Here is a 288358-nt window from a genome sequence, read left to right on the forward strand (position 1 = left end):
TTTCAGAGAAATAGGTCTTTTTTGCATAAAGAAAATATTTTACATCTTTGAGTTCAGCTCATGAAAAATGTGTGTGTGTATATATATATAGTGTATATATATATATATATATAGTGTATATATATATGTGTATATATATATATATATATATATATATATATATATATAATTGTTGTCTCTCCTCAGCCATGGGGTGCCTGTTGGGCTCATATTGGTTGGATTGTGCTGTTAGTGTTTGTGCAGAATTGAACCCAAGCAGGTCATAATTTTTAATGAAACACCAAAGCAAACTGAGGAGAACTACTGCATAGTCTCCCAAAATATGAATTAATAAACATCAGAATCAAGGTTATCCTATTAGCTTAGCTTTTTTGTTAACTGGAAAATGGGTGCATAGTCAAGCCCCATTTCTCATGTACAGTCTCGCCCAGACTCCATCTCTTTAGGCATTTAGGGGTTGGTTGTGATGTCGTCAGAGTAAATGCTGCTAACATGGTGACACCTAGATCAGCCATTTTGGGGCTTCAAAATGGCTCTTTGGGTCTCTTTAGAAAACCTGTGGATAACCACACAGTGTTTGTCCAGTATATACAGTGCATCCAGAAAGTAATCACATCGCTTCACTTTTTCCACATTTTGTCATTTTACCCTCAAAATTTTACTCACTTTCTACTTTTCCCATAATGAGAAGATGAAAAAACTTTGAAATTTTTGTAAATTTATAAAATAAAAAATAAAAAAACTAAGGAATCATGTGTATGTAAGTGTTCACACCCTTTGCTCAATACTTTGTTGATGCACCTTTGGCAGCAATTACAGCCTCAGGTCTTCTTGAATATGATGCCGCAAGCTTGGCGCACCTATCTTCGGACAGTTTTGCTTATTCCTTTTTGCAGCACCTCTCAAGCTCCATCAGGTTGGATGGCGAGCATTGGTGCACAACCATCTTCAGCTCTCTCCAGAGATGTTCAATCAGCTTTAGCTCTGGGCTCTGGCTGGGCCACTCAAGGACATTTACAGAGTTGTCCTGAATCTACTCCTTTGATATTTTAGATGTGTGCTTAGGGTCATTGCTGAAAGATGAATCCTTGCCCCAGTTTGAGGTCAAGAGCTCAGGTCAAGGTCAAGATTCGAACCTGCACTTTCCAAAAAGTCTGATTGCCAGCCAGAAACTTTATCACTGAGCTATCATCGCTGTCCTGTAAAAGATGCGGGAAAATGCCTGATATCAAGAAGGACATTGACGTATTTAAGAAAAAATACAACCACACACCATATAAAAACTGCATTTAACTGAATCCCTTTTAGCTAGCGGACAGTACAAATATGATCTATCTGTTCCTCTGTAGATGGCCCATGTCATTCATGTTATGAAATGACATGAATGAGAAGCAGGGCGCTCTTATCATGTCCACATCTGCTGGCGGCGTGGCCAGTCGGCTGGACATGCTTCTTGTGGACGGTGCGCCACAGGACTGACACCACGTCATGTGGAACAGAGCTCACACGGGTGACATGACATTCAGATTGCCCACTGCGTGTTATGATCTGATGATCCATTTCACCTGGGGTAGCCTGTCAATGTGCGCGGTGTGTGCGTGCTCACTGCAGCCTATTGCAACAGCGATATGTTTTTATGTATGTCCACAGGAGGACAGCAGACACAAGTGTATCATAGTGGACATTTGTTAGTTCATGTCCGTCCAAACACGGTACGTGTTCCCCAGCCGTGACCTCCAGAACCTCAGCTCTCCACAGCTGCTCCTGTTGGCGGCCACACCCACGTGTCACTGTGTCTGTTTGCAAAGCCACACTCATGGGGCACTTAGACAAATTTCACATCCAGCTCGAGAGTGATTGTCTGCTGACTGTCATACTAATAGTGCGAATGGCCACACATTTTGTAAGTGACAGTCAAGCAGTGTTCAACGTTCATGTGTGTCAGCTGGAATTTGGCTGCCACCTGCCACAAGAGAGTTCGATGGGCTCTCAAAGAGCACACTCTTGTCTTTCAGCCACTGGTGTGTACTTGTAGTTGTCGCAACAGGTGTATGAGGCGTTGGAGGCAGCTACGATTTTACACGTATTTGCATACAATTCCTACTTTATGCGCAATTCGACCACATTCATACTATGTGTGAAGGGGCCCTAAGGAGTGGCTTCCATCTGGCCACTCGACCATACAGGCCTGATTGGTGGATTGCTACAGAGATTGTTGTCCTTCTGGAAGGTTATCCTCTTGCTGGAGCGCTGATAGAGTGACCATCTGGTTCTTGGTCATCTTCCTGACTAAGGGCCTTCTCCCCTGATCACTCAGTTTAGACTGGTGGCCAGCTCTAGGAAGAGTCCTGGTAAATTCGAACTTCTTCCATTTATGGATGATGGAGGCCACTGTGCTCACTGGGACATTCAAAGCAGCAGAAATGTTTCTGTACCCTTCCTCAGATTTGTGCCTCGAGACAATTCTGTCTCCGAGGTCTACAGACAATTCCTTTGACTTCATGCTTGGTTTGTGCTCTGACATGCACGGTCAACTGTGGGACCTAATATGTAGACAGGTGTGTGCCTTTCCAAATCATGTCCAATCAATTGAATATGCCCAGATGGACTCCAATTAAGCTGTAGAAACATCTCAAGGATGATCGTTGGAAACAGGATGCACCTGAGCTCAATTTTGAGCTTCATGGCAAAGGCTGTGAATTCTTATGTACATGTGTAATGGAGGCCAGCAGATGTAGTTAGTAAACCTCACTTCCAACAGCGCAAAAGGATTCTCTGGTCACAAGGCCAGAGCCCTGGGTTTTAGCCTTCTGGTTAGAGAGTCCGACTCCCATGCCGGAACTCGTGAGTTTGCGTCCCGAGGGGAGCAAATGGGCGGAGTCATAACACAATGCAGAGTGCAGCCGCTACACGTGATTTTTTTTTTATTTTTTTTTAATAAATCTGCACAAATCTAAAAACAAAACAAACTTTTTTCATTGTCATTATTGGGTATTGTGTGTAGAATTTTGAGGGAAAAAAAAAAAAAAAATTTCTTCCATTTTGGAAGACCATACATATTTTGTTATGGTACAGCTTTTGTTATGGTAACAATTCAACCAATTTGCTTCAATTACTTCAAAGTATTCCTTGACGTTTTTGTATTTTTGAATATATTGACACTGTTGTGTATATGTACAAAGTGAATGTGGTATTATTATATGGAAAGCTTGTGAGCAGCATCAAGGATGTAGCTGGAAGCATTTCAAAGGTGAGTTTTCTTTCTTCAGAGGAAGGAGGAGAAAGCTAATTACCTCTGAGGTTTCCCATTCTCCATCTCCTACTCGTCATTTCCTCATTACGGGCGGACGATAGACAAGAACCTTCGAATAAAACCCAATGGCTCCTACGTTCATCCTGTTTTTACGGCCCTTCCGTCAGAACCGCCCAGCTGTACCAGTGTTAGGGAAGCCCAGCTGAATTTACAGGTTGTAAAGGTAATCTGATAACATAGAGGCAATGAGCTGATTATGCTAAGCAATAGCACCTTGTCCCAGAGAGCAACTCTGTTGTTGATTTTATTGCACGCAAATGTTTAGCAGTGCTGAGTGTTCTTTAATTGTGGCCATAAATCAATGAGCCGACCACAAACACGGTTATATGAGAAAGCAGGAGAAAGGGAGCGAGGCTGTCCATATTAAATGCTGAGCTCACCTGATGTCCGCGCGCCTGCTAGACATCAACCATCACAAAGCCTCTTGTCCATATTGCGCAGACGGCCTCCTCCCAAAGCCTTGAACACATCTTGCATCTTTGTCTCTGATTCTGACAAAAACGAAGGTCTCCCTCTCTTTACAAGTAGATGTCACCATGGAAACAACTCTTATTCAGAGCTCTCAACAATAGCTGTTAAATGAAAGAAGCTGTATGATGGAATTAGAGTTCAGTCTGACTCTCTGTGTTTACTTAGAACATCACCTGCCAATCCATTTAGGACAAATATGTAGACATCATTTCCTCCGTCAATCAATCAATCAATCAATTTTTTTATATAGCGCCAAATCACAACAAACAGTTGCCCCAAGGCGCTTTATATTGTAAGGCAAGGCCATACAATAATTATATAAAACCCCAACGGTCAAAACGACCCCCTGTGAGCAAGCACTTGGCTACAGTGGGAAGGAAAAACTCCCTTTTAACAGGAAGAAACCTCCAGCAGAACCAGGCTCAGGGAGGGGCAGTCTTCTGCTGGGACTGGTTGGGGCTGAGGGAGAGAACCAGGAAAAAGACATGCTGTGGAGGGGAGCAGAGATCGATCACTAATGATTAAATGCAGAGTGGTGCAAAAAGAGAAAGAAACAGTGCATCATGGGAACCCCCCAGCAGTCTACATCTATAGCAGCATAACTAAGGGATGGTTCAGGGTCACCTGATCCAGCCCTAACTATAAGCTTTAGCAAAAAGGAAAGTTTTAAGCCTAATCTTAAAAGTAGAGAGGGTGTCTGTCTCCCTGATCTGAATTGGGAGCTGGTTCCACAGGAGAGGAGCCTGAAAGCTGAAGGCTCTGCCTCCCATTCTACTCTTACAAACCCTAGGAACTACAAGTAAGCCTGCAGTCTGAGAGCAAAGCGCTCTATTGGGGTGATATGGTACTACGAGGTCCCTAAGATAAGATGGGACCTGATTATTCAAAACCTTATAAGAAGAAGAATTTTAAATTCTATTCTAGAATTAATAGGAAGCCAATGAAGAGAGGCCAATATGGGTGAGAGATGCTCTCTCCTTCTAGTCCCCGTCAGTACTCTAGCTGCAGCATTTTGAATTAACTGAAGGCTTTTTAGGGAACTTTTAGGACATCCTGATAATAATGAATTACAATAGTCCAGCCTAGAGGAAATAAATGCATGAATTAGTTTTTCAGCATCACTCTGAGACAAGACCTTTCTGATTTTAGAGATATTGCGTAAATGCAAAAAAGCAGTCCTACATATTTGTTTAATATACGCTTTGAATGACATCCTGATCAAAAATGACTCCAAGATTTCTCACAGTATTACTAGAGGTCAGGGTAATGCCATCCAGAGTAAGGATCTGGTTAGACACCATGTTTCTAAGATTTGTGGGGCCAAGTAAAATAACTTCAGTTTTATCTGAGTTTAAAAGCAGGAAATTAGAGGTCATCCATGTCTTTGTAAGACAATCCTGCAGTTTAGCTAATTGGTGTGTGTCCTCTGGCTTCATGGATAGATAAAGCTGGGTATCATCTGCGTAACAATGAAAATTTAAGCAATACCGTCTAATAATACTGCCTAAGGGAAGCATGTATAAAGTGAATAAAATTGGTCCTAGCACAGAACCTTGTGGAACTCCATAATTAACTTTAGTCTGTGAAGAAGATTCCCCATTTACATGAACAAATCTATTAGACAAATATGATTCAAACCACCGCGTCACAGCGTAAGGTACAGCTAAAGTAAAACAGTCAAAATCCTTGGCATGGATAAAAAAAAATACATATCAATAAGCAGTACATTTCTGCAAAACAATGCAAAAGATAACTTGATACAAAAAAAAAGCCACACAGTTTTGGTTAAATAATTAGATTTATTTACATAACTGCAAGACAGAGAGCATCAAATACAAGTACAGTTTTGTGCAAAATGCAGGTTTGCATATTAGCATATCTTCAAATCTGAAAGAATGACTGCACAACGTAGCTTAACAATAATAGTAAGCATGCATTAAACTCCCTTTCTTCAAGTGGAATGAATCAAACCTTATTTACTAATGATGCATGGGATTCATATCGCCCACATGGTTTTGAATGTCATTATTAATGTCTTAGTTCTTTGCTTTGATGAGCAGTGGTTGATTGAGGGTGCGAGTGCATGGGAAACATCATATTCTGGGGGAAAAAATGCATGTTGCACTACATTGGTCCCAGCTTGTTGTAATATCAAGTGCAAAATGGCCTCATTATTGACGTTTGCAGAAATTGTGGCCTTCTACATGTGTGTCAGTGTTACATGTGTGTTTAGAACATTCTAGGTGCGATTCCATACGGTGCAACAATCGATCACTTGTATATTATTGGTACGAAAGCAAATCGGGTGACTCATATTTGGTCACAATTTAATTTTTTAAGGGTGCAGAATTACAAATAATGAAAATATTCAGAGTTGATGATGTAAGCCTCATTATGTAAAAAAATACATATAGTTGCTTATTTAACACAAGTAGGACATGAAATACAAGGGAAATGTATTTGTTCAAGGCTTTGCAGTAAAAGTCATAATGGAAAAGGGAATAAAATTTTGCATATTGCATATTCAATCACCAATCAGTTAAATGACACCTCATAATAATGCTATGAGTAGCAGGTAATGAAGCATTTGTGAATCTCACAGCCTGAGGCACAGTAACCAAACAATAATACAGGCAATAAGGGACAGTTAACCGCCATTTATGACACAAATCAGCCAAGAACTGCTGATGCCTTTTGGACACATGAGCTGAGAGACATGAGCTGATTTGCCCTCAGTGGTGTCTTTATGCAGTTTGGGATTTATGTGTAAACACAAAGCTGCCTTCATGCATTCAAATCTTAATTTACCTCTTCATCATACTTTCTGCCCTTTAAGTCTTTTGAAAGCAGTTTATTCTTTGTAATAACATGCGACTATATGAAAGTGAATTGTGGTGCCATGCTAATATGCAAAAATTATTCAAGAAGAGAACATTTTTTCTCTAAATTTTACAATATCAAGTGTTTTTATTTCCAACAATGTTTGCAGTTTCTATTTTATCGTTCAGAAAATGAAAACCTGGCCACTTTAAGTTTTTGATGGAAACTGCAGCTCTTCCACTTCATTTTGGCCTTTTTGTCACCAGTAAGCCAATGTTTTTTCATCCCTGAAAAATGAGCTTTTTAAAATCCAGTGGATATATCTGAGAACTCAGACAGGGAGAAATGAACTGTATAAGAAGCAATGATATCAGCCAGCTCAAATTCATTTATGGTTATGAGGCAGGGAAGCTAAGAAGACAACTTTCTGTCACCTCTCTGTCTCTCCAGTGTCTGCCTTTATAAAGGTTAATGTTGTTGAGCACACAATACAAATGTTTTATGTCTGTCTGTTTTATGCATCAATCATAAAATAGTTGTTGGAGCACTGCTGTGCAGGAATATGGCTTTATGGACAATAACCAAATCAATATCTCATACGCATCCTGCTGTCTGACAACAGAAATGGAAAAATAATATCGGAGAGCAGGCCAGTTTGGCTCTACTGATTTAGAGCATGTAGGAAGTTTTCAGGCTGAGCCAAAGCAAAGTTGAAAAGAAAATTTTGTGGTGCCACAACAAAAATTGTTCCTTTTTAACCTGTGTTTGTGTTTGGCAGAATAACTGTGCTCCTAAAATGGCTCGAGCACAGTTCAACATATCATTGATGAGCTGCATTGGTTTGTAGATGCTTGTTCCATTGACGTGACAACAGGATTTAAAAAAACAAACAAACCAAAAACGTAACCAAACAAATTGTCATTTTTGGCTGAACTCAAGTATAATACAAGAGCAATCACAGATTTCTGACGTCCGCCAATCCGGATCTGGATCACCTCTGAAATTCTGTGGAGTCTTCCATGCCCTAATATGTATCTGTGGTGAAAATGGGGTGAGAATTGGTGAAGTAGTTTTGACCTAATCATTCAACGCATATACAGTGAACTCTTGATCCAGAATCCGGATTTGGATCCGGATTACCTCTGACATGTAATGGAATCTTTCATGGCCTAATATGTATCTGTGGTGAAAATTTGGTGAGAATCGGTGAAGTAGTTTTGACGGGCATATAAGGTGAAATTTTGATACAGAATCCGCACGATGTGAAAGCCTCCAAAAGTTAATGGAGTCTTTCATGCCCTAATATATACAGTATCTGTGGTGCAAATTTGGTGAGAATCTGTGAAATAATTCTGAAATAATCCTCCAAAATGTAATGGCGTCTTCCATGACCTAATATGTATCCGTGGTGAAAATTTGGTGAGAATCCATGAAGTAACATAATCCTTCAAAGACGATATAAAGTGAAACTTGATCCAAAATCCAGATCCGGATCCAGATCACCTCCAAAATTTAATGGAGTCTTCCATGGCCTTATAAGTGTCTGCATTGAAAATTTCGTCAAAATCCGTGCAGTAGTTTTGACGTAATCCTGCTAACAGTAATCCTTCAAAGCCTAGATAAAGTGAAACCAAAGTGAAATCCAAAATCTGAATTTGGTTCACTCCAAAATTTAATGGATTCTTCCATAGCCTAATATCTATCTGTGGTGAAAATTTTGTCAAAATCCATGCAATAGGTTTGACGCAATCCTGCTAAGAGACACAGACAAATAAATGCAGGTGATTTTATTATGTCCTTGGTGGACATAATAAGATGTGACTCAGAGCAGGAGATCAGGTCAGGTCTGCAACAACCATAACACAGAGCCGCCTTGGGTCCAGGATAGCAATCACACAGGTAGACAACTGGTCCATCCCCACCTCTAGCAAGTAACACTCTATCTTCCACAGCCAACTATTGGTACTTCTCCATCCACTGGGGCCCTGGACAATGAGTGCTGGATCCTCTGGATCCCAAGAGGAATGTGCCACATGGCCTAAACGTCACAGCTGACATTCCCTCACAATGAAAGAGATACTCGTCATCTTCCTAAGTAACCAAAAAGACCTGATACGAAAGACATCAAGGCGTTGACTTAAGGTCACTGGTTAGGCTACTATCTCACTGGGCTGAGAGCTTGCGAATAGCATTTGTGAGGGAATTCACAAGCATTCACGTGACATTCGCGGAGTGTTGAGATCCCCTCCCGTGAGTTGCAGGGTGTTGCACACAACGTGCCTGAATTTTGAACAAGTTGGCTATGTACCACAGGCTTTTAAGGTGGCAGTAATTAAACCATTACTTAAAAAGCCATCACTTGACCCAGCTATCTTAGCTAATTATAGGCCAATCTCCAACCTTCCTTTTCTCTCAAAAATTCTTGAAAGGGTAGTTGTAAAACAGCTAACTGATCATCTGCAGAAGAATGGTCTATTTGAAGAGTTTCAGTCAGGTTTTAGAATTCATCATAGTACAGAAACAGCATTAGTGAAGGTTACAAATGATCTTCTTATGGCCTCAGACAGTGGACTCATCTCTGTGCTTGTTCTGTTAGACCTCAGTGCTGCTTTTGATACTGTTGACCATAAAATTTTATTACAGAGATTAGAGCATGCCATAGGTATTAAAGGCACTGCGCTGTGGTGGTTTGAATCATATTTATCTAATAGATTACAATTTGTTCATGTAAATAGGGAATCTTCTTCATAGACTAAGGTTAATTATGGAGTTCCACAAGGTTCTGTGCTAGGACCAATTTTATTCACTTTATACATGCTTCCCTTAGGCAGTATTATTAGACGGCATTGCTTAAATTTTCATTGTTACGCAGATGATACCCAGCTTTATCTATCCATGAAGCCAGAGGACACACACCAATTAGCTAAACTGCAGGATTGTCTTACAGACATAAGGACATGGATGACCTCTAATTTCCTGCTTTTAAACTTAGATAAAACTGAAGTTATTGTACTTGGCCCCACAAATCTTAGAAACATGGTGTCTAACCAGATCCTTACTCTGGATGGCATTACCCTGACCTCTAGTAATACTGTGAGAAATCTTGGAGTCATTTTTGATCAGGATATGTCATTCAAAGCGCATATTAAACAAATATGTAAGACTGCTTTTTTGCATTTACGCAATATCTCTAAAATTAGAAAGGTCTTGTCTCAGAGTGATGCTGAAAAACTAATTCATGCATTTATTTCCTCTAGGCTGGACTATTGTAATTCATTATTATCAGGTTGTCCTAAAAGTTCCCTGAAAAGCCTTCAGTTAATTCAAAATGCTGCAGCTAGAGTACTGACGAGGACTAGAAGGAGAGAGCATATCTCACCCATATTGGCCTCTCGTCATTGGCTTCCTGTTAATTCTAGAATAGAATTTAAAATTCTTCTTCTTACTTATAAGGTTTTGAATAATCAGGTCCCATCTTATCTCAGGGACCTCATAGTACCATATCACCCCAAAAGAGCGCTTCGCTCTCAGACTGCAGGCTTACTTGTAGTTCCTAGGGTTTGTAAGAGTAGAATGGGAGGCAGAGCCTTCAGCTTTCAGGCTCCTCTCCTGTGGAACCAGCTCCCAATTCGGATCAGGGAGACAGACACCCTCTCTACTTTTAAGATTAGGCTTAAAACTTTCCTTTTTGCTAAAGCTTATAGTTAGGGCTGGATCAGGTGACCCTGAACCATCCCTTAGTTATGCTGCTATAGACTTACTGCTGGGGGGTTCCCATGATGCACTGAGTGTTTCTTTCTCTTTTTGCTCTGTATGCACCACTCTGCATTTAATCATTAGTGATTGATCTCTGCTCCCCTCCACAGCATGTCTTTTTCCTGGTTCTCTCCCAGCAGAAGACTGCCCCTCCCTGAGCCTGGTTCTGCTGGAGGTTTCTTCCTGTTAAAAGGGAGTTTTTCCTTCCCACTGTCGCCAAGTGCTTGCTCACAAGGGGTCGTTTTGACCATTGGGGTTTTTACGTAATTATTGTATGGCCTTGCCTTACAATATAAAGCGCCTTGGGGCAACTGTTTGTTGTGATTTGGTGCTATATAAATAAAATTGATTGAAAATTGATTGATCAGAGAGGAACAACTCTTCTGAAAGTGGCCGAGTGAGTCTGGCAGCCCCTCTGGCTGCGCAATCTGGATTTATGCCTTTAATTTCTTTTGTAATGAGGAGCACAATGGGAATAAGTCAAATACTTTACTGTTTTATCCTCTGGAGTTTGCAGACTGAGAGGTGACTGTTTCAGCAAATGCGCAGAGAGGTGGTCATCTAGAGAAGCCCCTCACCCTGTGCATGGAAAGGAGCGTATACTGGTCATCTCCGAGAAGCAAGGAGGACATCTGTCAGCCATTATTGTAGGAAAAGTATTTGCAAATGTGTATTTCGAGCTGTGTATATGTAATAACATCCACAAATGTGTAAAAAAAATCTGTGTGTGTATTTCAATTTGTGTGTGTGTAACCAGATCCACAAATGTGTAAAAAAAAATTTTGTGTTTACGTTGATTTGTGTATGTAACCAGATCCACAAATGTGTAAAAAAAAATTGTGTTTACGTTGATTTGTGTATGTAACCAGATCCACAAATGTGTAAAACAAAATCTGTGTGTGTATAATTCGATTTGTGTGTATGCAACTAGATCCACAAATGTGTAAAACAAAATCTGTGTGTGTATAATTCGATTTGTGTGTATGCAACCAGATTCACAAATGTGTAAAACAAAGTCTGTGTGTGCGGATTGGCTGTGTTCTTACGCATGACTTTTGCTACACTCCTGCTGCATTAGATCTGTACATGCGTGCAGTGATTTGTGTGTGCCGCTGTGGCTATTCAACTTCACACTATCAGGGGGCGCAAGCACCAATGATATCGGTCACTACTCCTGTTTTTAGCCCAACAACCAGCCTGAATTAGGCCGGATAGTGGCCACCATTTAGGAGTAGGAATTACCACTCCTAGTGACCTGATAGCCCAACTGCAAACGACCAATACGAGAGCAGCACTCGTGCCACACCCCAAAACTTGACCAAAGTGAGGCTGACCAATGCCAACCAATCACAGGCTAGGAGAGAGAGATAGGTGTCCGGCCTCATTCAGGCCGGTTGTCGGGCTATCCCGTTTTAAGCCTGGCCACCACCTCAAGTTGGATGCAATGCATTCTGGGTAAAATGTACTGATAAATAAATGTGTCCTTATTCTGCAGATTGCAGTGCTTTATGCTACTGCTGTGATAAACATATTGAAGTTTCTTACAGCTTGTTAAAATTATGTTCATAGGTGCTTTTGATGTCTAAATTATGAAACAACATGACACCATAATAAAGTAGTTGGGTTGTTTAATGTGCTTCAAAATGGTGATAGGCTTTGAAAGACAGAGGTGACCTGTATCTGGATCCAGATTCTGGATCTAGGATTACATCAAAACTACTTCACAGATATGAAATCACCATGTAAAACTAAGGTCAGAAAGACACTATTTTGTTTCAGCTTGTGAATTAAATATCAGATTGCAACATCTTGATAATTCAGACCATTATGGATCAGTATGCAATTATTGCATTGTGTTGCTGAATCTGAATCCAGGTAAAGTCCGGGTCATAATGTAAATCACATAGCTTTTGTTTTGAGTCCTCGTCAACCCTTGGTGGACGTCAGAAATCTCTGATTGCTCTTGTTATTATTATTATTTGTTTATTTTATTTCATTTTATGATTATTTACCATGGTTTTTCCATGCCTACAGTCTGGGGTATTTCCACAGCCTCTTTTCACGTAATAGCAGCCAATGGCCATCCTGAGTACTTGGTTTGCAAATGTGTCATTTCAGTAAGATACCAACTGAAAAATTCACGCTCATTCACATTTTATCACAAATTCACATCTCCAACTACTCTCCAACAGTCACAGCCCAGTGAGATAGTACCCTTAGCATCCAAGTCTCACAACCATACAGTAAGACAGGAAGCACTTCCTGCAAAGATGTATTCGTTGCCAAACACCTGTGTCCAGTGACCTCCTGACTTCATAAGCTCTTTCCAGGTGTTTCTTGATCTCAAAGCCCAAGCAAGAGGAGTCCCACTCCTCACTGGAAGACCAATACCACTATTGTTTGGCAAACAACAGAGCAAAAAGAAAAGATTTGGCTTTTTTTCCTGTTGCTGTAACATTTTAGAATGATCAAGGATCTTTTAGGATATGGCCTAAAAATATTAGTGTGGACACTCAAAAAAAATATAAACTCAACACTTTTGGTTTTGCTCCCATTTTGTATGAGATGAACTCAAAGATCTAAAACTTTTTCCACATACACAATATCACCATTTCCCTCAAATATTGTTCACAAACCAGTCTAAATCTGTGATAGTGAGCACTTCTCCTTTGCTGAGATAATCCATCCCACTTCACAGGTGTGCCATATCAAGATGCTGATTAGACACCATGATTAGTGCACAGGTGTGCCTTAGACTGCCCACAATAAAAGGCCACTCTGAAAGATGCAGTTTTGTTTTATTGGGGAGGATACCAGTCAGTATCTGCTCACTATCTGCTCACTATCTCCTTCGCATAGAGTTGATCAGGTTGTCAGTTGTGGCCTGTGGAATGTTGGTCCACTCCTCTTCAATGGCTGTGCAAAGTTGCTGGATATTGGCAGGAACTGGTACACGCTGTCGTATACGCCGATCCAGAGCATCCCAAACATGCTCAATGGGTGACATGTCCGGTGAGTATGTCGGCCATGCAAGAACTGGGACATTTTCACATTTCACTTCCAAGAATTGTGTACAGATCCTTGCAACATGAGGCCGTGCATTATCCTGCTGCAACATGAGGTGATGTTCTTGGATGTATGGCACAACAATGGGCCTCAGGATCTCGTCACAGTATCTCTGTGCATTCAAAATGCCATCAATAAAATGCACCTGTGTTCTTCGTCCATAACAGACGCCTGCCCATACCATAACCCCACCGCCACCATGGGCCACTCGATCCACAACATTGACATCAGAAAACCGCTCACCCACACGACGCCACACACGTTGTCTGCCATCTGCCCTGGACAGTGTGAACCAGGATTCATCCGTGAAGAGAACACCTCTCCAACGTGCCAAACGCCAGCGAATGTGAGCATTTGCCCACTCAAGTCAGTTACGACGACGAACTGGAGTCAGGTCGAGACCCCGATGAGGACGACGAGCATGCAGATGAGCTTCCCTGAGACGGTTTCTGACAGTTTGTGCAAAAATTCTTTGGTTATGCAAACCGATTGTTTCAGCAGCTGTCCGAGTGGCTGGTCTCAGACGATCTTGGAGGTGAACATGCTGGATGTGGAGGTCCTGGGCTGGTGTGGTTACACGTGGTCTGCGGTTGTGAGGCTGGTTGATGTACTGCCAAATTCTCTGAAACGCCTTTGGAGACGGCTTATGGTAGAGAAATGAACATTCAATACACGAGCAACAGCTCTGGTTGACATTCCTGCTGTCAGCATGCCAATTGCACGCTCCCTCAAATCTTGCGACATCTGTGGCATTGTGCTGTGTGATAAAACTGCACCTTTCAGAGTGGCCTTTTATTGTGGACAGTCTAAGGCACACCTGTGCACTAATCATGGTGTCTAAGCAGCATCTTGATATGGCACACCTGTGAGGTGGGATGGATTATCTCAGCAAAGGAGAAGTGCTCACTATCACAGATTTAGACTGGTTTGTGAACAATATTTGAGGGAAATGGTGATATTGTGTATGTGGAAAAAGTTTTAGATCTTTGAGTTCATCTCATACAAAATGGGAGCAAAACCAAAAGTGTTGCGTTTATATTTTTGTTGAGTATAGTTAGTCTGCGTTTCACATATAATTCAAAGCTTTTGATTGTTGCCTGGTTAATTTGGTTGAGTCCAAATGTGGGCCTGCTGAATCAAAAGGCTTCATCAGAATAACACAAGAATCCTCAATAAATGTGGTGTAGCTCAGACAGCAACACAGTGGCAATGATAGACGTGTTTCACGGGGGTGCATTCGTCAGACGTCAATAGCCTGTATCTAGTGAGGGCAGTTTAAGCTCTGGAGGACAAATTAAACACAATTTAATACATGTGGGTTTGTTCGTGTGTATGTGTTAAAACTAGATGTTCTCTCTGTGCTTGGTTTCTCGCCAAATAGACGATGTGCCCCAATTAGTCTCCAATTAGGTCACAAATACATAATTTATGATAAAATACTGAGCAAAGTTACAAAGTATAAAGTAATCACAAGAACAACGGGGAAGCATCAAACCATCCAGTCATACTATATGAGATAGTACTGATGGCAATAATTTAGTCTTTAACTCACTGCACATCAGCTCAACAAAAGTTGCATATGTAATCAGGTCCATAAATATTTGGGTGGCTATAAAATTTTGGTATACTGGCGCTTCTATACGATGGAGCTGAAACAGTCGAGATGTGCTTATAGTGCCGACTTTCAGCTTTAATTCAATTTAATCTATTATGTTGTATCAAAGTCATGCTCTGTGTCATTCCACCATGAAGTTGTGATGGGCGGTGCAACAGACAAAAGTCACACTATCTCAGGTTTCTCCAATCACATCCATGAAAGCTTACACTTTCAGAATTGTCATGGCATCTTGTGGTCTGTTTCTCGCATGGTCATTATATTTTTTGAGAACAAGTAAGTCCCTTCAGCTGCTCCCTTGTTTGCACTCAGGGTTACCACAGCAAATCCAAGGTGGATCTTCATGTTGAATTGACACAGGTTTTACGCAGGATGCCCTTCCTGACGCAACCCCACATTACATGGAGAAATGTGGCAGGGGTGGAATTTGAACCCAGAACCTTCTGCACTGAAACCAAACGCATTAATTACTTGGCCACCACCCCTGCACTTTTGAGAACAACCTACTCCAAATGATTTTCCATAAAGTACAATACTGTGTATTTCTTAATAAGTGATGTAAATGAAGTCCAACACACATTCAGTGACTTGGAAATGTTCATGTGTCCATCCCCTGACCTCATTCATTCATTTATTCATTTTGCTGCTGTGTATTGGCAGCAGCTCATCTCACACTTCCCTATCCTCTGCCAAGTCCTCTAACTATTCCTGGGGGGATTCTGAGGTGTTCCGAAACCACCTGGGATATATAATTCCTCCAGCATGTCCTGGGTCTTACCTGTGGCCTCCTCCCAGTTGGACATGCCTGAAAGACATCCCCAGGGAGACAACTAGGGAACGTCCTCATCAGATGCTTGAACCATTCACCTGGCTCTTTTTAATGCAAAGAAACAGCAGTTCTACTCCGAGTCCCTCCCAGATACTTTGTCAGGTTCTTGCTCTTGCTTGCCTCTACTGGTGGTTGGCTCTCACTGCGGTATTGTATCACTTCCTGTTCCGGAGCACAGCGGTGTTTTGCTGTATCTGTTAGCTGTTTAATCTGCGCAGTTAGATTGATCTAGTTACCTAGATAACGATTTGTTTCACAGTGTAATCTTCACGTGCCTTAACGAAAGCACTCCCTCTGCTGAATCACCTCTAAATTATTTACACATTATTCACTTTGTGTGTTTTCAGGAATCTGCTAGCTTAGCGCAGCTACTAGCTCTTAGCCGGTTTAGCATGGAGGCTTCTCCTGTCTCTGCCGCACTTTTCTGCTCTGGGTGTGAAATGTTTAGTTATTCCTCGGCCTCCTTTAGCAGTAATGGTAATTGTAATAAGTGTAGCTTATTCGTAGCTTTGGAGGCCAGGCTGGGCGAATTGGAGACTCGGCTCCGCACCGTGGAAAATTCTACAGCTAGCCAGGCCCCTGTAGTCGGTGCGGACCAAGGTAGCTTAGCCGCCGTTAGTTTCCCTCTGGTAGATCCCGAGCAGCCGGGAAAGCAGGCTGACTGGGTGACTGTGAGGAGGAAGCGTAGTTCTAAACAGAAGCCCCGTGTACACCGCCAACCCGTTCACATTTCTAACCGTTTTTCCCCACTCTGCGACACACCCACCGAGGATCAAACTCTGGTTATTGGTGACTCTGTTTTGAGAAATGTGAAGTTAGCGACACCAGCAACCATAGTCAATTGTCTTCCGGGGGCCAGAGCAGGCAACACTGAAGGAAATTTGAAACTGCTGGCTAAGGCTAAGCGTAAATTTGGTAAGATTGTAATTCACGTCGGCAGTAATGACACCCGGTTACGCCAATCGGAGGTCACTAAAATTAACATTGAATCGGTGTGTAACTTTGCAAAAACAATGTGGTACTCTGTAGTTTTCTCTGGGCCCATCCCCAATCGGACCGGGAGTGACATGTTTAGCCGCATGTTCTCCTTGAATTGCTGTCTGTCTGAGTGGTGTCCAAAAAATGAGGTGGGCTTCATAGATAATTGGCAAAGCTTCTGGGGAAAACCTGGTCTTGTTAGGAGAGACGGCATCCATCCCACTTTGGATGGAGCAGCTCTCATTTCTAGAAATCTGGCCAATTTTCTTAAATCCTCCAAACCGTGACTATCCAGGGTTGGGACCAGGAAGCAGAGTTGTAGTCTTACACACCTCTCTGCAGCTTCTCTCCCCCTGCCATCCCCTCATTACCCCATCCCCGTAGAGACGGTGCCTGCTCCCAGACCACCAACAACCAGCAAAAATCTATTTAAGCATAAAAATTCAAAAAGAAAAAATAATATAGCACCTTCAACTGCACCACAGACTAAAACAGTTAAATGTGGTCTATTAAACATTAGGTCTCTCTCTTCTGAGTCCCTGTTAGTAAATGATATAATAATTGATCAACATATTGATTTATTCTGCCTTACAGAAACCTGGTTACAGCAGGATGAATATGTTAGTTTAAATGAGTCAACACCCCCGAGTCACACTAACTGCCAGAACGCTCGTAGCATGGGCCGAGGCAGAGGATTATCAGCAATCTTCCATTCCAGCTTATTAATTAATCAAAAACCCAGACAGAGCTTTAATTCATTTGAAAGCTTGACTCTTAGTCTTGTCCATCCAAATTGGAAGTCCCAAAAAACAGTTTTATTAGTTATTATCTATCGTCCACCTGGTCGTTACTGTGAGTTTCTCTGTGAATTTTCAGACCTTTTGTCTGACTTAGTGCTTAGCTCAGATAAGATAATTATAGTGGGCGATTTTAACATCCACACAGATGCTGAGAATGACAGCCTCAACACTGCATTTAATCTATTATTAGACTCAACTGGCTTTGCTCACAATGTAAATGAGTCCACCCACCACTTTAATCATATACTAGATCTTATTCTGACTTATGGTATGGAAATTGAAGACTTAACAGTATTCCCTGAAAACTCCCTTCTGTCTGACCATTTCTTAATAACATTTACATTTACTCTGATGGACTACCCAGCAGTGGGGAATAAGTTTCATTACACTAGAAGTCTTTCAGAAAGCGCTGTAACTAGGTTTAAGGATATGATTCCTTCTTTATGTTCTCTAATGCCATATACCAACACAGTGCAGAGAAGCTACCTAAACTCTGTAAGTGAGATAGAGTATCTCGTCAATAGTTTTACATCCTCATTGAAGACAACTTTGGATGCTGTAGCTCCTCTGAAAAAGAGAGCTTTAAATCAGAAGTGCCTGACTCCGTGGTATAACTCACAAACTCGCAGCTTATAGCAGATAACCCATAAGTTGGAGAGGAAATGGCGTCTCACTAATTTAGAAGATCTTCACTTAGCCTGGAAAAAGAGTCTGTTACTCTATAAAAAAGCCCTCCGTAAAGCTAGGACATCTTACTACTCATCACTAATTGAAGAAAATAAGAACAACCCCAGGTTTCTTTTCAGCACTGTAGCCAGGCTGACAAAGAGTCAGAGCTCTATTGAGCCGAGTATTCCTTTAACTTTAACTAGTAATGACTTCATGACTTTCTTTGCTAATAAAATTTTAACTATTAGAGAAAAAATTACTCATAACCATCCCAAAGACGTATCGTTATCTTTGGCTGCTTTCAGTGATGCCGGTATTTGGTTAGACTCTTTCTCTCAGATTGTTCTGTCTGAGTTATTTTCATTAGTTACTTCATCCAAACCATCAACATGTCTATTAGACCCCATTCCTACCAGGCTGCTCAAGGAAGCCCTACCATTATTTAATGCTTTGATCTTAAATATGATAATCTATCTTTATTAGTTGGCTATGTACCACAGGCTTTTAAGGTGGCAGTAATTAAACCATTACTTAAAAAGCCATCACTTGACCCAGCTATCTTAGCCAATTATAGGCCAATCTCCAACCTTCCTTTTCTCTCAAAAATTCTTGAAAGGGTAGTTGTAAAACAGCTAACTGATCATCTGCAGAGGAATGGTCTATTTGAAGAGTTTCAGTCAGGTTTTAGAATTCATCATAGTACAGAAACAGCATTAGTGAAGGTTACAAATGATCTTCTTATGGCCTCAGACAGTGGACTCATCTCTGTGCTTGTTCTGTGAGACCTCAGTGCTGCTTTTGATACTGTTGACCATAAAATTTTATTACAGAGATTAGAGCATGCCATAGGTATTAAAGGCACTGCACTGCGGTGGTTTGAATCATATTTATCTAATAGATTACAATTTGTTCATGTAAATGGGGAATCTTCTTCACAGACTAAGGTGAATTATGGAGTTCCACAAGGTTCTGTGCTAGGACCAATTTTATTCACTTTATACATGCTTCCCTTAGGCAGTATTATTAGACGGCATTGCTTAAATTTTCATTGTTACGCAGATGATACCCAGCGTTATCTATCCATGAAGCCAGAGGACACACACCAATTAGCTACACTGCAGGATTGTCTTACAGACATAAAGACATGGATGACCTCTAATTTCCTGCTTTTAAACTCAGATAAAACTGAAGTTATTGTACTTGGCCCCACAAATCTTAGAAACATGGTGTCTAACCAGATCCTTACTCTGGATGGCATTACCCTGACCTCTAGTAATACTGTGAGAAATCCTGGAGTCATTTTTGATCAGGATATGTCATTCAAAGCGCATATTAAACAAATATGTAGGACTGCTTTTTTGCATTTACGCAATATCTCTAAAATCAGAAAGGTCTTGTCTCAGAGTGATGCTGAAAAACTAATTCATGCATTTATTTCCTCTAGGCTGGACTATTGTAATTCATTATTATCAGGTTGACCTAAAAGTTCTGTTGTGTGGGCCGCTGAAGAGGAGGTACTGCTGGCCCACCACCACCAGAGGGCACCCTGCCTGGAGTGCGGGCTCCAGGCACCAGAGGGCGCTGCCATCTCACAGGAGTAGCCGGGGTGACAGCTGTCACCTACGACAGCTGTTACCAATCATCTGATCCGCAGCGGTATATCTGCAGGACGTCATCTCCACTTCTCTGCCGAGATATCGCTCTACCAAGGAGGTAATTTCTCAGCTGACTGTGAATATCTGTTGATTGTGTGAGTTGGATATTCCGTTTCTTTTTTCGACGAGAGGTGGAGGTGGTTTCCCACCATACGTGTTGCTGGGTGCACACGCACCCACTTCTAACTGTTTTTGCTCCTCGCCAGCAGTACCAGATCCGACACGCGGAGGCAGTGGCCACCTGGGAGTTCGGGACTTGGCGGCTCCAGTATTCCCGGGGTTCGGTGGCGGAGGAAATCGTGTGGTTCCGGTTCTGCTTTGGACAGATGTCTCTTATCTTCGAGCCTGCCCACGTGACACATTCTTGTGAATTGACTTCTTTGTCTATTGTTGTGATCCGTTGTGTTTGTTGTGCTTATTCACAACAGTAAAGTGTTGTTATTTGACTTCCTCCATTGTCCGTTCATTTGCGCCCCCTGTTGTGGGTCCGTGTACCTACACTTTTCCAACAGGATATCTCGGCCAACGTCATGGATCCCGAGGGGCGTCAACCGGCTGTTGAACGGCCAATGGAAGAACAGGGCGCACAGGCGTCCGCAGGAGGAATGATCGGTGAGTTGCAGCGAATCCTCACCGCTTTCACGGCTCGGTTGGATCTTATGACCGAGCAGAACGTCCTCCTTAACCGCAGGGTGGAGGCTCTCGCCGCGCAGGTGGAAGCGCGCCCTCAGGGCGCTGCTGCGGCTCTCCCTCCTGTCGACCCTGTGCGTAACAGTGACGTTCCACAGGTCGTTCAACGACCCCTCCCACCTTCCCCGGAAGCATACATAAGCCCTCCAGAGCCGTACGGAGGTTGTGTAGAGACGTGCGCGGACTTCCTTATGCAGTGTTCGCTCGTCTTCGCACAACGTCCTGTCATGTACGCGACTGATGCCAGCAAGATAGCTTATGTGATAAATCTGCTTCGCGGTGAGGCACGCGCTTGGGCTACAGCGCTCTGGGAGCAGAATTCACGGCTCCTTCAGACATATGATGGGTTTGTGAGGGAGTTCAGAACAGTGTTCGATCACCCAAATAGAGGAGAGACCGCTTCAGCCGTGCTGCTGTCAATGAGACAGGGGCGCCGGAGCGCAGCTGCTTATGCAGTCGACTTCCGCATCGCGGCTGCGAGGTCCGGCTGGAATAGCAGTGCCGTCCGCGCCGCCTTCGTAAACGGACTGTCGTTGGTTCTAAAGGAGCACCTGGTGGCTAAGGACGAACCGCGGGATTTAGATGGGCTTATTGATCTCGTTATACGATTAGACAATCGGTTAGAAGAACGCCGTCGGGAACGAGATGAAGGGCGTGGCCGGGCACGCGCCATCCCTCTCCCTTCCAGCTCCGACCGAGCTCCGCCCTCCCCACGCTCCACGGCCCCTACGCTCCGTGTGGTAACAGCTCCCCCTGCTGATGAAGCTATGGACACGAGCAGGGCCACATTTAGACCCCCGGATAGACAGAGGAGGCTGGTCCGCGGAGCGTGCTTTGTTTGTGGCTCGATAGAGCATCAGGTGAGAGACTGCCCTGAGCGGTTAAACAGCAACGCCCGCCCCTAGAAACTGGGCTAGGGGTGGGCCGAGACATTCACGTGGGACACACCCATATTGCCACACGACTCCCAGTTACAATCCTTTATGAGGATTTAACCCTTCAGGCCCCAGCACTGGTGGACACGGGCTCTGAGGGGAATTTGCTAGACAGCAAATGGGCCAGGGAGGCAGGGCTCCCTCTGGTGGCACTTACTTCACCTGTGCAAGTACGGGCACTAGATGGCTCCCTACTCCCTTTAATCACACATAAGACACCTCCAGTAACTCTGGTGGTGTCAGGGAACCACCGGGAGGAGATCGAGTTTTTTGTGACTCCTGCCACCTCCCGCGTGATTCTCGGGTTCCCCTGGATGTTAAAACACAATCCCCGGATCGATTGGCCATCCGGGGTAGTGGTTCAGTGGAGCGAGACCTGCCATCGGGTATGCTTAGGTTCCTCGGTTCCTCCCGGTTCCCAGGCTAAGGAGGAGGTCAGAGTCCCGCCCAATCTCGGGACGGTGCCGGTGGAGTACCATGACCTTGTGGACGTGTTCAGCAAGGATCTGGCACTCACCCTTCCCCCGCACCGCCCGTACGATTGTGCCATTGATTTGGTTCCAGGCGTTGAGTTTCCGTCCAGCAGGCTGTACAACCTCTCACGACCTGAGCGCGAATCAATGGAGACCTACATCCGGGACTCTTTAGCTGCCGGGTTGATCCGGAATTCCACTTCCCCGATGGGTGCAGGTTTCTTTTTTGTGGGAAAAAAGGATGGCGGACTACGTCCATGCATTGATTACAGGGGGCTGAACGAAATCACGGTTCGTAACCGATACCCATTGCCCTTGTTGGATTCAGTGTTCACGCCCCTGCATGGAGCCCAAATGTTCACTAAGCTAGATCTTAGAAATGCGTATCACCTGGTTCGGATCCGGAAGGGAGACGAGTGGAAGATGGCATTTAACACCCCCTTAGGTCACTTTGAGTACCTGGTCATGCCGTTCGGTCTTACAAACGCCCCCGCGACGTTCCAAGCATTGGTTAACGATGTCTTGCGGGATTTCCTGCACCGATTCGTCTTCGTATATCTGGACGACATACTCATCTTTTCTCCGGATCCTGAGACCCATGTCCGGCATGTACGTCAGGTCCTGCAGCGGTTGTTGGAGAACCGGCTGTTTGTGAAGGGCGAGAAGTGCGAGTTCCACCGCACTTCTTTGTCCTTCCTGGGGTTTATCATCTCCCCTAACTCCGTTGCTCCTGATCCGGCCAAGGTCGCTGCGGTGAGAGACTGGCCCCAACCCACCAGCCGTAGGAAGCTGCAACAGTTCCTCGGCTTTGCTCATTTCTACAGGAGGTTCATTAAGGGCTACAGTCAGGTAGTTAGCCCCCTGACAGCCCTGACCTCACCAAAAGTCCCCTTCACCTGGTCGGATCGTTGCGATGCCGCGTTCAAGGAGTTGAAATGGCGCTTCTCGTCTGCACCCGTTCTGGTGCAGCCCGATCCTAGTCGCCAGTTAGTGGTTGAAGTGGACGCCTCGGACTCAGGGATAGGAGCTGTGCTTTCCCAGAGTGGGAAGACCGATAAGGTCCTTCACCCGTGTGCCTATTTTTCCCGCAGGTTGACCCCGGCCGAACGGAACTATGACGTCGGCAATCGAGAACTCCTTGCGGTGAAAGAGGCTCTTGAAGAGTGGAGACATCTGTTGGAGGGAACGTCCGTGCCATTCACGGTTTTCACTGACCACCGGAACCTGGAGTATATCAGGACCGCCAAGCGGCTGAACCCCAGGCAAGCCCGCTGGTCACTGTTCTTCGGCCGTTTTGACTTCCGGATCACCCACCGTCCCGGGACCAAAAACCAGAGATCGGATGTCTTGTCCCGGGTACATGAAGATGAAGTCAAAGCGGAGTTGTCGGATCCACCGGAACCCATCATCCCGGAGTCCACTATCGTGGCCACCCTCACCTGGGACGTAGAGAGAACCGTCCGGGAGGCCCTGGCACGAAGCCCGGACCCCGGAACTGGGCCGAAGAACAGACTCTACGTCCCACCAGAGGCTAGGGCTGCAGTCCTGGACTTCTGTCATGGCTCCAAGCTCTCCTGTCATCCAAGGGTGCGAAGAACCGTGGCAGTTGTCCAGCAGCGCTTCTGGTGGGCGTCCCTAGAGGCCGACGTCCGGGATTATATCCAGGCCTGCACCACCTGCGCCAGGGGCAAGACTGATCATCGCAGGGCTTCGGGACTGCTCCAGCCGCTGCCCATGCCTCATCGCCCCTGGTCCCACATCGGCCTGGATGTTGTCACGGGCCTCCCGCCGTCCCAGGGCAACACCACCATCCTCACGATAGTGGACCGATTCTCCAAGGCGACCCACGTCGTGGCCCTCCCGAAGCTCCCGACAGCCCAGGAGACAGCGGACCTCCTGGTCCACCACGTCGTCCGGCTGCATGGGATTCCCACAGACATTGTCTCCGATCGCGGTCCCCAGTTCTCCTCGCAAGTCTGGAGGAGCCTCTGCCGGGAACTGGGGGCCACGGTGAGTCTCTCATCCGGGTATCATCCCCAGACCAACGGGCAAGCAGAACGGGCCAATCAAGAGGTGGAACAGGCCCTGCGTTGCGTGACGGCCGCGCACACGGCGGCCTGGAGTACCCATTTGGCCTGGATCGAGTATGCCCATAACAGCCAGGTGTCGTCAGCCACCGGCCTCTCCCCTTTCGAGGTGTGTCTGAGGTACCAGCCTCCTTTGTTTCCGGTGGTTGAGGGAGAGGTCGGTGTGCCCTCGGTCCAGGCCCACCTGCGGAAGTGCCGTCGGGTGTGGCGTGCCGCCCGTTCTGCTTGGCTGAGGGCCCGGATGAGGACGAAGGCCCATGCAGACCGTTGGCGGACCCCGGCCCCTACGTATCGGCCAGGGCAGGAAGTGTGGTTGTCAACTAAGGACATTCCCCTCCAAGTGGTCTCCCCTAAATTGCAGGAACGGTATATCGGTCCGTTTAAGATCCTCAAGGTCATCAGTCCAGCCGCAGTGAGGCTTCAGCTTCCGGCCTCACTGCGGATCCATCCCGTTTTCCATGTGTCCCGGATTAAGCCTCATCACACCTCACCCCTCTGTACTCCGGGTCCGGCACCACCTCCTGCCCGGATCATCGATGACGAGCCGGCTTGGACTGTGCGCCGGCTTTTGGATGTCCGAAGGATGGGCTGGGGCTTCCAGTATTTGGTGGACTGGGAGGGGTACGGCCCCGAAGAACGCTCCTGGGTGAAGAGGAGTTTCATCCTGGACCCGGCCCTCCTGGCCGATTTCTACCGCCGCCGCCCGGACAAGCCTGGTCGGGCGCCAGGAGGCGCCCGTTGAGGGGGGGGTCCTGTTGTGTGGGCCGCTGAAGAGGAGGTACTGCTGGCCCACCACCACCAGAGGGCACCCTGCCTGGAGTGCGGGCTCCAGGCACCAGAGGGCGCTGCCATCTCACAGGAGTAGCTGGGGTGACAGCTGTCACCTACGACAGCTGTTACCAATCATCTGATCCGCAGCGGTATATCTGCAGGACGTCATCTCCACTTCTCTGCCGAGATATCGCTCTACCAAGGAGGTAATTTCTCAGCTGACTGTGAATATCTGTTGATTGTGTGAGTTGGATATTCCGTTTCTTTTTTCGACGAGAGGTGGAGGTGGTTTCCCACAATACGTGTTGCTGGGTGCACACGCACCCACTTCTAACTGTTTTTGCTCCTCGCCAGCAGTACCAGATCCGACATGCGGAGGCAGTGGCCACCTGGGAGTTCGGGACTTGGCGGCTCCAGTATTCCCGGGGTTCGGTGGCGGAGGAAATCGTGTGGTTCCGGTTCTGCTTTGGACAGACGTCTCTTATCTTTGAGCCTGCCCACGTGACACATTCTTGTGAATTGACTTCTTTGTCTATTGTTGTGATCCGTTGTGTTTGTTGTGCTTATTCACAACAGTAAAGTGTTGTTATTTGACTTCCTCCATTGTCCGTTCATTTGCGCCCCCTGTTGTGGGTCCGTGTACCTACACTTTCCCAACAAGTTCCCTGAAAAGCCTTCAGTTAATTCAAAATGCTGCAGCTAGAGTACTAACGGGGACTAGAAGGAGAGAGCATATCTCACCCATATTGGCCTCTCTTCATTGGCTTCCTGTTAATTCTAGAATAGAATTTAAAATTCTTCTTCTTACTTATAAGGTTTTGAATAATCAGGTCCCATCTTATCTTAGGGACCTCATAGTACCATATCACCCCAATAGAGCGCTTCGCTCTCAGACTGCAGGCTTACTTGTAGTTCCTAGGGTTTGTAAGAGTAGAATGGGAGGCAGAGCCTTCAGCTTTCAGGCTCCTCTCCTGTGGAACCAGCTCCCAATTCAGATCAGGGAGACAGACACCCTCTCTACTTTTAAGATTAGGCTTAAAACTTTCCTTTTTGCTAAAGCTTATAGTTAGGGCTGGATCAGGTGACCCTGAACCATCCCTTAGTTATGCTGCTATAGACTTAGACTGCTGGGGGGTTCCCATGAAGCACTGAGTGTTTCTTTCTCTTTTTGCTCTGTATGCACCACTCTGCATTTAATCATTAGTGATTGATCTCTGCTCCCCTCCACAGCATGTCTTTTTCCTGGTTCTCTCCCTCAGCCCCAACCAGTCCCAGCAGAAGACTGCCCCTCCCTGAGCCTGGTTCTGCTGGAGGTTTCTTCCTGTTAAAAGGGAGTTTTTCCTTCCCACTGTCGCCAAGTGCTTGCTCACAGGGGGTCGTTTTGACCGTTGGGGTTTTTACGTAATTATTGTATGGCCTTGCCTTACAATATAAAGCGCCTTGGGGCAACTGTTTGTTGTGATTTGGCGCTATATAAATAAAATTGATTGATTGATTGATCTTTCCCGGCTCGGGGTTTATGTCTATGTTCACTGCTTAATTTCCACTATTGTTCTTATGTTTTACTTTGTCATTTAAGTCTCAGTTTAGTTCTGTTTATTGCTTTTCTTTGTGTTATGCTTTAGTTATTTATTTTGTAGTCATTCATTTATTTATGGGCTTCTGTTAGTGATTATGTGTTCTCTAGTTTTATGTCTTATTTTTATTTGGTGTCTCATTGTCCAGGTTTGTTTACTTATTCATTACATTATGCTGTAGTCACCAGTTTTGTTTTCTGTTCATCATTTATTCAGTTTTACCCATAGCTTGTTTTGCCATGTTTTCTTGTATTCACTTTTATATTTCAGCCAGTATCAGTATCAGTGTGTTTTTATTATAATCAGTAGATTTCTTGTTTTCAACTTTTTAGATGTTATTTATTAGTTTTGCCCCTTTGTTTTGCTCACGTTAATTATTGTTTGTCTTGAGCACGTCACGTTTTTCACTGTTAGTTTTTCTGTCACTTAGTTCTCTTGGTCTTGTCTGCTTTGCTTTCGTTTCCCTTCACAATCTTGTACCTGCTTTAGTGTTTGTCAGACACGTCTCTTCCAGAACTTTCTGCACACCTTTTCCTCATCTTACGCCCTAATTAGTCCACCAGTATTTAAGCCCTCACAGTCTCACAGTCCCTCGCCCGTTTGTTGACTTAGATCACTTTCCAGCCTCTCGTTTGCCTTCTGTTTGCTCCATAGTTTTTTGACTTTGCTTGTTTGCTCCAACCTCCACCTCGCCGTTACCCTGAATTCTGCTTGTTTTTGGACTCTGCCTTTGTGTTTGCCTACTGTAGGTCTACTCCTCGATGCTCTGTATTTGACCTTAGCTCATTTTTTGACCACATTGTACCTTGTCTGATACATCTGCCTCTTTATGTGAATTCCTGTGTACCGAATCTCTTGCCAGTTTATCTGATAAAGCCATTTATTCATCCCAACCAATCATGTCTGCGAGCCTGCATTTGCTTCCAACTGTTTTCCATGCCAAGCCACCACAAGCCCTGACATATTTGACTTTGTCACCCTGTCACTGAATGTAAGCCAAGATACTCGACAGATGAACCTTCTGGCTGAGCTCTTTCTTTGTCACGACAGTCTGGTACAGAGTCCACAGGATCTCAGACACAGCCCCAATCTCTCCAAATCCCGAAAGCCAAAATCTCACGCTCATCTTACTCCCACTGGTGAACAAGATCCCGAAATACTTTAATTCCCCCACTTGGGGCAAGAACTTCACTCTTGACTCAGATGGGACATTCCAACCTTTTCAGACAGAGGACAATGGTCTCAGATTTGGAGTTGCTGATCCTCATCCCAGTCACTTCACATGTGGGCTCAACCCTGGCCAATGTGCTTCGGAGGTCACTGTCTGACGAAGCCAAAAGAGCCACATCATCTGCAAAAAGCATAGATGTAATTCTGAGGTCACCAATCTCTGACTGCACCTTGAAAGTCTGTCCAGGACAATCTCCTGACTTGTCAAAAGAAAACTTGCTGCAAAAGTGATGATTTCTTATAAAAAAATATTTTTTGAATTATTTTAAATAATAATAATTTAGTTGTTTTTTTTTTTCAAATTATTTATGGCCTCTGAAAATAGAGGAATTGTAACCGTTATAATTCCTCAATATTTAATGTGATTTTTTTTTCAAGCCCTTGAATTAAATCTTAAAGTCTGCCCTGCAATCATATCTCGACTTTTTCATTTCAACTACATTGTAGTGGGGCACGGTGACAAAATTACAAAACCTGCCCAAATACATATGGACTGTATGTTCAAATACCAAGGAGACATAAATAAAATAACACTTAGTTTAGCTCTAAATGACTGTTTAATGTAGTTCACATTTTAAGGGGAGGAAAGAGAGGAAATGGTGAAAAGCCAAGACAACATTTGAAAGATGTAAGAACAGCATTTAGTTTGCTTGGTGCTGCTGTTTTGTTTTGTTTTTTTTTTATGTTTTTTTTTTAATTAGTACAATTGCTTTTGCAATTCCCACATGATCTCTCCTATTCTCTCTCTCTCTCCCTCTCTTTTTGTTGTTAAATTCCAAAATTCCTGCAGCCATTTGTACTGAAAACTTTCATGACAGGCAGAACCATTTGTTCGCAACAGAGTCTGGGTTTTAGAGCACAGTGTGTGTGGCCCTCAAGTGCTCCTTTGTAAAATCATGCTTCAAAAACACGACACAGCTTTGACCCTTCCTAGCCTCCAGAGTGAAGGCATTGAAGACAAACTGACAGGACCATGGCACTAATATGCTGCTGAGGACAAATAGAATGGCCTTCTGCACCTAAATCATAATAGAACTGCAGAAAAACCACATGCAAGCAATAACAACTTAGAAATGAGAAGTAAATTTTACACTGTTACATCATTGTATGCCTTGGAAATAAACAGACCTTTGTCATGATCGTTTCAATGATCACTGAGGAGGTTATGGTGGCATGTTATGTGAATGTCATTATTTTCATTTTTGATAAACTGATGGGTGTTACAACCACCCTCATGAATGATTTGTGCTTTCATTTGATCTAAGCCTATAGGTGCCCTTGAATTAAATTCCTATGAAATTAAATAGTCATGTTCCACAAGCGTATTGGGAGTGAACAAGTATGACATATTTGGTAAAATATGAAATATGCTACATGCATTATGGCTGGTATATAGGTTAGAAGTATCATGGACAATTCCGAAGCAGTACACTTGGAGCATTTTGTCTGACATTTAGCTTAATTTTTCACACCAAATATACATAAACAATATGCCACTTGATAAAAGACCAGACCGGGGTGTGTCCATTCATCTTATGTTTGAGAAATATACATTCAGGTTTTGTTCACAGCTAACTACAGAGTCTGGTGTTGACATGAAAAAAAGTGGGCATGCAGTTACAGTATTGTATGGAAGCAAGATCATACGCCATGACCATGATTTCATAACATCTTAAATCTTTTCCTTGTGAATTTTTAAGAGAAGAAGGAGAATATATACATATATGTCATGGGGATGTGCAGGCCTGGAGATTTAAAAACTACCGCTGCTGTTATAACACTGTCACCTTCTCAGGTTATGAGGGCAGCCATAATTGCATTTTGGCAGCAAACTTTCAGAGCAAATTTCAGTTCCTTTCACTGTACACCATTTGCTGGCATAATCCACACAAATATCACACACTAGTGTCCAATCAATCAAATGCTGTCCTGCTACTGCTGACCTTTGAGGCAGCCGAAGTAAACAGTGACCAAAAGGGCACCAGCTCTTATTTTAGCTGTTTCACAATACAGTTTTATAGAATTCTGCCCTACCAAAAGTGTAAACCTTTCCAAAAACAGATAACTTGTAGTCAGTTACAAGTCAACACTGCATGTACAAATACATTCCTTTCAAGTGATAAATTGTGCATTGTATTGCAAGCACACTGTCGAGCTAGCTTAGCTCAGCCAACACAATGGCTTGCTAGGCCAGCTAATTACACTAGTTAGTAGTTGGCTCAAAAACAGACCTGTTGGGTATTTATTTCTTATATTTCAGCAAATTATTTTGTGAGAAACTACTAACTTGTAAAACTCTCATCAACTCAGTCAGCACTACAGGACAAGGTGCTTATACGTGCAACAGCACAGTTCTGTTTTTGTCAGCTGGTTCAACATGGATATAGGGCTGGACAATATGGCTAAAAATCTTAACTGCAATGTGGGATCCCACATTGTTCCAGTCCATTGTTTTTATCAGATTGTTTTTATAATATCAGTTTTCATCACTTCATGTTAAAATGCTTCATGAATAACTTATAACTTACCAATTTTTAGAAGGGGTTGATGCCCAAAACATGACAGTCATGTCCACCTGTCAAGCTGTTGACTATGTACACCATCATCGATGTAGCGGCACGTTCAGTCTTTACAGAGTCCCAATGATGGCAGTGATTCCAGTGGTCCTCCAGATAATATCCCATCAGAAGGACTATGTTAACAAAATTCCACTCTTGTCAATGTAATAGACAGTGAGGCTCATGGATGGCTCTGGACAGTCCTCACGTTGGTATTGGCATGACAGTCACTGAGATCTCCCAGCAGCTCCTCCAGTCCTCGCCTACACCCTGTGCACAACTAAGGCACTGCAGCACCCCCCACCCCCCAAAAGGATTTTTTTTTTCGCTTCCAGGTATACTTAGCAGTTGGATTGCTTGGCACTAGCCAATGTGTAAATAAGACCAAATGGTGATCACGATACAAGATTGTGTTTCTCAAGAGTTTTGTGAGTCACCATGCACTGTGACCTGATTGTGCAAATATTTGATGTGGCACAAAATAATGCAGACTAAAAAAAATAATCATGAACATTCTTGAATTTTGATTCCATGTAAAGCTTGTTTAATTGTCCAACCCTACATGGAACACAACTTTTGGTGTTGGCAATAAATAGGACATTGTACTATTGTACGTAAATGATTCCATTTATAAATTTGCCATGTTTCTGTTCCTAGAACTCTACACCTGCGGCAGAGTAATATGGAACCATGTTATGTTCTGTCATCCTAAAATGAGGCCTGTCCTGCATCCTGACAGAATTGGTTTATAAGGGCAGCTTAATGTGTCAGCAGGTCTAAATGGAGGATTTGTGATCATCTATAACATCTTGAGAAGATGAAGTCAGTGTCAGAAGTCAGAAATCTATTTGTAACATACATTTTGAAAAGGTTCCAAAGATAAGTATGGCAAATTAAACTGTAACAGAAAAGCAAAAGCTGAGATGCTGAAAATCATTCCTCAGTCCTGGTCAATGGAGCAGCACTCAGGCATCGGCCGGCATGCATAAATTCTAGGGAACAAAAACATTATCCTCCAGGACTCACAATGTTGAAAGAGCTGGGTGGTCAATATGTACAGCCACAGAGAGGTTATGGATCCAGACTGAGTACAGTATTAGAACCCCGTTGTGCTGTCCACTCATCAATAACAACAAACGTAGAAAATGTTTTCATTGTTCTCATCCACAACAGTGAGCCATTCATCCCCTCTTTGTCTCAGTTTACTGGACTGGTGCTGCGGTCAAATCTTGGCCTCCGGGAACATATGGGTGGTTATTCTGTCGGGGTGGTGGCAATTGGACTGAAGATGGGGCTGGATAAGTCCATTATTGGACACAGAGGGGCGATGGCCTTATGGCTGTAGTACTCCACAACTTGCTTGGGCACCTCCGCTAGAACACATTTGGCCAGAGCTGCTGGTGAAGCCTGCAACAAAGAGTACAACTGGAGTTCTCAAAACAACTTTGATTTTGTGTTCATCTAAGATTTAGAACATTTTTCAGTCAAGCTTTGTTTCCTGATCTTTTGTTGTTTGAGCCATGGAGAATGAAGCAGAGAGGGCACAGAGAAAACTGAAACACTGACCGTTTTGAATTCTCTGAAGGGCACGAATTGCACAATGTCCCGAAGGACAGGTTCGCCTTTTGGGGAGCGAAGGTAGCCGTCATCGCCATCCAAAATCTGCATGTCTGTGAAATCTGCATTGCCCACCCCAACAATGATTATGGACAGGGGCTCATAGGAAGCTCGCACAATGGCTTCACGTGTGTCCGCCATGTCCGTCACCACGCCGTCCGTGAGAATGAGCAGGATGTGGTATCGCTGGAAGAAGAGTTTTGAGAGTGCATTAATCCATATTCTAATTAAAATCAGCAACGATCAGTGACACCTGTCAGTGCATGCTGCCCTGTGAAGCTGGCCTGATGTGATGTCTTTGACAGTCTGACAGTGTGTAGGGATCTAACACTTCGGTTTATGTGTAGCGTGCTTTTAACAAACACGCTCATCAAAAAAGAAACAAAATCAGATTTGAAATGAGGCTAAGAAAGAGCAGACATAAAACCTTACTTCAAAAACATCATCAGAGAAAGAGAATATGTGTGTGCTTGTGTGTGATTCCTTTCATGTTTCTGCTAAGTAACTGCACAATAAATAATGCCATAAAAACACATGAAAATGGTGCAACAAACTAATAATCTTTGATTGGCATCATGACTGAAGTCTACAGTGATTTGTTGTGGTTACCCTGATTGTTTTGGTTGTATTGAATTCAAGTAGTTTCTGTCTTTTCTAATATTTTGTAAAGTCTACAGCACATTGTGGACTGACACTTGTTACTCGTTGAAACATGAATTGAATTTGAAGAGTAAATATGAAGTGAATGACACAATTACTGAGGTAGAAGTGTTTAGAACATGAGATCCACACGGTTGAATGAAGGACAATACTAGATAGAAATACTAGATCATTTTATTCATCAATTTAATTATTTACCACAAAACCAAAGTATTTCCAAGATATTTGCGCATACGTGCACACACATGCACATTTAGTGCATCTGGAAAGTATTTGCAGATGCACTATATGTGCATGTGTGTGTGCACGTTGTGATGGTCCAGATCCGTATTTCCAGAGTCGGTGGGTTTTTGAGAGCATCAGAGGCTAGGACAATTAGCCAGGAAGTGCACGGCTGCTCAGGTTCGGGTTTTCCACAATGCTCGCCTTTATTACAAACACAAAAATATAACCATACAATGCCAGGTTACACGGCTACTTATTATCCGACTCAGGTACGAACCCATGCATCACTTGTGAGTCGAGTGGCAAAATATAAAGACGGGAGCTCGGCTTTAGACATACGTCCATAACGAGAGCGCCACATAGACTGACTAATAGTAATAACTGTTGTGCCCTCTGGCGGCGTGGCATAGTCTCTCTTAAAGGTACATCACACGACCTTGACTGTTACATATTCCCCCCCGGTGAGACAAAGGCTGACCTCAGCCGTCCGCTCTGAGACAGTCCATACTTAAAATACTACCATACATGGTAAAGCACTTAAGGTGTCCGAACCAAACAGGGGTGTACTCAGTGGGGCACCACAGTGCCTGACATACATGTCAGCACTGAATACCGTGTAAGTCCATTAAGTGGGAAAAAGGTGTAAATAAACAGGTTCAATACAGGCGATCAAAGTGAAATAACCCTTTTTTTTTTTTTAACATGCAAAACTCCAACAAAACAAATCCTTAACTCAACACAAATCAGGCAGTGGGCTCAAAACAAAGCAACATCCACTAACTCCCTAGTATGTCATAAAACAAAATCAGTGATATTATTGTGGACGCATAACACGCGAACATATGCTAAAGAACCCCAAAAGCATTACTTCAAGTCAAGTCGGTCGGTGTGGAAAGCGTTAGTCCACCTGGTGTCTGACCATCCCGAGGTTACTCGGGGGACATGTCTTGGTCTCAAGTCGTAGTGTTCAGTAGGCGCAGCAACCAAGTCAGACAAGAAGAAGTCATCGGTTAGAGAGCTATGAGTCGCTGTGGCAGTCTCGGTCACAGGAATCAGTGTAGAGTTGGTCTGTTCAGAGTCAGTGTTACAGACAGATTCATTGTCATTGTCAGACATGGGGACGGCGGAAGTTGAAGAGACTTCAATGTTCGAACTGCTCGGTTCTGGTAAATCCGGATCAGGAGGCAGGTTGTTGGTCGCGGACTCAGGGCTCTGGCAAACAGCAGGCACATGACTTGTTCACCACATGAAAAACTCCTGCATCTGCTCCGGTGTCGATTCTGGCAAGTCTGTAGTTCACGTCTGACAACTTCTGGGAGATGCGGTAGGGGCCAGCGTAGAGTGGGGCTAACTTTGCAGTGAAGTTGCTCATTGCATCAGATTTGTGGTGGGATTTAGCTCTGACGAGATCACCGATGTTGTAGGAGGCACAGCGGCGTTTCAGATCGTAATAGCGTTTCTGACGTTCATGGCTCTCAGTCAGCACAGCTCGAGTGTGATCATGTGCTTCCTGAAGCGAGGTCCGCAGGCCTTCAGGATAAGGGACTCCAGGGTCATCAACACCATCACAGGAGGGTTGAAAAAGCAGGTCAAGGGGCGTGTCCAACTCTTGACCATCCAGCATCATAGATGGACTTAGACCAGTGCTTTCATGATGTGCAGTGCGTAGAGCAAAACAGATTTGGGGAATGTACTTATCCCAGATAGTATGTCTGGCTCCCACATACGCACGAATGGCTGTTTTGAGAGTTCTGTTCACTCGTTCAGTGGCGTTTGTTTGTGGATGGTAAGCTGTCGTGAGCCTGTACTCGGTACCAAGCGTAGAAACGACATGCTCAAAGAGTTCACCAACGAATGGTGCTCCCCTGTCAGAGATGAGGAACGAGGGGGCCCCATGTCTGGAAAAAACATCACTGATGAACTTGTTAGCTGCTACTTGTGCTGTAGCTTCTCTCACTGCACTCACTTCGATCCATTTCGAGAAGTAATCCACAAACACAATGATGTAGGCATTACCGCGGCAGAGGGCCAACATAGTCCACGCCAGTGTACTCCCATGGTCTTTGCGGTTGGATCGGTACCATGAGGCCAGCTGGCTTTCTTTGGCTTGGCTTAGTGATCTGGCACACTGAACAAGACACCACATACCTTTTGACATCAGAGGCCATGTTTGGCCAAAAGAACCCGAGTCTCAGGTGAGCCAGTGTTTTTGAGACACCCAGGTGCCCTGCTGTCGGGTGGTCATGGTAATACCTCAGCAGACTACCTTGGATGGCAGTGGGGGTATAGAGCTTCATTTGCTTGAGTGGATGCAGACCACATTTAGTTTTTGAGTCATGAAAGTAAAGCAGTCCATCCAGAGCAGCATACTGGGAGAGATCGCTGTTGTCCTCACTTTGGCTGCCTTCTTCCACTTCACTGAGCAATTTTCCAGTTACAGGGTCCTCCAGTTGCATCTGTCGTACCTGCGAGCAGTCCGCCAACACTACCAAGGGCAGAGTACGAAGATCAAGGCTGCTAATGACTGCATGAGTAGGTAGGAGGTCCATCGGAGCACCTGTTGCTGGGAGAGGGTTGCGTGAGAGTGCATCAGGGACTTTGTTACGCTCACCAGGCTTGTGAACTATGCTAAAATCAAAGTCCTGGAGGCGAAGGGACCATCTGGCAAGCCTGCCAGAGGGGTTTGGGCGAGCCATTAGCCATCTCAGGCTGCTATGGTCTGAGTAGATGGTGACGTGTAGACCTTCAATGTATGGCCTGAAGTGCTCTAGGGCCCAAATAACAGCTAAGCACTCCTTTTCTGGAGTGGAGTATGGTTTTTCTGACCTGTGTAGCGCACGGCTAGCAAACGCCACAGCAACATCTTTCCCCTCATCATCTTTTTGCATTAGTGCAGCAGCCAGTCCAGCATCACTCGCATCTGTGTGAATGAAGAAGGAATGTTCATAGTTGGGGAACCTTAACACTGGTGTGGAGGTGATGCGGTTTTTCAGCAGATCCAAGGCTGCTTGACATGCACTGTTCCAGTTGAAAGGTGCCCCCTTTTTTGTAAGTGCAAAAAGTGGTTCTGCATGACGGGCGTAGTCCTTCACGAAGTGCCTATAATAGCCTGACAGGCCAAGGAACTGTTGTACTTGCTTTGCAGAGGTTGGCGCTTTAAAGTCCCTTACAGCTTTGACTTTGTCAGGGTCAGGGTAAATACCAGATGGGGTGACACGATAACCGAGGAAGGTGAGCTCACTGAGGCAAAACTGGCATTTACTCAGTTTTAGGGACAGGCCAGCTGATTTTAATCTCCCCAAGACCTCCTCCAGATCTGCTAGGTGTTGTTCAAATGTTGGAGAGGCAACAACTATGTCATCCAGGTAAACTGCACAGGATTTGTAAATGAGACCAGCCAGGACAGTGTTCATGAGCCTCTGAAAGGTTGCTGGTGCATTGCAGAGGCCAAAGGGGAGGACTTTGAACTGGAACAGTCCACAGTGTGTGACAAAAGCTGTCTTTGGTCTTGACTCCTCAGCAACGGCCACTTGCCAATAACCTCGAGCAAGATCTAAGGTGGAAATGTACTTTCCCCGGGACGGAAAGTCTAGTGATTCATCCACACGTGGGAGTGGATATGAGTCTTTCACAGTCAGCTGATTGAGACCCCGAAAGTCTACACAAAATCTTGGATCTCGTGGGGGTTTATTCACAATGACCACAGGAGCTGACCATGGTCCTGATGCTGGCTCAATGATGCCCTCCTTTAACATTTTTTGAACCTGCTCCTCAATGATTTTTTTTTTTTTTTTTTTTTTTTGCGGGTGAAGTGTGGTAGGGAGGGAGGTTGACAGGTTTTGCTTCCCCAGTGTCAATTACATGTTCAGCTAATGACGTGCAGCCCAAATGACCATCAGACAGTTCAGCTTTTTCCACCCCTACTAAACAAGCATCCTCTACTTTGTCACTCAGAGCCGATGATGAAACATCGAGAAACATCATAGTTCCACCTTCAAAGTCACAGGCGTCCGACCTGTCATCCTCAAGGTCATCAGGGAAGGGTTGGTTCTCATCCATCGTTACTGTTCTGGTAGGCACATGTATGGACAGGGAGGTACGTATCATAAAGTCCATTCCCAGAACAATAGGGGAGGAGAGCTCAGCGATTACAATGAATCTCTTGTAGACACGCTTGCCCATAAATCCAATGGTAAGCCAGCTGACTCCTAGTGGGTTACAGCATGTGTTATTTGCAAGGAGAAGGGGCAAACCTGACCAGGTTGTAGTAACAGGTTGATCTTGGTTGTTCCCTGAAATCAAGTCCACCCTTACAGCTGAAAGTGATGCTCCTGTGTCAAGTGTGGCGTCCAGTGCTGCACCTTTAAAGTTCACTTTGACTTTAAATGGGGTGTTCCATGAAGACAGCGAAGCTATGTCCTCAACGTGATTGAGCACAGGTTGCTCATCTGGGACAGGAGAGGGTGGGGGAGGTGGAGTTATTGTCTGGGAGGAGGGTTGCCTCTGCAAAATTACCTCCCCCCTTGGACGTTTCCCTGCCTCCTACCAGGGGGCCTTGGTACTGATGCTGGGCCACCCCCAGCCTCGTTTGTACCATCAGTGTTGAAGTTTAGAGCCTGAGGCTCAGTTTGCTGGAGTTCAGGCGTGGACTCAGGAGGACTCGGGGCACTCCTCTGAGTGATAGAGCAGTTAGGGCAGGTGCGGGATGTAAAACCAGGCATGGAGCATTTGAAGCAGTGAGTGCCACCCTCATTTTTACGTTTTGCTTGAAAGCGGGGAGTATGCATGATATTGGGGCCAAGGACAGAATGGAGATTACGTGCTCTTAGCGTTAAGTCAGTGACTGAATCGACAGGTGCGCTAAAAAGAGCAACTCTATATTTCTCCTGGGCGTGCTTACAGATCAGCTACATCTGCTCTGTCTCAGATGGGGGATTCCTCAGTTTTTTGAATTCACCAAGCATGTGGGCTACAAATGTGGGTAGGGGCTCCTCAGGACCCTGGAAGCAGTCAAGAATGCCTCTCAATACACACTTTTGGTTATCAGAGGGGAGGAAGACTGTCCTAAACAGCACACAAAAATCGCTCCAACTGGCAACATTGTTATTAAGCACACTGAACCATTTCTTTGCTTCACCAGACAGAAAGTGTGGCAGCTCCCTGAGGATTTGAGTATCTGACAGTTCAAAGGAAGACCTGTAAGTACTAACAGATTGTAGCCAGTCTTCTGGGTGGATTACACCAGTGCCAGGAAACACAGGAGGCTCGAGCTTCGCTTGGTGTAATGCAGCTGCTAGAACCCTTGTAGTGTTTGCAAGTTCAAGAGAATATGATTGGTGATGTTCCGTATCCTCCGCAGCTTTAGCATGTGATGGCATCACCACATTGGAATATGCAGTTCTCCTGGAAAGAGGAGCAGGCACAAAGGGGGTCGAGGTAGCTGCTGGGATGTGGTTGGCAGAGGGGCATGCAGCGGCTAACTTGTCATCTTGTAGATTAAGGGATTCATGTAGGCACTGTTGAAGCATGTCAACTGTGGCCTGTAAGTTCACTACTTTGCGTGCAAGGTCCACATTTTCATTAGTGTGAGCAGACAGTCTTGGGAGAGCTGCGAAGCCAGTGTCATCGTGGGGATCTTCAAAGTCGAAGTACTCAGGGTACTTAGCCATGGCTATTACTCAACAACTCAGTTTGAGGTCTTTAAAACATCTTTTTTTTTTTTTTTTTTTGCTGTTTCTTCACCACATTTCAGTTCAGTTTCAAGAATCCTCACGGCATCGTGGTTTATCTACAGCCGGTAACTGCGGAGCAAGAAAGCAGGACGTGAATCCACACTTGTTCAAACGAGTCCGTTTGGACCTTTGATGTTGCTGACACACGCGGCTTACCAGCTCGGGCTGCTACCCACTCCGCAATACTTATCCACTTTTTGAGTTCTGATAACGGCTCGTAGGCTCCGGTTTTGCAAGATGGTCCAAGGAAAAGTTGTTCGGGCGCCAATTGTGATGGTCCAGATCCGTATTTCCAGAGTCGGCGGGTTTTTGAGAGCATCAGACTGGCAGCGAGCGGTCCGCCAACACTACCTAGGGCAGCTCATAAGCCGATTTCAATTACCAAGGGCAGTGTTACTGGAGTGGACGCAGAACTGCGGTTGGCCCTAGAGCGCAATACCGCGACTAGTCAGAGGTTGCCTGTGCCCACACAGGTGCTGACCATGCTGGGTGTCCTGGCAACAGCGGCATTCCACTGTGAGCTGGCCGATCGGTCAGAAGTGTGCCAGTCAACCTTGAGCCAAGCCATCCCAGCTGTGTGGAATGCAATCATCCAAATGCCATCCAGGTACATCACATTCCAACAGTAAAGTGCAATTTGCAGCGAGAGCTGGTTTCCCTAATGTAATCAGAGCTACTGACTGCACACATATTGCTATAAAAGTGTCTTTGTTAATAGGAAACATTTTCATTCCATCAATGTTCAAATCATATGTGATGCGCAAATGGTTGGGGACAGGCTAGAGGCTAGGACAGTGTGCGATGGGTGGCTGTTTGGTGAGTTTATTTGTGGAATTGGTCCGAACAAAAACCATCGTGGGCACATTCGGCATGTGCGCATTCAAATGTTTTTTGTTATTATTATTAACCCTCTGGTCTCTTGGGAATTTTTTGGGCGCTTTTGACTACTTATGGTTTTACCTTCATAATTTACCTTAAAAAACTGTGCCGGGAGCTGAGTGTGAAGCAACGGGATGAAAATCAGCACCTCCAAATCCGAGGCCATGGTTCTCGACCGGAAAAAGGTGCTTTGCCCTCTTCAGGTCGGATAAAGACGAAGAAAATGGATGGATGGGTGGATGGATGGAAACTGTTCACCTGGCCTTGTCTGATGTCATTTTTTTCAGCACAACCTCACCTGTGTGACTTTACAGTTTTTCTTTCATTCTGACATGCTGCATTAAAACAGTGACCCTAAATTTACCACAAAATATAAAATTCGAATCAGAAAAAATCATTTTTTAGTGTGAAAACCAGAAATATTTTTAAAGAACCATTTTCATAACTTAGAATATAAATATAAATTGTAAATTTCAAAAATATATGTAAAAATGTAGCATAAACAAAGTTATATACAACCCCAATTCTAATGAAGACATTGTGTAGAATGTAAACAAAAACAGAATACAATGATTTGCAAATCTTATTCAACCTATATTCAATTATATACACCCACAAAGACAAGATATTTAATGTTCAAACTGATAAAATGTATTGTTTTGGTGCAAATATTTGCTCATTTTGAAAAGGATGCCTGCAACACGTTTCCAAAAAGCTGGGACAGTGGTATGTTTAACACTGTGTTACATCACCTTTCCTTCTAACAACACTCAATAAGCATTTGGGAACTGAGGATACTAATTGTTGAAGCTTTGTAGGTGGAATTCTTTCCCATTCTTGCTTGATGTACGACTTCAGTTGTTCCACAGTCCAGGGTCTCTGTTGTCATATTTTGCATTTCACAATGCGCCACACATTTTCAATGGGCGACAGGTCTGGACTGCAGGCAGGCCAGTCTAGTACCTGCACTGTATAAGTTGCCCATGTCATGGGCACTAACACACCCCCATACCATCACAGATAGATGCTGGCTTTTAACCTTTGCACTGATAACAATCTGGGTGGTCTTTTACCTCTTTTGTCTGGAGGGCACGACGTCCGTAATTTCCAAAAACAATGTGAAATGTGGACTCATCAGACCACAGCACAGTTTTCCACTTTGCGTCTGTCCATTTCAAATGAGCTTGGGCCCAGAGAAGGTAGCAGTGTTTCTGGATGTTGTTGATGTATGGCTTTCGCTTTGCATGGTAGAGTTTTAATTTGCACTTGTAGATGTAGCGATGAACTGTGTTAACTGACAATGGTTTTCTGAAGTGTTCCTGAGCCCACGCGGTAAGGTCCTTTACACAATGATGTTGGTTTTTAATGCAGTGCCACCTGAGGGATCCAAAGTCACGGGCATTCAATGTTGGTTTTCGGCCTTGCAGCTTACATGTAGAAAGTTCTCCAGATTCTCTGATTCTTCTGATTATATTATGGACTGTAGATGATGGAATCCCTAAATTCCTTGCAATTGAAGGTTGAGAAACATTGTTCTTAAACTGTTGGACTATTTTTTCATGCAGTTGTTCACAAAGTGGTGATCCTCGCCCCATCTTTGCTTGTGAATGGCTGAGCCTTTTGGGGATGCTACTTGTATACCCAATCATGACACTCACCTCAATATCCATGTGCATTTTTCTGGTACAGAGTGTCCTGGCTGTGTTAGTGACCAAAAAAAAAAAAAGATAGAAAAAGTTGTTTTGGACTTGGGGGGGGTCTGTAACTGAACTCCTGTGTTCTCTGACCCTGGAGCCTCCTTCGTGCTGGGGCAGTGTGTGTCTCCACTCTGCTGTGCTCCAAAACTGGAGCAGAAGGAAGGAGAGGCACACGGTCCGACCCATTGAGCTGATCTGTGCGCACAGATTGGTGAATCCACCTGCCCTAGTTCGTCCAGACCAGAAAAATAAAGTCCACTTCATCATCAGATTGCTCACACTCTGTTTCAGACTCTGATGACGTGCTCCGCGGATCGATCATCTTCATGCAGTTAAAAAAAAAGTGAGAGACTTTATGCACTGTTCCAAGATGCCTGATTATTTTGACACATTAAATAAATAAAAACTACACCACACACTAACTACACACGCTAAAAAACTCCACCACACACACAAAAACACACTCTAAGCATGGCAAATATCATTCAACTTTCAAAACTGATTGCTTTCTCCTTTTGGCTCCGCATGAAACCACTATTTCCCTTCGCTTAGCAACCAAATTACATGGATTGGGGATCACTGTTTATATAGTAATATATTTTACACCAGTGATAAAGAAAAATTTGTGTATTTTTTTTTTTTACCTGTTTGCTGGTAAACCTGTTTTTACACACACACACAAAGAGACCCACGTGAGGTCTGTGCGGTGTCATAAAACCCATGTGAATGTGATTGGTTAGTTACTGAGTTTTCCACTAGTTGTACCACCCCTTTTTCCTGCTGCAGTTGAGGGAATCCTGTTTCATTACAACCCTCTCGCCCCTCCAGCTGAAAGGAGGAAATGAGTCCTTTTGCTGCAGTTGTCTGCAAAAAGCGTAGCAAATATGAGAATATCATCCCCTCCAAAAAACTTGCATGAATTATTAATCATAATTCAAGTTATACTTGGCCTATTAACAAAATTTAAAAAGTGGTTTGGAGGTTGAAGTCTCCACATTCAACACGCATTCAAACAGACCCTCAGAGTGGAGCTGATTGTGTGCTATGTCTGCTTAATTAGGTCATGTGACTTTTGACACGAGGGCGCGTCATTTGACTCCAGAGGGTTACTGTCTTTTTGTTTTGCTTGATGGTGAAACTCGAGCTGCAGAGCTTCTTAACAAGCTCCCAAGTGTCTCCCTGTGTTGAGTATTTGTCAATAAAAGCGTGTGTAAATTTGTGAATGTCACACTGTCAGACACGGTCATTTGTTTTAACTTCACTGTGTGTGCATTGCTCTGAGCCCACATCGTTTACGGCCTCACACACACACGCTCCCACTAACTTTATTTCTGTTTCATGTTTATTCCTGTGTGTCTCCACATTGTTTCCAGTCATCTGTAGCTCACATTCGGTATCATTTATGTTCTGTGTTCATATGAAGTTATCGGACAGAGGGAAATCCCATGTCCCAGGGCCTATTTACACAAATTTGCATATTTAAATAGGACATGGAGAGGGACGGATTTGGTACGTCTGCATGTGTGCTCTATTGCACATTCAGTGGGATGTACAAATGTGCTTGGATCCATGTGTAAGCACACTTTGATACATCTGGATATTTTTGTGCATATGACAGTTTCTGGGTTTTAGCGTGTGCGATGTCTCAGTAGTAAATACACGCAAGTCGTTGTACATGAAGCCCCTGATCCATAGAGGCATGAGTCTACCACAGCCGACAGGACCAAAGTTGCAGGCTGTGCAGATGTGTCCCAGTGACAGTCCAGCACATAGTAGCAAGATACAAGCTGGGACTGCGTACACTGAGAGGCACAACCAAGTGTCAGGAATTGTGAACAAGAACATCTGTGCCACATACAGATTAGAAGTCCCCAAGTTCCGATGGGAGACGCCACCAAAGATGGTTGAGAATGACAGGGCTAAGGTCCTGTAAAGGTGCGTTTACACATAAGCAAGATGCGTTACGAATGTCATTTTTCTGTCAATCGTGACACATTCCTGACATTCTTAATGTGACTTAACGCATCTGAATAGATTTCTTAATAGTGCGTGTTGGTGCGTGATATTCTTGATATTTGTGGAGCATGTTTTTGCCTGTCAAAAAATCTTCCACGAATGTCACACACCATCCTCATTTCGTCTCACGTCGTGGAGGTTGCAACTGAGCGTGTTAATCTGTCTTGATGACTAGTGATCCTTAATAGAACGTGACAACGTTTGTAGTGGTTCCTGTGATGGTTCTTGGAGCCCAAACTGTCACGCGTTACTACGAAGTGACACGGAAATGGTAAAGTTCTGACATGACTTGTAACGTGGCGTCACATTTCACTGTATTCCATGACGAATCAGTTTTCTGTCATGTGCACACAATTAAACTCGGCTCCACAGCGTTCAGTTTGATGCAGTATGCCGAAGAGGAACAGTGACACGAAGTCAGCCAAGTGTCGTTCCACAGTTTCTGCTGAAGCTCCTCGGGACGCTCCTGCAGGTGCTCCACCTGCTGTTGTAACCGATGAGCGGGAGAACGAATCTGAGCCAGAGGAACCAGAGAAGCGAGAGGAGACTCACGTGCAGCCAGACATCTCTGCACCTCCTCCAGTCTGGCGGAGGAAGAAGCGTGCGCACAATTAAACCCTGCTGCACCGCATTCAGTTTGATTGCTGACACCAAGTCGGCTATAAGTCTCATTTCAGTGCTCTTCAGCGCGCTCCTGCAGGTGTTCCACCTGTTGCATGTGCCTGATGTTTAGGAAAACATTGGAGACGAGAGCCGCATGAAGCCACACACCTGGCTCTGTCCGTCTCCTCCTCCTCCTCTCTGCGCCACTCCATGGCACAGAGCCCAACTACACATGCAGTCACAAAGTTCTTCTGAAAAACTGGAATGATCTGAATTCAGTTGGATGAATATGGGTGTGTGTGTGGAGACAATTCACCTCCTTCACAACATGACAGAACTTAACGATGCACTGTTATGTGTAATAGCGCGCAACAACTCGGAACACTATTCTTGACCTTGCGTAATGGTTCCCGATAATTCTCCAGCAACACGTATCATTAATCGTAACGTGTGGTAACAGGTTGCAGCAGTTCCTGAGGACACCTGACGCCTCTGCCCCAAATCATCACGTTCGTGATCAGCGGCCAACAATGTGTACTTCGTGGCATTCGTGACTTGTCGTTGTTATGTGTAAACGCAGCACAAGAATTAAAATTTCAGAAAGACAAGCAGCTGCTTGCCAACCAACTACACATAGTGGTGGTTGACCAGGGAAAGAAAACCGCAGTTGTGATGAATGTGGCAATCCAAGCTGACAGCAACATCAGAAAGAAGAAGAAAATAGACAAGAAAATAGAGAAGTACCACGGGCTGAAGGAGCAACAGGAGCAGATGTGGAAGGTAAAGTTCAAAGTAGTCCCAGTGGTAATAGGAGCACTAGGAGCTGTAACCCCTAAATTGGAAGAGTGGCTCCAGCAGATTCCAGACACAACATCAGAGGTCTGGCCAGAAGAGTGCAGTCCGAGGAACAGCTAAGGAACCCTCAAATTCTCAGGCTTCTGGTAGAGGTCCCCAGCTGAGGAATACACATACCACCCTCACCCAGATAGATAGATAGATAGATAGATAGATAGATAGATAGATAGACAGACAGACAGACAGACAGACAGACAGACAGACAGACAGACAGACAGACAGACAGACAGATAGATAGATAGATAGATAGATAGATAGATAGATAGATGTTCCAATCTGTTTTAAACTGTATTTATTTTTTACAATAGTAGGTGTTATTTAAGAAAAAAACTCAGTTTACTAAAGTAGTGCAACAGAATTACTAATTTATTAAGTGAGATTATTTAAGTGATGACCACCATGTAATAATTCATGCACACTAATCAATAATCTATACTGTACAATTAGTAAGTTTGTGGTTTGAATTAAGGGTGAACTTGGTCCCATTAGTTTGGCAGTTCTAAAGCTTATTTATTTATTTTTTTATATTTTTAATTCATTTTTACTTTTTAAAATCCATATAAGGATTAGGTTGATTTGAGTTCAGTTCTGCTGTAAATAAGTATTTGACCCTCTACCAACCAGCACGAATTCTGGCTCACACAGACCTGTTATTTTTTCTTGAAGAAGCCCTCTTATTCTGCACTCTTTACCTGTATTAAATGCACCTATTTGAATTTGTTACCTGTATAAAAGACACCTGTTCACACACTCATTCAATCATACTCCAACCTGTCCACCATGGCCAAGACCAAAGAGCTGTCTAAGGACACCAGGGACAAAACTGTGGACCTGCACAAGGCTGGGATGGACTACAGGACAACAGGCAAGAAGCTTGGTAGAAGACAACAACTGTTATGATTATTTATTAGAAAGTGGAAGAAACACAAGATGACTGTCAATCTCCCTTGGTCTGGGATTCCATGCAAGATCTCATTTTGTGGGGTATAGATGATTCTGAGAAAGCTCAGAACTACACAGGAGGACCTGGTCAATGACCTGAAGAGAGCTGGGACCACAGTCACAAAGATTACATTAGTAACACATGATGCTATCATGGTTTAAAATCCTGCAGGGCATCAAGTTCCCCCTGCTCAAGCCAGCACATGTCCAGGCCCGTTTGAAGTTCACCAGTGACCATCTGGATGATCCAGAGGAGGCATGGGAGAAGGTCATGTGGTCAGATGAGACCAGAATAGAGCTTTTTGGAATCAACTCCACTTACCATGTTTAGAGGATGAGAACAACCCCAAGAAAACCAATCCTACCGTGAAGCATGGGGGTGGAAACATCATACTCTGGGGGTGCTCTTCTGCAAAGGGGACAGGATGACTGCACCGTATTGAAGGGAGGATGGATGGGGTCATGTGTTGCGGGATTTTGGCAAACAACCTCCTTTCCTCAGTAAGAGCATTGAAGATGGGTCATGGCTGGGTCTTCCAGCATAACAATGACCCCAAACACACAGCCAGGGCAACTAGGGAGGGGCTCCGTAAGAAGCATTTCAAGGTCCTGGAGTGGCCTGGCCAGTCTCTTGACCTCAATAGAAAATCTTTGGAGGGATATGAAAGTCCAAACCTGAAAGATTTGGAGAAGATCTGTATGGAGGAGTGGACCAAAATCCCTGCTGCAGTGTGTGAAAACCTGGTGAAAAACTACAGGAAACGTTTGACCTCTGTAATTGCAAACAAAGGCTACTGTACCAAATATTAACATTGATTTTCACAGGTGTTCAAATACTTATTTGCAGCAGTAACATACAAATAATTTACTAAAAAATCATACATTGTGATTTCCGGATTTTTTTTATTATTATTATTTTTATTTTTTTTTAGATTATGTCTCTCACAGTGGACATGCACCTAAGATGAAAATTTCAGACCCCTCCATGATTTCTAAGTGGGAGAACTTGCAAAATCACAGGGTGTTCAAATACTTATTTTCCTCACTGTATGTGTATGCTTCTGGATGTGGACATTGCTGCAGCATTCTTTCTGAGGTCCCTTAAATGGAGCTTTTTCTTCATGAACTGAAAGTGTTTCCCACCCCCATAATAGGAGAAGCAGCAAATCCTCAGTGCGCCCAAATTATTAAGTTGAGAGAACGAATTACTGATCTTATACATGTATTAAGTATTATTAAGTATTTTTTAAATTTAATTTCAAGATAAGTACAAAAAACTTGATGTAATCTTGGTGATAGAACATAACACCTGCAGCGACAGCCACCATTGCACTACTGCATTACTGCCACTGTAACCAAACACAATTTAAATGACTCTAAAGTCTTTTGTGCTTTGTTAATACCTTTTTAAAAGTTATATTAATTTAACTGTATATTTTGCAGTGTAGGTCATCATTAAGATGAAAGGTGAAGTAAATTAGAGACGAAGCATGCTGGGTGTCCCAGCTGGAGTCATCAACAAAGCTGGTCTGACACCCACATGTTGGAAAGCAAATACACACAGCAACACTCACAGAGGCGTCTTTAATGTTTCCATCTCCTGCTGACAGCTTGGCTATCCTGTTAATGATGGGAGAAACATTGGTTGGGCCGTACAACTGGATCTTTGGGAGGCAGTTCTGGTATGCCTCAACCACTCCTTGAATCCCTGATTAAGACAACAAACACCATTTTATCAAAATTAAGAAAAAAAAAATGATAGTGTCTACACTTCTAGGTAAAAAAAAAAGTGCAAACTGGAAGGATGGTACATTTATACAGTTGTACTCTGAAGTTTACATACACTCATTATGGGTATAAATATCACCAAAATACTAGGTTTTCAGTGATGTCTTTGAACTGCTACTTGTCTTGGGTAGAATGTTTGTACATCATACCTTCATTATAAAAAGTACACAAAATAAATAAATAAATAAATGCACCCAGTCTGAAGCATAGGAGCAGAAACAGATAACTATAGGATCAGAACATATGAGTACCATAGACGTAACGACTAAGCACAGGAAAAGAAATACATGGAAAACAAATGTACAACCACTGGGGAAGCTCTCCATCCAATGTTCACTCAATGTTTTGAGCATGCACCAAATGTTACAGTGCATCTGGAAAGTATTCACAGCACTTCACTTTTTCTACTTTTTGTTATGTTACAGCCTTATTCCAAAATGAAGTAAATTCATTTTTTCCATCAAAATTCTACTCACAACACCCCATAATGACAACATGGAAAAAGGTTTGACATTTTTGCAAATTTATTAAAAATAAAAAACTAAGAAATCACACGTGCATAAGTATTCACATCCTTTTCACAATACTTTGTTGATGCACCTTTGGCAGCAATTACAGCCTCAAGTCTTCTTGAATATGATGCCACACACTTGGCCTATCTCTGGGCAGTTTCGCCCATTACCACTTTGCAGCACCTCTCAAGCTCCATCGGTGCACAGCCATTTTTAGATCTCTCCAGAGATGTTCAATTGGATTCAGGTCTGGGCTCTGGCTGGGCCACTCAACGACATTCACAGAGTTGTCCTGAAGCCACTCATTTGATATATTGGCTGTGTGTTTAGGGTCATTGTCAAAGGAACTGTCTGTAGACCTCTGAGACAGGATTGTCTCGAGGCACAAATCTAGGGAAGGGTACAGCAATATTTTTGCTGGTTTGAAAGTCCCAATAAGCACAGCGGCCTCCATCATCTGTAAATGGAAGAAGTTTGGATCCACCAGGACTCTTCCTAGAGCTGACCATCCATCTAAATCTGGAAGGATCTTAGTCAGGGAAGTGATCAAGAACCGGTTGGTCACTCTGTCAGAGCACCAGCATTCCTCTATAGAGAGAGGAGAACCTTCCAGATGGACAACCATCTCTACAGCAATCCACCAGTCAGGCCTGTATGGTAGAGTGACCAGAAGGAAGCCACTCCTTAATAAAAGACACATGGCAGCCCACCTGGAGTTTGCCAAGAGGCACCTGAAAGACTCCTGAACTATGAAAAACAAAATTCTCTGGTCTGATGAGACAAAGATTGAACTCTTTAGTATGAATGTTTGGAGGAAACCAGGCACCATCCCTACAGTGAAACATGGTGGTGGCAGCATCATGCTGTGGGGATGTTTTTCAGTGGCAGGAACTAGGAGACTAGTCAGGATTGAGGGAAAGATGAATGCAGCAATGTACAGAGACATCCTGGATGAAAACCTGCTCCAGAGCGTTCTTGACCTCAGACTGGGGCGACAGTTCATCTTTCAGCAGGACAATGGCCCTAAGCACACAGCCAATACGAGGTCTGTCAATAAAGTATAGGTCCTTTTTATTTTTTCAAAAACTATATGGATTTCATTCATATATTTTTACGTCAGACATGCTTGAACCCTCATGCGCATGCGTGAGTTTTTCCACGCCTGTCGGTGACGTCATTCGCCCGTGAGCACTCCTTGTGGGAGGAGTCGTCCAGCCCCTTGTCGGAATTTCTTTGTCTGAGAAGTTGCTGAGAGACTGGCGCTTTGTTTGATCAAAAATTTTTTCTAAACCAGTGAGACACATCGAAGTGGACACGGTTCGAAAAATTAAGCTGGTTTTCGGTGAAAATTTTAACGGCTGATGAGAGATTTTGAGGTGATACTGTCGCTTTAAGGACTTCCCACGGTGCGAGACGTCGCGCAGCGCTCTCAGGCACCATCGTCAGCCTGTTTCAAGCTGAAAACCTCCACATTTCAGGCTCTATTGATTCAGGACGTCGTGAGAGAACAGAGAAGTTTCAGAAGAAGTCGGTTTCAGCATTTTATCCGGATATTCCACTGTTAAAGGAGATTTTTTTTTAATGAAAGACGTGCAGACGGATTGCAGCATTGGCTCACAGCCGCTGCGACGCTCCGCCACAGGAAAAACACCTCTGTTGGAAGCCTTAAGGACAAGTTGGAACATGTCCAGCTGTTAAACAATTTCTCATATACTCACTCCACTGAAAGCCATCAAAAGCCGCCTGGATTTTACAAATGGTTATCAACACAGAGGTGTTTTTCCTGTGCCACCGCACCGCGCCGGCTGCGTCCCGACGCGCGGACCCGTCCGCACATCTTTCATTAAAAAAATCTCCTTTAACAGTGGAATATCCGGATAAAATGCTGAAACCGACTTCTTCTGAAACTTCTCTGTTCTCTCACGACGTCCTGGATCAATAGAGCCTGAAATGTGGAGGTTTTCAGCTTGAAACAGGCTGACGACGGAGCCTGGGAGTGCTGCGCGACGTCCCGCACCGTGGGAAGTCCTTAAAGCGACAGTATCACCTCAAAATCTCTCATCAGCCGTTAAAATGTTCACCGAAAACCAGCTTAATTTTTCGAACCGTGTCCACTTCGATGTGTCTCACAGGTTTAGAAAAAATTTTGATCAAACAAAGTGCCAGTCTCTCAGCAACTTCTCAGACAAAGGAATTCCGACGAGCGGCTGGACGACTCCTCCCACAAGGAGTGCTCACAGGTGAATGAAGTCACCGACAGGCGTGGAAAAACTCACGCATGCGCACGAGGGTTCAAGCATGTCTGACGTAAAAACATATGAATGAAATCCATATAGTTTTTGAAAAAAATAAAAATGACCTATACTTTATTGACAGCCCTCGTATGTCAAAGGAGTGGCTTCAGGACAACTCTGAGGATGTAATTGCTACCAATTGATTTCTTGATTGATTGTGATTTCTTACTTTTTCATGTTGTCATTATGGGGTGTTGTGAATAGAATTTTGTGGGAAAAAATGAATTTCCTCCATTTAAGAAAAAGGGTGTAACTTAAAAGTGGAAAAAGTGAAGTGCTGTGAATACTTTTCGGATCCATTGTATGAGGCCCTCTTCTTTTTTGGTGTCACTCCTGCAGGAGCTGTCTGAGGTGCTGAACTGTGGTGGTGGTGGTGGTGGGGGGTGTTCAAACTTTTGGCTGGTGCTGTATGTCTCATAATCACGTGTCATAGTCTAGACACTCGCAAAGTCCGGTTTGTTTGACTAGGGTGGGGGTTCAGAGCCATGGATGGAGCCAGGCTGCTGGCATGCATCTGGCCCTACTTGCAGAGGTGTTCTGACCAAGTGAGGAAAAGATAAATTATAAATGAGTTCACTTTCCTGCAGGCTCATTCGCTGCTGATTAAAAGGATGTTTTATAGTAAGCTTCCTAACTGAGACATCTCCAAAAGGAGTGTGTCTGTTGTACAGATACACAGAGGTGCAAACAACACAGGAGCACGGACCAAATATAAGCTGATTAAATTAATTAAACTTATCACTGAGACAACTTTTCAATGTTATTTCAAACGGGATAAAACCATCTTTATTTCATTCAGTAACATTTGGGTTCCAAACAGGTCTGGTTTCTCACCTGGTTGATGTACATGACTTGTGATCACCAGAGCACCAAAGCTGCAAAATATTTCTTCTTCTTATCATGCATGCAGTATGTTTGACTGATGCATCCCTTTCTGCATAGAATATTCAGGTGGGTCAGGTATCATATGGGGAGGTCAGGGGAAATAATTCCCAGAAATCCTCATTATCTTGCCACTTTGCAATGTAAAATATGCAGAATGTGTGCATGCGTGTATTTTGCACCTTTTACTTTCTGTAAAATAATTAGGAATGATCTAATGTTATATTAATATTGTGTAAACATAAGTGTTTGTGGAAAAGGAGTTTTCTGCTATTAAAGTCCTGCCATGGAACCATGAAAAAGACGCATTTGATAAACATACTTGCGTCTTTGGCTCGCCTGCATTGTGTGCAAATTAGTCTACAGCTCTGAATGCAGATTAAAATTATGAATAAATAATCCAAGCAAGCCATTAGTCTCCTTTTCTTTTCACACTCTTCTCCTCATACTCGCCTCATATTTTTGTCTTTCCAACTTTACTGTGCCAGCCGCCGACATCCTCACCTCTGTGGCACAGACACGGTACCACTGCTTCACACAACAATGAACCAGTTGCTATATTCAAGACTCACAGGAGACGCTCTGCAACTAACTGTCAGCCCGCCACAAATCACCGACACCCATTTTTTTTCTGTGAGCAAATGTGACACGCACACCTGCAACATTTTGTTGTGAAATAGTCAATTACCAGTTCTGTTTTCTGTTTGTGGAAATCCGTGAGTTTTTCCAAACATACCAGAACCCAAATCTAGATTCTAGCCAAGAACAGCCAACACTGACAACAAACCAGACTTGAAAAGACCAACTGAAGTTCTCTGGCTGCAGGGAGGAGTTAAACGAGCAAGAATGCAAAATATAATTGGGCAAGAGCCTGTGGGAGAGCGCAGGAGCACTCAGTGGAGGTTTTGTTTTGTAAAACTGTCTCGTCCATAGTTTTATGTTTAACTGTCTGTGGCTATAAGGATGTTGTTACATACAGCTTTAGAAAGCTGTGAGATATTGTATCATACAAATCTAGATGCTCATCCACACGGTAAAAAAAAAAAAAATAGTGACCTCATGGCAACCAGCTGCAATGCCTTTTTGAAGTTACAGATATTATTGCACGTGAACTATCAAAACATAACAAAAACTAAGAAAACTTAAAGCTCAAGACGACCCGCTGCATATATTGACTTTGACTGTACTCAACTTAAAAACATTAGTGAGATGTTATGTTTTTAAACTAACACTCAAAATGAATATGTACAGCGGGTTGTCTTGAGTTTTTAACTTTCTGAACTTTTTTCAAAATTATTATTACAGTGCACATGCACTAAACAAATTTGTCCTCATTACACAGAGCTCATAACAGTAAGTAGGACTGGACTTCCTCACCTTCACATTCATCATCCTCAGGGTTGAAATTAATGGGAAAATCGTGAGACACCTGTGGGTGCAGAAAGAAAAAAAAAAATGAATCTTCTTCACAGAGTACACATTGTGCAGTCCCTTTTTTATTATTCAATGTTTTCTGTTTACTTGGTGGATTTTGTGAAATAGTGGTTCTTATCATAGCCTGATGGTATGTGGCTTTGTGACAATGCGACAGAACTCAAGTATGACAGTAAGAAGTGTGCATTTCCACACAAAAATCCTTGAAATTTGTTGTGAGACAAAAGCAACAAGTGATCTGCCCTGAAGGAACAGTAGCTCTACATTAGAGGGACACGTATTTGGTCACTCAGGAACATTTGAATCCTCACGTATTTGACCCAGAAAAAGTAGATTAAGTTTAGCACCTTTGGAACATGCCAAAGAGGACTGTGAGATGAATTTATATCCCAGATGTCTTGAGTCTACAGACTTGGCAATGATTTAATGTGGCCTTTTTTTTTACACACTGAGCTGGATATGACCCAGAAAATGAAGGTTGAGTTTGGCACCTTCTGAACTCATGCAAGATGGTTGTGAAGGGGAACTCATACGTTAAAGTGGGATTTGACACATGAGGGAACACTGAAATCCAGTGCAGCAGTGCACCATTCCAGGATGATTATTGTATTGTGCTACAAATTATTGGACCCTCAGACATCAAGATGAGGATGAGCTGCTGCAAGATAATGGAGCAGCCAGAAGGAGACATTATGCCAAGTTCATGACGTATCATAAAGTTGAAAATTACAAGCTCTGACTTGGAGAAAAAAATTATTTGAACACATGGTCTTTATCTAAATCTATCGATCTAAATACTTTATCTAAATTCTGGGTCTTTAAGTGAAGCTTAGGGCTAGTGGCTGGCAATCACCTTAGTATTTCTTCTGTCTTTTCTTGTTGCTTAATGCTGACAAATTACACTGTATTTGTCTTTCTGATGCCTGATTCTGCTTTTTCTCGTTTCTCTGTTTTCTCTCTGTTTGAGGTGTGGCTCCATCCAGAGATCAAATCAAATCAAATCAATTTTATTTATATAGCGCCAAATCACAACAAACAGTTGCCCCAAGGCGCTTTATATTGTAAGGCAAAGCCATACAATAATTACGGAAAAACCCCAACGGTCAAAACGACCCCCTGTGAGCAAGCACTTGGCGACAGTGGGAAGGAAAAACTCCCTTTTAACAGGAAGAAACCTCCAGCAGAACCAGGCTCAGGGAGGGGCAGTCTTCTGCTGGGACTGGTTGGGGCTGAGGGAGAGAACCAGGAAAAACACATGCTGTGAAGGGGAGCAGAGATCAATCACTAATGATTAAATGCAGAGTGGTGCATACAGAGCAAAAAGAGAAAGAAACACTCAGTGCATCATGGGAACCCCCCAGCAGTCTAAGTCTAGCAGCATAACTAAGGGATGGTTCAGATCCAGCCCTAACTATAAGCTTTAGCAAAAAGGAAAGTTTTAAGCCTAATCTTAAAAGTAGAGAGGGTGTCTGTCTCCCTAATCCGAATTGGGAGCTGGTTCCACAGGAGAGGAGCCTGAAAGCTGAAGGCTCTGCCTCCCATTCTACTCTTACAAACCCTAGGAACTACAAGTAAGCCTGCAGTCTGAGAGCAAAGCGCTCTATTGGGGTGATATGGTACTATGAGGTCCCTAAGATAAGATGGGACCTGATTATTCAAAACCTTATAAGTAAGAAGAAGAATCTATTCTAGAATTAACAGGAAGCCAATGAAGAGAGGCCAATATGGGTGAGATATGCTCTCTCCTTCTAGTCCCTGTCAGTACTCTAGCTGCAGCATTTTGAATTAACTGAAGGCTTTTTAGGGAACTTTTAGGACAACCTGATAATAATGAATTACAATAGTCCAGCCTAGAGGAAATAAATGCATGAATTAGTTTTTCAGCATCACTCTGAGACAAGACCTTTCTAATTTTAGAGGTATTTAGAGATGGGTGTGGTATCTGCACCGGCGACATTTCCTGTATGTTCTTTTTGTGAATTGTTTTGTAATTTGTGTCTATAGCATGGTCCAAGCAGAGGGTCACCCCTTTGAGTCCGGTCTGCTTGAGGTTTCTTCGTCAGAGGGAGTTTTTCCTTACCACTGTTGCTGTGGGGGTTGGTAAGGCTAGACCTTACTTGTGTGAAGTGCCTTGAGGCAACCTTGTTGTGATTTGGAGCTATATAAGTGAAAATAAATTGAAATTGAAAATGGTCAGACTGGAATTTTTCTGTTGCTGAGAAACCCAGCCAGAAATGTAATGCTATAATCCTTCATTATAACTGTTGAAACAATAATATTACAAATGCTATTTTATTACAAAATAATTGACTTTGTCTGCAATGTGTTTGAATGATTGTACATGAGTGACATTGCCAGTGGTCTAGTTTTTGCAAAGATGTCTGCAACAATGATTGATATTATCACTGAGTCCAGATCACAAACAGAAATACACTCATCTGACACATTTTCCATGTGACTCATCCACAGCAAACAGTTGTAACACCTTACACAGTCCTACTACAAGACAACAATAAACCTTGAATATATTACTCCATGCATCCATATCATTTTTTCAATCAACTCTGAATTTTCCAGCTTTGGTTTTCTGAGTCATCTAGAACCACTGGTGGGCACAGTTCAGCTAATCCGATAGCAGATAATTCTCGAAGCTAATGTTTTTGCTATTGGATTAGCTTTTCAGATAAATTTTAAAACTATCATCGGACCAATTATCTTCCGATAAATTTAGTTCTGACAAATTTCAGTCCAATAACATTTTCTTTGCTGGTAAGGTTTAACGGTCAAAAACATTTGTAAACCCTAAAGTCAAACATTTTAGTCCGTTTGTTGTGTGTTTCTAGCCACGGAGCAGACTGGCTGCTAAGTTGGTTCCACTCCTCCAGCCAATGCAAAGGAGTCGGTATCGAGTTATTTGGTCACATGACTTTTAGTCAGGATTCTGACATTTTGCTGATTGGCTGAGACACGCTGCTCTCTGATTGGCTGCAGCCTTTGTTTACAACGTAGCACTGGTACCACAGTCTCTAGAGGAGTGGAACCAACTTACATTTTCGGCGGTTACGCCACAGCCAATCACAGAGCGTGGCGTGACAGCCAATAGCGGTCATCGTATCAGATGGACCAATCACAGCCATGTTTTCAAAAACACGCTACCAGTCTCTTTGTATAAGAGACTGGTAAGCAATAAGAGACTGTCATCAGCAAGCGACAGGCAGCCGCTTGCTGATGACATCATCATTAAGCGCAAAACATGATTGGCTGGTCGATGCAGGAAGCATTGTGGGTAGTGTAGTTCAGGTTCACTTTGCACGTTACAGTGACTTGACAACTCGACACAAAAACAAAACAGACTAATTTTAACATGATTTTATTTTATTTTTTGTGGCTGTAATTTAATTGCCAAGACTCGATGGGGAAGAGGAGCTCTCATGGCGCAGGTGTGTATACAGAGGGAGGGACTTTTCTTCACGTTTAGACATTGTTTTGGATTTAAAACGTGGATTATTTATTCAGATTAATCCCACTGAAACTAACAGGTAAGAATTTATATTTACTACGTGTATTTTACTCTGCCAATCAATGCATTAATGGCTATATTTCGGTTGTTCAAGCGGCAGGGTTCAAAGCATGTGAAAAAAAGCAGCAGCTTTTAGCTCGTAAATTATGGTGTATCTAAAACTGAGATAAACTGTGACTTCTAATACTGTGTGTTACTGCTTTTGAAAGATGATGACAGTGATACAGTGAGTAACACACACACACACACACACACACACACACACACACACACACACACACACACACACACACACACACTACCTTTTGAGTAAAGTGTATATCAACTTTCTGAGAAACTCCTGGATGAATGGGGACTGCTAATGGGGAAAAAAATAGAAGTACCAGCACACTAGCCACTTTTGACACTACCCTTCTGGACCATCTTTAGCCCTGCATGTCACCTACCAACACACACAACAAGTCCATCTCCACCTCTCAAAAGTAGTCATCTATCTGCCACTGCCAGATGAAACATGGACATTTCTTTGGCTTTCTCCAGCTGCTCGCGTCCTCAATATTGATAACCTTGTCATTTGAGTCTCCTTAAGTGACCGTTCATTTGTCACAAAGTCATTCCAGCTGTACCCAAGGATTCTCCTAAGAGACCTTTACCAAAGATATCCAGTTGCCATCTTTGGTCACTTGTTAGTATCAAAGTCAAACAACTTTACAGGAAGATAGGTAGCACTAGGACCTTAAAGACTTGAACCTTCATTGTACTGTAAAGATATCAGTATCACTAAACGTGCCTATCCACCCACTGCCTTCATAAGCTCTTCCCAGGCATCTCTAGATCTCAAAGGCCAAGGACCCAGAGACATGAATATCACTGCTGTGATAAGTGAATGTCTCTAGAAATTCAACACTTTAACCACATACAGATATACGAGGTCTATTAGAAAAGAAACCGACAGTTTTATTTTTTTTAAAAACTATATGGATTTGAATCACGTGTGATTACATCAGCCAACCTTGAACCCTCGTGCGCATGCATGAGTTTTTTCACACCTGTCGGTGACGTCATTCGCCTGTGAGCACGCCTTGTGGAAGGAGTGGTCCAGCCCCCTCGTCGGATTTTCATTGTCTGAGAAGTTGCTGAGAGACTGGCGCTGTGCTTGATTAAAATTTTTTCAAGAACTGTGAGGCACATCCGAGTGGAGACCATTTGAGAAATTCAGCTGGTTTTCGGTGTAAATTTTAACGGCTGATGAGAGATTTTGGATTGTTTCTATCTCTGTAAGGACTTCCCATGGAGCGGGACGTCGCGCAGCGCTCCGAGGCGACGTCGTCATCCTGTTTCAAGCTGAAAACCTCCAAATTTAAGCCTCTGTTGACCCAGGACGTTGTGAGAGAACAGAGAACTTTCATAAGAGGTCGGAATCAGCAGTTTATCCGGACATTCCACTGTTAAAGGAGATTGTTTTAATGAAAGACGTGCGGACGGATTGGCGCATCAGCTCGCAGCCTGCGCGGCGCGCCCGCCACAGGAAAGGTTGGATACTTTTCTCACAGACCTCGTACTTCTCATGGCTGAGTCCAAGAAGTCAATGACGGCCTGGATTTGAGTCTTGATCCAGGACAATCACAATCCCAGACACTCCAATTCTTCACTCAGCTTTTCAAGTCCTGCAATCAGGTTATCCATCAATTTTGCAAAGATCACAGCATCGTCTGCAAAGTCAAGGTCAGGAACCTTTCCTCTAAAACAGAGGCACCTAAGCTGTTGGTTTCTACAAACCCACCCAACCTCCAGTCCATGCAAGCACAGTGTAGGAGCTAGAAACCATCCCTGATGAATGCCAGTTTTCACTGGAAAAAACTCCTGAGTTTCTGCCCCAGCACCGCACAGCATTCACCTTATCTGTGTAAAGCAGATGATGATGTCCAGCAATGTCTTGGGGATCCCACAAATTCTTTGGATGACCAAGAGAGCACTCTAATCAACTGAGTCTTTGTGGAAATCATTATAGGCTGGAAAGGAGCATTGCCAATATTCATGCTTGCATTCAATGAGTACTCACAGAACTAGAATGCAATTAATTGGAGATTTTTGTTATGAAACCAGATTGTTCCATTCGCTAAGCAGCAAGTAACTGCTACTAAATCCTATCAAGAATAATTCTTACAAGGGCCTTTCCCAGCACAGAGAGCAGTGTAATAGCCCTGTAGTTGTTGTAATCCATGCAATCACCCAGTGGCGGTTTTTGATATGGGCCATGTGTTGTGTGGGCCGCCAGAAGAGGAGGTACTGCTGGCCCACCACCAGAGGGCGCCCTGCCTGAAGTGCGGGCTTCAGGCACGAGAGGGCACTGCCGCCACGGACACAGCCGGGGGTGACAGCTGTCACTCATTATCTCCTGACAGCTGTCACTCATTCATGCTTCATCATCTCACTCCATAAAACCCGGACGTCATCTCCACCTCATCGCCGAGATATCGTCAAACTGTTCAGGTAGTATTCTCAGCCTTGAAAAGTGAACTGTGTATCAGTCTGAACTCTTTTTTGCAGCCATTTTCCTGTGGTGTTCAGTGTCTGTGAGACCGGCGTTCGGTGTGTCCAGCAACGGCTCCGCTGCACATCTCTACCAGATAAGTGGGTAGACAGGAGCTGCACGAGTGTGTGTTAGAGGTGGAGGTGGCATTCCCACCGTTGTTGCTACTGGGTGTGCACACACCCATATCTTATTGTCTCTGCTCCCTGCCAGCAGTACCAGATCCGACCTTCGAAGACGGTGGCCACCTGGGGACTCGGGACTTGGCGGCTCCAGTATTCTCCGAGTTCGGTGGCGGAGGAAATCGTGTGGTTCCGGTTCATCTCAGGACAGACGTCTTCTATCATCGAGCCTGCCCACACGTCACCCTTGTGATTGACTGTAAAATTTCACATTCCTCTGTGTTGTGCTCATTCACAACAGTAAAGTGTTCATATTTGACTCTTTCATTGTCCGTTCATTTGCGCCCCCTGTTGTGGGTCCGTGTCACTACACTTTCCCCAACACCATGCGAACCGTTGCCCTGGGCAGCATTTATGGAGGGGTGGCACCGTGGGGACGTGCGCTTGAAAAAAAAAAATCATGTCCACCGCAAAATGGTTTTCTTCTCACTGTGTGTAGAATTGCCAAATTGACACCCCTTGTAGGCAGCTGCAGGTGCCCCTGCTTGCTGAAGCAGTGAGATGGTGAAAGAAAGGGGAGGGGCGCACCGTGCACAGAGGACAGTTCACCTCTGGGCTTCTCTAGTGGAAGGGACAAGTGGGGGGGGGGGGGTTTGTGGGCTAAAGTCAGTTACACCTCGACTTTGTTCCAAATAACACACATCTCATTCATAACATTGTAAATACAGGCTTCTACAACCCCTGGCAATAATTATGGAATCACCGGCCTCGGAGGATGTTCATTCAGTTGTTTAATTTTGTAGAAAAAAAGCAGATCATAGACATGACACAAAACTAAAGTCATTTCAAATGGCAACTTCCTGGCTTTAAGAAACACTATAAGAAATCAGGAAAAATAATTGTGGCAGTCAGTAATGTTACTTTTTTAGACCAAGCAGAGGGAAAAAAAAAATATGGACTCACTCAATTCTGAGGAATAAATTATGGAATCACCCTGTAAATTTTCATCCCCAAAACTAACACCTGCATCAAATCAGATCTGCTCATTAGTCTGCATCTAAAAAGGAGTGATCACACCTTGGAGAGCTGTTGCACCAAGTGGACTGACATGAATCATGGCTCCAACACGAGAGATGTCAATTGAAACAAAGGAGAGGATTATCAAACTCTTAAAAGAGGGTAAATCATCACGCAATGTTGCAAAAGATGTTGGTTGTTCACAGTCAGCTGTGTCTAAAGTCTGGACCAAATACAAACAACATGGGAAGGTTGTTAAAGGCAAACATACTGGTAGACCAAGGAAGACATCAAAGCGTCAAGACAGAAAACTTAAAGCAATATGTCTCAAAAATCAAAAATGCACAACAAAACAAATGAGGAACGAATGAGAGGAAACTGGAGTCAACGTCTGTGACCAAACTGTAAGAAACCGCCTAAAGGAAATGGGATTTACATACAGAAAAGCTAAATGAAAGCCATCATTAACACCTAAACAGAAAAAAACAAGGTTACAATGGGCTAAGGAAAAGCAATTGAGGACTGTGGATGACTGGATGAAAGTCATATTCAGTGATGAATCTCGAATCTGCATTGGGCAAGGTGATGATGCTGGAACTTTTGTTTGGTGCCGTTCCAATGAGATTTATAAAGATGACTGCCTGAAGAGAACATGTAAATTTCCACAGGCATTGATGATATGGGGCTGCATGTCAGGTAAAGGCACTGGGGAGACGGCTGTCATTACATCATCAATAAATGCACAAGTTTACGTTGATATTTTGGACACTTTTCTTATCCCGTCAATTGAAAGGATGTTTGGGGATGATGAAATCATTTTTCAAGATGATAATGCATCTTGCCATAGAGCAAAAACTGTGAAAACATTCCTTGCAAAAAGACACATAGGGTCAATGTCATGGCCTGCAAATAGTCTGGATCTTAATCCAATTGAAAATCTTTGGTGGAAGTTGAAGAAAACGGTCCATGACAAGGCTCCAACCTGCAAAGCTGATCTGGCATCAGCAATCAGAGAAAGTTGGAGCCAGATTGATGAAGAGTACTGTTTGTCACTCATTAAGTCCATGCCTCAGAGACTGCAAGCTGTTATAAAAGCCAGAGGTGGTGCAACAAAATACTAGTGATGTGTTGGAGCGTTCTTTTGTTTTTCATGATTCCATAATTTATTCCTCAGAATTAAATCTGCCCACTTGTGGGAAAAAAAGAAAAAGGAGAGTCTGACAATTTGCAAAGATGGCTTAGAACTTGTGCTGTCTTCACATTCCTAGCTGAAGTGACTGAAACTGACCCTTTTTTTGTGCCTACAAGAGTGTGTTTTTACAATAATTTCCAGCAGCTGGCAACTGTTTTTGTTGTCATGTACACTGACAAAATAATAATAACAATGATAATGAAATTTAAAATTAGGCTTATCATCATAATTAACTGGTTTATTTAATGGAGAAAAAGACTCACATTTGATTTCATTGGCATGGGAACACTATAACATTTCAGTTTAGATTTTTGTTTGATCCACAGATGAAGACCAAAAATTGGGAGGAAAAAAAAGCAAACACTAGGGCTGCCACGACTAGTCGAGTAGTCACAACTACGTCGACTATTGAAACCGTTGACAACTAATTTAATAGTCAACGAGTCATTTGCTTTTAACCTTGAACCAATGAAGCAGTGCTTCGATCTGCTGCTTCGTTGAATCTTTGCTTCGCTCCTCTTCAGAAGGGGCAACTCCGCTTCTTATCCCCTCTAAAAGCCATTAAAATATGTCAATCCTGAGTCACTTTCGTGCAGATTAAAGTGACTAAATGGGACTCCAGTCTTGTTGTGAGAAAGAAATGAGAATCGTCCTCCTTTCCGTTGGTCCAAACGCTGCGCCGCCGAGTCAAATTAGAAAGATAGAGTCCACTCGGAATTAATAACTTCAAAGCAAATCACGGTTTAAATCAAATGACACCTCTTTCCAAATGCTGTAATACAAACAATAAACTGCAATTGATCAAAATGTTTTATTCCTCTCAAAATGAGACATCCTGCACTAACATGCAGCAGCTCAAGACTGCATGGCTGCAGACCAGCAGCTGTCTAGTTGTATGGAGTGAATTCCATGCCATTAATGACTGAAAGGAAATGCTTTTGACAAAGACTACAGATTTTTTTCTATCTATGTCCCGAGATAAAGGATCCACCATGTAGAGTTTATTTATGTCCAGAGATCAAGGATCCAGTGACCAATTTCATATTTATTTACTTTAAAACTAAATAAAATGTTGTTGACATAGAAAACCTGTAAACCTACTTTTAGTACACAGAAAATTCACAGGAGGTATCGATAAGGGAATCGATAAGGAATCGAATTGATAAGTGGAATCGATAATGGTGTCGATATCGATAAAATGCGATAAGCTGCAATTTACGGATGATCTGACTAGTCAATTAATCGCAAAAATAATCGTTGACTAGTTGACTATCAAAATAGTCATCTGTGGCAGCTCTAGCAAACACTACATGATCAAATTTCTGTCAAACCTAAAACTTTTGCAGATTAGTTAATGCTAAGTATTTACACATTTAGCCTAATATGTACAAACATCAAGCTAAATATTTAGCTAAATGTTGAGACAAATATGCACCTTAATAAAAGAGCTAATTGTTCCTCCCTGAAAAACAGATTAATAAAGTGTCAAATGTAAGGGCATGTTTATTCAAACTTGCAATTCATGGATATTTTGTTTTGGAGTAAAATTGTAGCCTGCAGGCTTCTGATGTCAATTTCAATTGCAATTTCAGTGGCACTTATAAAACATTAATAATATAATAATTTTTAAAAATGGCTGTTTGTGCAAAATTTTGTCTGTTTTTTTCTAGGTGTGGGGGGGGGGGGGGGGGGGGGAGTGTCGCCTGGGGAGTAATTCAGTGTAGAACTGCCACTGCACTCACCCTATCCTTTCCAGAGTGGGACAAGTCCTTTCCTCCCATCTGTAGGGATGATACTCATTTACCAGATTAAAATAAAGATTGTTTGCAGGGCCACCAGCTCAGCATCTCAAGCCACCTTGATAGTTGAGTTCCAGTGCCACAGATCCCTAGAGTTTTCCCTGCCCTCACCTGTTTCACATTTGCAATCTCACCAACATTTGGTGATTCATAGCTGACTGGAAAATAAATCATGAAATTCCTGAAACTGGAACTGTCAAACACCCCAGCAGAAGGATCACCATTATCCAACTGCTCAAAGTACCTGATCCAACAGTAGAATACAACAGAGGAATCTGTCTGGAGATGTAGGTTTTGAGGAACAAAGTGTTCTGTAAGCAGGTTGAGGGTCAAGTGGCCACAGATTTCAAGTTCTCTCATCTCAAGTCTCGAGTCAAACAAACACCTCCTTGTCTACTCTCAGGGTGATCACAGCCTACTTTCTCAGCTCCCTGTACTGCCTGGAATTTGTATGATACTCAGAGTGCTGTCAGATACAAAGCACCTCCTCTTATGGAAGTCGGCAACTCCACTGTAATGCCATAGAAACCCTGAGAGTCTGATCACAGAAGAAGACCTACCAGGGGCGGTCCTGGAGGCGGGCCGACCGTGCGGGGGGGGGGGGGGAACAGTCAAAAAAAAAACCGGGGTGGGGGGGGTTGGTGGTTACAACGCGCTCAACTTTTGTTCAGAATCAGCTTCTTATCACTGGTAACGACGCGGCTTTCCTCCCGCAGCTTCACAGTGCTTTAAACGTTCCACGGAGTTCAATAGCGACACAAAGAGTGCAGCGAAACGAGACGAGTCATTAGATAAATGCTGGGCTTTGTCCCGCCCATCAGACGCTCAGCGTGTCTGGGGGTCTATGGGGCAGTGGGCTGGCCTCGGCTGGCCCGGACGCTCAGCTTCTGCATGATGATTGGATGATCTGTCTGAGGCTGAATCCCTTTTTGATTGACAGCGTAATGAGCGAATCAGCGATCTTTTTGTGTAAACATCCGTGGGAGCATTTTTAATTTTCATTCTGTTCTGAGTTGAACAGGGGACTTTCCTAATCCTCTTAGCGGCATTTTCTTTGTTAAAAGCGACTAGCGACAAATCGAGCTTCTATTTCTGGTGGGGTTTTTTTTGTAGCTCCTTGTGTTTGGAGACTGACTTCTATCACTCTTTCTGACTTCTATCGCAGTTTCTGTCCCTACCGAGCAGCGGGTGCTGAGCAGCTCCACCGTCACAAAGCACTCACAGGCGGACAAACTTCACACTAGCCTCGTGCCAGTCCCAGCTAGCGAGCTAGCTAGGTAGCAAGCTGCACATAATGGCAGACAATTTGAATGTTGTGGACCGGATTTTGGCGAAGCCATTTGATAGTCTTCCTTACAAAAAAGCCATGGCTGCTGTCATGACTTCAGCTCTCAATGGTTTGCAGGCCAAAGTTAAAGCAATAGCCCCCAGTGCAATGTTTGTGCATTGCTATGCACACAGACTGAATCTGGTTCTGTCTCAGGGGGCTAAATTCTTATCTGAGTGCAGAATATTTTTTGCATCACTCTCTGGGTTTGCCACATTTTTCTCAAAATCCACAAAGAGGATGTCTTTTCTTGAGTCTGCAGGCTGCTCAAGGTTGCCCAGAAATGCTCCTACTCGATGGAATTTCACATCACGGATAGTGAGCACTGGGGCAAACAATTATTATGCCCTCCTGCAAACTTTTGAGATGATCATTGTAGATAAGTCCATGGATGATGACACATTAGACTGTGCCAATTTCTTTGTGTTTGTTATTACAGTAGTCATTAAAACCGGAAATTTGTTCTTGAAAATAGCTGTTGTGAGTTAATTTGTGGGATTGTGGGTGTTCTGGACGAAGTTAGTGTTTTCATGGGTGGTGGGGCGGAGGTGGTGGCCATGTTAGTGTGCGCAGGGGGGGCACGCAGGGGGTTACGCACGGGGAGTAAATCACTCTAGGACCGCCACTGACTCCTACATTCCATTTTGTTCAAGATTTGTGGCCAATGCCCATGTCTGCAAATCCTCCAGCAAGACTGAATGAGATCTGCCACAAAACAGTGTGACCTTGATGTGTAGCCAGATTTAATGTTGGACTCTGAACAAATAACAGTCTGCAAGACTTCAACTGAATCCTCAAGGAGGTCACAGCAAGTATAGGGACAAGCATTCACAAGCGGGACACTTATGGCACACCATGACTACATACCTAAATGTATTTTGTTCCTACCATGTGACTTCTGATTAGGGTTCTAATCTCTACACCTCCTGTTTTGTCCACTTTTCCAAGGATGTGGGATTTTATTGTGCTGAGAGATGTAAAGGGCAGCAAACAGGTCTGTTGGATTAATGCTTCACCACTGACCCAGACAGAAGAGTCAAATAGGTTGCAGTTGTGAGGATGGCAGACTGTCAGCCAAGTCTGTCATCTGTGCAATGACCATTTCATTTCAGATTTGTATACTGTGGTTGTAACATGAAATCAAGCAGCTGTGTACAGTTCATAGCAAACATGTGCACATGCATGTGACCATTATGAGTGTTCAGACATTTGGACCCTTATGTGGAGCTACAGCAGTACCATTACAGACACTCCCTGCATACACAGGAAATTTTGCTGAGTAAAATTTACTCTGCTGGGATAGCATTTGGTCCCAGTCTAAATAAAGTAAATGACACTCTATGATAGAGTGAATCAGCTCAACAGTTGTCACAGACTGAATGGTCCGCCCCCTACACACTGGTCCACCCTGCCTCCACTGTGCATGTGCAGCCCAGTCTCACAGCAAGTCGTGATTCAGGAGCACGAAATATAAATTAATCTATTGGTTCGTGATATTGTGACAAAAAGTGCCTCATGTTCATCACAGCAGCACAAATTCATTCTCATTCATTCCGTGATGGCTGCACAAAATAAAAAGCGAAGGGGGGGGGGGGGGGGGGTGGTTATGGTTAAGGTTAGGGTTGGGGGTTGGAGTAGGGTTAGTAATATCGAGCTAAAAAAAAAGCCCCGTCACGAAAATTTGACTCATTTTGTGCCGGAAGCACGAATAAAAAACGTGAGACTGGGCTGGCATGTGTCATGCTGGAACACAGCCGCCCATGTGACACAGAGTCTGTGCACCCAAAGCGATCAAATGGATTAATGGGATGACAAGGTAAAACCTCTTAAATCATGCTGAAGTCAGTTTTAAGCAGTAACAAGACCGCCTTAAGCAGAAACGAGGCTTTAAACGGTGACGCACTGAAATGTCCGACGCGCAGTGAACACATCAGCTAACAGCTTGTGCAGCCGCGTCGCTCTGATCGCTTCCTCTGCAATTATGGAATAATGCTGAATTTATGCGGACATGATTGTTGTACAAAAGCTTCAGATATCTGTCACTGAGACAGATGACGACTGAGTGCAGTTTGAAGCAGAAACGAGATGATTATCAGTAAACTGTGGCTGATGACGTAAGCGCAGGAGGACCGTTTGGTCGGTGACACCATCTGTTCAATGCAAGTCGTTTTACTCCAATAAGAGTTGACTTTGCACTGTTTTGAGGTGATTTAGCTCTGTGATAGAGTATAATTCACTCTGTTTGGACTGAGATCAAATGCTATACCAGCAGAGTAAATTTTACTCTGCAAACTTTCCTGTGTAAAAGCATCACATGTCTGACGGTCATGCTGCGGTAACATGTTGATGGTAGCAAAATAGTAATGCCAGTTGTTCTAGTGGAACAGCAGCAGCAAACATAAATGATTATGTCAAACACAATCATTTAACAGTGATAATTAGATGAATGTTAGTAAGTTGATTTTGCTTCTCTCTTTTCACTCAGGGCCACCACAGCAGCTCAGATATGGATCTGCATGATGATTTGGCACAAGTTTTACACCGGATGCCCTTCCTGACGCAGCGCGACATTACAAGGAGAATGGGTATGGGTTGTCGTGAAATGGGAACCTTCTGTTTTGTAAACAATCTTTCTAACCGCTTGGCCACCACACTGCCAACAACTACACGGACACTCATTGTGCGTAATCAATGGATGCAATAGCATTTTAGCACTTTGCACTAAGAAAGCAAGCTCTGGCTCTGATTGTTTTTCTAAGAAATCTAGTTTTTGTGACGTTACAACTTAATTTCACTCTGCAGTATCATATAAGCCATTCCAGGTGACTGAATAGATACCTGGGTGTCTTTCAATAATCAACATCCACTTTGTCCAAATGGAAAAAAGTTGAGAATTTGTACATTTCAACAGCATGTACCACTACAGTGAATAGGGCGCCACTCTCATAGCCGGCAGTGGCAGATGTTCCCGTCATCCTCTCACTGAAAACTATGGAATATCCTTCTTACCGTCTGTCACACACCATCCACATGTGAATGCAGCATTAGTGGAAGATGCTCATGTGGGTGGACTTTTCAGATTAATTTGTCACTTTGGCACAGTCTTTGTTGAATGGATGAAGCTTATCATTGGTGTAACAGTTTATCTTCCACCCAGCGTCCTCGCTACACACTTGAAGATCACCGAGACATGCCGACCTCCTGTTCACCCCGAATAAACCCACCTCTCTCCGTCTCTCTCATTATTGTGAAGAAAATGGTTCTAAGTACCTTTGTTGTTTCCATGTCCAAATGACGAACATCTTTTGACAGCTTGTGAAAGTTTATCTGTGATGGCAAAATGAGCTTTTGTAATATAATTCAGGCAAACTGTTACCAGAATAAATGCATGACTTACTTAAGATTCATACATCTACAATGTTGACAAATGACATACGTTTCTTCCTGAAAGTATTCACAGCACTTCACTTTTTCCACATGTTGTTATCTTACAGCCTTATTCCAAAATAGAGTAAATTCATTTTTCCCTCAAAATTGTACTCACAACACCCCATAAAAGTAAAACAATTAAGAAATCACATGTACATAAATATTCACACTGTCAATTTCAATTTCAATTTATTAATTTATATAGCGCCGTCTCACGACAGAGTCGCCCCAAGGCTCTTCACATAACACAATTCATAACAACACAGTAAATTTAAGATCAAAAAGGGCACAATAAAAAGTAAAACAGTAGAATAAAAATACATTACAAGGCAAACATAAAAACAGAATAAATGAATGATAAGACAGTCTAAAAAAGTGGGTCTTCAATCTTGATTTAAAAGTCTCCACCATGTCAGACTGCCTTATAGCTGCAGGTAGATCGTTCCAGAGAGTTGGGGAGCGTAGGGAGAGTGTTTACTCAATACTTTGTTGATGCACCTTTGGCAGCAATTACAGCCTCAAGTCTTCTTGAATATGATGGCACACGTTTGGCACACATATCTTTGGGTAGTTTTGCCCATTACTCTTTGCAGCCCCTCTCAACGCTCCATCAGGTTGGATGGGGAACATCAGTGCACAGCCATTTTCAGATATCTCCAGAGATGTTCAATCAGATTCAGGTCTGAGCTCTGGCTGGGCCACTCAAGGACATTCACAGAGTTGTCTTGAAGCCACTCCTTTGATATCTTGGCTGTGTGCTTAGGGTCATTGTCCTGCTGAAAGATGAACCCTTACCCCAGTGTGAGATCAAGAGTGCTCTGGAGCAGGTTTTCATCCAGGATGTCTCTGTACATTGCTGCAATAATCTTTCCCTCAATCCTGACTAGTCTCCCAGTTCTTGCTGCTGAAAAACATCCCCACAGCATGATGTTGCCATCACCATGCTTCACTGTAGGGATGGCACCCAAGGGTCAGGCTAGAGGGGAGGCCAGGGTGGCATTGGACCCCCTAAAATCTGACTGGAAACCCCAGGTAAATAAATGGTAAATGGACTGCATTTATATAGCATTTTTCCATCTGCATCAGACGCTCACTTTACACACTAATGCCCCACATTCACCCCAATGTGAGGGTGCTGACATACAAGGTGCTCACTACACACCGGGAGCAACTAGGGGATTAAGGACCTTGCCCAAGGGCCCTTAGTGATTTTCTGGTCAGGCTAGGATTTGAACCAAGGATTTTCTGGTCTCAACTCCAACGCTTAACCACTAGACCATCTCCTCCCCTCCCCAGGAGCCATCCCAGATGATTGACATGTCACTGCACCCCACGTCTGGTCAAAAGAAGCCAGCTGCATTATGAAATCTGTGACACCTATTGACTGTTAGGTCCCTCCTGTACAGTAGTTGGCGCTGTGTTGCAATCCACCTTACAAGGAGTAGAAGAAAAATCTTCACCTTGTATAATTTTAATTTAATATGTTTCCGTTTCAAATACAAAAAAAAAAAAAACAAATTTTCTAAAATTATCAGTTTGAGTTTAAAGAAGATACTTTTAGAAATTGTTATTTTTTTTTTAACATTTTTTTTAATTTCTCCACCAGGACTCTTCCTAGAGCAGGCCGCCTGGTGACCAAGAACCCGATGTTCACTCAGTCAGACCTCCAGCATTCCTCTGTGGAGAGAGGAGAACCTTCCAGAAGGACAACCATCTCTGCAGCAATCCACCAATCAGGACTGTATGCTAGAGTATCCAGACGGAAGCCACTGGCTAGTAAAAGGCACATGGCAGCCCGCCTGGAGTTTACCAAAAGGCACCTGAAGGACTCTCAGACCATGAGAAACAAAATTCTCTGATCTGATGAGACAAAGACTGAACTCCTTGGTGTGAATGCCAGGTGTCATGTTTGGAGGAAACCAGACACCATCCCTACAGTGAAGCATCATGGTGGCAGCATCATGCTGTGGGGATGTTTCTCAGCAGCAGGAACTGGGAGACTACTCAGGATTGAGGGAAAGATGATGCAGCAGATGTACAGAGACATCCTGGATGAAAACCTGCTCCAGAGTGCTCTTGACCTCAGAGTGGGGCGACAGTTCACCTGTCAGCAGGACAATGACTCTAAGCACACAGCCAAGATATCAAAGGAGTGGCTTCAGGACAACTCTGTGAATGTCCTTGAGTGGCCCAGCCAGAGCCCAGACCTGAAGCCAATTGAACATATCTGGAGAGATCTGAAAATGGCTGTGCGCCGACGCTCCCCATCCAACCTGATGGAGCTCAAAAGGTGCTGCAAAGAGGAACGGGCAAAACTGCCCAAAGATAGGATTGCAAAGCTTGTGGCATCATATTCACATCACATCACATGGAACTCTGCCTCTACTGGTGGTTGGCTCTCACTGCGGTATTGTATCACTTCCTGTTCTGGAGCACAGCGGAGTTTTGCTGTATCTGTTAGCTGTTTAATCTGTGCAGTTAGATTGATCTAGTTAACTAGATAATGATTTGTTTCACAGTGTAATCTTCATGTGCCTTAACTAAAGCACTCCCTCTGCTGAATCACCTCTAAATTATTTACACATTATTCACTTTGTGTGTTTTTAGGAATCCGCTAGCTTAGCGCAGCTACTAGCTCTTAGCCGGTTTAGCATGGCGGCTTCTCCTGTCTCTCCCGCACTTTTCTGCTCTGGGTGTGAAATGTTTAGTTATTCCTCGGCCTCCTTTAGCAGTAATGGTACTTGTAATAAGTGTAGCTTATTCGTAGCTTTGGAGGCCAGGCTGGGCGAATTGGAGACTCGGCTCCGCACCTTGGAAAATCCTACAGCTAGCCAGGCCCCTGTAGTCGGTGCGGTCCAGGGTAGCTTAGCCGCCGTTAGTTCCCCTCCAGCAGATCCTGAGCAGCCGGGAAAGCAGGCCGACTGGGTGACTGTGAGGAGGAAGCGTAGTCCTAAACAGAAGCCCCGTGTACACCGCCAACCGTTCACATTTCTAACCGTTTTTCCCCACTCGGCAACACACCCGCCGAGGAACAAACTCTGGTTATTGGCGACTCTGTTTTGAGAAATGTGAAGTTAGCGACACCAGCAACCATAGTCAATTGTCTTCCGAGGGCCAGAGCAGGCGACATTGAAGGAAATTTGAAACTGCTGGCTAAGGCTAAGCATAAATTTGGTTAGATTGTAATTCACGTCGGCAGTAATGACACCCGGTTACGCCAATCGGAGGTCACTAAAATTAACATTGAATCGGTGTGTAACTTTGCAAAAACAATGTCGGACTCTATAGTTTTCTCTGGGCCCCTCCCCAATCGGACCGGGAGTGACATGTTTAGCTGCATGTTCTCCTTGAACTGCTGGCTGTCTGAGTGTTGTCCAAAAAATGAGGTGGGCTTCATAGATAATTGGCAAAGCTTCTGGGGAAAACCTGGTCTTGTTTTAGAAATTGTTATTTTTTTAACATTTTTTTTGAATTTCTTGTATTTGAAATGGCATAAACAAATTAAAATGTGTGAAATACCAAGTGTTCCAATACATTTGGAGGGAGGGCACTGTATCCTACCCTTGTGCAAAATGAGTGTGGTATTATTACTGTTTTGTTTAAGAATGCTTAATTTTTACCGTGGCTGGACTTAAATCATAGTCATATCATATATCATATCGACAGAGATATAATATTTGGCTTAAATATTGAGATACGATCATTTGGCCATATCATGCAGCCCTACAGTCAACTAGCTGAAAAGGTTGAATATTAATTTACATCTACAGGGGTCGATTTGTCCTGACATTTTTTACGCTGGAGATTCAATAGGTATTTAATAAGACTATGTAATTGTAAATGATGGTAGGAGGAACAAGACTGACTTATTTTTTTCATAGGGCCAGTTGAGAATGAAAAGACAGGGGGACAAGATATATGAATTCTCTGTAAAGAGAAGCAAATCAGGTGCAGATCAGGAAAAGACAGAACTCAAATTTTCATGATAGGGATTTTTAACTCACTATTACTAACCCTACCTCAAACCCCAACCAAAACCTAACCCTAACCATAACCACCCCCGACCCCCGCTGCAGTTTTAATTACATGCACAGATCACGGAATGAATTATACTCAACAAAATATAAACGCAACACTTTTGGTTTTGCTCCCATTTTGTATGAGATTAACTCAACGATCTAAAACTTTTTCCACATACACAATATCACCATTTCCCTCAAATACTGTGCACAAACCAGTCTAAATCTGTGATAGTGAGCACTTCTCCTTTGCTGAGATAATCCATCCCACCTCACAGGTGTGCCATATCAAGATGCTGATTAGACACCATGATTAGTGCACAGGTGTGCCTTAGACTGCCCACAATAAAAGGCCACTCTGAAAGGTGCAGTTTTGTTTTATTGGGGGGGATACCAGTCAGTATCTGGTGTGACCACCATTTGCCTCATGCAGTGCAACACATCTCCTTCGCATCATCCGTGAAGAGAACACCTCTCCAAAGTGCCAAACAGCAGCGAATGTGAGCATTTGCCCACTCAAATCGGTTACGACGACGAACTGGAGTCAGGTCGAGACCCCGATGAGGACGACGAGCATGCAGATGAGCTTCCCTGAGACAGTTTCTGACAGTTTGTGCAGAAATTCTTTGGTTATGCAAACCGATTGTTTCAGCAGCTGTCCGAGTGGCTGGTCTCAGACGATCTTGGAGGTAAACATGCTGGATGTGGAGGTCCTGGGCTGGTGTGGTTACACGTGGTCTGCGGTTGTGAGGCTGGTTGGATGTACTGCCAAATTCTCTGAAACGCCTTTGGAGACGGCTTATGGTAGAGAAATGAACATTCAATACACGAGCAACAGTTCTGGTTGACATTCCTGCTGTCAGCATGCCAATTGCACGCTCCCTCAAATCTTGCGACATCTGTGGCATTGTGCTGTGTGATAAAACTGCACCTTTCAGAGTGGCCTTTTATTGTGGGCAGTCTAAGGCACACCTGTGCACTAATCATGGTGTCTAATCAGCATCTTGGTATGGCACACCTGTGAGGTGGGATGGATTATCTCAGCAAAGGAGAAGTGCTCACTATCACAGATTTAGACTGGTTTGTGCACAGTATTTGAGAGAAATGGTGATATTGTATATGTGGAAAAAGTTTTAGATCTTTGAGTTCATCTCATACAAAATGGGAGCAAAACCAAAAGTGTTGCGTTTATATTTTTGTTGAGTGTAGAATAAATTTGTGCTCCCATGATGAGAATTTTGCTCTTTTCATGACAGTATGATGAACCAATAGATTAATGTATATTTCATGGCTGCTGAATCACAACATGCCGTGAGACTGGGTTATGAGGACAGTCAGTGTCAGGCACAACCCAGCCCACCAACCTGTGTGTGTGTGTGTGTGTGTGTGTGTGTGTGTGTGTGTGTGTGTGTGTGTGTGTGTGTGTGTGTGTGTGTGTGTGTGTGTGTGTGTGTGTGTGTGTGTGTGCGCGCATTTTCATTCATGTCAAAATGGTGACGTGGTGGTGGTGCTGTTGAAAAATTGTTCTGTTTTCTATTTTGTACATTGTTAATAAATTGCAAAAATCTCATCTCCTATGTGCTTAATATTTAGCGCCTTTAATGTATTTCAACATTCTGAGACTGATTGCAATTGATTGCCCGAGAAACAAATGAATCTGTCATAATCTGTGGACCACTTTGGCCACTCTCTGGCCACCCTCAAGGATAAAAGTCTAGCGCCACCCCTGATGGTGCCTGGTTTCCTCCAAAAGCAGCAGAGTGGATCACACCAAAGAGTTCAAGCTTTCTCTCATCAGATCTCAGAATTTTATTTCTCATGGTCTGAGAGTCCTTCAAATGCCTTTTGGCAAACTCCAGACGGGCTGCCATGTGCCCTTTACTAAGCAGTGGCTTCTGTCTGGCTACTCTACCATACAGGCCTGATTGGTGGATTGCTGCAGAGATGGTTGTCCTTCTGGAAGGTTCTCCTCTCTCCACAGAGAAATGCTGGCGCTCTGACAGAAAGACAATCGCGTGGATCCCATCTTCTTCCATTTACAAATGATGGAGGCCACTGTGCTTATTGGTACCTTCAAAGTAGCAGAAATGTTTCTGTACCTTTCCCCAGATTTGTGCCTCAAGACAATCCTGTCTCGGAGGTCTACAGACAATTCCTTTGACTTCATGCTTGGTTTGTGCTCTGACATGCACTGTCAACTGTAGGACCTTATATGTAGACAGGTGTGTGCCTTTCCAAATAATGTCCAATCAACTGAATTTACCCCAGGTGGACTGCAATTAAGCCACAGAAACAGCTCAAGGATGATCAGTGGAAATATAATGCACCTGAGCTCAATTCTGAACTTCATGGCAAAGGCTGTGAATACTTACATACATGTGATTTCTGAGGGGTTTTTTTTGTTGTTGTTGTTGTTCATTTTTAATAAATTTGCAAATGTTTCAAAAAAGTTTTTGCACATTGTCATTATGGGTATTGTGTGGAGAATTTTGAGGAAAAAAAAAATATTTATTCCGTTTTGGTACAAGGCTGTAACATAACAAAATGTGGAAAATGTAAAGAACTATGAATACTTTCCAGCTACACTGTAGCTTACAGGATAAACAAAAATACAAAGAAATAAATGAAATGATTACAGTCCTCTTTCTGACTTTTTCCCAACGGGGTGGTGAAAAATGGTCTCATACTCAAATTTGTATGTAAACAGTTTTATTTATTTATTTTCTCAAGACCACTTGAAATTTTAGGACATGGAGCTTTTGAATAAATATAAACCTGATTAGTTTTAAAAGTGAAATTCTCACAGAGGGACGAATTGTGTTATAAAATAGGTCATGGAAATTAAGGTCCATTCATTCATTCAAGGTTCTCAACATACAGTACAATCACAGGGTTGAGGAGAATAGCCAGATTTGATTAGTGGCACATGAAGAGACGCATGTTGTTAATGTGAGGGGAAGGTCAGTGGATTAGGATAAAGAAAGCAGAGACGAGCACAGAGATATGACTCACCTCATAATTAGGAGGGATTCTGGCACCAAACCCCAAAGCAGAAAATCTTTTGTCACTGCAATGACAAGTAAATAAATCAGGATTATGTTATAGTTACTGGAAGTCTGCAGTAACACTGGACAATGACTGAGTGGAAATACCAATGTGTTTGGTTTTTCAAGGACAAACCCCCTGCTGGTCATAGTTCATAAATATTAAGTGTCTGAATTTCAATTTGCAGCGTGCCTGCAGCCATTCACAGACCGGTTTTCCATGAACATCGTTTTCATCACATAGACTGTATATAGTAGATCGATTCCACCTTGTCCAAGGCCAGGTTTCACAAATAATAAGAGTGCAGCAATGTAACCAAATGATGAAACATCAACAAAACAAGATGAGGTGCAGAAGCTGCTCCCACCCCCACCATTTGGAAATATGAACTGAAAAGAAAGATTTTTCAGGGCAAAATCACTGTCATATTTCTGATCTTTTATCACGTAAGTTCAAAGGTGTCAACAAGAACAAATGATGTCTGAGATAAACAAACGGAAGACAGGTAGAGTCTGGTGATGTGTGCACTTGACAATCTGATGAAATGCACAGAGTTGCATACTGCAGTCCAAAAATAAAATGCACCACCCACTGAGCATGGATTTAGTAAAGTCCTCTGGAAGTTTCAGTTAAACATGGCTGTATTTGGGAAGGTTTATCATTGTACATATATTTATGGCCTAAAAAATTAAGAAATATTGATGCTATGGAAAAAGGAAACATGACTTAAATATGTGCATAATTTTGCTGTGTTTTTTATTTGTGCAACCAACATATTTAAAGCATGTAAATCCAAGACACTTTTTTCAGTGTACAAGGAAGAACATATATATGTTAAAATAGTTATTTAAATGCTATGGCGACGTGGAGCTGCCAGCCATATAAATATAATTTGACTCAGTAACATGTAATAACGTGAAAGGTTTCATGTTATAACGTGATATTTATTACGTTATAACGTGATATCTATCACGTTATTTCGTGATGCACAACTATCATGTTATTTCATGATATGGTATTTTCACGTTTTATCGTGAAATTATGTTATTTCGTGATAAGAAATTATCACGTTATTTCGAATTATGACATTTTCATGTTATTTTGTGATAAACATTTATCACGTTATTTCATGGTATTTTTACGTTATAACGTGAAAACAATATGGTTTTATTTTGATATATACCTGTTCTGCTATTCTGCCACTAGAGGGCGCTACTTATCTAAGGCTGTTTGCTTTTTTTTTTTTTTTTACTCTGATTATAGTGAAAACAAATAGCAAAAGTATTGGCTCATGCTTTTTATTGATCCTTAAATCCCCCTACATCACAGACGAGCCATGTTCCTTGACTGAATCTGGGAAGTGTTGAAGCGCTGAATTACCTGAATAGCCTACATATCATGAAATAACATGATAAATGCTTAACACGAAACAACGTGATAGTTGCATATCTCAGAATAACGTGATAATTTCTTATCTCAGAATAACGTGATAGTTTCTTATCTCGGAATAATGTGATAATTTCATATAACGAAATAACGTGATAATTTCTTGTTATAACGTGATCATTTCTCATTATAACGTGAAAATACCGCATCATGAAATAACATGATAATTTCATATCACGAAATAACATGATAAGTATCACGTTATAACATGATAAATATCACGTTATAACATGAAACTTTTCACGTAATTACATGATACTGAGCCAAATATATATTAGGGCTTGGCAGCTCAGAGCTTCCGTAAAATGCTACTACATAATGCCTGAATAGATCCTTGTCACTTGATTGATGGTTTCTATGTCATGTTACATGGATCATTCGTCCCATTTGCCATTGTGCTCCATTTAGCGTGCAATTTTGGTTCCATTTAGTATGCAAATTTGGTCCCATATGATATGTACCACTGCACGCTGCATCCACCACACGTGCACATAGCGGTGACAGCCCATGGCAGCATATTGACGATGCTCATTCATCTAACACAAAAGAAAAAAACAAATCCAGTACGTCGTAAGCCACCTGGAGGCATTTGCAATATTCGCTGGCACATATCAGCTAAAGTAAAACCGCTGTCGGATGAAGAGCTCGACAAATTCTTGCTGTAAATTTTCACTGGACTGAGAAAAGCAGAAGAACTACACAAAGAAGTTGATGCACAGCATCAGCTACAGACTACATAGTCAGGATTGGTTTTGAACTATCTGACTGTTTATGCAAGTTGACTGAAAACAATTCTGAATTGGACTGGACTGCTATTTAAAATTCATTGGAGTGCTTCGAACTGCTTGACGTCAAAGGACCAGTGATGCACACAAAAATGTCCCTGTTTTCTTGTTTATAAATGAGTAAAATATAACATTTTAAGGTGTTATATAATACAAATAATGAATGGCTTTTCATTCATTGAATAGAACATTCCATCTTTCACTGCATGAACTAGTCATACCATTGCACTCATAAACAGTCATTATTTGTGAAGTATTACACAGCGATGGATGTACCATTGCTGTGGAATAGTTTTCTATTTGAGATAAAGTGGTCAAATTTGGTTGAGGTCTTTAAGACAAGACTGAAAAGTCATTTGTTTTCAATTCCCTACACGCATTGAGAGTTTGTAATTTTTTCTTTTCTTTTCTTTTTGATCTTTGTCTTAATTGTGTTTGTATATACAGTGAGGCAAATAAGTATTTGTTCCACTGTCGATTTTGCAAGTTTTCCCACCTACAAAGAATGGAGAGATCAGTAATTTTTTTTATCGTTGGTACACTTCATCTGTGAGAGACAGAATCTTAAACAAAAAAAATCAGAAAATCACATTGTATGATTTTTCAAAGAATTAATTTGCATTTTATTGCATTAAATAAATATTCGATACAATAGACCTTAATATTTGGTACAGAAATCTTTGTTTGCAAATACAGAGGTCAAACGTTTCCTGTAGTTTTTCACCAGGTTTGCACACACTGCAGCAGGGATTTTGCTCCACTCCTTCATACAGATCTTCTCCAGATCTTTCAGGTTTTGAGTTTCAGCTCCCTCCAAAGATTTTCTATTGAGTTCAGGTCTGGGGACTGGCTCGGCCACTCCAGGACCTTGAAATGCTTCTTATGGAGCCCCTCCTTAATTGCCCTGGCTGTGTGTTTGGGGTCATTGTCATGCTGGAAGACCCAGCCATAACCCATCTTCAGTGCTCTTACTGAGGGAAGGATATATGATCCCATCCATCCTCCCTTCAATACGGTGCAGTCATCCTGTCCCGTTGGCAGAAAAGCACCCCCAAAAATGATGTTTCCACCCCCATGCTTCACGGTTGGGATGATGTTCTTGGGGCTGTTCTCATCCTCCAAACACGGCGAGTGGAAATGATAACAAAATCTCTATTTTGGTCTCATCTGACCACATGACCTTCTCCCATGCCTCCTCTGGATTATCCAGATGGTCACTTTCAAACTTCATACGGGCCTGGACATGTGCTGGCTTGAGCAGGGGGACCTTGCTACCCTGCAGGATTTTAAACCATGACAGCATCATGTGTTACTAATGTAATCTTTGTGACTGTGGTCCCAGCTCTCTTCAGGTCATTGACCAGGAGGACTTCGTAACAAATACTAGAGGCCTGTGAGAGCTAGAATTCTTGCTGGTTAGTAGGGGATCAAATACTTATTTCATGCAATAAAAAAATGCAAATTCATTATTTAAAAATCATACAATGTGATTTTATGATTTTTTTTTTCTGTTTTTAAGATTCTGTCTCTTACAGTTGAAGTGTGCCAACAGTACGATATAAATGACAGATTTCTTCATTCTTTGTAGGTGGGAAAACTTGCAAAATCGATAGTGGATCAAATACTAATTTGCCTCACTGAATGTTGGATTTATTTAACTCATTGTGAAGCACAGTGCAAGACAAATAAATGTATTGATATTTTTGTCATTATTACTTCTTCATTCACACCTACATCTATTCAAGACCAACTTTGTTACGCAATGTCATGAAAACAAATTCACTAGTTTTAAACAAATCATAGCAGAAAAAAATGAGTCAACATGGGCAAAAAACAAAATAACAATGAAATGCACTGCAATACAATTTGTGATATTTAAGTCCAGCAGCACAGATGTCATAGCTTGAATTGCATCACATCAGTGTTTGTATGCCTATAGGCAGCTTTCTCCCTTCACTGCCACTGAATTTCATGCCTTCATGACTGACAAAAAAACCCATTAAGTCTTCCACACAGTGCAATCATGAATAACATCTCATGCTGAACAGAATCTTATATTGAGGCACAAGCCAATGTGATGTATTTCATTTAATCTGTGTGTGTGTGTAACGCGCACACACACACACACACGCACGCACGCACGCAAATGCAGCAAAAAAGTATTCACAACGCTTCACTATTTCCATATTTTATGTCACAGCCTTATTCCAACATGGATGAAATACATTTTTTAACTCATTCATTTTTCTACACAGAATACCCCATAATGCCAATGTGATTTTTTTTTTTTTTAAGATTTTGCAAATTTATTAAAAATACAAAACAAAAAACAAACCTACAAACAAACAAACAAAAAAACAAAATCAAAGAAATCACTCGTGCGTAAGTATTCACAGCCTTTGCCATTAAGCTCAAAATTGAGCTCAGGTGCATCCTGTTTCCTCTGATCATCCTTGAGATGTTTCTACAACTTAATTGGAGTCCACCTGGGGTAAATTCAGTTGACTGAACACGATCTGGAAAGACACACACCTGTCTACATATAAGCTCCCACAGTTGACAGTGCATGTCAGAACACAAACCAAGCATGAAGTCAAAGGAACTGACTGTAGACCTCCAAGACAGGATTGTCTAGAGGCACAAATCTGGGGAAGGGTAAAGAAACATTTCTGCTGCTTTGAAGGTCCCAATGAGCACAGTGGCCTCCATCATCCATAAATGGTAGACTCCACCAGGACTCTTCCTAGAGCAGGCCGCCTGGTGACCAAGAACCCGATGTTCACTCAGTCAGACCTCCAGCATTCCTCTGTGGAGAGAGGAGAACCTTCCAGAAGGACAACCATCTCTGCAGCAATCCACCAATCAGGACTGTATGCTAGAGTATCCAGACGGAAGCCACTGGCTAGTAAAAGGCACATGGCAGCCCGCCTGGTGTTTACCAAAAGGCACCTGAAGGACTCTCAGACCATGAGAAACAAAATTCTCTGATCTGATGAGACAAAGACTGAACTCTTTGGTGTGAATGCCAGGTGTCATGTTTGGAGGAAACCAGACACCATCCCTACAGTGAAGCATCATGGTGGCAGCATCATGCTGCGGGGATGTTTCTCAGCAGCAGGAACTGGGAGACTACTCAGGATTGAGGGAAAGATGATGCAGCAGATGTACAGAGACATCCTGGATGAAAACCTGCTCCAGAGTGCTCTTGACCTCAGAGTGGGGCGACAGTTCACCTGTCAGCAGGACAATGACTCTAAGCACACAGCCAAGATATCAAAGGAGTGGCTTCAGGACAACTCTGTGAATGTCCTTGAGTGGCCCAGCCAGAGCCCAGACCTGAAGCCAATTGAACATATCTGGAGAGATCTGAAAATGGCTGTGCGCCGACGCTCCCCATCCAACCTGATGGAGCTCAAAAGGTGCTGCAAAGAGGAACGGGCAAAACTGCCCAAAGATAGGATTGCAAAGCTTGTGGCATCATATTCACATCACATCACATGGAACTCTGCCTCTACTGGTGGTTGGCTCTCACTGCGGTATTGTATCACTTCCTGTTCTGGAGGACAGCGGAGTTTTGCTGTATCTGTTAGCTGTTTAATCTGCGCAGTTAGATTGATCTAGTTAACTAGATAACGATTTGTTTCACAGTGTAATCTTCATGTGCCTTAACTAAAGCACTCCCTCTGCTGAATCACCTCTAAATTATTTACACATTATTCACTTTGTGTGTTTTTAGGAATCCGCTAGCTTAGCGCAGCTACTAGCTCTTAGCCGGTTTAGCATGGCGGCTTTTCTGCTCTGGGTGTGAAATGTTTAGTTATTCCTCTGCCTCCTTTAGCAGTAATGGTAATTGTAATAAGTGTAGCTTATTCGTAGGTTTGGAGGCCAGGCTGGGCGAATTGGAGACTCGGCTCCGCACCGTGGAAAATACTACAGCTAGCCAGGCCCCTGTAGTCGGTGCGGTCCAGGGTAGCTTAGCCGCCGTTAGTTCCCCTCCAGCAGATCCTGAGCAGCCGGGAAAGCAGGCCGACTGGGTGACTGTGAGGAGGAAGCGTAGTCCTAAACAGAAGCCCCCTGTACACCGCCAACCCGTTCACATTTCTAACCGTTTTTCCCCACTCGGCAACACACCCGCCGAGGAACAAACTCTGGTTATTGGCGACTCTGTTTTGAGAAATGTGAAGTTAGCGACACCAGCAACCATAGTCAATTGTCTTCCGAGGGCCAGAGCAGGCGACATTGAAGGAAATTTGAAACTGCTGGCTAAGGCTAAGCGTAAATTTGGTTAGATTGTAATTCACGTCGGCAGCAATGACACCCGGTTACGCCAATCGGAGGTCACTAAAATTAACATTGAATCGGTGTGTAACTTTGCAAAAACAATGTCGGACTCTATAGTTTTCTCTGGGCCCTCCCCAATCGGACCGGGAGTGACATGTTTAGCTGCATGTTCTCCTTGAACTGCTGGCTGTCTGAGTGTTGTCCAAAAAATGAGGTGGGCTTCATAGATAATTGGCAAAGCTTCTGGGGAAAACCTGGTCTTGTTAGGAGAGACGGCATCCATCCCAATTTGGATGGAGCAGCTCTCATCTCTAGAAATCTGGCCAATTTTATTAAACCCTCCAAATTGTGACTATCCAGGGTTGGGACCAGGAAGCAGAGTTGTAGTCTTACACACCTCTCTGCAGCTTCTCTCCCCCTGCCATCCCCCCCAATACCCCATCGCCGTAGAGACAGTGCCTGCTCCCAGACCACCAATAACCAGCAAAAATCTATTTAAGCATAAAAATTCAAAAAGAAAAAATAGCACCTTCAACTGCACAACAGACTAAAACAGTTAATGTGGTCTATTAAACATTAGGTCTCTCTCTTCTAAGTCCCTGTTAGTAAATGATATAATAATTGATCAACATATTGATTTATTCTGCCTTACAGAAACCTGGTTACAGCAGGATGAATATGTTAGTTTAAATGAGTCAACACCCCCGAGTCACACTAACTGCCAGAACGTTCGTAGCATGGGCCGAGGCGGAGGATTAGCAGCAATCTTCCACTCCAGCTTATTAATTAATCAAAAACCCAGACAGAGCTTTGATTCATTTGAAAGCTTGACTCTTAGGCTTGTCCATCCAAATTGGAAGTCCCAAAAACCAGTTTTATTTGTTGTTATCTATCGTCCACCTGGTCGTTACTGCGAGTTTCTGTTGGGGAAGTGTCGTGACACGGACCCACAACAGGGGGCGTTAATGAAGGGACAATGGAATAGCCAAAAAGTAACAATTTAATGTTGTGAAGGTGCACAACGTCATACAGACAGATACAAATATGCGTTATATCAATCCGACAAAAAGGTGACGTGTGGCAGGCTCGAAGATAGGAGACGTCCAGTGAGAGAAGAGCCGGAACCCACACAAGCCTCACCACCAACGGACCTGAAGAACACCGGAGCCGCCAAGCCCTGTGCCCCAGGTGGCCACTGTCTTCAGCAGTCAGACCCGGTACTGCTGGCAGAAAACAGAAAACAGTTCTGGATGAGTGTGAGTTTGCACACTCAGTAATCCCACAGTCTGTGTTCAGTAAGGTGGGAGAACCTCCACCTCCAATCACACACTCGTGCAGCTCCTGTCTAACCACTTATCTGGTTGGGGTGTGAAGCGAAGCCGTCGCTGATCACACCAAACGCCAATCCCACAGATAAGGCAATCACCACAGGAAAACGGCTGCAAAAGAAGTTCAGACTATTACACAAGGTTTTGTTCAGCAGAGAAAATTACCTGTATGGTAGAAGATTTCTCGGCGAGGAGGTGGAGTTGCAGTCCGGTCTTTGTAGTGGTGGTGATGGGTGACAGCTGGTGTTGATAGATGACAGCTGTCACCTCCAGCGGCTCCGACGCCCTCTCGTGCTTGGAGCCCGCACTCCAAGCAGGGCGCCATCTGGTGGTGGTGGGCCAGCAGTACCTCCTCTTCAGCGGCCCACACAACAGGACCCCCCCCTCCACGGGCGCCTCCTGGCGCCCGACCAGGTTTATCCGGGTGCCGGGCGTAGAAGTCGGCCACAAGGGCCGGGTCCAGGATGAAGCTCCTTTTCACCCAGGAGCGTTCCTCGGGACCATACCCCTCCCAGTCCACCAGATACTGGAAGCCCCAACCCTTGCGACGGACGTCCAGAAGCCGACCCACGGTCCACACCGGCTCCCCGTCGATGATCCGGGCAGGAGGTGGTGCAGGTCCAGGGGTGCAGAGCGGTGAGGTGTGGTATGGTTTGATCCGCGACACGTGAAAAACAGGATGGATCCCGGATGTAGGTCTCCATTGATTCGCATTCCGGACGTGAGAGGTTGTACAGCCTGCTGGACGGGTACTCAGCGCCCGGAATCAAATCGATGGCACAATCGTACGGTCGGTGCGGGGGAAGGGCGAGTGCCAGATCTTTGCTGAAGATGTCAGCAAGATCGTGGTACTCACATGGCACCGCCATCAGATTGGGCGGGACTTTGACCTCCTCCTTAGCTATCTCACCGGGTGGAACCGAGGATCCTAAACACTCCCGGTGGCAGGTTTCGCTCCACTGCGTCACAACCCCAGACGGCCAATCATTCCGGGGATTGTGTTTCAACACCCATGGAAAACCTAAAATCACTCGGGAGGTAGAAGGTGTTACAAAAAACACTATCTCCTCCCTGTGATTCCCAGACACCACCAAAGTCACTGGCTGTGTCTGGTGTGTGATTAATGGAAGAAGAGTGCCATCTAGTGCTCGTACCTTCACAGGGGAAGGCAGAGCCACCAGAGGGAGCCCTACTTCCTTTGCCCATCTGCTGTCCAGCAGATTCCCTTCTGACCCCGTGTCTATAAGTGCTGGGGCGTGAAGGGTTAAATCCTCACAAAGGATTGTGACTGGGATTCGTGCTGATTTTCGGGGTTCCCCCGAGTGCGTGTTATGGCCCACCCTTAGCCCAGTTTCTAAGGACGGGCGTTGTAGTTTGACCATTTGGGACAGTTCCTCTGTATGTGACCATTAGACCCACAGAAAAAACACTCCCCGCGGGCCTGCCTCCCTTGTCTGTCCTTTGATTTCATTTTGGCCCTGCTCGTGTCCATAGCTTCGTCAGCAGGGGGAGCTGTAGCCACACGGGGCCTTCTGGCTGTGGAGCATGGGGACGACGGCACCCTTTCGGACGCGGAAGGAAGAGGGACGGCCCGTGCCCGGTCACGCCCCCCGCCCTGCTCCCGACGGTGTTCCTCTAACCGGTTGTCTAAGCATATAACCAGATCGACAAGCCTGTCAAAATCCAGCGGTTCCTCCTTAGCCAGCAGGTGCTCCTTCAGGACCGGAGACAGCCCGTTTATGAAGGCGGCGCGGAGTGCAACGGTATTCCAGCCGGACCTCGCAGCCGCGATGCGGAAGTTGACTGCATACTCGGCTGCACTCCGGCGCCCCTGTCGCATTGACAGTAGCACGCTCGAAGCGGTCTCGCCTCTGTTGGGATGATCAAAAACCTGTTTGAACTCCCTTACAAACCCAGTGTATGACATTAGGAGCCGTGAGTTCTGCTCCCAGAGCGCCGTAGCCCAGGCGCGTGCCTCTCCTCGAAGCAAATTGATGACATAAGCCACCCGGCTAGCGTCTGACGCGTACATGACGGGACGCTGTGCAAAGACGAGCGAGCACTGCATTAGGAAGTCCGCGCACGTCTCAACACAACCTCCGTATGGCTCCGGAGGGCTTATGTATGCTTCAGGGGATGGTGGGGGGGGGTCGTTGAACGACCAGTGGAACGTTTGTGTCTGACAAAGGACCAGCAGGAGGAGGTGCTGCAGCAGCACCTTGATCGCGCGCCTCCACCCAGGCTGTGAGAGCCTCCATCCTCCGATTGAGGATAACGTTCTGCTCGGTGACCAGATCCAACGGAGCAGTGAAAGCGGTCAGTATTTGCTGCAGCTCCCCTAACACGCCTCCTGCTGGCGCCTGTGCACCTTGCTCTTCCATTGGCCGTTCAGGCTCGAGTTGACGCCCCTCGGGATCCATGACGCTGGCCGAGAAATCCTGTTGGGGAAGTGTCGTGACACGGACCCACAACAGGGGGCGTTAATGAAGGGACAATGGAATAGCCAAAAAGTAACAATTTAATGTAGTGAAGGTGCACAACGTAATACAGACAGATACAAATATGCGTTATATCAATCCGACAAAAAGGTGACGTGTGGCAGGCTCGAAGATAGGAGACGTCCGGTGAGAGAAGAGCCGGAACCCACACAAGCCTCACCACCAACGAACCTGAAGAACACCGGAGCCGCCAAGCCCTGCGCCCCAGGTGGCCACTGTCTTCAGCAGTCAGACCCGGTACTGCTGGCAGAAAACAGAAACAGTTCTGGATGAGTGTGAGTTCGCACACTCAGTAATCCCACAGTCTGTGTTCAGTAAGGAGGGAGAACCTCCACCTCCAATCACACACTCGTGCAGCTCCTGTCTAACCACTTATCTGGTTGGGGTGTGAAGCGAAGCGGTCGCTGATCACACCAAACGCCAATCCCACAGATAAGGCAATCACCACAGGAAAATGGCTGCAAAAGAAGTTCAGACTATTACACAAGGTTTTGTTCAGCAGAGAAAATTACCTGTAATGTAGAAGATTTCTCGGCGAGGAGGTGGAGTTGCAGTCCGGTCTTTGTAGTGGTGGTGATGGGTGACAGCTGGTGTTGATAGATGACAGCTGTCACCTCCAGTGGCTCCGGACGCCCCTCTCGTGCTTGGAGCCCGCACTCCAAGCAGGGCGCCATCTGGTGGTGGTGGGCCAGCAGTACCTCCTCTTCAGCGGCCCACACAACAGTTTCTCTGTGAATTTTCGGACCTTTTGTCTGACTAAGTGCTTGGCTCAGATAAGATAATTATAGTGGGTGATTTTAACATCCACACAGATGCTGAGAATGACAGTCTCAACACTGCATTTAATCTATTGTTAGACTCGATTGGCTTTGCTCAAAATGTAAATGAGTCCACCCACCACTTTAATCATACCTTAGATCTTGTTCTGACTTATGGTATAAAGCTAGGACATCTTACTACTCATCACTTATTGAAGAAAATAAGAACAACCCCAGGTTTCTTTTCAGCACTGTAGCCAGGCTGAGTCAGAGCTCTATTGAGCCGAGTATTCCTTTAACTTTAACTAGTAATGACTTCATGACTTTCTTTGCTAGTAAAATTTTAACTATTAGAGAAAAAATTACTCATAACCATCCCAAAGACATATCGTTACCTTTGGCTGCTTTCAGTGATGTCGGTATTTGGTTAGACTCTTTCTCTTCGATTGTTCTGTCTGAGTTATTTTCATTAGTTACTTCCTCCAAACCATCAACATGTCTATTAGACCCCATTCCTACCAGGCTGCTCAAGGAAGCCCTACCATTAATTAATGCTTCGATCTTAAATATGATCAATCTATCTTATTAGTTGGCTATGTACCACAGGCTTTAAGGTGGCAGTAATTAAACCATTACTTAAAAAGCCATCACTTGACCAGCTATCTTAGCTAATTATAGGCCAATCTCCAACCTTCCTTTTCTCTCAAAAATTCTTGAAAGGGTAGTTGTAAAACAGCTAACTGATCATCTGCAGAGGAATGGTCTATTTTAAGAGTTTCAGTCAGGTTTTAGAATTCATCATAGCACATAAACAGCATTAGTGAAGGTTACAAATGATCTTCTTTTGGCCTCAGACAGTGGACTCATCTCTGTGCTTGTCCTGTTAGACCTCAGTGCTGCTTTTGATACTGTTGATCATAAAAGTTTATTACAGAGATTAGAGCATGCCATAGGTATTAAAGGCACTGCGCTGCGGTGGTTTGAATCATATTTATCTAATAGATTACAATTTGTTCATGTAAATGGGGAGTCTTCTTCACAGACTAAGGTTAATTATGGAGTTCACAAGGGTTCTGTGCTAGGACCAATTTTATTCACTTTATACATGCTTCCCTTAGGCAGTATAATTAGACAGCATTGCTTAAATTTTCATTGTTACGCAGATGATACCCAGCTTATCTATCCATGAAGCCAGAGGACACACACCAATTAGCTAAACTGCAGGATTGTCTTACAGACATAAAGACATGGATGACCTCTAATTTCCTGCTTTTAAACTCAGATAAAACTGAAGTTATTGTACTTGGCCCCACAAATCTTAGAAACATGGTGTCTAACCAGATCCTTACTCTGGATGGCATTACACTGACCTCTAGTAATACTGTGAGAATCTTGGAGTCATTTTTGATCAGGATATGTCCTTCAATGCGCATATTAAGCAAATATGTAGGGACTGCTTTTTTGCATTTGCGCAATATCTCTAAAATTAGAATGGTTTTGTCTCAGAGTGATGCTGAAAAACTAATTCATGCATTTATTTCCTCTAGGCTGGACTATTGTAATTCATTATTATCAGGTTGTCCTAAAAGTTCCCTGAAAAGCCTTCAGTTAATTCAAAATGCTGCAGCTAGAGTACTGACGGGGACTAGAAGGAAAGAGCATATTTCACCCATATTGGCTTCTCTTCATTGGCTTCCTGTTAATTCTAGAATAGAATTTAAAATAATTCTTCTTAATTATAAGGTTTTGAATAATCAGGTCCCATCTTATCTTAGGGACCTCATAGTACCTTATCACCCCAATAGAGCGCTTCGCTCTCAGACTGCAGGCTTACTTGTAGTTCCTAGGGTTTTTAAGAGTAGAATGGGAGGCAGAGCCTTCAGCTTTCAGGCTCCTCTCCTGTGGAACCAGCTCCCAATTCGGATCAGGGAGACAGACACCCTCTCTACTTTTAAGATTAGGCTTAAAACTTTCCTTTTGCTAAAGCTTATAGTTAGGGCTGGATCAGGTGACCCTGAACCATCCCTTAGTTATGCTGCTATAGACTTAGACTGCTGGGGGGTTCCCATGATGCACTGAGTATTTCTTTCTCTTTTTGCTCTGTATGCACCACTCTGCATTTAATCATTAGTGATTGATCTCTGCTCCCCTCCACAGCATGTGTTTTTCCTGGTTCTCTCCCTCAGCCCCAACCAGTCCCAGCAGAAGACTGCCCCTCCCTGAGCCTGGTTCTGCTGGAGGTTTCTTCCTGTTAAAAGGGAGTTTTTCCTTCCCACTGTCGCCAAGTGCTTGCTCACAGGGGGTCGTTTTGACCATTGGGGTTTTTCCGTAATTATTGTATGGCTTTGCCTTACATATAAAGCCCTTGGGGCAACTGTTTGTTGTGATTTGGCGCTATATAAATAAAATTGATTTGATTTGATATCAAGAAGACTTGAGGCTGAAATTGCTGCCAAAGGTGCATCAACAAAGTATTGAGCAAAGGGTGTGAAAACTTATGTATGTACGCGTTATGTTTTTATTTTTTAATAAAAAAAAAACTTTTTTCATGTTGTCATTATGGGGTGTTGTGAGTAGAATTTTGAGGGGAAAAATTAATTTACTCCATTTTGGAATAAGGAAGTAACATAAAATGTGGAAAAAGTGAAGCGCTGTGAATACTTTCTGGGTACTTTCTGGGAGAGAGAGAGAGAGAGGAGAGAGAGAGGGGGGAAGAGAGGAGAGAGAGAGAGGAGATGGAGAGAGAGAGAGAGATCTGGGGACTACGGATGGAAACTAGCATTGTGTTAAATCTGGCATATTTATGTAAATTGTGTGCCATATACGAGATCTGTTAGAAAAGTATCGGACCCTTTTTATTTTTTTCAAAAACCATATGGATTTGAATCACGTGTGTTTGCATCAGCCAAGCTTGAACCTTTGTGCGCATGCGTGAGTTTTTTTCACGCCTGTCGGTTGCGTCATTCGCCTGTGAGCAGGTTTTGTGTGAGCAGTGGTCCACCCCTCTCGTCGGATTTTTATTGCGAATAAATGTCTGAATGATTTGGAGCTTTGCTGCATCAACTGTTTCAGTAACTGTGAGAGACCTCCAGGTGGACACCATTTGGAAAATTCAGATGGCTTTGAGGGACGATTTTATGGGATTACACAGATTAAGGAGTGCTCCAGCCGGTTAAAGACTGCCCACAGCTGCTGAGAGCGCGCCGCGCTCCGAGTACCGATTGACAGGCTTAAACCCCGCTGAATCAACCAGATCATTTCCAACGTTAAGGCTTTGTTGATTGTGGACGTCGTCTGACTTCCACAAAAAAAGGCAGAAGGCGTGGACATCAGCACTTTTTCGGCACATTCCACTGTTACAGGAGTTTTTTTCATGGAAAGAGGAGCGGAGGGATGCGCCACCGTGCAGCTCATGGCGTGGCACAAAATCACCTCCGTGTTGGTCTCACAGGACGGTTTTCAGATGGCTTTCAGATGGCTTTTCAGTCGTGTGACTATCCGAGAAATTGTGCATGAGCTGGACATGCCACAACATGTCCTGTGAGGCTTCATCACGGCGTTGCTTTGCGCCATGCAGCTCCGTCACCCGACGCGCAGAATTCTCCGCACGTCTCTCTCAATGTGCCAGAAAAGTGCTGATGTCACGTCTTCCGCAATTCCTGTGCTAGTCAGCAACGTCCCGGAATTCAACACAGCGTCCAGTTAGGAATATGATCAGCCGATTCCACTGTAACAGGAGTTTTTTGTCACGGAAAGAGGACCGGAGGAATTCCGCGCGTCGCGACGGAGCTGCATGGAGCAAAGCAACGCCGTGATGAAGCCTCACAGAGAATGTTGTGGCATGTCCAGCTCATGCACAATTTCTCGGATAGTCACATGACTGAAAAGCCATCTGAAAACCGTCCTGTGAGACCAACACGGAGGTGGTTTTGTGTCGCGCCATGAGCGGCACTGTGGCGCATCCCTCCACTCCTCTTTCCCTGAAAAAACTCCTGTAACAGTGGAATGTGCCGAAAAAGTGCTGATGTCCTGACTTATGCCTTTTTGTGGAAGTTCAGTCAACGTCCACGATCAACAAAGCCTTCCACGTTGGAAATGACCTGGCTGATTCAGCGGGGTTGAGCCTGTCGATCGGCCGCTCGGAGTGCGGCGCACTCTCAGCAGCTGTGGGCGGTCTTTAAAACCGGCTGGAGCACTCCTTAATCTGTGTAATCCCCATAAAATCGTCCCTGAAAGCCATCTGAATTTTCCGAATGGTGTCCACCTGGAGGTCTCTCACAGTTTCTGGAAACATTTGATGCAGCAAAGCTCCAAATCGTTCAGACATTTATTCGCAATAAAAATCCGACGAGAGGGGTGGACCACTGCTCACACAAAGCCTGCTCACAGGCGAATGACGCAACCGACATGGCGTGAAAAAATTCACGCATGCGCCACGAAGGTTCAAGCTTGGCTGATGCAATCACACGTGATTCAAATCCATATGGTTTTTGAAAAAAATAAAAAGGTCGATACTTTCTAACAGACTTCGTATATATATATATATATTATATATATATATATATATATATAATATCACATCAATCAATCACTCATCATTTTTTTATATAGCGCCAAATCACAACAACAGTTTGCCCCAAGGCGCTTTATATTGTAAGGCAAAGGCCATACAATAATTATGTAAACCCAACTGTCAAACGACCCCCTGTGAGCAAGCACTTGGGCTACAGGGGAGGAAAAAATACTCCCCTTTTACCAGGAAGAAACCTCCAGCAGAACCAGCTCAGGGAGGGGCAGTCTTCTGCTGGGACTGGTTGGGGCTGAGGGAGAGAACCAGGAAAAAGACATGCTGTGGAGGGGAGCAGAGATCGATCACTAATGATTAAATGCAGAGTGGTGCATACAGAGCAAAAAGAGAAAGAAACAGTGCATCATGGGAACCCCCCAGCAGTCTACGTCTATAGCAGCATAACTAAGGGATGGTTCAGGGTCACCTGATCCAGCCCTAACTATAAGCTTTAGCAAAAAGGAAAGTTTTAAGCCTAATCTTAAAAGTAGAGAGGGTGTCTTAAATAATGGTAGGGCTTCCTTGAGCAGCCTGGTAGGAATGGGGTCTAATAAACATGTTGATGGTTTGGATGAAGTAACTAATGAAAATAACTCAGACAGAACAATCGGAGAGAGAAAGAGTCTAACCAAATACCGGCATCACTGAAAGCAGCCAAAGATAATGATACATCTTTGGGATGGTTATGAGTAATTTTTTCTCTAATAGTTAAAATTTTGTTAGCAAAGAAAGTCATGAAGTCATTACTAGTTAAAGTTAATGGAATACTCAGCTCAATAGAGCTCTGACTCTTTGTCAGCCTGGCTACAGTGCTGAAAAGAAACCTGGGGTTGTTCTTATTTTCTTCAATTAGTGATGAGTAGAAAAGATGTCCTAGCTTTACGGAGGGCTTTTTTATAGAGCAACCAGACCTCTTTTTCCAGGCTAAGTGAAGATCTTCTAAATTAGTGAGACGCCATTTATATATATATATATATATATATAAATGGTATATATATATATATACTGTCTATAAACAATTGTATGTTCACTAACATGCACTGTCCCTGTCAAATAAACCAATAATGAATGAATGAATGAATGAATAATGAATGAAAGGACCAGCACCTGGATTTATTCAACTTCATCAAAATTCGGCATTCAGCATCCACCTCTCTCTTTTTGGCATGAGAGGACATTTTTGAGGAGCGGTCAACATTGATTGGATTAATCATTCCCGAGAACAAATAAAGAAAACAGGCTTCAAAATATAAGCAATGCGGTTTTAGTTCAAAGACCCAGTCACATGACAACAGCAGAACCAAAGAGAAAAAGTCACAAATCATAGGGGAAAGGTGAACAAATGATCCTGCACCTTTCCCATCACCAAAAAGCCTGCGCACCAAGAGTGCATGAGTGTGAAAACGAAACATTCACGATCACTGGACCAAAAGTGGGAATAAAACCTAACTGCCTCTGGCACAGGATCCACAGATAGTTCCCCATGGATCAAATCAAATCAAATCAAATCAGTTGTATTTATATAGCGCCAAATCACAACAAACAGTTGCCCCAAGGCACTTTATATTGTAAGGCAAAAGCCATACAATAATTACAGAAAAACCCCAACGGTCAAAACGACCCCCTATGAGCAAGCACTTTGCAACAATGGGAAGGAAAATCTCCTTTTTAACAGGAAGAAACCTCCAGCAGAACCAGGATCAGGGAGGGGCAGTCTTCTGCTGGGACTGGATGGGGCTGAGGGAGAGAACCAGGAAAAAGACATGCTGTGGAAGAGAGCAGAAATCAATCCTAATGATTAAATGCAGAGTGGTGCATACAGAGCAAAAAGAGGTGAATAAAAAGAAACACTCAGTGCATCATGGAACCCCCAGCAGGTCCTAAGTCTATAGCAGCATAACTAAGGGATGGTTCAGGGTCACCTGATCCAGCCCTAACTATAAGCTTTAGCAAAAAGGAAAGTTTTAAGCTTAGTCTTAAAAGTAGAGAGGGTGTCTGTCTCCCTAATCCTAATTGGTTGCTGGTTCCACAGGAAAGGAGCCTGAAAGCTGAAGGCTCTGCCTCCCATTCTACTCTTACAAACCCTAGGAACTACAAGTAAGCCTGCAATCTGAGAGCGAAGCGCTCTATTGGGGTGACATGGTACTATGAGGTCCCTAAGATAAGATGGGACCTGATTATTCAAAACCTTATAAGTAGAAGAAGAATTTTAAATTCTATTCTGGAATTAACAGGAAGCCAATGAAGAGAGGCCAATATGGGTGACATATGCTCTCTCCTTCTAGTCCCTGTCAGTACTCTAGCTGCAGCATTTTGAATTAACTGAAGGCTTTTCAGGGAACTTTTAAGACAACCTGATAATAATGAATTACCATAGTCCAGCCTAGAAGAAATAAATGCATGATTAGCTTTTCAGCATCACTCTGAGACAAGACCTTTCTAATTTTAGAGATATTGCGCAAATGCAAAAAAAGCAGTCCTACATATTTGCTTAATATGCGCATTGAAGGACATATCCTGATCAAAAATGACTCCAAGATTTCTCACAGTATTGCTGGAGGTCAGGGTAATGCCATCCAGAGGAAGGATCTGGTTAGACACCATGTTTCTAAGATTTGTGGGGCCATGTACAATAACTTCAGTTTTATCTGAATTTAAAAACAGGAAATTAGAGGTCATCCATGTTTTTATGTCTGAAAGACATTCCTGCAGTTTAACTAATTGGTGTGTGTCCTCCGGCTTCATGGATAGATAAAGCTGGGTATCATCTGCGTAACAATGAAAATTTAAGCAATGCTTTCTAATTATACTGCCTAAGGGATGCATGTATAAAGTGAATAAAATTGGTCCTAGCACAGAACCTTGTGGAACTCCATAATTAACCTTAGTCTGTGAAGAAGACTCCCCATTTACATGAACAAATTGTAATCTATTAGATAATATGATTCAAACCACTGCAGCGCAGTGCCTTTAATACCTATGGCATGCTCTAATCTCTGTAATAAAATTTTAAGGTCAACAGTATCAAAAGCTGCACTGAGGTCTAACAGGACGAACACAGAGATGAGTCCACTGTCTGAGGCCAAAAGAAGATCATTTGTAACCTTCACTAATGCTGTTTCTGTACTATGTGAATTCTGAAACCTGACTGAAACTCTTAAAATAGACCATTCCTCTGCAGATGATCAGTTAGCTGTTTTACAACTACCCTTTCAAGAATTTTTGGGAGAAAAGGAAGGTTGGAGATTGGCTTATAATTAGCTAAGATAGCTGGGTCAAGTGATGGCTTTTTAAGTAATGGTTTAATTACTGCCACCTTAAAAGCCTGTGGTACATAGCCAACTAATAAAGATAGATTGATCATATTTAAGATCAAAGCATTAATTAATGGTAGGGCTTCCTTGAGCAGCCTGGTAGGAATGGGGTCTAATAGACATGTTGATGGTTTGGAGGAAATATGAGGATGTAAAGCTATTGACGAGATATCTATCTCACTCACAGAGTTTAGGTAGCCACTCTGCACTGTGTTGTTATATGGCATTGAAGAACATAACAAAGAGGAATCATATCCTTAAACCTAGTTACAGCACATTCAGAAAGACTTCTACTGTAATGAAACTTATTCCCCACTGCTGGGTAGTCCATTAAAGTAAATGTAAATGTTATTAAGAAGTGATCAGACAAAAGGGGGTTTTCAGGGAATACTGTTAATTCTTCAATTTCTATGCCATATGTCAGAACAAGATCTAAATGTGGTTAAAGTGGTGGGTGGGCTCATTTACATTTTGAGTGAAGCCAACTGAGTCTAATAATAGATTAAATGCAGTGTTGAGGCTGTCATTCTCAGCATCTATGTGGATGTTAAATCACCCACTAGAATTATCTTATCTGAGCTAAGCACTAAGTCAGACAAAAGGTGTGAAAAATCACAAAGAAACTCACAGTAACGACCAGGTGGATGATAGATAATAACAAATAAAAGTGTTTTTTAGACTTCCAATTTGGATGGACAAGACTAAGACTCAAGCTTTCAAATAAAATAAAGCTCTGTCTGGGTCTTGATTAATTAATAAGCTGGAGTGGAAGATTGCTGCTAATCCTCCTCCTTGACCCGTGCTTCATGCATTCTGACAATTAGTGTGACTCGAGGGTGTTGACTCATTTAAACTAACATATTCATCCTGCTGTAAATAGGTTTCTGTAAGGCAGAATAAATCAATATGTTGATCAATTATTATATCATTTACTAACAGGGACTTAGAAGAGAGAGAGCTAATGTTTCATAAACCACATTTAACTGTTTTAGTCTGTGGTGCAGGTGAAGGTTATTATTATTTTTTTTTTGAATTTTTATGCTTAAATAGATTTTTACTGGTTATTGGTGGTCTGGGAGCAGGCACCATCTCTACGGGGATGGGGTATTGGGGGGGATGGCAGGGGGAAGAAGCTGCAGAGAGTTGTGTAAGACTACAACTCTGCTTCCTGGTCCCAACCCTGGATAGTCACAATTTGGAGGATTTAATAAAATTGGCCAGATTTAGAGATGAGAGCTGCTCCATCCAAAGTGAGATGGATGCCATCTCCTAACAAGACCAGGTTTTCCCCAGAAGCTTTGCCAATTATCTATGAAGCCCACCTCATTTTTTGGACACCACTCAGACAGCCAGCAATTCAAGGAGAACATGCGGCTAAACATGTCACTCCCGGTCCAATTGGGGAGGAGCCCAGAGAAAACTACAGAGTCCGACATTGTTTTTGTAAAGTTACACACCGATTCAATATTAGTTTTAGTGACCTCGATTGGCGTAACCGGTGTCATTACTGCCGACGTGAATTACAATCTTACCAAATTTACGCTTAGCCTTAGCCAGCAGTTTCAAATTTCGTTCAATGTCACCTGCTCTGGCCCCCGGAAGACAACTGACTATGGTTGCTGGTGTTGCTAACTTCACATTTCTCAAAACAGAGTCACCAATAACCAGAGTTTGTTCCTCTGCGGGTGTGTCGCCGAGTGGGGAAAAACAGTTAGAGATGTGAACGGGTTTGTGGTGTACAGGGGGCTTCTGTTTAGGACTACGCTTCCTCCTCACAGTCACCCAGCCTGCTTTCCCGGCTGCTCGGATCTGCTGGGGGACAGCTAACGGCGGCTAAGCTACCTTGGTCTGCACCAACTATGGGGGCCTGGCTAGCTGTAGGATTTTCCAAGGTGCGGAGCCGAGTCTTCAATTCGCCCAACCTGGCCTCCAAACCTATGAACAGGCTACACTTATTACAGGTACCGTTACTGCTAAAGGAGGCCGAGGAATAACTAAACATTTCACACCCAGCGCAGAAAAGTGCGGGAGAGACAGGAGAAGCCGCCATGCTAAACCGGCTAAGAGCTAGTAGCTGCGCTAAGCTAGCAGATTCCTAAAAACACACAAAGTGAATAATGTGTAAATAATTTAGAGGTGATTCAGCAGAGAGAGTGCTTTAGTTAAGGCACGTGAAGATTACACTGTGAAATAAATCATTATCTAGTTATCTAGATCAATCTAACTACGCAGATTAAACAGCTAACAGATACAGCAAAACACGGCTGTGCTCCCGAACAGGAAGTGATACAATACCGCAGTGAGAGCCAACCACCAGTAGAGGCTGAACGTGCTGTGGCACGGGGTGGTCACTCTGTGCCAGGCTCTACTATTACGCGTTGGTGCCTTGCCAGGCTGTGTGGCATGCATTACGCAATGGCACAATACCAGGCTGTGTGGCGTGGGGCGATCGCGCTGTGCCAGGCTTTGCTATACTCCGGAGGACATGCACATGCAGCCACAAATGGCTTGGGAGGTGGATGAAGGTCACCCATAACACTAACTTGATAGAACAGTCAATATTTTATTCTTTAATTTCCAGGTATTTGTGGGCCGGTCCGAGTCAGCCAAAGGGCCAGATATGGCCAGATATGTAACTCTCTATTATCAATGTTGCCCTGTGAAATCAATCCAAATCAAACAACAAGCTAAAACCAACCCATGGATGACAAGCAGTTTAATTAATGCCTGTAAAAAGAAAACTGGCTATACAGGGTATTTATTAAAGAAAACAATCGAAACAGAAAATAATATAAAATATATAAAAATAAGTTGACATGTGTATTAAGAAATTGTAAAAAGATGTATTATAAAACACAACTAGAACAAAACAAGGGAAATATTAAAGGTCTCTGGAATGTAATAAATAGTGTCATCAGGAAAAAGGAGAACCGTAGTACCTTGCCGGACTATTTCATTGACAGTGATAAAAAGATCTATAACAACGAAGAGCTAGTAAATGCATTTAATCATTATTTTGTCAATATAGGACCAGAATTGGCAGCTGAAATAAAAATGCCATATTCAGCCTCAGAAATAGGTACTGAACAAGTAAACTCAAATTCATTCTTTCTATCAGCAACAGACGAATGCATGTATGTGGGTTAAAAGTGTTAAACTGTCAAATCTCATTGAATCTAGTGTGTGTATTGGTGTATGCAAGGGTATTTGTGTATAGAGGTAGTGTATTTATGTAAATACATGTTGATATGTATAATGCAAGGTGTGTGTTTATATAGGTATATATGATTCAAAATTTTTTTATTTATTCTTGTCTGCGTAGTCGAAAATAAAACATGTGAAAGGGGGTAGAAATATAAGTTTTACTTCATTCTACTCCCTTTGAGTAATGTACGGATTTTCAAAGATGAATGTGCGCAATGTATAAAGTATAAATGTTTTTAACTTGCTCAATAAAGTATTCATCATCATCATCATCATCAGACCATTATCTCCCTCTGTAGGACTGGAACAAAGAAAGGCATATGTCTGTGATGTTTGGTGGCTTCAACTCAGATGAAGTTGAAAATGACCTACAAAAGGGGTCAAAACAGAGGCTGAAGAGATCGGGGGGACTCACAGGGCAAAGTGAAGTAGAGCAGGAGTTTATTCCAACACCCAACAAGGGACTAAGTGAAGGAGGTAAATTTAAAGCATTGACCTAATTAGTGGATGTGAAACTGAGGTGAAGTGAACCCTGCATGATGCTGATTAAGGAGGTAAATAGGAGAGCTGTGATAGCGTTTGAACATCCAAAAACAGCAAGAGGAATCATGACAAACTTCAAATGGCCACAAGGATAAACAGAGGGGATTTATGGCTTTAATTCAAAGAGATCAACAAAAATATCACATTTAGCATTTAGGAATTACAGCCATCTGTTTATACAGGCTGTAATGGCAGCACAGTGGCTTAGTGGTTAGCACTGTTCCCTCACAGCAAGGAGATTATGTGATCGATTTCCACCTGTGGGCTTTCTGTGTGGAGTTTGCATGCTCTCCCTGTGTTTGTGCGGCTGCTCCGGCTTCCTCCCATGTCCAAAAGACATGCAGGTTAGATGAACTGGAAACATTAAATTTTCCGTAGGTGTGAATGTGTTTGGTTGTCTGTATGTGACCCTGTGACAGACTGGTGTCCTGTCCAGGGTGTACCCCTCACGCCCTATGACTGCTGGGACAGGCTCCAGCCCCGTCCCCTTTCCCCCCGCTCTCCACGTGTATTTGTTTTTAACAGAGCAAGCGAACGCAATCCATGGAACTGTGTCAATAAAGCAACAATCCATGGAAATGCACAGAGAACAGAGAGTTTATCTCAATAGCTGAGATCAGCTTTCCTGCTGCCTGCATGTTTGTTATCATTTTGTTCTATATTTGTCATTTACTTTTACAATACTCATGAGTTTATATCCTTGGGTCATTCTGTGCTTCTGATGTACAAAGCTCCAGCACAATATGATCAATCTATCTTTGTTAGTTGGCTATGTACCACAGGCTTTTAAGGTGGCAGTAATTAAACCATTACTTAAAAAGCCATCACTTGACCCAGCTATCTTAGCTAATTATAGGCCAATCTCCAACCTTCCTTTTCTCTCAAAAATTCTTGAAAGGGTAGTTGTAAACAGCTAACTGATCATCTGCAGAGGAATGGTCTATTGAAGAGTTTCAGTCAGGTTTTAGAATTCATCAAGTACAGAAACAGCATTAGTGAAGGTTACAAATGATGTTCTTATGGCCTCGGACAGTGGACTCATCTCTGTGCTTGTTCTGTTAGACCTCAGTGCTGCTTTTGATACTGTTGACCATAAAATTTTATTACAGAGATTAGAGCATGCCATAGGTATTAAAGGCACTGCGCTGCGGTGGTTTGAATCATATTTGTCTAATAGATTGCAATTTGTTCATGTAAATGGGGAATCTTCTTCACAGACTAAAGTTAATTATGGAGTTCCACAAGGTTCTGTGCTAGGACAAATTTTATTCACTTTATACATGCTTCCCTTAGGCAGTATTATTAGACGGTATTGCTTAAATTTTCATTGTTACACAGATGATACCCAGCTTTATCTATCCATGAAGCCAGAGGACACACACCAATTAGCTAAACTGCAGGATTGTCTTACAGACATAAAGACATGGATGACCTCTAATTTCCTGCTTTTAAACTCAGATAAAACTGAAGTTATTGTACTTGGCCCCACAAATCTTAGAAACATGGTGTCTAACCAGATCCTTACTCTGGATGGCATTACCCTGACCTCTAGTAATACTGTGAGAAATCTTGGAGTCATTTTTGATCAGGATATGTCATATTAAACAAATATGTAGGACTGCTTTTTTGAATTTACGCAATATCTCTAAAACAAGACAGGATTGTCTAGAGGCACAAATCTGGGGAAGGGTAAAGAAACATTTCTGCTGCTTTGAAGGTCCCAATGAGCACAGTGGCCTCCATCATCCATAAATGGTAGACTCCACCAGGACTCTTCCTAGAGCAGGCCGCCTGGTGACCAAGAACCCGATGTTCACTCAGTCAGACCTCCAGCATTCCTCTGTGGAGAGAGGAGAACCTTCCAGAAGGACAACCATCTCTGCAGCAATCCACCAATCAGGACTGTATGCTAGAGTATCCAGACGGAAGCCACTGGCTAGTAAAAGGCACATGGCAGCCCGCCTGGTGTTTACCAAAAGGCACCTGAAGGACTCTCAGACCATGAGAAACAAAATTCTCTGATCTGATGAGACAAAGACTGAACTCTTTGGTGTGAATGCCAGGTGTCATGTTTGGAGGAAACCAGACACCATCCCTACAGTGAAGCATCATGGTGGCAGCATCATGCTGCGGGGGTTTCTCAGCAGCAGGAACTGGGAGACTACTCAGGATTGAGGGAAAGATGATGCAGCAGATGTACAGAGACATCCTGGATGAAAACCTGCTCCAGAGTGCTCTTGACCTCAGAGTGGGGCGACAGTTCACCTGTCAGCAGGACAATGACTCTAAGCACACAGCCAAGATATCAAAGGAGTGGCTTCAGGACAACTCTGTGAATGTCCTTGAGTGGCCCAGCCAGAGCCCAGACCTGAAGCCAATTGAACATATCTGGAGAGATCTGAAAATGGCTGTGCGCCGACGCTCCCCATCCAACCTGATGGAGCTCAAAAGGTGCTGCAAAGAGGAACGGGCAAAACTGCCCAAAGATAGGATTGCAAAGCTTGTGGCATCATATTCACATCACATCACATGGAACTCTGCCTCTACTGGTGGTTGGCTCTCACTGCGGTATTGTATCACTTCCTGTTCTGGAGGACAGCGGAGTTTTGCTGTATCTGTTAGCTGTTTAATCTGCGCAGTTAGATTGATCTAGTTAACTAGATAACGATTTGTTTCACAGTGTAATCTTCATGTGCCTTAACTAAAGCACTCCCTCTGCTGAATCACCTCTAAATTATTTACACATTATTCACTTTGTGTGTTTTTAGGAATCCGCTAGCTTAGCGCAGCTACTAGCTCTTAGCCGGTTTAGCATGGCGGCTTTTCTGCTCTGGGTGTGAAATGTTTAGTTATTCCTCTGCCTCCTTTAGCAGTAATGGTAATTGTAATAAGTGTAGCTTATTCGTAGGTTTGGAGGCCAGGCTGGGCGAATTGGAGACTCGGCTCCGCACCGTGGAAAATACTACAGCTAGCCAGGCCCCTGTAGTCGGTGCGGTCCAGGGTAGCTTAGCCGCCGTTAGTTCCCCTCCAGCAGATCCTGAGCAGCCGGGAAAGCAGGCCGACTGGGTGACTGTGAGGAGGAAGCGTAGTCCTAAACAGAAGCCCCTGTACACCGCCAACCGTTCACATTTCTAACCGTTTTTCCCCACTCGGCAACACACCCGCCGAGGAACAAACTCTGGTTATTGGCGACTCTGTTTTGAGAAATGTGAAGTTAGCGACACCAGCAACCATAGTCAATTGTCTTCCGAGGGCCAGAGCAGGCGACATTGAAGGAAATTTGAAACTGCTGGCTAAGGCTAAGCGTAAATTTGGTTAGATTGTAATTCACGTCGGCAGCAATGACACCCGGTTACGCCAATCGGAGGTCACTAAAATTAACATTGAATCGGTGTGTAACTTTGCAAAAACAATGTCGGACTCTATAGTTTTCTCTGGGCCCCTCCCCAATCGGACCGGGAGTGACATGTTTAGCTGCATGTTCTCCTTGAACTGCTGGCTGTCTGAGTGTTGTCCAAAAAATGAGGTGGGCTTCATAGATAATTGGCAAAGCTTCTGGGGAAAACCTGGTCTTGTTAGGAGAGACGGCATCCATCCCAATTTGGATGGAGCAGCTCTCATCTCTAGAAATCTGGCCAATTTTATTAAACCCTCCAAATTGTGACTATCCAGGGTTGGGACCAGGAAGCAGAGTTGTAGTCTTACACACCTCTCTGCAGCTTCTCTCCCCCTGCCATCCCCCCCAATACCCCATCGCCGTAGAGACAGTGCCTGCTCCCAGACCCCATAACCAGCAAAAATCTATTTAAGCTAAAAATTCAAAAAAAAAAATAGCACCTTCAACTGCACACAGACTAAACAGTTAAATGTGGTCTATTAAACATTAGGTCTCTCTCTTCTAAGTCCCTGTTAGTAAATGATATATAATTGATCAACATATGATTTATTCTGCCTTACAGAAACCTGGTTACAGCAGGATGAATATGTTAGTTTAAATGAGGTCACACACCCCGAGTCACACTAACTGCCAGAAACGTTCGTAGCATGGGCCGAGGCGGAGGATTAGCAGCAATCTTCCACTCCAGCTTATTAATTAATCCAAAAACCAGACAGAGCTTTGATTCATTTGAAAGCTTGACTCTTAGGCTTGTCCATCCCAAATTGGAAGTCCAAAAACCAGTTTTATTTGTTGTTATCTATCGTCCACTGGTCGTTACTGCGAGTTTTCTGTTGGGGCGAAGTGTCGTGACACGGACCCACAACAGGGGGCGTTAACTGAAGGGAATCAATGGAATAGCCAACAAAAGTAACAATTTAATGTGTGAAGGTGCACCACGTCATACAGACAGATACAAATATGCGTTATATCAATCCGACAAAAGGTGAGTGTGGCAGGCTCGAAGATAGGAGACGTCCAGTGAGAGAACGAGCCGGAACCACACAGCCTCACCACAACGGACCTGAAGAACACCGGAGCCGCCAAGCCCTGTGCCCCAGGTGGCCACTGTCTTCAGCAGTCAGACCCGGTAATGCTGGCAGAAACAGAAACAGTTCTGGATGAGTGTGAGTTTGCACACTCAGTAATCCCACAGTCTGTGTTCAGTAAGGTGGGAGACCTCCACCTCCAATCACACACTCGTGCAGCTCCTGTCTAACCACTTATCTGGTTGGGTGTGAAGCGAAGCCGTCGCTGATCACACCAAACGCAATCCCACAGATAAGGCAATCACACAGGACAACGGCTGCAAAAGAAGTTCAGACTATTACACAAGGTTTGTTCAGCAGAGAAAATTACCTGTATGGTAGAAGATTTCTCGGGCGAGGAGGTGGAGTTGCAGTCCGGTCGTTGTAGTGGTGGTGATGGGTGACAGCTGGTGTTGATAGATGACAGCTGTCACCTCCAGCGGCTCCGACGCCCTCTCCGTGCTTGGAGCCCGCACTCCAAGCCAGGGCGCCATCTGGTGGTGTGGGCCAGCAGTACCTCCTCTTCAGCGGACCACAACAACAGGACCCCCCCCCTCCACGGGCGCCTCCTGGCGCCCGACCAGGTTTATCCGGGTGCCGGGCGTAGAAGTCAGGCCACAAGGGCCGGGTCCAGGATGAAGCTCCTTTTCACCCAGGAGCGTTTCCTCGGGGACCATACCCCTCCCAGTCCACCAGATACTGGAAGCCCCAACCCTTGCGACGGACGTCCAGAAGCCGACCCACGGTCCACACCGGCTCCCCGTCGATGATCCGGGCAGGAGGTGGTGCAGGTCCAGGGGTGCAGAGCGGTGAGGTGTGGTATGGTTTGATCCGCGACACGTGAAAAACAGGATGGATCCCGGATGTAGGTCTCCATTGATTCGCATTCCGGACGTGAGAGGTTGTACAGCCTGCTGGACGGGTACTCAGCGCCCGGAATCAATCGATGGCACAATCGTACGGTCGGTGCGGGGGAAGGGCGAGTGCCAGATCTTTGCTGAAGATGTCAGCAAGATCGTGTACTCACATGGCACCGCCATCAGATTGGGCGGGACTTTGACCTCCTCCTTAGCTATTCACCTGGTGGAACCGAGGATCCTAAACACTCCCGGTGGCAGGTTTCGCTCCACTGCGTCACAACCCCAGAGGCCAATCATTCCGGGGATTGTGTTTCAACACCCATGGAAAACCTAAAATCACTCGGGAGGTAGAAGGTGTTACAAAACACTATCTCTCCCTGTGATTCCCAGACACCACCAAAGTCACTGGCTGTGTCTGGTGTGTGATTAATGGAAGAAGAGTGCATCTAGTGCTCGTACCTTCACAGGGGAAGGCAGAGCCACCAGAGGGAGCCCTACTTCCTTTGCCCATCTGCTGTCCAGCAGATTCCCTTCTGACCCCAGTGTCTATAAGTGCTGGGGCGTGAAGGGTTAATCCTCACAAAGGATTGTGACTGGGATTCGTGCTGATTTTCGGGGTTCCCCCGAGTTGCGTGTTATGGCCCACCCTTAGCCAAGTTTCTAAGGACGGGCGTTGTAGTTTGACCATTTGGACAGTTTCCTCTGTATGTGACCATTAGACCCACAGAAAAAACACTCCCCGCGGGGCCTGCCTCCCTTGTCTGTCCTTTGATTTCATTTTGGCCCTGCTCGTGTCCATAGCTTCGTCAGCAGGGGAGCTGTATCCACACGGGGCCTTCTGGCTGTGGATCATGGGGGACGACGGCACCCTTTCGGACGCGGAAGGAAGAGGGACGGCCCGTGCCCGGTCAACGCCCCCGCCCTGCTCCCGACGGTGTTCCTCTAACCGTTGTCTAAGCATATAACCAGATCGACAAGCCTGTCAAAATCCAGCGGTTCCTCCTTAGCCAGCAGGTGCTCCTTCAGGACCGGAGACAGCCCGTTTATGAGGCGGCGCGGAGTGCAACGTATTCCAGCCGGACCTCGCAGCCGCGATGCGGAAGTTGACTGCATACTCGGCTGCACTCCGGCGCCCCTGTCGCATTGACAGTAGCACGCTCGAAGCGGTCCTCGCCTCTGTTGGGATGATCAAAAACCTGTTTGAATCCTTACAAACCCAGTGTATGACATTAGGAGCCGTGAGTTCTGCTCCCAGAGCGCCGTAGCCCAGGCGCGTGCCTCTCCCGCGAAGCAAATTGATGACATAAGCCACCCGGCTAGCGTCTGACGCGTACATGACGGGACGCTGTGCAAAGACGAGCGAGCACTGCATTAGGAAGTCCGCGCACGTCTCAACACAACCTCCGTATGGCTCCGGAGGGCTTATGTATGCTTCAGGGGATGGTGGGGGGGGGGTCGTTGAACGCCAGTGGAACGTTTGTGTCTGACAAAGGACCAGCAGTAGGAGGTGCTGCAGCAGCACATTGATCGCGCGCCTCCACCCAGGCTGTGAGAGCCTCCATCCTCCGATTGAGGATAACGTTCTGCTCGGTGACCAGATCCAACGGAGCAGTGAAAGCGGTCAGTATTTGCTGCAGCTCCCCTAACACGCCTCCTGCTGGCGCCTGTGCACCTTGCTCTTCCATTGGCCGTTCAGGCTCGAGTTGACGCCCCTCGGGATCCATGACGCTGGCCGAGAAATCCTGTTGGGGAAGTGTCGTGACACGGACCACAACGGGGGCGTTAATGAAGGGGACAATGGAATAGCCAAAAAAGTAACAATTTAATGTAGTGGAAGGTGCACAACGTAATACAGACAGATACAAATATGCGTTTATCAATCCGACAAAAAGGTGACGTGTGGCAGGCTCGAAGATAGGAGACGTCCGGTGAGAGGAAGAGCCGGAACCACACAAGCCTCACCACCAACGAACCTGAAGAACACCGGAGCCGCCAAGCCCTGCGCCCCAGGTGGCCACTGTCTTCAGCAGTCAGACCCGGTACTGCTGGCAGAAAACAGAAACAGTTCTGGATAGTGTGAGTGCGCACACTCAGTAATCCCACAGTCTGTGTTCAGTAAGGAGGGAGAACCTCCACCTCCAATCACACACTCGTTGCAGCTCCTGTCTAACCACTTATCTGGTTGGGGTGTGAAGCGAAGCGGTCGCTGACACACCAAACGCCAATCCCACAGATAAGGCATCACCACAGGAAAATGGCTGCAAAAGAAGTTCAGACTATTACACAAGGTTTGTTCAGCAGAGAAATTACCTGTAATGTAGAAGATTTCTCGGCGAGGAGGTGGAGTTGCAGTCCGGTCTTTGTAGTGGTGGTGATGGGTGACAGCTGGTGTTGATAGATGACAGCTGTCACCTCCAGTGGCTCCGACGCCCTCTCGTGCTTGGAGCCCGCACTCCAAGCAGGGCGCCATCTGGTGGTGGTGGGCCAGCAGTACCTCCTCTTCAGCGGCCCACACAACAGTTTCTCTGTGAATTTTCGGACCTTTTGTCTGACTAAGTGCTTGGCTCAGATAAGATAATTATAGTGGGTGATTTTAACATCCACACAGATGCTGAGAATGACAGTCTCAACACTGCATTTAATCTATTGTTAGACTCGATTGGCTTTGCTCAAAATGTAAATGAGTCCACCCACCACTTAATCATACCTTAGATCTTGTTCTGACTTATGGTATAAAGCTAGGACATCTTACTACTCATCACTTATTGAAGAAAATAAGAACAACCCCAGGTTTCTTTTCAGCACTGTAGCCAGGCTGAGTCAGAGCTCTATTGAGCCGAGTATTCCTTTAACTTTAACTAGTAATGACTTCATGACTTTCTTTGCTAGTAAAATTTTAACTATTAGAGAAAAAATTACTCATAACCATCCCAAAGACATATCGTTACCTTTGGCTGCTTTCAGTGATGTCGGTATTTGGTTAGACTCTTTCTCTTCGATTGTTCTGTCTGAGTTATTTTCATTAGTTACTTCCTCCAAACCATCAACATGTCTATTAGACCCCATTCCTACCAGGCTGCTCAAGGAAGCCCTACCATTAATTAATGCTTCGATCTTAAATATGATCAATCTATCTTTATTAGTTGGCTATGTACCACAGGCTTTTAAGGTGGCAGTAATTAAACCATTACTTAAAAAGCCATCACTTGACCCAGCTATCTTAGCTAATTATAGGCCAATCTCCAACCTTCCTTTTCTCTCAAAAATTCTTGAAAGGGTAGTTGTAAAACAGCTAACTGATCATCTGCAGAGGAATGGTCTATTTTAAGAGTTTCAGTCAGGTTTTAGAATTCATCATAGCACAGAAACAGCATTAGTGAAGGTTACAAATGATCTTCTTTTGGCCTCAGACAGTGGACTCATCTCTGTGCTTGTCCTGTTAGACCTCAGTGCTGCTTTTGATACTGTTGATCATAAAAGTTTATTACAGAGATTAGAGCATGCCATAGGTATTAAAGGCACTGCGCTGCGGTGGTTTGAATCATATTTATCTAATAGATTACAATTTGTTCATGTAAATGGGGAGTCTTCTTCACAGACTAAGGTTAATTATGGAGTTCCACAAGGTTCTGTGCTAGGACCAATTTTATTCACTTTATACATGCTTCCCTTAGGCAGTATAATTAGACAGCATTGCTTAAATTTTCATTGTTACGCAGATGATACCCAGCTTTATCTATCCATGAAGCCAGAGGACACACACCAATTAGCTAAACTGCAGGATTGTCTTACAGACATAAAGACATGGATGACCTCTAATTTCCTGCTTTTAAACTCAGATAAAACTGAAGTTATTGTACTTGGCCCCACAAATCTTAGAAACATGGTGTCTAACCAGATCCTTACTCTGGATGGCATTACACTGACCTCTAGTAATACTGTGAGAAATCTTGGAGTCATTTTTGATCAGGATATGTCCTTCAATGCGCATATTAAGCAAATATGTAGGACTGCTTTTTTGCATTTGCGCAATATCTCTAAAATTAGAATGGTTTTGTCTCAGAGTGATGCTGAAAAACTAATTCATGCATTTATTTCCTCTAGGCTGGACTATTGTAATTCATTATTATCAGGTTGTCCTAAAAGTTCCCTGAAAAGCCTTCAGTTAATTCAAAATGCTGCAGCTAGAGTACTGACGGGGACTAGAAGGAAAGAGCATATTTCACCCATATTGGCTTCTCTTCATTGGCTTCCTGTTAATTCTAGAATAGAATTTAAAATAATTCTTCTTAATTATAAGGTTTTGAATAATCAGGTCCCATCTTATCTTAGGGACCTCATAGTACCTTATCACCCCAATAGAGCGCTTCGCTCTCAGACTGCAGGCTTACTTGTAGTTCCTAGGGTTTTTAAGAGTAGAATGGGAGGCAGAGCCTTCAGCTTTCAGCTCCTCTCCTGTGGAACCAGCTCCCAATTCGGATCAGGGAGACAGACACCCTCTCTACTTTTAAGATTAGGCTTAAAACTTTCCTTTTTGCTAAAGCTTATAGTTAGGGCTGGATCAGGTGACCCTGAACCATCCCTTAGTTATGCTGCTATAGACTTAGACTGCTGGGGGGTTCCCATGATGCACTGAGTATTTCTTTCTCTTTTGCTCTGTATGCACCACTCTGCATTTAATCATTAGTGATTGATCTCTGCTCCCCTCCACAGCATGTGTTTTTCCTGGTTCTCTCCCTCAGCCCCCAACCAGTCCCAGCAGAAGACTGCCCCTCCCTGAGCCTGGTTCTGCTGGAGGTTTCTTCCTGTTAAAAGGGAGTTTTTTCCTTCCCACTGTCGCCAAGTGCTTGCTCACAGGGGGTCGTTTTGGACCATTGGGGTTTTTCCGTAATTATTGTATGGCTTTGCCTTACAATATAAAGCACCTTGGGGCAACTGTTTGTGTGATTTGGCGCTATATAAATAAAATTGATTTGATTTGATATTCAAGAAGACTTGAGGCTGAAATTGCCTGCCAAAGGTGCATCAACAAAGTATTGAGCAAAGGGTGTGAAAACTTATGTATGTACGCGTTATGTTTTTATTTTTTAATAAAAAAAAACTTTTTTCATGTTGTCATTATGGGGTGTTGTGAGTAGAATTTGAGGGGAAAAATTAATTTACTCCATTTTGGAATAAGGAAGTAACATAAAATGTGGAAAAAAGTGAAGCGCTGTGAATACTTTCTGGGTACTTTCTGGGAGAGAGAGAGAGAGAGAGAGAGAGAGAGAGAGAGAGAGAGAGAGAGAGAGAGAGAGAGATCTGGGGACTACGGATGGAAACTAGCATTGTGTTAAATCTGGCATATTTATGTTAAATTGTGTGCCATATACGAGATCTGTTAGAAAAGTATCGGACCTTTTTATTTTTTTTCAAAAACCATATGGATTTGAATCACGTGTGTTTGCATCAGCCAAGCTTGAACCTTTGTGCGCATGCGTGAGTTTTTTTCACGCCTGTCGGTTGCGTCATTCGCCTGTGAGCAGGTTTTGTGTGAGCAGTGGTCCACCCCTCTCGTCGGATTTTTATTGCGAATAAATGTCTGAATGATTTGGAGCTTTGCTGCATCAAATGTTTCCAGTAACTGTGAGAGACCTCCAGGTGGACACCATTTGGAAAATTCAGATGGCTTTGAGGGACGATTTTATGGGGATTACACAGATTAAGGAGTGCTCCAGCCGGTTTAAAGACTGCCCACAGCTGCTGAGAGCGCGCCGCGCTCCGAGTACCGATTGACAGGCTTAAACCCCGCTGAATCAACCAGATCATTTCCAACGTTAAGGCTTTGTTGATTGTGGACGTCGTCTGACTTCCACAAAAAAAGGCAGAAGGCGTGGACATCAGCACTTTTTCGGCACATTCCACTGTTACAGGAGTTTTTTTCATGGAAAGAGGAGCGGAGGGATGCGCCACCGTGCAGCTCATGGCGTGGCACAAAATCACCTCCGTGTTGGTCTCACAGGACGGTTTTCAGATGGCTTTCAGATGGCTTTTCAGTCGTGTGACTATCCGAGAAATTGTGCATGAGCTGGACATGCCACAACATGTCCTGTGAGGCTTCATCACGGCGTTGCTTTGCGCCATGCAGCTCCGTCACGACGCGCAGAATTCCTCCGCACGTCTCTCTCAATGTGCCAGAAAAGTGCTGATGTCCACGTCTTCCGCAATTCCTGTGCTAGTCAGACAACGTCCCGGATCAACACAGCGTCCAGTTAGGAAATGATCAGCCGATTCCACTGTAACAGGAGTTTTTGTCACGGAAAGAGGACCGGAGGAATTCCGCGCGTCGCGACGGAGCTGCATGGAGCAAAGCAACGCCGTGATGAAGCCTCACAGAGAATGTTGTGGCATGTCCAGCTCATGCACAATTTCTCGGATAGTCACATGACTGAAAAGCCATCTGAAAACCGTCCTGTGAGACCAACACGGAGGTGGTTTTGTGTCGCGCCATGAGCGGCACTGTGGCGCATCCCTCCACTCCTCTTTCCCTGAAAAAACTCCTGTAACAGTGGAATGTGCCGAAAAAGTGCTGATGTCCATGACTTATGCCTTTTTGTGGAAGTCAGTCAACGTCCACGATCACAAAGCCTTCACGTTGGAAATGACCTGGCTGATTCAGCGGGGTTTGAGCCTGTCGATCGGCGCTCGGAGTGCGGCGCACTCTCAGCAGCTGTGGGCGGTCTTTAAACCGGCTGGAGCACTCCTTAATCTGTGTAATCCCCATAAAATCGTCCCTGAAAGCCATCTGAATTTTCCGAATGGTGTCCACCTGGAGGTCTCTCACAGTTTCTGGAAACATTTGATGCAGCAAAGCTCAAATCGTTCAGACATTTATTCGCAATAAAATCCGACGAGAGGGGTGGACCACTGCTCACACAAAGCCTGCTCACAGGCGAATGACGCAACCGACATGGCGTGAAAAAATTCACGCATGCGCACGAAGGTTCAAGCTTGGCTGATGCAATCACACGTGATTCAAATCCATATGGTTTTTGAAAAAAATAAAAAGGTCCGATACTTTTCTAACAGACTTCGTATATATATATATATATATATATATATATATATATATATATATATCAATCATCAATCAATCAATCAATTTTTTTATATAGCGCCAAATCACAACAAACAGTTGCCCCAAGGCGCTTTATATTGTAAGGCAAGGCCATACAATAATTATGTAAAACCCCAACGGTCAAAACGACCCCCTGTGAGCAAGCACTTGGCTACAGTGGGAAGGAAAAACTCCCTTTTAACAGGAAGAAACCTCCAGCAGAACCAGGCTCAGGGAGGGGCAGTCTTCTGCTGGGACTGGTTGGGGCTGAGGGAGAGAACCAGGAAAAAGACATGCTGTGGAGGGGAGCAGAGATCGATCACTAATGATTAAATGCAGAGTGGTGCATACAGAGCAAAAAGAGAAAGAAACAGTGCATCATGGGAACCCCCCAGCAGTCTACGTCTATAGCAGCATAACTAAGGGATGGTTCAGGGTCACCTGATCCAGCCCTAACTATAAGCTTTAGCAAAAAGGAAAGTTTTAAGCCTAATCTTAAAAGTAGAGAGGGTGTCTTAAATAATGGTAGGGCTTCCTTGAGCAGCCTGTAGGAATGGGGTCTAATAAACATGTTGATGGTTTGGATGAAGTAACTAATGAAAATAACTCAGACAGAACAATCGGAGAGAAAGAGTCTAACCAAATACCGGCATCACTGAAAGCAGCCAAAGATAATGATACATCTTTGGGATGGTTATGAGTAATTTTTTCTCTAATAGTTAAAATTTTGTTAGCAAAGAAAGTCATGAAGTCATTACTAGTTAAAGTTAATGGAATACTCAGCTCAATAGAGCTCTGACTCTTTGTCAGCCTGGCTACAGTGCTGAAAGAAACCTGGGGTTGTTCTTATTTTCTTCAATTAGTGATGAGTAGAAAGATGTCCTAGCTTTACGGAGGGCTTTTTATAGAGCAACAGACTCTTTTTCCAGGCTAAGTGAGATCTTCTAAATTAGTGAGACGCCATTTATATATATATATATATTATATATAAATGGTATATATATATATATACTGTCTATAAACAATTGTATGTTCACTAACATGCACTGTCCCTGTCAAATAAACCAATAATGAATGAATGAATGAATGATAATGAATGAAAGGACCAGCACCTGGATTTATTCAACTTCATCAAAATTCGGCATTCAGCATCCACCTCTCTCTTTTTGGCATGAGAGGACATTTTTGAGGAGCGGTCAACATTGATTGGATTAATCATTCCCGAGAACAAATAAAGAAAACAGGCTTCAAAATATAAGCAATGCGGTTTTAGTTCAAAGACCCAGTCACATGACAACAGCAAGAACCAAAGAGAAAAAGTCACAAATCATAGGGGAAAGGTGAACAATGATCCTGCACCTTTCCCATCACCAAAAAGCCTGCGCACCAAGAGTGCATGAGTGTGAAAACGAAACATTCACGATCACTGGACCAAAGTGGGAATAAAACCTAACTGCCTCTGGCACAGGATCCACAGATAGTTCCCCATGGATCAAATCAAATCAAATCAAATCAGTTGTATTTATATAGCGCCAAATCACAACAAACAGTTGCCCCAAGGCACTTTATATTGTAAGGCAAAAGCCATACAATAATTACAGAAAAACCCCAACGGTCAAACGACCCCCCTATGAGCAAGCACTTTGCAACAATGGGAAGGAAAATCTCCTTTTTAACAGGAAGAAACCTCCAGCAGAACCAGGATCAGGGAGGGGCAGTCTTCTGCTGGGACTGGATGGGGCTGAGGGAGAGAACCAGGAAAAAGACATGCTGTGGAAGAGAGCAGAAATCAATCCTAATGATTAAATGCAGAGTGGTGCATACAGAGCAAAAAGAGGTGAATAAAAAGAAACACTCAGTGCATCATGGGAACCCCCCAGCAGTCTAAGTCTATAGCAGCATAACTAAGGGATGGTTCAGGGTCACCTGATCCAGCCCTAACTATAAGCTTTAGCAAAAAGGAAAGTTTTAAGCTTAGTCTTAAAAGTAGAGAGGGTGTCTGTCTCCCTAATCCTAATTGGTTGCTGGTTCCACAGGAAAGGAGCCTGAAAGCTGAAGGCTCTGCCTCCCATTCTACTCTTACAAACCCTAGGAACTACAAGTAAGCCTGCAATCTGAGAGCGAAGCGCTCTATTGGGGTGACATGGTACTATGAGGTCCCTAAGATAAGATGGGACCTGATTATTCAAAACCTTATAAGTAAGAAGAAGAATTTTAAATTCTATTCTGGAATTAACAGGAAGCCAATGAAGAGAGGCCAATATGGGTGAATATGCTCTCTCCTTCTAGTCCCTGTCAGTACTCTAGCTGCAGCATTTTGAATTAACTGAAGGCTTTTCAGGGAACTTTTAAGACAACCTGATAATAATGAATTACAATAGTCCAGCCTAGAAGAAATAAATGCATGAATTAGCTTTTCAGCATCACTCTGAGACAAGACCTTTCTAATTTTAGAGATATTGCGCAAATGCAAAAAAAGCAGTCCTACATATTTGCTTAATATGCGCATTGAAGGACATATCCTGATCAAAAATGACTCCAAGATTTCTCACAGTATTGCTGGAGGTCAGGGTAATGCCATCCAGAGGAAGGATCTGGTTAGACACCATGTTTCTAAGATTTGTGGGGCCATGTACAATAACTTCAGTTTTATCTGAATTTAAAAACAGGAAATTAGAGGTCATCCATGTTTTTATGTCTGAAAGACATTCCTGCAGTTTAACTAATTGGTGTGTGTCCTCCGGCTTCATGGATAGATAAAGCTGGGTATCATCTGCGTAACAATGAAAATTTAAGCAATGCTTTCTAATTATACTGCCTAAGGGATGCATGTATAAAGTGAATAAAATTGGTCCTAGCACAGAACCTTGTGGAACTCCATAATTAACCTTAGTCTGTGAAGAAGACTCCCCATTTACATGAACAAATTGTAATCTATTAGATAAATATGATTCAAACCACTGCAGCGCAGTGCCTTTAATACCTATGGCATGCTCTAATCTCTGTAATAAAATTTTAAGGTCAACAGTATCAAAAGCTGCACTGAGGTCTAACAGGACGAACACAGAGATGAGTCCACTGTCTGAGGCCAAAAGAAGATCATTTGTAACCTTCACTAATGCTGTTTCTGTACTATGTGAATTCTGAAACCTGACTGAAACTCTTAAAATAGACCATTCCTCTGCAGATGATCAGTTAGCTGTTTTACAACTACCCTTTCAAGAATTTTTGGGAGAAAAGGAAGGTTGGAGATTGGCTTATAATTAGCTAAGATAGCTGGGTCAAGTGATGGCTTTTTAAGTAATGGTTTAATTACTGCCACCTTAAAAGCCTGTGGTACATAGCCAACTAATAAAGATAGATTGATCATATTTAAGATCAAAGCATTAATTAATGGTAGGGCTTCCTTGAGCAGCCTGGTAGGAATGGGGTCTAATAGACATGTTGATGGTTTGGAGGAAATAATGAGGATGTAAAGCTATTGACGAGATAATCTATCTCACTCACAGAGTTTAGGTAGCCACTCTGCACTGTGTTGGTATATGCATTGAAGAACATAACAAAGAAGGAATCATATCCTTAAACCTAGTTACAGCACATTCAGAAAGACTTCTACTGTAATGAAACTTATTCCCCACTGCTGGGTAGTCCATTAAAGTAAATGTAAATGTTATTAAGAAGTGATCAGACAAAAGGGGGTTTTCAGGGAATACTGTTAATTCTTCAATTTCTATGCCATATGTCAGAACAAGATCTAAATGTGGTTAAAGTGGTGGGTGGGCTCATTTACATTTTGAGTGAAGCCAACTGAGTCTAATAATAGATTAAATGCAGTGTTGAGGCTGTCATTCTCAGCATCTATGTGGATGTTAAAATCACCCACTAGAATTATCTTATCTGAGCTAAGCACTAAGTCAGACAAAAGGTGTGAAAAATCACAAAGAAACTCACAGTAACGACCAGGTGGATGATAGATAATAACAAATAAAAGTGTTTTTTAGACTTCCAATTTGGATGGACAAGACTAAGACTCAAGCTTTCAAATAAAATAAAGCTCTGTCTGGGTCTTTGATTAATTAATAAGCTGGAGTGGAAGATTGCTGCTAATCCTCCTCCTTGACCCGTGCTTCATGCATTCTGACAATTAGTGTGACTCGAGGGTGTTGACTCATTTAAACTAACATATTCATCCTGCTGTAAATAGGTTTCTGTAAGGCAGAATAAATCAATATGTTGATCAATTATTATATCATTTACTAACAGGGACTTAGAAGAGAGAGAGCTAATGTTTCATAAACCACATTTAAACTGTTTTAGTCTGTGGTGCAGGTGAAGGTTATTATTATTTTTTCTTTTTGAATTTTTATGCTTAAATAGATTTTTACTGGTTATTGGTGGTCTGGGAGCAGGCACCATCTCTACGGGGATGGGGTATTGGGGGGGATGGCAGGGGGAGAGAAGCTGCAGAGAGTTGTGTAAGACTACAACTCTGCTTCCTGGTCCCAACCCTGGATAGTCACAATTTGGAGGATTTAATAAAATTGGCCAGATTTCTAGAGATGAGAGCTGCTCCATCCAAAGTGAGATGGATGCCATCTCTCCTAACAAGACCAGGTTTTCCCCAGAAGCTTTGCCAATTATCTATGAAGCCCACCTCATTTTTTGGACACCACTCAGACAGCCAGCAATTCAAGGAGAACATGCGGCTAAACATGTCACTCCCGGTCCAATTGGGGAGGAGCCCAGAGAAAACTACAGAGTCCGACATTGTTTTTGTAAAGTTACACACCGATTCAATATTAGTTTTAGTGACCTCCGATTGGCGTAACCGGGTGTCATTACTGCCGACGTGAATTACAATCTTACCAAATTTACGCTTAGCCTTAGCCAGCAGTTTCAAATTTCGTTCAATGTCACCTGCTCTGGCCCCCGGAAGACAACTGACTATGGTTGCTGGTGTTGCTAACTTCACATTTCTCAAAACAGAGTCACCAATAACCAGAGTTTGTTCCTCTGCGGGTGTGTCGCCGAGTGGGGAAAAACAGTTAGAGATGTGAACGGGTTTGTGGTGTACAGGGGGCTTCTGTTTAGGACTACGCTTCCTCCTCACAGTCACCCAGCCGGCCTGCTTTCCCGGCTGCTCGGGATCTGCTGGGGGACAGCTAACGGCGGCTAAGCTACCTTGGTCTGCACCAACTATGGGGGCCTGGCTAGCTGTAGGATTTTCCAAGGTGCGGAGCCGAGTCTTCAATTCGCCCAACCTGGCCTCCAAACCTATGAACAGGCTACACTTATTACAGGTACCGTTACTGCTAAAGGAGGCCGAGGAATAACTAAACATTTCACACCCAGCGCAGAAAAGTGCGGGAGAGACAGGAGAAGCCGCCATGCTAAACCGGCTAAGAGCTAGTAGCTGCGCTAAGCTAGCAGATTCCTAAAAAACACACAAAGTGAATAATGTGTAAATAATTTAGAGGTGATTCAGCAGAGAGAGTGCTTTAGTTAAGGCACGTGAAGATTACACTGTGAAATAAATCATTATCTAGTTATCTAGATCAATCTAACTACGCAGATTAAACAGCTAACAGATACAGCAAAACACGGCTGTGCTCCCGAACAGGAAGTGATACAATACCGCAGTGAGAGCCAACCACCAGTAGAGGCTGAACGTGCTGTGGCACGGGGTGGTCACTCTGTGCCAGGCTCTACTATTACGCGTTGGTGCCTTGCCAGGCTGTGTGGCATGCATTACGCAATGGCACAATACCAGGCTGTGTGGCGTGGGGCGATCGCGCTGTGCCAGGCTTTGCTATACTCCGGAGGACATGCACATGCAGCCACAAATGGCTTGGGAGGTGGATGAAGGTCACCCATAACACTAACTTGATAGAACAGTCAATATTTTATTCTTTAATTTCCAGGTATTTGTGGGCCGGTCCGAGTCAGCCAAAGGGCCAGATATGGCCAGATATGTAACTCTCTATTATCAATGTTGCCCTGTGAAATCAATCCAAATCAAACAACAAGCTAAAACCAACCCATGGATGACAAGCAGTTTAATTAATGCCTGTAAAAAGAAAAACTGGCTATACAGGGTATTTATTAAAGAAAGAACAATCGAAACAGAAAATAAATATAAAATATATAAAAATAAGTTGACATGTGTATTAAGAAATTGTAAAAAGATGTATTATAAAACACAACTAGAACAAAACAAGGGAAATATTAAAGGTCTCTGGAATGTAATAAATAGTGTCATCAGGAAAAAGGAGAACCGTAGTACCTTGCCGGACTATTTCATTGACAGTGATAAAAAGATCTATAACAACGAAGAGCTAGTAATGCATTAATCATTATTTGTCAATATAGGACCAGAATTGGCAGCTGAAATAAAAATGCCATATTCAGCCTCAGAAATAGGTACTGAACAAGTAAACTCAAATTCATTCTTTCTATCAGCAACAGACGAATGCATGTATGTGGGTTAAAAGTGTTAAACTGTCAAATCTCATTGAATCTAGTGTGTGTATTGGTGTATGCAAGGGTATTTGTGTATAGAGGTAGTGTATTTATGTAAATACATGTTGATATGTATAATGCAAGGTGTGTGTTTATATAGGTATATATGATTCAAAAATTTTTTATTTATTCTTGTCTGCGTAGTCGAAAATAAAACATGTGAAAGGGGGTAGAAAATATAAGTTTTACTTCATTCTACTCCCTTTGAGTAATGTACGGATTTTCAAAGATGAATGTGCGCAATGTATAAAGTATAAATGTTTTTAACTTGCTCAATAAAGTATTCATCATCATCATCATCATCAGACCATTATCTCCCTCTGTAGGACTGGAACAAAGAAAGGCATATGTCTGTGATGTTTGGTGGCTTCAACTCAGATGAAGTTGAAAATGACCTACAAAAGGGGTCAAAACAGAGGCTGAAGAGATCGGGGGGACTCACAGGGCAAAGTGAAGTAGAGCAGGAGTTTATTCCAACAACCCAACAAGGGACTAAGTGAAGGAGGTAAATTTAAAGCATTGACCTAATTAGTGGATGTGAAACTGAGGTGAAGTGAACCCTGCATGATGCTGATTAAGGAGGTAAATAGGAGAGCTGTGATAGCGTTTGAACATCCAAAAACAGCAAGAGGAATCATGACAAACTTCAAATGGCCACAAGGATAAACAGAGGGGATTTATGGCTTTAATTCAAAGAGATCAACAAAAATATCACATTTAGCATTTAGGAATTACAGCCATCTGTTTATACAGGCTGTAATGGCAGCACAGTGGCTTAGTGGTTAGCACTGTTCCCTCACAGCAAGGAGATTATGTGATCGATTTCCACCTGTGGGCTTTCTGTGTGGAGTTTGCATGCTCTCCCTGTGTTTGTGCGGCTGCTCCGGCTTCCTCCCATGTCCAAAAGACATGCAGGTTAGATGAACTGGAAACATTAAATTTTCCGTAGGTGTGAATGTGTTTGGTTGTCTGTATGTGACCCTGTGACAGACTGGTGTCCTGTCCAGGGTGTACCCCTCACGCCCTATGACTGCTGGGACAGGCTCCAGCCCCCGTCCCCTTTCCCCCCGCTCTCCACGTGTATTTGTTTTTAACAGAGCAAGCGAACGCAATCCATGGAACTGTGTCAATAAAGCAACAATCCATGGAAATGCACAGAGAACAGAGAGTTTATCTCAATAGCTGAGATCAGCTTTCCTGCTGCCTGCATGTTTGTTTATCATTTTGTTCTATATTTGTCATTTACTTTTACAATACTCATGAGTTTATATCCTTGGGTCATTCTGTGCTTCTGATGTACAAAGCTCCAGCACAATATGATCAATCTATCTTTGTTAGTTGGCTATGTACCACAGGCTTTTAAGGTGGCAGTAATTAAACCATTACTTAAAAAGCCATCACTTGACCCAGCTATCTTAGCTAATTATAGGCCAATCTCCAACCTTCCTTTTCTCTCAAAAATTCTTGAAAGGGTAGTTGTAAAACAGCTAACTGATCATCTGCAGAGGAATGGTCTATTTGAAGAGTTTCAGTCAGGTTTTAGAATTCATCAAGTACAGAAACAGCATTAGTGAAGGTTACAAATGATGTTCTTATGGCCTCGGACAGTGGACTCATCTCTGTGCTTGTTCTGTTAGACCTCAGTGCTGCTTTTGATACTGTTGACCATAAAATTTTATTACAGAGATTAGAGCATGCCATAGGTATTAAAGGCACTGCGCTGCGGTGGTTTGAATCATATTTGTCTAATAGATTGCAATTTGTTCATGTAAATGGGGAATCTTCTTCACAGACTAAAGTTAATTATGGAGTTCCACAAGGTTCTGTGCTAGGACAAATTTTATTCACTTTATACATGCTTCCCTTAGGCAGTATTATTAGACGGTATTGCTTAAATTTTCATTGTTACACAGATGATACCCAGCTTTATCTATCCATGAAGCCAGAGGACACACACCAATTAGCTAAACTGCAGGATTGTCTTACAGACATAAAGACATGGATGACCTCTAATTTCCTGCTTTTAAACTCAGATAAAACTGAAGTTATTGTACTTGGCCCCACAAATCTTAGAAACATGGTGTCTAACCAGATCCTTACTCTGGATGGCATTACCCTGACCTCTAGTAATACTGTGAGAAATCTTGGAGTCATTTTTGATCAGGATATGTCATATTAAACAAATATGTAGGACTGCTTTTTTGAATTTACGCAATATCTCTAAAATTAGAAAGGTCTTGTCTCAGAGTGATGCTGAAAAACTAATTCATGCATTTATTTCCTCTAGGCTGGACTATTGTAATTCATTATTATCAGGTTGTCCTAAAAGATCCCTAAAAAGCCTTCAGTTAATTCAAATGCTGCAGCTAGAGTACTAACGGGGACTAGAAGGAGAGAGCATATCTCACCCATATTGGCCTCTCTTCATTGGCTTCCTGTTAATTCTAGAATAGAATTTAAAATTCTTCTTCTTACTTATAAGGTTTTGAATAATCAGGTCCCTTCTTATCTTAGGGACCTCATAGTACCATATCACCCCAACAGAGCGCTTCGCTCTCAGACTGCAGGCTTACTTGTAGTTCCTAGGGTTTGTAAGAGTAGAATGGGAGGCAGAGCCTTCAGCTTTCAGGCTCCTCTCCTGTGGAACCAGCTCCCAATTCAGATCAGGGAGACAGACACCCTCTCTACTTTTAAGATTAGGCTTAAAACTTTCCTTTTTGCTAAAGCTTATAGTTAGGGCTGGATCAGGTGACCCTGAACCATTCCTTAGTTATGCTGCTATAGACGTAGACTGCTGGGGGGTTCCCATGATGCACTGTTTCTTTCTCTTTTTGCTCTGTATGCACCACTCTGCATTTAGTCACTAGTGATCGATCTCTGCTCCCCTCCACAGCATGTCTTTTTCCTGGTTCTCTCCCTTAGCCCGAACCAGTCCCAGCAGAAGACTGCCCCTCCCTGAGCCTGGTTCTGCTGGAGGTTTCTTCCTGTTAAAAGGGAGTTTTTCCTTCCCACTGTAGCCAAGTGCTTGCTCACAGGGGGTCGTTTTGACCGTTGGGTTTTACATAATTATTGTATGGCCTTGCCTTACAATATAAAGCGCCTTGGGGCAACTGTTTGTTGTGATTTGGCGCTATATAAAAAAAAAATTGATTGATTGGTGAATTCAGCATAAGTGGAAAGAAGACTGACACAACTGTTCCAGGGTTGAAGAAAAAAGACAGCAGCTTGGTGGTTATCTTTTTATCTCTCTCTGTCTCTCTCTTTCTCTCTGTCTCTCGCATTCTCTGTCTCTCTCTCTTCCTCTCGCTCTCTCTTTCTCTTCAAGGACATACGGTGGAGCTGTTTGCTGTCCCCGCTGACAGAACACGAGCAGTTTGTAAATATGATGTTGTGCTTTCAGACCACAGCAAACTCCGCTCAAATCCAGCAGCAGGAACACCAGGTTTGCATTCCTTTTGCACACTTCATCTTTCAACTCTGTTATTCCAAGAATGCCTGACCAAAGTTCACCCGTGTGTGACCCCTTGCTTGGTCACACGCGTTTTCTCTTCCTCATTTTCTCCCACAGCGGGTTGTCTCCCCCCAAGCGGCTCTACCATGATTAAGAACATGTAAGAAATAAAGCCTTCATTGGCTTGTTCTTATAGCCACTAACTTGCCAGGTCCTCTAAAGGAGGACATATATGTGTTGTTGTAGTGCTATAAATCAGTTTTTCTTTCTCATAAGAGCTGGGACTCTCCTAAGGTCACCAGGTCAGTATCCCTGAAGTTGCAAGGCTTGTTTTCTGCTTTGAGACCCTTTGTGGAGGATTATTAGAAATCTAACTATCTTATATCTAAAGTAAGCACTAATTAAATTACAGTGTGTTACTTAAAGTCTGTACTTCGCATGTACAGCTACATAGTGCTGTGCAGCTCAGCCCAAAGTTATAGCACTTACATTTTCCTTTAGAAAAACTCTCGCATCCACATTTGGTTTTAACCAAAGCGTATTCCATGTGACATCAGTGACCCTATGGCCTTGGCGGACGTTTGCGCTCTCCAAGTGCTTCTACTTCTGTTATAGATTTACCTATACCAACAAAATTGTTATGTGTCGGACGCAACTCGGAGAACCGACCAGCGTTTGAAGGACCCAGTATGAAATAAGCAGAGCACGGTACAAAGGCTAACTGAATTTAATACATAACAGTGATAATATAATAACAAAAGGTGCGGCCTGGCGTGGTGCGCTCCCAGCAGCGCTAACGGTCCGGAGCCAGAAGCTGTTTCGGACCCAAGGACCCCGCCGACACCCCCCAGGTGGCCGCAACAACCGAGTCTGTGAAAGAAGGAACCATTATGTGAGTCCACACTCTACACACAGAACACTTAAAAGTGTACAAACAGCAAACACTTCCTGGCTTGATTACTGATCAGCTTCCCAACCTGCAGGCATGGAACAATCAGTTCACAAAACTCCACTGCAGTGAAAGCTGATACATGACTAACAAACAGCTCAATACAATAAGGTGTGAGGGACACCACATTTACTGACTGTATAACTGTTAGTCACAAAATCTAACGTACCTCAGGAAGTGTGCTGACGAGCGTGAAACCTGACCCCCTCCTCTTTCACAGAACCTGGACGTTCTCAGCATCCGCTGCTGATGAGATGGCTCCCGAGACGACGATCTCACCCGTCTGGTCACAAGGTCGAGTCTCTGGCAACTACACACTGTGCACTCCAGTCTTAAATGCCAACATGTTCCAATCCATCCAGATGCACCACAGCTGTGAGTCCTGACGAGTCGCAGGTGATCAGGGTGAGGTCCTGACAGCCTCAGCAACACAGCCACTCAGTCCCAAACGCACGCCACCTGGGAGGAAAACCAAAAGACAGAAACAAACCGGCAGCCAGGCCCCCCCAGCCATATAACAGTACCCCACCCTCACGGGAAGCCTCCCGGCGACCACACACACCTGGCCCAGGAGAAACACCCCCCTCCAGGGACCATGGGTGGAAACCGTGTCCGCGTTCATCCTCCAACAGACTGGTTGAACTGGCTGCATCTTTGCCCTTGTTTCTGACAGTCTCTTAGCACAGGTGTGGCCAGGAGTTCCTACACCTGTGCGGTCAGCCCCTATCCAAACATGTGTAATTAGTCATAAAACAAAACACAAACAACCAAAACACCCCCCCCCCCCCCCCCCCCCCCCCCCCCCCAGAGGACCGTTCCATCAAACCCCAGGGAAGGGGAGAAAAGAAAAACAACCCAAACTTGAGCTCACAAACAAAAATGCTACAACACCCCCCCCTCCTCCCCCCCAAACGACATGTAGGGACCAACACCCCCCAGAGGGCCTCCCGCCAGCTCCAGGAGTAATAACCACGACCGAGGTCCCTCTGGGATCCAACGTCACCCACGGGGACTACCAGCGCCTCCCAGAGGACCACTCGTCAACCCCAGGAGACGCCTCCCCTCATGACCAATGGACCCAGCACCGGCCGTCCATGGCTAGATGGGCCTACAGCCCTTTCCCCCCCAGAGGACACCACAGTCAAACCCTGAGGGCGGAAACTGGGGGGGGGAAAACAAAAAGATACCCCAAACCCCCCCCCTCCCCTCCCGGGTGCAGAGGCTACCTGGGAAACGCCCAGCACAACCCAACTGCACCCCTCCAGCAATGCCGACACCACGGCACAACCCGGCTGGAGTCAGAGGAGAAGAGAGGGCCATAACAAAAAACAAAGAAGAGAAAAACAACCCAAGTACCACCCCATCACCCCCCAGGGGACCTTTCCATCTAACCCTGGGGAAGTGAAACAAAAAAAAAATAAAAGGAAAAACAAACAGACCAACACACAGTTGTTTGGGTCCCCTTTTTTTTTTTTTCTTTTTTTTTTTTTTCTTTTTTCGTTCGTTTTCAGACAGGCTGCAGGGTCACAACCCCAGACAAATAGTGGAAAACAAAAAATAAATCCCACACAAAAACCAACTCAAACAACACCCACACAAAATGAACTAACACAAAACAATCAGTGAGTTATACCGTCAAGCTCAACCAAATGGAACACACCTGTTCCTACTCAAGAGCTTGACGGTAACGTGATTCAGTCACCACAAGGGGGAGCCAGAGTGCTAAAACAAAAAAAACCCCTTTGGCGACAGAAAAAACAAACGAGCTGCTTTTATGTGCGCAGCTGAGTGCAACACACAACCCAAAATGTGCTCAACTAAATAACGCCGGAGCTGAAACAACAGACGCAGTAGTTACCTTTGTCCGGGGAAACGGGGCTACGACTGTAACACAGGAAGCCCAGCGACCCGTGCTAACAGAGCTCCGCCGTGCGCGTGAACCCATTACAAACGACACTCTTGCAAGCTCCACGTTTTAAACCTCTTATCCGGTCGGAGTGTGACGCGAAGCCGTCGCCAGTCACACTCCACCACGACCCACGGATAAGGCACAACACAGGAACACGGCTGCAAGAGAGCACAAATCAGTATCCAGTAATGGGTTCTCAACACGCACCTTCCGGGCGGAGAGCCCGCAACTGATCCGGATAACCACTGAACGTCTGCTGCCGCCTTCCCGGCGCGTTACCGTCTCTGCTACCGCGGGTCCGTGATGTTTGGCCAGAGGACTACTGTTATGTGTCGGACGCAACTCGAGGAACCGACCAGCGTTTGAAGGACCCCAGTATGAAATAAGCAGAGCACGGTACAAAGGCTAACTGAATTTAATACATAACAGTGATAATATAATAACAAAAGGTGCGGCCTGGCGTGGTGCGCTCCCAGCAGCGCTAACGGTCCGGAGCCAGAAGCTGTTTCGGACCCAAGGACCCCGCCGACACCCCCCAGGTGGCCGCAACAACCGAGTCTGTGAAAGAAGGAACATTATGTGAGTCCACACTCTACACACAGAACACTTAAAGGTGTACAAACAGCAAACACTTCCTGGCTTGATTACTGATCAGCTTCCCAACCTGCAGGCATGGAACAATCAGTCACAAACTTCACTGCAGTGAAAGCTGATACATGACTAACAAACAGCTCAATACAATAAGGTGTGAGGGACACCACATTTACTGACTGTATAACTGTTAGTCACAAAATCTAACGTACCTCAGGACGTGTGCTGACGAGCGTGAAACCTCACCCCCTCCTCTTTCACAGACTGTGCATCAAACCTGGACGTTCTCAGCATCCGCTGCTGATGAGATGGCTCCCGAGACGACGATCTCACCCGTCTGGTCACAAGGTCGAGTCTCTGGCAACTACACACTGTGCACTCCAGTCTTAAATGCCAACATGTTCCAATCCATCCAGATGCACCACAGCTGTGAGTCCTGACGAGTCGCAGGTGATCAGGGTGAGGTCCTGACAGCCTCAGCAACACAGCCACTCAGTCCCAAACGCACGCCACCTGGGAGGAAACCAAAAGACAGAAACAACCCGGCAGCCAGGCCCCCCCAGCCATATAACAAAAATTGGATGGAGGTTCCAAGTTTATGCCTGTTTTTCTATTTTCCAATTATCAGTTGGAAACCAAGTACCAGAAAGCAATGACAAATTATAACAAGTGCTCTGTGAAAATTATCCAAAAAACAATTCAGAAAAGAATTAAAAAAAAATGAAAAAAAACCTGACAACACCACAAAAAAAAAACTTCTATTCAAGTGCATGAACTAAATACACACTCCTGACATTTGATCACATCTAATTTAGCTTATGAAAAGCCACTTCTAACAGAACTTTTACCTTGAATATGTTTCCAAGGCAAAAATTTGTGGAATTGGAAACTAGTTGTGGCGGAGCACAGTAGTCTACTAGGAGATGAACATCATGTCAATCTCACAAAAATTCTCATATGGCAATCTGGCTAACGTTTCAGCAAGAATTAATGGCTTATGAGGTGAAAAAAGTGTTGAAGAGTCAAGACAACTGAAAGCACAGTAAGTTTCAACATATGGACTTTGCTGTAAAACACAGGATGGTCCTTTTATTGTCTCTCTCTTATTTTGTCAGCTCACAGTAACGGTACAGGGAGATGTACCCGAAATAATGGCCCTCTCATGAGGTAAACGAGTCTCTGCCCACACAGACAAAATCTAGTCACTCCAGCTCCGTAATGCAGTCCTCTGCAAGGACTCTAAAATCCCACGTCACTTGTATTTACCAAAGGATAAAAGGTTTGCTTGCCTACATTTTAAACCTGTAAAACAGTTCCTATTTAAGAGGGTAGGGCTGCCTACACTTACAGTCATTGTTTAACCCAGAGGCATGTTTCCATGTGTGATGCTGCTTAGTTTCAATACAAACAAGGAACTGATGGAGCTTCATGGTTGTGGAGCTGATTTCCAGACAGGATTTTAGCATCTCTGCTGCTACCCCATGGATGCTATAATTAGCTGAACAGAGCTCCCCTGATATTTAAGAGGATGACCTGCTTAAATTTGGAGTCAGAGTATTAATCATCATCTGTCTTGTTTTGGTGGATGAAAGAATATTTCTCTGAAATACATCAAATTCAAAATATTTTCACCATCAGCTATAGCAGCTTCATTTGTGCATACAGTTATTAAAGAGGTTATATAGTGCAAGATCTGTTTTTAGCTTCATGTTACAGTTATGCATTATTGAGGTTTCATGATAAACTTGTTAACGTGCCACAGTTTTATGCAACAAAAGTCCCTATCTGGAGTCCTGATGGCACAATGGGCCCATCTCCACTGCAAGAACTTGGAGGCCACAGGGGGGAGCATCACCTTTGCACGTGTCTCCACAGCAGGGACTACCCTAGTTTGCAAAGCCATTATACAGGGTCAGAAAAGTTCCTGCCCATAAGGAGGACCGTGAAAATCTACAGCAGCTGACCTGTATACTCGCATAATTAGATATACAGCAGAAAAGTGCCAAGAGGAAAGATAAGCAACAATGCAAGTTTCTGAGCAACCGCAACAATAAAAGTGGCTCAAACTGCAAAACCAATGGAATGCTGCACCACAGATCTCATGCTGCAGCGCCATAAAGACAAAAGGCTCACTGTTTTTTTTGTATTTATTTATTTATTGTGTAGCTAAGGGTTTCAATGGATCGCCGATAGTATAGAGACCCATAACATGATAAACAAGGAGGCTTCAATTCTCGAGTCCGCTTTATTCTACACTTCTCTCCACGTCAATCTAACCACCCACACTACATACAGCACTTCCACACTAAGCCTTCAAAATAAAAGCTGAAGACACATACATTGGTGACCGCCTATAACAGGAACTCAGCATCACTCCAAGAAGCAAGTCTGTAAAAACTGGTTCCTTCCCTCTCCTCCACCAAAAAGAAACATCCCTGTTTCAACACAGTCACAGAAGAAGTGCAAAACAAAAAACACAGACACAAAAAAGTACCAATGAGGCAGATACCCCAGGCCTGCCCAACCTTCCTCAACCTGTACTCCCACATGTATATATAGCAGAAAAACATACCTCAGTACTCAAACAGAGTGCACATCAATCTGCAAACCCCAAAACAAACAATATTATAACACAAAATCTTGACAATAACATTATGCATAGTCCCCAAGAAAGTATTATGCAGTGGTGCCATGCATTGCCACACCCACCACAATACAGACCTGCCATGGGTCCTGGATGGCAACCGTCCAGGAAGACAACTGGTCTATCCCCACCTCCCAACAGTAACCATCTATAGCCCTCAGCCAAGTGAGACATCTGCTCTTTTTTTTTAAAGATATTTAGGTGTACCTTAGTATACACTTGTAGAGTTCAACCTTAGATTTGGAATGTATAATAGAAGATATACCTTACTGTCTTTGGCCTTCTCTAGCTGCTGGTATCCTCAACACTGAGGTACCTACATGCTGGATGATGCCCAGAGAAATGCGCCACATGGCCAAGCTGCTGCAGTTAATGTTTCCTCATAATGCAGGTGATGCTCCTCATCTGAGTCTCCTTGCCATGGAATCCTCTCGAAATAAATAATTTACCTCCAATAAAAATTTTGTGTAAATTTAGGATACACCACAGAAATACAGGTAAGATTTTGACAATTGTGTGGGAACATGGAAGGGGAGTGCATATTTTAAGAAACCAGGTGACCTATATTTGCTTAATGAAAATGTGTATTATATTATTATATGATCTCTTTGCAAATGTGTGTGACTGAATCCAAAAGAAGGCTACTGTTTTCAAAGTGGATTTTTCCACCCACTATTTACATTTTCAGCCAAGCACAGAATCAGAAAAACATGACCTCCCCAAGTGGTTTTAATGATTCCTTGAGCAAGCCTCATGTTGCACTTTGTCAGAATTTACATTTGATTATGCGCAACGCTGCATAATTTAAGCCAATCATAATGTCTCCCACTTCTTTTTGAAGCTCCTGCACCCCTGATGTTAGCCCCTGTCTCTCCATGTGTCCCTGTGCATCCCAGGGTAATGAGCCCATGCACGCAAAGCAGGACCAGTGCTACACGGATGCTAAGAGAAACGTGAATCACTGAGTTACCCACAGGAGAAAACACATGCTGTCACCACTGCGAGCAATGAGACTGATGAGCGCAGTCACTATCCTTTCACACAATACTATACATTATTAATGCTGTTTAATGGCCTTGTGCAAAATGTGTGTGTGTGTGTGTGTGTGTGCGTGTGCATGGACAATAGCTCAGTGACTCATAAGCTATGATAACGGAGTATTCTCTGAACAAACACACGCTGCACATTGAGCTCATGTGAACAAAACCTAACTGTGCCAGGTCACAGTGTGCATCATGTCTGACAACAACAGTAATGATTCGAGGGATATTGATGGTGAAAAACAATTATTTTAGGCACAAGTAGATGCAGCAGCAGCCACAAAGTGGTTGATTAATTTATTTGAAGCCCAAGAATTTTTTTTCTTTCTTTCTTAGCTCCATTTTGCCTGTCGGTCAGTTAATTTGTTGGTACCATTACATTTTGTTTTGCAGATCAAATTCCAGCAGTGCACCCAGAAAATTTTAGCATGATCGTTCAAAATACAATGGACCAATTTTTCAGGAAATCTGGCTGAGAGACAACGCATGGTGCAAAGAAAAACCCATTAAAATTTGATGTAGCTCTGGAACCATCGGTGGATCCATAAAAACATAATTAACTTTAATGAACATCACAAGTTGGACCATTTTCAGTATTTTTGTCAATTTCTCATCAAGTCATACATAGTACACCTCATAAATAAAACCTGCATTCACTGAAAGGGTGAAATGAATTGTAAACGTTGTCTTGCTACTTTCATACCAAATACAGTCCATATAAGAAGTGACTTGAACCAAAAGGCCACTTCCTCAACCCAAAGGGTGCCTCTAAAGTTGAGAATAGCGACAGTGAGTCAAGACAAATCGAAGGATTCTCCACCTTGAAGACCAAGTTCTGGACCATGGAGTTGTGCTGTGAAAATCTAGATTAAAAACACACCTTTTCTTGGCTGCCTACAACTTTTGATGTTGAGAAATGTACTTTTTACTAGCTTGTGATAGTGTGGTGTGGTTTGTGAAGCACTTTGTTCTTGTTAAAGCATTATTATTATTATTATTATATGATAAACAACAAGTAGATAGTCCAACAGATCTCCATTCAACATTCAACAACAAAGTCATGAAGGACAGTGGCCAGATACTGGAATGCAAGTAGTTTATCTTACATGTCTTTGTAAAATGCCAGTGAGAAAGCAAGGAGAAATACAAAATATTACAAAAATCAGCCTACAAGTGGTTCTGCCTATAGTTAAAGGAAGTTGTTGAGAAGAACATACAAACTGATCTGAAAAGACGTGTAAGGACATCATGAGATTCTAGGACAGAAACTCGACTCTGAAGAACAAACTATTAAGTAAGTGTGGAGATGAAGTTGTGGGAGGAATTATAAATGCAGAAAGAATAATTCCCAAGCAACGTGAAAGAACCTAAAAGTGCAAATAAGATAATGGCAGAAATAAGTGAAAGGAAGTGAAGCAAAAGTACCAGTCATCTATGGAGTGGAGGAATTTAAAGGATACTGGAAAAGGGCAGCACGGTGGCTTAGTGGTTAGTATTGGTGCCTCACAGCAAGAAGGTCTTGGAGTCAGTTCCCCCCTGTGGCCTTTCTGTGTGGAGTTTGTATGTTCCCCCTGTGTTTGTGTGGGTTCCCTCCGGGTGCTCCGGCTTCCTTCCACATCCAAAGACATGCAGGCTCAACTGTCAAACCTCAGATTCAGGAGGAGTTACATAGGGTGCTTCCTGTTTGTGGAATGGTGGATTGGCTCTTGAACCTCATGTGGATGTTTGAGGGTATTTGGGAGTATGCCCAACCAGCCAACATGTTGGGGGGGGGGGGGGGGGGGGTGATGCGGGAATATGGGGTAACCAGACATCTGCATTGTCCAATCCATTCTCTATACTGAAGTGGAGAAGTTCAAGTATCTCAGGGGCTTGTTCACAAGTGGGGGTAAGTTGGAGTATGAGATCAACAGAATGGGAGATAGGGCTGTATCTGACACTGTACCAGACTGTTGTGGTGAAGTAAGACTAGTCGATTTATGCTCTGATTCTCCCCTATGGTCATGAGCTTTGGTTAAGCGCCTTGTGTGAAGCACCTTGAGGCAGCGTTGTTGTGATTTGGCACTATAGAAATTAAATGAATTGAATTGAATGGGTTAGTGACCCAAAGAACAAGTTCCCCAATACAAGTGGTGGAAATAAGGTTCCTGCATTGGGTAGCTGAGCTTACACTCAAGAACAGGGTGCGAAGATTGAGTCTCCGGGAGGGACTCTGAGTAGAGTCGCTGCTTCTTCACATCAAAAGTTGCCAGCTGAGGTGGTTCAGGCATCTAGTGAAGAACATGCACTTGCACAATTGAAAGATGATTTATGAAAATCAGTTTAGGAGTTATGGGACTGAAATGAGACAGTCAAAGAAAATGAACTGGACATTATCACACTAACAGAAGAACAATCCAGGACTCACAATTGGAGTCCACTTTGTGACCATTTGATTTCATATGTGATGTATCAATCAAAATATGTAAAAAAAAAAAAAAAAAATGAATGAGAAGTGTTACAATCAAATTGTTACAAAGTGTTACAAAAAATATTCCATTCAGAATGGAATGGAATATTTTTAGAAAAAAAATGTGATGAAGGCATAGAACAAGCCTGTAATTATAATGATGGGCAGGAAAATAAAAATCAGTTTTCCATCAGACAAAAATACATCAGAAATCATTATGAGGAAAACCTTTTTCAGACAAGGTTATAAAAACAAAAGAAATTTAATAGAAATACAAATAAAGTGAAGAAACACAATAGGAAGCTCAGCAGGGAATTTGAACATACTCTTACACAGTAAAAACCAAAACCAATCCCAGAGCAATATGGTGTTATATTAATTCTAAATCTGGAGTTATCATGGCAATCTCTGTTGGAAAGATAGCACAACAAAGGCAGCATCAAATCAAGAAAAACCTGAGAACTAAAGTAAATTTTCGCCAGTGTTTTGTTACAGATGAAACAGGTGTATTGTAAATTCAAAACTCAAAGAACCAGAAAGTCAGCAAACAGAGGGTCGAACATCTCTTAAAGCCTTTGACATAACAGTGAATCTAGAATGAATCTAAGCGCTTCACATTTTCAACATGTTGTTTATACTTCTTCCAAAATGGAGTAATTCCTTTTTCCCTAAAATTCTACTCACAACACCCCATAATGACAACATGAAAAAGGTTGCTTTTTTATTTTTGAAAATTTATTTAAAAAAACTAAGAAATCACATGTACATAAGTATTCACAGCCTTTGATCAATACTTTGTACATGCACCTTTGACATCAACTGACTTTTGCCTTTTATTCAGGTCTTCTTGAATATGATGCCCCAAGCCTGGTGCACCCATCTTTGGGCAGTTTTGCTCATTCCTCTTTGCAGCACCTCTCAAGCTCCACTGGGTTGGATGAGGAGTGTCAGTGCACAGTCATTTTCAGATCTGTCCAGAGATGTTCAATCGGATTCAGGTCTGGGCTCTGACTGGGCCACTCTAGGACATTCACAGAGTTGTCCTGAAGCCATTCCTTTGATATCTTGGCTGTGTGCTTAGGGTCACTGTCCTGCCAAAAGATGAACTGTTGCCCGACTCTGAGGTCAAGAGCGCTCTGGAGAAGGTTTCCATTTAGGATGGCTCTGTACATTGCTGCATCCATCTTCCCCTAAATCCTGACTAGTCTCCCAGTTCCTGCTGCTGAAAAACATACCCATAGCATGATGCTGCCACCACCATGCTTCACTGTAGGTTTCCTCCAAACATGACACCTGGCATTCACGCCAAAGAGTTCAATCTTTGTCTCATGAGACCAGAGAATTTTGTTTCTCATGGTCTCAGAGTCCTTCAGGTGCCTTTTAGCAAACTCCAGGTGGGCTGCTATGGTGCCTTTTACTAAGGAGTGGCTTCTATCTGGCCACTCTACCATACAGGCCTGATTGGTGGATTGCTGCAGAGATGGTTGTCCTTCTGGATGATTCTCCTCTCTCCACAGAGGAATGCTGGAGCCATGACAGAGTGATCTTCGGGTTCTTGGTCACCTCCCTGACTAAGTCCCTTCATCCCGATCGCTCAGTTTAGACAGGTGGCCAGCTCTAGGAAGAGTCCTGGTTGATCAGAACGTCTTCTATTTACGAATGATGGAGGCCACTATGCTCATTGGGTGCTTCAAATCAGCAGAAATGTTTCTGTACCCTTCCCCAAACTTGTGTCTTGTCACAATCCTGTCTTGGCGGTCTACAGACAATTCCTTTGACTTTGTGCTTGGTTTGTGCTCTGACATGTACTGTCAACTGTGGGACCTTATATGTAGACAGGTGTGTGACTTTCCAAATTATGTCCAGTCAACTGAATTCACCCCAGGTGGATTAAGGTGTAGAAACATCTCAAGGATGTTCAGTGGAAACAGGATGCACCTGAGCTCAATTTTGAGCTTCATGACAAACGCTGTAAATACTTATGTACATGTGATTTCTCACTTTTTATTATTATTATTAAAAATAAATTTGCAAAAATCTAAAAAAAACTTTTCACATTGTCATTATGGGGTATTGTGTGTAGAATTTTGGGGGAAAAAAAGTCATCCATTATGGAATAAAGCTGTAACATAACAAGCTGTGGAAACAGAGAAGTGCTGTGAATACTTTCCAGATGGGCTGTAAATAATGTCAGCAGAGGCCAGAATTGTGTGCTCTCATTTCCCAGGTATAAACAGTATTGAATGCATTACCTAAAAATAAATTAAACACGGATCAAAATAACTTTACAAACATGAATATGATACTGACAGTAAACAAGATCGGGGATCTGTGCTGTAGAATGTAGCAGCTGTGACGTTCTTAGCACAACTATCAAAGTGCAGAACTGTGCAAAAACTGCATGGGATGAGGAGCAGATGCTCAGCAGTTTAGTTCCATCAGGGCCGCACCAGACGGATGAGCGGAAGTCAAATAATTCTCTGTTAATCGTTCTCTGACAGTCTGAATGAGGATGGCAGGATTTCCACCACGGTGCTTTTTGCTGGCAGGCAGACTGAGTGGTTCATGTCAATGTGAGCAATCCAAACCACACAGAGCCATTCCATTTCACAACAGGACATGCTGACAGGCAAGACAAAGTTTGTACATCAACAAAAAGAGTGACAAACCTGTCATAGTCCTGACAGATCTCCCCCACCGCTATCAGAGCCTTCAGGTACTCGTTGGGCTGGTACGGGTTGATGTAGTGCAACGAGCAGCTGTTCCTGGGGTCACCGTTAGAGGCTGTGAAGTCAATGGCCACCTGGCAAAAAGAATTACACAATGTGTAAAAGTAATATGGGTTAGTAAACTGCTGATGTTAATTATTTAAAATGACTTATTTGGCTGAGTCGTTCTGTAAGAGCGAGTGGACTGCCATGCACATTACTGTGGAGAGGAGGACCTCTCAGCGCTCTTTACACCCCACACAGATTAAAGAAGTTCACATGTGCCGTACATCTAAGCAGCTATTTTAACAAGGAAGAACTGCATGTACCACAGCAGTCCCTCACGATTAATATTCATTGCTTCTGTTATCCAGCTGGAAAGTGAGAAGGAGCTGCGGAGGGCAGACCACAGGACAGGAGTTCATGAAGGCTGGAATTAATTTCAAAAAGCTGCCTGCAAAATTATCTGTATTTATAATTTTCAAAAACTCAGAGGATGTTTTAAAGATTTTTTTTTTTAAATAACAACAAATCCTCTTTTAGAATGTTGCATTTAATCATAACAAACAGCACTATGCGCACCAATTTCAATTTATTTCATTTTATACAGCGCCAAAATCACACAACGCTGCCTCAAGGCGCTTCACACAAGCAAGGTCTAACCTTACCAACCCCTAATGCAAACACAGTAGAAAGGAAAAACTCCCACTGATGATACGGATGAAGAAGCCTCAAGCAGACCAGACTCAGAGGGGTGACCCACTGCTTAGGCCATTCTGCACCAGCAGAGAAAAACCATGCTGCAATTTTCAATGCTTAAATAAGCCAGCTTCAAAATGCTAAAACTTGAATAGTCACTTGAGGCTGGCTGCAAAAATGAGCCACTCCCCATAGACCTCAATGTTAAAATGTTCAACTTTACAGCAGAAATACATACTGTGTATCCAGAAGGTATTCACACCGCTGTGTGCCGACACTCCCCATCCAACCTGATGGAGTTTGAGAGGTGCTGCAAAGAGGAATGGGCAATTCTGACCAAGATAGGTGCACCAGTTTGTGGCATCATATTCAAGAAGATCTGAGGCTGTAATTGCTGCCAAAGGTGCATCAACAAAGTATTGAGCAAATGGTCTAAATACTTACGTACATGTGATTTCTAAGTTTTGTTTATATATATACAGTGGTCCCTCGCTACAACGCGGTTCACCTTTTGCTGCCTCGCAGTTTTGCGGATTTTTTTAGTCCAATTTTGCATGCTTTTTTTTTTTTAACAGCGCATTGTGTTCTGCATCCTCATCAAGCAGGCCGTTTGTGAAGGGAGAGCATGTGCATTGTGTTCTGCGTGTCTGTTTATAAGAATCTTCTCGCCCAGAAGAAAAAAGAGTGCCAACAACTACCTGCACCGAGGTGTCACTCAGTGGAAAAAGACGCAACAGCGGAGCGGCGCCAGGACAAGAGGCGTGGTCAGAGGAACTGTGAAAAGTTACTATTAATAATTCTTATGTGTCCACCTCGTAGGTTGATCATTAAAAATTAAACTAATTCATTAGTTCTAAAAGCCATCATAATTATTTATAGGAAAATGTTCTATTTTTATTTCTCAAACAATGTTTGGGCCTGAAAACAGATTGGTCTTATTTTCTACTAAGGTTTGAACTTTGAGAGTGTTTACACACGAGAGAAAAGTGAGAAAATGTTCATGCCTGTTTGAGAAAAGTGTATAAAGTGTGTAGTGAGGGGTTTTACAGCCTTAAAACGTCCATAATAATTGTAAAAAATAACGCTGACTACTTTGCGGATTTTGCCTATTACGGGTTATTTTTAGAACGTAACTCCCGCAATAAATGAGGGACCACTGTGTGTATATATATATATATATATCCATCCATCCATCCATTTTCTTCCGCTTTATCCGGAGTTGGGTTGCGGGGGCAGCAGCTCAAGCAAAGCTGCCCAGATCTCCCGATCCACACACACCAGCTCCTCCGGGGGAACCCCAAGGCGTTCCCAAGCCAGCCGAGAGACGTAGTCCCTCCAGCGTGTCCTGGGTCTTCCCCGGGGCCTCCATCCATTGGGACATGCCCAGAACACCTCTCCAGCGAGGCGTCCAGGGGGCATCCGGAAAAGATGCCCGAGCCATCTCAACTGGCTCCTTTCGACGTGGAGGAGCAGCGGCTCAACTCCGAGCTCCTCCCGAGTGACCGAGCTCCTCACCCTATCTCTAAGGGAGCGCCCAGCCACCCTGCAGAGAAAACTCATCTCGGCCGCTTGTACTTGTGATCTCATTCTTTCGGTCATGAGCCAAATCTCATGACCATAGGTGAGGATCGGAAACGTAGATCAATCGGTAAATCGAGAGCTTGTGCCCCCCTACTCAGCTCTCTCTTCACCACGACGGTCCGATACAGCACTGAAGGTCGTGATTTGACGAAGCCAACAGAACCACATCGTCCGCAAACAGCAGAGACGAGATTCTGTGGTCCCCAAACCAGACCCCCTCTACACCCTTGCTGCGCCTAGAAATTCTGTCCATAAAGATAATGAACAGAACTGGTGACAAAGGTTTGACTTACTAACGGCAATGCGAACCAAGCTCCTGCCGCAGTCGTACAAGACCGGGTATCCCTTAGCAAAGGACCCCGGACCACGTACTCCCGGAGCACCTCCCAACAGGGTGCCCCGAGGGACACGGTTAACTGCCTTCTCCAGATCCCACAAAGCACATGTGGACTGGTTGGGCGAACTCCCATGAACCCTCGAGCACCCGATGGAGCGTGTAGAGCTGGTCCAGTATGCAGCGACCAGGACGAAAACCACACTGCTCCTCCTGAATCCGAGGTTTGACTATCGGTCGAATTCTCCTCTCCAGTACCCTGTAATAGACCTTACCGGGGAGGTGAGGAGTGTGATCCCCCTGTAGTTGAACACACCCCTCCAGTCCCCCTTCTTAAACAGAGGAACCATCACCCCGGTCCTGCCAATCCAGAGGCACTGTCCCCAACCGCCACACGATGTTGCCGAGGCTGTCAGCCAAGACAGTCCCACAACATCCAGAGACTTAAGGTACTCAGGACGGATTTCATCCACCCCAGGAGTCTTGCCACAGAGGAGCTTTCTAGCCACCTTGGTGACTTTGGCCTGGGTAATGGATGAGTCTGCCTCTGAGTCCCCAGTCCCTGCTTCCTCTTCGGAAGACGTGACGATGGGATTGAGGAGATCCTCGAAGTATTCCTTCCACCGCCCAACAACATCCCCAGTCAGGGTCAACACCTCCCCACCTGCACCGTAGACAGTGCTGGTGGAGAGATGCTTCCGCCTCTGAGGCATTCGGACGGTTTGCCAGAATTTCTTCGAGGCCGACCTGATAGTCCTCCTCCATGGCCTCCTTGAACTCCTCTCAGACCCACGTTTTGCCTCTGCAACCACACGGGCTGCGACCACGCTTGGCCTGCCGGTACCTGTCAGCTGCCTCCGGGGTCCCACCTACCAACAAAGACAAGTAGGACTCCTTCTTCAGCTTGACAGCATCCCTTACTTCCGGCATCCACCACCGGGTTCAGGGATTGCCGCCGCGACAGGCACCAGAGACCTTGTGACCACAGCTACGAGCAGCTGCATCGACAATGGAGGTGGAGAACATGGTCCACTCGGGACTCTATGTCTCCAACCTCCCCCCGGGATCTGGGAGAAGCTCTCCCGGAGGTGGGAGTTGAAGACCTCGCTGACAGAGGGTTCCGCCAGTGTTCCCAGCAGACCCTCACGATACGTTTGGGCCTGCCAGGTCTGACCAGCTTCCCTCCCCTCCCAGCGGATCCAACTCACACCAGGTGGTGATTGGTCGACAGCTCAGCCCCTCTCTTCACTCGAGTGTCCAAGACATGTGGCCGAAGGTCAGATGATACGACTACAACGTCGATCATCAACCTCCAGCTCAGGGTGTCCTGGTGCCACGTGCACTTATGGACACACCTTGTGCTCGAACATGGTGTTCGTTGATGGACAAACTGTGACTAGCACAGAAGTCCAACAACTGATCACCACTCGGGTTCAGATCAGGGAGGCCGTTCTTCCTGATCACCCCCCTCCAGGGTCTCACTGTCGCCGCCCATGTGGGCATTGAAATCCCCCAGGAGAACAACGGAGTCCCCAGTCGGAGAGCTATCTAGTACCCCCTCCCCGGGACTCCATGAAGGTTAGGTACTCTGCACTAGCCGCTTGGCCCGTAGGCCGAGACAAGAGTGAGAGGGGACCTGTCCCCGACCCGAAGGCGTAGGGATGCGACCCTTTCGTTCTCTGGAGTGAACTCCAACACATGGCGACTGAGCTGGGGAGCAAATGCAATGCAACCCCAGCTCTCCACCTCTCCCCGTGGGCAAGCCAGAAAAGTGGAGCGTCCACCCCTCTCCAGGAGTTGGGTACCTGAGCCCAAGCCTGTGCGTGGAGGTGAGCCCAACTATCTCTAGTCAGTATATCTCAACCTCCCGCACAAGCTCACGCTCTCCCCCCCCGGTGAGGTGACATTCCACATCCAAACAGCCAGGGGCTGTGAGCACGGACCGGGGCCCCGGGCCACCCGCCTCGGCCGCCACCACTCCTCTCTGCACCTGACCCCCATGGCCCCCTCTGCAGGTGGTGAACCCACAGGAGGGCGGGCCCCACGTCGCTCTTTCGGGGTGAGCCCAAGCCGGCCCCATGGGCTAAGGCCCAACCACCATGTGCTCGCGCGCGAGCCCAAACCCCCGGCCTGGCTCCAAGGTGGGGCCCGGCTCTGCCATACCGGGTGGACGTCTCGGTCCTTGATGTTTTTTTACTGTCATGGGAGCTTCTGAACTGCCCTTAGTCCTGAACCCATCACCCTAGGACCTGTTTGCCTGGGAGACCCTACAAGGGGCACAAAGCCCCCGACAACATAGCTCCTAGGATCATCTGGGTACTTAACTCCCCCACCACAATAAGGTGGCAGCTAGAGGGGAGTATACGAGGTCTGTTAGAAAAGTATCCGACCTTTTTATTTTTTTCAAAAACCACTATGGATTTGAATCACGTGTGATTGCATCAGCCAAGCTTGAACCTTCGTGCGCATGCGTGAGTTTTTTCATGCCTGTCGGTTGCGTCATTCGCCTGTGAGCAGGCTTTGTGTGAGCAGTGGTCCACCCCTCTCGTCGGATTTTTGTTGCGAATAAATGTCTGAACGATTTGAAGCTTGCTGCATCAATTTTTTTCCAGAAACTGTGAGAGACCTCCAGGTGGTAACCATTCGGAAAATTCAAATGGCTTTGAGGGACGATTTTATGGGATTACACAGATTAAGGGTGCTCCAGCTGGTTTAAAGACCGCCCACAGCTGCTGAGAGCGCGCCGCGCTCCGAGCGCCAATTGACAGGCTGAAACAACCAGATCATTTCCAACGTGAAGGCTTGTTGATCCGGGGACGTCGTCTGACTTACACAAAAATGGCAGGAGACGTGGACATCAGTACTTTTTCGGCACATTCCACTGTTACAGGGAGTTTTTTTCATGGAAAGAAAAGCGGGAGGGATGCGCCACCGTGCCGTTCATGGCGCGGCACAAAACCACCTCCGTGTTGGTCTCACAGGAAGGCTTTGAGATGGCTTTCAGACGGCTGTCGGTGGGTTTTCAGTCGTGTGACTAACCGAGAAATTGTGGATGAGCCTGGACATGCCAGAACATGTCCCGTGAGGCTTCATGATGGCGTTGCTTTGCGCCATGCGGCTCCACTGCGACGCGTGGAATTCCTCCGCACATCTGTCTCAATGTGCCGAAAAAGTGCTGATGGTCCATGTCTTCCGCATTCCTGTGCTAGTCAGAGGACGTCCCGGATAAACACAGCGTCCAGTTTGGAAATGAAAGGCACATTCCACTGTTACAGGAGTTTTTGTCATGGAAAGAGGAGCGGAGGAATTCTGCGTGTTGCGGCGGTGCCGCATGGCGGTAAAGCAACGCCGTGATGAAGCCTCACAGGACATGTTTCTGGCATGTCCAGGCTCATCCACAATTTCTCGGTTAGTCACACAACTGAAAACCCACTGACAGCCGTCTGAAAGCCATCTCAAAGCCGTCCTGTGAGACCAACACGGAGGTGGTTTTGTGCCGTGCCATGAACGGCACGGTGGCACATCCGTCTGCTTTTCTTTCCATGAAAAAAACTCCTGTAACAGTAGAATGTGCCGAAAAGTACTGATGTCCAGTCTCCTGCCATTTTTTGTGTAAGTCAGACGACGTCCCAGACAACAAAGCCTTCCGTTGGAAATGATCTGGTTGTTTCAGCCTGCGATCGGCACTCGGAGCGGTGGCACGCTCTCAGCAGCTGTGGGCGGTCTTTAAACCGGCTGGAGCACTCCTTAATCTGTGTAATCCCCATAAAATCGTCCCTCAAAGCCATTTGAATTTTTCGAAATGGTACCACCTGGAGGTCTCTCACAGTTTCTGGAAAAAATGATCAGCAAGCTCCAAATCGTTTCAGACATTATCGTATAAAAATCTGACGAGAGGGAGTGGATCACTGCTCACACAAAGCCTGCTCACAGGCGAATGACACAAACGGACAGGCGTGAAAAAAACTCACGCATGCGCACGAAGGTTCAAGCTTGGCGATGCAATCACACATGATTCAATCCATTTGCAAAAAATTCTAAAACAAACTTTTTTGATGTTGTCTTAGGGGGTGTTGTGATTGGGAATTTAAGGAAAAATGAATTTACCTCCATTTTGGAATAAAGCTGTAACATAACAAAATATGAAAAAAGTGAAGTGCTGTGAATACGTGGTCTGTCCATAAATTAACGGTCCTTTTTATTTTTTTTTTTAAACTATATGGATTTCATTCATATGTTTTTACGTCAGACATGCTTGAACCCTCATGCGCATGCGTGAGTTTTTCCATGCCTGTCAGTGACGTCATTCGCCTGTGAGCATGCCTTGTGGAAGGAGTGGTCCCGCCCCCCTCGTCGGATTTTCATTGTCTGGAAATGGCGGAATGAAAACGACTTTTTTTTCATCAGAATTTTTCAGAAGCTGTTAGAGACTGGCACCTAAAACCATTCGAAAAATTTATCTGGCTTTCAGTGAAAATTTTACGGGCTTCACAGAGAATAAGGACTTTAACTACAGCTTTAAGGACCCCTTTAAGGACTGCAGGTGCGCCGCGCTGCGATCTGCGACGATGCGGCACAAACCACTGGATCATTTCTAAGCTGATGGCTCTGTGGATACGAGACCGTCGTGTGCTCTTTCTCTGGTTATCACAAGACCTGGACATCAGCCATTTTCTGGCAGATTTCACTTTTAACAAGAGATTTTGTCATGGAAAGCCACGCAGAGGCTTCGCGCATCATGACCGATTCGCTGATGAAGCGAGACAAAGGAACACCTCCGTTTCGGAGTGTTAGAGGACAAGTTGGGACATGTCCAGCTCTCCACAAGTTCTTTATACTCACTCGACTGGTAAGCACTGAAAGCCGAGATAGACATGTCCTCTAACACTCCGAAACGGAGGTGTTCCTTTGTCTTAATTAGAAAATTAGAAATGCAAGACTAAACTACACCCATTGTAAACACCCACATTGTATAAAAAGTGCTGTATGACCCATTTTCTGGGCCTTTCACAAGATGGACACTGTCTGTGAGGGTCCTGGTCCGGTTTTCATCGTGACCTTTAATAAATCCAAAATGAGGAATAAAATGGTTTGGTTCTTGGAAAGGGGCAGTAAATTACATAAAGAACCAGGCAGAAATTACACTACTATGTGCAGGGTCCAGGCTGCCACCCACTAGCAGTACCTGCCAGCTGATCTGAACTTGAATGCATTTGTCTTTTCTGAGCATTTTCTCATTATTCCAGGTATTTGGGGAGGTGATGGTCTAGTGGTTAAGCGTTGGGCTTCAGACAAGAGGATCTTCGGTTCAAATCCAAGCCTGACCAGAAAATCACTAAGGTCCTTAATCTCCAAGTTGCTTCCAGTATGTAGTGAGCACCTTGCATGGCAGTACCCTGGTGTCAGTGTGTGAGTGTGTTTGTTTGAATGAGTGAATGTGAGGCATAATTGTAAAGCACTTTGAGCATCTAAGCCCTTTATAAAATGCAGTCCATTTACCATTTAGCTCTAATATGAATTCTTGTGTAGTTAATTACTAACAGGCCATGTAATGCCCAGTGTCCATACAGCATTTTATTTTGTCTAAATGAGAACACTCACGGTTCAAGGCCACTCCTGGCCATTCTCTAAGTAGAGCTGCGTCAGAAAGGGCATCCAGCATAAAACTTGTGCCATATCAACATACAGATTCACCTCAAAGTAAGCTGACATAGAAGACGGATGGATGGATGCGTGCGTCCCACGTGTGTACGCGGAGTGGCTGGTACAGCATTTATGAACATGTACACGAAGCTGAGCGAACATTTCGGCCACACACTCGCACACTGCTTTGATCACCTGTTCTACACAAGCAGGCACACGGGCTCGTCAGCCATTGTGAACACCGCGCGCGCAGCTGAGTGGACACACACTCATCACTCTGATCACCTGTTTGCGCATGTACATGCGCGCACTCCATCATGTGAAACACACACTGATGAGAGGTGAGTTTAGCACTGGGAATATGAGGACAAGCAGAAATTTGATTGCGTAGGTGAGTGAGTGGGTGAGTGACAGCTCCAATGTCGGTGCGTCTGACAGCAGTCTGTGTCATCTGACTGTTGTCAGAAAATGTTGGGCTGCCTGCTGCAGGTGTGCACGAGTCAATCCGGATGCGTTCGGACCATGGCTGACCACGCCTCTTTCCCTCCCGACTGCAGTCAGGGTTAGACAATATTGCCGTGTTGGAATGGTTCCTCTCATTCTTGTTATGTGTGATGGGGCTTCAAAGACTTAACAGATGAAGCCACTGACAGCTGCTAAAAATGCCTAATGTGATAGCATTCAAGAATTTTAAGAATTTCACTCAGTGCCAGTATTGCAGCAGAGATGTCTTAGATGATCCTTTACGATATTTCACCACACAACAAACCATATATTCAGGTGTTTGGAATAAAATACTCCAAATGAACAGACTACAACAACAACTAGAAGCCACTTTTGAGCGGCATCTGAGCTACAGTGGGCTCAATTTACCGTAAAGTGAATCTGGCATCTCCCATGATGTAGTCTAGGAAGGAGTATAGTCTGTGCAGCTGCAAGGGGATACAAAAAACAAGCTTCAGAAAGAATGCCTGGGTGGCAGGTTGAATATTTATGCAGTGAGACATCTGGGGCCTCATGTACAAACACGTGGATTTCCTACTGAAATATGGTGTAGGCTAAAACCTACAAACTGTTGTACACAGAACAATATCCAGATGTATCAAAGTATGCATACTCATGGATCCAAGCATGTTCCATTTGTACATTCCAATCAACGTGGAATTGAGCGCCAATGCAGACGTAACAAAGTCCTCCTTTGCTGCAAATTGCGCTTTAATGCCGGAATGTGATGTACCTGCATGACATTCGGATGATCAGGACGCCTAGCATGGTCAACACCTGTGTGGGCACAGACAACCCCTGGCTCCTCGCCATATTGCGCTCTAGGGCCGGCTGCAGTTTTGCGCACAACTCCAGTAACACTGGCCTTGGTAAACAAAATTGATTTATCAGACAATTATCATCAGTTGCAAGTAAATACTCACGTTCCCTGAATACTCGCTCATGTCAGATTGCACCATGTGCAAGGTCTTCTAACAACGCTAACGCAGCCATTGCTAATACATTTTTATGCATCACTTTTCACATGCTTTAAAATACGTGCAAATACGTGGGTGTGTTAATTGTTCATACGAGGTCTGTCAATAAAGTAACGGTCCTTTTATTTTTTTAAAAATTATATGGATTTGAATCACGTGCGATTGCATCAGCCAAGGTTGAACCCTCGTGCGCATGCGCGAGTTTTTCCACGCCTGTCGGTTACATCATTCGCCTGTGAGCACGACTTGTGGGAGGAGTGGTCCACCCCTCTCGTCTCATTTTTTCTTGTGAGAAAATGGCCGAACGCTTGGAGCAGTGCTACTGCATTAAATTCTGCCAGAAACTTGGCGACAGCCAGGCAGAAATGATTCGAAAAATCCAAACGGCTTTCGGAGATGAAGCCATGAGCAGCACATGGATTAAGAAGTGGTACAACCAGTTTAAAGACGGGCGAGTAACGGTGGAGAGTGAGCTGCGCTCCAGTCAGCCATCAACGAGCCGAAATGACGATATCGTTTCCAAAGTGCACGCTGTGGTTATGAGGGATCATCGTGTGACTGTCCAAGAAATTGTGGAGGAAGTGGACATTAACAGGATTTCGGCACATTCCATCGTGATGGAAGATTTGGGCATGAAACGAGTGGCGGCGAAGTTCGTGCCAAAGTTGCTGACGGCGGAGCAAAAGCAACGTCATGTTGAAGTCTCACAAGACATGCTGGACTCTATTCACACTGATCCTAGCTTTATGGACACCATAATCACCGGAGATGAGTCCTGGGTGTACGGGTACGACCCGGAAACCAAATTACAGTCGTCACAGTGGAAGCATTCCACGTCGCCAAGACCGAAGAAGGCGCGCCAAGTGCGCAGCAACATCAAGGTAATGCTGACTGTTTTTTTTTTACTCCCGTAGTGTGGTACACCACGAGTACGCACCACAGGGTCGAACAATAACAAAGGAGTATTACAGGGATGTCCTCCATCGTCTACGTCATGGTGTGCGGCGCAACAGACCAGAGTTGTGGGCCACAGGAAATTGGCGCATCCACCACGACAATGCACCAGCTCATTTCTCCCATTTAATTCAGACTTATCTGACCAAAAACCAGACTCCGGTGGTTCAACAGGCGCCTTACTCTCCTGACATGGTCCCTTGCAACTTCTGGCTCTTCCCAAAACTTAAAATACCATTAAAAGGAATGCGATTTGAGACAAGAGAGGACATCATGGCTGCGGAGCTGCATTCCATCCCGAAAAAGACTTTCTTGGAATGCTTCCAACAGTGGCGACACTGCTGGGAGAAGTGTGTGGAGTCCCAAGCAGAGTACTTCGAGGGTGATTAGGTTTCCAACCCTCCAGGTAAGCCAGTTTTTTTTCCCAGCCAATGGTACGATACTTTATTGACAGACCTCGTAAGTGTGTTTCTGATGTGCACGTCACTCTGATGACTTCTTGTTTTAACAATATCAACAGTTTCCCAGTATCACCTCTACATGTCGGCAGTGGACCAATAGCTGTAGAAACATGTACACCAGCCATGAACTTGGAGTGGGGCACCACACTTTTCCACAGTTATTTCACTTTTGATACATCTGAATGTTAGTTTGGAGACGGACATACGCATACGCATTTGCATACTCAGCCTTTGTACATGAGGCCCCTGGTCCTTAAAGTGACATTAAAAGGACACATCAGTTACAGAACGTAGCGGATCGTGGCATAGCAATGAAATATGTTCCTCCACCAGGACAGTTTGACGCAGCAGATTCTTACCTTCAGGTCACTGAGGATGACAACGCCTGAATTTTTATAATTTCTCTTCTTCTGTTTGTACTTGGGATTCACACAATCCCAGGACACCTTAAAAAATAAGTTGGAGAAAGTATCAAACAACATGCTACTGCATTTAAACACATCATTTTCATTTGCTGTTTAGCAGCAGGACATTTGCTTCATCTTTAGTGTGGAGTTCACCTGAAGTGGAAAGTGTGTTGGAAACAGATGAAGCGGTTACATGATTGCTCTCCTCTGCTCCGCTCCTACTCATTCACTGACCTTATTTCCACTGGAAATTTTCTGCATTTCCCTGAAAGTGGTGTAGAACTCGCCGATGAAGTCATGCTTCCCTCTGGAATCATGATCCCACACAAGGCACTTTAACAAACACACAAGAAAAACCGTTGCTGCTGTGCACGTTTGCACTCAGATCGTACATACATACATGTAACTAAATCAGAGTACACACTGTGATCATTTGGGGGGCTTTTTTGTGGTGGTGGTGCACAGACCAACATAAACACCACTGCAGCTAATTAGTATTTTCTCAGCACTGAAAATCATGTTTATTATTTACATGCCTGCAGCAAACAATAATGCTGTAAAGTGAGAATCATTTGAAACTGTGTAAATTAAACATGCCACATTAAGTTTAATATGATTGTTAATACATTTTTACGCATCACTTTTCTGATGTGCACATCACTCTGTAAGAATGAGCGCCACTGAGATAGTGAGGCGTCACTAAACACGGTGGGCTCAATTTACCGTAAAGTGAATCTGGCATCCTCCCATGATGTAGTCTAGGAAGGAGTATAGTATAAAAGTATTTGCTAATTTATCATTAGCAAATGATTGTGTTGATTTTTAAATTGAACTCTTGCATCTCACCTTCTGATTCTAACTCGAATAATCATGCAATTTGCAAATAATAGCAGGCAGTTTTTAAAAAACATACAGTCCATATCTCTGTATGGTGCAAACATTTTGGGCACCTAGAAATGTTGGCGCAAATGTAATGTTGAATCAGTACATCGACAGAAAACATGATGTTCCTATTCCAACAAAAATGAATTGTAAGGTGCTTCTGTTTTATTAAAGAAATTAATCAATTACAATATTATAAACAGACAAAATAAAAGTTGTCTTTGTAGATGCACTGTCCAGATTGTCGACACAAACACAGCTGCCAAATATCATTCAATGATTGAATGCAAGCAGACTTTTTTACTAATTGTAGACCACCTTAAGTAAAATTTTAAAGGTCAAAAAACCACACGACTTATTTATATTTCAAAGGATTCAAAGGATTCAAAAGGAGTTTATTGTCATATGCACATAGGAACATGTTCCCTGCACAATGAAATGTGTTTACTGCATTTTTACCCATCCTAATTGCCAGTTAGGAGCAGAGGTCGCCTTTTTTGGTGCCCAGGGACCCAGCTCCAGATGTATATCCCTGCCCTAGGTCACAAGCAGGGCTGAGCAAACCTTGACTGGCCTCATGACACACTTAACAAACAACAACACACATAAGCCGGTCCGGTACATGAACACATATAAAAGCACACACATGGAAAGAATTGGGGAAAAGAAAACCCTCCATTGCTGCTGTGTTGAACTCATGCAGCAGCACTGGAGAGCAAAAAAAACCCATAGCACAGAAAAACAGTCATAACAAAAAACAAATCACAACAGACGACAGACAAGACTTGGATGTGTCCAGTGTCCAGACAGACAGCCCGGAAGGCCACACATGAGGCACCATCGACAGGCCTTATCTGTCCATCCTGGGGGCGATCCCAGTCCTGAACCAGTCCACCAGAGTCTCAAGGTCCCACAGTCAACATCTCAGGACTGGGAAGGGAGGGAGGGAGGGGGAAGACGAAGAGGCGGGGGAGACAAGGAGCGAGGCTATCAGGAGTGTTCCTCGGGGTGAGGATTTTATCCCAGCGGCCTTGAAGGACAGCTGGTGTTTGGAAACCAAATAGATATCCAGATTAACAGACGCCTGGCAGATTCCACAGTCTGAAACTTCAGAGTGGCTCCCAAATACATCTGAATAGAGGAGATGTGGTCTTACTGACGATCAAAGTGGTTTTCTAGTGCAGCCATTCTCCCCGAGATGGATTCCAACGTGCGGTTGACAACCGCCGACTGAGCTGACACTGCCCTTCCAATCGAATCAATCATGTGGGGCAGCCTGGACGGGCCAATTAATACCTTCTTAATTTTCTGGTAAACCAGTGCTATGGCCGCCCACACAGCAGAAGAAGTGATTATTATGTTAAAATGTGAAACAAATATCAGTAGAAAACAAAAAGACAAATATACGTTGTGTAACTTCAAGCAAAAACTTGACTTTAAGTGCAGATCTGTCACTGATGTTCACATCTTCGCACCAGCTAATCAAAAATATCAGTTCCTGAAGAAACGCATCTTTAATTATTTAAATCTTGAAGTGACATACCGTTAGACCTTCTGATAAAATTCATTGCTCCCAGCCCTTTTGTGCTGTGTCATTTATGGGCTGTTAAAATAAGACCATTAATATGACTTACACATCCTAAAAAGTCTCTTACCTTGAGCTTGCGATCCTCGTCACAGCTGCACAACGATATGAGAGACACTTTGAAAGGCTGCCACACAGGGTTCAGGTTGTTTTTAATCACCTATATAAATAAGAAAGGCCTTACGTTTGAAACACATTGAGGGAAATAGACCAACAGCTGTTAGACACAAAGTAACAGGGGAAAAAAATACAGATTTTGCGAAGGAAAAAGCAAACGTCGGCAAATACCAAAGGAATGGATGACTTAATATGTGTAGGTTTTACATACAGTAGTGTTCAGAATAACCAAGACCAAGCATTCATGATATGCACACTCTTAAGGCTATGAAATTGGGCTATTAGTAAAAAAAGTAGAAAAGGGGGTGTTCACAATAATAGCATCTGCTGTTGACGCTACAAACTCAAAACTATTATGTTCAAACTGCTTTTTTAGCAATCCTGTGAATCACTAAACTAGTATTTAGTTCTATAACCACAGTTTTTCATGATTTCTTCACATCTGCGAGGCATTCATTTTGTTGGTTTAGAACCAAGATTTTGCTCGTTTACTAGTGTGCTTGGGGTCATTGTCTTGTTGAAACACCCATTTCAAGGACATGTCCTCTTCAGCATAAGGCAACATGACCTCTTCAAGTATTTTGACATATCCAAACTGATCCATGATACCTGGTATGCGATATATAGGCCCAACACCATAGTAGGAGAAACATGCCCATATCATGATGCTTGCACCACCATGCTTCACTGTCTTCACCTTGAACTGTGGCTTGAATTCAGAGTTTGGGGGTCATTTCACAAACTGTCTGCGGCTCAAGAACAATTTTACTCTCATCAGTCCACAAAATATTCCTCCATTTCTCTTTAGGCCAGTTGATGTGTTTTTTGGCAAATTGTAACCTCTTTTGCACGTCTTTTATTTAACAGAGGGACTTTGCGGGGGTTTCTTGCAAATAAATTAGCTTCACACAGGCGTCTTCTAACTGTCAGAGCACTTACAGGTAACTCCAGACTGTCTTTGATCATCCTGGAGCAGAACAATGGGTGAGCCTTTGCCATTCTGGTTATTCTTCTATCCATTTTGATGGTTGTTTTCTGTTTTCTTCCACGCGTCTCTGTTTTTTTGTCCATTTTAAAGCATTGGAGATCATTGTAGATGAACAGCCTATAATGTTTTGCACCTGCATATAAGTTTTCCCCTCTCCAATCAACTTTTTAATCAAACTACACTGTTCTTCTGAACAATGTCTTGAACATCCCATTTTCCTCAGGCTTTCAAAGAGAAAAGCATGTTCAATAGGTGCTGGCTTCATCCTTAAATAGGGGACACCTGATTCACACCTGTTTGTTCCACAAAATTGATTAACTCACTGACTGAATGCCACACTACTATTATTGTGAACACCCCCTTTTCTACTTTTTTTTTACTAATAGCCTAATTTCATAGCCTTAAGACTGTGCATATCATGAATGCTTGGTCTTGTTGGATTTGTGAGAATCTACTGAATCTACTGGTACCTTTCCCACGTAACAATAAGAAATATACTCAAAACCTGGATTAATCTTTTTACTCACACAGCACTACTATTATTCTGAACACTACTGTAACTATCGGTTCAGTTAAGGGTTAAGGGGTGTGTTTGGGATTAGGGTTCCCCGATAGTGTAACCCTCCCTTATACTGTTACTTTTTGTCTGTTACCTTTGCCCTGTTGTTTTCTTGAAACCAGCAGGCTTTCAATTATATGAAATAGTCACACTTGTCAATACTTAGTGGAGAGAAATAGTTTTTCCAACCGATTAATTCTCTTTTGTGACTAAAACTGTCCATTACCTTAACCTTACTCCAATAACAAAATTACACAAAAATTGACAAATTTATTTGGTCCTGTTTACAGAAATGTTGCTTCCAAATATGTCATTGCATAAAATAAAAGCACCTTTGTTAATTGGTCAGAAACAGACACCAAAGGTCACTGACGAAGTGTCATTGTGTAATGTCTGCGGGTGAGTATGTGTTGTTGAAACAGAAAATGCCATACAGTGGATTTCACCTCAGTTCTGTGCACAAGCTGCTCACTTTCATCATCATTAATTCGGTATATTTCCAAAAACGGATCTGACTTGCTGAAGATATCCTGCAGGAAAAAAAAAAAGAATGGAAAGTCACATCAAAAACATGAGACCATCAACTAATCATTACAGTCGGGTCCGATTCAATTCATTTCATTTATACAGCAACAAATCACAACAAAGCTGCCTCAAGGTGCTTCATAGGAGTAAGGTCTAACCTTACCAACCCCTAGAGCAAATACACAGGCGACAGTGGTAAGGAAAAATTCCCTCTGATGATATTGAGTAAGAAACCTCAAGCAGACCAGACTCAGAGGGGTGACCCACTGCTTAGGACATTTTAATAGTTACAAGGTTTTTACAAAGTTTTTGTCAAGCTGAAGAAACAGGAAACAGAAAACCAGAGTAACATCAAAAACAAAGTTCATTTCTGAGATGACCATGCAAGCAATTGCACCGCAGGCAGGGGTCATCCAGCACCCTGGGGTAAAGGGCCAGTGTCCATCAGTGGGCCTGTCCTCCTGGTAGAATATATTCCAAAGGCAGACTGCAGTGTACTGTGTCAGCTTCAGCCACGGCATCTCGTAAATGGTAAATGGACTGCATTTATATAGTGCTTTTCCATCTGCATCAGAACCTCAAAACACTTGACAATGATGCCTTGCATTCACACAGACACACTCACACACCGATGTCAGGGTGCTGCCATGCAAGGCACTCACTACACACCGGGAGCAGGTTGGAGATTACAGTGTAGGTGACACGATAGGTAATGTTTTTTGGAGTATTTAAGACTAAAATTAAATAACAGTTTGAAAGTTATCCTTTCCTGATGCGCAGTTACTGAAGAGATAAATATTCCGATTTTGAACTGCGCGTCACTAAAAACCAGGAAGTTCCTAACAAGTCCCGACATTGGAGAAGAAGGAGGAAGTGACATTAGCACCGGAACCATTATCTTAATAGCCCCATTAATTTATGGATTAATTTATGGATTTTTACAGGCTACTGACAGCCCCGTTTCCACCGAGTGGTTCGGGTCGAAGCTGCAAGGTGTTTTCCGTGTCAGAATGGTTCATTCTGGCCAGCAGAATCCTTTTGATTGGCAGTTGGAACACTTATATTGACGAACGCACACGCACACACTGTGTCTGTGTGCCTCCACTCGACAAAACTGAGGATTTTCAATGTCAATGTCAATGTCAATTTTATTTATATAGCACATTTACAACAACAGCAGCTGCCCAAAGTGCTTCATAGTAAAAACAATATCAAAAACCATACCACCAAAACAGAGCATTAAAATTCCAAAATATACGAAAACACATAAAACCAGACACACACAGCTTAAATTGTATTAAAAGCCAAAGCATAGAAATGAGTCTTAAGAACAGATTTAAAAGACTCTAGAGATGGAGCAGCTCTGATATGCAAAGGCAAACTGTTCCAGAGTTTAGGTGCAGCCACCGAAAAAGCCCGATCACCTCGAGTTTTTAATCGAGATCTGGGCACATTTAATAAAAGCTGGCTTTCTGACCTCACTGATCTGACCGGAACATAAGGAGTCAAAAGCTCAGAGAGGTATTCGGGAGCCAAACCATTTAAACACTTGAACACAAGCAGCAGGATCTTAAAATCAAACCTGAATGTGACTGGGAGCCAATGGAGCGAGGCCAACACAGGGGTGATGTGCTCTCGTTTCCTCATCCCCGTGAGCAGTCGTGCAGCAGCGTTCTGAATCTGCTGCAGACGCTTTAGAGATGACTGGTCCAGTCCACAGTAGAGTGAGTTACAATAATCTAAACGAGATGTTATAAACAAATGAATAACTTGCTCAAAATCACACGCTGGGAGGTAAGCCTTCACTTTTCTCAAAATTCTAAGTTGGTAGAAACTGGCCTTTACCACAGAATTAATTTGCTTGTCCATTTTGAAGAAGCTGTCAAAAATGACCCCCAAAATTTCTGACAGTATCATGCACACAGGAAGACAAAGGACCAAGCACATCACATGAACCAGATGACCATGCAGGGCCAAAACTAACTATTTAAGTTTTATTCTCATTGAGAATTAGAAAGTTTTGAGCCAACCAAGTTTTCACTTCCTGCAGACAATTTACCAAAATAGTCAGAGAATTTGATGGGAGCTTAAGTGGCAGATAGATTTGCAGGTCATCAGCATAAAAATGAAAGGCCAAGTTATATTTTCTGAATATGGTGCCAAGTGGCAGCATATACAGTGAAAAAAGAGCAGGACCCAAAACAGAGCCTTGTGGAACACCATAATTTAAGGGTGCTGATCTGGACTGGTGTGGCTCAAGGTGCACAGAGAAACTACAGTCTCTAAGATAAGATCTAAACCACTCCAGTGCTGTGCCTTTAAAACCTGCATAATACTCCAGACGGGACAGTAAAATACAGTGATCAACCGTGTCAAAGGCTGCAGTCAAATCCAGCAAAACTAAAATCCCAGAGCAACCAGAGTCAACAATTAAAAGGAGATCATTAAAAACCTTCAACAGTGCTGTTTCAGTACTACGAAGTGATTTGAAGCCAGACTGGAATTTTTCAAAAATGCCATTAGAATCCAAATGAGACTGAAACTGATCATAGACAATTTTCTCAAGGATTTTAGCTAAAAATGGCAACTTTGAAACGGGCCTATAATTGGCAAGAATATTAGGATCCAAGGTGGGCTTTTTGAGGAGAGGCTGAACTACAGCATATTTTAAAACTCCTGGAACACAACCAGATAAAAGAGAAACATTCATAACATTTAAAATGTATGGCCCAAGGACAGAAATAACACTTTTTAAAAATCATGCGGGAACAGAATCAAAAAGACAATTGGAAGGTCTTAATTGCTGAACCACTTTGAGCAATTCAGTTAAAGTTAGAGGCTGAAACTCAGCAAAGGCCGAAGTGCACTCAGTGTTTAAATTAAAATCATTAGAGTAAGACACTGAGATCGAAGCCCTGATTTGTGACACTTTTTCAACAAAGAATGACAAAAATCTGTCACACAGTGAGTCAGACAGCACAAGACCAGATTTAGATTCTGGGTTAATCAGACAATTCAGTACATTAAAAAGGACTTGAGGCCTGTGAGTGTTATTTGCAATAAAATTTGACACAAACTGGGCTTTTGCTGACTTAACAGCTTCTTGGTAATCCACAAGACAGTCTCGAAATATTCCCAGGAAACATGCAGATGGTCCTTCTTCCATTTACGCTCCGCGCGCCTGCATTCACGTCTGCGTGCACGAGTAGTCTCATTGTGCCACGGCTCCGACGCAGACCTGGAGCGCTTGGTCACAGGTGGCGCAACAGAGTCTAGCGCTTCTGTGCAGAGAGAATTAAATAAAATAAGAAGCTCCTCACAGTTCAAAGCACTCGGGTCACGAAGTGAGGAGGGCTCAGTGGCCAGAAACGCACTCGTAAATTGCTCCACAGACTGTGAGTTTAATGCGTGCTTTGTGCGCACAGAGAGGTCCTGTTTTTCCACTGAGCCTGGAAGAGCTAAGTTGAATAAAATCGGCAGATGATCCGAGATCTGACAGTCACATATCTCCTCGACTTGAACATTGAGGCCAAAAGAAAGAATAAGATCTAATGTATGCCCCTTTTCATGCGTGGGACCACTAACCCACTGCATGAGATTAAAAGAATCAATGACATTAAAAAAGTCCTTGACCAGAGGCTTATTGTCACAACAAATATGAATATTAAAATCACCCACAATCAACAGTCAGTGGTGATTACAATTCCTGCCAGGAAATCTGAAAACTCTTGTATAAGTGGGTTTGTCTGGAGTTTTAACATTTGTATTTCAAAACTCAAGAAGAGTTCAGAAGGAGAGCGACAGCAGTGAAGGCTGGATTTAAAAACTGTTGCAAGCCCTCCACCTTTTCCAGAATTATGAGGCGCACTAAAATATGTGCAGCCCGGCAGAAAACGTTCAGAAAAGGCTGAGCACTCACCCACTTGCAGCCATGTCTCCGTCAGGAACATAAAATCCAGTTGTTTTAGAGGCAAAAAAGTCATTAAGAAGGAAGGTTTTGTTGGTGACCGACCGGCAGTTTAACAGCGCCAAACGGAGTGCGGTGTGCTCAGTGTAAGGACTTTGAGCACGGGCTACCACGCGGATGTTTCCCCAGTCAACACCCCGCTTGCCTGCTCTCGACTGCCGGGGGACGAACCAACACACAGGCGGATGCAGGTGATCCATCCGCATCTATCCGGGGCCAATGGAGTGATCCACCACATACGGGCCTCTGCTGCTCGCCCCGACAAGGACGAAAAATCACCACCATGAGCTCTCAGGTAGGCCCTTACCCGAACAAGGACGCCGCCTCTCTTTCCCCTTCTCCTGGAGCATCTTTTTCGGGGACATGCCCAGGAGAGCCTTCGTAGGCATGCCAGAATAGATGCGAGGGGAGGACAGTTTGTGGAATCATGCTGTTTCAAGCCAAGATTAAAAAGTGCCTCATATGATGCTCGAATATTTAGAAGTGATTGGCAATCATATACAATTACAGCTGTAGCGCTCTGGATCCATACATGTAATAAAACAATAAATAGTCCAAGTAGGCCAGAGAGACGTTTCGCCGTGCGCACCGCTGCCGCCATCTTGCCACGCCTCCAAATAAGAACAACCCCAGGTTTCTTTTCAGCACTGTAGCCAGGCTGACAAAGAGTCAGAGCTCTTTTCACATTATTTTATTTTATTTTATTGTTTTGTGGATCATGGGATAATTTGTCACGTGCAGACTGAGACGTTATGAGCAGATGAGGGGCCGGGAGTCTTTCAATCTGTGACACAAAGCGGCCAGCAATGGAACAAGAGGAGGCTTCGCCCACAGCAGAGACTCAATCCATAATGGATTACAGCCGGCGCTGTAACCTGGCACCAAACTCCCGGGTGACAAAGGGACTTTTCTTCAACCAGGACATAAGGAATCAAATAATTTTCAGATGTCATTTTGTAAAGGTGGGTAACTTTTCATCAGACTAAGGATGATCTCACTGAAGCAGGTAAGACTATATTATTTACTACTTGTGTGAATGGTTTTAATATTTAATAATAACGTGTTACGCTACTAACATGCATACATTAACTATATTCAAGATATTGTGTCATTTTTCAGATTTGAAATGTATGTACCTGTTTCCAAGGAAAAAAAACATAAATAAAAAATAAATTAAAAAAATTCAAACTTCCTCACTTTTTTCTGATGTCACAGATTGTAAGACTATTTTTTTTATCAGTGTATTATGACCAAAGAGCTGGCAAAAAAAGAAAAAAAAAAAAAAAACAGTTTATCATCTCTGCCTGCATGCCAAAATCGCCTGCATTATTTATTTCTTTTTTTTTTAATCATCATTCTGTGTTCTGAACTCTGCCAATATCATCACTGTTGTCAGACTGAAGGTTTTCCTCCAAGGTTGAGTCTCCCTCATTGTCATCTAAATAAGTTTCCAAACCATAAGGCTGTGTCCCCGACAATTTCTTCAGAAACACCTTCAAACTGGACTTTTAAAAAAAAGCTCCACAATAGAAAAAAAAATGTGCGAAAAAACAACTCGACCTCCTCTGTGTTTACAATTGATTTGGGCTTGAATCAGCAGGTCCCATTCCGGTGATGACGTAGCAAAAACATGGCCACAGCAGAGGGCTGAAAGAGAATGCAGGCTTCAGACGGCTGATGTTTATCCTTCACCTGCACACTTATCATTGACTTTTTTAGTGATTATTTGTGCGCATTTTTTTGGTGTCACCTACACTTTAAGGACCTTGCCCAAGGGCCCTTAGTGATTTTCCAGTCTGGCTGGGTTGTGAACTGAGGACCCTCTGGTCTGAAGCCCAACACTTAACCACTAGACCAGTGGTGTCCAAAGTATTCCAGAAAGGGCCAAGAAGGTGGAGGTTGTCTTTGCAACCACTGACTCCAGCAGGTGATTTCACTGATGAACTCATCCCATCTGCTCAAAGTGATGTTAATCAGTGAAATCACGTGCCAGAGTCAGGAGCTGCAAAGAAAACCGCCACCCTCCCAGCTCTTTCTGGAATACTTTGGACACCACTGGACTAGACCATCACCTCGTGGTCATTCCAGTGTCCTGTAGTGTGCAGCTGTCAGCCTTGTACAATGTCATCAGTGCCTCAGACAGAGAGAAAAAGCGCAGACTCACTCAGACAGAAAAAACTGCACAGAATCTATGAGTTCACCAGCAGTAAATAGACAGGAAAGCAGAGACAATACTAAGGTGGTCGCCGGCCGCTAGCCCTAAACTTCACTAACAGGCCCAGAATTTAGGTGAAGTCAGGCCGAGCCCTGTTCTGTTGCTAATAAGATGAGTTTAAAGGATAAGAAGCATAATACCATATTATGCCAGTATGCTAGCCATACGAGAGGGAGAATAGATGTGTCTTAAGTCTGGACTTGAATGTCTCTGCAGAATTTGACTGTTTTATCTCCGTAGGGAGATCATTCCACAAAATAGGGTCACGATAAGAGAAGGCTCTGTGGCTTTCAGACTTTTTATTCACACAGAGTAGTCCTGTGCCCTGAGAACAGAGAGCATGGGCCGGTATTTAGAGCTTAATTTGGTCAGTTAAATTGGGAGATGCTAGTCTGTGAATAATTTTACAGGTGAGTAACAGAACCTTAAAGTCCAACCTCACAGACGCAGGAAGCCAGTGAAGAGACGGCAAAATGGGTGTAATGTGATTGAACGTTCTGCTTCCTGTCGCGATTCTGGCAGCAGCATTTTGAACCAATTGGAGACCCCTAATGCTGGACTGCAGTAAACCAGAAAATAGAACATTGTAATAGTCCAGTCTAGAAGAGACAAATGCATGGATCAGAGGCTGTGTGTCAGCCATAGACAGGATGGAACGCTATGTTTTGCAGGTGGAAGAAAGCAGTCCTCGTAATATCTCTAATGTGTAGGTCAAAGGACAGCACGGGATCAAAAATCACCCCAAGGTTCTTCACTTTGTCAGTGTGATGTATGACACACGAGCCTAGGTTAATCGTTAGCTGGTCAAATTGTCTCACTGGACCAAGAATCATAATTTCGGTCTTGTCTGAGTTAAAAAGTAAGAAATTGCTGGACATCCAGCTTTTCACTGACGCAAAGCAATCATGTAAGGCTTCAACTCCAGTCCTCGAGGGCCAATGTCCTGCACCTTTTAGATGTGTCCCTGGACCAACACACCTTGAATCAAATGGCTGAATTGCCTCCTCAATATGCAGTCGGGTTCTTCAGAGTGCTGCTAATGATCTCAATAATTGACTCAGGTGCACTGAAGCAGTGACACATCTAAAAGTTGCAGGGCACTTGAAGTTGAAGGCCCCTGCTTTAAGGGGTTTATGTGTATGAAATTACCAGCAGTTATCGGCATGTACAATTGAGTGTCATCAGCACAGCAATGAAAACTAATCCCATAATGCCACAGTCTGTGCCCGAGGGGTGCTATATAAAGGGAGAAAAGCACAATGTAGAAGGCCTAAGACGACTCCTGTGGGATCCCATATTTCATGTCAGAAGTATTTCCACAACAATGAAAACTAATCCTATAAAGCCACAGTATGTGCCATGTCAGAAGTATTTCCATAATTCCATAAGTATTTTGGCGGTAACAAAACTGTCCCAAGGAGGACACAAGAAATGCTACAAGGACCTCCTAAAGCACACTCTCACAAGCTGCTCCATCAATCGCAGGACCTGGGAAGAATGTTGGAGGGACCAAGCCAGCTGACAAGCAATTATCCAGACTGAAGTAGAAGTCTTCAAAAAAATACATGCAGATGAACAGAACAGAGAAGATGGAAGAAGGAGAGAGAGCAAGATCCTGACCAGTAGAAGCTTCCCGCAACATGTGCAGTGTCTGCTAGAAACAGTGTGTGTCAAAACTGGGTCTATTCACTCATCTTCAGGTCAGTCATCAGGTCTAGGAATCAACCACTGAGAAAATGCCACAACTTGTGTAATGACAGCCTGGTCTCACGGCAAGTCGTGATTCAGTAGCACGAAATATACATTAATCTATTGGTTTGTGATATTGTGACGAAAAGTGCCTCATTTTCGTCACGGCAGCACAAATTCATTCTGATTCATTCCGTGATAGCTGCACGAAATTAAAAGTGAAGTGGGGGGGGGTCAGGGTGGTTATGGTTAGGGTGGGGGGAAAGAGTAAGATTAGGTTATGTTTAAGGTTAGGGTTGGGGGTAGGAGTAGGGTTAGGAATAGTGAGTTTAAAAACCCCGTCATGAAAATTTTACTAATTTTGTCACAAAAAAACAAAAACATGAGACTGGGCTGTTAATGATTGTATGTCAGCAAATAATGAACGGTTTCACTTGAATATATGTAATTCTAATCCAATGACATTTTTTTTCCACAAATCTGATTGGTTAATTGTGTGAGATTTCAAACCGTATAATATCGGTTGTAAGGTCGCAAAATATTTGACTTTCATATTTCAGGTATTACTCCACGCCCTGAATGTGCGCGCTCCTACGCAAATGTCAATAATGGCAGTGTCAGCTCAGAGAGAGAGAAAGTAGCGTAGTGACGATGATGCCGAAATGGGTGAATTTAAGCTACCATACAAAAGTATTGATGTGCTTATTAATTAATCAAAAACCCAGACAGAGCTTTAATTCATTTGAAAGCTTGACTCTTAGTCTTGTCCATCCAAATTGGAAGTCCCAAAAAACCAGTTTTATTTGTTATTATCTATCGTCCACCTGGTCGTTACTGTGAGTTTCTCTGTGAATTTTCAGACCTTTTGTCTGACTTAGTGCTTAGCTCAGATAAGATAATTATAGTGGGCGATTTTAACATCCACACAGATGCTGGGAATGACAGCCTCAACACTGCATTTAATCTATTATTAGACTCTACTGGCTTTGCTCAAAATGTAAATGAGTCCACCCATCACTTTAATCATATCTTAGATCTTGTTCTGACTTATGGTATGGAAATAGAAGACTTAACAGTATTCCCTGAAAACTCCCTTCTGTCTGATCATTTCTTAATAACATTTACATTTACTCTGATGGACTACCCAGCAGTGGGGAATAAGTTTCATTACACTAGAAGTCTTTCAGAAAGCGCTTGTAACTAGGTTTAAGGATATGATTCCTTCTTTATGTTCTCTAATGCCATATACCAACACAGTGCAGAGTAGCTACCTAAACTCTGTAAGTGAGATAGAGTATCTCGTCAATAGTTTTACATCCTCATTGAAGACAACTTTGGATGCTGTAGCTCCTCTGAAAAAGAGAGCTTTAAATCAGAAGTGCCTGACTCCGTGGTATAACTCACAAACTCGTAGCTTAAAGCAGATAACCCGTAAGTTGGAGAGGAAATGGCGTCTCACTAATTTAGAAGATCTTCACTTAGCCTGGAAAAAGAGTCTGTTGCTCTATAAAAAAGCCCTCCGTAAAGCTAGGACATCTTTCTACTCATCACTAATTGAAGAAATAAGAACAACCCCAGGTTTCTTTCAGCACTGTAGCCAGGCTGACAAAGAGTCAGAGCTCTATTGAGCTGAGTATTCCATTAACTTTAACTAGTAATGACTTCATGACTTTCTTTGCTAACAAAATTTTAACTATTAGAGAAAAAATTACTCATAACCATCCCAAAGACGTATCGTTATCTTTGGCTGCTTTCAGTGATGCCGGTATTTGGTTAGACTCTTTCTCTCCGATTGTTCTGTCTGAGTTATTTTCATTAGTTACTTCATCCAAACCATCAACATGTCTATTAGATCCCATTCCTACCAGGCTGCTCAAGGAAGCCCTACCATTATTTAATGCTTCGATCTTAATATGATCAATCTATCTTTGTTAGTTGGCTATGTACCACAGGCTTTTAAGGTGGCAGTAATTAAACCATTACTTAAGAAGCCATCACTTGACCCAGCTATCTTAGCTAATTATAGGCCAATCTCCAACCTTCCTTTTCTCTCAAAAATTCTTGAAAGGGTAGTGTAAAACAGCTAACTGATCATCTGCAGAGGAATGGTCTATTTGAAGAGTTTCAGTCAGGTTTTAGAATTCATCATAGTACAGAAACAGCATTAGTGAAGGTTACAAATGATCTTCTTATGGCCTCGGACAGTGGACTCATCTCTGTGCTTGTTCTGTTAGACCTCAGTGCTGCTTTTGATACTGTTGACCATAAAATTTTATTACAGAGATTAGAGCATGCCATAGGTATTAAAGGCACTGCGCTGCGGTGGTTTGAATCATATTTGTCTAATAGATTACAATTTGTTCATGTAAATGGGGAATCTTCTTCACAGACTAAAGTTAATTATGGAGTTCCACAAGGTTCTGTGCTAGGACCAATTTTATTCACTTTATACATGCTTCCCTTAGGCAGTATTATTAGATGGTATTGCTTAAATTTTCATTGTTACGCAGATGATACCCAGCTTTATCTATCCATGAAGCCAGAGGACACACAACAATTAGCTAAACTGCAGGATTGTCTTACAGACATAAAGACATGGATGACCTCTAATTTCCTGCTTTTAAACTCAGATAAAACTGAAGTTATTGTACTTGGCCCCACAAATCTTAGAAACATGGTGTCTAACCAGATCCTTACTCTGGATGGCATTACCCTGACCTCTAGTAATACTGTGAGAAATCTTGGAGTCATTTTTGATCAGGATATGTCATTCAAAGCGCATATTAAACAAATATGTAGGACTGCTTTTTTGCATTTACGCAATATCTCTAAAATTAGAAAGGTCTTGTCTCAGAGTGTGTTGTGTGGGCCGCCAGAAGAGGAGGTACTGCTGGCCCACCACCAGAGGGCGCCCTGCCTGAAGTGCGGGCTTCAGGCACGAGAGGGCGCTGCCGCCACGGACACAGCCGGGAGTGACAGCTGTCACTCATTAATTCCTGACAGCTGTCACTCATTCTTCATCATCTCACTCCATAAAACCCAGACGTCATCTCCACCTCATCGCCGAGATATCGTACTTCTTTGGAGGTAACTTTCTCTGCCTATATTAATTGATTCTAAGAGCTATTGTTTTGCAGCTGTCAACCAGAGGACCGGCGTGGGTCGCGACTGTTTCGTCCTACATCCATCAGATAAGTGGTTAAACAGACGCTGCACAAGTGTGTGTTAGAGGTGGAGGTGGCATTCCCACCGTTGTTGTTATGGGGTGTACACACACCCACACTTGACTGTCTTTGTTCTTCACCAGCAGTACCAGATCCGACAGTCGGGGACGGTGATCACCTGGGAATTCGGGACTTGGAGGCTCCAGTATTCACCAGGTTCGGTGGCGGCGGAAATCGTGTGGTTCCGGCTCTTCTCAGGACAGACGTCTTCTATCCTCGAGCCTGCCCACACGTCACCTTTGTGGATTGACTGTAATCATATTCTGAGATTGTCTGTGTATTCGTTATGCACCTTCACAACATTAAATTGTTACTTTTTGGCTCATCTATTGACCGTTCATTTGCGCCCCCTGTTGTGGGTCCGTGTCACTACACTTTCACAACAGGATATCTCGGCCAGCGTCATGGACTCCGAGGGGCGTCACACGGCTGTTGAACGACCAATGGGAGAGCAGGGAGCGCAGGCGTCAGCAGGAGGCGTGATTGGTGAGCTGCAGCACATTCTCACCGCCTTTACGGCTTGGTTGGATCAAATCAATCAATCAATCAATCAATTTTTTTTATATAGCGCCAAATCACAACAAACAGTTGCCCCAAGGCGCTTTATATTGTAAGGCAAGGCCATACAATAATTATGTAAAACCCCAACGGTCAAAACGACCCCCTGTGAGCAAGCACTTGGCTACAGTGGGAAGGAAAAACTCCCTTTTAACAGGAAGAAACCTCCAGCAGAACCAGGCTCAGGGAGGGGCAGTCTTCTGCTGGGACTGGTTGGGGCTGAGGGAGAGAACCAGGAAAAAGACATGCTGTGGAGGGGAGCAGAGATCGATCACTAATGATTAAATGCAGAGTGGTGCATACAGAGCAAAAAGAGAAAGAAACAGTGCATCATGGGAACCCCCCAGCAGTCTACGTCTATAGCAGCATAACTAAGGGATGGTTCAGGGTCACCTGATCCAGCCCTAACTATAAGCTTTAGCAAAAAGGAAAGTTTTAAGCCTAATCTTAAAAGTAGAGAGGGTGTCTGTCTCCCTGATCTGAATTGGGAGCTGGTTCCACAGGAGAGGAGCCTGAAAGCTGAAGGCTCTGCCTCCCATTCTACTCTTACAAACCCTAGGAACTACAAGTAAGCCTGCAGTCTGAGAGCGAAGCGCTCTATTGGGGTGATATGGTACTACGAGGTCCCTAAAATAAGATGGGACCTGATTATTCAAAACCTTATAAGTAAGAAGAAGAATTTTAAATTCTATTCTAGAATTAACAGGAAGCCAATGAAGAGAGGCCAATATGGGTGAGATATGCTCTCTCCTTCTAGTCCCCGTCAGTACTCTAGCTGCAGCATTTGAATTAACTGAAGGCTTTTTAGGGAACTTTTAGGACAACCTGATAATAATGAATTACAATAGTCCAGCCTAGAGGAAATAAATGCATGAATTAGTTTTTCAGCATCACTCTGAGACAAGACCTTTCTGATGTTAGAGATATTGCGTAAATGCAAAAAAGCAGTCCTACATATTTGTTTAATATGCGCTTTGAATGACATATCCTGATCAAAAATGACTCCAAGATTTCTCACAGTATTACTAGAGGTCAGGGTAATGCCATCCAGAGTAAGGATCTGGTTAGACACCATGTTTCTAAGATTTGTGGGGCCAAGTACAATAACTTCAGTTTTATCTGAGTTTAAAAGCAGGAAATTAGAGGTCATCCATGTCTTTATGTCTTCTAAATTAGTGAGACGCCATTTCCTCCCCAACTTATGGGTTATCTGCTTTAAGCTACGAGTTTGTGAGTTATACCACGGAGTCAGGCACTTCTGATTTAAAGCTCTCTTTTTCAGAGGAGCTACAGCATCCAAAGTGTCTTCAATGAGGATGTAAAACTATTGACGAGATACTCTATCTCACTTACAGAGTTTAGGTAGCTACTCTGCACTGTGTTGGTATATGGCATTAGAGAACATAAGAAGGAATCATATCCTTAAACCTAGTTACAGCGCTTTCTGAAAGACTTCTAGTGTAATGAAACTTATTCCCCACTGCTGGTAGTCCATCAGAGTAAATGTAAATGTTATTAAGAAATGATCAGACAGAAGGGAGTTTTCAGGGAATACTGTTAAGTCTTCTATTTCCATACCATAAGTCAGAACAAGATCTAAGATATGATTAAAGTGGTGGGTGGACTCATTTACTTTTTGAGCAAAGCCAATAGAGTCTAATAATAGATTAAATGCAGTGTTGAGGCTGTCATTCTCAGCATCTGTGTGGATGTTAAAATCGCCCACTATAATTATCTTATCTGAGCTAAGCACTAAGTCAGACAAAAGGTCTGAAAATTCACAGAGAAACTCACAGTAACGACCAGGTGGACGATAGATAATAACAAATAAAACTGGTTTTTGGGACTTCCAATTTGGATGGACAAGACTAAGAGTCAAGCTTTCAAATGAATTAAAGCTCTGTCTGGGTTTTTGATTAATTAATAAGCTGGAATGGAAGATTGCTGCTAATCCTCCGCCCCGGCCCGTGCTACGAGCATTCTGACAGTTAGTGTGACTCGGGGGTGTTGACTCATTTAAACTAACATATTTATCCTGCTGTAACCAGGTTTCTGTAAGGCAGAATAAATCAATATGTTGATCAATTATTATATCATTTACCAACAGGGACTTAGAAGAGAGAGACCTAATGTTAATAGACCACATTTAACTGTTTTAGTCTGTGGTGCAGTTGAAGGTGCTATATTATTTTTCTTTTTGAATTTTATGCTTAAATAGATTTTTGCTGGTTATTGGTAGTCTGGGAGCAGGCACCGTCTCTACGGGGATGGGGTAATGAGGGGATGGCAGGGGGAGAGAAGCTGCAGAGAGGTGTGTAAGACTACAACTCTGCTTCCTGGTCCCAACCCTGGATAGTCACGGTTTGGAGGATTTAAGAAAATTGGCCAGATTTCTAGAAATGAGAGCTGCTCCATCCAAAGTGGGATGGATGCCGTCTCTCCTAACAAGACCAGGTTTTCCCCAGAAGCTTTGCCAATTATCTATGAAGCCCACCTCATTTTTTGGACACCACTCAGACAGCCAGCAATTCAAGGAGAACATGCGGCTAAACATGTCACTCCCGGTCTGATTGGGGAGGGGCCCAGAGAAAACTACAGAGTCCGACATTGTTTTTGCAAAGTTACACACCGATTTAATGTTAATTTTAGTGACCTCCGATTGGTGTAACCGGGTGTCATTACTGCCGATGTGAATTACAATATTACCAAATTTACGCTTAGCCTTAGCCAGCAGTTTCAAATTTCCTTCAATGTCGCCTGCTCTGGCCCCCGGAAGACAATTGACTATGGATGCTGGTGTCGCTAACTTCACATTTCGCAAAACAGAGTCGCCAATAACCAGAGTTTGATCCTCGGCGGGTGTGTCGCCGAGGGGGGAAAAACGGTTAGAGATGTGAACGGGTTGGCGGTGTACACGGGGCTTCTGTTTAGGGCTACGCTTCCTCCTCACAGTCACCCAGTCAGCCTGCTTTCCCGGCTGCTCGGGATCTGCCAGGGGGTAACTAACGGCGGCTAAGCTACCTTGGTCCGCACCGACTACAGGGGCCTGGCTAGCTGTAGAATTTTCCACGGTGCGGAGCCGAGTCTCCAATTCGCCCAGCCTGGCCTCCAAAGCTACGAATAAGCTACACTTATTACAAGTACCGTTACTGCTAAAGGAGGCCGAGGAATAACTAAACATTTCACACCCAGAGCAGAAAAGTGCGGGAGAGACAGGAGAAGCCGCCATGCTAAATCGGCTAAGAGCTAGTAGCTACGCTAAGCTAGCGGATTCCTAAAAACACGCAAAGTGAATAATGTGTAAATAATTTAGAGGTGATTCAGCAGAAGGAGTGCTTTAGTTAAGGCACGTAAAGATTACACTGAGAAACAAATCGTAATCTAGATAACTAGATCAATCTAACTGCGCAGATTAAACAGCTAACAGATACAGAAAAACACCGCTGTCCTCTGGAACAAGAAGTGATACAATACCGCAGTGAGAGCCAACCACCAGTAGAGACCGAGCAAAACATCCTCCTGAACCGCAGGGTGGAGGCTCTCTCCGCGCAGGTGGCGGCGAGCGCTCAGGGCGCTGCTGCAGCTCCTCCTCCTGCCGACCCTGTGCAGGATATGAACGTACCAGTGGTGGTTCAACAACCCCTCCCACCATCCCCTGAAGCATACATAAGCCCTCCTGAGCCATACGGAGGTTGTGTGGAGACGTGCGCGGACTTTCTCATGCAGTGTTCGCTCGTCTTCGCACAACATCCCGTCATGTACGCGTCAGATGCTAGTAAAATAGCTTATGTGATTACTCTGCTTCGGGGTAAGGCACGCGCCTGGGCTACGGCGCTCTGGGAACAGAACTCACGGTTGTTATCAGCATACACTGGGTTTGTGAGGGAGTTCAGAACAGTGTTTGATCACCCTAACAGAGGAGATACCGCTTCAACAATGCTGCTGTCAATGCAACAGGGGCGCCGGTGCGCAGCCGAATATGCAGTCGACTTCCGCATCGCGGCTGTGAGGTCTGGCTGGAATAACGTTGCGCTCCGCGCCTCCTTCATAAACGGACTGTCATCGGTCCTGAAGGAGCATCTGGTAGCTAAGGAGGAACCGCGGGATTTAGATGGGCTTATTGATCTCGTTATACGGTTAGACAATCGGTTGGAGGAACGCCGTCGGGAGCGAGGCGAAGGACGTGGCCGGATACGCGCCGTTCCTCTCCCTTCCGGGTTCGAAAAGGGGCCGCCCTCCCCACGCTCCACAGTCGCAGCGCTCCGTGGGGCAACAGCTCCCCCTGCTGACGTTGTTAGGGAAACGCACAGGGCCAAAATGAGGAGGCTGGTCCGCGGGGAGTGTTGCGGCTGTGGAGCGTGGGGAGGGCGGCCCCTTTTTGAACCCGGAAGGGAGAGGGACGGCGCGTATCCGGCCAAGGCCTCACCAACGCCCCCGCGACGTGCCAAGCCTTGGTTAACGATGTCTTGCGGGACTTCCTGCACCAATTCGTCTTCGTATATCTGGACGATATTCTCATCTTTTCTCCGGATCCTGAGACCCATGTCCAGCATGTACGTCAGGTCCTGCAGCGGTTGTTACAGAACTGACTGTTTGTGAAGGGCGAGAAGTGCGAGTTTCACCGTACGTCTTTGTCCTTCCTGGGGTTTATCATCTCCTCTAACTCCGTCGCCCCTGATCCAGCCAAGGTTGCGGCGGTGAGAGATTGGCCCCAACCAACAAGCCGTAGGAAGCTGCAACAGTTCCTCGGCTTCGCTAATTTCTATAGGAGGTTCATTAAGGGCTACAGTCAGGTAGTTAGCCCCCTGACAACCCTGACCTCTCCAAAACTCCCCTTCACCTGGTCGGATCGGTGCGAAGCCACGTTCAAGGAGTTGAAACGACGGTTCTCTACTGCGCCAGTTTTGGTGCAGCCTGACCCTAGCCACCAGTTCGTGGTTGAAGTGGACGCCTCTGACTCAGGGATAGGAGCCGTGCTATCCCAGAGCGGAGAGACTGATAAGGTTCTTCACCCATGTGCCTACTTTTCACGCAGGTTGACCCCGGCTGAACGGAACTATGACATCGGCAATCGAGAACTCCTTGCGGTGAAAGAGGCTCTTGAGGAGTGGAGACACCTGTTGGAGGGAGCGTCTGTGCCGTTCACGGTTTTCACTGACCATCGGAACCTGGAGTATATCAGGACCGCCAAGCGGCTGAACCCCAGGCAAGCCCGCTGGTCACTGTTCTTCGGGTGTTTTGACTTCCGGATCACCTATCGCCCCGGGACCAAGAACCAGAGGTCGGATGCCTTGTCCCGGGTACACGAAGAGGAGGTCAAAACTGCACTGTCGGATCCACCGGAGCCCATCCTGCCTGAGTCCACTGTCGTGGCCGCCCTCACCTGGGACGTGGAGAAGATCGTCCTGGAGGCCCTGGCACGGAGCCCGGACCCAGAAACTGGTCCAAAGAACCGTTTGTACGTCCCACCAGAGGCCAGAGCTGCAGTCTTGGACTTCTGTCACGGTTCCAAGCTCTCCTGTCATCCAGGGGTGCGAAGGACCGTGGCAGTTGTCCGGCAGCGCTTCTGGTGGGCGTCTATGGAGGCCGACGTCCGGGAGTACATCCAGGCCTGCACCACCTGTGCCAGGGGCAAGGCAGACCATAAAAGGTCCCAAGGACTTCTCCAGCCGCTACTGGTGCCTCATCGCCCCTGGTCCACATCGGCCTGGATTTCGTCACGGGCCTCCCGCCGTCCCAAGGCAACACCACCATCTTCACGATAGTGGACCGATTCTCCAAGGCGGCCCACTTCGTGGCCCTCCCGAAGCTCCCAACAGCCCAGGAGACAGCAGACCTCCTGGTCCACCACGTCGTCCGTCTGCATGGGATACCCATCGACATCGTCTCTGATCGTGGTCCCCAGTTCTCCTCACATGTCTGGAGGAGCTTCTGCCGGGAACTGGGGGCCACTGTGAGCCTCTCGTCCGGGTATCACCCGCAGACCAATGGACAGGCAGAACGGGCCAATCAGGAATTGGAGCAAGCCCTGCGCTGTGTAACGTCCGCACACCCGACGGCCTGGAGTGAACATCTGGCCTGGATCGAGTATGCGCATAACAGCCAGGTGTCCTCTGCCACCGGCCTCTCCCCGTTTGAGGTGTGTTTGGGGTATCAGCCCCCATTGTTTCCTATGGTGGAGGGAGAGGTCGGTGTGCCCTTGGTCCAGGCCCACCTGCGGAAGTGCAGTCGGGTGTGGCGCTCCGCCCGTTCTGCCTTGTTGAAGGCCCGGACGAGGGCGAAGACCCATGCGGACCGCCTGCGATCCCCGTCCCCTGCTTACCAGCCCGGGCAGGAGGTGTGGCTGTCCACGAAGGACATCCCCCTCCAAGTGGACTCCCCTAAGTTGAAGGACCGATACATTGGACCATTCAAGATCCTCAAAATCCTCAGTCCTGCCGCAGTGAAGCTCCAACTCCCGGCTTCACTGCGGATCCACCCAGTCTTTCATGTGTCCAGAATCAAGCCTCACCACACCTCACCCCTCTGTGCTCCCGGTCCAGTGCCGCCTCCTGCCCGCATCATTGACGGGGAGCCGGCTTGGACAGTGCGCCGGCTCCTGGACGTCCGTCGAATGGGCCGGGGGTTCCAGTATTTGGTGGACTGGGAGGGGTATGGACCCGAAGAATGCTCCTGGGTGAAGAGGAGCTTCATCCTGGATCCGGCCCTCCTGGCCGATTTCTACCGTCGACACCCCGATAAGCGTGGTCGGGCGCCAGGAGGCCCCCGTTGAGGGGGGGGTCCTGTTGTGTGGGCCGCCAGAAGAGGAGGTACTGCTGACCCACCACCAGAGGGCGCCCTGCCTGAAGTGCGGGCTTCAGGCACGAGAGGGCGCTGCCGCCACGGACACAGCCGGGAGTGACAGCTGTCACTCATTAATTCCTGACAGCTGTCACTCATTCTTCATCATCTCACTCCATAAAACCCAGACGTCATCTCCACCTCATCGCCGAGATATCGTACTTCTTTGGAGGTAACTTTCTCTGCCTATATTAATTGATTCTAAGAGCTATTGTTTTGCAGCTGTCAACCAGAGGACTGGCGTGGGTCGCGACTGTTTCGTCCTACATCCATCAGATAAGTGGTTAAACAGACGCTGCACAAGTGTGTGTTAGAGGTGGAGGTGGCATTCCCACCGTTGTTGTTACGGGGTGTACACACACCCACACTTGACTGTCTTTGTTCTTCGCCAGCAGTACCAGATCCGACAGTCGGGGACGGTGATCACCTGGGAATTCGGGACTTGGCGGCTCCAGTATTCACCAGGTTCGGTGGCGGCGGAAATCGTGTGGTTCCGGCTCTTCTCAGGACAGACGTCTTCTATCCTCGAGCCTGCCCACACGTCACCTTTGTGGATTGACTGTAATCATATTCTGAGATTGTCTGTGTATTCGTTGTGCACCTTCACAACATTAAATTGTTACTTTTTGGCTCATCTATTGACCGTTCATTTGCGCCCCCTGTTGTGGGTCCGTGTCACTACACTTTCACAACAGAGTGATGCTGAAAAACTAATTCATGCATTTATTTCCTCTAGGCTGGACTATTGTAATTCATTATTATCAGGTTGTCCTAAAAGTTCCCTAAAAAGCCTTCAGTTAATTCAAAATGCTGCAGCTAGAGTACTAACGGGGACTAGAAGGAGAGAGCATATCTCACCCATATTGGCCTCTCTTCATTGGCTTCCTGTTAATTCTAGAATAGAATTTAAAACTCTTCTTCTTACTTATAAGGTTTTGAATAATCAGGTCCCATCTTATCTTAGGGACCTCGTAGTACCATATCACCCCAATAGAGCGCTTCGCTCTCAGACTGCAGGCTTACTTGTAGTTCCTAGGGTTTGTAAAAGTAGAATGGGAGGCAGAGCCTTCAGCTTTCAGGCTCCTCTCCTGTGGAACCAGCTCCCAATTCAGATCAGGGAGACAGACACCCTCTCTACTTTTAAGATTAGGCTTAAAACTTTCCTTTTTGCTAAAGCTTATAGTTAGGGCTGGATCAGGTGACCCCGAACCATCCCTTAGTTATGCTGCTATAGACGTAGACTGCTGGGGGGTTCCCATGATGCACTGTTTCTTTCTCTTTTTGCTCTGTATGCACCACTCTGCATTTAATCATTAGTGATCGATCTCTGCTCCCCTCCACAGCATGTCTTTTTCCTGGTTCTCTCCCTCAGCCCCAACCAGTCCCAGCAGAAGACTGCCCCTCCCTGAGCCTGGTTCTGCTGGAGGTTTCTTCCTGTTAAAAGGGAGTTTTTCCTTCCCACTGTAGCCAAGTGCTTGCTCACAGGGGTCGTTTTGACCGTTGGGGTTTTACATAATTATTGTATGGCCTTGCCTTACAATATAAAGCGCCTTGGGGCAACTGTTTGTTGTGATTTGGCGCTATATAAAAAAAAAAATTGATTGATTGATTGATTGATGTGGATTCTGATACAGAATTATTGTTTCACATTTGATGGATTTGATGGATTTTCACATTTGATGGATTACTTCGCACCCTGACCGCTGGTGGAGCGACTCTGCCTCATTGTAAGCCTTGCCGACTGAATGGCCTACAGAAAAATAAACCTTGCAAACAATGGAATTGAATTAGAATGGGAATAACCCCCTTGTGTCTGATGATTTGTGAATGTTCATGCTGGATTACGGTGGCAAATATATAAATATAACCAGCATGAACGTCGGCAAATCATCAGACATAACAGAGTTATTCCCTAATTATCATCTATTCCTTCAGATAATTCTAATTAGGCTTCCTTTCAACAAATATCCTCTTGCTGTTCAGTGCTGTACATCAAGTAACCAAAAGGATGCAACAGAGCAGCTGATTTACTGAGGATCTGAAGTAGTTTATCTTCAAACTAATGCCAGATTTGTATTCAATTACGTTAAAGAAGGACCACTAATAAGCCTAAGGCCAAGGGGAAGCCCACTTGTTACCAGGCTGCAGCAGATAGACGGTCTTCCTGGGTGACTGACATCCAAGACCTGAGGCGGTTAGTGTGGTGGATACCATGGTGTGTGACACCAGTGGGTGCTCACAGACCTTACTCATATCAGTGTTGTATAGTAACGAAGTAAAAATACTTCACTACTGTACTTAAGTACGTTTTGGGAGACTTTGTACTTTACTTGAGTTTTTTTAATTCAGCTTACTTTCACTTTTACTTCACTACATTTCTGACCTTAATTGCATACTTCTACTCCGATACATTTTCTATTCGCCATGCCGTTACTCGTTACAAAAAAAACAAAAACACACACACACACACACACACACACACACACACACACACAACAAAAGTCGTGTTTTTACCCAGAGACACCACTGATTACTAGTGACTGCAACGAAGTCAGGCCGATTTGTCATGAGGCATGTCCGGTAGGCTTTTTTTCAGTAACGCACTTGGGGGGTGTTTGTCAGGAAAATTATATTTTCTCTGCATTGATTACATTCCCTGCAGTGGGTCTGTAATCAACTTTTCTGCAGAGCGGCTTTGCTTTGAACCTTGAACCAATCGAAGCAGTGATTCGCAGGTCGATCTATGATTCGTGGACTTTATTTCACTTTATCCTAATTTTTTCCCCGCTAAAACCCTGAAGAGCATATGTCTGTGAGTAATATTTAATATTTTTATGTTAAACCGACCTGTTATGGTCTTCTGAAACAGCTGATAGATGTATTTTATAACTTAAAAACGGGACAGATGCTAACGCGTTAGCATGTCTATGGCATTTTCAATGTTAAAGGTAGCATTAAGCTGTTCACATCAGCACGTTTGTTGATTTGTGTTCGTTTTCGTAAAAGAGTCAAACTGTAAGTTTTTTCATTTATTTTTATTCATATATTATAGCAACAACAATAACAGTCTACATAATAGACAATAATAGTCAATACTAATAGACTAATAATGTTACAAAACAATTTTAGAGAAAGAGACAAAAAGAACCTAATGAAACAAAACACAACAGAAAATACTAGAAGCACTCAGAGAGTGCAAACTTCCTCCAAGGCCATGGGGTCACTGACGCCATAACATCTACACGCCGTGGAATCATTGAACCTAAAAAAGTCTAACAATGATGTTTGCTCAGTAGTAAAAAAGTTTCATCTGCTGTGACTGGATAGCATGTATCCTTAGTGCTTGGCATCACAGTTTATTGCAACTTGCACCTTTCCCAGAATCTACTGTCATCTGAGCACTGATATTGATATTGCATGTGCTTACAGACAAAAACAAATAAGAGACAAAATTCAATTTATTATTCAACTAAATTGCAAATATATGAATTTTTTAACATTTATGAAACACTTCTCTAAACAAGGCCATAGGGTCACTGACCCTAAAGAGATTCCCTCCTTGGCACAGTGATCTATTCAACAATTCAGTGTTAAAACCAAAACTATGATACATACACTTTTCTTTCCTTTATATTTGACATCCTTGACCATGAAAACATACCACTAGAACTTGGAATCACTTTTATGTCTTTATTAGTTCAAAAGTTATTGTATAAAACGATTTTTCGGTAATGGCGGTTTTCTTCTGGATCTAGCTCCATAACATTTGAAGCTACATCAAATCTGATGACACCTTACTGAATCAGTACAGATTCAGCTACAATTTGGTGCTAGTTGTGCATCTCTAGCTTCATTTGTCACCTCACACTGACACATTTTCTATTTTCCCTATATTTTTGCATATTCTGGATCACCAGATCCGGAATCCGGATCCGATCATCACCAAACTTTGTTGTTTGATAGAACATTTGACTATGTTACACCCTAATTTTTTTTTCAAGCCTTTCTGCCTTGTTTTTGTGGAGTTAGAAACTAGAATGTCAAAATTCCCCCATCCCGCAATGGTGAAGAATCCTTTAAAAAATTCCTGGATCCGGATCGTGATCCGGATCACCACTAAAATTTAATCACTTGTTCCTCTTGTCATTTCCAACCACTCCACAAAATTTCATCAAAATCCGTTCAAAACCTTTTGAGTTATCCTGCTGACAAACAGACAGACAAACAAACAAACGCGACCGAAAACATAACCTCCTTGGCAGAGGTAATAAAACCATGTAACAATGAAAATAAATAAATACATATAGAAATAAATAACTGTTTCCTGTGAACACCTACTGAGTAGCCTACTCTCATTTAGGTTTTGAAACCTTGTTTCTGAAGTGTTTTTGTGTGATGTGCACAATAGTATTTCAGTATTTTGACTAATACTACCAGTCATTTACAAGCCTAGTAATATTTTAAATATTTTAATATTTTATAAGCCTAGTAATTAAAAAAAAAAAATTCAGTCCATTTTTGATTATTAACATTTACTTGTACTTTTACTTTCAATACTTGAGTACATTTAGTTGTACATTACTTGTCATACTTAAGTACAATAAATACTAGATACTTTAAGACTTTTACTTGAGTAGCATTTCAATCGGTTACTTGAACTTCTACCAAAGTCATTTTTTTAATGGGTATCTGTACTTTTACTTAAGTGTGATTTTCTGGTACTTTATACAACACTGACTCATATCCCTTTGTGGATAAACTGTGTATTTTGGGTGGTTTGTATAAAATTAAAATAATATTTCAAAGAATGGTTGCTGACACTTCTGACACTGCTGACAGAATGGTAACTGAGGTAGAAATAATTGCATTATTCTATTTAAAGGCCAGGTGTACAATTTAGGTTTCGGCAAAGCAGTGCCCTTTATCTGAAGGAGGCACGAGAGCAGAGAAAGTAAAAGTACAGTGTTTGTAAACTGGATTTAGCTTTTTTATTTATATTCAGCGAATGTCATAATATTCACAGTTACATCACATACATACCAGCTAACTTAATTTTTCTTTATGTAATAACCTGATGGAGTGCTGATTTCTTCTAGTGTAGCTTTTGACTGAAATTCTCAGATTTGTTTATTGGTTTCTACTGAAGATTGCTCACAGCGAACTTTACAGCATTGTTCAAAACAAATCTCACTATAAATAGTTTTTGGCTTTTGCACGGTTTTGGATGAAGCCACTTGTGTCCGTTTGCACATCAGTGTTTGTGTAGTAACACGCAGCAGTGCATGATTTAACGTCAGCCTTCTTACTAATTCGCAGGAGGTGTGGTGAATCATCCCAAGTCTCGAGCAGAGGCTACTGAGTGTGGAACAATCACTGATTATTTGGGTCAACTGATTCTTCAGGGAAGTAAACAAACAATCTGTGTGTGTGTTGGGGGGGGGGACGTGTGTTAATGTACACAGAATTAAATGATTAATGCTTCTTTTCCCACCACATTAACCAGCTACATCTACAGAGGGACAGGATAAAACAACGATGCAGCATCTTCTTTTTGTTGTCATGACAACGATGAGCCAGCAGCATCAGCTCCACAGACTGTTCGGTCACATATGTCAGCCCTCAATCTCAGGCTAAAAGCGGTGGTGTGTGTAAATCTTCACATTGTTCAAAGGAGGTAATATCTCCTTGTTAATCTTTGTGTTGGACTCAGACACCGAGATCTTTTACATCACCAAGATGTTTTGTCAACAAGAGAATTCACAAACTGAAGACACTGAACTTCACTCATTATAATACGAGTATTATACTCGTACAAGTATGACACCTGCGGAAACGGATTAATCAGTTGATCCAGTTCAATTTGGCAGATACAACCCCAATTCCAGTGAAGTTGGGACGTTGTGTAAAATGTAAATAAACACAGAATACAATGATTTGCAAATCCTCTTCAACCTATATTCAATTGAATACACCACAAAGACAAGATATTTAATGTTCAAACTGATAAACTTTATTGTTTTAGTGCAAATATTTGCTCATTTTGAAATGGATGCCTGCAACAGGTTTCAAAACAGTTGGGACAGTGTTATGTTTACCACTGTGTGACATCACCTTTCCTTCTAACAACACTCAATAAGTGTTTGGGAACTGAGGATACTCATGATTGAGTATAAAAGGAGCATTCCCAAAAGTATCAGCCGTTCACAAGCAAAGATGGGGTGAGGATCACCACTTTGTGAACAACTGCATGAAAAAATAGTCCAGCAGTTTAAGAACAATGTTTCTCAAAGTTCATTTGCAAGGAATTTAGGGATTCCATCATCTACAGTCCATAATATAATCAGAAAATTCAGAGAATCTGGAGAACTTTGTACATGTACAGTAGTGTTCAGAATAATAGTAGTGCTATGTGACTAAAAAGATTAATCCAGGTTTTGAGTATATTTCTTATTGTTACATGGGAAACAAGGTACCAGTAGATTCAGTAGATTCTCATAAATCCAACAAGACCAAGCATTCATGATATGCACACTCTTAAGGCTATGAAATTGGGCTATTTGTTGTATGGCTGGGGGGGCCTGGCTGCTGGTTTGTTTGCCTTTTGTGTTTCCTCCCAGGTGGCGTGCATTTGGGACTGAGTGGCTGTGTTGCTGAGGCTGTTAGGACTTCACCCTGATCACCTGCGACTCGTCAGGACTCACAGCTGAGGTGCATCTGGAGGGATTGGAGTATGTTGGCATTTAAGACTGAAGTGCACAGTGTGCATTTGCCAGAGACTCGACCTTGTGACCAGACGGGTGAGATCGTCGTCTTGGGAGCCATCTCATCAGCAGCGGACGCTGAGAATGTCCAGGTTTGATGCACGGTCTGTGAAAGAGGAGAGGGTGAGGTCTCACGCTCGTCAGCACACTTCCTGAGGTACGTTGGATTTTGTGACTAACAGTTATACAGTCAGTAAATGTGGTGTCCCTCACACCTTATTGTATTGAGCTGTATGTTAGTCATGTATCAGCTTCCACTGCGGTGGTGATTTGTGAACGAGATGTTCCATGCCTGCAGGTTGGAAGCTGATCAGTAATCAAGCCAGGAAGTGTTTGCTGTTTGTACACCTTTAAGTGTTCTGTGTGTAGAGTGTGGACTCACATAATGGTTCCTTCTTTCACAGACTCGGTTGTTGCGGCCACCTGGGGGGTGTCGGCGGGGTCCTTGGGTCCGAAACAGCTTCTGGCTCCGGACCATTAGCGCTGCTGGGAGCGCACCACGCCAGACCGCACTTTTTATTATTATCACTGTTATGTATTAAATTCAGTTAGCCTTTGTACCGTGCTCTGCTTATTTCATACTGGGTCCTTCAAACGCTGGTCGGTTCTCCGAGCTGCGTCCGACACATAACACTATTAGTAAAAAATGTACCTTGTTTCCCATGTAACAATAAGAAATACGAGGTCTGTCCAAAAAGTAACGGACCTTTTTATTCTTTTCAAAAGCTATATGGATTTGAATCACATGTGACTGCATCAGCCAAGCTTGAACCTTCGTGCGCATGCGTGAGTTTTTTCACGCCTATCGGTTGCGTCATTCGCCTGTGAGCAGGCTTTGTGTGAGCACTCATCAGATTTTTATTGCCAATAAATGTCTGAACAATTTGGAGCTTTGCTGCATCAATTTTTTTCCAGAAACTGTGAGAGACCTCCAGGTGGACACCATTTGGAAAATTAATATGGCTTTCAGGGACGATTTTATGGGGATTACACAGATTAAGGAGTGCTGCAGCCGGTTTAAAGACCTCCCACAGCTGCTGAGAGCGCGCCACGCTCCGAGCACCGATCGACAGGCTCAAACCCCGCTGAAACAACCAGATCATTTCCAACGTGAAGGCTTTGTTGATCCGGGACGTCGTCTGACTTTCACAAAAAGGCAGAAGGTGTGGACATCAGCACTTTTTCGGCACATTCTACTGTTACAGGAGTTTTTTTCATGGAAAAAGAAGCGGAGGATTGCGCCACCGTGCCGCTCATGGCGCTAGACAAAACCACCTCCATGTTGGTCTCACAGGACGGCTTTCAGGTGGCTGTCATACGGCTTCCAGTTGCTTTTCAGTCGTGTGAATATCCGAGAAATTGAGCATGAGCTGGACATGCCCCAACATGTCCTGTGAGGCTTCATCACGGCGTTGCTTTGCGCCATGCGGCTCCGCCGCGACGCGCGGAATTCCTCCGCTCCTCTTTCCATGACAAAAACTCCTGTAACAGTGGAATGTGCCGTTCATTTCTAAACTGGACGCTGTCTTGATCCGGTATGTCGTCTGACTAGCACAGGAATTGCGGAAGACGTGGACATCAGCACTTTTTCGGCACATTGAGACAGACGTGCGGAGGAATTCCACACGTCAGGATGGAGCCGCATGGCGCAAAGCAACGCCGTGATGAAGCCTCACAGGACATGTTGGGGCATGTCCAGCTCATGCTCAATTTCTCGGATATTCACACGACTGAAAAGCAACCGGAAGCCGTCTGAAAGCTGTCCTGTGAGACCAACACAGAGGCGGTTTTGTCCCGCGCCATGAGCAGCACGGTGGGGCAATCCTCCACTTCTTTTTCCATGAAAAAAACTCCTGTAACAGTAGAATGTGCCGAAAAAGTGCTGATGTCCATGCCTTCTGCCTTTTTGTGAAAGTCAGACGACGTCCCGGATCAGCAAAGCCTTCACGTTGGAAATGATCTGGTTGTTTCAGCGGGGTTTGAGCTTGTCGATCGGCGCTTGGAGTGCGGCACGCTCCCTGCAGCTGTGGGTGGTCTTTAAACCGGCTGGAGCACTCCTTAATCTGTGTAATCCCCATAAAATCGTCCCTGAAAGCCATGTTAATTTTACCGAATGGTTACCACCTGGAGGTCTCTCACAGTTTCTGGAAAAAATTGATGCAGCAAAGCTCCAAATCATTCAGACATTTATTCGCAATAAAAATCTGACGAGAGGGGTGGACCAGTGCTCACACAAAGCCTGCTCACAGGCGAATGACGCAACCGACAGGTGTGAAAAAACTCAGGAATGCGCACGAAGGTTCAAGCTTGTCTGATGCAATCACACGTGATTCAAATCCATATGGTTTTTGCAAAAAATAAAAAGGTCCGATACTTTTTGGACAGACCTCGTATACTCAAAACCTGGATTAATCTTTTTAGTCACATAACACTACTATTATTCTGAACACTACTGTATGTGGCAAGGCCTAAAACCAACACTGAATGCCCGTGACCTTCTATCCCCTCAAGCGGCACTGCATTAAAACCAACTCAGGAACACTTCAGAAAACCATTGTCAGTTAACACAGTTCATCAATACGTCTACAAGTGCAAGTTAAAACTCTACCATGCAAAGTGATAGCCATACATCAACAACATCCAGAAATGCCACCGCCTTGTCTGGGCCCGAGCTCATTTGAAATGGACAGGCACAAAGTGGAAAAGTGTGCTGTGGTCTGATGAGTCCACATTTCAAACTGTTTTTGGAAATCATGGACGTCGTGTCCTCCGGACAAAAGAGGAGAAAGACCATCCAGATTGTACCAGCACAAAGTTCGAAAGCCAGCATCTGTGATGGTATGGGGTGTGTTACTGCCCATGGCATGGGCAACTTACACATCTGTGATGGCACCATCAATGCTGAAAGGTACATCCAGGTTTTGGAGCAATACATGCTTCCATCCTAGGAATGTCTTTTTCAAGGACGTCCCTGCTTATTTCAGCAAGACAATGCCAAGCCACATTCTGCATGTGTTACAACAGCGTGGTTACGTAGTAAAAGAGTGTGGGTACTAGAATGGCCTGCCTGCAGTCCAGACCTGTCACCCATTGAAAATGTGTGGCGCATTATTAAGTGCAAAATACGACAATGGAGACCCGGGACTGTTGAACAACTGAAGTCATACATCAAGCAAGAATGAGAAAGAATTCCACCTACAAAGCTTCAACAATTCAGCAATTTACAGCTGGGTGCACTGAGACAATGCAGATTAAGTGTCTTGTCCAAGACACATACCAGTAGCATGAGCAGGATTCAAACCCAGTTCTACCCACTGACGGGGCAGCTCCTTATCCACTGACCTAACTTCTCTACAAAATGACTATACATCAGTTAGCAGAGCAGATTATCACTAAATCAAATCTTTGGTCGATTCGACCCCTGACTGTTACTGATTGCCTACCTGTGGAATGTATTCCACAGTTTGGGAGCCATAACCCCTAAAGCACAATCTCCTTTCAGTTTTCTTTCTGAGGAACCTTCAGCAGGTTTTGGTCTGAGAACCTCGGAGACCTGCTTGTTAAATAAGTATGCAGAAGTTCACTGATATAAAGATGAATGGAAAAAACAAGTTCATATAAGGCAAACACATGGTTATCAAAGCTGAAAGTCTTGTCAAAATGTCACAGCCAGATTGTGATTGTTGAATGAGACCCTGCAAGACAAATGTGGGTGTGGAATCCATTAGCTTAGCTGGGAAATTAGTGCAGAAAATTCACTATGGTGATAGTGCAGCTTCTGTGGCAGGGAGGGAAATTGGTCAAGTTGAGACTGTGGCCTGTTTCCACAGACATGTCCATAAAATCATAGAGGGATATGCTTTGCAAACTTAATACCCATTACTACATTGGATGACATTGAAATTGAGGATGGCCTGTTGGCTGTTCCAGCAATATCAAATATTTTCATGTCCACTACCTAAAACCCCTGTGGAATGTCTCTCTGCTGGATGGCCATCTACTGCCAATAGTAGATGGCAGTGTTCATGACAGTGTGAATACCAATTGCCACATATTCCCTAAAAGTGCTGAATCACTTAGTAACAAACAGAATTTTCAGTTTTCAAATTGTCTTTTTTTGCAAAAGAAAAAAAAAGACATATTATTACCAATGCAGATTTATTTGTAAAAGCCAACACACACATTACAGTAACTTATGTGTTGGTTTTTACATATACTGACCAACCACTGATGACAGGAAACTAATTTACCCATAATGCATTTCAGCATGTGTTTCTATAAATGCTAAAACCTTCTAAATAAGTGCATTACTTTAAAACTAAAACATATAGCTGATATTTTCACTTTGTAAAATGACAGAGGTGACGTTAATTTCAATAACTTGTCCTGAATTAGTTTGTTTGAATTTTTAACCATTAGTCAAAACTGTCTTTCTGTGCATGACTCCTGTGATACGTCTGCAAATCTATATGGCTATGAAAATAAATTATCTTTTTTTTTTGTTCTCTCCTTCCTTTCTCTCTGGTCACTAGGTCTCTTTTGCTAAGAGAAAGCTGATCTGACAAAGAAGCGCTGGCTCGTTGTTGTGTCAGTAGCTGCCAGTGTACTGTAGTCAATTCTAAAAGTTATTGGTTTAGCTTTTAGCTGTAACTTCAGCTAAAAATTTTTGAGGTTTATCGGTTTAGCTTTACAAAAGTTAACTTTTCAGTTAGCGGATTAACGGTTACCAAACCTAACTTTTTGGTTAGCTGTGCCCACCACTGGATTTTAGCATTGCGTTTGATACAGTGGATCATCATATTCTACTCAATAGGCTGAAGAATCATTTTGGGATCACTGGACGTGCCCTTGCATGGTTGATGTCATACCTGACCAGTCGTTCTCACTGTGTTTTGTACAATAACACTACCTCTAACCTTAGTGACATGAAATTTGTGGTTCCACAGGGGTCCGTTCTAGGCTTCCTCCTTTTCTCTCTTTATATAGCACCCCTTGGGCATATATTGCGGCATTTTGGGATTACTTTTCATTGCTATGCTGATGATACTCAGTTATACATGCCAATAACTGCTGGTAATCTCATCCACATAAAATCCTTAGAAGATTGCCTTGCATCAGTGAAAAGCTGGATGTCTAGCAATTTCCTGCTTTTAAACTCAGCTAAGACTGAAATGATGGTTCTTGGTCCAGTGAGACATCAGCATCAATTTGACCAGCTAACGCTTAGCCTGGGCTCGTGTGTCATACATCACACTGACAAGGTGAGGAACCTTGGGGTAATTTTTGATCTTACATTGTCCTTTGACCTTCACACTAGAGATATGACAAGGAGTGCTTTCTTCCACATAGCAAAGATTCGTCCCATGCTATGGCTGATGCTGAGACCCTGATTCATGCATTTGTCAGCTCTAGATTAATATTATTCTATTTTAATATTTCAATATTCTATTTTCTGGTTTACCGCAGTCCAGCATTATGGGTCTCCAATAGGTTCAAAATGCTGCTGCCAGAGTTTTGACATGAAGCAGAAATTTCGACCACATTATACCCATTTTGGCTTCTCTTCACTGGCTTCCTGTCTCTATGAGATCAGATTTTAAGGTTCTGCTACTAACCTATAAAATTGTTCACGGACTGGCACCTCCCTACTTAGCTGACCTAATTAAACCCTACGTACCGGCCCGGGCTCTCTTTGCATTCTTGGGGTGCAGGACTACTTTGTGTCCCTAGGGTGAATAAAAAGTCTGCGGGTGACAGAGCTTTCTCTTATTATCAGTTAGATTCTGCAGAGACTTTCAAGTCCAGACTTAAGAAGCACTTATTTTCCCTTTCGGATGGATAGCATACTGGCATAGCATGTTACTATGCTTTTTTACCCTTTTAAATTCATTTTATTAGGAAATGGAGTGGGCCACGGCCTCAACTTTATCTAAAGTCTTTTAGTGAAGCTTAGGGCTAGTGGCCAGCGATCACCTTAGTATTTCTTCTGTTTTTCTTGTTGCTTAATGCTGACAAATTATGCTGTATTTCTTGTCTTTCCAGTGCCTGATTCTGTTCTTTCACTGTTTGAGGTGCAGCTCCATCCAGAGATGGGTGTGGTGTCTACTTCTGAAACCCTCCCGTCCTGTGCACCGGCAAAATTTCCTGTATATTCGTTTTGTAAATTGAATTGTTAATTATGTCATTAGCATTGCGCAGTTAGAGGGTCGCCCCTTTGAGTCTGGTCTGCTTCATCAGAGGGAGTTTTTCCTTACCAATGTTGCCTGTACGCTTGCTCTTAGGGTTGGTAAGGTTAGACCTTACTTGTGTGAAGCGCCTTGAGGCAACTTTGTTGTGATTTGGCGCTACATAAATGAAAATAAATTGAAATTGAAAACTGAATGAACTACAGATGACAGCGATCCACGTTCTCAATCACTATGTGAACAAATTTGTACGGGACACAAATAAGTACTTTAGTTTTCCCTGTATTAAGTGACAGGTAATTAGCAGTTATCCAGTTCTTTATAATATTAGCACAGTGTTGAAGGATAGCAAATGTAGATCCACTCTGATGTTTAAATGAGATGTACAGCTGATGTCATCTGCATAGCAATCATATGAGATACCTTCAAAGGTACTCAAAATGTTTGGATGGTGGAAGCAAATTCAAAGCTAAAACAAAATAGGTCACAGAATGGACCCTTGGGGCACACCACAGGACAGAATAGCAGAAGAAAACAGAAATCTAGTTGCAGTAACAGGGAAATTCCTGTCAGTGAGACAGGACGACCTAGAGATGCTCACCTATGTCCCAATCTCTTAATCAGAATGCCATGGTCAGTTGTGTAAAAAGCTACAGAATGATCCAGAAGTACAACAACAGAATATTTACCTGCCTCTCTATGCATTAAAACTCTCAGAGCTGTCAGTAGAGTGTAGCTGATGGAACCCAGACTGAAACTGATCAGTGATATTATTTTTAGCTGAAATCTCCTCATTAAGTTGTTTGGCCATGACTTTTGCTAAGATTTAGGAGATAAAAGGCTATTTCAAAATCAGTCTAAACTTCTGAACAAGAGATTGGACAATGTTAGGATTTTTTTTTTTTAAGGATGAATAACAGCCTGTTTAAAATATTGAGGAACACAACCAGAAATTAACAGTCTATTGATTATTAACACGCACAGCCCAATGCTGTGGACACAGTTTGAATAATGATAAGATACCAAGACGGCAAAAGAAAGAGGAAGGTTTCATCCTAACAACCTGACAGATGAGATCTTTCAGTTTGTCTCTTGCTTCTATTGGTCATTTCACCTTTCAGTCCTGGGGAAGAGTTCTGTCTCATCAGTGTAACATTGAGCAGTGCTAGTGATGTGACTCTTCTGCCAACAAGCATGTTAAATGGTTGATATTAATTAGATTTTAAATTGATGTTGAGATGGATTTGTCTTTCTCATTATTAATTTCTGTTCTGTTCTTTGTCCAAGCTCCTGCCTGGTCACTGCTCAGATGTGTCTTAAGGAGCTGCTGCATGGGTACTGTTGGGCTAATGAGATATGTATGACAAAGGATGTTGGTGTGGATCATATCTTCCAGAGGTCTCCTGTCTGGATGGCTGAGAATCTGCAACTGGATGGGCCTGGATGCACCGGGGTATTTCATGAAAGTGAGAAAATACTTCAATGACTGCATCACAGCTGTGGATATATGGGAAGTTAAGCTGGTGTGGAATGACTTCTGGTATGACTGTTTTACCTGAATGATGGCTGCTGGGCAGTGATACTCTGAGTTTATAGGAACTTGCTAAATCTGTGGTGAACACTTCAAGTGAATGCCATAATGAAATGCAAACAAATGAGATGTTGAGTAGTTGCAAAGTCCTAGTTATCTCATGTATGAGCAGCTGCAACTGTGCACTGATATGTCTGGAGTCAATGTTGGAACTTTTGGATCCAGATCACTCACATTGATGGATGTTGGGGCATCTTGGGAGAAGTCAGAGGTCCCTCTGGTTTGGGGTTGGCTATGGGAATCACCTACTTCAACGATCTGCCATCAGTACAATCACTGACTTAATAATCTCTCTGGGACTCCGATCTGCACCTTGTTGATGTCTAAATCAATTACCCTGCAATTGTCAACAACTGATTTATAGATCTTAATTTGGTTGCAACACTTCTTCTTGTGTTGTCCTTTTGTTTTGTCTTGTTAGAATGGCCAAAGCAGATGATTACCCCCCCGAGTCTGGTCTGCTTGAGGTTTCTTCATGTAAAATCAAAAAACACTGAAGGAGACTTTCCAAATCACTGTAGTCTGTGTGCTTGCTCATGGGGTGGGTTAGATTAGATCTTACTTTTGTATACTGCTTTGAGGTAATTTACTGTATGTTATGATTTGGTGCTGTATAAATAAACTGAATAGACTTTAATCCGTTTGGGCTTATTTTTCACAAACTCTCTCGCACACACAGAGGTTTTATTACTACACCAGCACAGCTGCCATAATTAGAAAACAATGTGCGAGTTCATTAATTAACTCTTTCTTATGTGAATATTGAATATTTCATCATGGTTGGTTATTACTGTTATTAATAGTGCAGTGCCTGTAGGAAGTTTGTATTCCTATAGAAAATTGTCAGCTTAAGTGGATGGTCATATGAGGCTGTGTTTGAAGGTGGGATGTACAAAGAGCTGTACTTATGTTATATTATATTATTATTTGAATATAGTATTACATATTGTTTTAAAAATCTGTATAATTATCAATTATAGGAAAAAAATAAAAGGATTCCTATTAAACAGATTATTGGAAGAGAGTCAAACAAAATTAAACAGAACATTTAGAATATTTGAAACAGCAAATCAGTACCCCACCTCCTGAACACAGTTTATTTAAACTTGAACTCACAGCAAATATAAGATTTTATTCAGCTTACTGTATATGTGTGTGTGTGTTTATATATATATATATATATATATATATATATATATATATATATATATATATATATATATATATATATATATATATATATATATATAGAGGACAAGTTGGGACATGTCTATCTCAGCTTTCAGTGCTTACCAGTCGAGTGAGTATAAAAGAACTTGTGGAGAGCTGGACATGTCCAAACTTGTCCTCTAACACTCCGAAACGGAGGTGTTCCTTTGTCTCGCTTCATCAGCGAATCGGTCGTGACGCGCGAAGCCTCCGCGCGGCTTTCCATGACAAAATCTCTTGTTAAAAGTGAAATCTGCCGGAAAATGGCTGATGTCCAGGTCTTGTGATAACCAGAGAAAGAGCACACGACGGTCTCGTATCCACAGAGCCATCAGCTTAGAAATGATCCAGTGGTTTGTGTCGCATCGTCGCAGCTCGCAGCGCGGCGCACCGACCGTCCTTTAAAGGGGTCCTTAAACCTGTAGTTAAAGTCCTTATTCTCTGTGAAGCCCGTAAAATTTTCACTGAAAGCCAGATAAATTTTTCGAATGGTTTCCAGGTGCCAGTCTCTAACAGCTTCTGAAAAAATTCTGATGGAAAAAAAAGTCCTTTTCATTCCGCCATTTCCAGACAATGAAAATCCGACGAGGGGGTGGGACCACTCCTTCCACAAGGCGTGCTCACAGGCGAATGACGTCACCGACAGGCGTGGAAAAACTCACGCCTGCGCACGAGGGTTCAAGCATGTCTGACGTAAAAACATATGAATGAAATCCATATAGTTTTTGAAAAAAATAAAAAGGTACGATACTTTATGGACAGACCTCGTATATACGAGGTCTATTAGATAATAAACCGACCCTTTTATTTTTTTTTTAAGTATATGAATTTGAATGACGTGCGATTACACCAATCATGCTTGAACCCTCGTGCGCATGCGTGAGTTTTTTCACGCGTGTCGGTGACGTCATTTCCCTGTGGGCAGGCCTTGAGTGAGATGTAGTCCCGCCCTCTCGGCTGAATTCCTTTGTTTCACACGCTGCTCGAGACGGTGCGCGTTGCTTTATTAAAATTTTTTCTGGACCTGTGCGGAATATCAGAGTGGACACTATTCGAGAAATTAAGCTGGTTTTCGGTGAAAAGTTTAACGGCTGATGAGAGATTATGGGGTGTTTCTGTTGCTGTAAGGACTTCCCACGGAGCAGGACGTCATGCAGCGCTTCCAGGCGCCGTCGTCGGCCTGTTTCGACCTGAAAACATCCTAATTTAAGGCTTAATTCACCCAGGACGTCGTGAGAGAACAGAGAAGATTAAGAAGAGGCCGGCATGAGGACTTTATGCGGACATTCCACTGTTTAAGGACATTTTTTAATGAAAGACGTGCGCGCACATTCGCCGAGTCGTTTCCGTGACGACTCGGCAAATCTGTGTGCGCCGCGACAGGAAAAACACCTTCGTGTTGAAAACCATTTGTAAAATTCAGGCGGCTTTTGATGGTTTTCAACAAGTGAGTAACTGAGAAATTGTTTAACAGCTTGGGCATGTTCCAACTTGCCCGTTAAGGTTTCCAACGGAGGTGTTTTTCCTGTTGCGACCCCCCCGTGGTCAGGTCCGGCCCGACATACGACTCTGCCCGCACGTTCTTTCATTACAAAATGTCCGTTAACAATGGAATGTCCGAATAAACTCCTCATGCTGACTTCTTCTGAAAGTTCTCTGTCAACAGAGCCTGAAATGTGGACGTTTTCAACTTGAAATGGCCAGACGCTGCCGCCTCAAAGCGCAGATCGCCTTCAGGCGCCGTGGGCCGTCCTTACGGCGACACTACCAGACCAAAATCTCTCATCAGCCGTTAAAATTTTTACCAAAAACCAGCTGAATTTATCGAATGGTGTCCACTCAGTTGTGCCTTACAGTTTTGAAAAAATTTTGATCAAACAAAGCAGCAGTCTCTGAGCCATTCCTAAACAATAAAAAAAACGACGAGAGGGTGGACGACTCCTCACTCAAAGACTGCCCACAGGTGAATGACGTAACCGACAGGCGTGAAAAAACTCTTGCATGCCCACGAGGGTTCAAGCATGTCTGATGTTATCACACGTGATTCAAATCCATATGGTTTTTGAAAAAAATAATAAGGTCGGATACTTTTCTAATAGACCTCGTATATATATATATTGTTGTTTGATAAACATTTTCCTCTACTTGCACCCATCTTGTGTGCTTTTTAAGAGCTGACGTAACATGTGAATTTCTCCTCTGTGAGATCAATAAAGTTTTATCTTATCTTATCTTAAGCTGCGTTGACACATAACGATGACAAGTCAGGAATGCCACGAAGTACACATTCTTGGCCACTGATCACGAATGTGATGATTCGGGGCAGAGGCGTCAGGTGTCCTCAGGAACTGCTGCAACCTGTTACCACACTTTACGATTAATGGCACGTGTTGCTGGAGAATTATCAGGCACCATTATGCACGGTCAAGAATAGTGTTCGCGTTGTTGCGCACTGTTGCACGCTATTGCGCGTAACAGCACATCATTAAGTTCTGTCACGTTGTGAACGAGGTGAATTGTCTCCACACACACCCATATTCATCGAGATCGCTCCATCTTTTTCAGAAGAACTTTGTGACTGCATGCGTAGTTGGGCTCTGTGCCATGGAGTGGCGCAGAGAGGAGGAGGAGGAGACGGACAGAGCCAGATGTGTGGCTTCGTGCATTTTCCCAAACATCAGGTACATGCAGCAGGTGGAACACCTGCAGGAGCGCGCTGAAGAGCACTGAAATGAGACTTTTAGCCGACTTGGTGTCAGCAATCAAACTGAATGTGGTGCAGCAGGGTTTAATTGTGCGCACGCTTCTTTCTCCGCCGGACTGTAGGAGATGCAGAGATGTCTGGCTGCACGTGAGTCTCCTCTCGCTCCTCTGGTTCCTCTGGCTCAGACTCGTTCTCCCGCTCAATAACAGCAGGTGGAACACCTGCAGGAGCGTCCTGAGGAGCTTCAGCAGGAAATGTGGAATGACACTTGGCTGACTTTGTGTCACTGTTCCTCTTCAGCATACTGCATCAAACTGCTGTGGAGCCGAGTTTAATTGTGCGCACGTGACAGAAAATTGATTCGTCGTGCGCGCGGTGAAATGTGATGCCGCGTTACAAGTCGTGTCAAAACTTGACAGTTTCCGTGTCACTTTGTAATAACGTGACAGTTTTGGCTCCAAGAACCATCACAGGAACCACTACGAACGTTGTCACGTTCTTTTAAGGATCACTAGTCATCAAGACAGATCAACACGCACAGTTGCGACCTCCACAACGTGAGACGAAATGAGGGTGGTGTGTGACATTCGTGGAAGATTTTTTGACAGGCAAAAACATGCTCCACGAATATCAAGAATATCACGCACCAACACGCACTATTAAGAAACCTATTCAGATGCGTTAAGTCACGTTAAGAATGTCAGGAATGTGTCACGAATGACAGAAAAATGACATTCGTAACACATCTTGCTCATGTGTAAACACACCATTAAATAGAAAACCTATAAAGCCTGATAAGGGAATCAACAAAGAATTGGATCAATAAGTGTAATCGATAATTGCATCGATGTCAATAAAATCTTATCAATACCCATCCCTACTCCTGTATGGACAAACTACTCACATTGCTCAGGTGTCTTTTTGGCCCATACTTCTACACAAATAGTCTTCAACTCTTGCAGGTTCCATAGACCTCTTCTATGAACTCTGATCTTTAGCACTTTCAATAGGTTCTCTATTGGATTCAAGACCATTCTACCTTACTTTCCTTCTCTGAAACCAATTGAAAGTTTCCTTCTCTGTGTGTTTGGGATCATTGTCTTGCTGAAATGTCCACCTTCGTTTCATCTTCATCTTTCTGGTAGATGGCAACAAATTTTTATCAAGAATGTCTCAGTACATTTTTCTGTGGCGTTCCGCCCATCGGCCCGTTTGGCCCTGTTTTTGAGTTGTTGGCTTATTTTGGGTTTTTGTATTTTGTTGTTTTCTGTTCTCCAGTATGGGTGTGTCTCCCCGTGTCCCTCGTGTGCACCTGTGTGTGTCTTTCCTGTGTCTTTGGATAGATGTGTGTGTGCGTGTGTGTCGATCATTCCCCTCCTCCAGTGTGTAAATCGGAGTGTGTGTCTGTTGTTCGTCTCCCTGCATCCTGCGTGTGTGTGGGCGTGTTGTGTGTGTGGCCTCCGTTCTCCTCTGTCTCCTCGATGAATGTATGTGCTGATCGACCCCATGCGTTCTGCGTGTGGGTGCTTTTGCGGTTTCCGTTCCTTCTCTTTGGCTTATGGATGGGTGCTGCCCCCCACTGTGTCTTGTGTGTGTTCAGTGCCATGTGTGTGGTTATGTATTTGGGTCTAGTCTGGTTACATGTCCTGTGTCTCAGGGTCATTATGTACACGCAGGTATTATTCGTAGTTCCACTTGTTGTTTCTTGGTATTCTGGATTTTGGTTTTTGTCACTGTTTTGTACTGATTGTCATTTAGGTTTGATCACTTTATTATTCTTTTCTTTATTGTTTTTGTTTGTTTATTCTGCTGCAGTCACCTCTTAGTTACTATTTATTTCCATGTGGTTATTTCTCTTCCGACTGTTATGTTTGGGTTTTTTTTATTTTCCACTCACCTTTGGGTGTCCATTGCTTTTTGATCATTGTCCTTGTCTGTTTAGTTCTGTCACTTGTCACTTAATTTCCCACGGGTGTTCTTGTTTCCTGTCTTTTGTTTTCATGCACCTGTTGTTCTTTCTTGGCTCATTGTTTGCCTTGTTGTTCTTTGCTCGTCATGGTTTCTGGCTCTGTGTTCCGTTGGCCAGCTCCACACCTTTGTGAGTATGTGTTTTTGTGACCACTGAGTATTTCCATTGTTACCTCCGCCAAGAAGGTTATGTTTTCGGTCGCGTCCATTTGTTTGTTGGTTGGTTGGTTGGTTGGTTTGTTAGCAGAATTACTCAAAAAAATCCTCAGTGGATTTCAATGAAATTTTTTACCAGGGGTGTATCTTGGCCTAACTTAGAAGTCATTAAATTTTGGTAATGATCCGGAACACGATCCGGTTCCAGTAAATTTTTTAAGGATTCTTTATCATTGCAGGGTAGGGCCAATTTCAGCATTTTTGCATCTAACTTCATGAAGACGGGTCACAAAGGCTGAACAAAAATTAAGTTATGACACAACAATAATTTATCATTTGTTTCTCCTCATTGAATAAACTTGTTACTAGAAAATAAAAAAAACTTGTGTAGTTCATGCAGTTTCATCATATACGATGGCTGAGACCAAGCTTTACTAAATTATAAATAACTTTTTAATGACATGAGATAGAAACTTAGTTTTTTTGCTGAAAAGTTAACTCTGCAGACTTTCGAGCCACTGTCCACCATCTTTGTACTCCTCATAGAAGCTGTGTGATGACGTGAGCAATGTGAGTGTCCAATCGGAATTGGTTCACCATCACATGGTTTTCCAAAATCCAATCGTAGGGCAGATTCACCTCATGTGACACACCAAAGATTGTTTTTAGGAGTGATGTGTTACTAGTTAGCCCGTTTGAATAGCCCCCTGGCTGCTCCAATGCGCCCTGTGCCATTACGCACAGCAAAAGTGAAAGTGAGCAGAGGGAGCAGACGGAGAGCCTCTCATACAAACTCACGTGCTCAAACAGTGTGTGAATATCAGGACTGCTCGACTCGTTTTCCTGTGAATGTTACTGGATAAGCCTGTGGCAAGCTCTCTCGCTCCAGCGTAAAGCACTGTTTACCATATCAATGGAGTGAGGGGGAAGGGGCCGCTCCTCAAACTGAATGAGCCTCAAAGTGTGAATGTTGTTTTCAGAGCAGGAGAGAACAAACACACAGTCAACTTCATAGTAGAAGTTTGTGATGTGACCTTTGTGTAATAGCAGACAGAAATTGCTTTGAGATGAAGACAAACAAATGCATAGACCATTTTGTATATACTGTTCAAAATGTGCATTTGTGTTTATTGTTTGAACCTTTTTGTTGTAGAGTCTTTCACACAAGAGCCAAAATTACCTTTATAAAGTGTCAAAATAGTTGTTTATTATAGTTTGCTGTGTGCTTTGAATAAATGTGTGTGGAAAATTATTTTCCGCTTTACTTTTTCCTTTCTTATTTCTGATTGTAAACCTTTATTACAATTATAAAACACAACTATAGCATATATATTTTGAAAGTACAGGTTGTCCTGAAAAAAGAGACATAAAACTTGATTGTAGGATGCAGGGAGAGCTGTTAACAGCAATAATAAAACATTTATGCAAGGCGAGTGAACTGTCCCACAAGTGTCCTCGGACCCCATAGGGTTAACCACTGAATCTGAAACATGACGGTAGATGCGTGAAATGACATGGAATAAGTCTCTTTGCCAAAGGGTAGTCCATGTGATGTCAGTGACCCTATGGCCTTGGTGGAGGTTTGCGCTCTCCGAGTGCTTCTAGTTTTGGTTATTTTTTGCTCATTGTGTCTCCCAGTAGTTCCTGTGCCATCTTCTGCCTTACATTTTGTACACTGTGCTAGATTGACTCTTTGTAAATAAATCACAGAGTTTTTGTCACACCTCCAGAGCTGCCATGTCTGCTTTTTGGGTTGAACAATTGCTGCAAACCATAACATTTTTCTATTCATCCTTCCTTCAATTATATGAGGTTTGTCAGTGCTGTATAATGATAAACAGCCCCACACCATGATATTCCCAACTCCAAATGCCACTGTTGGTATGGAGATTTTGGGATGATGTGCAGTGCCATTTGACCTCCAAACAAGGTGTGTATTATGGCATCCAAAGAGTTCAATGACTACGTTTACATGCAGCCAATAACCCTTTCATAACCGGAATATCAATCAATCAATCAATCAATTTTATTTATATAGCGCCAAATCACAACAAACAGTTGCCCCAAGGCGCTTTATATTGTAAGGCAAGGCCATACAATAATTACGTAAAAACCCCAATGGTCAAAACGACCCCCTGTGAGCAAGCACTTGGCGACAGTGGGAAGGAAAAACTCCCTTTTAACAGGAAGAAACCTCCAGCAGAACCAGGCTCAGGGAGGGGCAGTCTTCTGCTGGGACTGGTTGGGGCTGAGGGAGAGAACCAGGAAAAAGACATGCTGTGGAGGGGAGCAGAGATCAATCACTAATGATTAAATGCAGAGTGGTGCATACAGAGCAAAAAGAGAAAGAAACACTCAGTGCATTATGGGAGCCCCCCAGCAGTCTAAGTCTATAGCAGCATAACTAAGGGATGGTTCAGGGTCACCTGATCCAGCCCTAACTATAAGCTTTAGCAAAAAGGAAAGTTTTAAGCCTAATCTTAAAAGTAAAGAGGGTGTCTGTCTCCCTGATCCGAATTGGGAGCTGGTTCCACAGGAGAGGAGCCTGAAAGCTGAAGGCTCTGCCTCCCATTCTACTCTTACAAACTCTAGGAACTACAAGTGGAACTCCATAATTAACCTTAGTCTGTGAAGAAGATTCCCCATTTACATGAAGAAATTGTAATCTATTAGATAAATATGATTCAAACCACCGCAGCGCAGTGCCTTTAATACCTATGGCATGCTCTAATCTCTGTAATAAAATTTTATGGTCAACAGTATCAAAAGCAGCACTGAGGACTAACAGAACAAGCACAGAGATGAGTCCACTGTCTGAGGCCATAAGAAGATCATTTGTAACCTTCACTAATGCTGTTTCTGTACTATGATGAATTCTAAAACCTGACTGAAACTCTTCAAATAGACCATTCCTCTGCAGATGATCAGTTAGCTGTTTTACAACTACCCTTTCAAGAATTTTTGAGAGAAAAGGAAGGTTGGAGATTGGCCTATAATTAGCTAAGATAGCTGGGTCAAGTGATGGCTTTTTAAGTAATGGTTTAATTACTGTCACCTTAAAAGCCTGTGGTACATAGCCAACTAATAAAGATAGATTGATCATATTTAAGATCGAAGCATTAAATAATGGTAGGGCTTCCTTGAGCAGCCTGGTAGGAATGGGGTCTAATAGACATGTTGATGGTTTGGATGAAGTAACTAATGAAAATAACTCAGACAGAACAATCTGAGAGAAAGAGTCTAACCAAATACCGGCATCACTGAAAGCAGCCAAAGATAACGATTGGTCTTTTGGATGGTTATGAGTAATTTTTTCTCTAATAGTTAAAATTTTATTAGCAAAGAAAGTCATGAAGTCATTACTAGTTAAAGTTAAAGGAATACTCGGCTCAATAGATCCTGTGATAAACAAGGGACCACTGTACTTCATTGGTATCATGAAAGACATGAATATAATGTCTTTTATTGACAGTGGAAAGTACCGAGATAGCGACATTTACAAGAAGGTGACCGAAACGTTATGTGAAGCAGGATTTGCACGAATGCCAGACTAAATCAAGCACCAGTGGAAGACGTGCGTCGCTGTTTAGACGGGGATATTCCAAATGATACCAATGACCATGTATCCAGGAGTAACTCTGTCTGCTTAAGCATGTAAACAGGTTATTCCTAATGATTCAGAAACTGGAATATTGACCTTATCCCAAATATTAACGGCATGTAAACGTAGCCACTGTCTCATCTGACCAAATAATATTCACCCAGTATTTCACAGGCTTGTCTCAGTGTTGTGAAGCAAAATTTAAATGAGCTTCATCATACTTTTTCTTCAGCAATGGAGTCTTGTGTGGTGAGCATGCATACAGGCCATGGCAGTTTAGTACATTACTTATCGTTTTCTTTGAAACAATTGTACCTGATAATTTCAGGTCTTTCCAAAGCTCTCCACAAGTGGTCCTTGCCTCTTTACGATAATTATTTTCACTCATCTGTCAGAAATCATGCAAGGAGCACCTGGTCATGGTCAGTTTATGGTGAAATTATTTTCTTTCCACTTCCATATTATGGCCCCAACAGTGCTCACTGTAACATTCAGAAGTTTAGAAATCCTTCTGTAACCAATGCCATCAGTCTGTTTTGCAACAATAACTTTGCAAAGATCTTGAGAGCTCTTTGCTTTTACTCATCATGAGATGTTTCTTGTGTGACACCTTCGTAATGAGACACCTTTTTATAGGCCATCATTTGGGACTGAACTGCTTGATATTAATTTGCACTGACAAGGGGCAGGATAACATCTAATTATTGGTAGATTTCACTTGGTGTCTTGTCTTTCCATACCTTTTTTCACCTCCCTTTCTTCAGGTGTTCAATGTTTTTCCCTGTGTTATTTCAGAGGTGGCCAAGTGGTTAAAGTACTTGGTTTCAGTGCAGAAGGCTCTGGGTTCAAATCCCACCCCTGCCACATTTCTCCATATAATGTGGAGTTGCGTCAGGAAGGGCATCCGGTGTAAAATCTGTGCCAATTCAACATGCAGATCCACCCTGGATTTGTTGTGGCGACCCCGAGTGCAAACAAGGGAGCAGCCGAAGGGACTTACTATTTCAGATTCTACACATAACTTAATTCTTGGACATCTATAGCTTGATTTCTTTGTATGTGTGGATTACTTGGGTTGTTACCGACATCTGGTGAAAATTTCATGTCAATAGCACCTTTAGAAATATATTTACTGAGAAAATGGTGACGTGTTTAATACTTAGTTTACCCGCTGTACATATAAAACCAGTTTTTATGAACAGATTTCAAAAAAATATGAAGATATCGATCACTATTCACAGATTTTGCAGCTGTTTGTTATCAAATGGAAAAAAAAATGCAAGTTTTCCATCCAAAATAATTGATGTGAGCTGCTCTTGTTTTATCATATTCAATAATTGAGTAGGAATACGTAAGTACTTGGACTCTTGTGGCTCAGTGGCACCAGCTCCAGTAACTCCATCAATATAATGCTGAAGCATTATATTGATTTCAAGTGACACTACAGAACTCTCATTGCCAGTCTGCTTGGTTTAAAATGTGAGAATAGAGCAAATTCTTTGGCATTTTGGAAGACTTTTTCATTATTGTCCATTTGTAACCACCAGGTATAATTTCACTATCAAAGTATCTGAAAATTGCAAAATGTCATTTTAAAACTGGACCTATATGCTGTACAAATTAAATTCCCCTCACCCACCACTTACCTCCTTGTTACTCCCTCATGGTACTACAACCTGAGACTGTGGGACAATAAGGTGTGACCACCGAATGACTTTGAATCATCAGAGCTGTAATTGGAAAAAAGCTCCTGCTGTCTTTTTTGATTGAAATACGCCTGGAGCAAAGTGAGAGGCATTGAGGGCAGTGATGTCAAGACTCAGACTGCCCCTGGAGCTCTGATGTTATCGTGCCTTGTGGACAGACCTGTCATTTATTGCAATGATACAGTTGATTATAAATTTTGTCATTTTGATAAAATGTATGCTATATATAATGTAAATCGGGAACTTTGTGGCCTTCTGACTTGAAATTTGTGACCTCAAAAGTATTCACCATTCTTCAACCTCTGTGCCATGTTTAGCAGTCTGGCTCCAAACATTTATTTATTAATATGCCTATAATTTTAATAGTTTCTATTCCAGGACACAGCAAAACGTTTTTTTGCAATTTTCATGTAAATTGGGTCATACATTTTTGAGTAACCCTGCTAGAAAACCAAGCAACAAATGGATGCAGGTGATAATCCTTACTAACCTCCTCAGTGGAGGAAATCAATCATGAATATTGATTGTATTTTTACAAAGAAAATGTGAACTATTCTCACCTTATCATCAAGCTTCTTGGCAGAGAAGAAGAACTCCACATATCCATTATTGCCTGAAATTTCCTCGGCGTGCACCTGAAACAGTCAAAATTAACTGTGATGTTTGCTGTCTTCATAATTCATGCAAAAGAGGATTTATTTCACACTATACATCTTATTTCAGAACAATCTGAACACCATATATAACAATGTTGTGAATTAATTATATTCTAATATTATAAGCTGTATGAGACTGCAGATGAAAAATGAAGCACATCAGTCAGCATTATGTTGCACTATGCTGTATAACTCAGTGAAAGCTGAAATATCTGTACAACTCTTAAATGTACTCAGAATCTTTTCACTAAATGTAATACGTAAATTATACACATCCTGTAACCTGACGGTCTTTTGAATCATTCAAAAGATGACACCCTGCATATACATATTGTCTTTGTAAGGCAGTAACTACCTTTGTTATAACCTACCTAAGTTATAACATTAAGAGAACAGCATCTACGAGGTCTATTAGAAAAGTATCCGACCTTATTATTTTTTTCAAAAACCATATGGATTTGAATCACGTGTGATTGCGTCAGACAAGCTTGAACCCTTGTGCGCATGCGTTTACATTTACATTTACATTTACCCTGATGGACTACCCTGCAGTGGGGAATAAGTTTCATTACAATAGAAGTCTTTCAGAAAGCGCTGTAACTAGGTTTAAGGATATGATTCCTTCTTTATGTTCTCTAATGTCATATACCAACACAGAGCAGAGTAGCTACCTAAACTCTGTAAGGGAGTTAGAGTATCTCGTCAATAGTTTTACATCCTCATTGAAGACAACTTTGGATGCTGTAGCTCCTCTGAAAAAGAGAGCTTTAAATCAGAAGTGTCTGACTCCGTGGTATAACTCACAAACTCGTAGCTTAAAGCAGATAACCCGTAAGTTGGAGAGGAAATGGTGTCTCACTAATTTAGAAGATCTTCACTTAGCCTGGAAAAAGAGTTTGTTGCTCTATAAGAAAGCCCTCCGTGAAGCTAGGACATCTTTCTACTCATCACTAATTGAAGAAAATAAGAACAACCCCAGGTTTCTTTTCAGCACTGTAGCCAGGCTGACAAAGAGTCAGAGCTCTATTGAGCTGAGTATTCCATTAACTTTAACTAGTAATGACTTCATGACTTTCTTTGCTAACAAAATTTTGACTATTAGAGAAAAAATTACTCATAACCATCCCAAAGATGTATCGTTATCTTTGGCTGCTTTCAGTGATGCCGGTATTTGGTTAGACTCTTTCTCTCCGATTGTTCTGTCTGAGTTATTTTCATTAGTTACTTCATCCAAACCATCAACATGCTTATTAGACCCCATTCCTGCCAGGCTGCTCAAGGAAGTCCTACCATTATTTAATGCTTCAATCTTAAATATGATAAATCTATCTTTGTTAGTTGGTTATGTACCACAGGCCTTTAAGGTGGCAGTAATTAAACCATTACTTAAAAAGCCATCACTTGACCCAGCTATCTTAGCTAATTATAGGCCAATCTCCAACCTTCCTTTTCTCTCAAAGATTCTTGAGAGGGTAGTTGTAAAACAGCTAACTGATCACCTGCAGAGGAATGGTCTATTTGAAGAGTTTCAGTCAGGTTTTAGAATTCATCATAGTACAGAAACAGCATTAGTGAAGGTTACAAATGATCTTCTTATGGCTTCGGACAGTGGACTTATCTCTGTGCTTGTTCTGTTGGACCTCAGTGCTGCTTTTGATACTGTTGACCATAAAATTTTATTACAGAGATTAGACCATGTCATAGGTATTAAAGGCACTGCCCTGCGGTGGTTTGAATCATATTTGTCTAATAGATTACAGTTTGTTCATGTAAATGGGGAATCTTCTTCACAGACTAAAGTTAATTATGGAGTTCCACAAGGTTCTGTGCTAGGACCAATTTTATTCACTTTATACATGCTTCCCTTGGGCAGTATTATTAGACGGTATTGCTTAAATTTTCATTGTTACGCAGATGATACCCAGCTTTATCTATCCATGAAGCCAGAGGATACACACCAATTAGCTAAACTGCAGGATTGTCTTACAGACATAAAGACATGGATGACCTCTAATTTCCTGCTTTTAAACTCAGATAAAACTGAAGTTATTGTACTTGGCCCCACAAATCTTAGAAGCATGGTGTCTAACCAGATCGTTACCCTGGATGGCATTTCCCTGATCTCTAGTAATACTGTGAGAAATCTTGGAGTTATTTTTGATCAGGATATGTCATTCAAAGCGCATATTAAACAAATATGTAGGACTGCCTTTTTGCATTTACGCAATATCTCTAAAATCAGAAAGGTCTTGTCTCAGAGTGATGCTGAAAAACTAATTCATGCATTTATTTCCTCTAGGCTGGACTATTGTAATTCATTATTATCAGGTTGTCCTAAAAGTTCCCTAAAAAGCCTTCAGTTGGTTCAGAATGCTGCAGCTAGAGTACTGACGGGGACTAGCAGGAGAGAGCATATCTCACCCGTGTTGGCCTCTCTTCATTGGCTTCCTGTTAATTCTAGAATAGAATTTAAAATTCTTCTTCTTACTTATAAGGTTTTGAATAATCAGGTCCCATCTTATCTTAGGGACCTCGTAGTACCATATTACCCCATTAGAGCGCTTCGCTCTCAGACTGCGGGCTTACTTGTAGTTCCTAGGGTTTGTAAGAGTAGAATGGGAGGCAGAGCCTTCAGCTTTCAGGCTCCTCTCCTGTGGAACCAGCTCCCAATTCAGATCAGGGAGACAGATACCCTCTCTACTTTTAAGATTAGGCTTAAAACTTTCCTTTTCGCTAAGGCTTATAGTTAGGGCTGGATCGGGTGACCCTGGACCATCCCTTGGTTATGTTGCTTTAGACGTAGACTGTGGGGGGGTTCCCATGATGCACTGTTTCTTTCTCTTTTTGCTCCGTATGCATCACTCTGCATTTAATCATTAGTGATCGATCTCTGCCCCCCTTCTCGGCATGTCTTTTTCCTGGTTCTTTCCCTCAGCCCCAACCAGTCTCAGCAGAAGACTGCCCCTCCCTGAGCCTGGTTCTGCTGGAGGTTTCTTCCTGTTAAAAGGGAGTTTTTCCTTCCCACTGTGGCCAAGTGCTTGCTCATAGGGGGTCGTTTTGACCGTTGGGGTTTTTCATAATTATTGTATGGCCTTGCCTTGCAATATGGAGCGCCTTGGGGCAACTGTTTGTTGTGATTTGGCGCTATATAAGAAAAAAGTTGATTGATTGATTGATGCGTGAGTTTTTCCACGCCTGTCGGTTGCGTCATTCGCCTGTGAGCAGGCTTTGAGTGAGGAGTGGTCCAGCCCCCTCGTCGGATTTTCATTGTCAGGAAATGGCGGAATGATTTGGGCTTTTTTTCCATCAGAATTTTTCAGAAACTGTTAGAGACTGGCAGCTGGAAACCATTAGAAAAATTTATCTGGCTTTCGGTGAAAATGTTACGGGCTTGGTAGAGAATAAGGAGTGTTACTGTCGCTTTAAGGATGGCCCCCAGCGGCTGTGGGGCGCGCCGCGCTCCGAAGCCGCCATCGACAGGCTGAACGACCATTTCATTTCTAAACGGATGGCTGTCTGGATCCGTGACCATCATGTGCCATTTCTCTGGTTATCACAAGAGCTGGACATCAACCATTTTCCTGCAGATTTCACTTTTAACAAGAGATTTTGTCATGGAAAGCCGAGCGGAGGCTTCGCGCGTCACAATGGATTCGCTACTGGTGCGAGACAAAACCACCTCCGTTTTGGTCTCACAGGACGGCTTTGAGATGGCGTTCAGACAGCTGTCGGTGGTTTTTCCATCGAGTGATTATCCGAGAAATTGTGGATGTGCCTGGACATGCCAGAACATGTCCCGTGAGGCTTCATCACGGCGTTGCTGTGCGCCATGCGGCACCGCCGCGACACGCGAAGCCTCCGCTCCTCTTTCCATGACAAAAACTCCTGTAACAGTGGAATGTGCCATTCATTTCCAAACTGGACGCTCTGTTTTATCCGGGACGTCGTCTGACTAGCACAGGAATTGTGAAAAGACGTGGACATCAGCACTTTTTCGGCACATTGAGACAGACATGCGGAAGAATTCCGCACATCGCAGCGGTGCCGCATGGCGCACAGCAATGCCGTGATGAAGCCTCACGGGACATGTCCAGGCACATCCACCAAAACAGAGGTGGTTTTGTCTCGCTCCAGTAGCGAATCCATCGTGACGCGCGAAGCCTCCGCTCGGCTTTCCATGACAAAATCTCTTGTTAAAAGTGAAATCTGCCGAAAAATGGTTGATGTCCAGCTCTTGTGATAACCAGAGAAATGGCACACGATGGTCACGGATCCAGACAGCCATCCGTTTAGAAATGAAATGGTCGTTCAGACTGTCGATGGCGGCTTCGGAGTGCGGTGCGCCCCGCAGCCACTGGGGGCCATCCTTAAAGCGACAGTAACACTCCTTATTCTCTACCAAGCCCGTAACATTTTCACCGAAATCCAGATAAATTTTTCTAATGGTTTCCAGCTGCCAGTCTCTAACAGTTTCTGAAAAAATTCTGATGGAAAAAAAGCCCAAATCATTCCGCCATTTCTTGACAATGAAAATCCGACGAGGCGGCTGGACCACTCCTCACTCAAAGCCTACTCACAGGCGAATGACGCAACCGACAGGCGTGGAAAAACTCATACATGCGCACAAGGGTTCAAGCTTGTCTGACGCAATCACACGTGATTCAAATCCATGTGGTTTTTGAAAAAAATAATAAGGTTGGATACTTTTCTAATAGACCTCGTAAATGACTTTTAAGTAAAATTGGACTGCTAAATTAAATGTTTTGGGGGGTTAAATTTATTATATAGCATCTCACGGTATAATGCCAAAAAGAAGGCAATGGGAAACATTTTTATGTAACTGTTTTTAAGATCTGAAGAGTATCCTTACACTAATTTGAATAATTGCTTGCATTTCCACTCCTGCACTTGATACGTGGTACAGAAGCTCATGAAAAATGGGACAAAAATGGCTGTAGAGGAGTCACACTTGATGAGGCCTTAAAGTGATCATTAGCAAAGTACAGAGCTTTGGTGGCTTTAGAAAGAAAAAATACATATCGATAAATCAAGGCCATGTTTGACTACATTGTGCACAAGATGTGCAGCTTGTGCGCATGAGATATCATGAGATTTCTCAATCTGAGATCAGAATTTGTTCCCATGTTTTGACTATGTTGTTCCCACCTGTTGATTAATTCATGCACACAAAACAATTACTTAAACAATTCTGCCAACACATCCAGTGAAGTCATTCATTACTTCATCCAGGGCTCTGTACATTTCAGCTGCCCCTACTTAAAGTACTTGTGTTTGGTAATAGTTATGGATAAACACACTTTAAACAACAGGGTGTCCATTTGTGTGGACCTTTACTCCTGTACACTGCTCATAGAACAGTACAACAGAACCTTTATTCTCTCCTTGTGAGTGGTGAGCCCACATGGAGGTGACACCATGTTGTTTCTTCAGGCTAACCCCAACCAAGTCTCATGGCTGTAGACCCGACCACAATCTTTGAATTTTTCCAAGAGAAAACTGGTGTCATTCAGGGATGTGTTCTGGCTCCTCCACTGTTCAATGCTTCTGTGGACTGGTTGTAGTGTAAAGTAGTGGAATCAAGTGGCTGGGGTGCTTTTGTTGATGAGGAGAGGTTCACTGACCTTGACTGTGTTGATGATGCTGTTATCTTTGTGGAATCAGTGGATACCCTGATTGCAGCACTTGAGAAGCTGAGTGAGGAATCAGAGTGTCTGGGTTTCCCATTGTCCTGGATCAAGACTAAGATGCAGGCTTTTAATGACTTTCTGGACTCAGCAATCAGAAGTGCATCTGTACGTGGTGAAAATGCTGCACCCGTAGAGACAGTCACTTATCTCAGCAGTGACATTCATATCTCTCGAGATCAAGAAACACCAAGGAAGAGCTTACGGAGGAGACTGAAGGTCTGAGTCTTTCAGGTCTTGGGGCTTCCTGGGTTACTGTAAGGGTGCTAGACTTGGACGCTAACCAGTAACCTAAGGCGGGGACTAGATGTCTTTGGTACCCGATCTCTTCAGAAGATCCTTGGATTTCACTGGAATTACTTTGTGTCAAACAAACAGTTACTTTGGGAGACTAAGATAAGGAGTATCACATGCATTGTGAGGGAACACCAGGTACGACTGTTTGGCCATGTGCTGTGTTTCTCTGGGCATGATGCAGCCTGCAGGTGCCTGAGTGTTGAGGACCAAAGCAGCTGGAGAAGGCCAAGGGGATGGCCATGCTTTACCTGCTTACAGCTGATAGATGGTTCGCTTTGAGAGGTGGGGAGGGAACTTTTGCCTGCCTGGTGGTTGCCATCCAGGACCCAGGGTGAATCCATAATATAGTGGATGTAGCAATTCACAACACCAGCACATACTGCCAGACTTGACATGACCATTTGATTATTAGGTGGCCTCCTGTAGTGTTGATTGCTTAGGTAATGGTCCTTAATCTTGGTCCTGTATGATGACCTACAGCACTACACGTTTTCCATCTCTGCTTGCTCAACCCAAACTTGATTAGCAAAGTCAAACATGTTCAGGTGATGAAGAGCCTCTGTCTCCTCACAGAGCAATCATCATACATCACAGTGAATGTGGCTCTCTGTGACAGATCATTACCCTGTAGAATACAGACCTCCATTATCAAGTTATAACATTAATTGAACAATTACATCTTAATTTATGATTTAACACCCAAAAAAAATCCACATTAATGTTGAACAACACAGCATTCAATTATTTTTTTTTTAGATTTTGTAAAACAGCTATTTGCTCAGCTGTCATTAGTGGATACCTTCTTAATTCAACTCTCTGTGGGCGTGCAGCAAATCAGGAGTTATTCTTCAAACCAAATGTCCATAATTACAATTAAACAGACCTACCGTGATGGTGGATTTGCCTGCATATTTTCCATACTTCAAAAACAAAGGCTTCACGATCTTCTTTTGGGCCACAATCTGGAAAATATATACAGTTGTGAGCCTGTGCCCTCAGCTGTAAAGAGCAGTGTGTAGGTATCTCCAACACCATATACAGTACAACTAAAAGATACTATGTAGGCAACAGCATTAAATGTTTTCCTAACGTATTTCATTTTTAGGATTTCAATGTTCAGTTCATGACATTACTTAGAAAACGTACAAATTGCCAAGCAAGACTAGAAAATGTTCATGCACGCTTACTTGGCCAAGTGTGCACTCCATCCCACCAAGGAAATCATCATCACGGGTCTCAATATTGTGGGTGCCATGGATGTCATAGACTTCAAATCGCAGCTTCTGAACCTCCTCAAAGTAGTAGTCTAACAAGAAGACCTTCCCAAAGACTGGGTGCAAGTTGCTCTTGATGACCTCTGTCCTGTCCAGCTGAGAGAGAACATCCAGATTTTTAACATACTCACACTGTTCTTTAATAGAGTTCCTCTTTCTAATATTAAAATATAGTGATGATAACAAATGAAGTCATTGTTTGACAAAAGGCTTGTCTTTTTAAAGACTGGACCCATATCCACGAAGCAGCCTAAGCCTAAAAATAGCTCATGTGACATTATTCTAAGAAAAATTTTAGAATTCCTCGAATTCTTAGAGATTTCTCAGAATTTTCCCTTGGTAAGATGAAAGTTGTCCGCAAAGCACCTTAGGCCTTAAGAGAGCTCCTAAGGTGCCAAATGTAAGAGAAGGGAGGAGGACTTTTAAGAAGCCTGTTAAGCAGAGGAGACGGTGGAAAAGACAGAGAGGAAGCAGAGATATTCTCCATATGTAGGACAACAGTGAGCCAGTAACATGCTACGTGCTTGATCTACATAATTATTTTATGTTAATTTACTGTCTCAATGTATTTATAAATTGTTTAGGTTCTTGTTATCATATAAACACTGTTAATATTATCATTATTTTTATTTGTATTAGTATTATTATCAGTATTATTAATATTGTCATTTTATTTTATTATTACTTCTACTTTGTCATTTGATTCTTAAATTGACCACAATGGAAATATGTGTTTTCACTTTCTTGTGTCATACATGTATTTTTATTGTATTTACAATTAATAAACCCAAACACACTTTTAATATATAGATATTCGCAATGTCAATGCCATATATTACCTTCAACTTGTTTAACAATTCATTTAATTTCACTGAGTTTCATCATCATAACAAAGTTATCCTCATGATTACACATCTTAATGCAGTTCACGTAATATGATCAGTTGATTTCACTGTCCATTCATGGCGTGGACCGTATTTGTTTTTATTTCTCCCCCCCTTTTCATCCAATCACAGTTCTTAGAGGACTGCCTCATACCTCATACCTAGCAACTGGGTCAAACCCCACCTCCTCACAAAGATGGGAGTTTCTGTTTCCTCCTTGCTCAGACTTTCTCTCAGAACCCCGCTGGATCGCTCTTTGGCTAAGATTCCTTGCCAGGAAATTTTAGGCCAAGTTAGGAGCTCTTTGAGAGGGCTTTTGGGTTGCTTTGTGGAAATGGGCTCTGGATGCTATATAGCTGATTTCCTGACTAATTTCACATGATAAATGGTAAATGGACTGCATTTATATAGCACTTTTCCATCTGCATCAGATGCTCAAAGCGCTTTACAATTATGCCTCACATTCACCCCGATGTCAGGGTGCTGCCACACACGGCACTCACTACACACCGGGAGCAAAGGCCTTGCCCAAGGGCCCTTAGTGATTTTCCAGTCAGGTGGGGATTTGAACCCATGATCTTCTGGACTCAAGCCCAACACCTTAACCACTAGACCATCACCTCCACAGAATATAGGGCAAACACAATCACGTTCCGTGAAGAGAACAATTTGAGAGACAACTGGAGTGCTTTGACATTTAATCTCAGCACACAGAGTATGTATTTGTCTTTCAATGCCTGATTAGGAAAAGCTGAGCTCTCTGAGGCCCCATCTGCTCATGATCTAGGATTTAGTTCTCACTCATCTTGACCAGTGCTTATATGCTATCCAATTTGTCACAAATTGAGCTCATCACTGAGCTTAATATGCAGTACTTTGGTTGCTATTTCATTTACTAACACCAAAAATAACTAAATGCATGAAGCTCTAATTTAGAATAAAGGCCATAATGGATTTTGGGACAGGAGCCTGCCTTGTCACACGGATATAATACAGAATAAACATCTGGAGCTGCTCCATCAGTAAATTCAAAGAAAAGCTTTAAGTGGTCAACATAAATGTAATGGACCAAGTTGTGTGAATCTCCATTTTCAGCAGATCACATTCACACTTTCTTTCATGATGATTTTGCAGATGTGATAATTTCTTGTTTTGACATGTCATTTGATGTCATGTCATTATTGAGTGAGAACAAGGACAGGATAACACCTCCCGCTGTGACAGTATCATGCACGTGACGGTGTCGTACAAGCAGGAATGCAGTGTGAGCAGCTGGGACGTGGTGCACCTCATTGTGCCGCTGATGTGGAGAAAAATAAAATACAAACCAGCTGTATAATTAGTGAATATCACTGGGTTGATATAAATAATAAATAAAAGGGATCGCAATACAGAACCCCGCAGTTAAATTACCCTGGTTAAATAAAAAATAAATGTCACTCACAGGATTCAAACCTGCAAGCTCTGATTACCAGACAGAAACTTTACCACTGCGCTACAATCACTGTCTTATCACAGGAACGTGAAATGGCTAAAATCAACAAGCAGATAACCATATTTAAAAAAAGACAAAAAAGCGCCATGATAACTGACCAAACAGCATTTGTTACAGTGTATTTCTGCTAATACGTGACTGAAAGTGGTGTATTTGTCGCACTGTTGGCTTGTCATATGGTCCTGCAGCATGCTGCTCACAGGACACGTGTGTCCTGTCAGACAGACGTGACATTCAGATTGCCTGCTGTGTGTCCACATGAACTGATGGCCTGTTTCAGCTGGGACCTCCTGTCAATGTGTGCACTGTGCACGCTCTCCAGCAAGTGACATATGTTTTTAAGTATTTCCATGTGAGGACAGCAAGCACACACATGCGTGTGTCCATCAAAACACGGTACGTGTCCTCCAGCCAGGACATCCAGGAGCAGAGATCTTTACAGCTGCGACTGTGTTCACATGCCCCTCTTGTCCATCCATTCAGCGCCCAGACCAACCTGTCTCTGTGTTATGTGGTCATTCATTTTCATTATGTGTTATGTAATTGTGTATGTAGGTATTGTTATAATTATTTATATACCTGTCCTGACGGCAATGGTGGGCACAGTTCAGCTAAGCAGATAGCAGATAATTATCAAAGCTAATGTTTTTGTAGCGGATTAGCTTTCCAGATAAGTTTTAAAACCATCATTGGATCAATTATCTTCTGATAAATTTAGTTCCGATAACTTTCAGTCCGATAACATTTTTTTTTGCTGGTAAATTGAGCAAAGTTTAACGGTCAAAAACGTTTATAAACCATAAAATCAAACATTTTAGTCCATTTGTTGTGTGTTCATTTATGGCAGACTGGCTGTCGCTTGCTGATGACATCATCAATAAGCGCAAAACGTGATTGGCCGGTCACCGCAGGGAGCATTGTGGGTAGTGTAGTTCAGGTTCACTTTGGACGTTACAGTGTTACCATCCCTTGTCCCTTGGAAATCTGCTGCAAAACCTATCACACATCATGCCAAAAGAATTATTTCAATATCTAAAGGACACTGGATTACTTCATCGCATCTAAACAAATGACCAAGGTTGGGTAGGATTACTTTGAAAGAATACATGTGGATTACATGTATGCATGTACATACATTTGGATTACTTGTAATCTGATTACTTTTGGATTACATTTCAAAGTAATCCTACCCAACCCTGCAAATGACTATGGCTGCCAGGAGGTCAGGTTTTGTAAAATCTCAGCGATCACTCACCAGCCCCATAGGTGGCAGTAAATGCACTTTAAGATGGTGTCATCCACCACTGGATCCGAAAGAAGAAGAAGAAGAAGAAGAAGAAGAAGTGTTATCCTCCGCTTAACACAAAAACAAAACTGACTAATTTTAACGTTATTTTATTTTATTTCTTTGTGGCTGACGGTACTGCCAAGACTCAGTGGGAGAGAGGAGCTCTCATGGCGCAGCTGTGTTATAGACTGGGATGTTTCTCTTAGACCATTTTGGATCATCTCAGGACGATTATTTTTTTCAGATGAGTCCCACTGAAACTAACAGGTAAGAATTTATATTCATTACGTGTCTTTTACTCTGCCAGTCAATGCATTAGTGGATGTATTTCGGTTGTTTAAGCCACAGGGTTCAAAGCATGAGAAAAAAGCGTCAGGTTTTAGCTTGTAAATGACGGTGTATCTAATACCGAGATAAACTGTGACTTCTAATACTGTGTTTTACTGCTTTTGAAAGATGATGACAGTGTTTGGGGTTTTTGTTTTTTTATTAATTCATTTTTCATGCGTTCTTGTGTGTTTATGATCCTTGAATTTACCCAGCAGCCCCTGCAGCTCTTAAAGTAAAACTGGTTTATCAGAAGCCAACAGTGTAATCTGATGTTGCCACGTCTGAAACAATACTAAAAGTTATCGGTTATCTGTAATAAAGATGCATTTTTTTTTAGCAGTTTATCGGTTTATCGTTATAAAAGATAACTTTCCAGTTATCTGATTAATGGTTATCGAAGCTAACCTTTTGGTTAGCTGTGCCTACCACTGCCTGGTGGTGGCTTCTGTGTTTGTAATGTGTACACTGAGCTGTCATCCAGCTGTTAGTGTGCTGTGATCAGCTGACAGGCCCCTCCCAGTGCTGTGTGCCGTCAGACCTGGCTGTCTGGCCCCCATGTAATCAGATCTGTACAACATATGAGCATTTCATGCAAGTGTGCCCCCCCGGCACCATATGTGTTGGGGGGGGGGGGGTGACACACGCACACATGTGCGAGACACATGCACCACATGTGTGTTGCTTTGTGCAACTCCACAGTCGTGGGGGCACTTAGACAAATTTCACATCCAGCTCGAAAGTGATCGTCTGCTGACTGTTTTCGTGATGATAGTGAGAATGGCCACACATTTTCTAAGAGTCCAGCAAGCGGTGTTAGATGTTCGTGTGTATCACCTGAAATTTGGCCGACACCTGCCGCAAGAGGGATCAAATGGGCTCTCCCAGGGCACACTCTGTCTTTCAGCTGCTGGTGTGCATAAATAGTTGTAGCATCCGGTGTACGAGGCATTGGAGGCAGCTACAATTTTAAACATATTTCATACAATACCTGCTTTATGCGCAATTCATGCGCAATTCAACCACATTCGTACTGTGCGAAGGGGTCCTAAGGAAGACCACAACATCTTCCCCTCTGCCCCCTCCAGCTCTGCCTCCTGTCTTTTTGACAGCATCACTGCCTCTAAACCGTACAACACAGCTGGTCTCACTACTGTCTTGGAAACTTTCCCTTTCATTCTTGCTGATATCCTTCTATCACAAATCACTCCTCCCACTCTTTTCTCGCACTCTCTTCTCCACCTCTCTACCAATAACTCTATTACTTTGAACAGCTGACCCAAAGTGTTTAAACTCATCTACTTTCACCCCCTCCACTCCGTGCAGCATCACTATTCCACAGTGGTGCTTCCTCTCCTTCATGTGTATGTACTCTATATATGCTCCTACTTACTTTCCACTTGATTTCTCTCCCAAGAGTATTTCTACCTCTTCGGACTCATCTCAGCCTGTTCTCTGCTCTCACTACAGATCACAATGTCATCTGTGAACATCGCTATCATGAAGAATCCTGTTTGATCTCGCCTACCAACATGTAGATCATCATTACAAACAATAAAGGCTCAGAGCCCGTTCTCGATACAGCTAATTTCAGTGAATTCCAAAACATATTCAACAACTTGTCTAAAGAACAATGGATGTAAACATGATGATTTTGATGTGTGCATATTAATTCAATCCACTGCTCTGCTTGTATTTTGATTTAATTTAGATAATGTTGCAGACATTCATTTTTACTGCAAGAATAAAGACCATAATTATCCATTTTTTACTTTTATTTAGTTTTATTTCACTTTTAGTGGTGGCATGGCATTGTAAAATAAATAAATAAATAAAAGTCCAAGGTTGTATGAACTTTACCTATCTGCTGTAAATTGAAACAAATGAAAATGTCTTGTTTTTCTAAAACTGAATTTGCTTGAAGCATACACTAAAGAGTGCCTGGTTGAAAATAATGAGACGCTGCTCTTGAGGAGAACTCTGACTAGTTTTCTTGTTACCTTTGGTGTCAGTTTGTTTTTATGAATGTAACAAACCTTCACAAGCGATTAGTGCCAAAGAGTTCCCTTATGTTTCTGATTGACCCTGGCACACATGAAAAAGAATATTAAGTACTGCAAGCTAGTATTTGGTTCCCATTGCCTCACCCATCCCTGTGTCTCTTTATTGTCTTTTTGCTTTATTTTTCTCTTCTTGCCATCTGTTTAGACAGATTTAGGATGAATCTGATAAGTCTGTTTGTTGATGAAGACTAATCAGTGCTATGGAGGAGACGCCGCACTGAAGTCTGTGATGTCTGTTTGTGTGGGGGTGCAGATCTACAGAGAGATCCATGACATGGGAAATCAAGACTTTCTCTAATCACCTCTGCAAAGGAGCGCATTGTCTGTGTACTTCAATCAGAACACGGCCATGTAGCTTACAGCACAGATCAACAAAAAGATCAGGTTTGAATTAATTCATTATCGTACGAGCACAAAGTCCACAGGTTACCAAGCGTGGAGAGAAAAGTGCTGCAGGAGAAAACACTGCAGTACATCGTCTCAGTACCACTTCTGGGTTTGTCCTTGGAGCTAAACAAATGCAGTAATGGAAAAAACTGAGAGGAAAACACAGCCCAACAAATAGTATTTGCAAGTCAGTGAGGCCAAACACTGAGCTCATAAGAGAGTGAAGCAGAGACAATACAAGTGGGCTGAGCTACTGACATGTTGACGTAAGTAAGTGAGACATGAAAGGTGTGAGAGTGAAATAGATAGATAGATAGATAGATAGATAGACATAGATAGATAGATAGATAGATAGATAGATAGATAGATAGATAGATAGATAGATAGATAGATAGATAGATAGATAGATAGATAGATAGATAGATAGATAGATAGATAGATAGATAGATAGATAGATAGATAGATAGATAGATAGATAGATAGATAGATAGATAGATAGATAGATAGATAGATAGATAGATAGATAGATAGATAGATAGATAGATAGATAGATAGATAGATAGATAGATAGATAGATAGATAGATAGATAGATAGATAGATAGATAGATAGATAGATAGATAGATAGATAGATAGATAGATAGATAGATAGATAGATAGATAGATAGATAGATAGATAGATAGATAGATAGATAGATAGAGAGATAGATAGATAGATAGATAGATAGATAGATAGATAGATAGATAGATAGATAGATAGATAGATAGATAGATAGATAGATAGATAGATAGATAGATAGATAGATAGATAGATAGATAGATAGATAGATAGATAGATAGATAGATAGATAGATAGATAGATAGATAGATAGATAGATAGATAGATAGATAGATAGATAGATAGATAGATAGATAGATAGATAGATAGATAGATAGATAGATAGATAGATAGATAGATAGATAGATAGATAGATAGATAGATAGATAGATAGATAGATAGATAGATAGATAGATAGATAGATAGATAGATAGATAGATAGATAGATAGATAGATAGATAGATAGATAGATAGATAGATAGATAGATAGATAGATAGATAGATAGATAGATAGATAGATAGATAGATAGATAGATAGATAGATAGATAGATAGATAGATAGATAGATAGATAGATAGATAGATAGATAGATAGATAGATAGATAGATAGATAGATAGATAGATAGATAGATAGATAGATAGATAGATAGATAGATAGATAGATAGATAGATAGATAGATAGATAGATAGATAGATAGATAGATAGATAGATAGATAGATAGATAGATAGATAGATAGATAGATAGATAGATAGATAGATAGATAGATAGATAGATAGATAGATAGATAGATAGATAGATAGATAGATAGATAGATAGATAGATAGATAGATAGATAGATAGATAGATAGATAGATAGATAGATAGATAGATAGATAGATAGATAGATAGATAGATAGATAGATAGATAGATAGATAGATAGATAGATAGATAGATAGATAGATAGATAGATAGATAGATAGATAGATAGATAGATAGATAGATAGATAGATAGATAGATAGATAGATAGATAGATAGATAGATAGATAGATAGATAGATAGATAGATAGATAGATAGATAGATAGATAGATAGATAGATAGATAGATAGATAGATAGATAGATAGATAGATAGATAGATAGAAAGAAAGAAAGAAAGAATTTATTTACTCAGTACACACAGACTCAGCAACACTTTAACAACGTACCCATGTACCCAAAAGGGTGTAGGTAGGTTAAGGAAGGCCTTAACCATAAAAATAACTACATATGTATATATGAATATACATATACCCATGATAACAAATGCAAAGGAGAAATGAATCACTGAACCAAAATTTCAAAACACAACTAGGCACAGAATGTACAAACCCAAAAACAAAACAAAATCGATAAACCTAATTCATAAGGCAGGGGTCAAAATACATTTTTTAACCTACTTGCACTGGTGCTAGTTACAAAAAAATTACTTGCACCAAAAAAAAGGTTACTTGCACACCCAAAAGTCAGTGTTATATCAACTTTAAAACTACTCCTCTGATGTGTCAGATTCTTCCTGTCTGGGGAGAGTTTGAGGGGAGAGCAGCAGCAGCAGCAACAGCGGCCAGTTTTTTTTTTCACATGCGCGCGCGAATGAATCGTCCATGAAGGTTATTTTATTTATTAACTACACAGATGTACAATAAAACAAATGGTGACGGGTTTATAACACAATTATGACAGAGTTTGAGGAGAGAGAGAGCGAGGAACTACAGAGCCCTGGAAGTGTCATCGCAAAATGTTTTGCATGTGGAGATAATGTGTGCACGTTTTATTATACTGTGCGCTCATTTTGTTATATTGTGTGCACGTTTTATTATATTGTGCGCTCGTTTTATTATGTTGTGCGCACGTTTTAAGCATCGTTTGAGTAAGACAAGGGCACAATCTACTTAAACGTGGCCACAATTTATAAAATGTGCACTCAATTATTCAATATTGTCTTGACACACAAATATTGACTATTAGTCAACAAACCAGCAGGCAGTGTAATACATTTCCCCATTAGAAATGGATCTGGTCAGGGTATATAATGGTTTGGGCGAACAAGGACATACAGAGAACTCCAGCTGCCCAGCATGGCATCATCTGGAAGATGATGCCACTAAAAAGGATGCTGAGGGCGAAGGGTCTCCCCGTCGTGAGGATGACAATTTAGGTCATAATATGGAGTTCATTTTGAACGAAAGAAAAACGTGCACACGTTTTATTAATTTGAGAGCACGTTTTATTCATTCGTGGGCTCAATTAAAGGAAAACGTGTGCACAATTATCATGGCCAGAAAAAAAAATCACTTTAAGTGACCTCTCCCGGGTTCCGTAAGGAACCGCAGCGGCAGCCAGTTTTTTTTTTTTTTTTTCATGTGCGTGCGTCGCTGGCGACGTTCGTCAGCTTTCCGCAACAAAGCACAGCAACTCGCTCCGTGTGAGAGTCATAAAATGCAGGGAAGACGAAGACAACACAATGGAAATTGTTTTTTCCTTATTTATTCCTTTATTGGTTCATTCTATCCATCCATCCATCCATCCATTTTCTTCCGCTTTATCCGGAATCGGGTCGCGGGGGCAGCAGCTCAAGCAAAGCCGCACAGACCTCCCGATCCACACACACACCTCCCCCAGCTCCTCCGGGGGAACCCCAAGGCATTCCCAAGCCAGCCGAGAGATGTAGTCCCTCCAGCATGTCCTGGGTCTTCCCCGGGGCCTCCTCCCAATGGCACGTGCCCAGAACACCTCTCCAGCAAGGCATCCGAGGGTATCCGGAAAAGATGCCCGAGCCACCTCAACTGACTCCTTTCGACGTGGAGGAGCACCGGCTCAACTCCGAGCTCCTCCCGAGTGACCGAACTCCTCACCCTATCTCTAAGGAAGCGCCCAGCCACCCTGCAGAGGAAACTCATCTGGGCCGCTTGTACTCGCGAACTCGTTCTTTCGGTCATGAGCCAAATCTCATGACCATAGGTGAGGATCGGAATTTAGATCGATCGGTAAATCGAGAGCTTTGCCCCCCTACTCAGCTCTCTCTTCACCATGACGGTCCGATACAGCAACCGCATCACTGCAGATGCTGCACCGATCCGTCTATCGATCTCACGCTGCATCCGTCCCTCACTCGTGAACAAGACCCCGAGATACTTAAACTCCTCCACTTGAGGCAAGGACACTCCACCGACCTGAAGAGGGCAAAGCACCTTTTTCCGGTCGAGAACCATGGCCTCGGATTTGGAGGTGCTGATTTTCATCCCGGACGCTTCACACTCGGCTGCAAACCGCCCCAGCGCACGCTGAAGGTCCTGATTTGACGAAGTCAACAGAACCACATCGTCCGCAAACAGCAGAGACGAGATTCTGTGGTTCCCAAACCAGACCCCCCCTACACCCTGGCTGCACCTAGAAACGCCGGCTGTGGAGGACGGCTTTTGGATGGTGGAAAGGCGAGGGAAGCCCCGTAGTGCTTGGTGCCCAGTTGTGGCACCCTGATCACACTCGCTGGAATTGCCTGATGTGAATTCTCTGAGCCCACAAGTGACTCACCGGACTTTAGTGACAGGAGATTCAATCACCCCCAAAGTCAGGTTACAGACGCCGGCTGACATTAAAGGTATTCCTGGGGCCAGAGCTCCCGACATTGCATTCCATCTTAGGGTACTGACGCTGCAGAAGGGAAGACAGACTAAGGCCCATGAAGTGAGATATAGTCACATAGTTATTCACGTCGGCACCAATGATATCAGGATGAAGCACTCAGAGGTCCCAAAAATGGACAAAGAGAGGACTTGTGACCTTGCCAGAAAGATGTGTCGCATCGATTAATAGTCTCTGGTCCCCTCCCCTCCCGGGGTACTGATGAGGTGTTTAGCAGGCTGACATCGTTAAATAGGTGGCTGGCAGAATTTTATAGACAGCAAGGATTTAGCTTTATTGATAACTGGCCTTCGCTCTGGGGTTGCCGTGGTTTGCTGATGCTGGACGGCCTCCACCCTACTGGGGAAGGCACGACCATCTTGCCTGTGAACATAGATAGAGCTCTACAGGGAGGGTAACATTAGGAATTTACAGCAGGCCACAGAGCAGCTGATTAGAGACCCTGCAAGGCTTATGACAAATGTGGTTGTGGAATCCATTAGCTTAGCGGGGAAATTAGTGCAGAAAATCCACTATGGTGATAGTGCAGTTTAACTGCCAGGGAGGGAAATTCAACAAGTTGTGTCAAGTTGTGTCTGCTACCTACAATGCGCGTGGAATATCTCAAACCTAAACCTACTTCTAGGCATCTTATATATGCTACTCTGGAACACCCCTAAACCCAAACAGTTCAACTGTCAACCCCACTGAGGTCCTTAGACTGGGTCTCATTAACATAAGATCACTGTCCTCAAAATCATTGTTGATCAATGATCTAATCATTGATCATCACTTAGATATGATTGGGTTATGTGAAACCTGGCTTAAACCTACATCTGTTCTCCCCTTAAATGAGGCCTGCCCACCAGCATATACATTTAGTCACGTCCCTCGTGACGCGAAGCAAGGCAGGCGTGTTGCTCTTATTTATAAATCTAGGTTTAGCTTATTAGCTGTTGGGGGTCACAAATATAACTCATTTGAGCATCTGATTCTCCGCTCTGCTCAAGATATTATGCATTGCCAAGGTTAGAAGAATAAAAATCAGCCGTATTACTTTGTCACTGTATATAGGCCTCCTGGCCCATATTCTGAATTCTTAGGTGAATTTGGTGCGTTTATCTCTAACTTGTCAACTAGTGCAGATAACATTCTGATCATTGGTGACTTAAATCTTCATATAAATAAGCCTTCTGATCCCCTCTGCAAATCATTTATGGAAATTGTGGATGCATTAGGATTTCAGCAATGCATTCGGGATTCAACGCATATTAGTGGAAATACCCTGGATCTTGTTCTCGCACGTGGTATTGCTGTCACAAATACTGACATCATGCCTCTTACATCAGTGGTCTCTGATCACTCACTTATTAAGTTTACAGTTTCGCTGCCGTGTTTAGTGGAACAACAACCTTATATATCACTACGGCGATGCATCAACTCCTCAACTAAGACTGAACTCGAAGCTAGACTGCCGGATGTCTTAGCTTCGCAACTGACAAATGCCCAGTCAGTACACAGACTTGTGGATAGTTTAAACTCAGTGCTCAAAACTACACTCGACATGATTGCGCCACCTGTGTTAAAACCGCTCTCCCCCAAATCACAGTCACCTTGGTACGAGGATTACCTGCGTGACCTCAAGCATAAGGCAAGAAGTCTAGAACGGAAATGACGTCGTTCAAAATTAGAAGTATTCCACCTTGCGTGGCATGATGCTATCTTAGACTATAAGCATGCATTATTGGCTACAAAGTGGACCTATTACTCTGATTTGATCAACAAAAACAAGCACAACTCAAAGTTCTTGTTTGACACGGTGGCAACACTTATTCATGGACAACCACCTGTAGTTCGCTCTCCTTTTACAGCACAAGATTTCTTGGATTATTTTGAGAAGAAAATAGAAGACATTAGGTTAAACATATCCCAGCATGCCTTAACCCAGCCACGACACCATGCTACTGAGGTGGGCGCCACTACTGAGGTATTACTTAGATTTACAGAATTTGATAGTATCTCACAAGGCATGCTGACGAAACTCGTAACGTCAACAAAAAGCACAACCTGGTTATTTGATCCTATACCAACAAAACTGTTTAAGGACCTGTGGCCCACTCTTGGGCCGACTGTGCTGGAAATTATTAATCTTTCTTTAACTTCTGGATCTGTTCCTAAATGTTTCAAATCTGCAGTGATTAAACCATTACTTAAGAAACCTAATCTTGACCCTAGTGTATTGAAAAACTATTGGCCGATATCAAATCTATCATTTTGCTCTAAAATTCTGGAAAAAGTGGTGTCACGGCAGCTCATAGACTATCTTAGTGACAATAATCTCTTTGAGCCACTGCAGTCTAATTTTAGAAAATATCACTCCACAGAGACGGCTCTCACTAAAGTGGTGAATGATCTTCTGCTTACAATGGATTCGGACACCACTATGGTTCTGTTGCTGTTAGATCTCAGTGCTGCATTTGATACAGTGGATCATCATATTCTACTTGATAGGCTGTAAAATCATTTTGGGATTATGGGGAATGCCCTTGCATGGCTGACGTCATACTTGACCAGTCGTTCTCACTGTGTTTTGTACAGTAACACTACCACTAACCTTAGTGACATGAAATTTGGGGTTCCACAGGGGTCTGTCTTAGGCCCCCTGCTTTTCGTCCCTTTATATAGCACCTCTTGGGCACATATTGTGGCATTTTGGGATTACTTTTCACTGCTATGCTGATGATACTCAGTTATACATGCCGATAACTGCTTGCAGCAGTGAGAAGTTGGATGTCTAGAAACTTCCTACTTTTAAACTCTGATAAGACTGAAATGATGGTTCTTGGTCCAGTGAGACATCGGCATCAATTTGACCAGTTAACGCTCAGCCTAGGCTCGTGTGTCATACATCACACTGTCAAAGTGAGGAACCTTGGGGTCATTTTTGATCCTACGTTGTCCTTTGGCCTCCACACTAGAAATATTATGAGGACTGCTTTCTTCCACTTGTGAAATATAGCAAAGATTTGTCCCATCCTGTCTATGGCTGATGCTGAGACCCTGATCCATGCATTTATCTCTTCTCGAATGGACTACTGCAATGTTCTATTTTCTGGTTTACCGCAGTCTAGCATTAGGGCTCTCCAATTGGTTCAAAATGCTGCAGCCAGACTTTTGACACGAAGCAGAAAGTTTGACCACATTCCACCTATTTTGGCATCCCTTCACTGGCTTCCTGTCCCAGCGAGATCAGATTTTAAGGTTCTGCTACTAGTCTATAAAATTGTTCACAGACTGGCACCTCCCTATCTAGCTGATTGATTGATTGACTGATTTTATTTATTATTAAAATGTACATTGTATAACAATAACAAATATTGTATACAAGCAACATTAAAATAAAAGGATTACACAAAAAGCGCAAGCGCTTATTTCCATTGTGGTCCTTATAAAAACAAAAAAAAACAAAAACAGATACAGTACATAATCAACATGGGTACAAAAAATCGTTTTTAACAATGTAAAGTGAACATATGAATTTGTGACTAGGTGAAATAAAATAAAAAAGTACCTAAATAGTACAGTATTTAAAAAAATTAATAATATACTTGTATAAAAGAACTAGATTCCTCAGCATTGAGGTTATCAAATAAGAATTGTCTGACTAGGCCAGGGGTGGCCATGTTCGGTCCTCAAGAGCCACATTCCTGACACTCTTAGTGTCTCCCTGCTCCAACACACCTGAATCCAGTGAAAGACTCGTTAGCAGACTTTTAATGAGCCTTTCATTGGATTCAGGTGTGTTGGAGCAGGGAGACAACTAAGAGTGTCAGGAATGTGGCTCTGAGGACCGAACTTGGCCACCCTGGACTAGGCATTTAAAAAGAGACCTGCTCCTTTGACTCTGTACATGACTAGGTAATTGATTCCATAACAAAACACTTGTATAGTTAAACGAAGATTTTCCATGAGACTTAACACTGGGTACTTGGTAGGACATGGTACTGAATCTTGTACCGATTGAGTGGAGATTACGTGTTCGCTCAAAAGGACGGGCCAAATATGATGGAGCATTTCCATAAAAGATGTTGTGCATTTGGTTTAATTTCAGTTGGCGAACACGCAACTGAACTGGTAAATACCAACTTGTTCAAATTCATGAACACCGATATGTTTTCTGGCCGGTGCATTTAAAAGATACCGAATCACTTTGTTCTGGGTACACTGCAACCGAGTTCTATATTTCTTGGTTAGTCCAGTGTACCAAGAGGTGCTGGCATAGTCAAAATGACATTGAATGAGTGCCGATACTAGCATTTTCTTGGTTTTTAAGTCGACATTCCTCGCTTGTCTATATAAGAATTTCAATTTGCCGTTTGACTTACTGATGACATTTTCAGTCATGCCAGCTCCAGACAGAGATTGATCAAGTTTGGCACCCAGGTATTTCACCTGTGTTTGACAATTCAATATATTGCCAGCACATTGTACCTGAATGGAATTACATTTGCGGAATTTACTTTTAGACCCGAAAAGTATTGACTCCGTTTTGCCTAAATGTAAAGATAGCTTGTTATCAATCAGCCATTCTCTGATTGATTCAAGCTCAGAGGAGAGTATTTTCTCTATACCCTCGACATCTTTGCCCAAAACGATAAGGGCAGTGTCGTCAGCATATACGAGTGTCTTGCAACTGACGGCAGACGGAATGTCATTAACATAAATGAGAAAAAGTTAGCTGACCTAATTAAACCTTACTTTGTGTCCCTAGGGTGAATAAGAAGTCTGCGGGTCACAGAGCTTTCTCTTATCATGCCCCTGTTCTGTGGAATGATCTCCCTGCTTGAATAAAACAGTCAGATTCTGTGGAGACTTTCAAGTCCAGACTAAATACGCACTTTTTTTTCTTTCGTATGGCTAGCATACTGGTACAGTTTTGTTTTACGCATTTTACTTTTTTAATTCATTTTATTAAGAAACAGAGCGTGCCGCAGCCTCAACTTTACCTAAATTCTGGGTCCTTCAGTGAAGCTTAGGGCTAGTGGCTGGCGATCACCTTAGTATTTCTTCTGTTTTTCTTGTTGATTAATGCTGGCAAATTATACAGTATTTCTTGTGTTTCTGATATCTGATTCTGTTTTTTCTCTCTGTTTAAGCTGCAGCCCCATCCAGAGATGGGAGTTGTATTTGTGTTGGTGACCCTCCTGTCCTGTGCACCAACAGCATTTCTTGTATATTCATCCATGAATTGTTCTGTGAATTGTTCTGTAATTTATGTTTGTTGCATGGCCCAAGCAGAGGGTCACCCCTTTGAGTCTGGTCTGCTTGAGGTTTCTTCCTCAGAGGGCGTTTTTCTTTACCACTGTTGCTCTGGGGGTTAGTAAGGTTAGACCTTACCTGTGTGAAGTGCCTTGAGGCAACTCTGTTGTGATTTGGAGCTATATAAATGAAAATAAATTGAAAATTGAACTGAAATTGAAAAATCAAGATATACTTGTACTGTCATGCAGATCTTCAGCTTTTATTCAAGTTAAAAGTAAGAGTTATAAGTAGACACTGAAGCCCACTGATGCTGGTACCCATCCCTGGACAGGACATCAGTCCATCACAGGTTACTTACCCAGCCTAGGGTTACACCCTTACAGGTGGATGGACTGGGGAAGTCACAGATGGAATGTCTTGTCACAGGACACAGACAGGTAGCGCCACCAAGAACTGGCTCGAAAACAGTTAGAATACCAGCTTTACATATTTGTATTCTAACTCCAAGGAGTTGAACAAAAGTATTGCATTAACCATTTAGGAATTACAGACATTTTTATACATAGTCCCTCCATTCTCGGAACCCATAAGTAATTGGACAAACTAAATATAAGGGATATTGTTTATACAATTATTACTTTTACAGGTACATCCACTGACTTGTCTTAAAAAAAAGTCATGGGACGGTTACATGAACACTTCCAAGTCAGTGAGTATGTCTTGGACTTACTTTACATCAATCATTAAAAATACAAACAGTGTGGTACAATATGGTAAATCTGTCCTGAGTAAGCAGTTCTCAAAAGCTGAGTGACCATGCAAGGAGAAGACAAGCGAGGGAAGACACCAAATTATAGGTGTCTGTGGCTGTGACTGGAGAAATGATGCACTGTCCAAATTGTATCTATTGGACCACCAACAGCTTATACAGAGGAATGGAAAGTGAATGATTTTCTTCAAAAGATCATGTGGAATTTCAACTACACCTTGCCAGAAAGCACACAGGAGACTCAAGCCTAGTTTTAACCTGTTTTATCTATTTTTCTTGTATGGAAACTACAGAAAATAGGCTATTTCATTTCAGCTCCATTGTAGTGGTGAAAAGAGGCAAAATTACAGAAAATTATTACTGTCCAAATACTTATGCTCATGACTCTATCTGTCTATAGTGCATCTGGAAGGTTTGCACAGTGCTTCATTTTATCCACTTTTTGTTATGTTACAGCCTTATTCCAAAATGGATAAAATTTGACACAGAATATCCCGTAATGACAATGTGAAAAAGGGTTTCGAAATTTGGAAAGTCACACACCTGTCTACATATAAGGTCCCACAGTTGACAGTGTATGTCAGAGCACAAACCAAGCATGAAGGCAAAGGAATTGTCTGTACACCTCTGAGACAGGATTGTTTCAAGGCACAAATCTGGGGAAGGGTACAGAAACATTTCTGCTGCGTTCAAAGTCTCAATGAGCAGAATGGCCTCAATCAGTAAATGGAAATCATTTGGATCCACCAGGACTCTTCCAGGAACTGTCTGCCCACCTGAACTGAGCAATTGGGGGAGAAGGGCCTTAGTCAAGGAGGTGACCAAGAACCAGATAGGCTCTCTGTCAGAGCTCCAGGATTCTTCTATGGAGAGATGAGAAACTTCCAGAAGGACAACCATCTCTGTAACAATCCACCAATCAGGCCTGTGTGGTAGAGTAGCCAGACGGAAGCCACTCCTTAGTAAAAGGCACGTGGCAGCCCACCTGGAGTTTGCCAAAAGGCACCTGAAGGACTCTCAGACCATGAAAAACAAAATTCTCTGGTCTGATGAGACAACGACTGAACTCTTTGGTGTGAATGCCAGGCATCATGTTTGGAGGAAACCAGGCACCATTCCTACAGTGAAGCATGGTGGTGGCAGCATCATGCTGTTGGGTTTTTCAGCAGCAGGAAGTGGGAGACTAGTCATGATTGAGGGAAAGATGAATACAGCAATGTACAGAGACAACCTGAATGAAAACCTGCTCCAGAGCGCTCCTGACCACAAAGTGTGGCGACTGTTCATCTTTCAGCAGGATAATAACCCTAAGCACACAGCCAAGATATCAAAGGAGTGCCTTCAGGACAACTCTGTGAATGTCCTTGAGAGGCCCAGTCAGAGCCCAGACCTGAATCCGATTGAACATCTCTGGAGAGATCTGAAAATGACTGCGCACCAACACTCCCCATCCAACATGATGGAGCTTGAGAGGTGCTGTAAAGAGGAATGGGCAAATCTGCCCAAAGATAAGTGCACCAAACCTGTGCCATCATATTCAAGAAGATTTGAGGCTGTAATTGCTGCCAAAGGTGCATCAACAAAGTATTGAGCAAAGGGTGTGAATACTTATGTACACGTGATTTCTATTGTTTTTTTCATTTTTTAATAAATTTCCAAAAATGTAAAAAAAAAAATTTTCATGTTGTTATTATGGGGTGTTGTGAGTAAAATTCTGAATGAAAAAATGAATTTACTCCAATTTGGAATAAGGCCATAACACAACAAACTGTGGAAAAGTGAGGCGCTGTGAATACTTTCTGGATGCACCATAACTAGTCAACATCTAGTCCTATAATGTACAACCCCAATTCCAATGAAGTTGAGACATTGTGTAAAATGTAAATTAAAAACAGAATGCACTGATTTGCAAATACTCTTCAACCTATATTCAATTGAATATACCACAAAGACAAGATATTTAATGTTCAAACTGTTAGACTTTTTTTGTTTTTGTGCAAATATTTTCTCATTTTGAAACCGGATGCCTGCAACACATTTTAAAAAAGTTGGGACGGGGCAACAAAAGACTGGGAAAATTGATGAATGCTCAAAGAACACCTAATGGGAAACAGGTGAGTGTCATGATTGGGTATAAAAGGAGCATCCCGAAACAGCTCAGCCGTTCAAAAGCAAAGATGGGGCGAGGATCACCACTTTGTGAACAACTGCATAAAAAAATAGTCCAGCAGTTTAAGAACAATGTTTCTCAATGTTCAATTGCGAGGAATTTAGGGATTCCATCATGTACAGTCCATAATATAATCAGAAGATTCAGAGAATCTGGAGAATTTTCTACACGTAAGAGAATCTGGAGAATTTTCTACACATAAGCGGCAAGGCCGAAAGCCAACATTGAATGCCCATGACCTTCGATCCCTCAGGCAGCACTGCATTAAAAACCAACATCATTGTATAAAGGAGCTTACCGTGTGGGCTCAGGAACACTTCAGAAAACCAGTGTCAGTTAACACAGTTCGTCTCTACATCTACAAGTGCAAGTTAAAACTCTACCATGCAAAGCGAAAGCCATATATCAACAACATCCAGAAACGCCGCTGCCTTTTCTGCGCCCGAGCTCATTTGAAATGGACAGACACAAAGTGGAAAAGTGTGCTGTGGTCTGATGAGTCCACATTTCAAATTGTTTTTGGAAATCATGGACATTGTGTCTTCCGGACAAAAGAGGAAAAAGACCATCCAGATTGTTACCAATGCAAAGTTCAAAAGCCAGCATCTGTGATGGCATGGGGGGTGTGTTAATGCCCATGGCATGGCCAACTTACACATCTGTGATGGCACCATTAGTGCTGAAAGGTACATCCAGGTTTTGGAGCAACACATGCTGCCATCCAAGCAACGTCTTTTTCAGGGACATCCCTGCTTATTTCACCAAGACAATGCCGAACCACATTCTGCATGCGTTACAACAGCATGGCTCCGTAGTAAAAGAGTGCAGGTACTAGACTGTCCTGCCTGCAGTCCAGACCTTTCGCCCATTGAAAATGTGTGGCGCATTATGAAGCGCAAAATACAACAATGGAGACCCCGGACTGTTGAACAACTGAAGTCGCACTTCAAGCAAGAATGGGAAAGAATTCCACCTACAAAGCTTCAACAATTAGTGTCCTCAGTTCCCAAACACTTACTGTGTGTTGTTAGAAGGAAAGGTGAAGTAACACAGTAGTAAACATACCACTGTCCCAGCTTTTATGAAACGTGTTGCAGGCATCCATTTCAAAATTAGCAACATTTGTACAAAAACAATAAAGTTTATCAGTTTGAACACTAAATATCTTATCTTTGTGGTGTATTCAATTGAATATAGGTTGAAGAGGATTTGCAAATTATTGTATTGTTTTTATTTACATTTACACAACGTCCCAACTTCACTGGAATTGTGGTTGTATCGTGCGCTCCTGCTGTGCTGTGCTCTGGTCACTTGTCTTATACGATGGCTTCCTACCACATTAGGACGTGATCACCAGGGCAACTCTGTGTGTTTAATCATCCGGGCCCTAAAATTGTAGATTTAGGTTCCATGCAACAATAAGGCTCTTCAACAAATGGTTCCGGTGCCATGAGGCTCTTGCAGACTTACAGTTAATTATTACACTAAATTTCCCACCAGTATTGAACACTTTGTTTGACAAATATGTGCAGGAAAAAAAAACTATATAATTAGTCTTCCTCGTCCACTTTTTAACACATCCTCTGCTTAATGAAGACCTGTGTTTTGGCTTTCCCTCATGAACTAAATTAGTTAATTAACAAGGAAATGAGAGGCCTGCTGCCTACGCTCCAGATCAGCTTGGGAGTGATCCAAGAAAATAAACATCTTCAGCTGGAAGACAACTACACTGATTTTATGTCCCAGCCAACCTATAGTGTTGGTTCTGTGTATAATCTGTGGTCTACACTACAGATTATACTGTGAAGCCTACAGGTTAGACTAGTCCAATAATGTTGTGGAGGCAGAGACTCTGTCTGTGAGTACAGTCTATGTTTTGTCATTCCAAGCCAGACATCAATTCTGTCTTCCAAACGCAAACATTGGATCATTTTCATAATCATTACCAGATCTGCTTTCCTTGGAGGATGATCTCTGTCTGTACATAGTAAATTCTGCAGTGTTAAATTAACACTGCAATGAGTACATGCAATGTGTGATCACACAGCACAAAGTGCTAATCTCTTCTGTATGATATTCAGTTTTACTTCCACTTTGGCCCACCTGGAGCATGACAGGAAGCCTGTTCTCTGCTGCATATGAACAAAGCACGTCACTCGGATTGCCTCACTGCAGTGTCATTTACGTGCCTTATATATGAGTCACTGCTCACTTCTGGTATCATTAACTGATGTGGTGATGCCACACACAGGCGATTAGTGAATGTTAATGATTCATTAAAAGCTCCGTACTGCTGTTTATAGAACAGGGGCGAGTCCACGTTTATATTAGTGGAGTCTCCAAAGAGGGTTGTTGAGTGGTAACCAAGGTTACATATTGCATGCAAGCAGTTCACCATGATTTTACTGTCACAAGTTGATTTGTTGTAAGGATTTCTCAAGAACTAATAAATGAGTTGAAAATCTTAACAAGCCATGATTTTTTTGTGGATCGAGATAAATAGATGGATCTTGGTTGTTTTGTTTATCTTTTTGTTTGTAATATTGTAAGATTAAATTCTTTTTTAAGCACATCACACTATAATTTGAGAAAAAATTGAAATTTTTGGAGGTGTGTTTGTTGGTTTGTTCCACTACTCCTCCAAATGGGTTGGGCCAATTTCAACCAAACATGCTGTGTGTGTGGGGGGGGCTGACCCTTGAACTGCCGTTAATGAGTTTGTTTTGGCAAAGGTCAAGGTTAGTGGGGGTCAACGGTAGACATTTTTTTTTTATCTAACTGTTGGTCCTCGACACCTCCCAGGTCCTTTGGATGATTTTCACTAAACTTGATATGTGGACAGCAGTCATCCCCAGAACTGTCCTTTAATTTAATTTAATTTAACCATTGAGATCAAGATCTCTTTTGCAAGGGAGACCTGGACAATTATAAAGCTCCACTCCACCTCACCTGCATGTCTTTAAATGTGGGAGGAAACCAGAGCACCCAGAGGAAACCCACGCAAACACGGGGAGAACATGCAAACTCCACACAGAAATAATGCCAGACGCCCCCCCCCCCCCCCCCCCCCACACACACACACCATAAAGCACAGATTGGTCATCCCTGCCCTGAAAGGTACTGTTCATCTCTACTTCATTCACCTGTTTTTGCACAGTCCCATTTCATTATGTTATGTTTATTTAACAGTGAATATAGTTTTGCCTATTTGGTTCTTTTACTTCTTACAGAAGTGTTCTTTTTTCTTTTCTTATTGTTTATGCACCAATAACACCAGATCAAATTCCTTTTATGTGCAAACTTACTTGGCAATAAATTCAATTCTGATTCTGGAATAAGGCTGTAACATAGTAAAATGTGGAAAATATGAAGTGCTGTGAATACTTTCCAGATGTACGGTAGGTTTAAAAAAAAAAACAAGAATTAAACCTTGTAACCAAAAAAAAAAACACTCTATACAATGAAAATAAATAAACTGTGGAAACCACTTCTTTCTCTCCATTGCTTTCAATGGAAAAGAGCTGCTGTTTGCCACACCCCCTTTCCATAACAGATAGAGGGTTCCTCTTTGTGTCTTTCCCAGAGACAATAGATGGGTTTCTACTACACTCCAGATTTTGCAGTTTGAAGTAATTGCAAATATACTTAATGGAAATGCATGTATTTTGAAAAGAAAAAAACTCTCAAATATCACTGAAAAGGCTTCGCACTTGCATAAGGTGATTTTCAGGCCATCCAAATAAAGCCATTGCAAATAACAATAATAATAATAAGCAGCAATGGACCTGCTTTTACAGGTCCATACAGAAAATATAATGATACTGGATCTGAAAAAACAATGAAATGGCAATATTTAGCAGGTCTTCCCCTTCCATTGCCATTACTAATTGAATTACAGTTATGGCAAGAACTTCGCTACAATGACAGTTATGGCAAGAGGACAAAACCCAGCAATTCCACCCCATTGTTCAATTGAAACACTGTCATTTTGTGACTGTTTTTGTCAACATTCTGACAATATCATTCGCGTTTTGTGCAAATCTGTCATGGAAATGCAGCTGGTATGGGTGTCTCACAGATCAAACTGATGTCCAGGAATGGAAACTAGTTATATGTGTTACAGATGTCTAAAATGAACTGTTTTGGGCTTAAATGTTGCTAATATCAGAATAATTTCTCCATGCACTCTCACGGATTTGTGCACTTTTGATGATGTTTAACATGAACCACCCACGTGTAACTGGAAAAGGTAGGATGAACAGATTCTGCACAATATCAGAGTTTTGGGAATAGCACTGAGGCTAGTGTGTAACTTTAACCATCACCTTGATAATGACCAGAAATAAATAGAAGTTGAAAAAAAACGGTTCAGACTTTCATCCAATTGTCCACACATTCCACACTGAAGGACACATTCAGCATTTGTTAAACGAACTGCATTTCTGTAACACGATTCCATCTGATACAGAGACTGAAAGCACTTTACAAAGATCACACACATACACACACACACTAATGTGAGCGTGCTGCCATGCAAAGGCACCCAACTACACACTGGGAGCATCTTGCACCTCAATGCACTGCCTGTCGGACAGGGAATCAAACTCACTGCTCTAACATCCAGATGAACACCTCCTCCCTGTAGTTATGTAATAGCTACGTTAATTATTAGATATCACCTGTCAGCATGGCACTTTGCTCTACAAATGCTCTTTAATCAGCTCACACTGTAAGAAATGAAACACGGGGGTTTTAAATGTAATTAATACTATTATTTTCAATATACTTGCAATTGTTAATTTTAGGGATCTAAGTAGTAATGTTTCATTTGATTTAATTAATTTCAACTATAATATTGTTTTACACTTAATTTACAATGTTATGTGGAAAAAGTTACCTTAACTTTATCAATTAAAGTCAACGTTTTATTTCTTAGAGTGCACAATCCAAAACACACACAGCCATTATATTGTATTTAACTAAGAGTTTGATTAGCACAGCCTCTACTCCCTGTTTAACTGTTCATCATTACTGTGCACTTATTTTATACCATGGTCAGTGAGAATTCCATGTCTAACTGACGTGCATTATTTTCATGTATACGCACACATAGTTTGGCGAGTTAAGTCACTGTTATAATCTCTCCGCTCTGGTTGTCACCATAGCAACGCGCAAATCAGTTGGAGCAGATCAGCTGTGTTTTGACAGGTGAATGACAGAAATGCGATAAAACATGGATTTCCAAGTGAATTTTAATATTTTTGGCCAAAATAAAATGTTTGAGGAATGGAAAGAGGAGGAGAGCAAATGAGAAGAACAGCAAAAGCAACGGCGTAAAGCTTTAACATCGGACCAACTGGACAAGATTGAAGATGGGAAAGAAGAAGAAAACGGTTGCCAAGGATGAAAATATCTCGAGACTGACATAAAACAGCCCCAAATACTTACGCATTTTTATCAAGTTCTGTTAACTTAAATAAATATTTGTGTGTTAGCTCACTGTGTGGACCATGGTATAAGCAGATTAAACAACTTGAAGCCACGCATTATAGGCTTCGCTTCGTGGTGTTTTAGACTCTGTGTCGTGCATTCAAACCGTATAATGCACAGCTTCTCGTTGTTTAATCCTTGCGAAAATGACACCCAAGAATTAAAACATAATGCTGGTTACACAGGTAGAATGTAAAATTCCAGTGGTGGATGTGGCCACTCTCACCACCCCGTGAGCACCGCCTATGCAAAAGAATCAAATCAGCTTCATACTGCATCTGTCAATGGGGGGCTCACCTCGGTCCACTGTCCATTGATCTGTACCATGAGGATGACACATGGGTCTGACTTGTTCAGTGTATCTCGATCCAGCAGAGCTTTGCAGGAAGCCCGCAGCTCTACTTTGGTCACGCAAGCAGCTGAACCACTGAGGCTGGTCGCTGGGGAGATGGCCTCCAGAATGTCATTCATCATGGTTCTGGCGCTGATGTGCAAAGCCAGTGTTCGGCTGATCTCAGAGAAGACGGAGCAAACACTCACAGCAGACTCTCTGTTTGCACTTGGTACAGATGTCACATGAAGAACAGGGATTTCTGCGAAGTCCCGGAGGGAGCGGGAAGCGAACCCAAAGTGTTATCACAGCGATCAGAGCTACAGCTGTCCTCTCATCTCAGCCCGAGGATGACGACACACAGTACCCCAAGGGTGCGCGATCAGATCCCTGAAAACATTAATTCAACACCTTCAAACCTCATGCTTAAAAAAGAAAAAGAATGGCTGTCATCGCGAATTATAATATATTTCGCACGTGCACGCAAAACTTATCATATTCACCTTTTCCGACCAGGCATAAATAGGAAAACTTGATGGAAAAGTTGATAGATATGTAAAAAGACGCGGTGAATGCTCACACGCACAAGGCGCGTTCAGCACCACGGACAGCGCCCAAAGCGATCACCCCAAACTTCACCGATCATCTGTCGATACGTTCCAAAGCTATTACTGACTCATTAAACGGGCAGCATTACAAATAATTACTTCGTAATTGATCAGAATAAGTCAGCACAGCTGTGAGAAAAAGCTTACTGATTGACCTTCAGAAGAGACAAAGTGAGGCTGGACCGCTTGTTTGTAATAACTGCAAATAACTCTTCAAGTTTAAGAGACTCTTCTTACCTGCCGGTTTGTTGTCCGTGCGCACACTCACTTTGTTTAATCGTTTGTCATCGCGCACTGTTGGATTGTTTGCGGTTCCAGCCGTTAGGAGGCAGAGAAGGAGAGTGCAGAGAGCCCGGCTGGAAGGAGGGAAGGAAGGAAGGAAGAAAGGAGGGAGGGAAGGAGGAAGGAAGGAAGGAGGGAGGGAAGGAACGGCTTCACGCCCTCACACTATTTCAAGTGCAAATAAATAATGAGCGCAAGAAAAGATTATTTTACAATGAAAAAATAGGATTTAGGAAAAACGAAGACAAAAAAAAAGTGTGCCAGTGCGCACGTTTTTTTTATTATGATGTCGGTTTTGACAAAATTTAAAGGGCTCATATTACGCAATTTTCTGCAAACAGTTTGGTCATTACATACATACACATACAAGCACACACACACACACACACATACAAACCCAATTCTAATGAAGTTGGGACGTTGTGTAAAATGTAAATAAAAACAGAATACAATGATTAGCAAACCCTCTTCAACCTATATTCAATTGAATACACCACAAAGACAAGATGCTTAATGTTCAAACTGATAAACTTTGTTTTTCTGCAACTATTTTCTCATTTTGAAATCGATGCCTGCAACACGTTTCAAAAAAGCTGGGATAGTGGTATGTTTACCACTGTGTTATATCATCTTTCCTTCTAACAACACTCAATAAGCGTTTGGGAACTGAGGACACTAATTGTTGAAGTTTTGTAGGTGGAATTCTTTCCCATTCTTATTTTATGTACGACTTCAGTTGTTCAACAGTCCGGGGTCTCTGTTGTATTTTGCACTTCATAATGTGCCACACATTTTCAATGGCCGACAGGTGTGGACTGCCGGCAGGCCAGTTTAGTATCTGCACTCTTTTTCTATGAAGCCACGCTGTTATAACACGTGTAGAATGTGGCTTGGCATTGTCTTGCTGAAATAAGCAGGGATGTCCCTGAAAAAGACGTTGCTTGGACAGCAGCATGTGAATGCTCCAAAACCTTGATGTACCTTTCAGCACTAATGGTGCCATCACAGATGTGTAAGTTGCCCATGCCATGGGCACTAACACACCCCCATACCATCACAGATGCTGGCTTTTGAACTTTGCATTGGTAACAATCTGGATGGTCTTTTTCCTCTTTTGTATGTAGGACACGACATCCATGATTTCCAAAAACAATTTGAAATGTGGACTCATCCGACCTCAGCACAGTTTTCCACTTTGCGTCTGTCCATTTCAAATGAGCTCGGGCCCAGAGAAGGTGGCGGCATTTCTGGATGTTGTTGATGTATGGCTTTTGGTTTGCATGGTAGAGTTTTAACTTGCACTTGTAGATGTAGCGACGAACTGTGGTAAGTGACAATGGTTTTCTGAAGTGTTCCTGAGCCCACAGTGTAAGATCCTTTACACAATGATGTTGGTTTTTAATGCAGTGCCGCCTGAGGGATCAAACATCACAGCATTCAATGTTGGTTTTCGGCCTTGCCACTTACATAAAGTTCTCCAGATTCTCTGAATTTTCTGATTTATATTATGGACTGTAGATGATGGAATCCCTAAATTCCTTGCAACTGAACATTGAGAAACATTGTTCTTAAGCTGTTGGACTATTTTTTTCATGCAGTTGTTCACAAAGTGGTGATCCTCGCCCCATCTTTGCATGTGAACAGCTGAGCCTTTTGGGGATGCTCCTTTTATACCCAATCATGACACTCACCTGTTTACAATTAAACTGTTCACCTGTGGAATGTTCCAAACAGGTGTTCTTTGAGCATTCATCAATTTTTGTTGCCCCTGTCCCAGCTTTTTTGAAATGTGTTGCAGGCATCCATTTCAAAATGAGCAGATACGAGGTCTGTTAGAAAAGTATCGGACCTTTTTATTTTTTGCAAAAACCTGATGGATTTGCATCACGTGTGCTTGCATGAGCAAACCTTGAACCTTCGTGCGCATGCGTGAACTTTTTCACGCCTGTCGATTGCATCATTTTCTGGTAAGCAGCCTTTGTGTGAGCACGTGTAGTGCACTCGGCAGATTTTCATTTCAAGGAAAAAGACGGAACAACTGAAGTAGCGCTACTGCATTCAAATTTTGCCAGAAACTGGGCGACAGCCAGGTGGAAACCAATATATATATATATATATATATATATATATATATATATATATATATATATATATATATATATATATATATATATATATATATATATATATATATACACACACACACACACACACACACACACACACACACACACACACACACACACTAGTCGGTTGACCATGGGGATCCACAGGCTATAGATTGGGTAGTGTTTTTAAAAAAGGTCGCAGTTTTCTATGAGTTGAAATGGTGTGTGATTCCAAAATGTTTTAGAGCCTTAGACTTCAACAGTTTTTAGAGGAAAAACTCTGTACATTTATTTCCTGTTAATTACATAACTTTGTATTGTTAATTTACTGTCTTAATGTATTAATAAATTGTTTAGGTTCTTGCTTTATATACACACTATTATTATCATTATTATTAATATTATTATTATCAGTATTATTATTATTTTTATTATTTTATTACTTCTATTTTGTCATTTGATTTTTAAATGGACCACATTGAGAACAAGTGTTTTCACTTGTGTCATCAATATATTTTTAACATATTTACAATTATATTATGTACTTACATTGAACTTACTAAATATAATCAGCACACATGCTTTTAATATATCCATGATTTACCACCCCCAGCTGGAATGGAATGTGAGTCCAAAATATAATTAGCAACATCCACTGTTCATTGTTGTTAGCTAATATCCATAGTTTCTCCAAAATATTACATTTGTCAATGTTCCATTTTGGCGGTGTTCACCCTTGACCCAAAATACAAAAGTGTACCAAATGTCAACGGCAAATGTCAGCTCTTCCCAGTTTCTCCGTGATTGGTGTATGTTTTTCTTTCACCAAAACGTCAAATCTAGACTTGCATATTAGATGCATCTTCTGGCAAATTGTAGCTGAAGTTTTAGGTATTCTTTTAAAGAAATTCCTCTTCCATAGCATGTCACCACGAAGCTGTATAATTGGGGATATAAAATATAAAACATGAAAATTCAGTAAGGTATATCTTATATATTATATTCCAATTATATGCCAGTATACAAAGGTATTTCTAAATATCTAAAAAGGAAGAGTAAAATAGGAGAGTAGAAAAGAGTAGAGTAGAGCCACTTAGGTGCCTGGTCTTGAGAACCAGGGATGGTAGGTTTGTACTATGCACAATTTCTCCAATCCGCAGTAGCCTATAACTTCTTCTGGGTTGTCTGGGTGGCTTTCCTCACTTTTCTCCTTCTTGCAAAGTCACTCAGTTGTTGAAACTGTCTACGCCACACAGATTTACCATAGAGTGCCATATTGTTTGTATTTCTTCATAATTGATGTAAATAAAGCACAAGACATATTCAGTGACTTGGAAATGTTCATGTATCCATCCCCTGACTTGTCTGAAGAAAACTGGCAATAAAACTGATTATTTAAAGGTATTATACCAAAGGGGCTGATTGGTTATGCAACCCATCATCTTGGCTTTTATATTTTTAATTAATTTATATCAAGTTGTAGAGATGTGCTTTGAGTTTCAGTCTAAGGAAGACAATTTTATAAATGTTTATACTGAGAAACCTGATTTACTTTATGTATGTGAAATGGCATAAGTAAATTAAAATGTGTGAAATACCAAGGGGCTGAATACTTTTGCAAGGCACTGTACATACATACAATACATATACACACATCCACCTTGGATCTGCATGGTGATTTGGCAGTTTTACGTTAGATACCCTTCGTTATGAAACTACACATTAGAAAGATGTGGGCAGGTGTTTCCTTGAACCGGGAACCGTCCACATAAGGCATTGTGGTGGCCAAGTGGTTAGTGTGCTTGTTTCCAGAGCCCATTCTCCACATTAAGTTCTGTCAGGGAGGACATCTGGCAAAAAACCTGTGCCAAATCAATATGCAGGTTCATATCGGTTCTGCTGTGGTGACCCCTAATGAAAAAAGGGAGAACTTACATACCTACACACTTACATATATCCTCTTTGGCTGGTAATAGGAACCAACTGGTTCCTTACCTAAGTAATCAACATGCGTGGGGCAGTGGGGGGTGTCCAAGGCTCTGTAACTGTACATTACAGGATAGGACATAAAGTGTTTATCCAGGCAGTTCTTAAAACTTTTGACAGATCTGCCATCCTTATTTCTTCAGGGTGCAAACAGCTTCTTAAACTTCTTATTGGCCTCTGATTTGGATGTTTCATATCATTCCTGTTTTATATATATCACAGCAGTCATAGGGCGTGAGGCAGGGTACACCCTGGACAAGACACCAGTTTGTCTCAGTGCCACACATTCACACCCACATGCACACCTACAGACAATTTATAGTTTCCAATCCACCTAACCTGCATATCTTTGGATGTGGGAGGAAGCCGGAGCACCCGGAGGAAACCCACACAAACACAGGAGAACATGCAAACTCCACACAGAAAGGCCACAGCTGGGAATCAATCCCATGACTTTCTTGCTGTGGGGCAACAGTGCTAACCACTAAGCCATCGTGCTGCCCCACTTTTTGCCCCTATCAGCAGTAATTAATGTGTCACACTGCTTTATGCTGTGCAGCAGCTCACTTGCTGATCAGTGAGCAGTTTACCAAAGAAAATGATTTTAGAGTAATAATAATGTCACGTTTCACAGTTGTGTGTACAGTATGTGGGAGGTAACACATACAGATGTTCCAGTGCGTCAGAGCAGCTATCCTGGAATCATATTACAAACCACTTACACAAACCAGTGTCAGTGTGAGCAGTCTGAAATAAGATGGATCAGATACACACGCAGAACAAGTGGCTTTGGAAGCCTATAAGATTATTACACCTCAAAGCAAATGGAACTGATCTTCCATTCACAGCTTCATGTGTCTGTTCGGGCTTTGACAGAAAAGTCAAACAGCACGCATGTTGAAATTGTCAGAATTCAAATCAATAGATGTTACATAATGTGTGCTGCTTCCACACAGCGTTTATCCTTCGACCTTGTGGCCTTCCACCCACAAATGGAATATTTTCATGAATGCATTTCCAGACATTGCATAAGATTGCACTGACAGAGCAAAATTTGAGTTTTTGTAGTGCAGGAAGGGAAGCCATGGTGACGAACAAGCAGTTAAAAGAAAATACATCTCTTAGGAAAATGATGGATCATTAGTATGCACCAAAAATCTGTTGCTCAGGAAGCAGAAAAGGCTGAGGAGTCGCCCAGATCTATATCACCTGCCAGGTATGTGTTGCACATGCGCAAACAAATGACTTTGGATCAGGAATAACTGTTTTCTAAGTTGTCTTAAGTAATATTTCTTGACAAAATGGACTCTTGTTGTAAACTCCATAAACAGTTGTTCCAGTTGGCTATTAAATGTTTCAGGCATGTACAGTTGTATGTAAACGTTTGGGCACCCCTGATGATTTCCATGATTGTTCTTTATAAATAGCAGATGAACACACTGATATTTGAGAAGTGAAATGAAGTTTATAGGATTTACAGAAAGTGTGCAATAATACTTTAAACAAAATTAGGCAGGTGTATAAATTTGGGCACCCCAACAGAAAAATTCCATCAATATTTAATAGATTCTCCTTTTGCAAAAATAACAGCTTCTAAACACTTCCTATAGCTTCCAATGAGAGTCTGCATTCTGGTTGAAGGTAATCATTTTTACAAAACATCTCCAGTTCAGTCAGATTTGTTGGTTTCTGAGCATGGACAGCTCGCTTAAAATCACACCACAGATTTTCAATAATATTCAGGTCTGGGGACTGAGATGGCCATTCCAGAACTTTGTACTTGTTCCTCTGCATGAATGCCTTATTAGATTTTGAGCAGTGTTTAGGATCGAGCTCCGGCACAACTTCAACTTTGTCACTGATTCCTGAACATTGTTCTCATGAATCTGCTGATATTGAGTTGAATCCATGTCACCCGTCAAACTTTAACAAGATTCCCAGTACCTGCATTGGCCACGCAGCCCCACAGCATGATGGAACCACCTCCAGATTTTACTGTAGGTAGCAAGTGTTTTTCTTGGAATGCTGTGTTCTTTTTCCACCCCTTGTTATGTCCAAATAACTCAATTTTAATTTCATCAGTCCACAGCACTTTATTCCAAAATGAAGCTGGCTTGTCCAAATGTGCTTTAGCATACCTCAAGCAACTCTATTTGTGGCATGTACACAGAAAAGGCTTCCTCTGCATTACAGCATCATACAGCATCTCCTTGTGCAAAGTGCGCTGTATAGTTGAACAATGCACAAAGACAATATCTGCATCAACATCATGTTGTAGGTCTTTGGAGCAGGTCTGTGGGTTGACTATGACTGTTCTCACCATCCTTTGCTTCAGCTTATCTGAGATTTTTCTTGGCCTGCCACTTTGGGCCTTAACTAGTACTGTGCCTGTGGTCTTCCATTTCCTCACTATGTTCCTCACAGTGGAAACTGACAGCTGACATCTCTAAGATAGCTTTTTGTATCCTTACCCTAAACCATGATATTGAACAATCTTTGTTTTCAGGTCATTTCAGAGTTGTTTAGAGGCTCCCATGTTGCCACTTATTAGAAGAGATGCAAAGAGGAGAAACATTTGCAAATGGCCACCTTAAATACCCTTTTTCATGATTGGATTCACCTGTGTAAGGAGGTCAAGGGTCAGTGAGCTTACCAAACCAATTTTGTGTTCCAAAAATTACTGCTAAATGTAGTCAAAGGAATAAAATTTCAAGGGTGCCCAAATTTATGTACATGCCTAATTTTGTTTAATTATTACACTTTCTGTAAATATTAGAAATTTCATTTCACTTCTCAAATATCAGTGTGTTCGTCTGCTATATGATATATTTAAATGAAATTTCTGATCCAGACAACCAATGATTTATAAAGAAAAATCATAAAAATTATCAGGGGTGCCCAAACTTTTACATACAACTGTAACTGGTTGCATGCATTGGCGCTTTTGGGAAGGTGGGGATGAGCCTTTGGCCTGTCTGGGTAGTTGACAATCGGGACACAGGGTGATTCCATGGTGCAGTAGATGTGAGGATGCTCAGCGGGCGCCTGCTCCCAGACCTCACCTGACCTCTTTGAAGGACTTGGCTTCCTTCTCTGAGTTTATCCACCCAGAAGCTTTCAGTCGGTGTTGTTTACAGCAGAAAGACCAGTCAGTCAAATGTGAGTAGGAGTGATGCTCCTTCATACCCACGTCCTGTGCAGAAGCTTGCAAGGATATTGGCTCCAACAGCAAGAAAAACAAAGCATTTGGCTCCCTGCTTTTAATTATATCTGCTCTGCTGATTGGACTGCCACAGTGCAAAAGGGAAAAGAAATTCACACAGCTCTGATGAAATCCATCCAGCTGACACTGTAGGAGTCAGAGTTTGGGTTTACCCACCTATGAAGTACCCAGTTCTCCACACAGAGTAAGCTCTGCGGTTCCGTCACCTTACGTCAGACTCTCGTTTTCACCCTCGGTGCATCGCTTTCTGTGGGTAATGGAAGCGTCTGCTGTGGAGCGCGCACCTGAGCCCTGTTACGCCACAGCTCCAAACAACGGCCATCTGCTGCTGTTATGCCAGTTCAGCACCTCACATGATGTCCTCTGCATTTACGCATGGATCATCTCTTCTCATTGTTCACACGACCTCTCCCCGGTCACGTCCAATGCATGACCCTATATTGACCCCAAAAGGAGAACGATCTCTCCTAATGACTCTGGTTTATTTGCGGAGGATCGGCTTCCTTGAGGTCTGGTGTGTTTGTTTTGTTGGGGGAGGCAGATTCTGAACACATTGATTCTGGAGCATTAGTTCCTACATGCTCTAATAACAACGCCCCCCCCCCCCCTTTTTTTTTTCTCCTTTGGAATCTACAAATTTCAGCCTTGCACGTTTGTTGTAGTGACCTGTAAATACAGCAAAGGTCACTTTTACAGAGTGAAAATAATCCACACAACATATCCTTCACTGGCTTTGCTGTTTATTTTAGCAGAGCCTGTGTGGGCAAACACATCAAGTACAGGAGGTGTACTTAAAAATAACTAGAGGGGCACTCAGAGTGCATTCTGGTATCAAAGCCCACACAAAACACATCAACCTGTAATGTTAAAGTATTTTAAACATTTCAGAGCTCTGCCTTTTTAAACAGATTCTGGCTCCAGGAACTTTTATTTTTGCAAGTTGTGAAAAAGAAAAAAAAAATGCTTCATCTTACTTGTATTAAAAGATTCCTGGTTCTGCCCCATTATTGGGATGTGCTGTTTTTTGGATCAATGGCTCAGTCGGGGAAGTGGGATGTCCATTAAAAATAGAGTTGGTGTTTTAATTCTCAGTCATTCCTGTATGTCAATGGATTCTTGAACAAGATGTTCAACCTCAAAGTACCTCCGGCGTACAGGTCAGCACTCCGTGCGGAAGCTCCAGCACTGGTGGGTGTTTGTGTGAGAATGAGTCACTTTTAATTTGAGGCTTACATGTACTGTAGATCTTTGGTGGAAATGTCTTACAGGCAGGTTCATGAAAATTTGTGATTTGCTTGTTGACAAGTATCTTTCGTGGCAAAAGTCAGACAGAAAACCTGTGTAGCATCAAACATGCGTGTGTGGTGGAAAATTGTTCACAAAAAACTATAAATGCTGTAAATCAAAAACAGAGTCAAACTATGCTGAAAAAGCCTTTGTGGATTTTATTTGTCCATGCATTTGTGTGTGTGTGTGGGGGGGGGGGGGGGGGGTATAGAGGTCAGTCCACTGAATCAGCTGTTGTGAGTGTAGCTCAAAGGCTAAAAGATGTTACATCTGGTCTTACCTCACTGGCTTAGCAGGGCATATCAACACATTCACATATCATCTTTCAAGTTATCAGCAGCTGCTACTTAGGAAATGCTTGAAACAAGCAATTGTACTATACGGCATATCAAATGGTCACAAAAAACAGTGCATTTGTAAAATTTAACCACACTGTTCAAACCTGATGCAGTTTGGGAGCCATCACTCTGTACCATAGTCTCAAATATTTATTTTATATTTTATATATTTTATATTATACATTGCTCGTATCTTTGGATAAGCACCAATCCAACAGGCCTCAGGGTCTGTGTCCTAAGATCTTCAATACAGGCCTTGAGGCTACTTGGTGCTGGTGCTCATCACAGAAAACAAGTGTGAAGTGGATAAGAGTATGTGCCTTCCACTGACACAGGTTACTTCACCACCCAAGGCCGGTACACAATTACAGCTGGGTGGACTGGGACAACGCAGATAAAGTGCCTTGACCAAAGACACAAACAGGTAGCATGACCAGGAATCGAATCCAGGTCTACATATTGGCAGCCCGAGTCCTTATCCCACTAATCTACCTGCTCTGCATTCTGTGGAGGATCTTTGTCTCCTGGTAAAGCTCATCTAGTACATATTAAAGCTTATAGAGAACACATGGTACTGGATATTAGGGCCCTGTCCCACTGGCGTTCAGGAGGATTTGCGCATGAAATGAGGAGACAAAAGCTGAGCGTCCGCAACAAAGGTGGACGGAAATGACAAATGTCCCTGGGTGGATCAGTGAATACATGCAGAAGAAAAGCGGATATAACAGGGAACAGAAGAGAAGGCGACCGCGGAGGCGCCCCCATGAGGGGCACAGCGGGCGTGGTGCACTCGCTTCATCCGTGCCCACTCTGTCTGCATGCGCGACATACCATTTGCGACCGTGATGTGGCCGTGCCGGGCATGCGTCATATCTGTTTTGCACGCTGTCCCGGTCCGCCGCCAACCCGTCGGTTGCAGATATCAGCGGATGACAGGGGATATGCGGCACGTTGGTTGTGTATGTCCTGCGTATGTCTTCAGTATGTGTTCAAGCAGTGATGCGGATTCTCATCCGCAGCAGGATTTTTGAGCCACTCAAAAATCCTGGCTGCGGACATGCGTGCCTCTGCGGATGATCACGGACGTGTTTGGATGGCGGCCGACTCGTACAGGAATGTTACACGGTTACTGCGGTTGTTTGGTGGATGTGGGCCACTTTTGTGCGCATTCCATCCGCAAATCCTCCTAAATGCCAGTGGGACAGGGCCCTTAGACATAATTCTGCTCGAAGCCCCCCAGTGAAATTGACACAGCAGATTTTTGTGGTAGACTGTAGAAAAAAACTTATCTGCTGGATTCCAGTCAGTGCTGGTCAAACGATCAAACTTGACATCTTCAGTTTTAAATGCATTATTTTCTCAACTTGCAACATGTGGTTAACACTCCAACTGTTCCTTAACTGAAGAATCATCGATCCACAGTGACCCACAGCTCATCATAACCTTTGCCCTGTCAGTTGGAGTAACTTTTAAAGTTCAAATATTTGCTCATCATGGCGTCCATTAAATCCTGCACTGATGACCCACCCCAGCTTTTCTTGTCACTGCCACTACGGGTGTTGCTGACCAAACCGTCCCCCTAAAAATCTGTCCCCTCTGATGACGTGGTTCATTTTTTAACACCTCATTTCTGCTTAAAACTGCACTCCAGTCATCATCTATCTCAGCAACAGATATCTGAAGCTTTTGTACAACAATCATCCATCCATCCATTTTCTTCAGCTTTATCCGGAGTCGGGTCGCGGGGGCAGCAGCTCAAGCAAAGCCGCCCAGACCTCCCGATCCACACACACCTCTTTTGTACATACAAGCTTTTGTACAACAATCATTTCCACATAAATTCAGCATTATTTCATCGTAAAAGGTGGCAGAAGCGATCAGAGTGCAACGGCTAAACAAGCTGCTAGCTGATGCTTTCACTGTGCGCCTGACATTTCAATGCATGACAGAATTTCGTTGACTTACTGACTTACGAATGATTTAAGAGGTTTTACCTTTATCATCTGATGGTTTATAATCCCATTAATCCATTTGATTGCTTTGGGTGAAGAGACTCCATCTCAGACCTGCTGCTGTAGTCTGAAATGACACATGCGCTGATGCAAAAAAGCGGACAGAGTTTTAGGGGTGGACCGCTCGGTTTGCCACAACAATTTAGCCAGAAATGCTTCCTTTTCAGTTTCCCTCTGTAATGTTACATCTGCGAACTTGCATCTTAAAACCATTCCCCTTTTCCCTACATGAACCCAATCCAGCTTACTGCCACGGTTTCAGTCACGTCTGTGCCAGGTAACCCTGTGGAAAATAAACTCTACATTACGTCCTTCTAATGCCCCCTATAGGTAGAAGTAGGAACTGAAGAGGTACTGAAACAAAATGTAAATAGAAGGGCTACAGCTCGAGCAGAATGAGGCAATTCTGCAAGCGTTCCAGTAAAACCAAAGTTACTGTGACAAGTAAACCCAAAGTATTCCACCGATTTTGCTGTTCATCTGCACAAAGAGTACAAACAGCTTCATATGGTTGGTGCTTACAAACGCAAAAAACAAAAACAAAAAAATAGCTTACTTATTAAGGTTTCTAACTCCTAATAGGTTCAAATATTGCTGGCATATCACCTAAAACGATCTTGGGGGCTGAAAAGTTTAAAATACTGCATGCGATTTGCTTCAATTCAAAAGCTAAATAATATCTCAATCCCATTGCTTGCTCATTTTAGTCATAAAAATGCACATTTTGATGGGCCTATATATTGGACTATTCATGTTGTCTCTACCTTATCCAAACATTTGACTTTGCAAGTTGTGCTTCTGTAACAACCGATAGTCACAATATGAAAATAAAATGAACAGCACATCCAGAAAGTATTCGCTTTTTCCACTTATGTTACAGCTTTAATCCAAAATGGATTAAATCATTTTTTCCTCAAAATTCTGCCTACAATACCCCATAATGACAATGTGATTTTTTTTTTTTAAACACACAAATCACATGAAGTATTCACAGTCTTTGCCATGAAGTTCAGGTGCATCCTGTTTCCACTGATCATCCTTGATGTTTCTACAACTTCATTGGAGTCCACCGGGAGTAAATTCACTTGATTGGACATGATTTAGAAAGGCACAAACCTGTTTAGGCACAAACCTGTTTACACACAAAGTCCCACAGTTGACAGTGCATGTCACAACACAAACCAAGCATGAAGTTCAAGGCACGAGGCCTCCAACATGGGATTGTCTCAAGGCACAAATCTGGGGAAGGGTACAGAAACATTTCTGCTGCTTTGAAGGTCCCAATGAGCACAGTGCATCATCCATAAATCTAAGAAGTTAGGATCCACCAGGACTCTTCCTAGAGCTGGCTGTCCATCTATGCTGAGTGATCAGAGAGGTGACCAAGAACCTGATGGTCACTCTATTAGGGCTCCAGCATTCCTCTGTGGAGAGAGAAGAACCTTCCACAAGGACAATCATCTCTACAGTAATCCACCAATCAGGCCTATATGGCAGAGTGGCCAGACGGAAGCCACTCCATAGTAAAAGGCACATGGCAACCCACTTATGTGGGAAGTACTACTTTATTGACGTGTAAGGTTTTATCCATATGTAATTCATGCCATCCTCAGAACGATTGAGCATATATGGAAACAGGAGTCATCAGGAGATGACGTATCCCCCAGTCCCCACCAATCATTAACACAACGTGCCGGGGGATCACCCAAGTACACATTTATGCTAAACATGAATGAAGTTGGTCAGCTGGTTAAGATATTGCAACAAAAGTGACAATGACAATACTGTATCTTGAATATCTTGCTGTGGCCTTGAAATTTACCCAAAAATCACTGTAATTGATCAGTGTAGAAGGAATCACCCAAGTACACCCTTATGCTAAATATGAAACTAGAGTTTTGCTCGTGGGGATCCACAGGCTCTAGATAGGGTAGTGTTTTTAAAATAGGTAGACAGTTTTCAAGGGAGGTAGTAAATCAAGCAATGAGTTGGAATGGTGTCAGTCCAGAATATTTTTAGAACCTTAGACCTCAACAATTTTTTTTAGAAGAGGAACTCAATCCTTTTATTTCCTGTTAATTACATATTTTAATTTACTGTCTTGATGTAAATTGTGCAGATTGTTATATACATACTGACTGCATTATAACTCATTTTATTACTTCCATTTTGTCATTTGAATCTTAAATGGACCACATTGAAAAAACGTTTTCCCTTTTTTGTGCCATTCATGTATTTTTAAACGTATTTACAATTATACGCACTTATACTTATGCTTTTAATACAAAGGTTTGCTGCCCCCTGCTGGAAAGGCGTGAGTCCAAAATGTAATTAGCAACATTAGCTAATATTCATAGCTTTTCCAAAACTATTAGTGCGATCAGCACTCCATTTTGGCGGTGTTTATCCTTGACCAAAAGACATAAGCACACCAAACAGCAAATGTCAGCTGTGTCGTTTGTCCCTGATCGAAACCGCGCGTGCACAAAGCCGTTAATCTTTACCACGTGCAGCTGTTTCTAATTTGAGACACAAACAGGGTGGAGATCAAACACAATACACATTTTACTCCTGGTGTCAGAAACGTGAGGCTGAAGTCACTCGTGGTAACAGCAATACTAAAGTGACTAATCCTACAAAATTCCAATAAATCGATAACACTAACAGCACTGATATGACCCACAATGACAGCATTTAAAACCATAAACTCCCATGGTGCATGGGAGCACATCATTGTTTATTGGTTAGCTAAAAATGCTAATTTATCCAAAAATATTAGTCCTATCAACTTTCTTGCAGCGTTCATCTTTTACCCAAAACACATAAGCAATGTCAGCTCTCCCAGGTTTTTGCATTACCAAAGCCACACACACGGCTATTATAATATAGATTGGTCAAATGGTTCTTGAGATCGAGCCAAGAAGCGAAAATCAACAGATAGACATGCTGATCGCTATATGCCCCGTATTTCATACCATGAGGAATTAAAAAAAAACATTTTTTTAAATTACTCATTGGTTCTATTCTTACACAATCAGAGGCAGCGCACAGAAAAATGAAACGCAAATTTGTTTGTAAAGCTCGCATCACCCTGTACTGACAGATCACGCTTACTTTCCCCCCACCTCGGAGCTGTGTGTCCCAGAGAACTTAGTACTCAGATTTTTTTTTTAAATCAGATTTTTTTCTAAATGTGGATGAAAGGTAGCTTGACATGTGGGTCATTCCATATGAAATCAACAAAGGTCCCAGTTTCATGGTTTTAGAATTGCCTGGTTTTGATATACAACCCCTGGCAAAAATTATGGAATCACCGGCCTCGGAGGATGTTCATTCAGTTTAATTTTGTAGAAAAAAAAGCAGATCACAGACATAACACAAAACTAAAGTCATTTCAAATGGCAACTTTCTGGCTTTAAGAAACACTATAAGAAATCAGGAAAAAAAAAAAAATTGTGGCAGTCAGTAACGGTTACTTTTTTAGACCAAGCAGAGGGAAAAAAATATGTACGGAATCACCCTGTAAATTTTCATCCCCAAAACTAACACCTGCATCAAATCAGATCTGCTCATTAGTCTACATCTAAAAAGGAGTGATCACACCTTGGAGAGCTGTTGCACCAAGTGAACTGACATGAATCATGGCTCCAACATGAGAGATGTCAATTGAAACAAAGGAGAGGATTATCAAACTCTTAAAAGAGGGTAAATCATCACGCAATGTTGCAAAAGATGTTGGTTGTTCACAGTCAGCTGTGTCTAAACTCTGGACCAAATACAAACATTGGAAGGTTGTTAAAGGCAAACATACTGGTAGACCAAGGAAGACATCAAAGCATCAAGACAGAAAACTTTATGTCTCAAAAATCAAAAATGCACAACAAAACAAATGAACGAATGGGAGGAAACTGGAGTCGTCTGTGACCAAACTGTAAGAAACCGCCTAAAGGAAATGGGATTTACATACAGAAAAGCTCAACGAAAGCCATCATTAACACCTAAACAGAAAAAAACAAGGTTACAATGGGCTAAGGAAAAGCAATCGTGGACTGTGGACGACTGGATGAAAGTCATATTCAGTGATGAATCTCGAATCAGCATTGGGCAAGGTGATGATGCTGGAACTTTTGTTTGGTGCCGTTCCAATGAGATTTATAAAGATGACTGCCTGAAGAGAACATGTAAATTTCCACAGTCAGATGATATGGGGCTGCATGTCAGGTAAAGGCACTGGGAAGATGGCTGTCATTACATCATCAATAAATGCACAAGTTTACGTTGATATTTTGGACACTTTTCTTATCCCATCAATTGAAAGGATGTTTGGGGATGATGAAATCATTTTTCAAGATGATAATGCATCTTGCCATAGAACAAGAACTGAAAACATTCCTTGCAAAAAGACACATAGGGTCAATGTCATGGCCTGCAAATAGTCCGGATCGTAATCCAATTGAAAATCTTTGGTGGAAGTTGAAGAAAATGGTCCATGACAAGGCTCCAACCTCCAAAGCTGATCTGGCAACAGCAATCAGAGAAAGTTGGAGCCAGATTGATGAAGAGTACCGTTTGTCACTCATTAAGTCCATGCCTCAGAGACTGCAAGCTGTTATAAAAGCCAGAGGTGGTGCAACAAAAATACTAGTGATGTGTTGGAGTGTTCTTTTGTTTTTCATGATTCCATAAATTTTTCCCCTCTGCTTGGTCTAAAAAAGTAACCGTTACTGCCACAATTTTTTTTTTTCCTGATTTCTTATAGTGTTTCTTAAGGCCAGAAAGTTGCCATTTGAAATGACTTTAGTTTTGTGTCATGTCTGTGATCTGCTTTTTTCTACAAAATTAAACAACTGAATGAACATCCTCCGAGGCCGGTGATTCCATAATTTTTGCCAGGGGTTGTATTTTGTAGCCAGTGTTGAGAGAAGAATGGTCTTGGCAGCAGCTCAGTATCTTGTTTCGTTTAGATTCTGTGGTTTTAAAAAGGGGGCGTGTCCGTGTAACCCTCTGTGTTCCGTTTGTGACCATGTTTACTTGGCCATAAATCAAAAACTCGAAAAGATAAACTTGATATTTTCAGAATTTGTTTATTCTGTCTTAACGTTTATGCAAATGTACATCTTAAGAAATTAACCCCCTGGGGGCCACACCATTAATTACCAAAAACGGAATTTGAAAAAAAAAAAAATAAAAAATGTTCCTAAAGTGTGCTGACTTTGATGTGCATTTAACCTTATTTGCCTTGTCATGTGAAAAATGCTCTTTGGAATGTTGGTAGTACTAATGTTAGGCCTTTCCTTGAGATGCAAAGAACACCACCACAATGTCTTTAGATTGTGCCCAAAATTACGTAACCCTTGTCCGGCTATTTTTTTTTACCAAATGTTTCTTTGGCGCCCCCCTTTGGGCATCTTGATTTTTGTTGTTGGTCTCAAATGAAAGGTCTTCATTGGAACTTCAAATCAAACCTGGTACCAACATCTAACAAAGAGGCCTGATGGGAAAACAAGTGCCCTCTTTATTGGTAATCTTCAGTTTTCATCTTAATCAAAATGTACAGGAAATATATGACAGTCTATACGATAACCATTCTGAAATCCATCCAGCATGTATATATACACACAGATTCTTAAAAACACCAATGATCCCTGTCACAAGCAAACCTATGCAAGGTGTGTCTGAAGTCAACATTAAGGAAAAAATTCCATTCATATGATTAATAACCACCTTTGCATGAACTTAAGTTAGTCCATGCATGGGCATAGCTTATGTAGAGCTAGCTACACGTTAGTTACTGTGCTTTGTTTATTCAGTTATAGTTTATAATGTAGCAATGTATGTGTATACATGCTGGATGGACTGTCATATTTCCTGTACATTTTCATGTACATTTCAATTAAGCTGAAAACTGAAGATTACCAATAAAGACGGCACTTGTAACTGGTAGATGTTGGTACCAGGTTTAATTTGAAGTTCCAATGAAGACCTTTCATTTGAGACCAACAAAACAAAAGTAGAGAAACTTGAATCTTCGACTGGGCCGATGATTCAAGCTTCTTTACTATGGTAACCACCTGGACAACTGAGAGCCTTCACAGAAACGACAAAACAAAAATCAAAAGATGCCCACATGCCCAAAAGGAGGCGCCAAAGGAACATATTTGGTAAAAATCGCGGGACAAGGGTTAATTTTGGGCAAAATCTGAGGACATTGTGTTGTTCTTTGCATCTCAAGGAAGCCTAACATTAGTACTACCAACATACCAAAGAGCATTTTTCACATGACAAGGCAAATAAGGTTAAATGCACATCAAAGTCAGCACACTTTCAGTACATTTTGTCCAAATTCCATTTTTTGGTAATTAATGGCGTGGCCCCCAGGGGGTTAATTTCTATGGGGGTTTGGAAAAGGGCCCCTTTTCCTAACCCCCATAGAATCTAAACGAAACAAGATATTGAGCTGCCGCCAAGACCATTCTTCTCTTAACATGAGCTACAAAATATATCAAAACCAGGCAATTCTAAAACTATAAAACTGGGCCTTCCCCCTTATTATGGATGATTTCAGATGGAATGACCCATGTGGGGTAAGAGAGGGTCACGGAGCAGATGTCCGACAGCACAGTTCATTTGCGAATGTCGAGCGGACAAGCGTTAGTGTCAAATCCTGGATGTTGTGCTTTGTTTTTGCAAATAAACGGTGTGAAAAGTAAGCAAAAATAACAGGCTTCAACTTCTTCGAAGACGCATGATACCAAGGCCCACGCATCCCAAAAATAAAAATCTGCCTTAACCTGTAACATGGTTTCCAATTGATTTTACAACAATACATTTGACCCTGACCTCTCCTGAAAACCAAGAACAAAAATTTAAAGAACTTCCAGAAGACTCACATGACTGGAAAATAAATATGCAGGTCACTTTGCTTTAGTTCCCCTTAAACTAACCAATCAGCAGGAATGGCCACATTGATTAAATAAAAATAAATAAATAAAAAAAATAACCGGTTAGGGGACACAACTGTCCTTGCTTTTTAAATGCATATTTACTCAAATGTCAAAGTGATGGAAACAAGAAAAACATTGCAATCTTTTTGACACTTTATTTTGTAAAGTTGTGCAACTATTTTCACTTTTTCTTCTCCACGTCCTGTTCTGCTGCCTCTTTAGCTCTCTTGGCACGGATGCCAAACAGACGAGCATTAGCGCGGGCCATACGCAAGCTAGCAAAAGCCTTGAAGTTCTTCTCATCCTCAGAAATCACCCGGGCCTTCTCATTCTTGTACACCTGAAGCAGATAAAGCAGACACCCGGGATATTTAATGACCCTAATTCCAGATTCAACGTGCCACATGGAAAATGATCTAACGTGTCAGATTTTGTTGTTGTAGGCAGACATTTCCAGAATAAAATTACTAAAATAATTACAACCTTGCGAGAGCTGCAACTTACAGTTTTGATGGGCATGACTGGACCAGTGAGTTGAGTAGCCATCTTCAGTTCCTCCTCCTGAAATGATTGCAAACAAATGTATTCAAGGAAAAAGGGTGGAAAAATACAGTTCATTGAAATCAGGTAATACGCAGTCTACTTTGTAGCTTTTTTTTTTTTTTTTTTTTTTTTTTTTTTTAAGATTGATCAGCAGCAGTCATCAGAAAAGGGGTTAAAAGGCTTCATCACAGATTTACAGAGATTCCGGAGAATTCGTCATCATTTGACTGCAGCAATCTTTATACTATTCACTTCTATTGTTGCCCTTGGCAACAATGTTATCAGATGTATTTAAAAAGTAAACAGCAATAAGTGAAGTGGTTCTTGTATGGCCTTGTAGTGACTTTCACAATTCACTTATTACATTTAAAGAGATTTTCTGTTCCCGAGTAGTTTTTCCACCCACCCACCCCCAATTTCTATCATAATTGTATTAGCCACAATGGTAGGTGGACCTGGACCCACAGTAACATTCAAAAGGTCTTATGAAAGGTTTAATGATGTGAAATTTGTTGATGATGTGAAAGCTATTTATTGGTCTGAGGTGTTATCTATTCATAATCCTGAAATTGCACTTGCAAGATTTAATAGTTTATTGATGCTCCTTTGAGGAAGTTTACCGACAGGAATATCCTCACACCCTGAAAGACTATTAAAATGAGAAATCAGATGAAAAAAAAATATAACAGGAAATAAACTGGGATCTGTATCATAAAATGAGGAATTCTGTTACCAAATTGAATAAAAAGAAAACATTTGAGGATCAAGTTCAGAAGGCTGGAACTGACAACAAACTGATATGGAATGTTTTAAATCAGTTGACCGGTAAGAAAAATAGAATAAAGTCTTATTTTCTTGAGGTAAATATAACTAAACCAGTAGATATTGCTAATTATATTGATTACTTTATAAGTAAACTAGATAAATTAAGTGAAAATATACCTAATCTGAGTAATGTTAAATTTTTGGAAAAACTCGTGGTTACGGTTTTGAGCCATCAGCTCTTACCTGGTTTTATAGCTACTTATCCAACAGAGCACAGTGTTTTTTTTTTATGGCAGCTTTTCTGGCACCAGGAGTGTAGCATGTGGTGTGCCACAAGGGACTTGTCTCGGTCCATTATTATTTACCATTTTCACAAATGATTTACCATATATTTTTTGATAAAGTTAATATAGTGATGTATGCAGATGATTCTACTGTTAATGCATCAGCATGCTCACATAACGATTTAGAAACTGTCTTAAACATGGAACTGTTTAAGGTAGTTGGGTTATATCCAATAAGCTAGTGTTAAATATAGCAAAGACTAATTGTACGATTATTGGCTCTAGTCGCGTTATGAAAAATCCTGTATTAAACATTAGAATTAATGAGAATAAATCAGGTACAGGAGACTAAGCTGCTGGGTGTAACAGTAGATTCTAAATTATCATGGAAAAAAATATTTTTGTTAACATTAACAATGACCATTTCATCAGCCTTAGCACGTGTTTGCTGTAATGTTATAAACAGTGATGTCATGTTTGAATAGGAAATACTATAACGCTAATGTTATATAACACTCGTTACAGTGCAAAAAAAGTTCCCCTTCAATGGATGACTGTTAGTAAGCTGACAATATCCACACCTCGGCAAGCAAATATCCTGACTGAAGCAAGCTTGAACATGTTGGTGACTAACATGAGACTGCTCTCACACCACAATGATGGAAAAGAAATATACAACCTTTGAGAAGCTCCCCCCCCCCCCATTGGCATGAATGTATTCAAACAATATTGCCAACAAATAACACATTAAATTAATTAACTCATTCATTCATTAAATGATATAGTAAACAATAGCAACATTTAAAGAAAGAATCTTTCAGGATTAACTGACATATGCAGGTCTCAAAATGTCAAATAGCTGGCTTTTGTGATATATCAGTATACACTGTGGTGGTTGACAGCAAAGAGTGTCCACAAATTTCTGAGTAAGACAGACACCCACAATTCAACACCACACAAACGCAGGAAACAAATGCACAGAAAAACGCAGAGGCAAAGACCTAATTACAACCAGTAAAAGCTAAACAATTTTAGTGAAGACGTATTTTTAACACAAAAATCATTTTATGTTGAGGTTTTGTCCACATGCTTTCAAAGTGGAATGTGTTTGGTTTAAATTCCATTCTTACACTTCCTGCAACACTTAGAGACACTTACAGTGCTGTCACCCTTTTTAGGGGCAGAAGCCTTCCTGGGGAAGAGGATGAGCTTGGACCGGTACTCCTTTAGGCGCTGCACATTAGCCTGAAGAGACTCTGTGGATCTGTTACGACGACGAGGGTCAAAAGCAATGCCGATGGTGCGTGCCGTCTTTTTGTGGATACCAGCTGCCTGCAGAGAGAACCACATCAACTTAGAAAAAAATAATTAAAAAGCTTCTTCATTAGTATCGTAATTATCTCTAGGACAATTTATGTTTACATTTAAACAATACTGGCTCTACAGAAATCCATCATTTGAATTCTGTTCCTGTGACTGCATATTCATGAGTAGTCACACATTTTTAAGGTTACACACAGACACTTGCATGACAGCCAATAGGCTCCGACTGAACATTAGGGGGGACAGACTACAGAAGGCCCACACAATTTTTCCAGTCTAACCAAGAATATCTCCAAATATAAAAAAAAAAATGAACCTATTTCACATTTACAATAGACATTTCCAAGCTACACAGCATTTCTGTACTATACAAATGGATAAACCTTCAGAGTCTGATTGCCACACAAGACTGATCATCAGCAGCAGCCATATTTGTTTTTGTTGTTGGAACTTCACTGTAATGTCAGAGATTTCCAATACTTCCAACAGAGAGAATGATTGGGGCTATATTTACAGAAATATCTACAAAAGGTAGACCCTGTTTTCTTTCTCTTTCATTATTATATACCACTTTAATTTAAATCAAAGTAAAACTTTCTGTGACACCACTAACTTGAGGTACAGGTAGGTATTATTTGTTTCACTAATTAGGTAACAACCCTCACGCCTTAAAACTTGTAAATTATTTGGACCACCAATCTGAGGAGCATAGTCACCAAGCAGTTGATGTGCTTGTTTCCAGTTCAAGACCACCTCTGCCTGTTTTCAGAGTAATGCGAAGTTGCATCAGGAAGGGCATTCAGCGCAAGACTTGCTAAATCTACTTGCAGATCCTTACCAAATCTTATGTGGCAACCCAAAGTGAAAGAGAGAAGCAAAAAAAGCCACCCTGAATCAGGGCTGTGAAATGAAAATTGTGAAATCTGAGGAAAATTTGCAGGGGGGGGGGGGTGTACAGCTCCCCAGGAGCTGAGGTCTAGGGCCCTGTGGGGCCCCAGAATTAAATTTTTATCTAATGATACTTTTTTCAGCATCTCCTGGAAAAACAAATCTCAAAATTAGTGCATGATCCTACATTCAACCTTTTATTTGACCTGTCAATGATGATGTTGAAATAACAGAATATGACATGGAAGTAGGACCTGGTATGATTTTCCTTTTAACTGTAAACCAAATTATGCATTAACTCAGAACAATTAAACTACATGAAATTTATGAAGACTGAAAAGACTGTTACAGCATTTCAAAAACCACAGCTAAAACTTGTAGAATATTTGGAAAATCATGGCAAAATATTAACAACACACCTTATAGTAAAATCACATATTGTTGTGTACATTAATGCAGCCTAAATCCATTCAAAGCCGCAATGTCTTTTTTACAATGAAAGAAAGTCTAGATTAGTGGAAAAAAGTCATAATCTTGTCTAAAATCCTGTTTGAACCGAAGAATGTTTATTTTCCAGGGAGAGAAAAATTCTTACCGTGTTTTCCTGAGAGGGCACAGTTCACTTTTCCCGTTTCTTTTATCTTTCAGGTGTGTTGATGAAGCCAGTGACAATTCCACGGATTCTTGTCCTTATAAGACTTTTTCAAACCGTCTTTCTCACCATCTTCTCTCTGTCCGTCGTCGGTCCACGACGGACATGCTACACAATTCGTATAAAAAAAATGTATAAGTTGCACCGGAGTATAAGTCCCATTTACCACTTCATGCAAGAAAGCAGTTTAATTTCCCAGCCTCAAACTTTTACTGTACTGTTTGTTCTCTGTTTCTAAGAAAAAATAAAATAAAAAAAATCTGCCCGAAAAAAAAAAAAAAAAAAAAAAATCTGCCCTCCCACATCACTTTTTTCTGATGTCAAGGATGATAAAAAATAATTTTTATGGGGCTTTAATGTTGAGGCACAAAATGCAAGTAAACTGCTTCTTTAAGCCAATGTACAGATGATCATATGTGAAGTGTATATGCAACAATTAAACATTTAAAAACCTGGCACATTCTGTATTCCCAACACAAAGCACTGCTTTAGAAGCCAAGTGCCAAGTAATGTTTTTGTTAGACATGCAAACCTCAAGTAAAACGCTTAAGGGTGATTCTTAGACTACGGGCACTTATTATGTCCTTTGATCATATTGTATGAAAAACAGAAAAAAAAGGGGAAATTTCACACTTTTATAGTTATCTTTACAATGAAAGTGTTAAGAAATTTGTTCTATTAGTCTATGATGACTTTTTCAGCATCATTATATGCAAATATTGCCATTTTGTGCTTGTCCCACACCCAGACTTTTGATCTTCAATGATAAAAATGAATGGTAAAGAAACGTTTTTTCTAATGTTTTAAAATATCTGAATAAAATATCAGTAAAATAATCAAAACATAATTGGGGTATTCAATGTCATACAACTGTTGTGATTTTTTTTTTTTTTAAACAAAATGTAGTTGTCCCACACTATTGTCGTAATTTCCACCACAACACTGTAATGTCCCTTTCAACAGTTTGTATGAAAGATTGTTTGGGTAGTTTCTATGGAGATAAACAGTGACATCAGAGCACGTCTATAGCGCCAAATCACAACAAACAGTTGCCCCAAGGCGCTTTATATTGTAAGGCAATGGTGTGGCGGAAGTTACATTTACAAGGCCAATAGTGCCCGTAGTTAAAGAATCACCCTTAAGTCCTTGACGCTAGGAGTCTAGCAGTAGTAGTAGTTACCCTCTGCTATTTATTAGCCTCAGTATTTGGAACACTTGTAACCACATGGACTGGATTTTATTTGAATCTACAGAGTATGAAGCCAGCCGTTTGTGAATTTGTCTATCATTTAATAATCAATGATGGATTATCGCATGCAAGTCAAATTATTTGAGCCCAGCACAGACTTATGCTTGTGGATTAATTCTGTGTGTGGAAGATTTCTTGAAGTGACTGACAGGGGTTCAACTAAAAGGCGAGTTCAGATACAGTATACAAGTGACAGCTTCTAAAAAAAAAAATTTCAAGACAATGCAGCAGGGCTGGTTACCTTAAGTTCCTCAAGTGTGAAGCCACGTCCGGCACGAACCTTGGTGTGGTACCTAATGGTGGGACATCTGACTTGTGGCCTCAATGGTCCAGCTACAGGACGGGGAGCAATGCGACGAGCCTTAGCTTGACGAGCCTTTCGCCTAAGGAAAGAATGCTTTGTCAAATTATGACAAAACTGTTTTCTGCAAATTGTCAACCCAAAATCATCAAGCCAAAGTCTTAATTGACCAAAGTGCGTGTAAAAACATTTGCAATCCAAAGCAGAAAAGTAAACATTGCACAGACCAGTTCTGCACGCGCAGTTGTTTGGCACGACTCATCAGAATGGCTGAGCCTTACGTTTCTAGTGTAGAGTGCAGTCTACATACAAGGATGTGTGATAAACAGGCACTCGCCCATGTACAGAGATCCCCGTGGAGTTGAGAAAATTTACCTCAGAAGCAGCATCATGGAGAAATAAAAAAAGAAAGCACAACAGTCTTATTACCCCCCTGCTCCTTGACCATGTCAGACCAGAATTAATTTCTGTCATGCATCTTTACATGGCTTGCTACCATTTTGTGACTTAAAACCATAAATCAGTTTAGGAAGATAAGCACTTACAAATCTCAGTGACAGACAAGGTGACCCCCCCAAATATTTGTTTTTGGAGGTACAAAAGATCAGCTCATGTACATGACTGCACAGCCAAAAACAGAAAATATTCAAAAAGTATTTTCAAATCCAACAGCATAACTGAACTTAAAGTGCACATCACTAGTAAATAAAATGTGAAATAAGCTGACTAAGAAATTAAGTCATAAACATGAGGAAATTAGCATCATTTCACCTAACTGATAAACAGCAATGAAAGTGGGCCATGGGGGGAAAAAAAAGAAAAAAAAAAAAAGAAACTTTTTTGCAAGGACCAAAGCCCTTGGCCGGGGGGGGGGGGGGGGGGGGGGGGGGGAGATCTGGGGGTTCTCCCCCAGAAAAATGTGAAATCTCAGATCCATTCTGGCGCATTTTCAGGTCTATTTACCCACCAAAGTTTTTTTTTTTTTTATATAATTTTTTTTTCTTGGGACAGGTCAATTTTCCCACTCCAGTCTTTTCACACAACTTTACATTTTGGTCCAGAAAGTACACAGTAAAGCAAATGACAATTCAAACAACTCAAAAATAATAATTGTCAAATCAAATGGAACAACAGAAGTATTTATAGCACATGAATACATTTATGCACACAGATACATCTCTGAGCACAAAGAGACATGTTTGTTTTAGATCTGAACAGTTCACATTCAAGTGTCTGGGTCAAAATGTCCCACATCATCTTTGCATACAAACTATGCACAGACATTCCACTACACATCAAAGTGTCCAGATTTTACAAACCAGTTCATGACCTTAGATGAGGAAAAGCGACAAAAATTCATGAAGAAAAAACAACCAGTACTTTGGTTTTGTGAAATGCAAGAATTACATCTGCAGAAAGCATTCTGTCTGGAGAACACTGAAGATTTTGAATGTTGAAAATGTGAGAAAATGGGCCAAGTTAAATGGGAAAGAAGTGTTCACTAAAGTGTTAACTTTAACTAAATAGTTATTCAAAGTAGGGTTGGATTAAAAGTGTATCTTTTCTAAACGTTTATATAATCTAAAATAAAGTTATTGGTTTAACCTAGTTTTTTGACTGTTTTGAGTGGATTTACACAGAACGGGTCAAATTAACTTGCAACATTATCAATATAATTTTTCAACATAATACGAGGTTTAACAAATATAATAAAAAGTACATTATTGCCAACATTTGTTGTCTTATGCATAATGCAAGCGATAAACAAAAATATCTTCTTACGTCCTTGGTTTGTCTTCCTGACATAGAAAGACAAAAAGAAAAAAAAAATGACCATTGTCTTTTTCCTCTAAACACTGCCACCTAAACTTGTTCTTCATCCTGTTATCACAAGACAGGCAGTTCCCTCTTTTCAAAATTGTGAAATATGCCATTATGTTTTTTTTGTTTTTTTACCCCAGAACTTCAGAAACCCTTTGTCCAGAAAAACCATGAAACGCAGATTTAGCAGGCTCGAGTTTACATGGAGACAATTTGTAGTAAATTCTTCCCAGACAGATTTTGAAACATAAGATCAAAGACTTACCGGAGCGTTCGCTTTTCTGTATAAACGATGATATAAAAAAAAAGTCAGGTGCCTGTTCTGGTCCTTTGGGTTGAACCAGCTCCATTTTCTGATGAACTTTAAATCACCTCGCGCAGCAACATTTCATCATTTTGTTTTGTAGTTTCAGCACGACATGCAGCTCACGGTACAATCAGAATGTTATCTCTCATTCGCTGCTTTGTGCAGCGGCATGTAACATTAACCCTTCAGTCTCGGATCATGATGTGAAAACGTCAAAGTTAATTGGCACTGTGGCTTCTTATCAGAGATGTTTACAAACACATACTTCGTGAAGACAGCCCACATTAATTGTGACCAGGAAAACAAACATAACCCTTGCTCTTCTTTTGTTTATTGGCGGCTTGCAAACCAACACAGAGCATTACCGCCACCAACTGTTTGGGCATGGAACTGAATGAATGGATTTTGGTGTCGCTTATTTCAAAAAACTAACATTCACCACATGAGTAAAAAACCCAGAATTCCAGTAATTTACAGAAGACTTTCATCACTGGATAAACGCTCAGAAACCGCAAACTGTCAGGAATATGAACTTTGATGACATCCTCTCAGGACACGCCCCTCAAGACACTATTGACATGAATGAGGAAAAATGAATTTTTTTGTGTGAAATCAGTATTTTTTTGTGGACTTTGGCAGTGAATACATCATCTTTCCTCTCCTGAATGCGTGAAATTAGCCGCGTTTGTGGTTTGCACAAAGGCATCGTGCTATGCTAAGGTAGTACGTGCAGGACACCGGCCACTCTCACTGAGGAAGCAGTTTCTGTGATCACAGAGTCAGACAGAAAGGCGACAATGAAATTTGTAGTTACCGCACTGTGTGCTGATGCAGTGAGCTCCTCTTTGCATTTCCCATGAACAGAGAGACCTCAGCAGTTACAAAAACGTTTCCACTCTGACTTTCCACCTTTTAAAGTCATGTAAAATTGCACCAATGGCTCATGTTTATTTACAGTCTGCCATCTTTACCATGTTGGCTAGTAGCAGTGGTAATCAATCAACCCCACAGTGCAGTGTGGAGTGAGATGTGCTATTCGCTTATTGTCAAAAAGTGGTAAGGGCACTGAGAAACTAGATTGCTCACAATATTTTATTATGAGCAAAGCTGCAAAAAAGTGAAGTTTAACAAGTGGCTCAGAAGATGGGATGTGATTAAACTTAAAGTTTTTCTCACCTGCGGAGTTTCCTGGCTGGCTGGTTGAACCAAGTGCGCACTCTTTTCTGCCAGTCTTTGTGGAAATGAGGATTGAGGATCATCCCATTGCGGCTGGGAGCCATGGCTGCCTACTGCCCTGAAATAAACCACAAAGCTCGGCCATCAAACCCGAACCGTGCCGGTATTCCGACGAAACAGCCTACCGTAGGATGGATTTATCAACACATCTGTCAAGTGGCTTACAGTAGTTATAAATTCTGTCATTTAGCCTGTACCTGCTGTTTCGAATAACTTGAAACCAGTAAAACTGGAATGTAGGCTTAATCTAAACAGAACTTTATTGGCGACACCAAACGCACGGCATCGCAAAGCTAACACCATGCTAACATAAGTATACTAACACAGAGAATATCAACCAAAAAACAAGCCACGAACAATAAGTAAATTAAACGATTTAAAATCAAGTATTAACTCTATTTAATAAAGTGGAAAACCATTATAGTGGCCTCTGAAAAATGCCAGTTTTGTGTTTTACGCATGCGTACCAAACCTCGGTGGGACGTTTCGAGGTAGGATGAAATGTCGTTATGCTAAAATAAGATAAGCTAAACGCTTTAAAGTGTTAAGCTGGAGACCGATTTAACGCACAACTATAATTGACATGGTATACAACACTGCGTGACAGTGGCACCGTTATTCTGTGACAAAATGTACTGAAACGTGTTTAAAGAGACATCACCGCAGTTTCACCAAAAATTTACCAAAACTCAAATGAAATTGACACCAATAATCACACCATGTAAAAAGTAACAATACACTACATTGCGGGTATGGGTTGTGATTAAAAAACAATAAGAAACTGCAGAAGATTAAAGTAGATTTTTTTTTGTTGCTGAACATCTTCAGAATAAGTTCTCCTACCTACACGGGAGGAAATGGCCGAAAGGAAAAAGGAAGTGTCATAGCAATGCATTGTGGGATATATATACGCACCAGCCAATGGATGGGCAAATAATTCTTCTTCGTAGTTCTAATTTCGGCAGGGCGCAAACTGCCGTTCGGTGCTTTATAGTCATCTTTTGGACTGGAAGGTGAGCCAGCACAATTTAACAAATGATAAATAAAAAATAAAATATGAATCAAAACACTTTAGATGAAAAACTTTATGCGAACTAGAATGGTCATAAAAGTGTTTTTTCTTTATTAATGGTTTAGCGAGGAAAAAACAATTTGATTTTTTTTTTTTTTTTTTAATGTAAAACTTCATTCTAAACAGTCTAATCTGTGTGCGCCTGATCCTGTCAGATCTCAGGACCCAAGTAGGGTGGCTCTTGGTTGGTACTTGGATGTCTGCAAGCACCGATCCTGGGTGCTTCCGATCACTGACCCAAGTGATCAATGCAGAGGGTGCTGTTTTATTTCATCACCACAGATGGCGCTGTTTTATTTTATTAGAAATTGTTTTTTTATTCTTTTTTTTTTGCTCCCAATTCATTTTCAATTTCTTTTTAGTAATATCAACAACAGCACTCATGCATTTTTTTTTTACTCTAAATATGTTTGTTGCTCCAGTGTGTGATTTTTGTTTTTTCTTTTGTCATCACTGTTAGACCCTGAGTTCTTTGGGTCTGTCCTGGATCAGTGAGTCTCTGTTACAAAAAGGACAGTTTAATTCATTTCATGTGGAGTTAATCATACCAGATCTGGTGTTCTCACTGTCCAGAGGTCACGCAGGAGCTCATTCAGGAATGAGACCCCGAACACAGTTTGCAGTAAGGTTTTATAGGGTGATTCTTAGACTACGGGCACTTATGTCCTTTGATCATATTGTATGAAAAACAGAAAAAAGGGGAAATTTCACACTTTTATAGTTGTCTTTACAATGAAAGTGTTTTAAGAAATTTGTTCTAGTAGTCTATGATGACTTTTTCACCTTTTTTCATCATCATATGCAAATATTGCCGTTTTGTGCTTGTCCCACACCCAGACTTTTGATCTTCAATGATAAAGAAACATTTTTTCTAATGTTTTAAAATATCTCTGAATAAAATATCAGTAAAATAATCAAAACATAATTGGGGTATTCAATGTCATACAACTGTTGTAATTTTTTTAAACAAAATGTAGTTGTCCCACACTATTGCCGTAATTTCCACCACAACACTAATGTCCCTTTAAACAGTTTGTATGAAAGATTGTTTGGGTAGTTTCTATGGAGATAAACAGTGACATCAGAGCACATGTATATAGCGCCAAATCACAACAAACAGTTGTCCCAAGGGGCTTTATATTGTAAGGCAGCGGTGTGGTGGAAATTACATTTACAAGGCCAATAGTGCCCGTAGTTAAAGAATCACCCATAGACGTCTGTTAACATCATTGATAAAGATGTGTGTATGTTTACGTGATCAAAAATGCCATGTCATGTTTAGGCCATGTGGCTTACTAGGTCAATCTTGAAAGATGTAGGGCCTTGTGTTAGTGGAACCGCTGCCTGCTGTTTATGTCTTTTCACGTGATAAGATAATGAAAGCCACTTAACTTTTACAAATCCATCCAAAGTCTCCAAAAGCCTTGCAATAATTAATAAAGTTAAACATATTTTTGATCACAATGTACTACATATTTTGTATTGTTCTCTCATTCTTCCATACCTGACCTACTGTGTAGAAGTATGGGGCAATAATTATAAACAATCAATTCAATCACTATTCTTACTACAAAAAGGGCCAAAGGAACTATTCACAAGGCTGGGTATCCTGAACATACAAATCCTCTTTTTCTTAAACCAAAACTATTAAAACTATGATCTTGTAAAATTATACAGTGTACAATTCATGTTCAAACCATTTCATCACTTATTACCAGTCAATGTTTAAAATATGTTTTCTCTTAGATCAGTCACACAGTTTAAGAGGAATTGGGAATTTCATAGTTCCAAAGGTGAGGACGACCAGGAGAAGGTTTTCTATGTCTGTATGCAGTATTAAGTTATGGAACAGTCTGGGGCTTGAACTAAATGTCATGTACCTATCAGGTTAAATTTCATTACAAACAAAATATGTGGTTACAATATACAGATAACGAGGATTGACTGTATTATGCTGTTTGCGTCAAATTTGATGTTACTTGCCCTTACGGTATTCCTTTTATCTTTGTTGGTATCACATCATCACTTACCTTCATCGTATTTCTATTACCATTGTTGGTATTGGGGAAAAAAAAACATTGTTACCTGTGGTAATGTCTGTATATAAGACACAAGTTATTATGTATGTGTGATTTTGCACATGTGCATAAGATTCCGACTGGTTGTTTATGAGGTTTTCTGAAATGATTTGAAGCGAATGCTGTTTTTGTTTTTTGAGAGTATTATTCTGTAAATTAGGGTGGGGTTTAATAAGTTTTACTTCTCCCCACTCCATTTCGAGCATCAATGTAATATTGCTATTGTTGTGTTGTCTGATTTAAGTTAAGATTTAAGTCAATTTTGGACTTAACTCCTGTTAAAGTTTTGTTGGGCCTGCACTTGCTCAAAATAAAAGCACTAACTAACAAGATATACGAGGTCTGTTAGAAAACTATCCGACCTTTTTTTTTTTAAAAAAAAAAAACTATATGGATTTGAATCATGTGCGCTTGCATCAGCCAAGCTTGAACCTTCGTGCGCATGCGTGAGTTTTTTCACGCCTGTTGGTTGCATCATTCGCCTGTGGGCAGGCTTCGAGTGAGCACTGGTCCACCCCCCTCGTCGAATTTTCATTGTCAGGGAAATGGCTGAGCGATTGGAGCAGCGCTGAATCAAATTTTTTCCAGAAACTGTGAGAGACAGCCAGGTGGAAACCATTCGGAAGATTCAGACGGCTTTCGGTGAGGATACTCTGGGCGTCACACAAATTGAGCATTACAACCGGATTAAAGATGGCCCACAGCAGCGGAGGGCGTGCCGCGCTCCGAGCGGCCATCGACAGGCTGAAACGACCAGATCATTTCCAAAGTGAACGCTGTGTTGATCCGAGACGTTGTCTGACTACCAGAGAAATTGTGGAAGAGGTGGACATCAGCACTTTTGGGGCACAGTCCACTGTTACAGGAGATTTTGTAATGAAAGACGTGTGGAGGATTTTGCGCGTTGGGACGGAGCAGCAATGGCGCACAACAAAAGCACGTCCGTGTTAGAAGTCTCACAGGACAAGTTGTGACGTGCCCAGCTGTTACACAATTTCTCGGATACTCACTCGACTGAAAAGCCACCGAAAGCCGTCTGAATCTTCCGAATGGTTTCCACCTGGCTGTCTCTCACAGTTTCTGGAAAAATTTGATTCAGCGCTGCTCCAGCCATTCAGACATTTCCCTGACAATGAAAATCCGACGAGGGGGGTGGCCCAGTGCTCACTCAAAGCTTGCCCACAGGCGAATGACACAACCGACAGGCGTGAAAACTCACACATGTGCACGAAGGTTCAAGCCTGGCTGATGCAAGCACACGATTCAAATCCATATAGTTTAAAAAAAAAAAAAAAAAAGGTCTGTTGTTCAAAACAGGTGTTTTGAACAACAGCATAAGTTTAGAATAAGAACAGAATAAGAAGAAAACAGTAAGTTTTAAAAATGTGTACACAAGATATATATCAATTTGTATAGCTTCAAACAAAACATTAATGCTGAAATGGAGATATTACTTGTAACACCAACCCTTACCAAAAAATAGTACTGATAAGTATATAAAAAGTAAACTGGAAGTATACTTGAAACATACTTGCATGTACTACTTTTTGGTAAGGGAAATGATTCAGTTAAAATAAAACACACTATTATTGTATTCAAGCAAGTCCTCTTTGTAGCCGATTTTTATAAAAACAAATTTTCAAAGACGTGAAAAACACGCTGAAATAGACTTGTCCATGTCAAAGACGTGGGAAACAAAAATTTTGGCATCATTAAGGTAATGAATGAATGAAGGTGATTCATTGTGATGCAGATTGCAGCCATCTGAACAGTTGTTGATCTGCCACCTGTTTGAAATGTTCAAAGCGTTATACAGTCCCTCAAATCTTGGTGTAGTGGACTGAAGTGTAGCAGGACACAATGTAAATATTTTTTGTTTACCATCACTGAGTTTCTCCTGTTTTCAGGACGGTCAGTGCCACTGCATGGATCAAATAGGGCACAGTCCTAGTTTGACTTGTACCTACATAGGATATTCTTGGAAGTACAGTTATGGTCATGCAGAACAGCAGCATTGACCATTTTATTTTGAATATCAGCAGGCACAAGATACCGATCGCCTTCATCTGTCAGTTCCAGCAGAAGAAATGGAGGTGAGATGGTGCCATCAAGACATCTTCCAGAGAAGGACTTAAGGTGCATCCAGAAAGTATTTACATCCCAAGATATCAAAGGAGTGGCTTCAGGATAACTCTGAATGTCCTTGAGTGACCCAGCCAGCTCCCAGACCTGAATCTGATTGAACATCTCTGGAGAGATCTTAAAATGGCTGTGCATTGACACACCCCGTCCAACCTGATGGAGCTTGAGAGGTGCTACAAAGAGGAATGGGCAAAACTGCCCAAAGATAGGTGCACCAAACTTGTTGCATCATATCCAAGAAGACCTAAGGCTGTAATTGCTACCAAAGGTGCATCAACAAAGCATTGAGCAAAGGGTGTGAATACATAAGTACATGTGATTTCTTATATATTATATATATAAAAAAAACTATATAAATTTGCAAAAAACTTTTCATGTTGTCATTATGGGGTGTTGTGAGTCAAATCTTGAGGGAAAAAAATCATTTATTCCATTTTGGAATAAGGCTGTACCATAAGGAAATGTGAAAAAAGTGAATACATTATGAACACTTTCGAGATGCACTGTATCTCATCTGTTACCTGCTCCAGAGGACTGATGACAGCAGCTGGATCAGGTGGCCAATTGGGCCCATCACTGGTGTAATCATTATCTGCCTCATCCTTCTGATCCACCAGGCCTTCTTTCAGCTCTATGTCTTGCTCCACAATCTTCTGTTCTGTATGTACAGTCTATGGGGAAACCGTTTGTCAACACCAGGGGCTGTGTCTGTTTCTCCAAGTAAAACTGGAGCTGCATCAAGAAGGGCATTGATCTTGTGTAAAACATATGCCAAATCACAATGCAGATCTCTAGCCAAAAGGCAAACAAAACATTATTCGAATAACCATTCTAATACACTCAACAAAAATATAAACGCAACACTTTTGGTTTTGCTCCCATTTTGTATGAGATGAACTCAAAGATCTAAAACTTTTTCCACATACACAATATCACCATTTCCCTCAAATATTGTTCACAAACCAGTCTAAATCTGTGATAGTGAGCACTTCTTTGCTGAGATAATCCATCCCACCTCACAGGTGTGCCTTAGACTGCCCACAGTAAAAGGCCACTCTGAAAGGTGCAGTTTTATCACAGCACAATGCCACAGATGTCGCAAGATTTGAGGGAGCGTGCAATTGGCATGCTGACAGCAGGAATGTCAGAGTTGTTGCTCGTGTATTGAATGTTCATTTCTCTACCATAAGCCGTCTCCAAAGGCGTTTCAGAGAATTTGGCAGTACATCCAACCAGCCTCACAACCGCAGACCACGTGTAACCACACCAGCCCAGGACCTCCACATCCAGCATGTTCACCTCCAAGACTCTCTGAGACCAGCCACTCGGACAGCTGCTGAAGCAATCGGTTTGCATAACCAAAGAATTTCTGCACAAACTGTCAGAAACCGTCTCAGGGAAGCTCATCTGCATGCTTGTACTGAGGCCCATTGTTGTGCCACATCCAAGAACATCACCTCATGTTGCAGCAGGATAATGCACGGCCCCATGTTGCAAGGATCTGAACACAATTCTTGGAAGCTGAAAATGTCCCAGTTCTTGCATGACCGGCATACTCACCGGACATGTCACCCATTGAGCATGTTTGGGATGCTCTGGACCGGCGAATGACAGCGTGTACCAGTTCGTGCCAATATCCAGCAACTTCGCACAGCCATTGAAGAGGAGTGGACCAACATTCCACAGGCCACAATTGACAACCTTATCAACTCTATGCGAAGGAGATGTGTTGCACTGCATGAGGCAAATGGTGGTCACACCAGATACTGACTGGTATCCCCCCCCAATAAAACAAAACTTCACCTTTCAGAGTGGCCTTTTATTGTGGACTGCCTAAGTCATACCTGTGCACTAATCATGGTGTCTAATCAGCATCTTGATATGGCACACCTGTGAGGTGGGATGGATTATCTCAGCAAAGGAGAAGTGCTCACTATCACAGATTTAGACTGGTTTGTGAACAATATTTGAGGGAAATGGTGATATTGTGTATGTGGAAAAAGTTTTAGATCTTTGAGTTCATCTCATACAAAATGGGAGCAAAACCAAAAGTGTTGCATTTATGGGTGATTCTTAGACTACGGGCACTTATGTCCTTTGATAATATTGTATGAAAAACAGAAAAAAGGGTAAATTTCACACTTAGTTATCTTTACAATGAAAGTGTGTTAAGAAATTTGTTCTAGTAGTCTATGATGACTTTTTCACCTTTTTTCAGCATCATTATATGCAAATATTGCCGTTTTGTGCTTGTCCCACACCCAGAGTTTTGATCTTCAATGATAAAAATGAATGGTAAAGAAACATTTTTTTCTAATGTTTTAAAATATCTCTGAATAAAATATCAGTAAAATAATCAAAACATAATTGGGGTATTCAATGTCATACAACTGTTGTGATTTTTTTTTTTAAACAAAATGTAGTTGTCCCACACTACTGTCCCAAATGTAATTTACACCACACCATTGCCTTACAATATAAAGCGCCTTGGGGCAACTGTTTGTGATTTGGCGCTATATACATGTGCTCTGATGTCACTGTTTATCTCCATAGAAACTACCCAAACAATCTTTCATACAAACTGTTTAAAGGGAAATTACAGTGTTGTGGTGGAAATTACGGCAATAGTGTGGGACAACTACATTTTGTTTAAAAAAAACAAAAAAACAAAACAGTTGTATGACATTGAATACCCCAATTATGTTTTGATTATTTTACTGATATTTTAAAACATTAGAAAAAACTTTTTTTTTTTTTACCATTCATTTTTATCATTGAAGATCAAAAGTCTGGGTGTGGGACAAGCACAAAACGGCAATATTTGCATATAATGATGCTGAAAAAGTCATCATAGACTACTAGAACAAATTTCTTAAAACACTTTCATTGTAAAGATAACTATAAAAGTGTGAAATTTCCCCTTTTTTCTGTTTTTCATACAATATGATCAAAGGACATAAGTGCCTGCAGTCTAAGACTCACCCTTAGACGCATAAACAAAAACAAAACAGAACACACTGGTCTACATGAGCATGCACTGGCTGCAGAGCCTCATGCCTCCTACCACAATCTCTGTTGAAATTGACAGTCCATCATCAGGTCCAAACGGGGGACTGGAACCTGTAGGCTTTGTGGTCCATAAGGAAACCTACCCAGTATAAACAAGCTAGTATTATAGTATATGTTAAGTTCCATTAAAACAGCAGCTAGGCTGAAGGACAGAAGCTAGCTACCAGAAAATTCACATACAATGAAAATATGGTAGATGCTTTACTTTGCAGAAACCTTTTCAACCCATGACAAAAACATTGTAGGCCAAATCAGTGGCACAAAAGTATAGTATGAAGACAACCAAATAACTAAGACAACCATGCAACTACTGGGAGTATGCCACTTACCAATTCCAGTCATTTTAAAACTACACTATCCAACAGCCAACGGGACTCAAGCTCAAGAGACATCTGTAGATTACCGGCAAAACTATTATTTTTTAAAAAGCTGTTTCATTTTATATTTTAACGAACGGATCATTAAAAATGTCCACGAATCAAAGTTAAGACATTTGCACAAGTAGAAGCTCTCCACTTATTGTGCTCAAATTCATATTTTAGAAATGACTGTCCTGATAACAACATTAAGGCAATTACATTTTGTCAAAATTACAAGTTGAAATGAGCATTAAAAAAAAAATTCATCAAGAGGTTTATGTCACAGAAATCCTACTTTACAATCACTGCAGTCATTGTTAAATTATTTCCTGTTGCATTTATAATAAACATTTGTATTTATTTACAGTGTCTGTTTTTCTGGTTGAAATGAGATATAAATCTACCAGACTTAAAAAAAAAAAAAAAAAAAGTACAAATTTCCATGTTATTTTTTCTAAAAATAAATGTCCGAGGTTCCTTATGTTAAACAAGAAATTATCTAATCTGAAATAAGAGGTGGTTTTAATTTACAGATGAAAGGTTTCTAAAGAACCATTTATTGATTTATTTAGCTATTTTAATTACAAGTGTTTTAAACTTTAACAGTAATCAAATTCTGAGGTAACAAACAAACATTTCCAAGGATTTTTCTTCATAAAACTGCTCCATAAATGAGCAGTCCTGTGACATGTTTGTTTTGTACAGATCAGTGGTTTATTTCTACACCGATCCATTTTGTACAGATCAGTGGTTTCTGCCACTAGTCGTCCGTGTTTTGGTCCGACGCGTCGTTCCTATTGGACAACGCAAAGGTACGTCACGGCTCAGAAAGTTGGATTGGCTTGAACTTTGTCTACGTCAGCCTGCCGACAAGCGGCAATGCGCGCTCCCGTCAGCATCTAAAAAGCAACGCGTCTCATTGAAAATAATGCTTTTTAGACCGTTTTTTGACGCGTCTGACGTATTCAGTGTGAAAGGCCCATTAGCTTAGTGAACAAATAAAAAGCTAGCTGTCGTAGGCTAGCCCACTTACCAGAAATGCAGACAGTGCCAGGTTTATCTCCTCCACTCAGGGTGCAAACTTAATCAATCGGCCCTGAAGCAGCAGGTGGACGTTTTGGGAAAAAAAAAAAAAACCTAAAACCGAGGCCTGTTTTCATTTTTTCGGGTAATCACCATCGATACTTCCAGCATTCTTCTTGTTTGTGTGTGGCTTTCGCGCTGGTTAGCTGGCAGCCCCGCCCCATCTCTATGTGCCAATTAAAACTCTTATCTAGCAGAGCGAGCGGGGGTGGGACATACGGTGCACTCTGCAGTGATGGATGCCTGATGGCTGTCTTTTAAAGTAGACCTGCATTGAAATAAATGGTCAGATTTCAGAAAGAAATAGCTGATATGTATTTCTAAGACCCTTGTGAATGCAGTAAAGTAAATCTGTAAGCCCAAATTTGTAATTCAGCGGAGAAATCTTCGTTTAAAAATGACAAATTTGCAGCTAAAATTTAGCCCTCTGTGAAAACAGTTTGTACAGCCGTATCATTTCATGACGTCAGGGACAAGACGACGCGCTCCCGCCTTCAGTCCGATCCTGCATTGAAATTGATTTATCTGTTAGTAATGTTACTTATACACGTCCTGGTTTCAACATCCAAAAGTAAGCTGCAATGAATGTGAGATACAGATCTGTGTGCTCAGATCAGCAACGACATCGACAGCGGGCGCCGTTCTTCCTCTCCCGCTCTCTGCCTCCGCTACGCTCGCTGTTTTAATGCGAAGCGGCCGGTACACCTGTTGCTGCAAGGACAGACTTCTTGCGGCAAAATCCACAGCACCGCACGTCTCGGCAATCGGAGCCCCAAAGCTCCATGGACGCTGAGAGAGGTTTACAAGGTCTATTAGAAAAGTATCCGACCTTATTATTTTTTCAAAAACCATATGGATTTGAATCACGTGTGATTACATCAGACATGCTTGAACCCTCGTGGGCATGCAAGGTTTTTCACGCCTGACGGTTACGTCATTCGCCTGTGGGCAGTCTTTGAGTGAGGAGTGGCCCACCCTATCGTCGATTTTTTCATTGTTTAGGAATGGCTCAGAGACTGCTGCTTTGTTTGATCTAAATTTTTTCAAAACTGTAAGGCACAACTGAGTGGACACCATTCGATAAATTCAGCTGGTTTTTGGTAAACATTTTAATGGCTGATGAGAGATTTTGGTCTGGTAGTGTCGCTTTAAGGACGGCCCACGGCGCCTGATGGCGATCTGCGCTTCGAGGCGGCAGCGTCTCGCCGTTTCAAGTTGAAAACTTCCACATTTCAGGCTCTGTTGACCCAGTAAGTCAGAGAACAGAGAACTTTCAGAAGAAGTCGGCATGAGGAGTTTATTCGGACATTCCATTGTTAACGGACATTTTGTAATGAAAGAACGTGCGGGCAGAGTCGCATGTCGGGCCGGACCCGACCGCGGGGGGTCGCGACAGGAAAAACACCTCCGTTGGAAACCTTAACGGGCAAGTTGGAACATGCCCAAGCTGTTAAACAATTTCTCAGTTACTCGCTTGTTGAAAGCCATCAAAAGCCGCCTGAATTTTACAAATGGTTTTCAACACGGATGTGTCTTTGCGGGTCTTGCCTCCATATCCCGCAATGGTACCGGAGGCGAAAGACAGATTTTCATTGCGACACCACTATGAATATATAATATATGAAAAGTCCCCCAAAATAATTTTCAAGCACAAATAAAAGAAATGTGTACTCACCAAACATGCCGCAAGACAATATGAAGTTTTAAAAAAGTAGATCCTTCCGTGTAAGACAAGAAAAAGGTGCAGATGCAAACTGACGTAAATCCACAAATTACAATTGGCGCAATGCATGCTAGGAGAGGGTCTTGTCCGTGACGTCTCGGCAGCGTCCATGATGAGAGGGACAATTTGCGGAGGGCTAAATGTTAAGCTGTAAATTTGTCATTTTCAAATGAAGATTTCTCCGTTGAATGACAGATCTGGGCTTGCAGATTTACTTTACTACATTCAGAAGTATCTCATGTGTAAATGTAAGTCATTTTTTGTTCAAAAAAATCTGACTGCATTTTTTTTCAATGCAGGTCTCCTTTAAAGGGAGAAAATAAAATTACAGTCAATAAGCGCTTATTTTATTTATACCGTCACGTTCCCCAGGGCAATTTGAAGTGGGTAGACGGAAATTCCGGGTCTTTTAGGTGAGTAAACGGCGTCTACCTACGTTCCACGTTTACTACACCACTGGATCTGAGCCTTCTGAGGAAGACTCTGTTTACATTCCAGTCTAGATTGTTGTCTGTATGGACGCCCAAGTACTTGTAGTAGTCCACAATGTCCACCTCTGTTCCATTGATGGTAACTGGGTTCGGACAGGTCTTCCATCTTCTGAAGTCCACCACCAGCTCCTTCGTCTTAGATACATTGAGCTGCAGGTCCACACCATTCCACTCAGCCTCCTGGGGCCTCATGTACAAAGACTTGCGTGGACTTTCTCTTAAAAGTTGGCGTATGCAAAACCCTGGATCTGGTGTAAGCACAAATATATTCAGATGCAGGAAAGTGTGTGTAGGCATGAATTCACACGTTCTGTTTGTACATCCCACTGAACGTGGAATTGAGCGTGGAACCAGACTCCTCCCCGGCCATGCCTATTTAAATATGCAATTTAATGTAAATAGGCCCTTGGAGCAGGGATTCCCCATGACATCACATCAGACAACATGAACACACAAAAGAAATTATACTACAGATGACTCTTGCTTGCCTCTACTGGTGGTTGGCTCTCACTGCGGTATTGTATCACTTCCTGTTCCGGAGCACAGCGGTGTTTTTCTGTATCTGTTAGCTGTTTAATCTGCGCAGTTAGATTGATCTAGTTATCTAGATTACGATTTGTTTCCCAGTGTAATCTTTACGTGCCTTAACTAAAGCACTCCTTCTGCTGAATCACCTCTAAATTATTTACACATTATTCACTTTGCGTGTTTTTAGGAATCCACTAGCTTAGCGTAGCTACTAGCTCTTAGCCAATTTAGCATGGCGGCTTCTCCTGTCTCTCCCGCACTTTTGTGCTCTGGGTGTGAAATGTTTAGTTATTCCTCGGCCTCCTTTAGCAGTAACGGTACTTGTAATAAGTGTAGCTTATTCGTAGCTTTGGAGGCCAGGCTGGGCGAATTGGAGACTCGGCTCCGCACCGTGGAAAATTCTACAGCTAGCCAGGCCCCTGTAGTCGGTGCGGACCAAGGTAGCTTAGCCGCCGTTAGTTCCCCCCTGGCAGATCCCGAGCAGCCGGGAAAGCAGGCTGACTGGGTGACTGTGAGGAGGAAGCGTAGCCCTAAACAGAAGCCCTGTGTACACCGCCAACCCGTTCACATCTCTAACCGTTTTTTCCCCACTCGACGACACACCCGCCGAGGATCAAACTCTGGTTATTGGCGACTCTGTTTTGAGAAATGTGAAGTTAGCGACACCAACAACCATAGTCAATTGTCTTCCGGGGGCCAGAGCAGGCGACATTGAAGGAAATTTGAAACTGCTGGCTAAGGCTAAGCGTAAATTTGGTAAGATTGTAATTCACGTCGGCAGTAATGACACCCGGTTACGCCAATCGGAGGTCACTAAAATTAACATTAAATCGGTGTGTAACTTTGCAAAAACAATGTCGGACTCTGTAGTTTTCTCTGGGCCCCTCCCCAATCGGACCGGGAGTGACATGTTTAGCCGCATGTTCTCCTTGAATTGCTGGCTGTCTGAGTGGTGTCCAAAAAATGAGGTGGGCTTCATAGATAATTGGCAAAGCTTCTGGGGAAAACCTGGTCTTGTTAGGAGAGACGGCATCCATCCCACTTTGGATGGAGCAGCTCTCATTTCTAGAAATCTGGCCAATTTTCTTAAATCCTCCAAACCGTGACTATCCAGGGTTGGGACCAGGAAGCAGAGTTGTAGTTAGTCTTACACACCTCTCTGCAGCTTCTCTCCCCCTGCCATCCCCTCATTACCCCATCCCCGTAGAGACGGTGCCTGCTCCCAGACTACCAATAACCAGCAAAAATCTATTTAAGCATAAAAATTCAAAAAGAAAAATAATATAGCACCACAGACTAAAACAGTTAAATGTGGTCTATAAACATTAGGTCCTCTCTTCTAAGTCCCTGTTGGTAAATGATATAATAATTGATCAACATATTGATTATTCTGCCTAACAGAAACCTGGTTACAGCAGGATGAATATGTAGTTTAAATGAGTCAACACCCCCGAGTCACACTAACTGTCAGAATGCTCGTAGCACGGGCCGGGGCAGAGGATTAGCAGCAATATTCCATTCCAGCTTATTAATTAATCAAAAACCCAGACAGAGCTTTAATTCATTTGAAAGCTTGTCTCTTAGTCTTGTCCATCCAAATTGGAAGTCCCAAAAACCAGTTTTATTTGTTATTATCTATCGTCCACCTGGTCATTACTGTGAGTTTCTCTGTGAATTTTCAGACCTATATAGTAATTATAGTGGGCGATTTTAACATCCACACAGATGCTGAGAATGACAGTCTCAACACTGCATTTAATCTATTATTAGACTCTATTGGCTTTGCTCAAAAAGTAAATGAGTCCACCCACCACTTTAATCATATCTTAGATCTTGTTCTGACTTATGGTATGGAAATAGAAGACTTAACAGTATTCCCTGAAAACTCCCTTCTGTCTGATCATTTTTTAATAACATTTACATTTACTCTGATGGACTAGCCAGCAGTAGGGAATAAGTTTCATTACACTAGAAGTCTTTCAGAAAGCGCTGTAACTAGGTTTAAGGATATGATTCCTTCTTTATGTTCTCTAATGCCATATACCAACACAGTGCAGAGTAGCTACCTAAACTCTGTAAGGGAGATAGAGTATCTCGTCAATAGTTTTACATCCTCATTGAAGACAACTTGGATGCTGTAGCTCCTCTGAAAAAGAGAGCTTTAAATCAGAAGTGTCTGACTCCGTGGTATAACTCGCAAACTCGTAGCTTAAAGCAGATAACCCGTAAGTTGGAGAGGAAATGGCGTCTCACTAATTAGTAGATCTTCACTTAGCCTGGAAAAAAGAGTCTGTTGCTCTATAAAAAAAGCCCTCCGTAAAGCTAGGACATCTTTCTACTCATCACTAATTGAAGAAAATAAGAACAACCCCAGGTTTCTTTTCAGCACTGTAGCCAGGCTGACAAAGAGTCAGAGCTCTATTGAGCTGAGTATTCCATTAACTTTAACTAGTAATGACTTCATGACTTTCTTTGCTAACAAAATTTTAACTATTAGAGAAAAAATTACTCATAACCATCCCAAAGACGTATCGTTATCTTTGGCTGCTTTCAGTGATGCCAGTATTTGGTTAGACTCTTTCTCTCCGATTGTTCGTGTCGGAGTTATTTTCATTAGTTACTTCATCCAAACCATCAACATGTTTATTAGACCCCATTCCTACCAGGCTGCTCAAGGAAGCCCTACCATTATTTAATGCTTCGATCTTAAATATGATCAATCTATCTTTGTTAGTTGGCTATGTACCACAGGCTTTTAAGGTGGCAGTAATTAAACCATTACTTAAAAAGCCATCACTTGACCCAGCTATCTTAGCTAATTATAGGCCAATCTCCAACCTTCCTTTTCTCTCAAAAATTCTTGAAAGGGTAGTTGTAAAACAGCTAACTGATCATCTGCAGAGGAATGGTCTATTTGAAGAGTTTCAGTCAGGTTTTAGAATTCATCATAGTACAGAAACAGCATTAGTGAAGGTTACAAATGATCTTCTTATGGCCTCGGACAGTGGACTCATCTCTGTGCTTGTTCTGTTAGACCTCAGTGCTGCTTTTGATACTGTTGACCATAAAATTTTCTTACAGAGATTAGAGCATGCCATAGGTATTAAAGGCACTGCGCTGCGGTGGTTTGAATCATATTTGTCTAATAGATTACAATTTGTTCATGTAAATGGGGAATCTTCTTCACAGACTAAAGTTAATTATGGAGTTCCACAAGGTTCTGTGCTAGGACCAATTTTATTCACTTTATACATGCTTCCCTTAGGCAGTATTATTAGACGGTATTGCTTAAATTTTCATTGTTACGCAGATGATACCCAGCTTTATCTATCCATGAAGCCAGAGGACACACACCAATTAGCTAAACTGCAGATTGTCTTACAGACATAAAGACATGGATGACCTCTAATTTCCTGCTTTTAAACTCAGATAAAACTGAAGTTATTGTGCTTGACCCCACAAATCTTAGAAACATGGTGTCTAACCAGATCCTTACTCTGGATGGCATTACCCTGACCTCTAGTAATACTGTGAGAAATCTTGGAGTCATTTTGATCAGGATATGTCATTCAAAGCGCATATTAAACAATATGTAGGACTGCTTTTTTGCATTTACGCAATATCTCTAAAATCAGAAAGGTCTTGTCTCAGAGTGATGCTGAAAAACTAATTCATGCATTTATTCCTCTAGGCTGGACTATTGTAATTCATTATTATCAGGTTGTCCTAAAAGTTCCCTAAAAAGCCTTCAGTTAATTCAAAATGCTGCAGCTAGAGTACTGACGGGGACTAGAAGGAGAGAGCATATCTCACCCATATGGCCTCTCTTCATTGGCTTCCTGTTAATTCTAGAATAGAATTTAAAATTCTTCTTCTTACTTATAAGGTTTGAATAATCAGGTCCCATCTTATCTTAGGGACCCTCGTAGTACCATATCACCCCAATAGAGCGCTTTGCTCTCAGACTGCAGGCTTACTTGTAGTTCCTAGGGTTGTAAGAGTAGAATGGGAGGCAGAGGCCTTCGCTTTCAGGCTCCTCTCCTGTGGAAACCAGCTCCCAATTCAGATCAGGGAGACAGACACCCTCTCTACTTTTAAGATTAGGCTTAAAAACTTTCCTTTTGCTAAAGCTTATAGTTAGGGCTGGATCAGGTGACCTGAACCATCCCTTAGTTATGCTGCTATAGACGTAGACTGCTGGGGGTTCCCATGATGTACTGTTCTTTCTCTTTTTGCTCTGTATGCACCACTCTGCATTTAATCATTAGTGATCGAGCTCTGCTCCCCTCCACAGCATGTCTTTTTCCTGGTTCTCTCCCTCAGCCCCAACCAGTTCCAGCAGAAGACTGCCCCTCCCTGAGCCTGTTCTGCTGGAGGTTTCTTCCTGTTAAAAGGGAGTTTTTCCTTCCCACTGTAGCCAAGTGCTTGCTCACAGGGGGTCGTTTTGACCGTTGGGGTTTTACATAATTATTGTATGGCCTTGCCTTACAATATAAAGCGCCTTGAGGCAACTGTTTGTTGTGATTTGGCGCTATATAAAAAAATTGATTGATTGATTGACTGGAAATGACGTGGAGGCACGCAGGGACAGTTTATTCAGTACACTGTTAAACGGATTAATCATGAAACTCGAAAAATGTTCGTGGGAGCTACGGAGCGAGTGTGTGAGGCTAACACGCAGAACAGCGCGCACACTGACATTAAAAAGGTGAGGCGTGCCTCCACTGACGGTGTGACGTTTACACTTAACATACGGGTTTAATGACAAATAAGGAACACAGGAAGCCTGTTAAGAAGCTCTGCAGCTCACCATCAAGCAAAAACAATTACACGAATAACCTATTTAAACACAACTAGCCCCCATGGCTCACTGTGCCAGCTGCCTGATGCACATTTGCTTACCACATATAATTTGAACACTGATGGAATAAATGTTTCCTATTAACAGAAACATTCATCATGTGATGGTGCCTTTATAACAAATGTGTGCATTAATAGCGCTGGCTTTCGCTGCAAAATGCACTGTAATGTTAGAATGTACCTGGATGAGATGGATGATTGCGTTCCACACATAGGTAGCTCAGCGCAAGGTTGACTGGCACACGCTTGACCGAATCAGCCAGCTCACACTAGAATGCCCCTGATGCTAGGAAACCCAGCGTGGTCAGCACCTGTGTGCACACAGACAACCCCTGGCTCCTCGCCGTAGTCCGCTCTGGGCCGACCGCAGTTCTGTGCACAGCTCCAGTCACAGTGGGCTTGGTAAACAAAATCGGTTTAGGAGCCAATTATCCTCATTTGGAAGTAATCCTCCTGTTCCCTGAATAGACGCTCACATCGGATTTCACCATTTGCAAGGTCCTCTAAACAACGCTAACACAGCCACTGTTAGTGCCATTTTACGCATCACTTTGCGCATGCTTTTATATCCATCCATATAATTGCACACACGTGGGTGTGTTAAATGTTAGTGTGTCTCTGATGTGCACATCACTCTGATGACTTCTCACACTATTAACGGTTCCCTGTGTCACCTGTACATGTCGGAGATGGCACAATAGCTGTAGAAACGAACACCAGCCAGGACTTTTGCGTGACGCACCGCACATTTCAAAGTGTGAGAGAGTGGGCCCCCCGACACACATACACACAATTTAAACATCTTTGTGTTTCTTTTTATTCTTTTCACATCTTAAACACATTTTAAATATATTTATATGTTTTTAAAGAGCTTTCTATTCTTCTATTTTTATTTTTTTACCTTTTGCCAGATTTTAGGCATCTTTTTTTTAAAACATTTAAACGAAGAATTCTGGCGCCCCCTGGGGGGAGGCGCCTCACAGTTTGAAAACCACTGATCTAAATTAAGCATCAGTCTGAAAAATAACCACAAAGGATTTGTTTTTGGTTCATGATTAGAGTTTCTGATAAATTAAAGTTATCTTCCACAACAAATAACCTATTGTTTTGTCCTTTGCACATATGCACATATGCTCTGCATGCAACTCCAGCATCAGCCTTGGTAATCAGAATCTGTTCATGAGCCAATTATCAATTTCAATTTTTCAATTTATTTTCATTTATATAGCACAGAATCACAACAAAGTTGCCTCAAGGCGCTTCACACAAGTAAGGTCTAACCTTACCAACCCCCTAGAGCAAGCACACAGGTGACAAACTCCCTCTGATGAATTGAGGAAGAAACCTCAAGCAGACCAGACTCAAAGGAGTGACCCTCTGCTTGGGCCATGGTGCCAATACAATTTACAAAACAATTTACAAAATAAATATACAGGAAATTTTGCTGGTGCACAGGACAGGAGGGACGCAAAAGTAGACACCACACCCATCTCTGGATGGAGCCATACCTCAGAGAGAAAAAAAAACTGAATCAGACATCAGAAAGACAACAAATACAGTATAATTTGTCAGCATTAAGCAACAAGAAAAACAGAAGAAATACTAGGGTAATCGCCAGCCAATAGCCCTAAGTTTCACTAAAAGACCCAGACTTTAGATAAAGTTGAGCTGCGGCCCGCTCCGTTTCCTAATAAAATGGATTTAAAAGGGTAGAAAGCATAGTACCATACTATGCCAGTATGCTACCCATACAGAAAGGAAAATAAGTGCTTCTTAAGTCTCCACTTGAAAGTCTCTACAGAATCTGACTGTTCTATTGATGCAGGGAGATCATTCCACAGAACAGGGGCACGATAAGAGAAAGCTCTGTGACCCGCAGACTTTTTATTCACCCTAGGGACACAAAGTATTCCTGCATCCTGAGAACGCAGAGCCAAGGGCCGGTACTTAGGGTTTAATTAGGTCAGCTAAGTAAGGAGGTGCCAGTCCGTGAACAATTCTATAGGTTAGTAGCAGAAGCTTAAAATCTGGTCTTACAGGGACAGAAAGCTAGTGAAGAGATGCCAACATGGGTGTAATGTGGTCAAACTTTCTGCTTCCCGTCAAGTCTGACAACAGCATTTTGAACCAATTAGAGACCCCTGTTGGACTGTGGTAAACCAGAAAATAGAACACTGCAGTAGTCCAGTCTAGAAGAGATAAACGCATGGATCAGGGTCTCAGCATCAGCCATAGACAGGATGGGACAAATCTTTACTGTATTTTGCAGGTGGAAGAAAGCAGTCCTCTTAAGGATTCAAGGATTCAAAGGATTCAAAAGAATTTTATTGTCATATGCACATAGGAACATGTTCCCTGCACAATGAAATGTGTCTACTGCATTTAACCCATCCTAATTGCCAGTTAGGAGCAGAAGTTGCCTTTAGGCGCCCGGGGACCAGCTCCAGATGTACTTCCCTGCCTAGGTCAACAGCAGGGCTGAGCAAACCATGACCAGCTCTTTACAGACAACACACACATAACACACATGAGCCGGCCCGGTACATGAACACATATTAAAGCACACACAAGGTAAAAACGTGGGATAGAAAAAACCTTCATAGCTGCTGCATTACACAGCAGCAATGCAGGAAAAAAAAACCCATCAGCACAAAAAATATTGATCACACACACAGACAGGAGATGAAAGACGACAACCGAGATTTGAAATATCTCTAATGTGGAGGTCAAGGCACAACGTAGGATCAAAAATTATCCTACGGTTCCTCATTTTGTCAGTGTGATGTATGTATGACACACGATAGCTGGTCAATTGATGCTGATGTGTCACTGGACCAAGAAACCATCATTTCAGTCTTATCAGAGTTTAAAAGTAGGAAATTGCTAGACATCCAGCTTTTCACTGATGCAAGGTAATCTTCAAGCAATTTTCTGTTTATGAGATTACCAGCAGTTATTGGCTGTATAACTGAGTATCATCAGCATAGCACTGAAAGGTAACCCCAAAATGCTGCAATATGTGCACCAGGGGTGCTATATAAAGGGAGAAAAGCAGGGGGCCTAAAACCGTGGCACCCCAAATTTCATGTCATTAATGTTAGAGGTAGTGTTATTGTACAATAGTGAGAATTACTAGTCAGGTATGATGTCAACCATGCAAGGGCATTCCCAGTAATCCCAAAATGATTCTCCAGCCTATCAAGTAGAATATAATGATACATCAAACACAGCACTAAGATCTAACAGCACTAGAACTGTAGTGGTATCTGAATCCATTGCAAGCAGAAGATCATTCACCACTTTAGTGAGAACTGTCTCTGTGGAATGATATTTTCTAAAAGCATACTGCAGTGGCTCAAAAAGATTATTCTCAACAGAAAAGTGGCCCACAAGCTGCCATGAAACCACCTTTTCCAGAACTTTCCAGCAAAATGATAGATTTGATGTTGGCCTATAATTTTTCAATGCACTAGGGTCAAGATTAGATTTCTTAAGTAATGGTTTAATCACTGCAGATTTGAAACATTTAGGAACAGACCCAGAAGTTAATGAGAGATTAATAATTTCAAGCACAGTCGGCCCAAGAAAGGGCCACAGGTCCTTAAACAGTTTTGTTGGTATGGAATCAAATAAGCAGGTTGTACTTTTTGTAGACATTATGAGTTTCATCAGCACACCTAGTGAGATACTATCAAATTCTGTAAATCTCGGTAATACCTCAGTAATGGCACCCACCTCAATAACAGGGTGTAGTGGCTGGGTTGAGGCATGCTGGGATATGTTTAACCTAATGTTGTCGATTTTCTTCTCAAAGTAATCCAAGAAATCTTGTGCTGTAAAAGGAGAGCATCTTACAGGTGGTTGTCCATGAATAAATGTTGCCACTGTGTCGAACAAGAACTTTGAGTCATGCTTGTTTTTGTTGATCAAATCAGAGTAATGGTCCACTTTGTAGCCAGTAGTGCATGCTTATAGTCTAAGATAGCCTCACACCATGCAAGGTGGAATACTTCTAATTTTGAACTATGCCATTTCCATTCTAGACCTCTAGCCTTTTGCTTGAGGTCACGCAAGTAATCATTGAACCAAGGTGACTGTGTTTTGGGGAGGGACGTGGTTTTAATAAAGGTGGCGCAATCATGTCAAGTGTAGTTTTGAGCGCTGAGTTTAAACTATCTACAAAGCTGCCTACTGATTGGACATTTTCCAAATGTGAAGCTAAGATATCAGGCAGTCTAGCTTCGAGTTCAGTCTTAGTTGAGGAGTTGATGCATCACCGAAGTGATAAATAAGGTTGTTGTTCCACTAAATATGGCAGTGAAACTGTAAACCTAATAAGAGAGTTATCGTCATTTGCAAGAAAATCCTCACATTCCCTGAATACATGCTCACGTCAGATTGCACCATTTGCAAGGTAAGGTGCACTGACATGAGCATGCCTGTGACTCACGCAATAGCACGAACTTCGTTGTGCTGATTCCACCCGCTGTGTTCACAGCTGGATGCCATTCTTTGTTCTACCGGCTGCCACGTGCTCTGTGCTGGATGCTATGTATATAAAATGATTATTTTGTGGCAGATTAATCATTGTTTTCTGCAAATTGGCCATTGAGACCAGCTCTAATTGCATCCTGTATCACAGAGGAGGCTGCAGCTGGAGCCATTCGCACGTGTGCACCTAACTACCTGTACAAAGCATTTTGAGCTGTCTAAAAGGTAATATTTGTCATGTTTACATTATCATTGCTTGATAAAACAGTTGCGTGTTCTTTCCTCCTTGTGTGCAGCTGTTAACTTCTTGTTATAATCCTTAAGACGAGCTGCGCTCTGATGTGATCCACTGACGTCACCACTCGCTCTGTTCACTTTTTCTTTACTTCACTTGATGAGCTGCACGTAGTGTTGGAGATTAGATTGTGTCAGTGCCACATAGCATGACATTTGTGCATGAAAGATTTTTTGAACATTTCAAAATTCTCTGTGCACAATAGCATGCACCGGCGCCCCTCTCATGTCCTGTCTGCACCCATTAAAGAGGAGTTTACTCTCCAGCATGACACAGGTTGTGCTATTGCATGAATCAAAGGTATGCTTGTGTCAGTGGGCCAGTACTCTGATGCTAACGCAGCCATTGTTAATGTCATTTTACGCATCACTTTGTGGATGGTTTTATGTCTACTCATATAATTGCAGACACGTGGGTGCGTTCAGTGCTCATCACTGTGTCGATGTGCACATCACTTTGATGACTTCTTGTTTTCACACTATTAACAGTTCCAAGCATCACCTTTACAAGTCTGCAGTGGAACAATAGCTGTAGAAACGGCCAGGATTTTTGCATAATGCACTACACATTTTCACGGTCATTTCACTTTTGATACATCTGAACATTGGCGTGGAGTTGGATGGACGTCATGTTTTTGTGCATACGCAGCCTTGAGGCATCAGGACCAGGATTCTTTCTGGAGCTGGCCGCCCTTCTAAACTGAGCGATCGGGGAGAAGGGCCTTAGTCATGGAGGTGAGCAAGAACCCAATGGTGACTCTGTCAGAGCTCCAGCATTCTTCTCTGGAGAGAGAAGAGCCTTCCAGAAGGACAACCATCTTTGCAGCAATCCACTAATCAGGCCTGAATGTTAAAGTGGCCAGATGGAAGCCAGTCCTTAAGCCCCTTTCACACCGGGCCTGCTTTGAGTTGTGTCGTGCGGCGTCATGACGACGCCACGTGGATGCAACCTAATGCCGAGACGATGTAGCTCAATGCCAGAACACCGCGAGGGACGCGAAGGACAAAGGAAATCGTGTTAAACATGTTTAATTTTTTTTTTTGGCTGCAGCTGTGTCTATGTGCAGGTTCTCCTCTGCGTCTTCACCTCCTCTCTGCCCCTTTTGCTGCACGCATCTGACACAAACATTCCTGCATCATTATGACGCCACATGAAGCAACTTGAAGCAGAGCCGGTGTGAAAGGGGCTTTAGTAAAAGGCACATGGCAGCCCACCTGAGTTTGCCAAAAGGCACCTGAAGGACTCTCAGACCATAAGAAACAAAATTCTTTGGTCTGATGAGACAAAGATTGAATCTTTGGTGTTTAATGTCAGGCATCATGTTTTGGAGGAAACCAGGCACCATCCCTACAGTGCTGTGGGGTTGTTTTTCAGAGGCACAAACTGGGAGACTAGTCAGGCTGAGGGAAAGATGAATGCAGCAATGTACAGAGACATCCTGGATGAAAACCTGCTCCAGAGCACTTTGGACCTGGGGTGACGGTTCATTTTTCAGCAGGACTATGACACTAAACACACGGCCAAGATATCAAAGGAGGCTTTAGGACAGATCCGTGAATGTCCTTGAGTGGCCCAGCCAGAGCCCGACATTAATCCGATTGAACATCTCTGGAGAGATCTGAAAATGGCTGTTTACCGACGCTCCCCATCCAACCTGATGAAGCTTGAGAGGTGCTGCAAAGAGGAATGGGCAAAACTGCCCAAAGATAGGTGCACCAAGCTTGTGGCATCATATTCAAAAAGCAGAGGAAAAACGAGCACTCACAGGGACCAGGAGTAGAGGTGACCAGCTCAAGAACAAAGTCAATGTAGAAATAAAGCCAGCAACACTCGAGTGTCCTTCTTAATAAAGGTTTTAATGTCTCATGGCAAGGCAACAGGATCAGGAGCACCCCTAACGATCACCCCCTCCTCCTGATCCTGTTGCCTTGCCATGAGACATTAAAATCTTTATTATTAAGGACACTTGAGTGTCGCTGGCTTTATTTCTACATTGATCATATTCAAAAAGACCTGAGGCTGTAATTGCTGTTAAAGGTGCACTAACAAAGTATTGACCAAAGGATGTGAATACTCAGATACATGTGATTTCTAAGTTTTTATTATTATTATTATTATTATTATTTTAATTTATTTTTTTGCAAAAACAAAGAAACAAAACAAAAACAAAGCAAAAAAACTTTTCATGTCATTATGGGGTGTTGTGAGTAGAATTTTAAGGGGAAAAAAATTTTATTTACTCCATTATAACAAAATGTGGAAAAAGTGAAACACTGAACACTGCCCGGCAGCACTGTAGCTTGTAATACAAGCACAATGCTAAAATACCTGTTGTGTGTTGGGGGGTGTGGCTGGAGGTTTTGGTGTTGTTTTCTTTTCTTTGCTCCTCAGGTGGCATGGAAGCTGATTTGTCTGTGGAAAAAAGGTGCTGGCTGAAGAATCCTCACCCTCGTCAATATCATGTGAGGCACCTGGGACTGGTGCTCACGTGCAGCCCTAAAGACTTTCAGCTGTAGCGGATAATTGGATGGCGTTCTGCTTTTAAGGCATGTGTGAATCAAGCAGAACTGCCGGGAACTCGACCTTGTGATGTTCGTTTGTGAGACGCTGAGGACCGCACCTGGGTTTGACACATTTAGCCTGTGAAGCAGGGAAGGGTGAGGACACATGCTGTCAGCACACAGTAAAGGTAATTAACTGTTGGACTAATTGTAGATAGTAACTTGATGTTTTGCTACATAGTATACGTGAAATTGTGATGAGAATGGTGTGGCTTGCTTCTCACTGCTGTGGCGTGCAGGATAAGTGATCCTCCACTTATTGTGAGAAGCTGCTCATGTGCATAAAGATAAAAAGTACAGACCTTGATGTGTTGCTGATAGCATGTGTTTTGTGAAAGAAATTGCTATGACTGCTAACGTACCTCACATCTTCTGTGCTTCAACAGAGAGTCAGTTTGTCGTGTCCACCTGGGGGGTGTCTGTTTGATGGTAGTGAGTCCAGGAGCACCGGACTGCTCTCCCCATGAACACTGGAGAGCGTGCCAGCAGTCACTCCTCTTGAAGGACATTGGGTTGGGGTTTTTTTTGTATAATTTATTTAGGCACAGGTGAAAAATAAATTGTTTTTTTTTGTTGATGGAACCGCTTTCTGGTTATTTTTAGTGCTGGGTCCTGTCTGACGCAGGTTCGCTCCTCAATCTGCGTCGACACATAACAATACCCTCGGCCGAGCATGTAATCAATGAAAGTTTAGAAATAATGTGATCTTTTGACCCCTTAGAATAGGTCAAGGGTAGCCATCTTTGAACTTGTCCAAGGTCTGTGTCCCAAGAATGCTCCCTGTGAATTTGAAGACCTTGCCAGTAATAGGACTGGACTTATGCTGAGCACAGACAGACAGACGGCCGCAATGTCTTCGCAATATCCAGTGACCACATTTTGGCCTCAGATAAAAACGAATGACTGGTTGCCTAGTGGGTACAATTACATTAAAATCCCCCTCGATATGGGATCAGACTGCCCAGCAACAGAACATCTCAACAGGGTTCTGGTGATCTTGGAAAAACCCTTTCAAATTAAGTTTTGCCTCAGATGTCTTCAAGCCCATGTCCATCAACCATGACTGATGTACTTTAGACTGACTTTTATGTGAAAGCAATTCATTTTGTCAAAACTGGTATAAAAATGTGTTTCTCAAAAGAGAACCACATTATAGTTTTGTGGTGTATAGAACAAAAATAAACCCAATCATATTGCAGTAAGTTAATTCTGTACTCACCTCCTGTCATGCTTTATCCCCAACACAAACATCTTTCGAGCCTGTGTGGGCTGATCACGACTGCGATCAGTTTTCTGTGCATGAAGTACATAGAACAGTTTTCAGTGTGTTCTTCCGGCAGGTTGTAGCATAATTAACCAGTTTGCTAAAATAGTCAAAGTAATAAGTGTCTGAAAGAGTTTTTTTTGCGAGTGTGAAGACTCAGACACCACACATACCTGCTGCTGAATATTCTGAGCTTGCATTCATTAAGGGCCCCATCACACTTAGCAAGAATGAGCAGGAATCAAGTCGAATCAGCCAGAATGGGAAAAAACGAACATCGAGACACAGTCGGGCGGGAAAAATATTCCGACAGCCGTGTATGAATGCCGATTGAATACTTAGAATGTGGGCGGAACTGGCTTTGACTGAGTCATGCACAAGTGTGTGTGCATGCCCACAAATGCAGTCCAAATATTTGAACACAGTATGAATATTTAGACTGCTGTCAGATCGCAGTAAGAATAATAAGAATTGCAATACAGGTGCGGTTCGAGTGCCACCCGAGGTCTGGGTGGAAGGCAAGAGAGGAGATGTGTTGTGTGGGCCACCCGAAGAGGAGGTACTGCTGGCTCACCACCAGAGGGCGCCCTGCCTGTCGTCGGGTTTCAGGCACTAGAGGGCGTAGTCACCCTCACAGGAGCACCGCATCTGACAGCTGTCACCCATTATTCATCAGCATCATCCATAAAGGCCTGGGAGAGACACCATACCTCTGCCGAGTTATCTGCTTACCCTCAAGGTAAACAACTCAGCCGTTTTGTGCCGTACGCACACGTTTTTGCATCTGAGCTTTTTGCAGTCGTAACCTTTTGTACACTTGCAGCTTGTAGCTGAGTTTGTGGAAGCTGGAGGAGTTGGCGTCTCCACTCCTCACTGCAGACTTGATTTAAGTGATACATAAGGCACTGCACGTACTCTGTGTTCCTGTGTTTGGAGGTGGAGGTTTTTCCCTCAGGAAGGAATTGTATTTTTGCTGACTGTTTGCTGGGTGTACACACAGCCACCTTTAACCTGTCTCTTTTCCTGTCAGCAGTACCAGATCTGACAGCTGGAAGCGGTGGCCACCTGGGGACTCAGGACTTGGCGGCTCCGGTGTGTTGCTGGTCTCCATTGGTGGTGGAACCTCGTGGGTCCCGGCTCTTCTCTGGTTAGGCGTCTCCTACCCTCGGGCCTGCCTACGCGTCACCGAGTTTTGTGATTGACAGACTAAACGCATATCTGGTGGTTTGTGCACATTTGCAGAATAAATTATTTATTCGGACTTCCTATTGGGCGTTCATTTACGCCCCCTGGCGTGGGTCCGTGTACTTCACTTTCCCAACAGGATAACTCGGCCATGTCATGGACTCTGAGGGGCATCTTCCACCAGTTGAACCACCAATGGAAATGCAAGGTGCGCAGGCTCCACCAGGAGGTGAGTTGGGTGAGCTGCAGCACATTCTCACCAAGTTTATTGCTCAGTTGGATCTGTTAACCGAGCGGGATATTCACCTCACCCGTAGGATGGAGGCTCTCACCGCTCATGTGGAGGCATGCGCGTCAGGCGCGGCTGCAGCCACTCCTCCTGTGGGCCTGGCACTTGATTATGATGATCCAGCGGTAGTTCAAAGGGCTCCCCCCCGTCGCCTGAAGCTTACATTAGCCCCCCGGAACCGTACAGGGGTTGTGTCGAAACGTGCGCGGACTTCTTGATGCAGTGCGCGCTTGTTTTTTCACAACGCCCCGGGATGTACGCGTCAGACCACAGCCGGGTGGCTTATGTGATTAATTTGCTTCGCGGCAATGCACGCGCCTGGGCTACGGTGCTCTGGGAGCAGAATTCACGGCTCCTGTTGACATACACTGAGTTCATCAGGGAGTTTCGACAGGTGTTTGAGCATCCTTACAGAGGCGAATCCGCTTCAAACATGTTACTGTCAATCTGACAGGGGCACAGGAGCGCCGCTGAGTATGCAGTCGACTTCCGCGTCGCGGCAGCGAGAGCCGGCTGGAATACGGTAGCGCTCCGTGCCGCCTTTGTAAACGGGCTGTCTCTGGCCCTTAAGGAGCACCTGGTGGTGAAGGATCAGCCACAGGATTTAGATGGGCTTATCGACCTGGTTATACGGTTAGACAACCAATTAGAGGAACGTCGACGGGAGCGAGGCGAAGGACGTGGCCGGGAATGCACCGCCCCTCTCCCTTCTGGGTCCGAAGCAGCACTGTCCTCCCCCCCGCTCCAAAGCCAGAGCACTCCGCGTGACAACAGCTCCCCCTGGTGATGAAGCTAATGACACGAGCAGGGCTAAAAAGAGATTTGATGACAGACAAAGGAGGCTGGCTCGTGGAGAGTGTTTTTACTGCAGCTCGAGTGAGCATATGCAGAAAAACTGCCCCAAGCGGTTAAAACGCCAACGCTCACCCTTAGAGACTGGGCTAAGAGTGAGTCATAATACTCACGAGGGAACACCACGTAAATCCACACGACTCCCAATTGTAAGACGGCATTTAACACCCCCTTAAGTCACTTTGAGTACCTGGTCATGCCGTTCGGCCTCACCAATGCCCCCGCGACGTTCCAAGCATTGGTTAATGACGTCTTGCGGGAATCCTGCATCGGTTCATCTTCGTATATCTAGACGATATCCTCATCTTCTCCCCGGACCCTGAGACCCATGTTATGTATGTACGTCAGGTCCTGCAGCGGTTATTGGAGAACCGGCTGTTTGTGAAGGGCGAGAAGTGCGAGTTCCACCGTACTTCTTTGTCCTTCCTGGGGTTCATCATCTCCTCCAACTCCATCGCACCTGACCCGGCCAAGGTAGCGGCGGTGAGAGATTGGCCCCAACCAGTAAGCCGTAGGAAGCTGCAACAGTTCCTCGGCTTCGCTAATTTTTACAGAAGGTTCATTAAGGGCTATAGTCAGGTAATTGGTCCCCTTACAGCCCTGACCTCCACAAAAGTCCCCTTCACCTGGTCGGATCGGTGCGAAGCCGCGTTTAGGGAGTTGAAACACCGGTTTTCGACTGCGCCAGTTCTGGTGCAGCCCGATCCTAACCGCCAGTTCATTGTTGAAGTGGATGCCTCTGACTCAGAGATAGGAGCTGTGCTGTCCCAGAGCAGGGAGTCCGACAAGGTTCTCCACCCTTGTGCCTATTTCTCCCGCAGGTTGACTCCGGCAGAGCGGAACTATGACGTCGGCAATCGGGAACTCCTGGCGGTGAAAGAGGCCCTTGAGGAGTGGACACACCTGTTGGAGGGAGCTGTTGTTCTATTCACAGTTTTCACTGACCATCGGAACCTGGAGTACATCCGGACCGCTAAGCGTCTGAACCCCAGGCAAGCCCGTTGGTCACTGTTTTACGGTCGTTTTAACTTCCAGATCACCTATCGCCCGGGACCAAAAACCAGAGGTCTGACGCACTGTCCCGGGTGCATGAAGAGGAGGTTAAAACAGAGCTGTCAGATCCACCGGACACCATCTCTGTCGTCGTCACACTCATGTGGGATTAGAGGAAGTGGTCAGGGAGGCCCTGGCTCATCACCCGGACCCCGGCGGTGGACCAACTAACCGATTGTACGTCCCACCAGACGCAAGGACTGCGGTTTTGGACTTCTGTCACGGTTCCAAGCTCTCCTGCCATCCAAGGGTGCGAAGAACCGTGGCAGTGGTCCGGCAGCTTTTCTGGGAGGCATCAATGGAAGCCGACGTCCGGGATTATGTCCGGGCTTGCACAACATATGCCAGGGGCAAGGCCATCCATCAGACAGAGAAGGGACTCTTCCAGCCGTTGCCCGTGCCTCGATGCCCCTGGTCTCACATCGGCCTGGACTTTGTCACGGGCCTCCCTGCGTCCCAGGGAATGACTACCATCCTGACGATAGTAGCACCAAATTCTGGGCCCTAGGTACTTGCCACTTTGAAGACACCCCCCCCACACACACACACACACACACCAAACACATGCAAACACCAAATTTCTAATGCGTAGTCAAACCAGGTCTAAATCATGTATACCTTAGATCACACCTTAGCCCAGCAGATTGCCCTAAAAATCTTTCAGTAGGTGATGCAAGCATGAAATTTGGCATGAAACATCCTTAGGCACTATTTTATCAAAAAAAAGCACGTTAGCCACTCAAAATCTAGAAATGGCCGCCATTTTTTCAAGATGGCGGCCATACGGTATTCTTGAATTAGAAAATTTGGTGCAACTGAAAATCGCACATGAAATGTATAAAAATGCATACAAATGGACACCAAAACAGGGTCAAAACAACAAAAAGGTCATATTAATTACAGTATGTACAATTATATCCTAATTACCTTTCAAAGCAATTCAATTATCACAATTACATGAGCATAGTGCGGTGCAGGGCAGTGTCAGCCGAAAGCATTTGCACCTGCCATGACACTCAGTTTTACATGCACATTTTGTCAATTGTTGGCAGCTTTCAGCAATTGGTGGCAATTTTGTCCAAATAATCATCCACATTTCACCATTTTTCTTCCAGCCCCAATCGCCAGGACTTTCTCTTTCCATATTGCAGATCACAGCATGACCCCAGATACATCCTGATTGATAAACCGCACGCTTTGTATGCTCAATCAGTGCTCCGCGGGTTGGAGGAATAGACTCATAGGACCTCTGCTTCCCAGCAAACAAATCGAGTCTTGCATCATCAATACTTGCAGTCGGACTTGATCTATCATACATCATAATCACAAACTTTTTTGCAATACATTCTGATCGTGTTCGCTTATCACTGGTGGAACTTGCTAAGCTTTGAGAATACATCTGTAACATCGGGACAAACATCCTATGTCTGCCATGCAGTTTTCTTTCCCTTACCTCGAAAGGTGGAGACAACATCACATCCCGTGAACGCATGGAAGAACAACAAACCGTTCGATTTATCAGCGCCAATTTTCTCATGGATATCGTTGACTGGAATCCATCTTAAACTCTTTCCTTGACCAAACTCTATCCAAAGTGATTGTAGTCCTATGTTGATAAGATCAGGCAAGACATTCACGCCGATAACCAAAACATCTGTCATTAGCTTTAATCATGATGGATTTTCTTCCTTCTGCTGCAGCATGTCTGGCATGTACAAAAAGTCGCATATCTGCTTCCTCATGATTACATTTTGAGAGACCTTCAAGATTTACTGGCCTGTTGCAAACAACACTGTCTTCTCTTGTAACATAAACATTTGTTGTGCAAAGTTCACTCACTTTCGTAGATAGAAAGTTGAACAGTTATGTTTTGTTCGTATTGTCTCTCATGAAATTTTGCCAATTTTTTGGAATGTTACCTTTTTCTGATACCCTTCGCCTTCCTCCAAACCCTCGTTTTGTCCTCGTCTCAGCCTTTAAACTGCTTGATTTGTAGACATCAAACACCAGATCGATTCTTGAACATTTTGAGCAGTAGGATTGAACTTTTGGACCAAACTCCAGAGTACCATACTCTTCAAAGGTCTTGGAAATCTTTGGATGGGTGGAACTGACTAAAGCTGACCCATCGATAATTATTACTTCAGCACCAGGTTGTTTCTCTGCAAGTGTGACTTTGTCCTCAAGAATCTGTGCCAGTTGAGATTTTTGACTTGGATGCAGTCTGCCATTGTCACTAAGAGATGCCAGTGAAGATTGATTTTCATGCTTGAAAAAATCGTTTAAATCGCACTCTCGTGACTGGCATGAAATAAACAATTTAGAAAACAACTGACAGTCATCTTTAATATTCTTTTGAGGATGCTTCTGGCTTGTGGCAAATTTACCCCTACACCTAGCCCAATCGTTCATCCAACATTAGTTAAGTCCCGTGTGATCTTTACACCATCCAGGTAACAGTTGCCCCATTACCCTTGGCTCGCTCTCCCGCGCTGGCACATCCTGTCTATTCAGGTGCAGCTACCTTATTTATACTACTTAAATACTTATATAAAAGGATAATCAATAGTAGGGACTCATAAGGTAGCATTTGGGACACTTTACATTACAAAAATAGTAGAGCTAATGTTGGATCCCATGCTGTTTCACAGCAGTGACATCACCAGAGTGCCCTGGTTGTGCTTCGACTGTCACTCTTTTAAATAAATCTCTTGAAGATTAAAACAGTACAAAACACTCCCTCAATAATGAATAAGCAGTGTTTTATTCAATTCAGAACGAAAGCATGTAACAAATTATTGGGTACTGAAAACTTACACTATATTTTTGGGCGCCATTTTGAAAAAAATGGCCGGGATTTCATAACGTAACTATTCACAAATATCTCTCATCATGTTTGGAAGACAAAAAAGGCATAAATTCCACAATATAAACCGCAGATCAGTTTTAACAAGCATTCGAGGTAGGAATATGCAATATTTTGGTGTAGGTCGCCGCCATCTTGAAAAATGGCTGCCATATTGATTTGTTTGGGTGGCTAACGTGCTTTATTTATTCAACTATGTTTGGAAAATATATGTACCAAGTTTGATGCTTGCATCACCAACTGAAAGATTTTTCCATATATACACTTAAGAACCATTTTTAAAGCTGGGGGAGCAATATTGAGTTGGGGGGGGGGTCTGGGGGACCAAATTGCACCATTTTTCTAAAAAAAGCAATTTGGTCCCCCAGACCCCCCCACAACTCAATATAGCTTGCTTTCAAGCTCACCTCTCTTTTCAAAGAATTTGGTTAGCAGCTGCTTTCCCTCATTTAGTTTTCTTTCCCTGTCCTTTTTCTCTTCTTTTTTTAAATCTGGACTTTGATTTTTTAGGAAAGACATATTTTATTTCAGCCTAAACACTAGGGCTGCAACTAACGATTATTTTAGTAATCAATTCATCAGTCGATTATTTTTTCGATTGTTTTTTTTTTTTTTTTTTTTTACTTACATGTGAGTTTTGCCATTATTTCTTTAAGTGAGTTATTATTAAAAGGCCTTTATCACGCAACATCAGCGTTTGAGCTTGTAGCAAAGTTATGTTATATTCTCGTCAAAAACATACCTGGAGTAGTGTTTTGTTTTATTTTGCACATATATATCACCGACACACCACAAAGAGATTTCTATCAGGTTTCACCCGATTATGAGCATTTGTAGATGCCTACAGCAACTATCTCAACCACTGACAACATATTACAGCAAGAGTCTACAAAAGTATTTTAAAGGCCTGACTAAAGTGTAATATGTGATCTTTCAAAACATATTTGTTGTGTGGGCCGCCAGAAGAGGAGGTACTGCTGGCCCACCACCAGAGGGCGCCCTGCCTGAAGTGCGGGCTTCAGGCACGAGAGGGCGCTGCCGCCTCAGGAACAAGCCGTGGTGACAGCTGTCACCCATCATCCATGACAGCTGTCACTGATCATCTAATCCACATCTGGAATAAAAGCAGGAAGACACCTCCACCACATTGCCGAGATATCACCTTCATCAAGAGGTAATTTCCTCAGCCTTAATCTGTGCCATATCGCACGTAATGGTTGTCTGATTCTCTACAGGAGTTCCTGGTAGCTTGTGTCAGCTGGAGGCTGAGCTGGTCGCGGACGACAGGGTGACAAGCCGCACCCTTCCCGACCCGTGAAGACAAGCGTCTGTATCAAGAACTGTAGAAAGATTGTGTATATATTTGCGGAGGTGGAGGTGTAATTCCCACCAGGATTGTTACTGGGTGTTCACACACCCACTCTTTTGACTGTCTTTTGTTTTCTGCCAGCAGTACCAGATCCGACACGCCGAGACGGTGGCCACCTGGGGACTTGGCGGCTCCAGTATCCCTCGGGTTCGGTGGTAGTGAAAATCGTGTGGTTCCGGTTCGTCTCCAGACGGGCGTCTCCTATCGTCGAGCCTGCCCTCACGACACCTTTATTGATTGACTTGTGCACATTCTGTGATCTGCTGTTTGGTTGTGTCATTCACAACAGTAAAGTGTTCTAATTTAACGCCTTCCATTGTCCGTTCATTTACGCCCCCTGTTGTGGGTCCGTGTCACTACACTTTCCCAACAATATTTTCATGAAAAAAGACACAAATGTGCAGTTAACTGCATTTTATTTTTTCTTGTGTAAAAACACAACTTAGATGTGGTTTGACCGAAACAAATTGTCATTAAACTTAAATAAAGCAGGGGTGAAGTGGAGGTTTAAGAGTCACTAGGTGTTCACAGGAAACAGTTATTTCTATATTTATTTATTTATGTTCATTGTTAGTTGGATTTATCTTTTCTGTGTTTAATCAGGTTCTTTTGTTTCTTTCTCTAAGGTTGTATTGTAGCATTACTGGTTATTATTACTATTATTGTTGTTGCTATTATTGCTAATATATAAATAAAAAAATTAATTTAAAAATATTACAATTTGTAATACATTTAGAAGCATGTAATACATGCTTCTGATCCTGGTTCAAGTTGACAGGCCTCTCCTTGGTCACAGCTGGTTACTCGTCTGCTTCAGGACTCTGGTATCTGCTTCAACCTCTGGTCTTTGTCTTTGTTCACTCCTGGTCACTCTCTGTCTCTATTATGACGCGCTTCCAGCCGTTGCTGGCCTATAGGCCATCAGCCGACACTTACACGTCACTCCCCTTGACTTGTTCAGGATCTTTCAGGTATCTTTGTCTTTTGCAGTGGGATAGATGCACCCAAGATGACCTCTGTGATTTTCACTGCAGTGGGGGTGGTTAGCAGCACTTGGAATGGACCTTCCCACCTCAGAGATGACCGCTTCTTTCTCTTAATAGTCTTTATCAGCACCCAGTCGCCAATCTGGATCTGATTCTCAGGGCCCTGCACAGAAGTAGGAGAGTCTGGTATCTTGCTAGCGTGTATGACATTCTTATGGGATAACACACGTATATAATCAACTAATCCCTCATCCTCACTATCAGGCCCAGCTATTTTCTGTAAATCTGGTATTCTGTAGGGCCTGCCATACATAATTTCGAATGGCATAAGGCCGGTCTCTGAGTTGGGTGTTATATGCATGTACAGTTTCACTAAATCCAAACAATAAACCCAGTTTTTTCCTGTTTCTTTCATACATTTCCTGAGCTTACTTTTAATTGTCCCATTTGTTCTTTCCACTAAACCTGCAATTTGAGGATGATAAGCACAATGTGTTTTTGCATATATTTTCAAATGTTCTG

At 42.8% G+C, this 288358-nt stretch overlaps 2 protein-coding genes and 1 non-coding gene across 3 annotated transcripts; all 3 read right to left on the reverse strand.

The window, feature by feature from the left end:
• Window positions 1–29414: 29414 nt before the first annotated feature.
• Window positions 29415–225334, reverse strand: cpne7 (copine VII). Its single transcript, XM_034190465.1, is given in 16 exon segments — window positions 29415–31700; window positions 31860–32096; window positions 47094–47227; window positions 52373–52424; window positions 74400–74454; window positions 131798–131931; window positions 140967–140986; window positions 140989–141025; window positions 143349–143435; window positions 143631–143729; window positions 145934–146023; window positions 147974–148057; window positions 192987–193061; window positions 199972–200046; window positions 200272–200454; window positions 225030–225334. Coding segments are annotated over 16 exon segments (1692 nt in total). The 5' UTR covers window positions 225207–225334; the 3' UTR covers window positions 29415–31547.
• Window positions 225335–243990: 18656 nt separating this feature from the next.
• On the reverse strand, window positions 243991–254152 carry rpl13 (ribosomal protein L13). The gene is made up of 6 exons (XM_034190474.1): window positions 254064–254152; window positions 253161–253278; window positions 249797–249938; window positions 246602–246775; window positions 244356–244412; window positions 243991–244191 (listed from the first exon to the last, which is right to left on the reverse strand). The coding sequence occupies exons 2-6, from the start codon at window positions 253262–253264 to the stop codon at window positions 244033–244035; spliced, it is 636 nt and encodes a 211-aa protein (XP_034046365.1). The 5' UTR covers window positions 253265–253278; window positions 254064–254152; the 3' UTR covers window positions 243991–244032.
• Window positions 244537–244616, reverse strand: LOC117504678. The gene has a single exon (XR_004558876.1). It is a non-coding gene; the product is annotated as a small nucleolar RNA MBII-202 (small nucleolar RNA).
• Window positions 254153–288358: the final 34206 nt, after the last annotated feature.

This window comes from Thalassophryne amazonica, chromosome 2 (assembly GCF_902500255.1).
Source record: "Thalassophryne amazonica chromosome 2, fThaAma1.1, whole genome shotgun sequence".
NCBI lineage: Eukaryota > Metazoa > Chordata > Actinopteri > Batrachoidiformes > Batrachoididae > Thalassophryne > Thalassophryne amazonica.

Excerpts from the sequence above, each read along its gene's own strand:
- rpl13 (XM_034190474.1), bottom strand. The coding sequence starts at position 253,264 with ATGGCTCCCAGCCGCAATGGGATGATCCTCAATCCTCATTTCCACAAA. Across the intron at positions 244,413-246,601 it reads CTAAAAAGGGTGACAGCACT|GAGGAGGAACTGAAGATGGC; the intron begins GTAAGTGTCTCT and ends CAATCATTTCAG. Across the intron at positions 244,192-244,355 it reads CAGTCATGCCCATCAAAACT|GTGTACAAGAATGAGAAGGC; the intron begins GTAAGTTGCAGC and ends TATCTGCTTCAG.